At 52.0% G+C, this 253783-nt stretch overlaps 9 protein-coding genes and 1 long non-coding RNA gene across 24 annotated transcripts in view; 6 read left to right on the top strand and 4 right to left on the bottom strand.

Moving 5' to 3' along the window:
- Positions 1-10725: 10725 nt before the first annotated feature.
- On the top strand, positions 10726-67916 carry PLA2G6 (phospholipase A2 group VI). 6 transcript variants are annotated; one of them, XM_074326392.1, is made up of 17 exons: positions 10726-10878; positions 21077-21330; positions 41190-41405; positions 42389-42572; positions 44149-44336; positions 46261-46357; positions 47466-47648; positions 50794-50902; positions 51904-52023; positions 53864-53942; positions 56243-56406; positions 57725-57875; positions 64315-64451; positions 64825-64979; positions 66177-66344; positions 66864-66937; positions 67108-67916. In XM_074326392.1, exons 2-17 carry the CDS (start codon positions 21122-21124, stop codon positions 67250-67252), a joined length of 2379 nt encoding a protein of 792 aa, XP_074182493.1. In that variant the 5' UTR covers positions 10726-10878; positions 21077-21121; the 3' UTR covers positions 67253-67916. The 6 variants fall into 6 exon arrangements, with proteins under 6 accessions (XP_074182493.1, XP_019608535.2, XP_019608537.2 ...); XM_019752976.2 differs by having other exon boundaries at positions 51862-52023; XM_074326394.1 differs by lacking the exon at positions 10726-10878 and adding an exon at positions 40686-40808 and having other exon boundaries at positions 21193-21330; positions 51862-52023.
- Positions 67917-68590: 674 nt separating this feature from the next.
- BAIAP2L2 (BAR/IMD domain containing adaptor protein 2 like 2) lies at positions 68591-97307 on the top strand. 2 transcript variants are annotated; one of them, XM_019752980.2, is made up of 14 exons: positions 68591-68935; positions 70115-70190; positions 70821-70907; positions 71343-71404; positions 82775-82846; positions 83060-83176; positions 84344-84490; positions 92032-92184; positions 92542-92680; positions 92847-93081; positions 95243-95524; positions 95821-96028; positions 96589-96632; positions 96831-97307. In XM_019752980.2, exons 1-14 carry the CDS (start codon positions 68885-68887, stop codon positions 96904-96906), a joined length of 1749 nt encoding a protein of 582 aa, XP_019608539.2. In that variant the 5' UTR covers positions 68591-68884; the 3' UTR covers positions 96907-97307. The 2 variants fall into 2 exon arrangements, with proteins under 2 accessions (XP_019608539.2, XP_074182497.1); XM_074326396.1 differs by lacking the exon at positions 68591-68935 and adding an exon at positions 69149-69166.
- A 2944-nt stretch (positions 97308-100251) lies between these two features.
- On the top strand, positions 100252-104778 carry SLC16A8 (solute carrier family 16 member 8). The gene is made up of 4 exons (XM_019752956.2): positions 100252-100465; positions 101158-101301; positions 101523-102350; positions 104276-104778. The coding sequence occupies exons 1-4, from the start codon at positions 100252-100254 to the stop codon at positions 104572-104574; spliced, it is 1485 nt and encodes a 494-aa protein (XP_019608515.2). The 3' UTR covers positions 104575-104778.
- Positions 104779-106832: 2054 nt separating this feature from the next.
- On the bottom strand, positions 106833-178277 carry PICK1 (protein interacting with PRKCA 1). Of its 4 annotated transcripts, none has more exons than XM_019752959.2 (15): positions 178133-178277; positions 128534-128634; positions 121356-121517; positions 121120-121217; positions 119891-120002; positions 117819-117947; positions 115500-115566; positions 114153-114242; positions 111713-111766; positions 111120-111182; positions 110206-110339; positions 109716-109808; positions 108840-108890; positions 108138-108282; positions 106833-107643 (listed from the first exon to the last, which is right to left on the bottom strand). In XM_019752959.2, exons 4-15 carry the CDS (start codon positions 121158-121160, stop codon positions 107366-107368), a joined length of 1257 nt encoding a protein of 418 aa, XP_019608518.1. In that variant the 5' UTR covers positions 121161-121217; positions 121356-121517; positions 128534-128634; positions 178133-178277; the 3' UTR covers positions 106833-107365. The 4 variants fall into 4 exon arrangements, with proteins under 4 accessions (XP_019608518.1, XP_074182487.1, XP_074182488.1 ...); XM_074326386.1 differs by lacking the exon at positions 178133-178277 and adding an exon at positions 135868-135883; XM_074326387.1 differs by lacking the exon at positions 128534-128634 and having other exon boundaries at positions 178133-178270.
- Positions 178278-179877: 1600 nt separating this feature from the next.
- Positions 179878-190128, top strand: SOX10 (SRY-box transcription factor 10). The gene is made up of 4 exons (XM_019752958.2): positions 179878-180091; positions 180585-181099; positions 185604-185872; positions 188220-190128. The coding sequence occupies exons 2-4, from the start codon at positions 180663-180665 to the stop codon at positions 188921-188923; spliced, it is 1410 nt and encodes a 469-aa protein (XP_019608517.1). The 5' UTR covers positions 179878-180091; positions 180585-180662; the 3' UTR covers positions 188924-190128.
- A 3576-nt stretch (positions 190129-193704) lies between these two features.
- On the bottom strand, positions 193705-203427 carry POLR2F (RNA polymerase II, I and III subunit F). Its single transcript, XM_019752961.2, has 5 exons — positions 203284-203427; positions 201831-201900; positions 198533-198663; positions 194355-194426; positions 193705-193883 (listed from the first exon to the last, which is right to left on the bottom strand). The coding sequence occupies exons 1-5, from the start codon at positions 203301-203303 to the stop codon at positions 193793-193795; spliced, it is 384 nt and encodes a 127-aa protein (XP_019608520.1). The 5' UTR covers positions 203304-203427; the 3' UTR covers positions 193705-193792.
- Positions 203428-203450: 23 nt separating this feature from the next.
- On the top strand, positions 203451-210146 carry LG02H22orf23 (linkage group 02 C22orf23 homolog). 4 transcript variants are annotated; one of them, XM_074326389.1, is made up of 7 exons: positions 203456-203650; positions 204022-204133; positions 204929-204991; positions 208052-208234; positions 208945-209028; positions 209247-209347; positions 209530-210146. In XM_074326389.1, exons 2-7 carry the CDS (start codon positions 204031-204033, stop codon positions 209599-209601), a joined length of 606 nt encoding a protein of 201 aa, XP_074182490.1. In that variant the 5' UTR covers positions 203456-203650; positions 204022-204030; the 3' UTR covers positions 209602-210146. The 4 variants fall into 4 exon arrangements, with proteins under 4 accessions (XP_074182492.1, XP_074182491.1, XP_074182490.1 ...); XM_074326388.1 differs by having other exon boundaries at positions 203458-203650; positions 208897-209028; XM_074326391.1 differs by lacking the exon at positions 209530-210146 and having other exon boundaries at positions 203451-203650; positions 209161-209286.
- On the bottom strand, positions 207608-235995 carry MICALL1 (MICAL like 1). Of its 2 annotated transcripts, none has more exons than XM_074326383.1 (16): positions 235476-235995; positions 231122-231170; positions 230622-230763; positions 227300-227388; positions 226047-226189; positions 224415-224875; positions 223096-223153; positions 221841-222217; positions 220043-220458; positions 217679-217813; positions 216932-217082; positions 216729-216819; positions 216515-216588; positions 214142-214256; positions 213899-213945; positions 207608-212822 (listed from the first exon to the last, which is right to left on the bottom strand). In XM_074326383.1, exons 1-16 carry the CDS (start codon positions 235619-235621, stop codon positions 212701-212703), a joined length of 2616 nt encoding a protein of 871 aa, XP_074182484.1. In that variant the 5' UTR covers positions 235622-235995; the 3' UTR covers positions 207608-212700. The 2 variants fall into 2 exon arrangements, with proteins under 2 accessions (XP_074182484.1, XP_074182485.1); XM_074326384.1 differs by having other exon boundaries at positions 216956-217082; positions 235476-235993.
- A 3234-nt stretch (positions 235996-239229) lies between these two features.
- On the top strand, positions 239230-243361 carry LOC141570174 (uncharacterized). Its single transcript, XR_012494125.1, has 3 exons — positions 239230-239884; positions 240922-240977; positions 242164-243361. It is a non-coding gene; the product is annotated as an uncharacterized LOC141570174 (long non-coding RNA).
- A 5289-nt stretch (positions 243362-248650) lies between these two features.
- Positions 248651-253783, bottom strand: part of EIF3L (eukaryotic translation initiation factor 3 subunit L) — a 22400-nt gene continuing 17267 nt past the window's right edge. For both annotated transcript variants that reach the window (XM_019752992.2, XM_074326381.1), the window contains 3 exons: positions 253410-253783; positions 249733-249813; positions 248651-248862 (listed from right to left, as the gene is read on the bottom strand). The exon at positions 253410-253783 is cut by the window's right edge and continues 124 nt beyond it. In XM_019752992.2, the coding sequence (XP_019608551.1) occupies positions 248824-248862; positions 249733-249813; positions 253410-253783 (494 nt within the window). In that variant the 3' untranslated portion in view covers positions 248651-248823. The remainder of the gene's footprint in view (positions 248863-249732; positions 249814-253409) is intronic.

The raw sequence follows: 253783 nt of genomic DNA, 5'->3' as shown, positions 1-253783 counted from the left end.
AAACACTACACAGCCAAAATCCACCTCCTGGTCATACCCCCCAGCTTTTCCCATCTCAGCAGTTCAAGCCCGATCCTAGGCGCCTGGCCCCATCTGTCTTTCTCCCTTCCTCCCCACATCATGTATCTACCTCCAACACTACCCTGCATCTGATCACCTCTCCCAACCCCTAACCCTACCATCGGATCCAGGCACTATGGCAGGAACCTGGACGATGGCAGCAGCCGTCTGATAGTTTCCCCACTTTGCCCCTCAGAGTTTTCTTTCCACACCAGACAGTGTTCTGTCAAAGCTAAGGTCAGATTGTTTCACACACTCCCACCCTCTCTCTGGCTTAACACCCTCACTGGCTTCCCTGTGCATTTAGAATATAAACTATATTCCTGCCTTTGGCCTCCAGGGCCCTAAGCCATCTGGCCCCTAGCTAACTTTCCAGCCTCGTCTGTCATTCTGCCCTCACCCACTACCCTGCAGCCACACTGCCCTTCTTACACACACAGCAAGCTCATACCTGCCACAGGTCCTTTGCACCTGCTATTTCCTTTTCTGTTTACTGCTGGGCTCTTTCCCATTTTTCAGGTCCGCTCAGCTGTCTCTGCCTCAGAGAGTCTTTGCCTGACCTCCCTGGCTAAAGGAACCCCCAACTCTAAAGTTTGTTTTTCTATAACCTTAATATCTCCATAGGGTATCTTGTTTATATATTTGCTTACTATTTACTGTCTGTCTTTCCCAACCAGATGTAAGATTCATGAGGGTAGAACCTTGTCTGTCTTGCTCACCACGGATGTCCTGTGCCTACAACCATGCTCGGCACAGAGTAATCCCTCTGTGCGAACATGTTGAGGAAATAAATGAGTGGAGGTTCAGAGAGGTAAAATGACTTTCCAAAGTCACACAGCTAGGAAGTACAAGAGCTGGAATTTAAATTTAGGTCTGACTGATTCCTGGTCCAGATGTTTGGGGCTATGCCCCACTGGGTAGGGCCCAGCATAAATTGAGGGATGTGTTCAATGTCTGGAGCCCTACCCAGAAGAGGCAGCTTTGAGGGCCAAATGGGGAGTACTGCTGTTTATTCTCCCTTTCCTTTGCTCATGTTGGTCCCAGTGCCTGAAATGTCTGTCGTCACTCCAGGAGCCATCTATTCTGTGAAGCTGACATCAGAGCATCTACTTTATTTTATTGACGAAGGCATAGGAACTCCCCAGCTAGGAGGTCTTTGTGTGGAACACTGGGTACCAGCAAGGCTCCCCATTCCCTTGATATAATATAATTTGATTTCAGAGTCCTTGTTATGCTTTCCTGCCTCTGAGCCTTGGTCCAACTGGGATTGTGACATCTATCTCTTATCTCGCAAAGGCCTTGGGTTTCATATGCAAATTGGCCCACTAGCTTCTCAAGTGACCAAATGATGAGGCAGCTTTGTCTGGCACTCAAACAACCCCTCCCCACTCCCATCCCCCAAATTGTCCACTTGCACTACATTTACATATCTACGAGAACAACTCATGTTACCTATTTGGGTACAAAAGTTCTGGATTTTAGAAATTGTACAATTGTGATTGTTGGTCTCCATTTTCTATGAGCTTCTCAAGGGCTGAGGCCATAGCAGGTGCTCAACTAGTGAACTAATCCCCACTAGTTGGACTGTACAACACCCCTGGACACCATGCTGCCTAGATCTTTTATTCCCACCCCCAGCCTGCCTGCATTAGGGGGTCAGTGCTTCAGTACCCACCCAATGGGGACTGTTTATCCCACAGATGTGGCTCCATTTTTGGTCAAGGTTAAGGAATATGGTGCAATGTCATATTTAAAAGTGGGAGCTCTCTCTTGAAGGGGGTTTACTGGCCAAATCTGGGACAATTTGAGCATCAAAAGAAATAACAATAATTCTGGATTATAACTTATTGAATAAGAGAAGAAACCATGAGTCCATACAAGTATAAATGAATGAATGATTGAATGAATGAATGAGGAGAAGGGAAAGCTCCTCCTTCCAGTAGAAGGAATGATAGAGTTAGAAAATGACCGTTAGGTAATCACCATAGTAATAATGGATTCCAATGAGAATTATCAAGGGATAAGAAAATTTTATGAGAAACATGTTTCCATATGGTAGTTTCGAAGTATTGCCCGGCAGACAATTATTAATTCAAATGGAAAGATAACTCTGCAATGGAGAAACCTGTTAAGATACCACTGTCACTAAGTGATCAAAGTTAATATCAGGGACAAATTGACCTGAGTTTCTCCTGAATGATGCCCTGAGGACACAGCATCACTCCTGTTGGTATTCCTGCCAAAAATTCGTACAATGAATCTAAGTGTGAGGAAACATCAGACAAATTTAAATTGAAAGAAGTTTTACAAAATTATTGGACTGGATGCTGAAAAAAAAAAGGCAAGATCATGAAAGACAAAGAAAGACCGGAGAACTATTCCAGATTAAAGCAGTCTAAGGAGACATGATGACTAATTGCAATGTGTAACTCAGGATTTCCTTTGGCTATAAGGACATTATTAAGATAATTGGTGAAATTCAAATAAATGTTGTAGATTATAGTATTGTATCAATGTTAATTTCCTGACTTTGGTCATTGTCCTGAGGTCATGTAAGACAATGTCCTTGATTTTAGGAAATACACACCGGAGAGTTTAGAGGTAAAGGGTCATCGTGTCTTCAATTTACTCTCAAATGGTTCAGAGCAAGATAGATAGATGAGTGGATGGACAGATGAACAGACAGACAGATAGAGGATTATAAGGAAAATGCGATGAAATATTAACAATTGGGGAATCTGGAAGAATACAATACAGAAATTCTCTATTATTCCTAAAAATTTGTTTTAAATAAAAAAGTTGTGTTTTTTTTTCCTCCAAAGTAGGGGCTCTCCAGTTCGCCTGTGGGCTCAAATCCTGGCCTCACCCCTTACCAGCTGACTGTCTTCACCTCTCCCTGCCTCAGTCTTCTCCTTTGTAGAAGGGGCTATTCTTCATGTACTAACAGTGCCTGCTTAGTGAATTGTGAAACAATTTAACATGTTCCCACTTATAAGCATTTGGCACAGTGCCTAGTATGAAATAAAAGAGCAATAAATATTGGGTTAGAGAGAGAGAGTGTCCGCTGGAGTCCCCTGGGACACTCCCTCTGAGAAATCTGCTTCTTCCCTGATGAGTGACACAAAGCCAGTGATGACCTCATCCTGGAGAGACCCCACCTCCTGCCACAGAGAGGGGCCTTGTTGCCAGTTTCTGGGATGGAGCTGCTCTTTGCCAGCAGAACTCTAACTGGCCCAGCTAGTCCCTGTTCACCTGCCCGGGAGTCCAAATCACCAGACAGCACCCAAGCACGTCCCTGTGGGACCCTGGTCCACAGTAGGTGCCTTGCCCCATAGTAGGTGCTCAGTAACAGTGACAAGCTTAACCCGAGCCCCGGATCTGCAGCTCAGATCATACCCTGGCTGACCCCATTATCGGGCTTTCCTCACTTTGGCTTCAGTTACCTGCCAGTGAGAGTGTAGGATTAGGTCAGTGGTTTTTAAACAACCTCAAACCACAGTAAACTTTCTTTAAATGAAGGTTGACTCTGCAGTGTGTTCCCCACTGTAAGACAGCTAGAAGCTGGGCTGTGGTAGAGGAGACCAGGGTTGGCTTTAAGATTTTCCCATTGGGTGTTCCATGGAGGTCCTTCCTGCCCTGAGATTTGATTTCTGGGCCCTCATGAGGTCCTGTCCCCTGTCCCCAGGCTTGGGCCTTCCCTGCCCACCTCAGCAGGACAGCCCTCCATCAGCTGGGCCAGGTCCTACATTTCCCATGGATCCCTCTGCTGGCTGGGAGTGATGTCAGAAGGATCTCTTTCAGCACCTTCTGGCACCTTACCTTGTTCTGGGCGCTTCCAACCATCGCATACCTCCTACCAGTTTCTTATTACTGCTTATTGCTATTACTACACAGTTATTAATATTACTGTGTTTATGGGGCACTTCCTGTGTGCCAGGCACTGTGCTAAGGGCCTAAGACCTGTTTGCATCCTATATATTTTCCTGGTTCTTTTCTCCACTGCTAAATAAACCAACTATCAAAAAAAAAAAATTGTCCTTTGATCACATTTCAGTGTCTTTATAACTCAACCTTTCCTTCTCACAAAGCCCTTTCTGCTGAGTGGTGGTGCACATATGATCAGCCAGATTGTGAAGCTGAAGGAGCAGACCAATTTGGGGGTTCACCAGCTACCCAAGGAGCACCCCTCATTGCTGGGTGTGGTGTGTCAGATGGCTCTTAATCCTCTCCCACTATTTTAGGAGTAGGCATTATCATCGCCATGTTGCAGGGGAGGAAATCGAGACTCTGAGAGGTAAGGAACTTGCCCAATATCACACAGCTAGTCTCTGGCAGAGGCGGACTTGAACACAGGCTAGTCTGATTCAAGGGTTGTGCTCTCTCCCTTCTGATAACTCTGCCTATTCCCAGCTATGGTGGGGGCTACAGGAGCTGATGGTGCCATAGCTCCCGACTCCTAGCCAGAGCTGACTGTGTAATTGAGTGGGTACACAACCCAAGATGGCCCAATTAGAGTCCTTTCCAGGAACTAGGGGAAGAAGGCCAGTCCATTTCGGACAGTGAAAGCTGTGGGTAGTGTGGGGGGCTGCATTTCTCATTCCTGGGCAGAAGAAGCCAGAGAAGAGAATGAGATGGATATACTGAAAGGCAGAGGCCACGGAGGGCCTGCGGGCCCTCTAGCATTTAGCTGGCATTTAGCTGGTCATCTTTTCATTGGATTCTGGGAGATTCTCTGATGACTTACCAGTCATTTATGCTAATTTGGGTTGGATTTCTGTCACTTCACAATCAAGAGAGTCCTTACTCACTCTAATCTCTTTTTTCTTCCTTTTTAACGTATTTATTTGTTTGTTTGTTTATTTTAAGTGTGTTTATCCAGGACCCATCAGCTCCAAGTCAAGCTGTTGTTTCAATCCAGTTGTGGAGGGCGCAGCTCACAGTGGCCCATGTGGGGATCAAACTGGCGACCTTGTTGTTACGAGCACCGGGCTCTAACCAACTGAGCTAACAGCCCTCCTAATCTCTGTCTTCTTGATCCGATAGAACCCTGCCCCTCCTATTCAGTTCCCCCTTCCGGGAATCTCTAAAAATATGGTTGCATTGCCATATTGAATTAATTTATATACGAAGTCTGACAATTAAGTTTGCGAACTTATTGCAACAATGTTGTAACCTTTTTTGATGTCAGAGGGATTATTTATTATGAATTTGTACCAACTGGACAAACAGTTAACCAAGTTTAGTATTTGGAAGTGCTGAATATGCTGCGTGAAAAAGTTAGATGACCTGAACTTTTCTCCAACAACTCACGGCTCTTGCATCACGACAATGCACCAGCTCACACGGCACTGCCTGTGAGGGAGTTTTTAGCCAGTAAACAAATAACTGTATCAGAACACCCTCCCTACTCACCTGATCTGGCCCCCAATGACTTCTTTCTTTACCCAAAGGTAAAGGAAATATTGAAAGGAAGACATTTTAATGACATTCAGGACATCGACAGTAATACAATGACAGCTCTGATGGCCATTTCAGTAAAAGAGTTCTAAAATTGCTTTGAAGGGTGGACTCGGCGCTGGCATCAGTGCATAGCTTCCCAAGGGGAGTATTTCAAAGTTGACCGTAGTGATATTCAGGAATGAGGCATGTAGCACTTTTTCTAGGATGAGTTCGTGAACTTAATTGGCATGCCTTGTACGTTTTAGAAACTTTTATGCTGAAGACTGACTGGGAATATGATTTGTAGTTGATGAAGCGTGGAGGTTTCTGTCATCACAAACAAAACAGCCTTGTTGCCTTGTTAATCAACGTAGAAGTCATTTATATTCACAACTATTCTGGTTCCTGTCCTCCAGGCCACACGGTAGGACTGCATTTTCCATTTCCCTGTGTCTGTACCTTTAAGAGCTGGAGTCTGACTCATCCGTGCTGACCCCCTGCCACAAGCTCCTGAGTGGAGGAGGAGCCCCCTCAGCCTGGGTTCCTGAGTGACGCCAAGAAACAGAACCCTCCCCCCTCCCCACTTTGGACAGATAGTGTGAACAAAGACATTAACTTGTGTTAAGCCAACGAGATCGCGGGGTTGGTTGTTACTACAAGATTCCTTAGCCTAGCCTGCCTCATAGGGTCTGGAACGTGATCACTGTCATTTCATGGTTTCTTCAGGAAAACCATATCTGCCTTGTATCTCCAGGCTTTTTCACAACAAGCAATTACCTGTGTGTTTGAGGCAAGTTTGTATTGAACTGGAAACTCCAAGGACAGGAATAGAGATATCTTTCGTGTCCCCATACCGTCAAGACCAAGGCCATGCCCATAGTGGGCATTTAGAAACTGAAGTGAGGATGAAAAGTCCAGGAGAAAGAAGAAAGGGACAAGGCATTGCACACTCTGACCCTCAAGAGCCCCACACTGGACTCCCCTCCTGAGAGGCCAGACTCGTCGTGATCACTGGTGCGTGTCCTTGAAATGCCCTCCACTTGGCCTCTCCAAACCCTCACCATCCTTCGGGACTGAGGTTCAGGTCAGCTTCTAGCAAAGCCACCTGGTCTCCTGCCCTGAGAACCAGCCTCTCCTCAGGCCACAGTTTGTCCTGTGAGCCCTGGAGCTGGGGAAATCCTGCCTTTGCTGGTCAGTACTGGCTTTCCCCCTTAGGATAGGAACATGTGGCTGCTGCCTCCCCGCTCAAGGTCACCTGCACTCATTTCCTTTCTGAGGAGGGCACAAGACCCAGTGGTCCCCTCGTCGGGTCAGAAGCCACAGAATTAGTGGAATCATTATATAGCTGCCTCGTGACCTCTGTGCCCTTCAGTGACCCCTGCCACAGCAGCAGAGGGGTTTTTTACACGTCATTTTCCTGCTTGTAACCCTTCCGGGGCTCCCCCTGCCATGCTGGGCCTCTGCGTCTCACCTGCCTGCTCACCTGCTCACACAGCAGGTTCCCGCAATGTTCAGCCTCTTGCAGTTCTCCAGACAACCCACACCATCTCATGATGTTGACCTTTTTCCATATAGTTCTTTCCACCTGGAATGTTCTTACTTTCCTACTCCAGCTGGCAACCTTCTATTCAATCTTTGAAGCCTAACTTAAGAACAGGGGTAGGGGTTGGTAATTTATTTATTTTTTTTCTGTAAAGGGCCAGATAGAAATATTTCAGGCCTTTGTGGACCATATGGTTTCTATCACGATTACTAAACTCTGCCATTGTAGCAAGTATAGACATATGTAAATAAATGGTGTGGCTGTGTGCCAATAAAACTTTGTTTACAAGAACAGGTGGCAGGCAGGATAGTTTGCCCACCCCTGCTCAAGAGTCATGTCAGAAAGCTTCCTACAGGACAGAGTTCAGCAATGCCTTCTCACAATGCGCTCTATACCTTACACAGTTTAGCACAACACAAACCCTATCTGGACTGCTCCTACCGTCGTGTTGATTAAATGACACGGTGGTCATACCATTCATTGTCTCTGCAATCGCCTTCTCACTGATCTCCCAGCCTCTGTCTTGCCCTTACAGTCTATTCTGTAATAGATCTGGTAAAATGTAAGTCTGATCAGGTCCCTTCTCTGCTCAAAAACCTCTGTGGCTCCCCATTTCCCTCAGAGTGAAAGCCAAAGTTTTAAATTGGTCCACAATGTCCTACAGGCCCTGATAGTCCTTCAGCCTCATTGCCTACTACGCGTCCACTGTCTCACTCTACTCCAGCAACACTAGCCTCTGTGTTTTGCTCTAAACAAGCAAGACAGACTTCTGCCCCAGGGCCTTTGCTCAGGCTGTTCCCTCTATCTGGAACCCTCTTTCCTGGGTTATCACACAGTTTGCTCCCTCACCAATCTCAGGTCTTAATTAAATGTCTCCCTTCTCAGTGAGACCTTCCCTGGCCACTCTGTTTAAAACAGCAACCCTCCCCTACCTCTCCTCGCTGCTCTTTCTCCATAGCATGTATCTAGCACGCTCTATTTTTCTTAACTTTTTAATTATAATAATGGGCAAACACGCAGAAAATGGAAGGACTAGTGTCATGGTGATCATATACACAAGCCCAGACTCGACACTCAAGGTTTTTTTGAAAGAAAGATGCGAAAATCATGACATTTCACCCCCACACTTTAGCAAAACACACTGTGTTGGACTTCTCTGTCTTGTTTATTGCCTGCCTTTCCCATTAGACTATGAGCACTACGAGGGTGGGGACTTTTATTTATTTTGTTTGCTGTGGTTTCATCAGTGCCAAGAACATTGCCAAACATCTATAGTTTATGGAAAGAAAAGATAAGACAGGTCCTGATTCTGGTTCTGCCTCTTACTGACATGTGATTCCGGGGATCATTTCCCCCTTGCAGAATCTTGGTTTCTTCCTCTATCTATAAAGTGGGGATAATAGTACTACTTCTTAGGGTTCTCGTGAGGATCAAACAAGAGTGTAAAATTGCACTGGTACCATGTCAGCTAAATTTCCATCTAACCCCTTGAAGGAGGGGACTTGATCTAGCCTGACCCTCTGGACCGTGAGCTTTTAGAAGCAGACAGCTTGCTCCAGGATATCTGTAGCTGCAGCGCCTACCATAACCCCTCAAGAGAAGCTTGGACTTGAACTGCTCCAATGCAAAATCCAGTAGAAACCCAACAGAATGTATTCCCTTGTGCTTACTCGCCCCTCCCTGTCCATTGCTTGCCCACTCAATGACCTAACAATCCTATATACTTCATCTCTTGCTTTATCTACTCGTTTAACAGTTTTCACCAGAAATACCTAGGGGAGGGGCACTCAACTTCATTAGGTCCTGAGATTCTATTTAGTTAATTTCTTCCATGGATCTTTGAGTGTGTCTAAAGATTGATCAGCATCCCTTGGCCTTTTCTGCATTTCAGATTCAGTTGTGTGTCTGTTGACAAACTTGCCTTGCAGACCGACCTTGAAACCAAAGGTGGGTGTTTGGTGAAGAATGGGACGCATCCTGTTGAACCTACACGTTTTCTTGGGTCTGATTGCTTGGGAGTGGGTGGAATGACTGGCCTTTTTCAAGCTCCCTGATAACCATCACCCTAACTTCACTTGTTTTGGGTGTGGAGGGTAAGATATTTTCATTGAGAATTCTGAGTCTTCATCCCATTCTTTCAACTTCAAGCTGAAACTCTTGAGCAAAATTTTAATCAGTTTAAGGAAACCATTTCCCCACTTGTGTGGATGAAAAAAAGGGGTTCTATTGAAAGGAGCTTCACAGGGCGGTCAGATCACAAATTTCTAACTGGACAGGTCATGGTGGGTAGTCACACCTATAACTTCATTAAAGAATGGTTTTAAGCCAGCCCTGTCCATTGTTCTTGAGCATCTAGGTTAACACACCTTTGAAATATAAGAAGTAACCCCTCATAAGGGATATTGACCTCAAGAGAGCACATAATCTTTTTAACCTGTAATCCAATCCCCACCTTGCTTTCTCTAATCTTTATGGCCCCTCCTTCATTTCAAATGCATTAAAAAAAACTGCAAAACTGTTATTCTCAGGAGCATTTGAGATCTTGCTCCCCAGCATATGTTATCCATTTGGCTCAAATAAACTCATAAAATTTATCTAAAGGTTTGGACTTTTCTTATGTCAACATCTGTTAAATGCTGACAAGAGTAACTCAACCCAACAATGATGTTAAGTCCAGTTACTTTGTTAAACTGGTAAAGCTGTGTACAAATATTAGTTACTATGGTGAGTCTATTAACCTGTCTAGATTCTGAACTAAGCCTTGTTCCAGTTGCATTGGCTGCCCCCAGTCTGGGCACTAGTATCTTTGGACAGGCTGAGGACACAACTCCCTTTTCACAGGAACAACAGCAACTACACTTCACACACACACACACAGAGCTGTTTGGAGAATTCACCTAGACCAAGGGTTGGGGAATAAAAGTTGTCCAACCAAGCCCGGTGGGCTGGAGAGGAGACATGATCTGCTCAGTCAGAATCAGATCGGTGACTAAAACCCAGTCTCCTTGCTTGTTCTCAGCCTACCTCATTCCCCACAGTATTAACCGTAACCACCACCATTTATTGAAATCCCACTATGTGTAGGCACTGGGACTAATTTATCTCTAGTTGGCACTATAAACCTGCCAGGTATTACTGCCCTCACCTCTCAGACAAGTTCAGAGACCAAGTCATTTGCCCAAGTTTCTACTAAAAGTGCTAAGAGAGCTCCTTAGATTGGCTTGGGGTTGGGATGCCTGATAACTAGTAATTTTTTAGCATAACTATGCTTAGTATTTTTCACTTATACGAAAAAATTATTGGTTGCTTAGCTGAAATTCAAATTTAACTGGGAATCCCGAGTTTTTATTTGCTAAATCTGTCAACCCTAGCTCGAGGGTACCCGACAAATTAAAGCAGATTCCTCCGTTCTGTCCTACGTCTTGTTGGTTTTAGCTTTATGTTTACGAGCAGTCATTAACAGTAGGTTCAGACGTCAGGCCTCCCACTTTTTAAGGAGGCAGAGGGTGGAGAAGGTGGGGAGAGTCCTGCCCCTCATCAACATGTCTGCCAACGAGCCATCACGTGGACCTGCCGCCCCGCACAGACATGGCCGCGCTCCGCCGGCGAAGATTGGCTACAGCCCATAGCCCCATTGGGCAGTTATAAAACAAGGAGGAGCCCGTCCCCACCTTGTTCGCGCACAGCGCTCGCGGCACCGACTGGGGGGCGGGACCGCAGCGGCGGCTGGGGAGGCACGGCCTTCCGTGATTGGCGGAGAGCGGTGGGCCGTCACGTGGCCCGGGGCGCTTTTGTTTGCGGAAGTGGAAGGAAGTAGAAGTGCTGAGTAAGCCGAGGTGAGTGACGGCGCAGGGGAGGCGGGGCCTGGGGGGCCCTTCCCAAACTTCCTCTGCGCCCCAGACTTCGTGGTCTCTACCCGGTCCCTGCATGGAACTCCCTCATGTTCCCACATTCATGTCCTCCATTGACTCTTGTGTGACCCCTGAGTACACCCAGATTCCGCCCTTTGATCCCCCAGCGTTCCTAACTCCCATCCCGTGACCCCGTTTGTGTCATCTCGAACTTGTGTCCCCCACCCCAGGGACCCCAGCTTCAGTCTTGGGTTTCCCGTCAGTCCCTGTGTCTCCCCTGTGTGTCTCCCCTCTATCCTTAACTTCATGCGTGATCCTCCATCTCAGTGCCGCGCAGTGGCCCGTGTTCACTCTGGCCCCACTGATGGTACCCAGCTTCCTTCCTGTGCCTTTCTAAGTGCCCCAGATTTTTCTGCCTCTCTATTCCCATTTGATCCCCACTTCATACCCATTCACTTCACATCCATTTGCCTCCCTTGTTCCCCATTTCTAACTCCCTACCTCTTCTCCCTGCTTTTTGTCTCATGTACCTCCATATTTCATCTGTGCCATGCCTGCTCCCCACCATGCTCCCTCCTTCCCCATGGCGTCCTCACCCTAGAGTCTGCCAACCGCCTAATAATCCTCTACACCTCCTGCTCCCACAGATGACCTGGAAGCTGGTCGTGACAGGGTGTGTGTGACCCATGTGACCATGTGACTGGGACAGGCAGGCCGTGGGTGTGGGAGAGGCAGGGCACAGGGCTCAGGGATCTGTGCCCATTTTTTAAATGGACTACCAAACAAATACCTTCCCTTCCCCTAAGCTTCTTTCCTTCACCTGCCTCTTACCCGCCCAACAGGATGTTAGGCTGGTTTGGTTTGGCAACAGATGCTCCACCCTTGGGCTGAATGCAGTGTTTTTGTTACTGTCTCTGCCTCAAAATGTTCCTGGAGTTTGGAGGAGGCTATTTTCTATCCAAGTCTCAGTTTCCTCATCTGTGACGGGGATTGTATTTCCTGCCCTCAGAAGGCTGCTGGGAGGTTCAAGTTTTGAGATAATGTAGAAGGCAGAGTTTGTAACCAGTTTGGTCCCGTACAAATGCATTGCTATTGTGTCATAGACAGGAAAGGGAAAGGGACAATGAAAAAAACGAGGAGGGAAATACAAGAAGAACGTACATTGTTTTTCACTTAGCCATTTGGCAGTGTGTATTGATCATTCACTATAAGTCAGGCTCTTTTATAGATTATCTTTACCATTCATTCCTCATTTATTTAACATATTGATGGACTGTTTTTACTATGTTCTAAGCTATCCTCGATGTAGCCATGTGATTCTCATTGAACGTAAAGAAGAGAGGGCATGTGAGTTGACTGAGGTTACACCAGTTGGTGAAGGTTGGAGCTAGAATCTGAAAACAGCAGTGACCCTTACACAGCCAGGCAATCTTACAGGCTCTGTATGATTGCCCTGCTGTGTAAGGGTCACTACTGTTGTCTCTGTGCCCAGGATACTTTTTCTCCCTTCCATGGGTTACTTTCTTGTTAGGTGACAATATCCCTAAAAGGGAATTTTCCTTCTCACTCAGCAGAATGACATCAGTGATAGAGAGGAAGGAGGAACGTAAGTGTGTGTGTGTGTGTGTGTGTGTGTGTGTGTGTGTGTACATGTGCTGTAGTGAAGGACAGAGATACCTTGAGTTACAAGATTCACTTTGTAGAGGTTGGCTCCCTGGGAGAACATTTTAATAGTTCCATGCCTTAAATGACTCTTCTCTTTTTTCGTCCGTCCTTGTGTCGTTGGTAATCTCATCCAGTCTCATAGCTTTAAGTACCATCTCTACTCTGACAACTCCCAAGTGTGTATCTCCAGTCCAGTCTAGACCAGTTCAGTCCAGTTCAGTCCAGACCTTTCCTCTGAATCATAGACTCACATATCTAGTTGCCCACGTAACACCTGAAACGTAGGCATTTCAGACTTAAAGATTTAAGAATTCAGCTCCGCCATCCCTTCCCCACCCCCAACCCAAACCTGTCCCTCCCCCTCACTTTCCCATTTGTAGGACAGGCAATATTCTTCCATTGGCTCAGGCCAAAGCTGTGACATTATCCCTGATGCCTGTACATTCCACATCCAGCCAGAGCGATCTGTTGAAATGTCACTCCCTTTGCTCCAAGCCCTGCAATGGCTTCTCCTCTCGCCGTACGTGCCCCTCCCCCTCATCGCTCTCTGCGACCTCACAGGCTTCTTTGCTGTTCTTGGAATTCACCAGGCATGCTCCAGCCCCTGGATCTTTACTCTCCCGTCTGCCTAGAAAACTCTTCACCTAGATATCTATATGAGTTTTGCCCTCAGTTCCTTTATGTCTTTATTCAAGATCAAGTTCTTGGTGAGGACGATCCTGTTCACCCTATTTAAAATTGTAGTCTCCACCTGGATATGAGGTCTGACAACTCAGTTCGCGAACTCATTAAGTGCTACAAACCTCATTGCTGAATATCACTACGGTCACCTTCAAAGTACTCCCCTTGGGAAACTGTGCCAGCGCCTAGTCCACCCTTCAGAGCAATTTTGGAACTTTCTGGAATGGCCATCAGAGCTGTCGTCGTATTACTGTCGATGTCCTGAATGTCATCAAAATGTCTTCTTTTCAGTATTTCCTTTATCTTCGGGGAAAGAAAGAAGTCACTGGGGGCCAGATCAGGTGAGTAGGGAGGGTGTTCCAAGAGTTATTTGTTTACTGACTAAAAACTCCCTCACAGACAGTGCCATGTGAGCTGGTGCATTGTCGTGATGCAAGAGCCATGGATTGTTGGCAGAAAGTTCAGGTCGTTTTCGTGTAACTTTTTCACAGACTTTTCAGCGCTTCCAAATAGCTTGGTTAACTGTTTCTCCAGTTGTTACACATTCATAATGAATAATCCCTCCGATATCAAAAAGGTCAGCAACAGCATTGCAACAAGTTCGCGAACTTAATTGTCACACTTCTTATTTCCTATCTTCTCTGTTTTTTCTCCTTAGCAACTAATCAGCATCGAAAACCTATGTATATATTTTGCCTATTTATCTTTATTATTTGTAGCCCTTTCTAAAATACAAGTTTTAGGAGGGCAGGGATTTTTTCTGTCTTGTTCACCAGGGACAGAGACCACCAGGTCCTTAGTAAATATTTGTAGAGTGAAGCATAAAATGGCCATGCCACCAGCCCAAAGAGCTCTTAAAGTTATCGGTGTGCCTGGCCTTGGAAGCTCCTACAACACTTCTGGGGAAGTTTGCTTTCAGCTGTGGTCCAGCCAAGCAGAGTGAATGAGAGACACCTTTTCCTTTTGTTGATCTGGTGCATATGAAGGGCTGCAGTTTTAGATGAGGGCCTTAGCTTTTGGAGGACTTTTTTGGAGGACAGGGAAAACCGAGCCTTGCTCAGCCACTTTCCGTGCAGACTTTCTCCTAAAGGCAGTCTGAGGGTTATGAGCTGGCTCTCTGGATTCCACTAACTACTTGGGTTTAGATCTGGCAAATTACATAACCTCCCGTGCCTCAGTTTCCTGGGTGTAACATAGGAGAAGTGTACCTTCTTATGAGTGTCTTGAGGATTAAATATGGTAATTATCTCAAAGACTTGGTGAGGCACTCAGTGGGTGTTGAATGAATGCAGCAGTGTTGTGGGGTGTAAGGTGATGGGAGCGAGCTGTACACCCCCATTCCTCACTTGCTTAGCAAAGAGTTGGGACGAGCTGGGGTCAGAGTGAACATTCGGAGGGATGTGTTGGTTTGGATGCAGCCTTGGAGGTCCAGAGGCTCAGACGGGAGGTGGAAATGACATTTGACTTGACCTGTACTTTCATTCGGTCTTTCCTCCTGCACTAATTGAGCACCTACTGCCCAGTGCAGTTCGGGAGTGTGAGGAAGGAGGCAGGAGTCCAGCTGCCAAGCAACACCGCCCATTTCCTCTCTCTGGGCCTCTGTTTCCCCATATTCCTCCCAAATGCACCCTCCCTCGTGGACCGGCATTTTGTGAGCTTCAAGGCAGCTAGCAGATGTGAAAACTCCCTGCCAACTGTAAAGCATGGTGGCCTTGTGACAGGATGTAGGGCTGTGTGTGGAGATGCGCTCACGTGCTGAGAGGTGCAGGAAGGAGGTTCATGGTGGGCAGCACGGACCCCGTGTCCTTGCCTGTCCTGCCAGAGCAGTGGACTGGGGACACATTGGCTGCACAGGCGTGTGGTGCTGTCCTGTGCCTCTTGTTCCAATCACGGGACATCCTGTCGTAAGCAGCCAGGTTGAGCAGCTCTGCCTGTGCTCCCAGAATCCCCACGTGGCCAGGCCTGTGAGATCAGCTTCCTGCCTGGCGGCCTGGAGCCTGTCACGCACCTGCCTCGCAGGCAGCCGTTCCGTCTCTCTGGCCAGGCTTCTTCAAGAAGGAAGCAGAAGGCTTGAAGACTTTTCCTGCTTGGAGTATGAATGAGCTCAGCTTCACGCACCCTGGTGCCATATAAAGCTGAGCTTGCCAGACCAAAGCTCAGTGCCACTCTGGGAGCCCAGCAGGTGCCCGATAGAGGTTTCCCTGGCGTAGGGGTGAGTGCCCCCTGAGCCTTCCTGTTGTGGTGATGAGCTCGGCGGGCAGCTCAGAGTGGGTAAAGAATAGGGTGTGTGGTCTGTTACCTCCTGCGTGGCAATTTGAGAGGCAGGAGGGGGTCCCTCAGAGGTGGGCGGTGGTAGCTTCCAGTTGGCTCATACACTTGTTCTTATGCACCCAAACATTGATTAAATACCTACTGCAAGTCAGGATCAGCACGCGAGGTGCTTGGATGAACACATAAAAGGGAGCTGGGCAGGTAGCCCAAGCCCTCAGTCACCTTCTCATCGTCACAAGTGCTGCAGTGGGGTGTGCAGTGGGCGGTGCGGGGTACAGAGAAAGGAGCTTGGACACTCAGGGCTGAGAGGAGGGGAGACACAGTATGGTCCTTAGAGGAAGTGGTGTGTGAACCGAGTCTTGAAGGACCAGAAGGATCGTTTATTTGTCTGCCAGTCCTTTGTTGAGAGCATCCTCCGAGACAGAAAGGATGGGCGAGGGGTGGGGAGCATGCGTGCAGGGACACAGGCCCGAGTGTGGCCTGCTCCAGGAGGTTTCGGTGGCTGGAGGGGTAGGCGGGGCCAGCTCACGTGGAAGCTTGTATCCTTTCCCTGGACGGTGATGTGGAGCCACTGGACACGTGCAAGCAGAGGGGACATGAAATGAATGGGGTGGACCTGGCTGTGATGGGGTGTTTGTATGGAAAAGGCTGTAGTGGGAGCTGGAAGGGAGAGCGTGGCAGGAGAGCAGATCTAGTGCTCTGTGTGCAGAGGTCCTGGCAGGGATGCGGGAGGGCATTCCAGGTCCGACAGGTTAGGAAGTGTCCCCTTTCATTCGGGAAGCAGTTTTCACATATAACTGTCCAGAGTAGGAGGAGAGCGTGCGGGCCCAGGGCCCGGTGGCTTTGTACTTCCTCTCTTGCCTGAGACCTGTCACGATCCTTCAGGGAATTCATGGCTGAGGAGGAACCAGATATTTGGGACTAATCGCCCAAGTGCCCCCCTCCTCTGTGCTTCTCGAGCTTGTGTCCTCGTCTATAAACTAGGGATAAAGAACCTACTTCATAGGGTGGTTATGAGCAAGGCTGGCATAACAGATGCTGGACAAATGACTCCATGGTGACCAGGATTCATGCTGACCGCAGCAGTAACCATTGCCCCACCCCCCACCCCCACCACATGCTGCCCAGTCCCAATGAAAATGCTTGTTGTTCCCAGATGGGTCACACAGGCTCCTGTTTCCATACCTATCCATACGTTCTTGTCGGCTCCATCTGCTGGGAAGGCCTCTACCCTGTCCCCACTTCAGAATTCAGCTCAAGAGTCACCTCCTCCAGCCATCCTTCCCCGACTCTTCTCCCCAAGGGATTCTGCACTTTTTGAGACAGTGACTGGGCTTGGGTCCCCCTGTGGCCACTCATTGTATGAACCCAACTACCGTATTTCCCTGAAAATAAGACCTAACTGGACAATCAGCTCTAATGTGTCTTTTGGAGCAAAAGTTAATATAAGGCCCGGTATTATTATATTATATTATATTATATTATATTATATTATATTATATTATATTATATTATATTATATTATATTATATTATATTATTATATTATTATATTATTATATTATTATATTATAAAGACCGGGTCTTATGTTATGTTTTGCTCCAAAAGGCACATTAGAGCTGATTGACCGGTTAGGTCTTATTTTCAGGGAAACACGGTAGCTACTTCCAGGAAATTCCCCCAGAATTCTACTTGTTCGTTCCAATCACCCTCTGATCCCAGTAAGGTTTTTCTATTTGTGTGTTTTCTTTTTGGATGGATATCCACATGTCCCTCTTAAATTGACCTTTGAACACCCACAATGTAAGGCCTCTTTTGGTCTCAGTTTCTTTATCTCTGAAATGGGCGTAATATTGCTTGTCTTTCCTGCCTTATAGCTCTTCCAGGGTTGCATCACACCCAGAATCCCCTGGAAGTCTTCCCTGAAGGAACCAAGCCAGTAAACTGGGCCTTTGACAGGGGGCAGGGGAGGAAAACTAAGGAGAACAGTCCCCAGATACCCAGCCTCCCTGTAGGAGAGACAGAATTGATGCCTGGAAATTGCCTGGAGTGAAGAGGCAGAACTGTCCCCATTGCCATCACCACAGAAGCGCTTAGGTTTCTCTCTTACTGCTTGTGGCATTTGAGAGAGCTGCTTGGAGCAGCCTCAGGTGCCCAGGAGCATGTGGTCCCTGCAGGGAGCGAGCCCAGGTGAGGAGTGAGCAAAAACAGTTGTCAGTAGGTGAAAGCAAATGTTGACACTGGGGAGGTCAAAGGGCAAGCAGCTGTGAGAAGGGAGAGGAAGTGAGGCGATGGAGTCGCTGCTGTGAGAGACCTTACAGCTTTGGAACGGCAGCCCGCCCCACCGCCCAGCGCCCAGCATCCTCCCCCTGCAGCTGTGCTGGAAAAAAACCTGGGCTTTGAGGTCATAGGTGGTGGGGACAGGAGGAAGGTGACAGAAAGGAGAAGGAAGCACAAGCATGCGCTCTTTACTCCACGCTTGTCACTTTCCCCGTTGGCCTGTTATGATTGTTCCAGGATGTGGCCTGGTGGTTTTAATTTCCTTTCTTCTACCTCGTGACAACAATGGCCACTGTTTGTGTGCCCACAGTTGGCCAGCATCCTGGACACTTTCCCTACATTGTGTCATTTCATCCTCACACCAGCCTGGAAGGCGGGAAGACAGCCAGCACTCCTGTCAGTGGCCGGGCTTCTGTCAGTGTAGGAAGGGACCCCTGCCACCAGCTCCAGGACCCTGAGGATGGTGTCTTTCCTCTGGGGCGGGGTATTTTCCTTGCATCCAGCTGCACCACCCCACCCCACCCCCACTGATTCTCCTCCCCTTAATCCGAGTGGGTGCCCTGGTGCTGGACACTCCTGACTCCCCCACTTCCTGTGAGAACCCTTCCCGGTGCAGCCGGCCTGCCCTCTGGGAAGCATCTGGGCTGCTTTTCTAAGCCAGGCCTCACCCCCACGGGGCCCCCATATTCCCGCCATAGTCCTTGGAGACTCAGCCTGTACTCCTACCTTCTTTAAAAAATATAATCATTTTCCATACTATTTGGAAAATAAGGAAAAGAAAAAATTACCCATAAACCCAATATGCTTATGTACGCTTAGTATTTTGGTATGTTTTCTGTCAGCCTTTCTTTCTTTCTTCCTTCCTTCCTTCCTTCCTTCCTTCCTTCCTTCCTTCCTTCCTTCCTTCCTTCCTTTCTTCTCTGTATAATTTTTACTCAGTTAAATCTGTAAATTGGGTTTTAACAGACTTTCTGGGGGCCAAGCTTTGTGCTAGGGGTGAGTGTACAGAGGTGTAGGACCTGCCTTTAAGAAGCTCAGACTCCAGAGCCCGCCCATCTGGGCTCCAGTCCTCACTCCTGTACCTACTAGCTGTGTGACCTTGGGCATGTTACTGTACCTCTCTGTGCCGCGATTTGCTCACATGTAGAATAACAATGGTAACAGTTCTATAGCGTTAGAGTGGTGGTACGGATAAAATGATTAATATCTGTAAACTGGAACAGGGCCAGAGCACAGAAAGGCACGTGAGTGTGTGGTGGTGTGACCTGTATTAGGAAGCGTATAGTCTGGCAGGAGGATCAGGGCTTTTCCAGACAGAAAACGCGAGAAAGGACATTCCAGATAGACAAATCATCGTGGCCAGGCCAGCAGGTACGAAACAGCATTGCTTTCTGGACTCGAGCGTGGTTTGGAGCTGACAAGGGGGACGAGCCGCGAGAGGCTGCGCGGGTCGCAGGGGCTCCCCAGGTGTGTTTGCAGCCCACAGACGGCACAGGCAGCGTCGGGACTCCCTGCCACGGAGCCCGTAACAGAATGCCAGTGCTTTCCCTGAGTTGTTAACATCGCAGTCACAGCTTTTCATGACCACGGTGTCTCTGGGGTAATCGTATCATCTTACAATTCCCCTCGTGTTGGGGATTGAAGTTGCTTCTATTTCTGTGTCTAAACAGAAGTCATTATAGTGCACACTGACATTCCTGCTTGTTTTCCATTTCGGGGGGTTCTTTTCCTGGGACCGATTTCCACACCTTCCCCTCTCTCCTGGCTATGGGGAGGGGTGCAGACACCCCAGCTCTTCTGTCCTTACAGTTTCTGAGGACAGAAGAAAGAAGGAACTTGGCACAGGTCTAAGCCTTCACACAAATGTTCTCATTTTATCCTCACAGCGCACAAGAAGGGAGCATTGTCCTCATTCTCAAGGTGGAGAACAGGCTCACAGTCTGTTCACACCACATCTTACTACTAATCATAAAGGAAGGATGTTACAAAGCTTTGGCATGGTTATCTAGCCTCTGTAAAAAGGGGGTGATTGAAGTAAAGACAGCTAATGTTTATTGAATATTTACTGTCTGCCGGGTTCTATTAGGTACTGTTATGGTCCCCATTTAACACATGAGGAAACTGAGGATCAGAGAGGTTAAGTAACTTGCCCAAGGCCACACAGCTGGTAAGTGGTGAGGCCAGGATTTGGACACAGTTTTGCTCCAGAGCTGTACTGTGTGCTCAGTGCCTCTGCCTGGTGGTTTTGGGAAAATTAAATGAGACAGTGATGTGCCTGCTTAGCTCAGGGCCTACTACCTCATTAGCACTCAGTACCCGTCTCCTGATGTAATTATCATTATCAACCTTGACTCCCTGTTGATTAAATGAGGCCTCTTGTTCCTTTTATCCCCAAGTTTGATCCACTCTCCCCCAGGGCGCCCACTCTTCCACTCTTTGTCCTCAGTGTCTGACCTGCTCTCTTGCAGGTGAAGTTCTGGCACAGAGGCAGAGGGTGGCCTCCAGCTGTCACCTGACTTTGATGGCACTGCCTTAGGAAGGCAGCGTGCTTTCTGGGAACCCAGGAAATAACAAGACTCTAATTCTGTCATCCAAACTGGGGACAGTTGCCATAGCAGAAACTGTGACCCTGTGAATATGAAACGTAAAATTTCCACCCAAACACGTGTTTACTGTTCCTAGTCTTTTCACTCATATTCATTTCCGCGGGACTGGGTTTTGTGTTCCCTCCGAGCTCCTTGGGAAACCAGTGTAGCAGGTATCAAAGGCTTTAGACAAATGCCTTCAGTTCTCCTGCCCCCGATGCAGTGTGAGATGATCCTGGTCTCCTCGTGGTTTCGACTGGAGAGGGACACTGGCTTTGTTTTTGGAGCTGAAATGACCCCTACCAAGCTCTTTGAGTACCAAAAAGTTGACTCCACACCTTACGCAGGGAGAAGCCCTCCATTTGCCCAGGGCAGGATCCGCTGTAACACCCGTTCCTTTGATCACTACAGCTCCACACTACAGATGAGGAAACTGAGTCTCTGTTGGGGAAACTGGGTCAGGGAGCAGGACAGTCTGGTCACCTGTGCACAGTGGCAGCTCTGCAATTCCCAGCAGACCGTACCTCCCACTCAGTGCCGTTTCTCTCTCTTTCCCCTCCTTTTCAGGTCCCTCCAGGCCCAGAATCAGGGGGACCGGGCGGGTGGGGAGTGATCTGGGTGCCTGGGCGGAAGCCACTGTCCTTGGTGAGGTGGGCATGGCAGACCCCGCCCCGCTGACCAGAGACCCTGTTTTCTTCCAGACTGAGGGGGAAGGCAGTGGGGCGTCCCCCCCAGCCCCACGGAAAATGCAGTTCTTCGGCCGCCTGGTCAACACCCTCAGTAGCGTCAGCAACCTGTTCTCGAACCCGTTCCGGGTGAAGGAAGTGGTGATGGCCGACTACACCTCGAGTGTCCGGGTTCGGGAGGAAGGTCCGCTGATTCTGTTCCAGAATGCTTCCAGTCGCACCTGGGACTGCGTCCTGGTCAACCCCACGAACTCGCAGAGTGGATTCCGGTGGGTGATGATCAGCTGCGACACACAAGTCTTTCTTTTGACTCTTCCCAGGTCTCCGACTGGAGATTCCTTGGCTGAGAAGCAGCTTCTTTGGGTCGACATATGAGGGGTCAGGAGGGGGATGGGAGAGGGCACTGCTCTTGAGTGGAGGGAGGGGTTTGCTAGACTCTACCCCTGGCCCCCCAGCGTCCCGGCAGTGGGGGGCACGGGGATAGCACACCGGGCTGTTTCCTGCCCCAAGGGTTAACCCATGCAGATAGAGGGAAGGACGAAGGCGGGGAAGCTGAGAAGGTAAGGCCCAGGAACCCCCTGGAGCCCTGGACCTGTGAGGGCATTACATCCTTTTAGGGACTGGCAAGGTGTGTCCAGGAGCCTTTAAGGTCTGACAGCTGTCACTGCTCAGGGTCTCCTGTGCGCTAGAAGTGAAGGGTAGGAAGCCAAGTGTAGGGCTTTGGGAAAAGGGAAGAGGAGTGGCGAGGGCCCCAAAATACAGGGTCCAGAGGAGCTTGGGCTCCTGCAGGTTGGCTTTGAGTTGGGGCAGTACTGAGAGCCCCCTTTTCTGTTTGTTCATACATCTGACTCGCCCATCATCCATCCATCCAGTCAGCATGCACTGAGCACCTCCAGTGTCTCTGGAGTCTTGGGCCCCGGGCCAGGCCCAGTTGGTGCTGTGAGATGACGAAACATGCTCTGTGCCTTTAAGGAACCTGCAGTCCTTGGGGGAGGCCACCTGCAAACCAGGTAGTACCCAGTGAGGAGAGCTGACAGAGGTGGGGACACAAGGCGGCGATCACTTCCTGCGGGCTCCTGTGTCTGGAAGAATGGGTAGGACGAAGTGGAAAAGGTTGTCCCACATCTGCAGAGGCATGGAGGAGGGAACCTGCAGGCAGATGGCTCTGCCTGGGTCCTGGGTGCGGTAGGGCTTTGGTGACAAGCCAGGCTGGAGGGCACCTCACAATCATTCTGACTGAGGAGATATGGCAGCAGGAATCTGAGAAGGTGGCAACTGGGGCCTCAGGGTCCAGCCACCGGGAGAAGAGCAAGGCAGGGTATCAGGACCCCAGCCCATGAGGTGAGAATTCAGGACCTGGCTCCCCAGGGAAATGGAGGCAGAGGCCTTGGGCAAAGAATGCAGTCCAATGGCCAGGTTTAACACAGCAGGACTAGTCCAAACCGGGCGCAGATGGGCCTGAGCTGACAGCCCTCTTGCTCGCCTTGTTCAGAAGAGGACAGGCTTCCGCCTGCAGCTCCAGAACCCTTCCACAGGCCTGCAGCTGAGGGCTGCTGTTCTGGAATGCACAGCTGACCAGGGAAATGGGTCCCTCCTGGGACGGCCACTCATCCTTACCTTTGAGGTGCCCTGCCCTGGGGGCTCCATATTCTCCACATGCAAATCACCACCAAGTCCTATTATAAATATCCCTTGACAGGATTCCAGATTTGTCTCAGGAAGCTTGAGCCCCACTATGGGCAGACTTCCATCCGAGGGGGTTAAACCATTTGTCAACAGTTTATTAACCACACCTGTACTACTACTGCCTTTGATTGGGTGGCACCTCATAGATGACAGTCCTTTCACGTGTGGTATATTGTTAGTACGTCCTCCAGCGACCCGTTGAGGTAAGCAAGGAAGGCAGTATCCCATTTTATGGATGAGAAAACTGAGGCTCAGGGATGAGAAATGATTCATGCAGGGTTACACAGGAAGCAGTGAAGAAGCAGAATCTGTGTCTTCTGGTTTCTAATCCATTTCTCTTTCTGTGCTACTCTGTTATGTCCACGTTTTTAGATAAGATAAGGAGCATTATTGGGTGGGGTTTCAAGCTAAGCTCATATCTCCTCTTGGAATCCCTGACATTCCTCACCTGGCTCTGGAGTCTGCTCTTCCCTCTAATCTGCTCCCACACAAGCACTTCCACGTCAGCAAATGGCATCACCATCCATACGGGGTTGTGCAATCCAGACACCCAGGGGTGATCCTTAATTCCTTGGCCTCCCGCACCCCCAGATCTGGGTTCTTACTGAGTTCTGTCAGGTCCTCCTCCCTCGTACCAGAGGTGCCAAAAAAATGTATACACATTTTAAGACATGTTATCTATGTTCAAGCAGTAGTTCACCGTAATCAGAAGTATTTGGACACTGATGGGAACCACTCTGAGCACCTCTTGTAATTGCAGAAGTCAAACATGACTTGTATTCATCTTTTGTTATCGGTGTATATTGAGTATTACAATTTTAATACAGTTTTCCTTGCTTAAAATGTGTATACATTTTTTTGGCCCCCTCTGTATAGCTTGAGTCTGCTGCTTCTTTATCAGTGACAATTAGGTTCAGCTTGAGCTATAGAAGGCCCAACATGATAGTGGCTAAAGAGGACCAAATTTAAGTTTTCTCCTAAGTGACAGCCACGGCAGGTCGGGCTGGTGTGACAGCTCTGCCCCTCAGAGTCATCAGGGGCCCCGGCTCCTGTGTTGTTGCTCCCCAACGTGTGGCCTCCATTCTCTAGGTCACCACATGATCCCAGGTCCAGCCATCACAGCCACCTTTCCAGGCAGCAGAAAAGTGGAAGGGCAGGGTGAAGGCCATGCTCCTTCTCTTCTGGGACACTTCTTAGAAATGGCGCACATGCCTTCCACTGAAATCCCATTGGCCACGTGGTCAAAACGAACCACAAGGGAGTCTGGGAAGGGTAGCCTGTATTACAGCCACATGCCAATCCCGAATCAGGGGTGCTCTTACTCTGCATGTTGCTGCTGGCTCTCTTTCCGGGCCATGGTCATGTCGTAGGTGGACCCTTGCTCCCTGCCTCCTAGCCTGTTGCTCTACCTGCAGTCTTGCTCTCCTCCCATCCTCTTGCAAGCTGCTGTCAGAATCATCTTTCTAGAGGGCCGATCTCACTCCCCTGCTTAACTCTTCGAGGGCTTTCTGTTTCCTTAACATATCAGCTGATTAGCATGGCTTGAAAGGACCCCTGCTGGGGCCTCGCCTCTCCCTCTGGTCTCAACTCTGGCCACCTTGTGTTCCTGGCCTTGGCCCAGACTCTTGCCTCGTCCTGACTCTTGCCTCGGCCTGGAACACTTTCCCCTTCTCCAGCCTCCTGTCTGCTTGCCCTTCCCCAGCCTTCAGGCCAGAGTTGGTGCTTCTGCTGTGTATCCCCATAGCACCCCATCTGTGTGCTCAGTAGACCGCCTTCCTGGTGACCACAGACCTATGAGGGTAGGGGCTGGGTCTGTCCTGTTCATCCCCGTATGACAATCCCGCACCCAGCAGGGTGCCCGGCACATGTCAGGTTTGTGAGCTGAATGTGATATGTTTACTGAGGGCCGCTGTGTGCCAGGCCCTCTGTCAGAGCTGGGAGACTGTGGGATTCAGGGGCGTTGAGGGGGAGAGCTGGCCTGTGGTGTGCCCGGGAGTGAGGGTGGGCTCAGGGCGCTGTGCCAGAGCCCTGGGGTTCTCACTGGGGGTGGGCATTGCAGGGGTCTCCCCACTGCTCTGGCACCCTGTAGTTTGTAGAGAGTATACCAGACGTCCTCTTCAGGGGCTGAGGCTCTGTCCTTTCAATGTCTCCTCCTTTACCTGCTGGAGAGCTTGTAACTGTCCCTGCGTGCTTAAGTAAGGCGTTAGAGGTAGATGTCACGGTCGGTCCTGCTTCCAGCCTAAGTCCAGGCAGAGGTGTTCCTGTCGCCCTGTAGCTGCTGTTAGCTGGCAGGCATAGCTTCAGGATGGGGGGCGCGAATTGGGATCTTCTGAGTCCCCAGGTTTTATTCCAGGTGAGTCCCACAGCACCTCTCCTGGGTGAACAGATTGGACCCTGGCTGCTGCAGAGGGCAACAACTATAATGGTGGTATCTGTGGATAATTAGCGCGTCCCACATGGGAGGACCCTCGCAGTGGTAATTTCCTTTATCCCCATAACGACCTCAGGAGGGGTCATTCCTGACCCCGTCTTATAGAGGAGACATGGCTCAAAGAGTTGAAGGAATCTGCCCAGCATCACACAGCTGGTCAGTAAGAGCCAGCATTCAGTCCCAGGCGCTCTGGCTCCAGAACCCACCTCCTCCTTTTTAATCTGCCAGGGCCGCTTGGCTGTGTGGCCAGCTGGCTGGGGCTCAGCTCACCTGGGCGCTCCCTGATATATGGTCCAGGGCCCTGGCTCGTCTGCTGTGAGCCCCAGGGCGGTCACCTGTAGCATTGCTGTGTACATTATAATAACGTCCATACTTGTGTTCCTGGTACAAATTAATCATTGACTGCTGACATTTACTGTGACAGATGATATTTGATGGAACCCGCCAGCCCTCACTGGTATCTCAGCAGAAGCAGGGCCGCATTTCCCAGGAATCCTGGGAGGAACCATCCAAGCATGTGGGACGTGTGGTCTTCACTTCTCAAAAGGGGGCTGACTTTTAAAGCCCCCTGCAGTTCTGCCCCGGGACTTTGTTATGAGACTGCCTGTCAGGAAACCTCCGACGAGCTGAGTGGCCCGTGTCCTGGCCACATACCCTGTGATTTGCTCACTCACCCATTTATCTCGCCCACTGCCCATCGTCACCGAGCAGAATAGAATACGACAGACAGGTGTCTACCACCAGGAGGTCAGGCACTAGCCAGCAAAGGTGGATGTGTACCCGGCATTCAGTGGGATAAATTTCTAATGGCCTCATGTAAGGAAGACTCTTAGGTTCCTGGAACAGACTCACCCCTGTCCACTTCTTTCTCTGCCCTTGCTTTCCCCTCTGAATGCTCTGCCTCTACTCCTTTGCCTGACTCACGGTCCCTGCTCTGTGAGCCTGTATTCACCCCTCTGTGCTACCTGAGCACTGTTCTGTGTGCACACCTGTCTCCCGCAACAGACTGCAGAGCTCCTAAGAGACAGGGCCTGGCTCTGAGTCCTTTCCCATAACGCCCAGTGTAGAGCTGGCACCCTGTAGGTGCACGGCAAGTACTTGTTGACTGGATGAATGAATCCATGACCATTGGATGTGGGCTTGACGAGGGAGATTGGGAAAGGCCTCTCGGGTAGGTGGGTTAGAGGTGGACCTTAAAGAGGGTGGAAGATTTCAGCAGAAGACTGCGAGATAGGACACTGCGGGGCGAGGGCTGTCAGAGGCAAAGGCACGGAGGAGAAGCAGTGGGGAAGGGCCTGTGCTCTGCTCCGAAACTGGAGAGTTAGAAACCCCTCTAGCCCAATGCTGCTTGGCCGTTTTTTGGTCCAGGATTCCCTTGAGAATTCCAGGGGACCTTCTCTTCCCCCAAATGCACATTCACACGTCGGCATGCCCTTTCACGAGGTTTGCTGACCCCCAGAGGCTCATCCTCAGGCTGCTCCCCCCCAGGCAGAGGCTTTGCAGAGCTGACGCCAGGCAGCTTCAATCTGGGGGATCAGTTTGACAAGAGCCAAGACACAGCTCCCACCCCAGTCTTCTCGATCCTCAGCCTTTTCTCTGGATCTTTCCCTCTTTGCTCTGACCCACACCTGGCCCTCCCTGAGGACACTACCTCCTCTATAGGCCTCGCGAGAGTTTTCTCCCCCAGTCTTTTCCCCACTGGGCCTGGAGGTGGGCCAGGGTCCTCCTCACCTCTCAGACTTGAATCCTGTCTCATCCTATGAAACCCCCGCCCCCGGTCTCTCCTGGTGGCAGACATCTGCAACCCTAGGGCACCCCCACGTCCTCAAGATGTGAGCCCCTGGCTCAGCTCCCTCTCCGCATCACTAACTCCTGTCAGACTCTTGGTGACTAATATGCACAGGGTGCCCCTCCTCACACCCAGGGCTATTGGTGCCTGGCCCCTCCGGGTCCACAGGGCCATTCCCTGACTGTGTCATCACCAGTAACAGCAGCTCTGCCATAAATACAAGTTTCAAGCATCTGACTTTCCAATCTCTGCCTCCTGTCTTCCAGCTCCTTCTCTCTAGTCCTCTGAATGCCAAGTTCTTCTGTCCCCGCAGACCACAGACTCATCCTACCACCTTTTAACGTCCCCATCCCTTTCATGGACGTCACTTCCTACCCAGCTTCAACACCGTGGTCCGTCATTATAATCACACCCTTGCGTACACTCTCTGCTTTCTTGTTGCTCTCTCTCCATCATGTTTGCTTGGCAAAACCCCGACACTAGTTAATTGCAATTCTCCACCATGGCTAAAGGAACGCTCCTTCACGCCGACTGGCCTCACTTTCAAATCAGCATGAGCTTCATGTGAGCCTGTGTGGCCGTCCTGCATTTCTCCGTTCATCTGTCCCTAGCTGTCCTGCAAGGCATGCCTTGTCGTCAGTCCTCCACCTCCAGCCCCTCCTGTCCAGGCTTACCCTCAGCTGATGATCTGGCTTCTATCTCACAGAACTCAACAAAAACCAGAAGAGAAGAGGACCACGACAATCTCTCTACCCCTTGCCCCGCGCCTGCACCCATGTGCTGGCCCTTCCCTGTCATCTGTAGAGATGTACCATCCATAAGTCTCATTGAGGCCACTCCCCCGTCACGGTCACCATGCCCTCTCCTCCAGTCCAGGACATCATTTCAGCAGTTCTTTCCTCTCTCACCTACACAATTCCCCCTCTTCACTGCATATTTTCCATCACTATACAAATGTGCTTTAAAAAACATCTTTCTTGACTCCACTTTCCCCTCAGGCACTGCCTGTATTCAGCTGTCTTCAATTCCTCTCCTGTTCTCTTCTAAACTTTTTAAAAATAGTGAAGTAGAACACACCTATGGAAAAGTACATACAGCTCAATGATTTATTACAAATAACTCTGTAACTATCACCCATGTCAAGAAGTAGAAAGCTGTAGCACCCTGGAAGCCCCCTTGAGTCCCCTTTCACCAAAGAAAGGTAGCCATCAACCTGATTTTTCTGGTAATTGCTTTTGTGTCTGACTTTGCGCATTGTGTCTGTGATATTTATATGATTTTGTACGTAGCTGTGCCAGTCATTTTCAGTGCAGTAGAATTCCATTGTGTAACTATATCACAATTTTACTTTTTCACTCTAGTGTTGATGGGAATTTGGGTTTCTAGTTTTCTTGGTGCATATATGCATGCATTTCTATTCCGCATCTATCTAGGAATGGAATTGCTGGGTTAAGGCCAGACATAGTCTCAGCTTTAGTGGGTAATTCCTCCTAGCAGCCAGTGAGACTTAGTACTTCACATCCTCTGATACTTAGTATTGCCAGTTTAACACAATTTAGTCTTTCTGTTGGGCGTGTAGTAGTGTGGCTTTAATTTGCAGTTGCCTGATTGCATATGAACTTGAGCACTTTTTGATAAGTTGGTTAACCAGTTGGCAATGCTCTTCGGAGGGGTACCTGCTCAATTCTCTTGAATATTTAAAAAATAAAATGGTTTTTTTTTGTGTAGAATTTCAGCAGGGGTGTTTTGTGCATCTGCAGTCCACATACACACCTTTTGTTAGTTATGTGTGTTGTGGTCACCCACTCAGTGGCTTCCCTTTGTATTTTCTTAATGGTATCTATTGATAAACTAGAGTTCTTTAGTCTTAAGGTAGTTGAATTTACTCATCTTTTTTATGGTTTGCTTTTGTGTACTGTTTAAGAAAGTCTTTATCATGAGGTCAAGAGGAAATTTTTGTATATTATCTTCTAGAAGCTTTATTTATTTTGTCTTTTATAACTGGAATAATATCTACCTGGAATTGATTTTTTTAAAATGTATGGTGTGAAATAGGGCTCAGGTTTCTTTTTTCTTGTTTTTCATCTGGGGATCCAATTTTCCCAGGCCCTTTTATTGCAAACTATTCTTTTCCACTGCTCTAGATTGCCATTTTGGTCATAAATCCGGTATCCCTCTATGAATGGATCCGTTTCTAGTCACTTCTGTTTTTCTTTTCTTGCACCAGTGTCATGCTGTCTTAATTAGTGTTACTTCACAATAAATCTTGATACCATGTTCCCGAAAATAAGACCTACCTGGACATTCAGCTCTAATGCATCTTTTGGAGCAAAAATTAATATAAGACGTGGTGTTATATTATATTGTATTATACTATACTATACTATACTATACTATACTATACTATACTATACTATACTATATTGTATTATATTGTAAAATAAGACCCGGTCTTATATTACTTTTTGCTACAAAAGACGCGTTAGAGTTGATTGTCCAGCTAGGTCTTGTTTTCGGGGAAACATGGTACCTGGTAGAACAAGCTCTCACTTCGATCTTCTCCAAGATTATTTTGGCTATTCTTAGCTCCTTGCATTTTTACAAGAAAAAAAATTCCACACACAAAACAAGCAAACAAACAAAACCTTTTGGTTTAAAGATTTTTATTGGGATTGCACTGATTCTATAGATCATTTGGTGACAATTGACAACTTTATATTATTTAGTCTTCTGATCTAGAAACCTGGAATCCACTCCTGTTTATTTAGGTTTTCTTTAATTACTCCCAATGCTTTGTAGTTTTCTGCATAGAACTTTTAGACATATTTTGTTAGATTGATTCATAATGTTTGAAATTTTTCAATGTAAATGATTGTAAATTATTAAAATTTAATTTTCTCTTTGTTGCTGAATATAGCCATGCAGTTGATTTTTGTATATTCGTCTTATGTTCAGCAACCTTGCTAAACTCATTTATTAGTTCTAATAATTTATCTGTAGGACTTTTTGGATTTTCTAAGAACACAATCATATCATCTATGAATAATGAAAGTTTTGTTTCTTCCTTTTCAATCCTTATACCTTTTATTTATTTTTCTTGGCATATTGAGCTGGTAAGAATAGTCAGTAAACTGGTGAAGCAAACATTCTTATCTCATTTGTGATCTCCAAGGGGGAAAGCTTCAGCATTTTACCATTAAGTATGATGTTTGTTCTAGTTTTTATTTTTTTTTTAATTTTTTCACAGTTCCAGGTTCAGCTTTATTACCTAATAGAAGTCCAATTTCTGGAACATTAAAAGTAATTGTTCCGGGGGTGGCCGGTTAGCTCAGGTGGTTACAGCGTGGTGCTAATAACACCAAGGTTGTCGGTTCGATCCGCATATGGACCACTATGAACTGTGCCCTCTTTAGAGAAAAAAAAATTTTTTTAAGTAAAAATATAAAAATGTAAATATTACAGTGAAAAAGAGTAATTGTTCTAAAGTTTAATTAAAAACACAATTTATAAATGTCTTCTGAAAAGTATTTCCAAGTTAAGAATGAAAAAAATATATACATAATATATAATCAAATACCAGTTAGCTTCAAATCCAATCAGGTCCACACTGAGCAACATCAGTCTTTTAAGGTCCTTCAAAATCTTCTGTTAAATCTACCAAGTTGTTTTTTTGTGATGGGTGAGGGATGGAAATCCCCATTGCCAGCTTTTTGGAGTTACCCTCTGTTTCATTAAAGAAATTCCTTCTTATTCCTAGTTTTCTAAGAGCTTTCTTTTTAAAAAAAATTCATGAATGAGTATTGTATATTTTCAAATCCAAATACTATAACAGATGAGCTTTGCACCTGTTTGCTTTTTATTTTCATCTTTATTTTTTCAGTGTGGTGAATTACATTGATTGATTGGTTAATTAACAAATGTTAAAGCAGCCATATATATTCCTGGAATAAATCTCTCCTTGTCATGATGTAGTATCCTTTTCTTATATTGTTAGATTAAATCGAATACTTTTTTAGGATTTTCAGCATCTATATTTATGAGAGGTCTCATCCTGTAATTTTCTTTTAAAAAAATATTCTAATCAGTTTTTGGTGTCAGCTTTATGCTGGACTTATAAAAAGAGTTGAGAAGTAATCCTTCTCCAATTTTCTGAAAATTGTTTAAGACTGGTATTACTTTCTTAAATGTCTGGAAGAATTCATGGGTGAAGCCATCTGAGCCTAGAGTTTTCTTTGTGGGATGCTTTAAAAATATGTATTCAATTTCTTTAACAGAAATGGGACTACCAATTTTTTTCTTTTTTCTTGTGTCAGTTTTGGTATGTTGTGTTTTTAAGGAATTTGTTCACTTCAAGTTGTTAAATTCATTGGTATAAAGTTGTTCATAATATCCTGTTCTTTTCTTTTTAATATTTGAAGGATTTGAAGAGATGGTACTTTGTGTTTGCTCTATTTCTTGTTCAGATTTGTTAAGGGTTTATTGGTTTTTCAAAGTCTTTTCAAAGAACCAACTTTTGGCTTTGTTTAAGCCAAATGCTGCTGTACATATACTAATGCCATTTTTCTGTCCATTAGCTGTTTTATTGTTTTAGTAGTTGTAAAGATTGCAATATGACTTATTACAGTCTACCTTAAATTGATACTTTGGCATTTCCCTGACAATGCAAAAACTTTTGAACAGTTTCAGTTCCATTTATCCATCTCATTTATCCGCCTTTTGTGATATTATTGTGATGTATTTTAATTTTAATTAAATATATATGTAAATATCTATACCTGTGTATATATATCTAACCCCCAAACATTACTGTTGTTTTTATAAACAGTCAGTTTAGTTTTGCCCACATATTTACCCTTTCCATTGTTCTTTACTCCTTCCTGCATTATCATGCTTCCATCATGGATAGCTTCCTTTCTTCCTAAAGAACCCCTTTTAGTAATTCTCTTGTGTAAGTCTGCTGACAGTGAATCCTCTCAGTTTTTGGGTGTCTGAAAATGACTGCATTTTGCCTTTATTTTTGAAATATAACTTCAATGAATAGAATTTTAGGCTGACAGTTTTCTTTTATCTCTTTAAAGATGTAATTTAATTGTCTTCTCACTTCCATTGTTGCTATCAGCAGTCAACTGTCAGTCTTATTATTGCTTATTTAAAGATAATACCCTATATCCGATGGACACTTGTCTCATTAGGGAGACCACCTCAGGGATGATGTAGATGCCTGATCACTGCACTGTACACCTGAAACTGAAGTTGAACAATAATGAATGTCAACTACAATTATATATATATATATATATATATATATATATATATATATATATATATATATATATGTATATTTACAAGAAACGGAGTACCGCATTAGGAATAGAGACAGTGGAAATGTAATGACTGTGTGCGATGTCAGAGGGGTAGTGGATGGGGGAGGGGGGTTGTCACTGTGTGAGGGATATAAATGATAAATGTCTAACTATTACATTGTTTTGTGCACCTGAAACTAATAAAAAAAAATGAAAAAAGAAAGTAAATAAATAAATAAAGATAATATGCTGTTTCCCCAAAAATAAGACCTAGCTGGACAGTCAGCTCTAATGCGCCTTTTGAAGCAAAAATTAATATAAGACGCAGTACTATATTATATTATACCTGGTATTATATTGTATTATGTTATATTACATTACATTATATTATACTGTACTATATTATATTATATTATATTATATTATATTATATTATATTATATTATATTATATTACATTACATTACATTACATTACATTACATTACATTACATTATATTATATTATATTATATAGACCTAGTCTTACATTGTAGTAAAATAAGACCGAGTCTTATATTAGTTTTTGCTCCAAAAGACACTTTAGATCTGAATGTCCGGCTAGGTCTTATTTTCAGGGAAACACGATATGTCTTTTTTCCCTCTAGCTGCTTTCAAGATGTTTTCTTTGTCTTTTATTTTCTGCACTTTTACTATTATATGCCTAGGTGGTTGTTTCTTTTATTTGTCTTTCTTAAGTTTGTAGAGATTCGTGAATCTGTTTCTTGATTCTTTCATCAGTTTTGGAATATTATTCATCAGTATTTTTATTGTTTCTGTTCTGTTCTGTTTCTACCCTCCTTCTGGAATACCATTTATACCTTTGTCAAACATTTATACCATTTCCCATATGTCTCTTAATCTTTTAAAATGTGTTATCCTTCCTTTTTCTCTTTCTGCTTTAGTTGGGATATATTTTGCCAAACTATTTTATTAATCTTTTCTGCTGTGTCTAGTCAGCTGTTAGACCAATCTGTTGAATTTCAGTTATTGTATTTTCCAATTCTAAAATGTCCAATTTATTCTTTTGTTACATACAGAGGGTGCCAAAAATGTGTACATATTTTAAGAAAGGAAAAAAAACTGTATTAAAATTGTAATACTTAATGCTAAGTGAAATAAGTCAGACAGAAAAAGCAGAGAACCATATGATTTCACTGATATGTGGTATATAAGCCAAAAACAACAAAAGAACAAGACAAACAAATGAGAAACAAAAACTCATAGACACAGACAATAATTTAGAGTGGTTACCAGAGGGTAAGGGGGTTGGGGGGTGGGAGATGAGGGTAAGGGGGATCAAATATATGGTGATGGAAGGAAAACTGACTCTGGGTGGTGAACACACAATGGGATTTATAGATGATGTATTACAGAATTGTACACCTGAAATCTATGTAATTTTACTAACAATTGTCACCCCAATAAATTTTAAAAAATTGTAATACTCCATATATACCAATAACAAAAGATGAATACAAGTCATGTGTATTTTGGCGACCCCAGTATTTCATCTTTTATTTTCAATCAAATTTTTACAAGTTCCTATTTGATACCTGTGCTATCTGGATCACCTGTGGTTTCTGTTTCATTGTCTTTTTCTTCTTGAACCTTTTTGTTACTTGGTCCTGTTTTGGGGCATGCCCGATAATTTTTGTTTGCATGTTGGGTATTGTACATGAAAAACGATAGAGGCATTGTCTTCCTTCAAAAGATTTAGTTAAGGCTGCATTTCAGGCTTGGTTAGTGTTGGTCTGTCTTGAACTTGCCTTCACGCCTAGATCATAACCTTTACTCTCAGAGGGTTGAAGTTCTTAAATCTCAACTAAGGCCTTGCTTTTACTAGGTCCTTCCACCTGGGTAGACCTTGAACTCTGATCTCTATTTCCCAAGTACTGAAAAAGTGCCAGAATTTCTGCTGAGCTCTGTATCCTCCCTGCTGCTATTTTCTATTTGGTTTCTTGACATCTTGCTCTGCATGGCTGATGAGGTAAAATTACATGCAAAATTTTGGGTTCACTTCTCCTTCAAGTGAACTTGATTCCTTCAAGTTCTAGCCATCTTGGAAACTCTAAGTGCTGGCCTCTCTCTACCCGGCATAGTAAGAGTGCTAGAAGCACTAGGGTGCAGTTTTTATTTTTGGCTTCTATATCCTGCACCAGAGACCAATGTGCCCTGAGTAAAAATGTGGAGCTTACATCAGTGTGGTTCCCTTTTCACTAAAATCTTGGCCCTGTGTGCCTTGCCTGTCTTGGGTTCTCTCCAGCGCCTTCTAATACTTATCTGAATTTAATCCTGCCTCTATATTTGTTTTCATCAGGAAGGCTAGTCTGGTACAAGCTCTCTGTCATATCCAGAAGTGGAAGTTCATCCCACAAGTTTACATGTGTAATATTTACATGATCATTAAGTCAAAATATTTCCTAAATTTCACCATGATTTCTTGGTTGAACCACAGATAGTTTATATGTATCTTGCTTAATTTTCAAACATAGGGAAATTTTTAGTTATTTTTTTATTATTGATTTCTTGCTTAATTGCATTGTGGTAGGAGAACATAGTTGAAATATTTTCAGGTCTTTGAAATTTGTTCAGATTTGCTTGATAGCCCAGCATAGGTCCACTATTTATAATTTTTGTATGAGGATGCTTGCAAAGAACGTGTGTTCTGTACTTGGTGGGTGTTAGGTCTCTGAATGTTAGAGACCTTGACTTAATGGCAGGTCTCTAAATGTTAGGTCTCAGAGACCTTGACTTACAGACAGAGCCAAGTCTGCAAGAAAACAACAAAATGTCTGCTGGCCTGCACCTGCAGACAGAGCCAAACTTGCGATAACAGAAAACACCACAAAACAGCTACTGGTTTGCAGGCAGTCAACATTTTCTGTTTAAACAATGCTACCCTGTCAGCACCGCCCCTGTAAAACCCTCCTCACCCCCTCCTTTGGGGCTGCAAATCTCCTTTAGACATGCAGCCCGGGCTGTAGCCATCTTTTGCTCAGCCTTATAAACTTTTGTCTTACAATAAAAACTATTAACTTGCCTGACCAAAACTTTTCAGTCAGCTGGTAAAGCAATAGTGTTTTTTATATATGTCTGTTAGGTCATGTTTACTAATTATTCTATGTCCAATAGCGTGTTTTATGTCTGCTATTTAAGTAACTAGTAGAAGATATTAAAATATCTCAGTGTAATCATGGATTTCTCTAGTTCTCTTAATTCTGTCAAGTTTAACTTTATTTTGAACTTTAGTCCTAAGTACATATTAATTTATAACTGTCGTATTTTCCTAGTGAATTGAAACAGTTATCATTATGAACTGTCCCTATATTTTCCAGTAATGCTTTTTACCTTAAACTCTATTTTGTCTAATATTAATATAGTGTCATCAGCTTTTTTGGGGTTAGTATTTATTTAACATATTTCCTTATATTTTTAAACTTGTAAAGAATAGGTAGTTGTCTTTTTTTCCTATTATCCTGTCTGTTATCCCTTATATTTATTTGGACCGTTTAGTCTATTAAACTTAATGGAATTCTGATATCTTTGGGTTTAAATCTACCATCTTACTGTTTGTTTTGTTGTTCTCATTGTTCCACCTATTTTGTGTTCTTTATTCCTTTTTTCTTGTCTTTTCATTTACTTTTTGTTTTGTTTTAGTTAGCTTTATTGAGATGCAATTTACAAAAAATAGAATTTACCAATTTTAAGTGTACCTGTCAATGAATTTGATAGAGGTGCATACTCATGTAACCATCGCCACAATCAAGATGAAGAACATGTCTGGTATCCCCAAAATTTCTTTCATGCTCCTTTACAGTAAATCCCCTCCACCGAGTCCCAAGTCCCTGGCAAACACTGATCTACTTTCTATGACTACAGTTTTACCTTTTAATCATATATCATGTAGTCTTATGAATCTGACTCTCTTTCACTTAGTATAATGCTTTGCAATTCATGACTGAGTGTTTTCTTATTATTCCGTTTTCCCTCTCTATTAGATTGGAAGGTATATACTCTATTATTATCTTTTATTGATAACTGCTGGGAGACAGTCCTCCATGGGTCTCTCGTGTTTCTGTACATCTTACAAGCAGACACTGACTATCTTTGCTCCAGGCTATCTTTACAGGGGTGTTTGTAAGGTGAACAGACTTGGAAGATAGAGATAGGGTCTCTCTCTAGAGCAGGGCATAGGTTTGCTTACTCTCCTATATAATGAAGATAATATCTTTGCTCTTCCAGAACAAAGCTTAGACAGATTTGCTTATTGACAATTATAAAAGATTCAAATTCCCTGCACTCAGGGTTTCTCTCTTCTAATGTAACATGAGCAGGTATCACCTGATCCTTTTCATGTCACCCTGTGGGAACTGGATCCCAGGGAATTGGCACAAATGCTGATACTCTGGCTACTGTTATTGCTGTGAGTAATAAATTGCCCTTTGTCTTTGATCCAGGAATCTTGTGCTTCCTGCCAGCATCCATGAAACTGTGTCAGGCTAACTCGTTAGTTTGCAACTAGGATAAAATCTGAAACCCTTCACAGTTCTTGATAGAACCTTAGAGATTGTAACACACATCCTTGGCCTTACTGAAGTATAATTGGTACTTTAGAATCTTCCAGAATAATAAATGAGTCTTAGAACCCTTTAACTGCATTTATCCCCCTCTGGGCTTCTATGCCATGTGCTGTTTTTTTAATTAATATTTTTATTTTAAACCCAACAAGACATTATACTGTGAATATTTATTTAGATTTGCTCACATATTTACTCTTTTCCTGGTGCTTCATTCTCCCCCCGCCCCCCATCATTATTTTTGACCATCCATCTGGGATCAAGTTCCTTCCACTTGACAAAAATACTTTTATATTTTGTATATTTCCTTCTGTTAATGTCAGTCTTCCTCCTCCTCCTCCCCCCACCCTTTGGTGAAATGTTGTAATTTCAACTTCATATGTGAAGGTTTTTTTCTCCCCAGGTACAGAATTTTCAGTAGCGTTTCTTTCAGCTTTTTAAGGATGTGATTCCATTATCTGTGGCTTCCATTGTTGAGAAGCCAGCTGTCAGTCTCATGGTTGCCCTTTGAAGATTACCTTTTTTTCCTCTGCTATTTTTAACTTTTTCTCTTTGTATTTTGTTTTCAGCAGTTGTAATATGGCACGTGTCAATTATTGCTGTGTTACAATACGTTTACCAATATGTGTTCTTCTCCAGTATTGCTATGTAACAAACTACCCCAAAACTTAGTGATTGAAAATGATAACAATTATTTAGGACACAAATCTGCAGTTTGAGTGGAGCCCAGTGGGAAAGGCTTAATTCTATTCTATATGGCATTACCTGGGCTTGACTGCAGGATCTGCTTTTAAGATGACCCACTCACAACTGGCAAGCGCTACTGGCTGTTGGCTGGGAGTTCATACCAGGCCAGTAGTCATCTCCATGGATGCTTCACTTCCCCTGTGGCATGATGGCTGGGTCCCAAGAGAAAAGAGGTGGAAGCTTCCAGTCCCTACAGTCTTGGTCCAGAACCTAGGACAGCATCAATTCTACCATATTCTGTTGGTAAAGCAGTTACAGAGCCAGATTACAGGGTGAAAAGGCTCCTCCCAATGGGAGGAGTGTCAAAGAATTTTGAGCCACATTTAAAACCTGCACAAGGTCCCTAAGTGTGGATTTCTTTCTTTCTTTTTCTTTCTTTTTTTAAATTAAATTAAAGTTTATTGGGGTGACAATTGTTAGTAAAGTTACATTGATTTCAGGTGTACAATTCTGTAATATATCATCTATATATCACATTGTGTGTTTCCTTCCTTCCTTCCTTCTTTTCCTTTTTGGTGGAGGAGGGCTCATAGGGTATTTTAAATCAATGTTTTTCATCAGTTTTTCATCAGTTTTGCAAATCAATGTTTTTCACAGTTATTAACTCTTCACATATGGCTTCTGTCCACTTCTTTTTCTATTTTTTGGGGGGTAGGGGCTCCACTTATATGTATGTTAGGTCTTTACATTACATATCTATATCTTTTATCTACTGTGTGTGTTTTCCAAGATTTGTCTCTCCATGCACTATTCTATTTACTCTTTTCTGACCTATTTCCTATTCACTAGTTTTCTCTTCAGCATTGTCTGATCTGCTGTTTATACCTAGGCATTGAGGTCTTAATTTTGACAATTGTATTTTTAATTCTGTAATTTCCACTTGGTTCTTTTTTTAATAGTTTAAAGTGTTTTTTTGCCAAAATTGTAAATCTTCTGTTTTATCCTCTTGGTTAGTATCACAGTTATTTTAAAGTCGGTGTCAGATGACTTAAATATTTGCAGCTCCCCTCCCCCAACTTATCAATCTGTTTCTGTTGGTTTTCTTTCATATTGTCGTATCTCCTCACGTGCCTGGTGAGTTTTGATTATGTGTCGGACCTTGGATTTGCAATAATGCTATAGAAATCATTTGAAGCCCAGTTTGATATTTCCTTTATGTGTACTTCTCCCAGTACTGGGAACATGCTCACTCAGGATAAACTCAGTCCAGTTTCTAGAACTGAAATGATTTGAGGCTGAGCTGCAGTCCCTGTGAGGGTCTGTTTACTTGTAGCCCACCCTTATTTCTAGGGTGTAGACTTTTAGGATCCCAACCCAGAGTAACAGGTGGTTATCATGGCTCTCCCCTTGCAGACCCCTGGCCTCCAGCCTCTGTCCCCTGAGCCTGTGGGTTGTTAATGTTACTGTGTGTCCCTCCAGCCTTTCAAGTAACAATTGTATGGACAGTTGTATTTTTTAATTCTCAAGCAGCTTAAACACTGGGCTCACTTCCTGGGTTTCCATAATCCCTTCCAGCCTGGAAATTCATCACTGTCTGATAGTATCCAGCACCTCAAGCAGATGGTTTTTGTATTTTGTCCAACATTTCTAGTTATCCCCAGCAGGTGGCTGGTTCACATTACCTAGTCTGCCATTAATGGAAGTGGCAGTCCTCAGAGAGACCCCATTTTCTTTTGGATTATTCCCACCAGCCTGATTACACTTTCCCCATTAGCTACCTTTGTTTTCCCCCTCTACAGAAAACTCCGCATTGTTTGTACTTGCCGTCTCCAATTTCTCCAATCAGGTTCTTTCTTAAACCCATTCCAGTCAAGCTTTGGTTTCCCCACTCCAACAAAAATACACTTGTCAGAGTCACTCCTGCCTCAATTGGTGCCAAGTCCAGTGACCAATTTGCAGCTGTCGTTATATCTGACATAGCAGCAACATTTGATGTGGAGTACTCCAGCGCTCTAATGGGAAGAGGTTAGTGAGATGAAACAAAACCAGCCGAGGAGAACTGAGGAAGGGTCCTTCTCTACCCCCCTTTCCTACTTTGTTTTTCCTGTAGCACCTTTTACCTGATAGTCCATTTCACATAATTCCATATTTTGATTTTTGCCTTACTCATTTTGTTGATCTCCTCCCCCATAAGAACATGGACTCCAGGAGGGCAGGGCATGTTGTCTGTTTTGTTGATTAGTTTACCCCTTTATTTAGAACAGAGTCAGGCACAGAGCGGGTGCTCAGTAGATCTTTACTAAGCAATTGCTGTCTCTGGGAAAGAACAGGCTGGCCGTGTCAAGCCGGCACTTTCTAGGCACTACCTCCCTGAGCTGGCTGCTGGGCTTGTGGAGGTGTGTAGGAAAGACCTGGTATGTTGAAAGCCCTGCTCAGAAGTTCAAGGAACCATCACTGACATGTAATCATTATAGTTTTTAAAATGCCTTTACAATACTTTCTCATCTGATCCTCATAGCACTTCTCTGAGGTAGGTAGGACAGGGGCAATTAGTCTCATATTTCAAATAGGGCTCAGAGAGGGAAGAGGTTTTCCCCAGGACACACAGCAACTTAACAGCAGCCCTTGGACTCAAGCATAACTCTTTAAAAGGGACCAAAACTGTTTTTTCTGATCATAAAAATTATGTAGATTCATTGTAGAAAATTTGGAAATAATGGATAAAGAACATTTAAATTATTATGCAACCATGCACATTTGACGGATTTCCTTTCAGTCTTTTTTTTTAATACAGTTTCATCACATATCATCAAAATTTGTATCCTGCTTTTTAACATAACATTACAAAATAACATTTCCCTTTTCTTTTAATGTCTCACTTTCATGGCTGCGTAATATTCCACCACATAAATGTACCATAGTTTATGTGACAATTTATATTCTGTTGCTGGACATTTAGGTTAAACAATACTTATATATATATATTTTTAACTTTATTGGGGACTATTGGGGAACAGTGTGTTTCTCCAGGGCCCATCAGCTCCAAGTCGTTGTCCTTCAATCTAGTTGTGGAGGGCGCAGCTCAGCTCCAAGTCCAGTTGCCGTTTTCAGTCTGTAGTTGCAGGGGGCACAGCCCACCATCCCTTGCGGGAGTCGAACCGGCAACCTTGTGGTTGAGAGGATGCACTCCAACCAACTGAGCCATCCAGGAGCTCAGCGGCAGCTCAGTTCAAGGTACCGTGTTCAATTTTAGTTGCAGGGGTTGGAGCCCACCATCCCTTGCGGGACTCAAGGAATTGAACAGGCAACCTTGTGGTTGAGAGCCCACTGGCCCATGTGGGAATCGAACCGGCAGCCTTCGGAGTTAGGAGCATGGAGCTCCAACTGCCTGAGCCACTGGGCCAGTCCTACATGACAATATTTTTTAAAAAGAAAGAAAAGGAAATCTTTCCAAATAAAAAGAAAGTCCCAACTCCATTTAAATGTGTGTGTGGGGGTTGGGTGTGGGGAGTCCAGCTGGAGCAGATCAGGGCACAGCCTGAGGTAGGCAGCGGCCTGTTTGGAGGGACCCAAGGCTTCATTTCCATGTTTTCCTCCTCGGTCCTGGCTCCTCAGACTCTTCCAGCTGGAGACAGAGGCTGACGCCCTGCTGCACTTCCAGCGCTATTCCTCCCAGTTGCCGCCCTTCTATGAGAGCTCCAGCCGCATCCTACACGCCGAGGTCCTGCAGCAGCTGACCGATCTCATCCGCAGCCACCTCAGCTGGTCGGTGGCCCACTTGGCAGTAGAGTTGGGGATCCGAGAGTGCTTCCATCACAGCCGCATCATCAGGTGGGGCAGGAGGGCAGGACCCTGGGGACAGTGTATGTGGATGGGCGGGGCCGTGGGGACGGTCTCCTCCGTCTTGCCTCAGTCCCCTTCCATAAACTCAAAGCTTGCCCGGAATATTTGACTTCAAAAGGGGCAGCAGTGCCTTTGGGTTACAGTGTAGGGATGCTGACTAAAGTCAGAAGGAGAAACGTGACATTTCTGGAATGCCCACCATGAACTTGAATCCTCCCAACACCCCCAGGAGCTCGTCATCCCAGTGAGAGGTTATGTGACCTGTGCAAGGTCACTTAGCGGGAGGGGGCCGAGCAGGCTTCAGATCCTTGATGTCTTCTTCCAAAGGTCTGGTTGCCCGTCGGGGAGCTGGAACACTTGCTTTCATACATCCATTCATCCCACATGTGTCTCAGTGGGCGCCCCGTGTGAAGGTACCATGCTGGTCATAGGGTTGCAGCCGCTGTCTTGCCCGAGGTCGCCACACCTCCTGTGGTTCTCCTCCCAGATAGCTTGCTTCAGTGCCCAGGCCCAAAACTCAAAAATCCTGGCTGCCCTTTACAGTTGACAGGCCTGTTCTTGGACATCATGTGTCTAATCTCACGACAGTCTGTCTGTTTCCTAGGGCAGGCACGGCAGGTATTGTTTTCATTTTTTTGTAGATAAGAATACCGCAGTCCAGAGAGGTTAAGTAAATTGCCCACGATTAGTGCGATTTCTGCCTTCTGCGACCCTTTCTCTGCCACCCGCTGCCCATTTCAGGCTGGGTGTGGCCCTGGGGCACATCTCCCCTACAGGTGTGCACCATGAATTAAACACGGATACAAACCACATTAGGTACAAATAAATTGTGATGCATCCCTAGGTTTGAACCAGCTTGAGCAGGGCACGCGTGTTCTTGCGCTCCTAGCCCACTTCCCTCTGCACGTCGGTGTCTCAGCACGCCGCTCACCTTGTGCCTTGCCCACTCACCTCCCCGGCCCTCCCTGCAGCTGCGCCAACAGCACAGAAAATGAGGAGGGCTGCACACCCCTGCACCTGGCCTGCCGCAAGGGTGATGGAGAGCTCGTGGTGGAGCTGGTGCAGTACTGCCATGCCCAGATGGACGTCACCGACAACAATGGAGAGACGGCTTTCCACTACGCTGTCCAGGGTGACAATTCCCAGGTGCTGCAGGTAAGCAGGGGTGGGGACAGGGTAACCAGCACCAGTGACACCCCACTGTGCCCACAGCTCTCTTTGGGCCCCTGGGCTCAGATGGAACTCGGGGCCTCTCCCTGTTCCTTCTTGGTCCTTGAAGCCCGAACTCCTTTGTGGAGGGTACAACCCTCCAACCTGCTTTTCCCTCCCCACACTTGTCAAGGAGACACATCCTCGGCCACTCTGCTCTGACAACCCTGGGAAAGTCCTCCACCCAGCAAACTAAACTCAAGGCCCAGTCCAGCCAGTGAGTTTAGTTCGGTTTTTCCCGAGCACCTCTTATGAACTGGACCCTGGGCTGAGTCAGTGCATTTCAGCCCCTGCCTGGAGGTGCTCATGGTCCAGTGTGACCTGAGCTTCACTTTTTACAGGAACTCAAAACAAACAAAACAAAACTCTATCGGGCTCATTTGGGCATTTGCACCAGAGGCACTCCTGTTCAATTTTGGATTAGCTGGGCAGAAAAATAAAAATAAAAGTTGTGGGTGAGTAGATCCAGTGATGTTATTAAAAGGCGACTTTATATACTAGGTAGGAAAGACAGAATGCTGGACAATATTTTATTGCCTAGAATTAGATGATTCTTCTGAAGGTTATATCTTTGTCTCTGACTTGGCATCAGAATGGAGCTACATGATTCCAGAAAATAGGGATTCTTAGCTAATGCTTTAGTGCTCTCAGGGAAGAGAATGCCACACCCCCTGTGGAACTCCACCCTTACTGAGAATCCACTGAGTGCCCAGCTCAGGGCCACACACATCCTGCCTCAGGGCAGAGGGCATGCACACTCTTATCAACAGCCCTGCACACAACTGTACGTGTCCTGTATCACGTGCTGGTCTCATGCCTGGCCCTGTACTGAGTGTTGTATGTGTTCTGGTTAATTCTCAGAATCCCCTCTGTGGGTGGGGGTCATTATCCTTTCCTCCTTGCTAAAGAAACAGGTTCAGTGACGTTAAGAAGTGTGCCCAGGGAGGGGTGGTGGGGCTGTGAGTGGTGGGGCTGGCCCTTGAGTCGAGCCTCCCTGCTGTGTCCCCAGGCTGCTGACAGGCCCAGCTGGTCATACAGGTAACAGGGATGGCAGTTAACCTCAGGGAGACAGCCTTCAGCCACAAGTGAGGAAATAAAAAACCTCCGACTCGCTTTTTAATACTGGTATTTTTTTAATTGAAAAAATAACACCTGCACGTAGCAAAAAAAATTCAAGCAGCACAGAAGGGTATACAAGGACAAGCAAGAATCACCACCCCCCAGCCCCCCAGGGCTCATCCCTGGATACAACCAACTTTTAAATTTCTTGATTCAGAAATTCTCATACGTACTGCAGTTATGCCCGACCAGCGCCCCAGCCAATACTGGCTCAGTCGGCTTCCTTTTCCCCTCCAAGTCCTCCTTTCTCTGTTGCTTCTCTTTAAGGTCTTACCAGTGTTCAGTGGAGTCCAGCTTCCCTGCCCCTTAGTCCCCAGAGAGGTTGCCGCGGTGGGTGTTAGGGGAGGGACGTGCAGGGCCTTCTCCGTGTTGGGCTGCGGCCCACGCCGCTGTTTGCTGTCAGCTCCTAGGGAAGAATGCATCGGCCGGCTTGAACCAGGTGAATAACCAAGGGCAGACCCCGCTGCACCTGGCCTGCCAGTTGGGGAAGCAGGAGATGGTCCGTGTGCTGCTCCTGTGCAATGCTCGGTGTAACATCATGGGGCCTGGTGGCTACCCCATCCACACAGCCATGAAGTTCTCCCAGAAGGGGTAAGACGCACCGCCACCCCACCCCACCCCCACCCCACGTGGTCGGCTGGGCCTCAGCTCTCACGGCCTGTCCTGAGTAGCGACCACAGGCTCCTTAGATGCCTGTCAGCTACTGGCACCAAGGGCTGGCCTGGCATAAAGTGCTTGATAAATGTGCAGGGGTGGGACTCTCAGTCCGTAAACTCTGCTGTATAAAGAATAAAACTTGAAAAATTGCTCTGTAATTCACCTTCATTTCTGACCATGAACCTCCCTCTACCAAACTGGAGAAAAGCAATCTTAATCTTCCCTGGGGTCCCCCCCTATCCAGCTCCCCCAGGTGGTGCTTCAGTGTTAGAATCTCATGCAACCCCAAGGCTTGGAGGGCCCCCCAAACTGGGTCATCTTCCCTCAAGCCCAGCAGCCTGATCTGAACCCCTTCACAGCTGCAGTGCTCCCGGCTTCTGTGGCCGACTCAAAGCCCAGGGATGCTTGGCAGGGTGGCCCAGGGCCCTGTCTGCCTAGATGCATCTGTCCTTCCTGGCTGGTGGCACTGCTGGGACACAGGTGCCAGGCCCATGTTTCAGGGAGCTCTAGAACACTCTCATTTCTTTCCTTCTCTCCAGACCTAAGAAACCCTGGTTTCAGGAAAATTCTTCTCCATGTGGGGTGTGTGTGGGGGGGCGGGGAGCAGGGGGAGGAGCGTGGGTGGAGTGGGATAAAAGAGATGACTATCTCACAATGTCACCCAGCAGGTACAGTATCTAGAATGAATGAATGAATGAATGAATGAATGAATGAATGAATGAATGAATGAATCAGTTGGTCCCTCAGTCCTGGGCAGTGTGCTAAGCGCCAGTTACCTGCTTGGTCCAGGTTACTTCCAGGACCCTCGTATGATCCAGGTTGCTCCCTCCTCAGACACCCTCAGTCAGGTTCCTTCTCAGGCCTCCCCCGTGGGGCCCACTCAGGTCAAAGAGGCTCATTGCACGTGTGATGGTGCAAGTCGTCTCATACCTTGGGAATGCCCTACTGCTGCACGCAGCCGCGTTCCTCGCTGGCCCCCATGGGACCAGCCATTCTCTAAGAACTGCAGGTGTTAGGGTTACCGAGAGTGGTTCCATCCCAGCTCCAGTCTGGGAGCCCCTCTGCTGTTTGCGTGCACTCAGCTGGGTGTCACAGCCCAGTTGGGCCTGGGCGTCACGTTCCACTTAGTCTTCAAGGTTCATTAGTGTCGTAGCATGGATCAGAATTGCCTTTTTAAGGCAGAATGATACTCCATTGCGTATCCCACATTTTGCTTTCCCATTCCTCTGTCAGTGGGCACTTGGGTAGCTTCCACCTTCTGGCTGTTGTGAATAATGCTGCAGTAAACAGTGGTCAAACATCTGTTGGAGCCCCTGCTCAGTTCCTTTGGTTCCACCCTAGGGGTGGAGAGCAGCTGTACTCTTAACCACCCTGCTTACTGCTGCCTTCGGGGGACAGTCACTGAATGAAACACCAACAGTGGGCAGTCGGGGGATGGAGGGTGCTATGTGCCAGGCCCAGAACCAGGTGCTGAAACATCTTGTTTCCTTTAATCCCCACGCAGTCCTGTTAGGACTGTTTCCATGTTGCAGATGGACTCAGCCACTTTCCAGCAGTCATCAGTGAGGAAGCTGGGGCTTGACCTCAAGCCTGTCAGACTCCAAAGCCACTGCCAGTCAGAGTGATCATTCCTGATTGGAGTTATCAGGGAAGGCTTCCTGGAGGAAGGGGCTTGCACCAGGCCTTGACGGGCTCAAGATACCCTAGGCATAACATGGTATTCGCACTGGTTGGTTTTGTTGCAACTTTCTTCGCAGAAACTCTCCCTGACCAGTAGATGAAGCCCCTAGTCATGACCTCTTCCAGCACCAGGCTGCCCGTGGCCTTCCTCACAACGCCAGGGCTCTTCTCCCCCCAGGTGTGCCGAACTGATCATTAATATGGACAGCAACCAGATCCACAGCAAAGACCCTCGCTATGGAGCCAGCCCCCTGCACTGGGCCAAGAACGCAGAGGTAGGCCAAGTGTGGGGGAGTGGTAGGCAGGGGGCAGGTCCCACAGCCCTTTGTTCTCCTCGTGCCCGAGGAAGGAGGTTCCTGCGAGACTCTGAGGAGGCACTTGGAGGGTTGATCTCATAGGGGGTTGCCAGGCAGACAAACCCAAGGAGGGGACATCCTGGCGTGGCTCTGTTGCTCACTGGCATGGTGATGGTGTCCCCTGTGTGGTGTCTTCCTGTATGAATTGGGGTTCCGATGGCCTGGCCCTGGAGGTGTGAGATCAGTGCGGTAGTGCGTGAGAAAATTCTTCCTAAATTGTCAACTGCCTCATAAACAGAAGGTGGTGATGCTGGCTGGGCATCTCCTCTGAGGTCTCTTCCAAAGCCACACTCTGTTCCCTTGGGAGGATGGAGGCCGCTGGTCTCTCGTCTCCAGGAAGCACAGCTCAGCAGTACGCTGGAGGGCCCCAAAGGTCATGGGTCAGGAGGGAAGAGATGCCATCCTCTGCAGGGCACCTTCTTCATGCCAGGAGCTAGCCACCAAGTCGGGCCCTTTCGTGCATATTTTGTCATTCATTGTCGCCACACTCTGTGAGGTAGGGGCTTGCATTCCCATTTTCGCAGCAGAGAGAACTGAGGTACAGGGGGTGCAGTGACCCTTTCAAGCGCAGACAACTGGGATGAAGCAGGGCTGAGCTTATGGCTCGAGCCTGTCGGGCTCCAAAACCCAGGCTCCTCTCTATAGCCTCAGGCTCCCCAGGGCTGCTGGGTGAGCAGGGGTGTGTGTTGCCAAGTCCTGAGGAAGGGTCTTACCTTTGCAGGTCCCAGGAAAGGCCACGGGGAATGGGGCAGTTCTGGGACAGGGCCCGGAGGAACCTTTGCAGGGCGGGACTGGGTCCTGTGAGCTCCAGGGAAGGATGTGGGTGCCAGTGGTATGGGAGCCAAGGTCGAGGGCCACCCCCAGAGCTGGGGCCTGCCCTGTGGGCGCTTCCCATTGTTAGAGCTTTCCAGAGGCCCCTGCAGGCCTGAGGGATAAAGTGGCTGTGCCCAGGTGCCTCCAGGTGCTTCCGGCCACAGCTGCTCTGAGGGCCCCACTGAGTCGGGCCTGGACCTCCTGCCTCCCACAGATGGCCCGCATGCTGCTGAAACGAGGCTGCGACGTGAACAGCACCAGCTCGGCGGGGAACACGGCCCTGCACGTGGTGGTGATGCGCAGCCGCTTGGATTGTATCATAGTGTTGCTGACCCATGGGGCCAGTGCCAATGCCCGCGGGGAGCACGGCAACACGCCGCTGCACGTGGCCATGTCGGTGAGTCCTGGACCCGCTCTGCCCCCCAGCACCAGCCAGAGCTGACGCCCGAGCTGACGGCCCATGTGGTGGGGATGCCAGAGGCCTGCAGGCCCAGAGCACATCTCCTTTTCTGTCCTCTGTACCCTCACTCCCATGGTGTGACGCGCCAGTACAGCTCTGGCTACTGACTGTGGCCTTGGGCCACCCTGTTGCCTCTCTCAGCCTTGGTTTCCTCATCTCGAAAATGGAGGTGCTGGTGCCCACCTGGCAGAGCTGTAGAGAGGATTAACTGGTAGACACTTAGTAACAAGGAGGAATGTCTACAAGGACACATGCAGCTCCTGGCACGTCCCACAGATGTTAATTCTCCTCCCCTGTGTTTTTAGGGAACAATATTCATCTGCATGTTGTTATGTCCCTGGAAGGCAGGACCTGCTTACACGTCGGAGTGGCCCGTGCTCTGTGTTGGTCACGTGTGCTGGTCTATTATAGAGCATAGGTCCTGCTCTCAGACGCCCTAATGTCTGGTCACACAACTCCAGTCTGAACATACTGAATGCAGGGGAGGGAATGCTCCTCTGTGACAGACACGTGTGTGCGTGTGTGTGATGTGCACAACGACAGCAATACCACATATACGTACGTCTAATAAGCCTGGGAGTGATAGAATGAGAGAGATCCCCGGGACTCTAAAAGTCATTTTAGGACAAATTCAAAGACATCCTCTTTTATACCAAAGGTCATGATGGTAGAGCAAGAGGCTGAAATTATAAATAAAACCATGGACATTTTTAGTACTGACTGGGCCCTTAGAATTATGTGCAGCAGTTCGCAAATGTTTTGGTCTATTTGATCCCTTTGTACTCTTAAAAATTATTGAGGATCCCAAAGGCTTTTTATTTATATGAATTGTATCTATTTTTATCATATTAGAAATTAAAAGGGAGAAATTTTCAAAATACTTATGAACTCATTTACAAATAACCAAAATTTACCAATCACGTGCTAACATAAATAACATTTTTTATGAAAAACAACTTTTTTTGCCCAAACAAAACCTAATTGACTGAGAAGAGTTGGCATCATTTTACATTTTTGCGACTCTTTTTAATGCCTGGCTTCAGAGAAGTCATATGAATTCTCCTATCTTGTGCTGCCTTTATTCTGTCGCAGTATATTGTTGGATATATTGAAGACTATGAAGAAAATCTGGCCTCACATAGTAGATATGTCATTGGAAAAGATATGTAGTTGTACCTTTTCAAATAAGTGTGGGTATTCTTTGATACTGCACCAAAACTCGACAAGGAGTATTTTCTGACAAGTTGGTTACAGTGGACAATTTGAAACCATCTCTGCAAACTTTTCCCACATTGTTATGTGAAAATCCACTGGCATCTCTTGCACTTTGCATGGCTCTTTTACCTGTGCATGATTTCATGACATCCTTGGAAAATATTGGTTCACTCAGTATGCAAAGCTTCCAAAAATGTTGACCCATTTCATGATACAGTATCAAAAACCCACCTTTGCAAATATCACCATCAATCTCATCAGAAAAGTCTTTAAATTGTAGGAAGTTGTCAAGCCCGTCATGGCATACACGAGTTTTCTGGACTTATGAAAGCTTGATTTTTATCATTGGCACAAAATACTGCCGGTTGTTTTTCTTGAAGTGACGGGCTCACTGCTTTCATTTTTGAGAAAATGTCTCCTCAGTACCCAAGGCTGAACAATTGCAGTTTGCCTGCCAGTCATTCTTTCAAGTAAAAACAGTGTTCTGTTTAAAAAAAGTTCTGCTCTCAACTCCAACAATTGCAAAAATGCTTTTCCTCAAGACACTATCATACTTTGTTATGCCACAGAAATGCCTTGTCTGTACTCCATTGTATGACAGAATACACAAGTGTTGAGATTTAGTAAAATGGAACAATTCTTACTATTTCATCAAGGGCATTCTTAAGTGAATGGCTTTTTAATTTATTTATTTACTTTTACTGCGAGTGCATGGCAGAGAAGAAAAACCATAATGACTATTAGTTTAATGTGTCTGCCTTGCTCAGGGCTCAGGCACCAGCAGTTTCATTCACCGTTGTTTTTACACCATCGGTGCAAAAGTCAGTACAGTGCAAAGGCAAACATCTTGGTATTTTTTATGAAAACTGCTTTAACCTCGCGAACCTTCCGAAAGCGGGGTCCACAGATCTTACTTTGAGAACTGCTGACGTACGCACTTCATGATTTTCCATGTAATCCCATCTTCACAGTTTTGGGCACATTCATGAACCGCTTTTACAATGATGAACTTCATCATTTCTTTTGGCATGCTTTTAAACTTACTTAAATTTATTTTGAGGGAAGTGTTATAACACTACTGTAAATGGTTAAACCAGCGCCAAAAAAGGAAACACATAACTAATGAAAACACACGTGTTTGCCTGTGCCCTTATAAATCCCAATGGTATATATGAACATCTGTTTGGATGACTGCATTCTAGACATACCTCTTCATTCTCTAGGCAAGGAAATCAGGCCCTGAGAAGAGGGGGGGCAGTCGTAAGGCCAGAGCTCAGGCCTCCTGGCAGCCTGATTGTGGCTTTGTCCTGAGAAACCATGCCATGCCCTGCCCCCACCCAGCCTGCAGATGCAAACTGCCGTGTCATGTGCAGGGAGGCTGCCATGGGGGGGGGGGCGGGGGGCGAGTATGTGTGCTCAGTTACCCCCTCAGAACTGGCACCCTGGACTGGAAGGGCAAGGCGGCCTTCCCTTTCCTTGCTCGTTCTCTCCTGCTGCTCCTGAAAGCAGTCAGCAGCCCCTGACCCTTCAGTGTCCTCTTGGCTTCTGGGTCGGGGGTCATAGGTACATTGCTTCCTTTTTGAAGGAGCTAGTGGGGCTGGGGTTGGGCAAGTCACTTCCAGTTTCTGCCTGGGTTGTAAAACCCTCACCTGGAGATACTTGTAAGCCTGTTTAGCAGGGCACCAGCCTTCACATTGTAGACTTGAGAATGTCAGATCGATGAAGGTAGAAGATCAAAGGTTCCAGTGTCTCTCCCCGAGCTGAGGAGAGGCCCATGGAGTTGGCGGGTAGGGTGGCAGAGACAGGGTCCTTTTTATCTTCATTTCGCTGAGCTTGTGTATTTCCCCCTCACCCCATTTCCCAACAGAAAGACAACGTGGAGATAATCAAGGCCCTCATTGTGTTTGGGGCAGAGGTGGACACCCCAAATGACTTTGGGGAGACTCCTGCCATCATAGCCTCCAAGATCAGCAAACGTATGTGCTCGGGACCAGCATGGGGCAGGGGTGGGTGGGGCTCGGGACTGGGGAGGAGGGAAGCCCTGCTGTCAGGTCCCAGCAGCCTGTGTATCCCCACTCCCAGTGGCTCCCTGCACAGCGTTTCTAGGAGGACCTGGGAGGCTGAGAGGGGAAGCTTCCTTTACCCAAGAACAGGGGCCCTGACAAGTAGATGGAGCCCACCAGGGGGCTTACCGCCCCATCCCACCTCAAGGTGCCAGATTCAGGGGGCGGGGAGGGGACTAGGCAGCAGCAGCAGCCCTGTCCCTCGCCCTCGGGGATTTCACTGACGGAACCACGACCTAAGTGTGCGTGCATGCCCTCATGCTCACGGGCAGCTGCATGCACTGCATGCTTGCGTGGTGAGCCTTGCCTTCAGGGCTGGAAAAGGCAGCTCCTCCTCACTGGGAGCCTGGAGCCCCCTCTGCAGGCTGCAGAGGCTGCTGGGTACCTGCTAGCGTGTGCATGGGAGGATGAGCCTACGTGTCCACGAGCGTGCACGTGCGCTGCTACTTCTTATGGCATCCTTTTCAGTTCTCCCACCCGTTAGGTAGGAGTCAGTGCCCACTGGCTGGCTGGTTAGTCACTTTCTAGCTCTGAAAGGGACTCTCCATTCGGCAGTTTTGAGAATTGCTGAATATGGAGGTGGGAGTCCTGCTTTCTTGAGTGGAGTTGAAAGAGGGAGTCCCCAAACTACACTGCCATGCTCTTTCCATATTCCATGGGCCACCCCCAGTGCTTTCCCTGGCCCCAGGAAGCTGCTTTGGGTGTCACAGATCAGAGTCTGCACACCCATCAGGCTGGGGTCAGGCGTTCCCCCACGTTCCCAGGCAGCCTGGTAGATGGGAGGGGTGACCTGTGTGGGAAGGAGGGGCCTCTCACGCATAATGACATCACTTCTGATCCTGTGCGGTCTCCCGCTCCCAAACCATGACAAGTTGTCACCAGGAGGTCACTCTTAACTCTGCTGAGAACCGTAGGGGCCGACCACCGCCTGCCACTCCTCCCAGCAGTCCCCGCAGAGCCGGGCTGCACAGCAGCGCATCATTCCTTCTCCCTGGAAAGATCTCAGCCCCCAGCAGTCAGCTTAAACAACCTAGGTAGGCCTCGCCCCTCCCAGGTCCCCTCCTCTCCAGCGGGTTCCCAGGCCCTCAGATCAGAGCTCCTGATTGGAAAGAAAACAGGGATCCAGCGTGGAAGTCATTGAAATGAGCAGGGAGGATGGGCAGGATTTCTTAGCCTTTGAGGGCAGCCAGCAGCCCATAGCGCCCAGAGGCCGGTGGGGTCCCTGGCTAATGGCCCATAGTCCATTTCCCCTGAGAGGACGCCCTGGACATGGGTCTTAGGTCTGGGCATCTGCCATGGTCCATGAGGTGGGTGCTTTTGTGGCCTCTCCATCCCCCTGGAAGCTCAGGGTGGGCAGTAAGTAGTACTGTTGGGGGCCCCAGAACCCCTGGTCCTCGGGCTTCAGTGAGGAGCTTCTGCTACGCTGCTGACCCTCTGTCAGATCCGAGGCCTGTGTGCTCCCCCGCTGGCCCTCTCCGTTATCGGCAGGCTTTTGAACATGGCAAGGCAACAGTTATGTACCCCCTTCATCCTTGGTACTGTGGAGACAGCCCTCGAGGAGACCCTGCATCTCATGTGGGCTGGCCCACCCAGGGCCCTAGATTGTTTGGGAGTGGGGTCCCCTGAACAGGGCAGTCAGGATTGGCCGATCCTTAGCAAACCAGCCTTTTCTTTTTCTTTTTTCTTTTTTTTTGCTATTGGGGTATTAGACACCAGCACTTTCAGCCAGGAGAGCCCAGCCCAGCCTGGAGCTCAGGAGAGGCAGGGCCAGCAGCCAGTTAGTCCTTCTGGTTCCCCCCGCTCCCCCTGCCTATCCCCGTCCAGGACCTGCCCCTCTCCATCTTTATCTCTCAGTTTTACAGGCAGTCAGTCACCCAAGCCAGGCTGGATGGTGGCCTGGGGCACGGCGTTAGATGGGTAATGCCCTGGGCCTAGAGGAGCCACAGAGCCTGGCCATACCCCGAGTTAGCTGTCACCCTAGTTCCCTCTTCTCCTTTTTCTCAGCTGCATGCCGGCACATATACCCTTCCTCACCACTCTCTCCCTGGCACTCTGTCTACTACCTCTCCTGGCCAGTCTCCTGCTTCTGTTGCCCACTCTCTGGGTACTTGCCTGGTGAGGGAGAGACCCACCACCTCGCAGCCCGCCTTCCTGCTTCGCTGCTTCTAGACTGTGCACACTGGTGGGGAGGGCCCGTCAGAATGGGATGACGTGGCACTGCTGGGCCAGGAACCTGGTGCTGGGCTGCTTGTCAGGAGGGCAGCTAACCCACTGGGTGGGCACAGGCGAAAACATGGACATAGTGGTCGTGAAGGAAGTTTCCAGAGCTGGGAGCGGGGCGAGGGGCATCTGAAGAGTGGTTGGGATAGCTTCCTTCATTCACGGAGTTAAATCCTGAGGAAGGAGCATCCTGACTCAGCCCTTTGGGCTCAGTGACCTTGGAGGACTCATGGAACCTCTTTGAGCCTCCTCTGTAAATTTCAATAACGATTCTGGTGCTTGGTCGTCAGCAGCACCAGCCTGATACAGGAAAAAACGCATTGTAAACTGCAAAGCACAGGACACGACTGGGGTGCTTGTGCTTCGCAGCTTTGGGGTAAAGACATTGAGGAGAATCCAGGCACTGGCCAGACAGGTGGGGTGGGCCCTCCCAAAGCAGTGGACTCCCCTCTGTTCCAGCCCATTTCTCCCTGAGGGGCCTGTGGCCTCTGGCTCAGCTGTGTCTTGGGACAAAGAGCCCTTCCTGGGGGTGGCAGGCACATGCTCCTGCTGGGGACAATGGGGTGTGGGCACAGCTCCAGATTTGCTGCGAGACCCGTGGGACGGGGGCCCAGCACCTACCTGGCCCCTGCCCAGATGCCCTGTGCCCCGCAGAGCTGCAGGACATCACGCACATCTCCCGAGCCCGGAAGCCATCCTTCATCCTGAGCTCCATGCGGGACGAGAAGCGGACGTAAGTGAGGAGGGAAGGGGGGCCACACGGGTGAGGCTCTGCAGGGTGTCCGCAGCGGGCTCTGGGCTGCTGTCCAGTCGGCCCAGGGGCTGTGAGGTGGCTCACGTCCTCTGTAGCTCACAAGGAGGAGATTGAGTCTCTAGAGAGCCTGGGTCTGCTCCTTTGTCAGTGGCTGTGCAGGCCTTGGGTCACACGATGCTGCTGGACGTGATGCTGGCTGCAGTCCTGTCCCTTTCCCTGCAGCCCTGTCACGGTTGTCGGGAGACGGCCCAGTTCCCCTCTGGAGGGCCTGCTTCCCTCTGACGCACCGTGCTCCTTACCCGCCCCCCTTCATAGAGCTGCTTGCCCCCCCACCTGTGTGCACCCAGGCCCATCGCACGAGGCAGGCCTGGGTGATGGGCACAAAGCAAAGCCCACAGCCTGTCCCGGAGGACAGCCTCTGGGGCCCAGGACCAGTGCCCCAGCACAGAAGGTTAGCAAGACAGACGTGGTTCCCATCAACTGCTTTCTGCATTCCCGTTGGTAATAGAGGTGGTTTAGTCTGTTTATTACTTTCCCACAAGCCTAAAAGCCGTCCCAGGGAGGTATTAATAACTGCAGAACCTGAGTCCCCAAGAGGTTAAGTGACTTGCTCAAGGTCACACTGAGTGTCAGAGCGGAGACTCAGGCCCAGGTCTCCCTGAGTCTGTGCCTTTGCTGCTGCTGCAGGCTCTCTCCTGGCCATGTCCCAGGGCCAGCCCCACAGGGAACACACCCATAAGCAGATCAGCCCTGCTCCCAGGGCCAGACACCTGCATGGGGGCGGGGGGGGGGGAGCAGGGCTCTGCAGCTCCTCGAAGGGCGCTTCCCCTTGTTCCCCTTGGCCTATCCCACTTGTTTTCTCGGCCACCTTGTAATGTGTGCCCTGGGGTGCACCTGCCCATCAGCGTTCTAACCTCCCCTCCCACTGTGCCCCCTGTGCCCTTCCTGCGATAGGGCTGAGGTGAGAGTCCAGACACCCCCACATGTGTCTGAGAGCCACAGCTCAGCCCTGCTCCCTCTGGGTTGATCCCTCCGTCGCCAGCCCTGCATCCACAGAAGGGTCTCTGGCATGTTTGCCTCCGTGGTCAGGCCCCATAGGCCTCCAGAATGGCACGGCCTCCCCTGCCACCCTCTGGGCTTGCTGCAGGGCTGGGCAGCTTGTCCAGGAAAAGATGAGGGACCCTGGAGTCAGGACATGCAGGCCTCCTTCACTTATCAGCTGTCTACTGAATGCCTTCTGTGTGCACGGGGTACTCAGTGCTGCAGAGCAGAGGCGGCCCCTGCCCTCAGGGAGTTTCCAGTCCAGTGGAGGAGAAAGATCGTAAACAAGTGAATAAAAAAACGATTGCTTATGGAAGCGAGAAGTGCTCAGCGCGAAGGAAGTGGGTGGAGGAGGAAGGAGCAGGTTGCGCTGGAGGGTCCTGATGGCATCAGGACAGGCTTCTCTCAGCAGTGACATTTAAGCTGAGATGGAAAGATGAGAAGGAGACCAGAGGGAAGGTTCCAGGTCTGTGCACAGACCATGGAGGCCTTCCCCCCGGGGCAGGGGGCTGGGCACGGCAGGACGGAGGGAGACATGTCACGGCGTGTGGGAGATGCGTGACTCAGAAGTCAGCAGACCTGGGTCCAGATCCAGCCGGCATCACTTACCACCCATGTGACGGTGGCAGTCACCTGACCTCTGAGCTTCATTCTGTCACAGCCATGCACAGGGGTAACAGGGAGTGTCCGCCTCCAGGGGGGTTGGGAACACTGAAGTGAGTTCATGCTGGCAAAAGCCCCCACAGCTCCTGGCACATAGAGTCCTTCCCCCCGCCCCCTCCTCCCTTGCTGCTCCCACCTGGGTGGAGAGTCCTGACCCTCCTCTGCCACCCCTTTCTTACCCAGCTGCAGGATACCCGCACCCCTCCCTGCCCAGTCCCGTTTAATTCACACAGACTTACCAGACACCTGCTTCAGGTCAGGCCTGGGAGTGGGAATGTAGACCTGACCAAAACCTCAGAGCTGGCTGCCCTGAGAGCTCCCCACCCAGCGTGGGGGACAGCCCCAGGTGTCTGCTGGCCAATTACCTGCCCCCTGCTGCCCCTTACCTGGCTTTTCACCTCCAGAAATACACGTCTGTTCCTTTATGACTTCACCCCCCCACCAAGCCCCAGTAGCGCAGAGCTTGGTCTCACGTGCTCACGTGCCTGGCACGGCCAGGGACACAGGCTCAAGTGCGGATGTAAAGTGCCGGGCTGTATGGACTCTGTTCTCTCTCACTGTTGTCCCCACTACAGCCACGACCACCTGCTCTGCCTGGACGGAGGGGGCGTGAAAGGCCTGGTCATCATCCAGCTGCTCATCGCCATTGAGAAGGCCTCGGGCGTCGCCATCAAGGACCTCTTTGACTGGGTGGCAGGGACCAGCACAGGGGGCATCCTGGCTCTGGCCGTTCTACACAGTGAGGGCAGCCACCTGGGCAGCAGGGCAGGGCTGGGTAGGGTCGAGACCTGCAAACTTTTGGGTAGACCTTGTCTCGACTCAAGTGGTATCTCCTTCCTGGAGCGGTCGGGCTGCGTGACACTGCCTGTGGGGACCTCCCAGAACAGGGTCCAGCCTCACCCAGGTGGGAATTGGCCTCAGCCTCAGCATCCCTGATGGTGATTGCTGGCCGATGCAGTCGGCTCCCATACTCTCTAAGTGCCCTCTAGGTCTGAAGGCACCGGAAGAGGACTCTCCTGCACCCGAGGCAGCAGGGCCGGGCCTGTGCTGGGTGCTAGGGACACATGCCCCACCCAGGGAGCCCCAGTCCGATGGGGGAGGCACAGACATCTGGGTGCTCACTGAGGGAGGACGCTATGGCCTGGCAATCCAGGGTGTGTGGGGACATGGGCACAGTCAGTGAGCGTCCTCTGGGGCTCTGGGGCGAGGAGCATCATCAGTAAGTTGCCAGGGTTTTGTCCCCACAGTTGACTGCCTGGGATTTCACATCGTTTTGATGATTCTCATCATAGCCTTGCGAGGTTACAGCTGGGGAAACTGAGGACCAGGGAGGGTCACCCAGTGAGTCAGGCAGAGCCGGGCCTGGGTCTCCATCTGTATGCCCAGCTCTCTCCCCTGGCTCCGGGCCCCACGTCCCCTCTCTGGTCTTCAGTTTCTGTCTTCTACGAGAGAAGGGCCATCTCGGGACTAACGCCCCCCATGGGGGCATCAGGTGGGTGGCGGGGCAGAGTGGGCAGAGATCCTAGCCTGTCCTCCAGAAAGGGTCACTTCCTCCTTCAGGGGACATTTGTCCCCCATCCAGCGTCTTCAGATTCCCAGGGCTGTGGAAGGGATCTGAGAAATCACCCAGTTCAGTCTCTCACATGGGCAGAGCCCCTCTCCTCACCCGCCTGCTTGTACACCCCAGGCGGGTGAGGCGTCCTGAGCACTTTCAGTATCGTGTGAGGTGCAACCTGCCCTTTGATGCTGTCTGTTGTCGGAGGCTCAGAGGACAGAGCTAGTCCTCTTCCATGACAAACGGTGGATTTAGATTTCCAGGCTTATACACATTTAAGGAAAATACTGCAGAATTATGACTACAGAATCAAGCAGAGCCTTGGGCTGCCGAAGGGGTCACCTGCTGGTGTGGGAGGGTGCAGAGGAGGGGCCCAGGGGCCCGAGCTTGCTCAGTGCCTTGGGAAAGCCACCCCCCTCCTGCCTCCGGTCACGGCCTGTGCTCAGGCCCTGTTGGGCATGGCCCTCGCGTCTCTCCCCACCTCTGACTCCCTTGTTCTCAGGCAAGCCCATGGCCTACATGCGTGGTGTGTACTTCCGCATGAAGGATGAGGTATTCCGGGGCTCGCGGCCCTACGAGTCGGGGCCCCTGGAGGAGTTCCTGAAGCGGGAGTTTGGCGAGCACACCAAGATGACGGACATCAAGAAGCCCAAGTAAGCCTCCTCCGTGGGCCTGGGGTTTGGCCCCTACTGTGTGTCCCTTCCGCTGTTCTGGGGGCAGAAGGCTCCCTGTCCTGTCTGACTACAGCTGGGGGGCTGGGCGGGGAGCCGCTTCTTCCTGTATAAGTGAGAGAGTCCTGCTGGAGTCACAGGTGCAACATACCCTTGACCCATGTGTGCCGTTTTTCTACCAACACCACGTCCTGGGGTCAGAGGGAGGAGATTCTCATCCAGCACACACTCAAAACTTCTTTGCTGAGCATGGCTCTGCCCTTGGCACTGTGTGTGTGTGTGGGGGGGGGGGTGTTCCGGATGCGGCCATCCAAAAAGGCTTACAATCTGGTTGGGAGATAAGTGACCTAAAAATAATGGCAGCCAGGCAAGGCAGCAGCACTTACTTAGGAGGTTCCAGAAGTGCCTAGAATACCGCTGCTTCTTTGTAGTACTCCGCACCCCAGAATTACTCTATTGTCAGTCTGATGCCCGTGTCACCTGCTAGACAGTGAGCTCCCTGAAGTAGGAATGTGACCACCTTGTTTTTTCAGCAGCCCCAGCACCTAGCACAGTACCTCTCCCAGAGCAAGCCACTGACAAGTGTTTGTCAATTGACTGTCTGTGGGAACAAGAGGGACAGAAGACTGAGGGTGAGGTAGTCAGGGAGGGCTTCCTGGAGGAAGTGAAGTGTGAGTGAGGCCTAGAGGGTTTGGGGGAGGATTTTTTTTCATAATAAAGCCTTTTTTTTTCATTGAAGAATAATACATAGTCTTTTAAGAAAATTGGAAAATACACAAAGTAGAAAGAGGAGGAAATATTGCCCATGATTCATTAACCGAAAGATGTTTTTAAAATGTCTTCGTATATTTTATCATAGACATTTTTTTCTCTTTTTTATAGTGAAATAGAACTTACATTTAGAAAAGTACATAAACCAGTTCAATGAATAATTGTAAAGCAAACACTCACATGACTAAAGCGCTTGCGTGTGTGTGCCCTCCCCCTGGGGTAGCTGCTCTCCTGACTGGTGTAAAATGGGATTTCCTGGCTTTCCTATATAGTTTCACCACCTGTGAATGCAGCCTCGAGCAGCATGGTTACTGTCTTGCCTGTCTCTGGGCTTCGATGGAATCATTTTGTGCGTTATCTCTTCTTTCCCTCACTTCTTTTGTTGGCGTGGTCCCTGCTGTTGGGCGTAGCTGTACGTTATTCATTCTCGATCCTCAGGTGACCAACCCCCAAAATTTATTTCTCCACATACCTTCAACGGACACTTGGGTTGTTTCCAGAGTAGAGCTCTTGCGCAGAGTGCTGCAGTGAACGTTTTGGGACTTGTTTTCTGACCCACATGTGTACAGGTGTCCTTGGGGCACATGCCTAGGAATAAAGCTGGCGAGCCCTGGCGGATGCATGGCCTCAACTCTCAGGTTCTGCCCACCGTTTTCCAAAGTGCTGGTTTCTATTTTTACTCCATTCAGGGCGTCAGTTTGAGAGTTCCTGTGGCCTTGCATTCTGGCTAATGTTTCCGTATTGTCAAATGTTTCTGTCCTTACAAATCTGAGGGGGGTAAGGTAATGTCTGTGGTTTGAATTTTCATTTCCCTGATGACGAAGGAGGTTGAGCAGCTTTTCAGTTTTAAAGGCCATTTGGATTTCCTCTTTTGTAAAGTTCCTGTTCAAGTGTGCTGCCTATTTTTGGCAAAATTGGGCTGCGTGATTGTTGGGTTATGAGGCTTCTTAATGACCTTTATATTTTGAAAACTTGTCCTTTGATGGAGACATGGATTTGAAATCTTTTCTCTCACTCCATGGCTTGTCTTTTCACTCCTTTATGGTATTTTGTTGGTGAACAGGTGGGTGCTCTTAATGTGGTAGAATTTATAAATGTTTTCCTTTTTCTAGTTTGTGCTTTTCTGTCTCATTTAAGAATCCTTCCTTAACACGAAGCAGGAAGCAGTCTCCTGCTTCCTGTGTCAGGTTGGAAAGCTCTCTAGATCTGCCTTTCTTGTTGAGGTCTTTCATCAACCTGGAATTGATTTGTGTACCGGGGAGACCCACCTTCATGTTTCCCACGTGAATAACCCATTTCCCCAGCCTCATCTGTGCAGAAGCCTGTCTGCAGGCCTTACTTCCTTGGCGGTGGGTCAGGAGTCCTTTCTCAGGTCTGTTCCTAGCTGTGTTCTCCTCCACTGGCTGGATGTCTGTGCCTGTACCCAGAACACAGAGCCCTCCCTAATTCTACAGTGTTTTACTAAGTCCTGGTTTCCAGGGCAGCCAGGCCTCCCACCTTGACCTTCATCTTCAAGAGTCGTAGCTCCTCTTGGCGGCACTGTAGCAAAGTGCTTAAGAGTATGGGCCCTGAAGTTTTTTCTTGAAAATAAGAATGTGCTACCTGCCTCCTGGGGTTTTTCTTGAGGAGTGAAAACATTGATATTTATAAAGTACTGAAAAAGCACTTGGCACCTGGAAGTGCTATAGAAAGGTCAGATATCACTACTTGTCCATCCACATAAATGGTAGCGTCAGTGGCAAATTCTATAACAAATCTTGTTCGGATTTCTATTGAGATTTGTGTCAGAGAGGTCCAACACTGAATCTGTGGGCTTATCTGGGGGAGAATTGACATCTGAAAATACTGACTCTTCCAATTAGAGAACGTAGTGAAACAGACCATTTGTGTAAAGTTTCTCAGTAGTGTTTTACAATTTCTGAAGAGATCTTACATATCTTTTCTTTTTATTCTTAGGTATTGCATATGTTTTGTGCCGTTGCAGATTATACATTTTAAAACACTCATTTTTCTAACTATAGCTGGTATTTAGAAATACTATTTATTCATTTATTTAAAAATATTTAATTGGGGTAAAATACACATAACATACAATTTGCCATCTTCACACCATTTTTAAGGGTACAGGTCAGTAATGTTAAGTATATTCACATCATTGTCTCACTAATCTCCTGCACTTTTGCATCTTGCAAAACTGAAACTGTACCCATTAAACAACTCTCCATTTCTCTCTCCCCCTACCTCTGGCAGCCAACCACCATTCTACTTTGCATTTCTATGAGTCTGACTACTCTAAGGAAGTCATGTGAATGGAATCATATAGTATTTGTCTCTCTGTGACTGGCTTAGTTCTCTTAGCATAATGTCCTCAAGGTTCATTCATGTTGTAGCATGTGTCAGAATTTCCTTCCTTTTTCACACGGAATAATATTCCATCGCACGCATATATACCACATTTTGTTTATCCATTCATCTGTTGACGAACATTTGGATCGTTTCCACCTGTTAACTCTTGTGAAAAATGCTGCTGTGCCCCTGGGTGAGCAAGTACCTGTTCAAGTCTATGCTTTCGATTCCTGGTCCCTTTTACAGAGAGAATTCTATGGGTTTAGTATGCTAATATTTTGCATCCATGTTCACGTGTGAACTTGATTTAATTAATTCCATATACCTTTCCTTATCTAGAATTGACTTTCTGTATTTTAAATCTATCTTTTTTTAAAGTCTCACAAGACATTATTATTGTTTTCTGAAGTTGATGTTCATTTAGGTTTATCTAGTATTTCTGGCTAACGTACCGGTAAACCAGATCTCTGGGGGGAGAAGCCCTGATGGATACTCTTTGCCAGTTCCCATGGCATAAATGCTCCCACCATGGTCAGTTTCACGCTACCAACAGTTTAACAACCAGCTTGTGAGATTTAGCAATAGTTTCTTACAAGCAAGTACACGCTGGCTCTGGCACACCATTGGGTATATATGTTTGTGTGTATATATGTGTATGTGTGTGCATTAGTGTATGTATATGTGTCTATCACTTCTTTGCTCCACATTCTCTCCTGCATCTCAGACTTCCATCTGTGAGCACTTTCCTTCTGCCTGAAGTGCGTTCTTTTGACTTGTCTGTAGAGTGTCTGCTGGTGGTGAATTCTGCACTTGCAGAATTATTTGAAAATAAGTTTATTTCACTCATCAGTTGAAACTACTTTTATTTCACTCTCATCAATTGAAAATAGTTTTATTTCACTCTCATTCTTGTTGGGTATAGAGTTCTAGGTTGGTGAACATGCAAGATATCATTCTGTCATCTTTTAGCTTCCGTTGTTGCGCTTGCAAAGTCAGTTTCAATCTGTTACTCCTTTGAATGTAATTGGTCTTTTTTCTCTAGATGCTTTTATTTATTTGTTTGTTTATTTTTGGTGCACAACAGTTGCAGTATGATATATCTAGATATGAATTCCTTCTAATTTATCCTGCATGGGGTTTGTTGGTCTTCTTCAATCTTTGGGTTGGTGCCTTTCTTTAGTACTGGAAGCCTGACTCATTATCTCTTCACCTCTTACCTCTACATAATTTTCCCTCTCCTCTCCTTCTGGAACTCCAATTAAACATATTTAGACCTCTTCTATCTTTCATGTCTTTTAGCTTCTCCTGTATTTTCTATCATCTTATCTTTCTATGTGGCAGTCTAGATAATTTCTTCTTACCTATTTTCCAATTCACGAATTCTCTTTTTATCTAAATTTCCATTTAACCCACCCACTGAGTTTTTTGTTCTATTGGTTTATTGTTGTTGTTTTATTTCTAGAAGTACTCTTTTGTTCTTCAAATCTTCTAGGTTATTACTTATTGTTTCCTATTGCCTGAAGATATTATCAAGCTTGTCTTTGATGTCTTTAAACATTTTAAGCATAGCTGTTTTATCTTTGTTTAAGGATTTAAATATCTGCTGTCTATGTAGATATGTTTTATTGTTTATGTTGGTTTATGCTGGCTCTCATTCATGGTATTTTATTTCATTGTGTACCCCTCCCCATCTTTTAACTGTGTGTTTTAGTGTTGAAAAATAGTATGTGTAGATTCTGTGAGGCCTATAATGAGAATATCTTCCTTCAAAGTGTCTTGTGTTGTCTCTTTCAGGTACTTAGGTACAATATCATCTAGGCCACTGTAATTAAATTCTTGGCATGAAGGTTTGGAGATTTTCCCCAAGTGATGGGAATTTAGACTACGAATGTGATGCCATTTTAGTTTGTAGTTATTCATTTTCAGAAATTTTTTCTCCCTCCTTTGTCCAGTGTCAAGGCAACTTTCCTCATAGCCTGCAGGGGTGGGAAAGGGGCAGGTTCACCTTATCCAAGAGTATAGCCCTTTGGGGTCCCTACCTAATGTAGGGAGGGTCTCTCATTAGACCCCTAACCTTTAGTGGGCCCTGGGCTTCAACTTTGTCCCTCTGGCCCCATGAGGCCATCAACGCTGTAATTCAGATTTACTGAGTTTGGTACCTGCCTTAGGTCAAAGCTGGGTCTGTGCTCCACTTCCTCTCTGGGTTCTTGCTTATCCTCAGAAATTACCCTGGTATTCCCTTCCTATCGTGTCAGGTCTCCTATGCTTCTAGGTAGATTTTTTAAAATATATTTTTCCAACATTTAATTTTTTGTTCAGTGGGAAGATTGTTCAAATAACCTTTCCACAGTATTACCAAAGATGGAAAACTAATTTTTTTCCCATGCAGAGGTTTGTTTTTTTTTTTTTGGTCCCCTTTCCTTTGTATCTATCTTTGCGATATAATAACTATATTTCAGTATTACTCTGAACTCCTTGCAAGCATAGTTTTGAATGGCTGAAAAACACTTCATTGTATACTTACTCCCTTCCCTTGTTGCCATTTAGAGCGGTTCCTTTTTCAGTATAATAAATTACACTGTGACGAATAGCCTTATACAAGAAGCTGTCATTGGGACTAAGATTATTCCTTTAGGCTAGATTTTCCAAAATGGAATTCCCAGATCAAAGAGCCAGGACATTAGTAAAGATCTTACTTATTAATACATGTGAGTTTCCCAGGGGGCTGTGCTGGTCTATTCTCCCCAGAGCTTTCAAAGATGTCTGCGTCTCTCAAGACAAGTCTTCTTTAATAGGTTATAGACTCACATGGTAGATAGAACATTGAAGAGGTATCAAAGGTGACACAGCGAAGTCTCCCGTCACTCCTGTTCTGGGGCTGTAGCCACTGCTGCTAGGTACTGCTCAGGGGCCCTTTCAGAGTTACCCTTGGACTAAGCAAATAAGTACATAAGTGTTCTTGGGTTTTGTTGTTTAAACAAGGATGGCATGCTGCACGCACTGTCCTAAATCTTGTTTTCCCACTTGGCCATCAATCTTGGTGCTCAGTGCCTGTCAGGATGTAAAGTGCTTCTTAGTCCTTCTGTAGTGACACTGGGTCGGGGAACTATGGGGCAATGACGACCCACTGACGGACAGTTCAGTTGTTGCCAGTCTTTTGCTTTCACAGCCAATGCTATTCATAGCCTCGTGTGTGCCCATCTCCACACATGCGAGAGCACCTTAGGATGGATTCCTAGAAGTGGATTACCAAAGATTGGATGGGTCGGTGACATCAGGTGTTCTGCTCCTTCTTTCTCTTCAGGGTGATGCTGACAGGGACGCTGTCTGACCGACAGCCAGCTGAGCTCCACCTCTTCCGGAATTACGACGCTCCGGAGTGTGTACGGGAGCCTCGTTTCAGCCAGAATATTAACCTAAAGCCTCTAACTCAGCCCTCAGGTTAAAACCATGTTTGATGCATCTATGGGAAGTGATTGGCTCATGAGGCTGTGCAGTGGTGGGTGGGAGTCGTAGGTTTGCCGCTGGGCATACCCAGCCCACCACCCTCCCACCTGCTGCCCTGTCTTTGTCAGCTGATGGCAGGCAGAGCTGGGGCGCTGTCAGGCCTGGACAGGCAATAGGAGGCCCCTGGAGGCCCTCAGCTAGACCCTGCCTTCCATCAGGATGGCAGGAAGAGACAGCCTGGCCTTGTCGGGCCTGCTCCTGAACAGCTCCCTGCCTCTCCCTCTTACACATGCGCACCAAGATCTGAAGCCTGTGGGTTTTCTACCAGTCCCTTGTCCCACTGGGCCACCTTCCTTCCCAACCCCAGAGCAGCTGGTGTGGCGGGCAGCCCGGAGCAGTGGGGCAGCCCCCACCTACTTCCGGCCTAATGGGCGCTTCCTGGACGGTGGGCTGCTGGCCAACAACCCCACGCTGGACGCCATGACTGAGATCCATGAGTACAACCAGGATATGATCCGCAAGGTGAGGGCCACCTCCAGGTTGGAAGGGCCAGACATGACCACCTGCTGCAGCCACCCCGGGTCAGCAAACCTCACTAAGGATTGACTCCTAAGAAAGCAAATGGCTTTTGTTCACGCGTTCATGGATTTGTTATCTCACACTTGAACCTGTTTGGGGGTATCTGCCCAAGGCACTGTGCTAAGAGGGGTTCTGAGGCCCAGCCTGGACCTGTGGTGCAGAGTTATGGTCAGTTAACAGCATCTGCTGTTTTAGGAGAGGGCGGCATGCATATCAGTAGTAACTGCCAGTCCCAGCCCTAGCCACTCCGCCCCGCCTGGGGACACACACTTGCCCTTGAGCTTCTTAATCTCGGGAGACAGTCCATGAACAAGTATTCGCCCTTCCTGGTGTTTCGGGTGCTGTGACCGAGGACTGTGCGGGGGGCCCAGAAGGAGCATCACCTCTGCTGGGAGACCTGGGAACTGGGAAAGGGCTTACGGAGGAAGGGACCCCATCCTGAGATTGTTGGGGTCGGGCAGTGCAGAGTCAGTTATCTGGAGGAAGAGAAGTGGCCCTCAGCCCGAGGAGCTTCGCGCAGAGGTGGGCAAGGCCCACGCATGCAAGCAGAGGCAGTGTGGTGCAGTGGTCTGAGCGTGGGTCCTGGAGCCACACGGCCTCTGGGTTTGGGTCCTGAATCTGCCCATGCTTCCCTTCAGCCACTGAATGGGGTTGGGGGTTGTCAGGAGGCATCTGTGCGCTCCTATCTGGGAAGCGTATAAGACAGTGCCTGTCCCATGTACTGGCTGTGATTCCCTCTGCAGTCATCACTAAGTCCTAGACGCAGCCCATGGGTGGCGAGGCTGGGGCTCTGCCGTCGGAGAGACGAGCGCCCTCTAGGGGCCAGACTGGGCAGGAACGGCTTCCTGGAGGAGGAAGGATTCAGACTGTGGGATGGGGAAGGGTCCTCAGATGTCATCCATCTAAGCTGTCTCCTATTGGATGACCGGCCTGGGTAACAGTGTCTCATCAAGGTCACCCAGCTAATTGGCAGCAGAGCTCATTCTGGACCAAAGGAGGAGGCAGCACAGCTGTGCTCCCGCCACAGGAGGCCCGTCTCCCTCCCATGCTCCCCCTCTCTCACCCCTGGGTGCCTTTCACCCGTAGAAAGGTCCACCAGGGGGAGGCATCCTCTGACTACCCCTGTCCTGTCCCCAACAGGGTCAGGGCAACAAGGTGAAGAAACTCTCCATTGTCGTCTCTCTGGGGACAGGGAAGTCCCCGCAGGTGCCCGTGACTTGTGTGGATGTCTTCCGTCCCAGCAACCCCTGGGAACTGGCTAAGACTGTTTTTGGGGCCAAGGAACTGGGCAAGATGGTGGTGGACTGTGTGAGTATGGGCCTCCCCAAGCCCCCTTCCCTCGGGGTCTCAGCCCCATGACGCCTTCACCCTCTTCCATAGTACCCTACGTGCCAGGGACGCTTTGCTCACCCTCTTTAACCAGCTCAAGGGGGAGGAGGGTCCCTGATTCAGAGTCCCAGTTCTGGCAGGGACCCTCAATCACCATCTACGGGGGGGTTTCAAGCGCCTTTTAGCTGTGGATCCTTTCTTTCAAACAGCCCCATGTGGAACCCTAGAATATCAGAATATCAGGGGCCTGTCCACTCAGCCCCTGTCCACTCCCAGCACACTCACTTACCCTGAATGGGCACTGCTTAGCCACCATGTAAACCACAGCCAGGCCCCTCTGGTCACACAACTGGGACAGTCACATCAGCCCAGGGAGCGGGACTTGTCCAGAGTCACTCTGCTGATGGGTGGCGAAGCCAGACTGGAACCTGGGGCTCCCCAGGCAGGGACTGTGGGTGTGGTGTATGCTGTGTGCTCACAGAGACTGCTTCTCACCAGTGCACGGATGCAGATGGGCGGGCTGTGGACCGTGCCCGGGCTTGGTGTGAGATGGTCGGCATCCAGTACTTCAGGTGAGGGCTCGGCCCCAGCCCCCAACCCCCAGCCCCACTCCCTGGCCAGCCAGACCTGGAGACCTTCCCCACCCCAATCCTTGGCATGGACTTTCTTTTCCAAGTCCTAGCTCTTGTCCTGCACCCAGGCCGAGAGTTCTGGGGTGACCCCTCCTCCTTGACTTGGACAGATTGAACCCCCAGCTGGGGACGGACATCATGCTGGATGAGGTCAGTGACATGGTACTGGTCAACGCCCTCTGGGAGACCGAGGTCTATATCTACGAGCACCGGGAGCAGTTCCACAAGCTCATCCAACTGCTGATGTCACCGTAGGGCCACCAGGCCCCCCAGACCCCCATCCACCCACCCCACCCCCCGCCACCACCCAACTGCTGCTGGGAGGAGGGTGAGCTGGGCCCAGGTGGCTCTGTCCACAGACCAGGCCTCAGACAGTGCTGGGCTTCCTGCCTGAGGCTGGTCCTGAAGGCCTCGCTCCCACTCTGTCCCTGCCTTCGGGCACTTTCTGTCATTCCAGGCTTTGAAAGCCTAGAGTCTCCCTGGGGCCTTCTCCCTGACGTCAAGGACAATTAACTCAGGGGCTCCTTGCCCTGTCGGCTGAAACACTACGGGCACCCAGCTGTGCCTCCAGCCCCTGCCTCCCAGAGGACCCTAAGCTCTTCCTGGTCCCCTGGGGGTGCAGCCACCCCTTCCACCCTGAGCCCTCCTTCCCTGGGGGTGCAGCTAGAGAAACTGGCCTTTGCCCACCCCATCAGCAGGAGAAGCCCACGCTCTGGGAGTGGGTTGCCCCATTCGACTTTGCCCCTCAATAGGTGTTCAGCACCTGCACCCCTCAGAGCTGCCGCACCCTGCCAGCTCGCCTCAGTTCTCAAAGGTCGCTCCTGGGACTTGAATTATTCTTCCCGACAGGCAATGGTTTATGAGTGGGGCGGGGCTGCCCCAAGCTGTGAAATAAACGGTTTGGTTCCAGTTCCCCTGAGTTGTGTGTACTGTGGTGTGAGTGTCCCCTGTTCCCCTACCCACCAGTGCCCCTCAGCCTTGACCTTCAGCCTGACCGTGGTCTTCCTGTGCCCACTCAGATAGCCGCACTGTTTCCTGGGCTCCCAGGGGAGGGACACCTCTTCTTTCCTCTAGGCCTCCCCAAACCAGGCTGGCAAGAGTGTTCGCAGAGCAGCCAGGCCACCTGCCCCATGGTGGAAAGTGAGGGAGAGCGTCACTGGCAGGGGGAGGAGATGAGACCCAGAGAGGGCAGGGGGCTCCAGCCGGTCATGGTCACACAGCAAGTGAGCATGGCCGAAGTTTGCCCGGGTCTGTGTAACATTAGGGTTTGTGCTGTCCCCTGTCTGTCATACAGAGGGGCGGGGTGGGCAGCAGCCGACGTGGGAGGCTTGGCCCTTGAGGTGCAGGTCTGAGGGGCTCAGGGTAGAGAAGAGACCTGACAACAGTGACGACCCACGGGTGCATTCAGCCTCGGGCTGGGTCCATTAGGGACGGTCCTGGAGGAAGGCACCAAGCAGTTCTCACCCAATCGGGTGGGCAATACCCAGTATAGACGGGCAGAGGGCCGGGGTCCACTCAGAGCCAGGGGTCCCCAGCTGGCCTGGGGAAGCCTTGTCCTCGAGGAGGTGACCTAGGAGAGTGACTCATCCACGCGTGCCCACCGGTCTGCGGCTCAGGGGTAAATAATTGAAGGGCAGGTCACACGAACCCGCCCGCGTCACAGGATGCCTTCCCCGCCGGGTCTGGTTACGCCCCAGATCGCATTCTGACATCCCTGGCTGGTGAATAATTAAGCTGCCACCTCCTCCTCGGCCGGCCCTCCATTTCCAGGTCCCACTCTGCAGCCTCCTTCACCACCCGCGGAACAGTGGGCACCAGTGGGCACTGACCCCAGCACCCTGCCAGCGCCACCAGCCTCCTGCTCAACACCCAGGTGCAGCCCGCTCCATGGCCCCCGAGATGGACCAGTTCTACAGGTCCACCATGGCCATCTACAAGGTGAGCACGTGTACAGCCCAGGCCCAGGGCCGGAACACCCCCCTCCCAGGGCGTGAAGGTCCGGCCAGCTCTGTAGGACAGAGCATGAGCAGGGCTGCAGCGCATTCTGGCAAGGAAGGCCCAGTGGACACAGGCTGGGCTGAGCTGGGGGCAGTCAGTCACCACAGCCCCAACCTGAGGCTCCCAGGGAGTGCTTTGTCCACAGTCACCCAGTGAGTGACAGGACTGCTGGTAAGGTACTTAGCAGGAGCCTCAACTCCCAAACACTGAGCAAGGCAGGACAGGGCCCAGCATGGCTGCAGCTGGGAGTAGGGGCCCCAAAGAGCCTCCTGGCCTGAGAAGGGGGAGTTTCTCTCTCTTTGTCTCTATCTTCCTGTTCTGCCTCTCTGTCTCTGTTTCTCGTCTCTATCTCACTCACATTTCTGAGCCCCTCACTCAAACAAATTACTTCACTCCAGAGGGGTTGCTGCAGTCTCCAAAGACATTTATTGAGCACCTACTGTACACAGTACCTTTTCACACGTAAGCCTCACAGCACCCTACCTGTGGGGGTAGAAAATAATCACCCCATTTGATAGATGAGAAAACTGAGACCAGAGAGGTTAAACAGCTTGTTCAAGGTCACCAAGGGAGGCAGAGGGGCTGCAGGGATTTGAACCAAGACCCAATTCCAAGTCCAAGCCCAGGGTTGTCTCCACCACCCAGAGCGCTCTCCTGCTGGCATGGCCTAGGGTGGCCTTGCTCCCAGCGGACTCTGATTTGAGGAGGGCAAGATCTGCTCTTGCCCCTGAGGTGACTGTGGGCAGTCTGTGCGTCCAGCCTAGCGAGTCCTGGACTCAGGCCCAGGTTGAGCCGTGCCCAGCTCAGGGCTGCGACAGGCTGGCAGGCTTCAACCCAGTGGGAGGAGGAGAGCCCTCCCGTGCATGGTCTTGGGAGCAAGGGCCCACCTGGGTAGGTGTATGAGCAGGAGCCTGGCATAGAACAGGACCCTACGAGGTGGCCTCTGAGGCGCCTGCAGGGTTCTGAGTGCCTCCAGGTTTCTCAGTGGGCTCCCCCAGGTCCTGGAAGCTTCTCACTGGGGTGCGGGTGCCCTGCTTCTGAGGCCCCGAGACGTGCCTGCGCTCATCCTTCTTCTTCCTCTCCCAATGTCCACGCTCTCTCTTTGCGCTCGGGGTCCAGAGCATCATGGAGCAGTTTAACCCTGCCCTGGAGAACCTGGTGTACCTGGGAAACAACTACCTCCGGGCCTTCCACGGTAAGTGCCCGGCCACAGACCTACCCACTCACCCGGCCCCTCCACGCAGACACCCACACACCCCACCCATATTCTCTGCATCCCACACCAGACAGCCATTCACCATTTCCCAGAAATGCCCCCTCCACCAGTGCCATCCACAGAGGGTTGTGAGCCATCTGTAAGAGGGACAGGCCAGGGACATACCTGAAGCCAAGTACCACCCAGTCCCTCCCGGCCTTTTAGGACTTCGGAGTCAAAGCCTGCTTCCTCCACACCAGGACCTGAGCCCACCCTTCACCTGCCCCCACCCTGTGCCCCTACCCCTGTGCCTCACAACACAGCTGCCCACCCCTCCTTATGGGCACACAGATGCCTGCACCCACACCCACAACAGAGCCACACCAAGGTCCTGCTCAGCTCCAAGCCCTGACCCTGCAGGAAGAACCCATCGCATGCCACACCTCTCTTCTCTGGCCATCGCCACATCTCTACACACGCCACCTAGGGAACCCCCGCCCTCTCACGTACACCTACGCCAGATCCCACACTGTTCCCTCCACACACTCCTGCTGGAAGGAGGGTCTCCAGAAGGATGGGGGCAGATGGAGGAGGCGCCTGGCACTGGACCTGTTCCTTCTCCCCATGCAGCTCTGTCCGAGGCGGCCGAGGTGTACTTCAGTGCCATCCAGAAGATTGGGGAGCAAGCCCTGCAGAGTTCCACCTCACAGATTCTGGGTGAGGGGCTCCCCTCTCCCGCGCTGTCCCCCACAGCTTCTTGGGCCCGGGGGGTTACTCCTCCTCGCCCTGCCTGCACCCCCGGCCTCTTCCTGCTGAGTGTGCTCCAGGCCTCTCTGCCCGCATCCCTGGTGCCTCCGCTCCCCCTTGCCTGCCTTGCTCCCGTTCTTGGGTCCCAGAGGGTTTCCTTTTATAGTCTTGCCCTTACAGGAAGTCCCCCCCAAAGACACAGGCCTTGCAGCTTGGGCCCAGAGTCCAGACTCCCTGCAGGGCCGTTGCAGGGCTGGGCCAGGTACTGCCAGCCCCAGAGCAATAGGGGAAATCCCTGGACTTTGGCCCCCAAATCCAGCCGCAGGCAGGCCCTTCTGGCAGCTTCTGGCGGGAGGAGGGAGGAAGGGGCAGGCTCCCCCCTGAAGCTGTTCTCTATGCCTCCAGGTGAGATCTTGGTGCAGATGTCAGATACCCAGCGGCACTTGACCTCTGACCTGCAGGTGGTGGTGAGTCCGGCCTGGGGGAGGGTCACTTAGGACAGTGGGCTGTGTTCTGTGGAGGCAGAGGGCGAAGGCTCACCCTCCCACAGCCATTCTGAGGAAGGACGGGCTGCCGTCTCGGGGACCTGCCGGCCCAGCTCTGCTGGCCACATTTACCTACAGTGTCTTATTCCCGCCTCCAACCACCTGGGAGGCAGGTGCCATCTTTGTTCCCATTTTACAGAGGAGGAAACTGAGTGTCAGAGATCTAGCCACTCACCCAAGATTCCAGAGGAGGCGCAGGAGAGAAAGGGCTGTTGTCCAGGTGCCCCTCCTTCCCTCCAGCCTGCCCTCCACTCTTCCAGGGAGCAGCCAGTGGCCTACCTTTTCCACCCGTGAGAAAAACACTTCCGTGCCCCTGCCACCCGAAGAACTAAACCCAGGCTCTTCAGGGAGAAATTGCAGGTCCTACTGACCTAGTAGCCCCTGCCTGGCACCCTCCGGCCCCCTGAAGAACTATGCTCCTCAGACACAGCCTCACGTTCCCTCTGCTGGGCTGCTGTTATGCTGTCCTCAGCCTAGAAGCTCCCACCCCTGCCATCCAGCACAGTCACCCCCTCCTCCATGAAGCCTCCCCACGCCTTGGGCAGGTTCAGTCCTTTCTCCCTCTAGACTCCATCAGATGCTTCCATCTGTTCTTAGCACGTGGCAGTTAAGAAAGCGAGTTCTACAGCCAGAGCACCTGGGTCCAAAGCCCAGCTCCCCCAGTTACTGGCTTTGTGATATTGGATGAGCTACTTAACTTTTCTGTGCCTCAGTTTACCTGTCGGTGAAATGGACACAATCATAATAACTGCCCTGTAGGATTCTTGTGAGGATTAGTGAATGAATAAGTATGCATTCGCCTCAGCACCTGGGCTCTCCATGTAGCTTAGCTGCAATAATCAGAAGTACAGTGTCCTCTCCTGTGTCTATCCCCGCCCAGCCTGGGAGCTCCGCTGCAACGTGGAGCTCTTCTCTGTATTGGTCCAGGGCCTGGGATGGGGACTGGCACCAAGCAGGGCTTCACTGGCTGTGGGAGGAAAGAATGAGCTTTGAGAAGGGAGTGGGGCTTGGCCAGAGGGAGAGGAGGAGAGAGGGCATTCCGAGAGGGCGCAGTGGGCCGAGCACGTGCGTGAGCCTGGCCCCCAACAGGTAGACGTGAGCCAGAGAGCCGGGGCTGGGCAAGGGGGAGGCGTAGGGTCCACCCGATGGCGAGTGCCCTTGGAAAGTTCGGGAGGAAATTTTAATTGTGACACTCTGTGGTTCTCAAACATGTATATGGGGAACCCCAAAAGTCAGGGTGCTCTTTGGGGGACTCCGTTAAATACTCATCAGCTTGGTGACCATGTCAAAGTGCGGGATAATTTTACTAGCGTAAACTGTGCATCCACCAACACAAGATAAAAGCCTCCCCCTGGGTCCACCTCCTGGACCTTCTGAGGTGTATGTAGCACTAAGCCTGCTCCATCTCCTGGGGTTTGGGTGGGGAGTGATGGAGCCCAGCTCCCCTGGCAGCCTGGGACTTCCTGTCCTTGTGTTTGATGTCTCTCCATGTCACTTGTGGCACCCTTGGGCTGGACAGGGACAAGTATCACCCAGGCCCGCTCTGTAAGGAGAGCTGCCGTTTCTGGGCACCGGTGTCTTGGCTGTGACAGCTGGGCAGGGCCCTCAGCCAGCACCATACGGCCGAACACAGCAGAGGTCTCCACTCCCTCGGGCTCATTCCTGCAGCAACTATTTACTGCCGTGTGCCAGGCACTGTTGTAGACACTGCGGGTCCAGCAGACAAAAACCCCTGCCCTCCCCAGAAGAGGAACCAGACCAAAACCAAGACAAGTGAATATATATGTGACAGGTTAGATGCAAAACAGGCCATGGAGAAAAACAAGAGCAGGGAAGGGGATGGGAAATGCTGAAGGGGTGCCATTTTTAACAGATGTTCAAGGAAAACATCACTAGAAAGGTGACCTTGAGAAAAGGCCTGAAGGAGGTGAGGAGTGAGCCAGGGAGACACAGGGAAGAGTGTTCTGGGCAGAGGGAACAACACGTGGAAGGACTTGAAGAGGCCATGTGGCTGGAGTACGAGTGCAGGGCAGATGACCAGCCATTAACAGGAGCCTCTCAGGGCTCTGAGGAAAGGACTGACAGGACCTGACTTAAGTTTGGTGTTTTTATGGTAAACGAATACACAGACACCGAAAATCTCACTGAATAAATTAGACTTGACTGACACACGATAAGGCACACCCACCCTTGCACCTACCACCCAGGTAAAGAACTTTGCAGCTTCCCCAGAAGCCCCCCCATGTGCCCCCATCAAAATCACTGCCCCTCCCGCTCTCCCTCCAAAAGCGACCACTGGGCTGACCCTTCTGTGTGTGCCTTCGTCGTTGATCACCCAAGCGTACCTCTCTAGACTCTAGAGTTTGGTCTTGCTCTGTTTTGTTTGTTAGTTCTAAATATGTGTTTGGTTGTCTTAATCTACTGATTCCCCCTCCATCTCTCTCCTCTCCTTACAACTTGTCAGTCAAAGGCCCTGGGGTCTTCTGACTGGTTGGTTTTCCCAGTCTGGAAGTTGCTAGTTGCACACTCCCGGTGCAGTTCAGCTTCTTCCTCTGTCCTCTGGATCCAGGGCTGATCAGACTCAGGTTCCATCCCTCTGGCAAGACTAGAGGTGGTGCTGGGTCTTCCACTGGGAGGTCCGTCACGTCTGCTGTCCTGTGATATTAACAGCCATAGAGGCTCAGTGTGTCCAGATGCATTTGCACACGGGTAGTTGCAAAATGCTGCAATTCTGATGCCCTTTCACTTATTAACTGGGATAGTTCTAGAGGAGTCACCTGTCCTTATCTGCTATTTGTTACCCAGTGGCACGTTTCATCCGGGAACAGCAGGATAAAGGCTTATGCTCACCCTTTACTTATGCTGTCATCCTCTGAATGTGACCAAACGGCTTTATTTGCTTTTTTAACTAGCATCATTATTGGAATATGTTTTAGTATCATCAGTATCATCGGTTTAAACAGACTTCATGGGTTTCAATCCTTTGCAATTATCACCTTTATTTGCAGTTGAAAATGTCCCGTCTTTGGCCAGTAGGACCCTCTTCATCTGACTCCTGAGTCCCTGTCAAATGACCCTAGTAGTTCTGACAGCTCCTTCCTATCTAGTCCGCCAAGATGGTCCATCTTCCTCTGGTACTTTTGCTGCTCTAGACATGGACTCAGCCATCTCTCCATGAAGGCCTGTTTTTATTTTTTGTTTTTAGTGGGAAGTGGTGTTTTAAAACCATAATCTGGGCACTGAGCGTGTTCATTGCTACTGGGGTGTTCATTGTTTTTAGGCCTTCCCAGTGGCCAGTACTGTACGTACATGCGTACAAACATGTGTCTATGTATGTGTCATATACAGAGGGTGCCACAAAATGTAGACACATTTTAAGAAAGGAAAAAACTATGAGAATTGTAATACTCAATATATACCAATAACAAGCGATGAATACAAGTCACGTTTGACTTCTGCAATTACAAGAGGTGCTCAGAGTAGTTCCCATCAGTGTCCAGACACTTCTGATGATGGCGAACTACTGCTTGAGCAACGCTGACCAAAGTGTCCACTTGGATACTTTTTTTTTTGGCACCCTCAGTATATGCATTATATAAACATAGATACATACACTCTAGATACATGACTATATATATATATATATATATATATATATATATATATATATATATATATAGAGAGAGAGAGAGAGAGAGAGAGAGAGAGAGAGAGAGAGAAAATACTTCATAAGTTTGTATTGACACGGCCATTTCAAATTCAGCACCACAGGATTTTTACTTCACCTCTTCCATATGACCAATATCTTCTTTGTTCCACAACAAGAATTCTGATACTCAAAGATACAGAAGTGAAATAATGAGAATATCCCGTAATTACCATTTGCTTTATCTCCCATTGCACACACAACAGCTTCCAAATGACAGATAACTTAGTAACTCTACCACCACCAATATGGTTTCTAAAAACAGTTCAGATTTGGTTTGCATCTGCTTTCCCCATTCTTGTTTCACTTTTAAAGTCGTTGTCCTGTTTCTACTTGGTCAGAACATAGAGCCCTGTTACACTCCCTGCTGCTTCCCTTTGACCCTCATTGACTTTTGTTTAAAGTAGCTGCATATTTAATGTTCACCCGCAATCCTATGTCAGTGTCAGTGTCGCTTGTCATTTTGGTTGTCTGAAGCTTGTTCTCTAATAGTCCCCACAAGAAGGGCTCATGTGAACAATGTTCTCTGAGTTCTGACATGGAGATAATAATTTGTTCTTATAAAGTCAGTTTTGTTGGATACAAAATCCTTGGGGGACTTTCTTTTCCTCCCTGCCTCCCTCCCTTCCTTCCTTCTTTCTTTCCTGTCTCTCTCCCTCCTTTCTTTCTCTTTCTTTCATTTCTGATTATCTTAAATATGTTTTTCTTCTAACATAGAACATAATACATTGCTAATGAAAAGTCTGATTATCTACTTTTTCCATTATAAATTACTTGCTTATTTTGGCTAGATGCCCAAAAAACTTTTTTCTTTCTTTTTCTTAAGTCTAATAATTTTTCTAGACTATGTCTTGGTATTGGTCAGTCTGTGTCAATATTCTCAGTTATGGGGTGTACTCTTTCCATCTGTAGTTTCAAATCTTTTTTTTTTTTTTTTACTTTCAGGAAAAGTTATGTTAAATTATAAGTTTTAGAATTTTTTGGGTTCCCTTTTTTTGCATTTCTTCTTCGGAAACTCCTATTCCCGGTACATTAGATTTCCATAGCGTATTTTTAATATCTGTCTCTTCCTCTTGGATATTTTTACTTTTTTCTTCATTTTTTTCTCCTAAAAAAAAATATGATGATTTACTACCTGGAATGAGAATGGAACCCATAATAGGATTGCCATCAAATACATAGATACAGATAGACATATAGACATATAAGTACATAGATATAGATATAGATATATAGATACATCAGCTTTACTAAGATACAATTCACATACCATAAAATTCATCCTTTCAAAGTGTATGATTCAGAGGTTTTTAGTATACTCACAGAGTTTTAAAACCATCCCCGCTATCTAATTTTAGAACATTTTTATCACCCTCACCCCAAAAATAATTCTCCCTATTTCTTTGTTTCTTTTTTATTTAATTTTTTTCTTTTTACTTTCTATTTCTCTTCAGATATTCTTTATTGTGTTTATTACTTTTGTGTTCCATATAGTTTTGCCTTCATTACTAAATTTATGTTGTTTTCTTCTTACATTTCTGATTCCTTCCCAAATTCTGTCACCTCATTTCTAAATTTTTCTAATTCATATCCATGTTCTTTTCCTGTCTTGTATTATTTTCTTAATGTCTTTTAGTTCACTTCTAAACCGCAGGTTACAGTTTTCTTCTGTTTTGTGGGCCTATCCTTCTGATGTGATTTCCTTGTATGAATGTCATTCTGTTCTTTAGTCTCTTTTTCTCCTAAAAACTTTCTATTGGATTTAACTTCAAAGGTTTTCTGTTACTCATTTTTATGTGAAATTAGTTTTTATCAAGGTAAACTTTACATACAATAAAATGCACAGTCAGGATTGTCGAGTTTGATGAGTTTTGACAACTGTATACACCAGGTAACCACCATTGTAAACAAGATTTAGAACACTTCCATCAGCCCAGAAAGTTCCATTGTGTCCCTTTCCTGTCAATCCCACCCCAGAAGCAACCACTTTCTGACCTCCGTCTCTAGAGACAGATTTTGCCTGTTCTAGAACTTCATACCAATGGAATTGTACAATATGTATTTCTTTGTGTCCTGCTTCATCCACTCAGCATGATGTCTGTAAGATTAACTCACGTTGTTGCATGTATAATGCTTTGTTGTTGTTTTTTGTTTCTTTGTTGGTTTTCTTTTTCTTTTTTTAATTAAAGTTTATTGGGGTGACAATTGTTAGTAAAGTTACATAGGTTTCAGGTGTACAATTCTGTAATACATCATCTATATCTCACATTGTGTGTTCACCACCCAGAGTCAGTTCTCCTTCCATCACCATATATTAGATCAATGCTTTGTTTTGTTTGATTTCTGTGTATTCCATTGTATGAATCTACCACAATTTGTTTATCCATTTTTCTGTTGATGGTCATTTGGGTTGCTTCCAGTTTGGGGCTATTATGAATAAGGTTGCTGTGAACATTCTCGCAGAGGTTTCCTTGTGGATGTTTTCATTTCTCTTAGGTAAATACCTAGGAGTGGAAATTATAGGTCATAGGGTTGACATATAATTAGCTTTATAAGAAACTGCAAAAGTTTTCCAAAGTTCTTGTACTATCCTGCACTCCCACTAGCAATGCATGAAAGCTACTGTTAGGTTACAGCTGTGCCAAGGTTCAATGCTGCCTGTCTTTTTTATTCTAGCCATTTTAATGGGTATGGAATGGTACCTCACTGTGGTTATATTTTGCATATCCCGATGACTAATGACTTTTAATGGGCTTGTGGACATTTGTAATACTTCCTTCATGAGGTGTTTGTTTAGTCTTTTGGCCATTTTTTATTAGGTTACAGTTATTATTGACTTTTAGAAGATTTGTCTATAGTTAAGACATGAGTTCTTTGTCAGATGTATATATGGTGAATGCTTTTCCCAATTTGTAGTCTGTCTATTCATTTTCTTAATAGTTTCTTTGATGAGCAGACATTTTGAAATTTTTGAAGCGCAATATGGCCCTTTAAAAAAATGGTTTGTACTTGAGCCCTACCCAAGAAATCTTTGCCTACCGCCATGGCAAAGATATTCTCCTAAGTTTTTTTTGTAGAAGCTCTACATTCTGGGCTTTATTTGTGTCTATGATCCATCTCAGATTTATTTTTGTGTATGAAGTGAGAGGGAGTTAGGGTTCATTTTCCCCTGTACAGATAATTCAGTTGTTCCAGCACCATTTAAAAAAGACTTTCCTTTCCCTATTTAATTGACTTGGTGTCTTGGTCAAAACTGATTTGTCATGTACGTGTGGGTCTATTTCTGAACTTTCTACTCGGATCCTTTGATATATTTGTCTGTCCTCATACCAATACCACACTGTATTCATTACTGTAACTTTATAGTGAGTCTTGAAATTAAGTAGTCTTAAGAATTTTGTTCTTCTTTTTCAAAATTGTTTAGTCCATTCAAGATCCTTTGCATTTCCATATAAATTGTAGAATCAGCTTGTCAATTTTCCTAAGAAAGCCTGTTGGGGTTTTGATAGGGTTTGCATTAATCTGTAAATCAATGGTCATCTTAAAAACATTGAGTCTCCTGATCCATGAACATAATATACCTCTCCGTTTATTTCTCATAGCAATGTTTTGTCATTTTCAGTGTAGCAGTCTTGCACGTCTTTTGACAGATTTATTTCTAGGTATTTGATGTTTTTTGAAGCCATTTGTAAATGGCATTTTAAAATTTCCTTTCCCATTTGTTCATTGTTTGACTTATATTTTAGTAGGATCACTCTGGCTCCTGTACTAAGAATAAAATATCAGCAGTTGAGGGAAAAAGCAGAAGCAGGAATAGCAGTTAGGAGGCTCTTGCAGTAATCTAGGATATGGATGATGTGGCTTGGGAAAGGATGGCAGCAGTGGTGGTGTTGAGAAGGGATTGACTGTAGAACCAATAAGATTTTCTGATGGACTGGATGTCAGTTGCAAAAGAAAGAGAAAAGTCAAGATAACGCCAAGGTTTTAGCCTGACGAGCTGGGAGGGTGGAGTAGACATTAGCTGAGGCAGGAAAAATTGAGTGTAGAGCAGTTTGGTTTGAGGGGAGAGATCAGGGGCTTCCTTTTACCCATGGTACATCTGAGATGATTATCAGAAAACCAATCAGAGAAGTGGAATCACCAGTTATGTGTATGAGACCAGAGTTTGGGGGCGGGGTCTGGGCTGGGATGTGCAGGTGGGGTTGTCAGCATGAGGACTGCGTGAGCTCCCCGAGGGCGTCCGTGTACATAAGGAAGGGAAGAGGCCTGAGACCTGAGACCTGGGTCAACCTAACCACTAAGAACCAGGGGCATGAGAGAGAATCAGCAAAGGGCAGAGAAGCAGCAGCTAGGGGTGGTGTGAGGAAAACCAGGAGAGGATGCTGGGCTAAAGCTAAGGGGGAAGGTGTTTCAGGAGGAGGGAGTGGTCAACCATGTTGAATGATGACTACAGGATAAGAGGGATGAGTCCTGAGAATTGATTTAGCAACAGGGAGTCTCAGGGACTTGACAAAAACATTTCAGATGGGGGCCAGCCGGTGGCTCAGGCGGTTAGAGCTCCATGCTCCTAACGCCGAAGGCTGCCGGTTCGATTCCCACATGGGCCAGTGGGCTCTCAACCACAAGGTTGCCGGTTCAACAACTCAAGTCCCGCAAGGGATGGTGGGCAGCGCCCCCTGCAACTAAGATTGAACACGGCACCTTGAGCTGAGCTGCCGCTGAGCTCCTGGATGCCTCAGTTGGTTGGAGCGCGTCCTCTCAACCACAAGGTTGCCAGTTGGATTCCTCGACTCCCACAAGGGATGGTGGGCTGTGCCCCCTGCAACTAGAAACGGCAACTGGACCTGGAGCTGAGCTGCGCCCTCCACAACTAAGACTGAAAGGACAACAACTTGACTTGGAAAAAGTCCTGGAAGTACACACTGTTCCCCAATACAGTCCTGTTAAAAAACAACAACAACAACATTTTAGTTAGTGTGATGGAGCATAGCCTGACTGGAGGGGATTCAAGAGCACATGAGAGGACAGGAGCTGGAGTCAGCTCACAGAAACAGTTATTTCAAGGGGCTAGTTCTGGCAGAGGGGTTTCTTCAGTTGCTGGAGGAACTCAATACATGGAGCTTACGGTGCATGTTTTCAACAGTGGGGCTGCCCTCAGCTTCTGTCTGAGGGGCTTACGGGCCTCACTAATGAAGTGTGTGCCTGGGAGGGGGGAGCAGGGGAGGGCAGTCTCTGTCCTGACCTGCTAGGAGTTCCTCAGCCTGCCTGGGGTTGGTGACTTCCTTATTCCAGAAGCCACCTGCTAATTATAGACAGTCCTCTGGTTCCCTCACAGCAAGAGCTCAAAACCCACTTCAGGCATCAGCCTTGTAATAGAACTATTTCTGTAGCAGCTTGAGGAGGACTTTCCACGAACCCAGTGGTGGCTGGGTCCCATCTGATTGGGACATCCTGGGTCTGTGTCCTCTGTCCACTGGCAAGCGCGGCTGTGGGAAGAATTACAGTCCTGCTGTCCTGCTCTTATGCCTCAGTTCACATGTGACTGGAAACAGAAGAAGTGATATCGTATGCATGGAAGATGCCTTCTTCAGAAGCTGTTTCTGGGGGCAAGAGAAGTGGGATAGGGGAAACAGAATTAAGAAGAAGAGAGAAATCTCCCAGCTTGTCTGCTGTCAGTATTTTAAGGACATTTTTAAAGAGCTCCTGCACCCTGGCCTCCCTGGGGAGAGAGCTCCCAGACTCCCAGGGCTCTCTGCTGGGGACAGGTCGTCACCACCGCCTCCCATGCCCACCCTCGTGACACCCCCTCGTCCTCCTGCGTCATCTCAGCATTGCAGTAATTAAGGCATCATCCGCATGTCCATTCTGTTGGTTTTGTGCATTTAAAATGTTTTCTGGGGTCTTCTGTGGGTCCCCATTCGTCTCTCCAGGCACCATTCTCCACCTTTATTTGTTACAAAGTCACCTGGGTTTTGAGGGTCTGCCCCAGCCCGCATCTCCCATGAGCCCTGTTGTTTCTATTGGGCAATTTTGTAGGCCTTGGGGATTTTCGGAAGCACACAGTCTGTGTTTGAGCAGAAATCCTGGACTGTCTCTTCAGTGGGAGGCAGAGCCTGGGGGTGGGGGTGGCGCGCCTAGGAGGCCCTTGCTGGGAGGCCCCACAGGTGGGAAGCCTCATTTCCTACTGGATCCAGCAGAAAAGGGCCGCCGTGGGACAGAAATGTGGGCTCAGCACAGCTCATAACACTACACACACCCCTGACCCCCCTACATACTCACATACACCGTGGCAGCCACAGCTCGGGTTCAGGGCATGGCCAGTTCTGGGGAGACCAACTCGAGCTCCCTCACAGACCAGCAGTTACCAAGGCTTCAGAAACAATTGTGGGAGAAAAACTTACAGTTCAGAACTTTTATAATTTACTGTTTTTTTCCTGCACACGGAGAGGAAATTGCCAGCATTCCTTTTCTGGGCAAAGCCCTACCCCGAGGGGCAAAGCTCCCGCAGCACAGCATGGGGACCTCCAGGGCAGGAGGCAGGATCCAAGGAGGGTTCTTGAGCGGGGGCTGCCAGGGGCAAAGGCTGTGCAGACAGAGAAGGTGGAAGGGTCCCCAGAGGGGAGGGACAGTGGGATGACAGATGCTCCTCTGTGCTCCCCGTGCAGCTGGAAGGATTTAGGTCCGACACTCCAACCATGCAGAGTGACCCAGGAACGTGGAACACTGATGGGGGACGCAAAGGGAATGTGCCAGGTGACCAGTGAAGCCCACAGAATCAAAGCTAATTGAGATCATAGGGCTGGAGCTAAGAGAGCAGCTGGCCAAGTCTTTCCTGTGGGGAAACTGAGGCCCAGCGAGGGGCAGCAACTTGTCCAAAGTCACAGAGAAAATTGCAGACAGAACCAGAACTAGGGCATAGTTCTGAGCGTGAACCCGGTAGCCTTCCTGGTCACCCAGGTGGTCAGCGCCTCCTTCTCACCTGTCACTGAAAATCTGACCCCCACCGCTAAGGCCTGAACAGTCCTGAGCGCTTTCATGGGCCCAGCCCTGCCCACATGCAGAGGACACAGAGATGGGTCAGATTTGGTTCATGCCCACAGCGCTCGCTGCTCATACCAAGGGGCTGAACACGCCCAGTGCGAAATTCCGTCCTTTGGCTGGAAATATGAACCATGAACAAATGTGTACGCATTCCAGAAACAAAATGATTGAGCGATGGATTCTGCCTGGGGAAGTCAGGAAGGCCGCCCTGCAGAGGGGGCAGGGAAGCTGGGTTTTGAAGATGGGTGGGAAGTTCCAGGCACAGGGAGCAGCATCACCAAAGCCCAGACTAAGACTAAGAGTGAGAACCAGGAGCTGTTGGCACATTTATCAAGGCTGTTTCGAGCAACATACTTCACTAAATGTTTTGCATATTTAACGACTCAATCCTTCCTCCAACCAGGTGCTCTTATTATGCCTATTTCTCTGACGATTGGTGTGTTAGGAGCACGGTGGGCAATGTATCTGAATGGCCAGTGCAAGGGATGCTGGGACATGGGAATGGCAGGGCTGCTCAGATCACCCCCGCCCTGCATGCCACACAGGTGCAGACATTCCACGGAGACCTGCTGCAGCACATGGAGAAGAACACAAAGCTGGACATGCAGTTCATCAAAGTGAGTCTGGCTGCCCCACCTCGGCCCCCTGCCCATCACAGGCAAACCACCTCTTCCCATTTGATAGATGGGCACATTGAGGTCGGCGCTGGCCCCAGGTTATACGCGTTCCCAGCTGAGCCCCCTGGCTCCTGTCCAGTGTTCTGACCCGTGGGCCAGGTGCCTTGAGCTCTTTGACATGGGGGTCTCCCTCCTCTCTCCACCCCACCCAAGGACAGCCGTCAGCACTATGAGATCGAGTACCGCCACCGAGCCGCCAACCTGGAGAAGTGCATGTCTGATCTGTGGCGCATGGAGCGAAAGCGGGACAAGAATGTGCGGGAGATGAAGGTACAAGGGCTGGGGGCAACACTGGGCTCGGGGGGACCCTCTACCATCCTCCTGAACTCCCCCACCAAGCACCAACCCAGCTCCAGGGCTGTGGCTTGCCCCACCCTCTGAGGTGAGCACAGCTGGAGAGGTCAGCCAGCCCCGTTAGTGGTTGTAGGGACACCCTCAGCTCTGCATCCTGTCCTGTCACTTCCTGCCCTCCCCAGGTGCCTCAGGCCTCCTCCAAAACCCTGGCACCCCTCTCACTTCTCCTACTTCACCCGAGGCCATCAGTCATGCTGCTCCTGAACGTGCAGCAAAGGCGTCAGCCAGCAGCAGCCCCACCATCCTCCCCCTCCCTCCCGCCCAGGCAGAGGTCTGTGCCCCCTGGCTAAGGCCAGCCCTCCTCCTGAGCCCCTCCTCCCCACCCCTGGCCTCTATCCACAAGGCCCCATCCCCCTCCCTGCCTCCTCCTCTGGCTCCTTTAATAAGCTCATCTCTCTTCAAAATCTTCCCTTCCAAGTAGGGATTGTTATTGTTTTTTTTTTAAAGATTTTATTGCGGAAGGGGAATGGGATTTTATTGGGGAAGGGGAACAGTGTGTATTTCCAGGACTTTTTGTTGGGGAACAGTGTGCTTTTCCCAGGACTCTCATCAGTTCCATCCAAATCAAGTTGTTGTCTTTTCGGTCTTAGTTGTGGAGGGCGCAGCTCAGCTCCAAGTGCAGTCGCAGTTGTTAGTTGCAGGGGGTGCAGCCCACCATCCCTTGCAGGAATTGAACCAGCAACCTTGTGGTTGAGAGGATACACTCCAACCAACTGAGCCACCTGTCAGCCCCCAAGTAGGGGGTTGTTAATCAACTCATTGGAACTTTCATCAAACCAACCTCGCTGGGCCCCACCTCTGTGCTGGGCCCTGAGCTGGTTGCTGGGGCAGATGGATGGCTCAGAAGCCAGCCCTGCCTGTGAGAAACACCTGGGCCAGGGGGTCGCAATGCCCAGGCTCATGAGGATAAGGATGCCCAGGAGATGGCAGGCCTGGGAGCTGGGATGGGCCTGGTGCTCAGGGGAGGCTTCTAGGAGGAGGCTGCTGGGTCAGGACGGGCTGGAGCCTTCGGACAGCTGGCACCTGCGGTGGGTGGGATGAGGCACTTACCGCTGCCTCCAGCTAGAAGCCCCTTTTCTCCAGGAGAGCGTGAACCGGCTGCATGCGCAGATGCAGGCCTTCGTGTCGGAGAGTCAGCGGGCCGCTGAACTGGAAGAGAAGCGGCGCTATCGTTTCCTGGCGGAGAAGCACCTGCTACTTTCCAATACCTTCCTACAGTTTTTTGGCCGGGTGAGCTGGGGCCAGGGGATAGCGAATGGAGCTCTTTTAGGGACTGTGCTCTGCCAGCTGGCTGCTCCCAGGATGTTCCTTCCCTTCCACCCCTTTCCCTCTATTGTTTTTATTTACTCTCTCCATCTATTTTTTTGTGTATTCGTTTTTGTGTTTATTCATATCATCAGATATTCATTTATTCGTTCATGATTTGTTTATTCACGTACTCATTCACTAATCCATGCATTTATTCATTCACGTGGGAACTATCTATTTTTCATTCCTGCTTGCATATACTCACCATTCACAAATTCATTAACTTGTAGGTTCAGTTATTGTCTATTAGTTTTATCATATTATTTATATTTTCTATGCTCTTGCTTTGTTCTATCTGCTAGACCAATAGGAAATTTTCATTTCTCGTTGGATTTCTAATGGACTTTGCTTTCTGTATTTAGCTGCCATGTTGTTTAGTGCTGTTGGTTTTTGAGTATTTTACGTTCTCTGTAAATATTGCCATTTATGAACTTAATGTCTCTCATAATCCAGTCTGATGCTTTTAATTCCACTTTGAGATTAATATTGACCTTTCTACTTACTCTTCTCTTGTCTCTTTGTTTTATTTTATTTATTTATTTGTTTATTTATTCACTTATTTATTATTTTTTTTATCTTTTTTAAAATCTCTCGGTTTTAAATGTGTTTTCTGTTACTAAGATATAGCTCAGTTTTTTTATGTTTGACCAGTCTGACAGTCTATGCCTTCTAAAAGAGGAATTCAGTCCATTCCATTTAACCTAACAACTGATATGCCTGTTTTATTCTTTTTGGATAACTTGATTTAACTGTCTTTACTTCGTCATTTCCTTTTTTTTCTCCTATTCTTATTCTTGTCAATTTGGTTGAGTTACGATACATTCCCTTTCCCCCTTTATTAATTTGGAAATTCAACTGTTCTTTCCACCGCTACCTGTGATAATCTAATTTTATGACCCCCCCATAGTCACATGTATTCATCTTTTTTTTTTTTAAATACTAACCACCACCACCCCACTACTCGGTCCATTGCTCCTCCCAGCCCCGTAAGATGAGACCTTGAGAAGGATTGTCCTGCCCTCCCTGGTACTCTGACATGAGGCCTTTGGAAAGGTTTTACTCCTCCCTTCATGCTCCCTGACCCCCACCTCTTGGTTTTGCCAAGAAAATTCAGGACTTTTAGTTCCAAACTCTCACTAGTTATTTCATTGCACCACGGCCCTTCTATTCCACGAACCTTTACTTATATTACATACTTGCCACTGCCCAGTGCACTATCATCCACTAATATTCCACATACATATAATCAGATACACTGCTCACCGCTACTTCCACTCCTTTTTATATCCCACTGTCTTGAGGTTTCTGTCTTAATTGATTACTGTGGCTAGAGAACTTTCAAGAGTATTTTCTACAGATACACCGCCTGAATCCTTGCATATCTGCAAATGTCTTGCTTTTACCCTGACCCGTGAGTGGCATACAAGCTGACTGCAGGACTCCAGAGTCACAGGCCTTTTTTCTTACGGTCCAAGATGATGTTCTCCTGTTTCTATGCTCCGTGTTATAGGTGCTAAGTTGGGTCCTGATCTGTCTCCTTTCCTTGTAAGTAACTGGCTCTTTCTCTGTGGATGCTTGGAGATTTTCTTTGGGTCCTTGGGACTCGGGAACTGGTCCATGTACCACCTAAGCGAGTGCGTCGGTGCCATTTCAGTCTGCAGGCTCACGTCTTCCTTCATAGCAGGAGAGCTGTTTCCTCTTCTGTTTCTTCAATTATTATTATGCCTCTGCCATCCTTTTTCTCATTCTGGAACTCCAGTCATTTGGGCCTCCACATCTATGACCAGGTCTATTTCACTTATTTTTGCTCCGTATTTTGAGATATTTCTCCCTTGACTTGTCAGGCCACCAACTCTGTTCTCAATGGAACTGTTTTCTCTTTTAGCTCATCTGTTCAATTTTAAATCTTAAAATTGTGCTCTGTCTGCTGTAAGAAGGTCTTTGTTATGCAGCAAGTGCTCAAGTGAAGTTCTTGTTACCCCCTTCTCCCAGCTGCCTGGGTGGTCTGCTGGGCTCTCCTCCCTGACCACTGGGTCCTCTTAGATGCCCTGTTTTATTCCTACGCCTCCTCGTGGTCCTGTCGTTTCTCTGGGCTGAGTTGAACTGCAAGGACCCAGGCGGTGGTGCTGGCAAATGTGGCGGTGGGGGAGTGGAGCAATCTCGACCCCAGTGGGACCTCATTCTGCCTCAGGTCTTCCTGTTGCAAGCATGAGCTCTTGCTAGCCTCAGAGATAGAGATTAATGTAGTCTACTCAAGTGGGGAACCACTGCCGACAGTGCTGCTAGGGAAGGTTGTGCAGGTTGTGCACTGCACAATCATGCCTGGTTCAGAGGAAGGGCTGGGCTCTGCTTTCCAAGCTGAACATGCTGGTGCAGACTGTGTTTGCCTGGAGAAAGGAGCACCTTTTTCTTTGCATAAAGAGGTCATCCTCTCACCAGGCTCTGTCCATCCAGAGGGGACATCTGTCTCTAAATTACAAAGAGGTACCTTGTTCGTTAGCAGCAGCCCAGTGGACCCCTGGAACTCAGGAAAGCCAGCAGCCCCTCCCAGGATACACTCAGGAAGGACACTCGGCATTGCCTCCGTGGGCTGTGCCACTCTGGCCCCCGAGTCCTAGTCCTTGCTTGGCCTTTCAGCTGCCAGTCCTCAGGTCCCTGCCAGCCCAGCAGCGGTCAAACTCGTGTCCTGCTCTCTTCTGTAAAGGTCTAACAGGGGCCAAAGCCTCATAATTGCCCTCCTGGCATGTGGAGTTGCCTGCCTGCCTGGCTGCCTGGCCTGGCCTAGCTGTTGACCCCTCCAGAAAGAGGGCTGATGGGATCTGCAGCACGAGGTGCCAGGGACATTGGGACACCATCTTCCCACCATTCCCTCATACGCATAAATTGACGACTTTGTCCCTGCATTTTTCCAATGGCAATCGTTCATTCATTCACTAATTTAACAAATACGTTTGGAGCCCATATGATGTGCCACACTCTGGCTCTCTTTTGCACCTGAGAGAGTGCACAGGTCCCTGACCCACCCAGCCAGCCAGCCTCTCCTCCCTGATGCCACAAACATGGGCTCCTCTGCCCCTCCCCCGCCACATTGCACTTTCCATTACTTCCAATTTCTTTGTTTTCTTATTTAGTGTTCGTTCTGATTTCTTTGTATTCCTGTTCAGTTTCCCAACCACTGAACTCTGGCTGCAAATTCTAGCAAGTGATTTCATTTCTCTGAGCCTCAAGGTTGATGCAGTGATGGCACCTGGAATCCTGTCCTCCTGGCCCTGTGTTCATCCCTTCAAAGATGAAAACCAAAGCCACCATTCAGGAGGTCCCTCTGCTTGCAGTCAGCTGCCCCTAACGGCCAGCAGCAGACTCCTGCCTCCCCACCTCAGGGTCCTTACACCTGCCAGGCCCCTCCCTGAGTCTCAGCATCTGAACCCAGGGGCCCCTGGTGCTGAGCAGAGGTGGGAGGCACAGCTGGATCCCATGGCTGACCTCTGGGTCCAGCTGACTTTCTCCCACTGTCACCACTACACCCAGCCCCAGGCCCGTTCTTTCCCAGAGTGATCCTCTAAGGATCTTATTCTTCTAAACAGTTTTATTGAGATATAATTCACACGCCATGCAAGTCACCCATTTAAAGTGTACAATTCCATGGTTTTTAGTATTAATATAGTCAGCGTTGTGCATCCATTGCTAGGATCAAGCTTAGCACATGTTCATTTCCCCTAAAAAAACACTACCTGTTAACAGTCATTCTCCAAACCTCCCATCCCTACCCCTGCCCTAGGCAACCATTAATCTACTTTCTGTCTCTGTAAGACTTGCCGCTTCTGGACAGTTCATATAAATGGCATCATACAATATGTGGCCCTGGGTCACTGGCTTCTTTCACTGAGCATCACAGTTCACCCATGTTGTAGCGTGTGTCAGTACATCACTCCTTTTTATTGCCGAATAGTATTCCATTGTCTGGATAGACCACATTTTCTTTATCCGTTCATTAATAGATGGTCACCTGGGTTGTTTCTACTTTTTGGCTATATGAATAATGTTGCTACGGCCATCTGTGTAGTAGAACTGAGTTTTTGTGTGGACGTGTTTTCATTCCTCATGGGTACATAGGAACGGGGTTGCTGGGTCATATGGTAACTCTGTTTAACTGTTTGAGGAACTTCCAGACTCTTCCACAGTGGCTGCCCCATGTTACATTCCCTCTAGCGGTGTGAGGGCTCTAATTTCTCTGCCTCCTTGTCAGCACTTGCTATTTTCATCTGGTTGATTACTGTCACCCTAGTGGGTGTGAAGTGGTATCTTGTTGTTTTGATTTGCATTTGCCTGACGGCTAATGATGCTGAAGTCTTTTCATGTGTTTATTGGCTGTTTCTGTATCTTCTTTGGAAGCAACTCCTTTCTGCCTATATCCTCAACTGTTAACCTCCAACATTAAGAGGAGAGCTGACCCTCCATTGGCTGCGTCTTGCTGGGTGAACTCCCCTCAAGAGAGCGCCGTGCATTGAATGCGCCAGACTTCCTCTAAGTATGGGGGAGAGGTAGCCTGTTGTCTGACCCAGCTGGACTTTAGGACATACAAGATCTAACTCCTAAGATAGTTAAGCACACATATTTACCTGTTACTATATCTATAAACAGAATGCACAAGATTTAGAAGAAGATTTAAAGAACTGTAACTGCCTGGCATCATAAGGTGTCCTCATCGTCTCCATGATCAGTGCCTGCTTCGTCCAAATCTAGTCAGTAACACGCCTTTCTGCCTCACCCTTAGCTTCTCAGGGTTTGTTGCATTTGTTCAAGTATCTCTCCAGGATACATTTCTAGAAATGGAACTGGTGAGTCCAAGAATATAGGATTGGTTGTACCAGTTTACACTTCCACCAGCAATGTCTGAGAGTCCCTGTTCTGTTTCCTTGACAACAGTGTGAGCAGAAATTTGGATCTTTGCTAATCAGAAAGGTAAAAATGGCATCTCACTGTCATTTTACTTGATACTTGTCTTATAAGTGATATTGACATCTTTTCATGTTTCAGAGACATTTCATTTCCTTTACTGTGACATGTCAGTATCTTTTCCTCCATGTTTCTTATTAATTTGTAGGAGCTCTTTATATGTTCCTGAAACCAGCCCTTTCTTGGCAAATATTTTCCCTCTTTGCCATTTATCATTTGACTTTGTTTATTGTAGGTTTTGCCATATTAAAAAATTATTTTTATTTAGTGAAATCTATCAGCCTTTTCTTTTATAGCTTCTGGGGTTTGTATCATAGTTAGAATGGCTTTTCCACTCCATAAATGTTTTGAAAATTCTCCCGTGGTCTCCTTTACGGTTTGAAAACCTTATGGTGTTTCTTCCCAACCACTGGCTCCTGCCTGGGGGCAGGGCTGAGGGAAAACAGAGAAGCTGAGTGTTGTGCAGGCCGCCTCGGTGCTGTGGCCTTTACTCCTAGAACCCCTTCGTACCTGGCAGTCGCTCTGCACTGAATGTTCCCAAACTGGACCAAAACCCTTTTAAAAATACTGTATGCAGAACGTAATGGTCTCGCTCTGCTTACTGCCTCCAAAACAAGCTCACAAAGATCTGTGGCGTTTTGTCATTGTGCTGTTTTGCTAATTATTTATGCAAGGCGAGGGAAGGATGTCCACCTAGTGACCAAGTGGACAAGAGGCTCTGAGCCATTCTGTTCTGCTGCCTGAGCTCACTATGTGGTTCTCGGCAGCTGGGCCAGGGAGAAGGGAGAAATCATTGAAAGGTGCAGTCACAGGAGGCTTCCACTCCACTGCTTACCGGATGCGAGACCTTGAGCCAGTCATTAATGGCTCTGACCCTCAGCACCTATAAAATGGAGATCATAATTGCACCTATTGCACCTACCTCCCAAGGCTGTTGTGAAACTCAAGTAAGATAATGCAAATAAAGCCTTTAACACTGGGCCTGGCACACAGTAAATACTCAACAAAGGGAAGCTTTTATTATTACTAAGGTGAGAGTCTTGAGTTTGGCCTTCGGGGAGATGTTTGAATAGTTAAGGGAGAGCCCTTTATAACTGGAGAGTACAGTGTTTTGATTGTACATGGGATTTAATTTATTGAGGTGACGAGTGACAACACGGAGAGGTTAATACCACTGAAACAAGTTTTATTACACATCACAGTTCCCAAGAGAAGGGTCACGTCGTGCCACACAGGGCCACCTGGGGAAGCACCAGATGCTAGTCAACAGGCAGAAGGGGTGAAGGGAAAGTGTGGCGCAGACCTTTATTCTGGTTTCCGCAGAAGGAATGAGCAAAGCAAGGTAGGCGAGTTTAAGCAAGTCTAGGACTGGCTGGTTTGCATCATTTCAATGAGCTCTGTCTGGGCTGTAGGGGTGGTGTTTATTGTCTGGTACCTGGCTCTGGTGTGATTTAGGGCAGGAGAAATATTGGCTTGATTGGCTTGTTTGGTGTGGGTTAAAGGAAGTGGTTGGGGATATGGGTTTGGATTGGTTGGTTTGCATACAAAAGGCGTGCTCAGGGGCAAACTGTTTACTATCACTGGGAATTATTTAGGCCTGGGAGGGGCAGTGTCTCCAGGAATAGCAAGACTCCAGGATGTCAAAGCACCATAAAAAACACAAAATTAAACACATGAATAATACACACTGCAGGTCCACCATTGAAAGCCCTCCCACCTCCGAGTTGTTATGGACCGTATGGCCAGCTGCTGAATTTCCTGTCCCTGAAAGTATTCAAGCAGAATTAGATGCCCATGTGTTGGGCATACTAGAAAAGGGATGTATATGTAGATTACAGGGATGCACTGCGAAAACTGTATTTGAAAGCCCTCTTTTAGAGCACTCTTCAAACTTATTTAAACAGAAAATGTATTTATTACATGAGTTACTGGGAAGTTCAAGGGTTTCAGGTGTGGCAGGATCCAGGAGCAGACAAGATGTCATTGGAAATTTGCCATTCTCTGTTGCTTAGTTGTAGTTTCCTGTGTTGGCTTCACTACACCTATTTAGCAAACCCCATGAGGTGAAAGAATATATTTTTCCAGATTGTTCCAGGGTGAGTACTGGGATTGGATTCTTTGGTCACAGTTTTTGGGTAAGTGCCATCCCTGAGTCCATCACTGTAGTCAGGAGGATGGAGCAATCTGAGTGGCCAGCCTGGGTTCTACTCCTACCCCTGTATGGGGCAGTGGGAGAACTCTGCCCAAAGCACAGAGAGGGGGCAGGGGAAGCTCCTCAGAGAGAAAGGAGGGAACTTTGACAAAAGAGGGGGATGGTTGGACGTTGGATGGTGGGGGAACCCAAAGTGACAACACCATGTTCTTTAGCTCCTAACAGCTAGAAAATCCTTCCTTTCATCCTCAGCTTGCAGGGCCCAAGTCCCCAGGCCTAGGGTTCCCACTTTTGAGTTCCCAGGATTCTGAGGGCTGCTCAGATCTGGCTGACTCCTGTGTCCCCACCCCGCCAGGCTCGGGGGGTGCTCCAGAACCGTGTGCTGCTGTGGAAGGAGCAGTCGGAGGCCAGCCGCAGCCCGTCGCGCGCCCATTCCCCTGGCCTGCTGGGCCCTGTGCTGGGGCCGCCCTACCCCTCGGGCCGCCTGACGCCCACCCGCTTGGACATGGTGAGGCCTTGGGCGCCCCCGCCGCTATTCGCGCCGCCACTCGCGCCCCCGCCGCTATTCGCGCCGCCACTCGCGCCCCCACCGCTTTCCGCGCCCCTGTTGCCCCCGGCAGCCCCCGCGGGGCCCTGGGGCCTGAGGCCCTCCGCCTGGAGCCTCCTCCCACCCAGGGCTCCGATCTACGCAGCAGCCCCCAGCTGGCCCTTCCGCCCCGGCGCGGCCTCGGCGCCCCCTTGGTGGCTGGGCCGCAGGCCCTTGAACCCTTACGCCGACGGCTGGGACTGGGGGTGGGGGCTGGACTAGGGCGCCTCGGCCCCGCCCCTCCCCGCCCCACCCTCCCCTGCCCATCTCCCCTCGCAGCCCCAGAGGCCTCTGGGAGAGTTCAGCTCCCCACGCAGCCGGCATGGCTCCGGCTCCTACGGCCCGGAGCCCACCGAGGCGAGGTCCGCGTCCCAGCTGGAGCCAGACCGCCGGTCCCTGCCCCGGACGCCGTCTGCCTGTGAGTGTCGCCGGCGCTCGGAGCGCAGAGGGAGGGCCGGGGACACAGGGTGGGGACCAGGGGTTCGGGAAAAGGAACGGAGGTTGCGCTGCAGCGGGAGGGATCAAGGGTAGACGCGAGGGAGAACTTCCCACCAACATGCCGCTGCGCTCTCCCGCCCCTGCAGCCTCACTCTACACCAGCACCCAGCGCTCGCGCTCCAACTCCTTCGGCGAGCGCCCGGGCGGCTCGGGCAGCGGGGGCAGCGGCAGCGGGGGCATCAGGAGGGTCCGCGCCCTCGTCTCCCACTCGGAGGGCGCCAACCACACGCTGCTGCGCTTCTCGGCCGGAGACGTCGTGGAGGTGCTGGTGCCGGAGGCCCAGAACGGCTGGCTCTATGGCAAGCTGGAGGGCTCCTCCACGTGAGTGGGAGCCCCGGGGCGCGGGGTGGGTTGGAAAGAGGACCCCGGGAGTCCAGAACTCCACCTCCGACTGAGACTTCCCTGAGGGAGGCTTCTTCTGCCTCCCTCATCCATTCAGTGGGAGTAGGAAGAGCCTCCTTACCGAGGTCAGGGTTTCGGCCTTTGAGAGGGTGGTAGAGGATGGGGAATGGGAAAGCTCTCTCACACGGTTACAGAAACCTTACTGCTCGGGTACCTGCTGGGCACCTGACACTGTGAGGGAGGGGCAGCTTCCCCTCTGTACCCTGAGAGTCAACCAGAGCTCTGATGGAGGGATGGATGGGGTGGGCCTCCGCAGGCCGGCACCGAGGCGGTGCTGGGAGCTTGCAGGCCAAGTGTGCTCTCCCCCTCACACTCATGCACAATGGGAATCCTTAAAGAACCTAAACCGGGGCTGTTTCTGACACCACAAGTGGAAGGGGGGATGGGGAAGTACATTGTGGTCACCAGCAAGCCTGGAGGAGAGCAAGGGCTGGCAGACAAAAGGGAAGTGTGCAGGGATCACTCTTTCTGCTGGGGAAAAGGGGAAGGTGGGAGGTTGCTGGAGCCAGGCAGTGCCCCCCACAGGGCTTTATAGGCAGACTTGTGTGACCCCTCCCACTCCTGCTGAGGGAGGAGGAATGAAGGAAGACAGGAATGAATCGAGGCATGAATGAATGAATGCATGGATGGAGGAATCAGTACATGCGAGGGTGGCATACGGGTTAGGGGATGGTGGACAGAAGGGATTGTCCTGTGGGCAGGTAGATGCAGCCGTGTGAGCAGATAGGGATCGAATGGGTGGTTGGGGGCACGGGAGGAGGCATATGGGGTACATGCATTGGCTGATGGTGATTGGAGAGGTATGTGAATGGGTTGACAGGTGGCAGGGCAGGCAGGTGGGCAAGTGGTGATGGATGGATTAGTGGATACACAGTAAATTCGTGATCCATGGCTGGTTGCCCACATGGGTCAGGGATGAGTGAGTGGACGAACACATGGGTGATGCTGGACAGGATGTTGCAGTTAGGCACAGAGGTATATGGGTAGATGGGTGGATGGCAGGTGACTACACGGAGCAGGAATGGAAGGATGGGCCAGTGGGAGACAGATGACTAAGCACACGAATGGCAGAAACACCTGCTTTGCAGACCCATGTCAGAGGGCAGCAGGGTGTCACCCCGAAAGTCCCTGCAACAGGTGTACCAAACTTCCTGGGTACCTGATGATAAAACCTTCTAACTGGTGCTCTCAAACCACATTCCTCGGACGTGATTATTCTTTCTATGACTCACAGGTTAGGGAAAATGATGGCAAGTTTTACCATCAGTAGGCACTTTATGGTGAAAGCAGAAGTAAAATGTACTGCAATGGTTTGATTCTGTCAGTTTGAGTTGAAATGACCTCCAGTTAGTTCTACCTTTATGTGAGAATGTTGTTGATTGGGTTTTGGTGACTTTTTGGAGGACATTTTCCTAGATGTTCTGAAAGAATCTGATGGATTCTGTGGAGTCTGAAAAGGTTAAGAAACGTCGGTCATAGTGCCTCTCCCTCAACTCTGGCTGCTCTGAAGGTGCAGTAATGAGCCTCTGGCCAGGCAGACTCCATGAGCAGGTGCCTGGGGTCCCCAGAACCAGAGGGCAGCAGCTGGGCTGAGAAGGAAAGAGCACAGGATTGGGAGTCAGGCACCCAGGGCTCAGGTGCCCCTTCCTCTGGACTCCTGCAGTTGCCTGTGATGTCCCCTCCCCCGTCCCCTTCACTGTCACCCTTCTAAACATCTCTTCAGGTGTCTGTCTCTCTGCCAGGCTAGGCCTTGCTCTCAGGGCCCTCGTGCGGTGGGTGCTCAGTGAGCAGGAAATGAAGCGGTCACCGGTCACCGTAGGTCCCTGGACACATTGCTTTCCTGCTCGGACTTCCAGTTCCTCCTCTTAGGTGCCCCCGCCCCTGGTGGGACATGAGGCTGGACCGGTGGCCTTGAATGCCACGACCTCCTCAAGGGATTAAATGAGTTACTCTCTGCAAAGCCCCTGGAGCGAGGCCCGCAGCAGCAGGGCCAGTGCTGTGTGCTTCTCTTAGACGTGGTGTTTGGGCCTCACTGTTGTTGAGCCTTTTGCTTATGGGACTGTCTGCTTCCGCCCCGCAGGAGTGGCTGGTTCCCCGAGGCCTATGTGAAGCCATTGGAGGTGCCCATGAACCCCATGAACGCCTTGAACCCCATGACCTCCATGAACCCCATGAACGCCTTGAACCCCATGAACTCCATGAACGCCTTGAACCCTGTGACCTCCATGAACCCCATGAATGCCTTGAGCCCTGTGACCTCCATGAACTCCATGAATGCCTTGAACCCCGTGACCTCCATGAACCCCTTGACCCCGGTGACCTCCATGAACCCCATGAGCCCTATGAATGAGCTACCTTCCAGGTACCTGAGTGGTCAGACGTGGAGTAGGGGTGGGGACTCCAGTGGGGGTGGCCCCGCCCGCTAGGGGGTGTATCTGTGAGTTGCAGTCCTGAGTGGACCCAGCCCCCTCAGCCTCTGGACAAGGGCGCCCCATCTCTCTACCATGAAGGTCATGGTGTCCAGCCCTCTGCCTCCTCTCAGGACTGCCTTCAGGCCAGCAGGCTCCTCTCACACGGTGCAGGGGCCCAGCAGATGGGGCTGATGCAGCAGGACCTGACTCCTGGACCCCTTCCCTCCTCTCCTTCCTCTGGATTCAGGTCCTACCCGCTCCGGGGCAGCCATAGCCTGGATGACCTCCTGGACCGGCCAGGCAACTCCACAGCGTCCTCAGAGTACTGGGACGGCCAGTCCCGCTCCCGCACCCAGAGCCGGGTCCCAAGCCGCGCCCCCAGCCCCACACCTGCCCCCTTGCCTGGCAGCCGCCGAGGCAGCATGGGCAGCGTGGGCGTGGCCAGTGAGGCCAAGGTGAGCCCCTCCCCCAGTCTGTCCTCAACCCTGGGCTTGTCCAGGGACAGGGACCAGAGGCCAGGTAACCCTCTCTGCTTTGCCACTGAGTCTAGCAGTGGGCCCTCCCACCCCAGCCTCACTCTGCCCATCTGTGCAGGGAGGGGAGGGATGGGCCTCTGAGTCTGGGGCAGCAGGTGAGGGAAGCATTTGTCTCAGGGACGGGAGCCTAGGTGTCCTGCTGGGAGCACTGGAAAAGGCCTGTTCTCCCTGCCTCCCTAGGGGAGGCCAGACCAAGGTCCTGGGTCAGAGCCTGGGGGGAACCTTCCCACGTGGTCCCCGCCATCTTATCTTGGGGGGCGATGTTTAGCCCTGGAGATGGTCTCTGGCCCAGAGGCTTCTCAGGTCTGAAACCTGCAGAATTCTGGGCTTCAGAATACCGGGGCTGCGTTTCCCAGAAGCCTAGCCCGGCAGTGGCTTCTGGGCCAGTTCTCTACCCTTCTAGAAGCGGGAGAGGGAAGGACAGGGGCTTTCTTGCTCTTTTGCCCCGAAACTTAACCCTTCCTCCACCCCCACTGCAGAAACTTATGTCCTGGGAGCAGCACCCCCCAGAACTCTTCCCTCGGTGAGTCCTTGAGCAGGGGTCAGAGGGGACCGGGCTCAGTGGAGGGCTGTGGGGCGAGACAAGATAGGGGTGAGTGGAGGGGACCGGATAGGGGCAGGAGGTAGGGGTGGATACCTGGCTCAGGTGTCCAGTGCCTTCCCTGGACCCACAGACAGCTGACGACCTGGGTCCCTCTCACCCCAACCTCTCTCCCCACAGGGGCACAAACCCCTTTGCCACCGTAAAGCTGCGTCCCACTGTCACCAATGACCGCTCAGCGCCCCTTATCCGCTGAGGCGCCTTCCTCCATCGGGGGTCTGAGGTCGCCACCCCACCTGTCCAGGGTCTGCCCAGAGATGGCGGCAGCAGAAGCAGCAGCAGTGGATCCAAGAAGCCAGGGCCCTGATGCTGGGGGTGGCTGCCCTTCCCCAAACTGCACCCCCAGACTGAGAAGCTCCAAGGGCACTGGTCTGGGGTCTGGGACCTTCAAACTAAAGCAGGCGGAATTGGGGGACGGAACCATTTCTTCCCCTCCAGGGGCCCCAGGACTCTCCCTGGGGGGCCTACCTCATGCCCCCAACCTCTTTCCCCCTTCTCCAACCCAGTGGGGAGGAGCCCCTTACCCCCTCCTCTGCCCCGCACATGTCCCCATTTAACTTTTGTACACAGTGAGAAATAAAGCAAGTGGACATGGCAGCAGGACTGGGGGTGTCTGATTTGGGGGTCCGGGCAGGAGTTGGGGTAGAGACCTCCCACTAGAGAACGGAGTCCAGGAGGTCCTGAAGACCAATGGTAGTTGCTTGGGAGGCCTCCCTCACTCCCAGCCCCTCACATCCATCTTTTTAAGCAAGTCTTTTTTTTTTTTTAAGTTTGCTGTAACACAGTACGCTGTTATACCACCATAGCCTCATATGTTTCGCGCTTACTGTGTCTTTTGGGTTTTTTTTTTTAAAGATTTTATTGGGGAAGGGGAACAGGACTTTATTGGGGAACAGTGTGTACTTCCAGGACTTTTCCAAGTCAAGTTGTTGTCCTTTCAATCTTAGTTGTGGAGGGCGCAACTCAGCTCCAGGTCCAGTTGCTGTTGCTAGTTGCAGGGGGCGCAGCCCACCATCCCTTGCGGGAGTCGAACTGGCAACCTGTGGTTGAGAGCCCGCGCTCCAACCAACTGAGCCATCCAGGAGCTCAGCGGCAGCTCATTTACTTCATTCTAGTTTAGGAGGGCGCAGCTCGCTGGCCCATGTGGGAATTGAACCAGCAGCCCCGTTGCCCAGAGCTCGCGCTCTAACCAACTGAGCCACCTGTCTGCCCTAAGCAAGTCTTTAGGTCTGTCCTAAAGCCCTCGAGCTCTATCTCCAGCCCTAATTTCTGCTGTGGGTTACCCAGGAAATAGTTGCCTCTCCAGAGCAGGAGGGGTGGCAGTGGCCAAGATCCAGGACCACCAGCAAGTCACCCTCTGGAGGCCTGAGACACAGCACCCTTTGTTCTGCCCTTTCCCACCCCCTCAGTCCCAGGCTCTCCTCCTGGATTAGCTTTATCCAGGGAAAAGCCACAGAGGCCCCTCCTGGAATGTGGCCTGGGGGTGGGGAGCAGGCAAGGAATTCAGGTGATTAGGAGTGGTGGGGGTCTCTCCCAGGCAGGGCTCTGCCCCCAGGACCACTAGGACCCCCAAGGCAGAGCTCTCTGTGTCCTCTGCCTACCTGGGGCTCTAGGAGGTAGCGGGACCTCCTTATCTGTGTAGCTCAACCTGGGCAGGCCTGGGACAGGGGGCCCCAAGATTGGACTCTGCCCTGTCCCTTCTCCTCTCCCAGGCTAAAGCCTCTTAGAGGAGGTAGGGGTGGGGGAGTACTCTAAGCCCGGGCTTGGGGTAGCTAGCTGTGGAGCTGTAGGGGTGAAGGCCGGGCCAGCTGCTGATCTGCCATCAATAAACGCCTTCAGCTGTGCCCCCCTCCATCTGGCTAGGCTTCACGGAGGGGCCAGTGGGGTGGCCCCTCCCTGCAGGCCTCAGATGTGAGGCTAGACACCCAAACCCGCTGGACAGCTCTGGTGAGTATGGGGCGAGGGCTACCAGGGACCACCCTCTTGTCCCATAACGAGAGGACGAAAGGCAGGAAAAGCCAGAACCTGGTCCTGGTGGGGGAGGGGCAGAGTCCCAGAGACCCACAGGTCCTTGGCATTGTCTGACGCTGAGGGAGACCCCAGGTGTGGAGGGGCTCCCTGTGGGGCAGGGGTTCGGTCCTGTCTCTGAGGCCCACCCTCTTCATCTGTTCTGGGGGCACATGGGGATGCTGTGTGAACCCCAGGTCCAAGCTCCAGGAGTGTGAGAGGCTTCAGAGCCAGTGTCTGCATATTAGGGGTTGGGAGGCTGCTAGGGGTTTGCAGGGCAGAATGTCTCTTTCCTGTTGCCCCCTCAAAGATCCCCATCTGTACAGTGGGAGCCAGAGCTCCAACCGCCACCCCAAGATTCTCTGCTGGCCTGGGGTGATCACTCATCTTACAGGTGCAGAAACTGAGGCTCAGCGAGGTTGGGGACCTGTCCAACTCACAGGGGAAATCCACGGCCAAGCTGGGATGAACTGGAATTCAGCTTCCATGGCTTCTGAGACAAGGCTAATGTTCTGCTATGTCTTTTTGTTTTTTCCCCATAATGTTCTAATGACAGTAGTCTCTCTGGATCATAGAGGAAAATTAGGAACACACCACAAGGCCAAGGAGGAACATAAACTACCCGTTTGCTGCTAGTGCCTGTCCCTCACTTTGTTCCTTTGTCCTGATGTAACTGGAGGGCATACCGAGCTGGGGCTGGGGCTGGTGCTGCCTGCACCGCTCAGCCAATAGACCCACACAGGAGTGGGTCATAGAATAAGCGTTTATTATCAGAGCACCGGTGGTCTGAGAAGGCAGCGGGTTAACACCTCCAAAACCTGCCTCGCATTATCAGACCGCTGGGGGTATTTAAGGGAAAATCAGGGAACTCTCCCAGAGGCTGCAGGACAGTCCCAGAGATGTATTCTTTCATGATGCCCCCTTCTGTCATCGTATCTCTTGTGGTGCCAGGGATCCAAGAACCGTGGGGGGAGTAACCTGGGGAAAATGCTGAGCAATGGAGTTTGTGACTAGCAAGCATCTACAAGGTGCTGGCCGGGAACCAGGGCAGGGCATCCCGGAGGCATTCTGAGCTCACGCTGCACGGGTGTGATTCACGGCTTAACTAAAAAGTGAAGCCAGCCGGATGGGGGCAGGGTTCCTACTACAGGGGGCCCACTTGGGCCCTACTCCACTGAAACCCTCAAACATGCACACTGGGAACACTAGAGGTCCCCACCCACACACTGGCCGCCCCTCTCCTGCCACCATTAGGTCCTGAGGAGCAAGGAGTGCCCACCCTCCAGAGTGAGCCATCCTGAAGTCAAGACTCAGGTGGGTAGGGATCTACTATACTCCTGTCCTTCTTCACACAGCCCTTGGAGGAGGGGAGGTCCCAGCACGGTTTACCCGCCTGGCCTCATTCCCTGAGCAAGGCTCACGTGAGCAGGCCCGTGCCTTGGTTTTGCCGCTTCATCTTCATCCCCCTTCCTTGTCTGGGCTACAGACACTCGAGCTCACTCTTGTCTCCCCTCCTCCAGCAGAGGCAGTGGTGATGGGCGCTGGTGGTCCCGGGCGGGGCGTGGGCCCCCCAGATGGCGGCTGGGGCTGGGCCGTGCTAGGCGCTTGCTTCGTGGTCACCGGTTTCGCCTATGGCTTCCCCAAGGCCGTGAGCGTCTTCTTCCGCGCACTGATGCGTGACTTCGGTGCCGGCTACAGTGACATGGCCTGGGTGTCCTCCATCATGCTTGCCATGCTCTACGGCACCGGTCAGTGCGCCCTCCCCAGGCCCAGGACTGGGGGTGCGGATTAGGGACCAGGAGACACTCAACCTCCTGAGAATCTCCCGGGGCCCCTTCGGGAGGACACAGAAACCTTTCCTTCCTGTGGGAAGGCTGGCACCAGAGAGAGGGGAGGAGAGGGGAGGAAGGGGGCAGCAGCCGGAAGTGGAGCCCGCACCCAGGTGGCTGCCCCAGAAAGCTTGACCAGTGGCAGGGCCCCCACCATTCCTGCCAAAAGCCCAACACCTGCCTAAGTTACAGGTGGGGAAACTGAGATCTAAATGAGATTATTGGTTCCCCCAGGCTCCAACCACCTGTGGAGATAGGGTTATTACTGGAGTTATCCCGGCTAAACAGCATGAGGGGTGGGGGAGGCTGGGGAGCAAGGCAGCCAAGCCAGGGTTCCAAGCTATGAAGATAAGGCAGTGGGGTCTGACCCTTATGCTCTGGGTTCCCTGTTCTCACGAGGGGTGGGGATGGGGAACTCTGCGCTGGGACAGGTCCTTCCTGAGTCCCCCATAGGGTACTGTCTCCTTGGTTTGTCCCAGCCAAGCTGTGTGACCTTGGCTAGACACTGCCCTCTGGGTTCCTTACACTTGGAACTGGGAGGTGCAAAGCCTGGAGTGTGTCCAACGGAGAGGACTGGGCCAGCCCGAGGGGTGACCCTTCCCTGCCTACAGGCCCGGTGTCCAGCATCCTCGTGAATCGCTTTGGCTGCCGCCCGGTGATGCTAATGGGTGGGCTGTTGGCCTCGGCAGGCATGGTCCTAGCATCCTTTGCCACAAGTCTCCTGGAACTGTACCTGACGGCTGGGGTGCTGACAGGTGAGGGTGCCCACTGCTCTCCGCCCCTGCGGGGCTGTGGGTGGGGATTGGGAGCCCTTGCTGCAAGAACTCCTGTCCTCAGTTTCCCCACAAGAGGCCGTCCTACAAGTCCATCTGCTCAGTTCCCCGGGGTCGCCGGTTCAGGTGGGGCCTCGCCCCTCCCTCCTGTTATGGGGTGGTGGCAGCCTGGGGAGCCCCGCACAGCGCCGCCTCGCCCGCAGGCCTGGGCCTGGCCCTCAACTTCCAGCCGTCGCTCATCATGCTGGGGCTGTACTTTGATCGGCGGCGGCCTCTGGCCAACGGGCTGGCGGCGGCCGGCAGCCCCGTGTTCCTGTCGGCGCTGTCGCCGCTGGGCCAGCAGCTGCTCGAGCACTTCGGCTGGCGCGGCGGCTTCCTGCTGCTCGGCGGCCTCCTGCTGCATTGCTGCGCGTGCGGCGCGGTCATGCGGCCTCCGCCGGGGCCCGGGCCTCGGCTTCGCCGGGACAGCGCGAGCGACGCCCCGGGAGAGGCGGAGGCGGACCGCGCCGGGCTGAGCCTGCGCGAGGCGCCCCCTGGCGGGCGGCCCCGCCGACGCCTGCTGGACGTGGCCGTGTGCGCCGACCGCGCCTTCGCGGTGTACGCGGTCACCAAGTTCCTGATGGCGTTAGGGCTCTTCGTGCCCGCCATCCTGTTGGTGAACTACGCCAAGGACGCGGGCGTGCCTGACGCCGACGCCGCCTTCCTGCTCTCCATCGTGGGCTTTGTGGACATCGTGGCGCGGCCAGCGTGCGGCGCCCTGGCCGGCCTGGCTCGGCTGCGGCCGCACGTCGCCTACCTCTTCAGCCTGGCTCTGCTGGCCAATGGGCTCACGGACTTGAGCAGCGCGCGCGCGCGCTCCTATGGCGCCCTCGTCGCCTTCTGCGTCGCCTTCGGCCTCTCCTATGGCATGGTGGGCGCGCTGCAGTTCGAGGTGCTCATGGCGGCCGTGGGTGCGCACCGCTTTCCGAGTGCGCTGGGCCTGGTGCTGCTCGTTGAAGCCCTGGCTGTGCTCATCGGACCGCCCTCTGCCGGTGCGCCTGGCAGGAGGGCGGGGGGTGGCGGTGGAGCGGCCTGGTGCCCCTAAATCCAAGGGAAACTGCCTTCCTGTCCCAGATGGAACAGGAATTAGGAGAAGGGACCCCTCCTCTGACATAGCCTGATGGGGTGGACTCCCCTTCCCATGGCCAATTAGCCCCTCCTCCAAGCTGGTACCACCTGGGTGGGGATGGAAACACCAGGAAAGGTGCCAGGAACAGCCCAACACCGATAGCTGCTGAACGACGGGGTCATTTCCAGCTGTTGGCACAAAGGCCTGTGAAGTGCAAATACTTATTCTCCTTTTGCAGATGGGGAAACTGAGGCACAGAGACACAGTACAAGTTGCAGTCCCAGAATGAGAGCAGGGCCCTGCCCAGTGCTAAATGCCCACACCTTTGAAACACTGTATTGAGTGCTTTAATCTCCCCAGCCTCTAAGGTTGATTGGAATAGGGACAGTGTCTTCAGGGAACCAGCCCTGCGGCCAGGAGTAGAGTTGGAGTTCTCAGTGTGCTCACATGGAGAAAGAGGGGTGCTGGGGTCTTCCCCTGTGCACACTGCCTGCAGGGCACTCTACACTCATCACCTCTTAGGAAATATCCCGATGAGGGTGGTCAGGGAGGGCTTCCTGCAGGCAAGGGCAAGCCTCACAGAAGAGGGCGCAGGGTAAATGTCTGGGGGAAATAAGGCAGGAGTTGGGACCAGAAAGATGGAGTGGGGGACATTAGGGTCTTCCTGGGTTGTTGGGTGATTGTTGAAGCAGCAGGAAGTCTGCCTGTGAGCAGGAGGGAGCTGAGGTCGGTTGTGGGGTGGAGCAATGGCAGAGGGAGGCCACTTTTGCTGGGGCTCCATCTGCACCTGAGATGGGGTGAGCGGCCCATCCTTCCAAGGCTGGGCTAGCTGAGTGCCCTCATCATCTCACCCGACCCCATAGGAACCCCAAAGGCCCTGAACTTGTGTGTGGAAGACCCCCGAGCTCAGCACAGAAAGCCACAAAGCCAGCCCCCCCGCCCCCAGAGGCTCAGAGACCGTCTTACATTTTCATGTTTGACCCTGGGGTGGATCTAATAGGCAGAAGAGGCACATGAGTGATGAGGTGAAGGCCACTACAGGGCTGTGTTGGTGGGATAGGGACCAGGAAGGCAAGTTTGGGGGAGTGCTGCTCAGAGGGCTCAGAGGGCCACTTCCCCCAGGCCACAGAAGTGCTGACCGAGGGTCACAGCATTGTGCGGACAGCCACAAGAATGCCCCGTGAGAATGGGGAGCTCATGAAGAAACCACACTTTAGGGGAAAATATTTGCAGTTTAGAGATTTTCCTGACAGTAAAATGTGCCTGGGATAGAAAAATTGGAAAGTAAAGAGAAGGAAAAAGGAGGGACTGACTCACAAACCCTGCCCCAGCTGTACTGAGCTCAGTGTGGGGTCCGGGGCTTTCTGAGAGGTGCAGGCCTGGGGGTGTGTGGGGAGGGGGCAGTGGGAAAGCTGAGACAGGCCCCTGAGTATTAGGTGGAAAGAGCAAGAGTTAGGGGCCCCCAGAAGAGTGAGGCTGAGCCCAGTACCCCTTCCCCACTCCTACCCCAAATATCCCCAGGTGGGCAGCTCACAGGGCACACGTGTGCTTGGATCTGAGGGTAGAGGGGCTGCCTTGTAAACTGTAAAAAGTGCTGCCTCACCAAAGGCTCCATGTCACTTAAGAAATTGAGATCCAGGGAAGTGAAGTGACATTTTTAAGGTATCAAATAGCAGTGCCTGCATGGGGTTTTGCATCTGTAAAATGGGAATAAAAATTGGGCAAGTGTGTGTGTCACCCATGAGCCCCACCAAATTGAGGGCACCACCCTTTATCTGGGGATGTGGGGTGGGAGGTAAAGGGTGAGGTCCCCCACAGACCCTTACCTCACCCTCCCTCCCACCCCAGGCCGCCTGGTGGACGCACTGAAGACCTACGAGATCATCTTCTACCTGGCTGGCTCTGAGGTGGCCCTGGCCGGGGTCTTCATGGCTGTCGCCACCAACTGTTGCCTGCGTAGCTCTCAGGATGCCCCGCCCAGCCCAGGCACCGAGGGTGGAGCCAGTGACACCGAGGACGCTGAGGCCACAGGGGACTCAGAGCCCCTGTCCACGGAGGAGCCTGGTGGTCTGGAGGCCCTGGAGGTGCCGCGCCCTGGGACTGGGCCAGCGGAACCCGACATGGAGGCAGAGCCAGGCCAGGGCTAGACTGAGTCTGTGTAGCTCGGGTACACCAGGCTGGGTGGCCATTGACTCTAGGAACAGGGCTTCCCCTCTCAGAGCCCCGGCTGCCCCAAGAGAGCCTGGCATGGGAGGCTGCTCTGGGGTGGTCACCCCCCGGGGTTCGGGTGGGGACTCTGTGCCTCATCTGCCCAGTGGGCCACGGCTAGGTCCTGTCCCCCCTCAGTCAAGCAGTTGGGCCATGTGAAACAAGTTCATAAAGCTCAGCTGAAAGACAGAAGGTTCTGTTCCTGCACCTCCATTGCGGCTCTCGCTGTAACTGGGTATGGGGGGGACAGTGTCTGAGAAGCTCTCCCATGGCCCTCAGACCTGGCAGCTACTGGGGAGGAAGTGGCAGAGATGGAGGAAGGGTGGGGAAAGGTGTTCCCAGACTGAGAGGCACTAGGGCTGGGGGTGCACCTGGCACTTAGCTCCTGCCAGCCCAAGCTCTGCCCGCTGGCAGCACCTCCCACTTGAGGGTGGCGCTGCTTGCAGGGAGGGGCTCAGGACCATCTGTGAGAGAGTTTAGGTGCGCAGTGGAGCACTGGGGCAGAATTCCTGTCCTGACGCTTGGGCTCCTCTCGCACACGAAGGTTGACAGTAAATGACTCCATCCTGTGGCATCCAGGAGCGTGGGGCCAGCACCTACCCTGTGTCCCTCCCCCATCTTCCTGAGAGGGCCCCTCTCCCAGCTGAGCCCCAAGTCTCTCTAGGAGATAAACTTGGGTATCCTGGGGACTTTGCTCTAGACTCGTGTCCCTGTGGACACCACTGGGACTCTCCGGGCCGCCTGGTCACCTGCTGAACCTGGCACCTGCTTCCCTCGTGGGGAGTCCCAAGGATGTCTCCTCTCTTGCACTTCAACGTTTGACCTCACACTTTGATCCAAGTGCAGGTCTCATCCTGCCTGGGAGGACTCAGGGTCCATTCCCTCTGCACGTATCCTCTTCCCACTGACACCCCTTTCTTTGCCTCCTTCCCTCCAAATCTTGTGTGGTGACCAGGCCCCAGTGAAGGAAGAAGCCTTCCACTGCAGACCCCTGGCAGAGCCTATCCCACGGGAACGCTTCCCTGCTGGCCTCATTTTCCAGCCGGGCCCCAGGGAAGTGTGGGAGCCCCTGCAGATGCCTGGCCCTCACCCTAGAGTAGTGAATACGTCTTCTTTTGCAAACACTCCAAGAGCTCCGACTGTGCCCGGCACTGTGCCAAGCCCTTTACAGACGGTAACTCATCCAATCTTCCTAACCGAATGAGGTAGGTACCATTATTAGTCACACTCAGATAGGGGAACTGAGGCACAGGGAAGCTGGGGAGTAGTCCTGGGTCACAGAGGCTGCGACGGGAATCCAGGCTGTCAGTTCCAGTCTGTGCCTTTGACCTCCATGCTGGCTGCCCCTTCACAGGGGGTGCAATCTGACAGCTCTAAGGGACCTATGTAGATCCTGGTGACAGTCCCTCCCTCCCTCCATGCTCCCACTCCTACCTGACAATCCCATTCAAGTTTCTGGCTGGGACCCACATACTCAAAGCTAATAAGACAAAACCCTCTGCCCCACGTTGGACTCTTGCATTCTCTCCCATTCTCAGGATGACCATGTAATTCATTGTCCCAACGGGCACTCTGAAAGTGAACAGGGCCACTACTACTAATTACACGGGGACCACAGCTGTGGGCTGGGACTGTCCAGGTGGGCAGGACAGTCACCCTATTTCTACCCCTTTGCAAAGGCACGGAGTACTGGGTAGCATTCTGCACTAGGCTTCTCCCCCTGGCCCTGGCAGAAGCGGTACACCAGAGTGGCTGGGGCACCCTTTACATTCTCTCTCCTATTTGGGGCCTCAGGTCCTCCTGACCTAGTGTCTGTCCTGTCCTTTCCCAAATAAAGGTTTAGTTTGTGGCCAGAAGCACTGAAGGATCAAGATGAGGGCGGATGTAAAGGGTTCCAAAAAACAAAGCCTGGGAGGCAGGTGAGGGAGGGAGTTGAGACTTTCGGACCTGACAGATCTGCATTCAAACCCCACTCTGTCCCAATACAGGGAGGCTTGGAGCAAGATACTTCTCTGAGCCTCAGTTTCCCATCTGTGAATGGGGCCACCAGTGCTAATTCACAGAGCTGCTGTGAGCAACAGTGGTGTGTATGAAGGGAATGTCAGTAAACCTTGTTGCTCACCCACTCATGATCAGGGAGGCAGAAGATGGGCGTCAAAGGGAGAGGGGGGTCTGAGGCCACTGTAAAGAGCCCGGCTCCATCTGGGTTTGTGTTTATTTAATACAGGCCCAGCCCTTCCCCAGGAAAGGGGCTGAGCTAAGAGAATAAAATAAATAAAGGCCGCCGAGGTGTGAGCGTGGACTAGGGTGGGGCCGACCTGGGGTGAAATGAGGGTGTACATGAGACACTGGCCCAGCCTCGGCTGTCTACCCCCAGCCCCCCAATCCCAGCGGGTTCCAGGTGGGGCCAGCAGAGGTGCCCACAAGGAACAGATCCTGGACTTCCTGCCCCCTCCAATCCCTCTTCCTTTCTGCCCTCTCTCCTTCCCAGGGCAGTGGAGACCGAGCTACCTTCTGACTGGGGAGGTGGGGAAGGAAGGTGGGGGGCCAGTGTCCAGGTGCAGGTCACAGCCGGTGCCTTATCTGGGCAGGAGCCCGGTTCACTGTGCTAGGACAGAGGAGAAGGGAGGCAGGCGGCCCAAGCCAGCAGGCCTTTATGCGCCCCGCTCCCATGCTGTCATCCTCCCACTCACCCTATCCCCCGCCCCCAATCTGCACCCCGGGGCACACTCAGGAGTCACACCAGCTGCCGCCCTTGTCCAGGGGGGGCCCAGCAGCCCCTCGCGCATCCCGGGACGTCTCCCTGGCTGCCGTGTCCTCATCGTCTTCCTCTTCCTCCTCCTCCCCGTCAGTGAACTCGTCCTGGCTGAGGCCATAGGCCAGCGTGGTGTGGGCCAGGTCCACCTCGATGGGGAAGACGTCAGCGTCACGCAGCACCGCGTAGCAATCGTTGTAGTACTTGGACATGGTGGACACGAAGCGCTGCAGCTGGAACACGATGTCCTGGACTGGGGGGCAGGGGGCGGACAGACACCAGTGGGCCGTGGCTGCCTGCCTCGTGGGCCCTCCCAGCCTCCCTGGGCCTGCCTCCCTGCCCTGGGCTTCCCACCGTGCATCTCCCTCAGCCCTCAGGCCCTGGGACGGGGCAAAGCAAGGGCTGCCCAGCCCGACACAGACCCAGGTGTCCAGCCCCCAGCTCAGGGAACGGAGGAGGGTGGGTGGGTTGTGGACTGCACCGTGTGGAGCCCACAGGACGTGGACCAGACCAGGTTCTGGGGAGGTGGGTGTGCTCCTACCAGGGCTCTCCATCCTGGGTCTGACTCAGAGCCCTGCGTGGCCTGGCCCTGGGACCTGCGGTTAAGTACTTGTCCTCTCTGGGCCTCCGTTTTCCCAGCTCTGAAGTGAGGAGGAGAGGGCACCCACCCCACCAGGCTGAGGACGGTGTGTGGGCAGATGAGGGAGGGCGTGGCCCAGACCCCCGGCGCCCGCCCACGTCCCTCACCGTGCTTCTGATCCAGCAGCTCCATCTTCTCTAGCACGTCCTTGCGCATCTGGGAGAAGCGGGCACGGGCCTCCTGACGGCAGCGCAGGATCAGGCGGTACTCGTAGTTGCCTGTGCTCACGCGGTACAGGGGCTCCCCGAGGGCCTGGGGCAGGGAAGAGCACGTCAGGGAGCGTGGCTGGGACGGGGATCTGCTTTGGGACAGATGGGGCAGGGACAGGGGCAGGAAGGCTCACAGCCCTGCACCCCATGGCACTTTTTAAAGCTACCAGCGTTCCTCATTTCTGAGACGCCAGGGATTGCTAGAAGCACTTAGTAGTTTTGGGAAAAAACAAACAAACCAAACCCTTGCTACATTAAATAAATGAACATTTAGTCATAAGAGGGATCTTGGTATCAAAAATATTACAAATTGAAAAACTAAGAAGGCCTCTTAGGAGTGAGGAGAGTCCGTTTCTCGCTGACAGTGGGAGTGGGCGTGGGGAGCGGGCCCACAGCAAGCGGCCAGAGGGGCCGGGGTGGGGTGGGTGGCCCCAATCTCCAGGAACAAGAGCCCAGCCAAGCCCCCCAGGCCTCTCCTGGGATGGCCTGATCCTCCTGCTGTCCCTGGCAGACCCAAGAACTGTGAGGCAGGTGGGGAGGTTCTGCACGCCAAGCCTTTCTGACCCCGGGGCTGTGTCCCCCTCAGCCCGTGACACTCACGATGCAGCTGTACTCCTCGTCGTCCATCTCCTTCACCTTCAGGCAGTACGACTGTGGGGCAGGGGAGGCCAGGCTGTCAGAGTGGCTGAACCTCCTGGATAATCACCCTGATGTCCCCAGCCCCCCCCATGCCACACTGCCCCCGAGCCACCCAGGGGAGCAGCCCTGTACACTCCCGGCTGGGATAAGCTGAGACACCTCAGGGAGAGGCTGGCAGCAGTGCTCAGAGCACAGAGGGTGGAGCACGTTATTCAGACTGGCCCTTGCTTAGGGCGGCCCAGGGCCAGGTGGCAGCAGACGGGAGAGGGCACTTATCTGGGAGGGTGGGGAGGGCCTGAGGGGCAGCCCATCATTGACCAAACTCAAGTCCCAAGAGATGCTCTGGGAAAAAGGGTTCCATGGTCAAAGGAGTTGGGGAAGATCCTTGTAGACTCGGGCTGCACATGGGCCTATCAAAGGCTCTGAGAAGTCCTGCAGCAGGGGAGCCTTGGCTTGTTTCATAAACATTTCTCCTCAATGCTTTTGACCATAAAATTATTATTTTAAACAAAAAACTCATTAACATCCCTTGGTACCCACTTTATAACCACTGACCTAGTCTAACCCATTGTTAAAAGTGACCAAAAAAATCCCAGGGAGTTAGAGCGGTCCAGAGTAAGGGCTCTGGCGCCCCCAGGCTCCCGCCTCCCTGAGGCTCTGAACAGTGGGGGCAAGGCCTAGGCTGCCGCCCACTCCCCCACGCCTTCCCAGGGCCTGGTCCCACGTCCTCTATCAGACGTGACAGCTTGCCATCGTACGGAAGCAGAGCCAATCTCCGGGTGGGCGCTCACTCCCACAGGCCCGACCGTCCCTCCCCAGAGGCTGCAGCCCACTCACCAGGTACTCAAACTTCACGTCCAGGTACTTCTTGATGGTGAGGCGAGTGTCTGGGATGGCTTTGTTGAGGTACGTGTTCAGGTCCGTCAGCATCTGGAGGGGGAGAGTGAAGCGATGCTTAGCCCCCCACGGGCAGGGGGTCAGGCTGGCCAGGGTGACGAAGAATGGCACTGATGCGTCAGTCCTTATAGCGGACTCAGACTGTCAGAGCCAAAGGGCGCCCTCAGACAGCCTTGTCCAGTCCGAGGACGAGAAGAGAGGCCAGGTCCAGGGCAAGCTGCAACTCAGCGGTGGAGCCAGGGCCACAGACCAGCCTGGAGGTCAACTCCAAGGGCCAAGGAGGCGAGATGACTTTTCCACGGCCAGCTGTGCAGGTGACCGAGCAGAACCCGCACGCAGGCGTTCCGGTTCCAGGACAGGCCCCTCTCTGCATGACACACTGTCCCCTCTCCCCTCACGTGCTGACACACGCCTGCTCGACATGACCTACCGGCTTGATGGTTTTCAGCAGCCGGATGCCGAACTTCTCGATGCTGCGGTGTGCGTCGGCAAACTTCACAAAAGCCTCGCTCGCAGCCGGCTGGGGCTCCCGCACCCCAATCACGGAGAACACGTCCCCAAAGGCTGCGTGACAAGTTTGCCCTGAAGGCTGCCCCTACTTGGCCCTTAATGCAGAAACCAGGAGGGCAGGGGCATGGCGCGCTGGAGGCCGAGGTCTGCACAGGGTGTAGACCCCAAGACAGAATTGTCTACACCCCCAAGGAAGCTGGGACTATATTCCAAAGGAACTGGGTCAACACCCAAGGGAGATGGTCTATATCCCTGAAGGATCTGGGTTGACACCCCTGAGGGAGCTGGATCACACCTTGAAGGAGCTGGTCTCCACCGCCCTCATTCCCCCGGGTGAGCAGACCATGGGAGAGGCTAGGCCAGGGCTGGAGGAGGTGGCACCGACTGAGGGCAGAGCACCAGTCCGGGAACTGCATGCCTGGGTCCCAAGGCCAGCTCTTCCCCTCAGGGGCTCTGCAACCATTTCCCGTCTGGGCTTCATATTCCCAACTGTCAAACGGGGTGAACTGTTGCTGCCCTGCCCAGTTGAAGGACTCTGAGGAAATGAGACCACGAAGCAGGAAGGGCCTCGTACGATGTACGCGGCAGTACAGATAAACGGAATGGCGCCGGGATGAGCGACTGTGCCCCACGGCCCCCAGCACTGCTACCTCCCAGCACCAAAACGCCCAGCCCAAAGCTGGCCCACGGTCAGCCGCAGCGGTGTCTGCCTGAGCACGGGCATGAGCATGACCCCCGTGAGCTCTCAGCCACACCCTCCCTGTATGGGGGGGCTGGGCCCAGAAAGGGAGGGATTTGCCTGGCGTCATGCAGCAAGTTTGGGGGAGCCCTTACCCCGGTGTGTCTGTGACAGCTCATAAAAGGCCCGTAGGAGGCTCTTGGTGTGTTCTGTCATCCCTGTGGGAGAGACCACACTGAGGGAAACGGGCATGTGGCGGGGACCACACCGGCGTAGGACACGGCCTCTAACCCTCTTCACCACCTGAGGCTGCACTGTTTCTGGGTTTGCTGACTCTTCCCACAGCCCCACTCGGCCCAGGGTTGCAGGCTCAGGCCCAGCCACAACCCCAGCAGACAGGGGAGCCAGGACCCTGCAGGGCAGGAGGTGATCAGGCCTCTTACGGGCTTTACCTCCAGGACAGCGTGCCGTTCTGGGGACTCTCACTATGTGTACACGTGCTCTTCTCTGTGTTTTTATGGGGATGTATTACTTTCATAATCAGAAAAAGTACGTCTTAGACTTTTTTTTTAAGAATTCTTAAGGGCCACGGTCCTAGAATTTTGTAGGCTGGCATTCCTGCCCCCACTACCACCATCTTTAGTGCAGGTCACTAGAGCTGCACCCCAGGGCAGAGCCAGTGCCAGCCCTTCCTGGGCGGGGACACCCCCACCCACCACAGGGCGGCCGCCAGAGGTGCGCTGCCTACCTTTGTATAGCTCGGCGGTCCGCTCCAGCTCCTCGAGCCTCTTGACAAGCCCGTCTGTGGGGAGCAGAGAGAAGGGGACGTCAGCCGGTCTCAGCGAGCCGCAGGGAGAGCCGAGAGAGCCGGGTATCCTAAGCCAGGCTCGAGAGGGCAGAGGCAGCTCCCCAAGGAAAAGCGCCTCGAGGTCAGCTGGGTTTACAGATGTCGTGTAAACAGCTCAGCACAGCCAGGCGAGGCAGGGCAGCCCCCAAACAGTCCTGAGACGGTCCCCATCCCCGCAGCCTGGGGCATGTCAAAGGTGCAGAGGTGATGATGACACGGGTACTTCCAGAAGTCATGAGTGAAAATGGTTGGGCCTCCCGATGGCCAGCCTAGCAGTCAAGGCCCCCCATACTTCTAACACAAAGCCTGTCGACGGCCAAGGAGGAAGGCAGTCAGGGACAAGCAGGAGAGACGACACGCGTGGACAGTAAGTGTAACGTAGGCTCAATGCAGCTCCTACCTCAGGAGAAGCAAACATGCTGACACAGAGGGGAGAATGATTTGGAAGGAGAGACAAATTCAGGAAGGGCTTCAAGGAAGAATGCGCATTGGGTGGGGCCATTTTCATTTGCTTAACAGGTGCTTATTGAGCACCTACTATGTGCATACACCATGTTAGGCTCCAGGAATGACCCGGTGAATGAGATCCACGTCATACCCTCAAGGCTGTCTAGTAGAGGAGCCAGACAGCAGCCAGGCAATGACTGGCAGTGACAGTGAGGGCTGCAAGGTGAGGGGTGGCGGCAGCTGCCTCACCTCAAGGGCTGGAAATGGGGCAAGTGGATTGCCAGGGCTGAAGCAGGTCCCCCAGACTAAGGAGGGACAGGGCAAGGGGCGATCAGACAAGCTAAGGGCCAGGGTAGTGAGGAGCTGGAATGGGTAGGGCTTCCTCCACTCTGATGGGGTGCGCACCCATCTCCCCACTGGGAGCTCCAGCAGCAACTGCAGGCCAGGAGCCTCGTGTAGGTGGCTTCCTCGCCAGGCTGCCCCCCACGCAGGGTCTGGCCTTGAGTTACTGTGCTGTGAGCCATAACCACTCTAGGCTCCCTCTACACATCTCAGTCCTAACTCCATGAGCCTTTGGGGCAGGGATTACTTCCCGCATTTTACAGAGAAAACTGAGGAACAGAGAGATAAAGCCACTTGCTCAAAGGCACACAGCTGGGGGCTCTCTCAGCCTGCGTGCTCTCTGCCCCCAGAGTGCTGTGTTGACTTGGGTCAGGGTCTTCTGAGCAGGATGGGAGAAGGGGAGTAGCAGAGGCCACATCTGGGCTTTTTTCTGGGCAAGGAAGGCAGCTGTGTGATTGGCTGTCGGGGGGGAAGGTTCAGGCTGAGGCGTAGGGGAAAGGAGGGAGCACAGGGGAGGTCTTTAGGAGGCTTCGGCCACCCGGCTGGCCTCCAGGCCCTGACTCCCCAGAGCCTTGGCATCTGGCCAGCCTGGCAGGGAGGGAGCCACGTAAGCGCCGTGCTGTTGTTTTTAGCTGGGTCATGGGACATGATGACAGCTTCAGTTTTAGAAACCCTATTTAAGGCTGGGGAAATTGCAAGGTTTAGGGGGAAAAACACAACAACCGGTTCTAATTCCATCTCAACGCGTGGTGACTACAGTAACAGGGATTTATAGACACCGAGAGGCCGAAAATAGCAGCCACCACTTTTGAACACCATTTGGAACAAGCTCAGACCCCACCCCTACGTCCCAGCCAATGAAGCCGTGTGCCCAGCTGAGCCTACAATTTAGGTAGGTATTTATATCTACCCCCCACATCCACGCAGAGCTGCTGCTGTTTATAAACTCAGGCTGGTGACGGTAGGAGCAGAACCGAGAGTTTCACTGGCCACCCTGGAGGGAGAGCGTGTGCACACGTGCGGGTGTGAATGTGTGTGTACATGGCGTTCCCTCTGGGCGAGGCGGGGCAGCCACCTCCAGCCCTGGGCTGGATGGGCTGAGACACGGGCAGCAGCGCCACCTCCTGGAGGAAGGCAGGGGCAGACGGGCAGTGCTAGAGCAAAGGGGTGAGAGGAGGGCACTGGGTGGAACTGGGGTAGGGGCTGTGGCCTGCTTATGTGAGAGCAGCTGGGGGCCAGTGGGGAAGGCACCAGCTCAGGGAGCTGGAAGGAGGCACCTCCCCCGTGGTCTGTCTCATCTGTAACCTGGGCCTGTGACTCCTTGCTTGGCAGTGGGGGGACACTGGCTGTAAGAGGCTCGCTGACTTCTGTGGACGCTCTCTGGAAGCCAGACAGGCCTTCAGGGACACAAAGAGATGGTGACTATCGCCCCACAGGTGGAGGCCAGGGCCAGTGGGACCCACAATGGCTTGGTGGATAGAAACAGTGCCCTCCCCCAGAAGCCCCAGCTAAGACCCCTGAAGCCAGAAGTGGGTGACAGGAGGGGACTCACCATTGCACAGGATGGCCCGGCTCAGGCCCAGCGCATCTGCGGTCCCCGAACTCATGTTCTCCACCAACCGATGCTTCACCTTCTTTAAGACTGGGACCAGGCGAGAAAGGGGCTCAGTGAGGTGCAGTCTGCACTGGATCCCCAAACTATCCCTGCCCCACCTCATCACAACTCACTGGGGGAGACATCAAGGGCAGAAGGGGCCGATGTGGGGCTTGGTGTGGGGTGACTGTGAAGTGTGGCGTGTCCCAATGGGGGTGCTGGGCCCTGCCCTATGCACTGTCTACTTCAGGGAGGTGTGGGAGCCTGGAAGGAGGTCACGATGTAAAGCGCTTAGCCAAAAGCCAGGTGCTCCAGGTGGCTGCTGGCCATCAGAGCCCAGATGCCACAGGCTCGACACCGGAGCAGGTAAACCAGGGAGCAGCTCTTCCCCGCCTCTCTTTCACATCAGACCTAGGGCGCCCGGTACAAGGCGGGCAGAGTAACCATCAATGGCAGCTACCCTTGGACCCCAGGCTCAGTTATTGTACATGTGGTTGCATATTTAGTCTTAGGAGGGAGACTGGGGTGGGACCAAGGGGTTTTAGATGAAGAACCCCAGGAAAGACTCAGTCTGCCCTTGGCCTCTTTCCTTGAAAACCAGGAGGTAGCTCTGGCCTTGGGTATCAGAAAAGGATGCTGGCCTGGGCCTAGAGATCTCCCTGTGCGTCCCCTGGGGACAGAGCCCTCTCGGGGTCCCAGGCCTTGTCTGTAATGAGGGGGCTGGTCCAGGGCACCTCTACTGCTGCCCAGCTCGTCTTCAAGTTTCCATAGAACCAAGGCCCAGCCCCCACAGCAGCAGGCACCTCGTCCCAGGGCATGCTGGGGAGAGGGGCTGGCCTGTGACCCTCTGCCGAAGGCCCGAGGTCCAGTTCAGACCTCGAGATTTCCTGGGAGGTGCCAGGTGAAAGAAGGGGCCCAGGTGGAGTGGGGGTGTGCAGGTGAGCCCGAGGTGCCAGGCCAGGGTACTTCCGGTCAGAATGTGAGTACCTGGGCTCTGGTTAGCTGAAGGGCTGGCTTACAAAGGACAACCCTGGGACAGTAAGGTCCCAGAGGAAAGGGCGGGGAGTAGGTGAGGGGTGAAACAGGGGCAATGAGAAACCAGAGACAGGTCCCTAGGAACAGCTGCAGGGACGGCACCCCCGGGTCGTCCCCCCATTCTCCCCCGCTCCTCCGCCCTGTAGATTGGCTTGGTCACAAAAGCCCGAGAGCACAGCCACGAAACTACTGATGCACGGTCATCAAGAGGCATACCATGGGCTGTGGCCTCATGGGGCCACTGCACGCCACCGCTCTGGCCCAGCTTACCAATGTCCAGGGACATGCCCTGCTTGGGGTCCGCCTGCAGCTTGTTGTAGTGGATAGTCACCTCCCCCTGGAAAAGCAGGACAGACAGAGGTGAGATGGAGCCTCCTGGACACCCCTTTCCCAGGGAGGCCTGTGAGCCCTGGAATCTGTGGCCATGGGAGAATCCTGAGCTCCAGGAAGGGGCCAGAGCATGATGAATTCAGCCCTGTCGGGCTGAGGGCTGTGACAGGGTCCTGCTCTGTGGCTGGTCTGTTCCCAGGTCCCCAGGCCTTGGGGAACCAACAAGGACAAGGGCAGACATGGACCCTGCTGTCCCAGAGCTCACAGCCTGGCCGTCTCTGAGGTCCTGTGCTCAGCCACATCAGGTCCCCTGCCCTCCCCGACGCCACACCGCACTCCAAACCTTTGCTACGTCATTTGCCCCCACATAGAGCATCTTCTCCTGCACCTAAATCATCCCCTTCCTCAGGGTCCCTCCGCTCACTCAGCGAACAGGTCTGCGCACTTTCGCGGTGCCGGGCGCTGGGATTCCAAGGAGCAGGAGGGCCCATGCGGACCAGCAAGTCCCACCGTCGAGCCCTGGTAGTGACTGGAAGACAGGTGCTGGCTTCTCCCAAGAAGCCTTCCCTGACCACAGGAGGCCACTACGGTAACTCTATCCCTGCAATCCTAAGACCCTTCAATTTGGGACTGAATCCATTTGAATACAAGACAGGACTTCAAAATGGGAGTCCTGAAGGGAAATCAAAACAACCCGATGTGGTCAGAGTCTGGGGTGGATGCAGGAGGCTCCCCCGGGAGGCAGCACATGAGCTGGGGGCCACCACAGATAGCAGTTAAGGGGAAGGGAAGAGGCACCACAGCAGGGGTCAGCCCTGGGTGCCAGTTCAGCTGTGCGACCACAAGCAAACCCCTTCAGCTCCCTCAGGGCACCAGCGAAACAGGGACAATGTCCCTGCCTGGCACCCAACAGGAGTGCGGGCAGATCCCTGTGTCAACGTCAAGGCTGTGCATGCCCACGAGGAGCTCCTGTCCGCGAGGGAAACGCCAGGGGCTGGCGCCAGGCAGGAGAGGGAGGGTCCTGAGGAGCAGCGATGTGAGGGGGCGAGGGGAGGACCCAGAAGGGCGCGCACACCCCAGTTCTGAACCAGAATAAAAAACACTGCCCACCCCTTTCCATGATGGGCTCCTCCACCCAACAGGCCCAGTAAAACCCAGACCAGGTGGAGTGGCATCTGGGCCCTAAACGAACGCTGTCACTTCCTTTTATACAACAGAGCCCTGAGCCCCCATCTGTCCTACAGCTAACGGGGCTGGAGTAGGAGAAACTATGGGATTGGACTCTGCGTCCTAAAGGCAGGAGGGAGAGTGACGGGATGACGCAGGGGTAGAACAGGATAATAAAGGGGAGAAGGCGGGGAAGGCGCTGGCCCTGGGCTAAGGCCAGAAAGAGGGGCTGTTGGCGTCAGGTCTTTAAGACACAGAAGATGGAGGGGCAGTAAGGCGAGGTTTGGATGGAGGGACTGAGGGCGCTAAAACGCTGGGCCAGGCTCCATTTCCAGTTGGGACCCTTGACTCTCAGACTTTTAAATTATCCTACTGCTTTGCAACTCCTTCACCATATTGGTTTCCCAAGAGTTACTAGCAGCAAATCTCTGGGAAATGACAAAAGGGCTGCACGCTTGTGCCTATGAGGGGCCGGGATGCCACCTGTGATTCGGGAGCGGCCTTGGCCTGGAGCCGCTGGGTGAGGGGGCAGCGAACAGGTAGCGCATGACTGTGATCTACAGAACAGAAGACCAGCAGCTGTACTGGGAGCTGCCCCAGACGCAAGAGGCATTCCTGGGGGTCTGTGAGTCCAGGGGGACCCACTGGACTAGAAGTTCCTACAGGGACGGGCAAGACGGGCTCCTCTTTCCCTCTTGCCCCCTCCCAGGCCCAGCATGGCTCAGCTGACATCTATTAGGTATCTATGACCCAGGTAAGTTCACCTTGCACTTCTAGCTTCAGTTCCAGCCCTAACTGGGATACACTGGCTCTCCCTGAGGTGTGGTTCCGAGTCTGACAGTTTCCCTGAGAGCCTGAGGACAGGGACCTTTCAGTCTTGGTGCCTACTCTCTGGCCAAGGCTCAGCTCGAGGCCTGGAGCATAATTAATATCTACTGAACAAAAGCAGGAGAAACTGAGGGAGGCTGGGGTGTGAGCCAGACCCTGCTGCTCTGTGGCGGGGAGCCTCAGGCCTGCTGGGGCCTCGGGCAGGTTGGAGGTCTCAGAAATGGCTTTCCTCACTCAAGGTCCTCACCTCCCAGCAGCCCTTACCTTCACTTCCTGAATCATCTTTGCTACCTCCACCTTAGTTTTTCCTTTGATTGACCTGCCATTGACACCAGTGATCTCATCGCCAGCTGCCACAGTGCCGTCCAGGGCTGCCGGGGTGTTGTCAAATACCTGGGATGCATAAGGAGGGCAGGGTGGGGGAGGAAAGGGAGAACTGAGACACACCTGGCAGGAGACAGTCATTCCCTCCACCCCGACCGACATCCGGCTCTGTCCTGGCCGCTACCCAGAGCAGGGTAGAGATGGCTGAGCAGACAGAAATGCATCGCCCCACATTCTTGGGGAGGGGGAGAGAAGGAAAACAGAAGGTAAATGCGACCCGACGAGGCTTTCCTTCTCTAATGTCAAATACACCAAACCTCACACATCCATCTGAGCCTTTGCTCCTCCAAAGTCATTTCTTGAATAGATTTGACCAACAATGCTGCTCTGAGCTGAGTGATTCTGATTTAGCCAAAAATGGCAAAATAACTACATTGGGAAGATGTGGGATGAAGAAGCAGAGTGGTTTTGGAAGAGCAAGGCTAAGCAGGAACATGGCAAGGAGGCCAGGCCTGGGGGAGGCCTCCCTGACACCTCCTGGGCTGGAAGAGGCCAAATCACTCGTGAAGGCAGCACCCTGAGCAGCCAAGACTAGGTTCCAGGAATCTCCGTCTTCCAGGCCCAGAAGCAACTCCTTTGCAAGATCCTCAGAGACCAAAATTTCCCATCTGCCACCAACAGCTACTTAGCTGTTAGAACAGGTCAGAACAGGGTAGAATCCAGGTCAAGTTTGAGCATACTACGTCAGACAATTAAGTTCACGAACTCATCCTATAAAAGGTGCTACATACCTCACTGCTGAATATCACTATGGTCACGTTCCAAGTCCTCCCCTTTGGGAAGCTATGCACCAACACCAGCACCTCATCCACCCTCCAAAGCAATTCTGGAACTCTATTTCTGGAATGGACCTCAGAGCTGTCGACGTATTACCCTTGAGGTCCTGAATGTCATCAAAATGCCTTCCTTTCAGTATTTCCTTTATCTTTGGGTAAAGAAAGAAGTCACTGGGGGGCAGATCATGTGAGTAGGGAGGGTGTTCCAATACAGTTATTTGTTTACTGGCTAAAAACTCCCTCACTGACAGTGCTGTGTGAGCTGGTGCATTGTCGTGATGCAAGAGCCATGAATTGTTGGTGAAAAGTTCAGGTCGCCTAACTTTTTCACACAGGCTTTCCACCACTTCCAAATAGTAAACTTGGTTACTGCCCAGTTGGTGCAAATTCATAATGAATAATCCCTCTGATATCAAAAGTTTAGCAACACCATTGCAACAAGTTCGCGAACTTAATTGTCATACCTAGGATGTCCAAGGCAGCAAGCTTCCTTCCAAGGCTACAGAAAGGTCACTGCCTGTCTCCACTCCTGAGTCACAGGAGTGGTACTTTATTAAGTACCGGTCATTGTGTCATGTCGTTTTGTTAATCTTCATAACAACCCAAAGATGCTCATATCTACATATTTTATATCCCCAGTTTCCAGGTGAGGAAACTGAGGCCCAGGGAGGTTAAGTCACTTGTTAATAAGCAGGGAAGCTTACATTTGAACTCAGGCCAATATTATTTCAGTCTTTTAGTTTTTCCACTACACTTCACTTGAGCTAGTACAAAAAGCTGGTGGCTTTGTTGATTCATTAAAGACATTTTTCTTGAAGTCCTAGTCTGTGTCAGGCATTATACTAGGTGCTGATAAAAAAGCAACCTGGGATCCTGCCTCAGGCACAAAGAACCTGAAAAAAGCAGCTAGATATAAAACAACGAAAGAGCAAACCCATGATTACAGGGGGTGATAAGGACTGAGAAGAAAAAGAATATACTGGAATAACAAAGAAAAACCAGGGCAGCCCTACTGAGAAGGGGTGGTCAGGAAGGCCTCTCTTAGGAGGTCAGACCTCAAGAATGAAAAGGAGCCAGCTCTACAGAGTAGAGAAAGGAGCTGCCCGTGTCATGTCCAAGTAGGGAGGTGGCTTGCTCTCTGCAGGACCTTACCCCCACCTCCAAAGCACCCCATACCTGGACAATATAGAGGCAGGGACAGTACTGGGCCCCTCCTCCAATGCTGATTCCAATCAGATTCTGAGCATCCTTCTGCAGGGTCACCTTCCCAGGCACGGTAGGGATTCCGCTGCAAAGAGAAGCACAAGAGGCAAGTCCCCCGGAGGAAGGATGGCTGGCCAGGATTGGGAAGGGGACAGGGCCTCTAAAACCCCAAGAGGCTCCAAATGCTGCACAGCCTTTTCTCTTTCTCATGTGGCCAGAGAGACAGCATTTTGTGCTGCAATGTGCACAGCTCTTGGAGTCACACAGATGTGGGACCACATCCCAGCTCTGCCATTAATCAACTATGGGACTTGGGTAAGTCACCTTCTTTGCAGCTCAGTTTCCTCATCCATAAAATGGTATGGAAAAAATGGCTCCTTCATCAAAGTTATTGTAATGAGTGCATAGAAGGCACTTACCAACAACTCAGCCCATATCAGGCACCCCATAAAAATAGGTCCCCCTTCCTTTTCTTCATTCTACCGCTGAGGTTTGAGTCAGACTCTGTCCTTGTCACCTTCTCAGGCACAAATGGAATATTATGTCCACCTCCTGTGGGAAGTCTTCTCCTGCTAAACTATCCAACACCTATCTCTCAATTGCCCTACTCAATCACCTCTCAATTTTCACTATAAATTAGCACTTACTTATGTTTTGTGGTAGATATTCTAATTCACTCACTTTTTCACGTAACAAACATTTGCTAACAACCTACTTGCTGCCAAGCACCTTATAAAGTGCTGAGAACACAAAAAGGCATTGGACCCAGGCCTTGCTCTGAAGGAGAATATATTCTAATGAGATTAACTTAATTTTTGAAAACGTATCCCACTAATCGTCTGCAGTGGGGAGGACAGTCTGTTTACGGCATTTCTATTCATTCTTTGAAACCTGGCTCAATTGCCACTTCCTCGGTGAAGCCTTCCCTGAACATCCCTACATAAGCACTGCTCCATCTGCTCTGCTCTCCTTGTAGCCAGCTGATTCTCCATTAAGGCCCTATGGTCCTGAATTGTAGTCATCTGTTGATGTGTCCACAGTCCCATACAGGTGGTGAGCTCCTGGAAGGGAAGGGTCGGTTCTGCTACACTACAAGACCTAATCCACCGCTGAAAAGCAAGGGTTGGTGGAACTGGCAAGTCTGGGATCTGGGGAACCTGGGGCGCCTGCAATTTTGGGACTTGGGGGAACAAAATACTCACAGTTTATCCTCTTCGATATCATAATCCAAATCTGCAAACATGGTTCGGAGAGTTGAGGTGGGCTGGCTAACTGCCCAGCTCCGCAGGGGAATAGGGAACTGGATCCGGGAGAGAAAGGAGCATAGGATTTAGGGAACCCAAGTGCCAAGATGTCAACCCCAACCCTGGCGATCCAGGCCCTCCCACTCCCCTCTGGACCGTGGGTAATCCCTGTCGAGTGGGTAGGTGATTCTTACTAGGTATAGGGGGGGACTCCAGGCCAGGACGCTGGGTTCAGATCCCAGATCTCTCCGCCGGGTCTTCAGGCACTTGGGGGCTGCCTCTGTCGCTCACCGGAAGCGTCGGTCCCACAGCCGGGTCCCGGCCAGGCTGGCACCTGAACCCACCTGCCGTTCCACCTGTCGGCGGCCGTGACTGTCGCGTCACTTCCGGCAGGACACGGAAGTCCCGCCTCCCCTGCCTGGATATTTACTCCAGTCCCTGCAAACAACTGTTCCCTCCCTGGCTCCCGGGACTCCCAGAACCAGGAAAGAGAACAAGTATTGACGGAAGCTCGCCGTTAGCATGAGAAAGCGGAAACAGAGGAAAGGTCTGGACAGTCTGACAGCGCTCAACCACACCCCTTGTCCTGTGGCTGCCGCCATCTTCGTAAGGGCAAGGTTCTTCCCAGATTCCTCAGCGGGAGGCTGAGGACCACTAGCCCGGTGGTTGCCGTGGCAACAGAAGCATCCTGGGTCGGGAAACTTCCGGCGAAGTCCAATGGCCTACAAACCCTTCCACATTTTCAGCACCCCGTCCTAGGGTATTACTATTAATAGAATGACATGTCGGAGCCAGCCTAATCCCATTTTTGCAGACCAGGAAACTAAGTGCCAGAGAGGGAAAGGGATTCTGTCCGGAGCCACCTGCAGTTGGTATAAGATCCAGATCTTGACTTTGAGACTCTGACACCTAATCCAGTGCCCTTTTAACACCTGCATACCTATGTTCACGGATCTGCTATTAACGACACATTGGACAAGTTACCTCCTCTTTACACGCCTCCTTTCCCCATATGCAATCTAAGAGTATTGAGGTAGGGATGCTTTCTCTGGTATTCGGTGAAAGATTCCTCACACCCCATGTCCTTTGTTAGCCCTCAGGAGCAGCTCCTCTGGGGTCTCACTGAGGGCCAGGAAATGCCATCAGTGCTTCACAGCCCAGGAGTTCAAATCTCATCTCCCTGCCAACCTCTGCAGCCACAGCTATTGTGTAAAGTGGGTTCCCTAAAGGGGGTTGGTGCTCGCAGAGCCACAGCTTTGGCATCCATCTCATCCAGGGAGCCTGGGCCCAGGCCTGTCCAGCTTCCTTCCCTAGCTGCCCCAGGGGCTTTGGAGGAAGGAGAGAATCACAAAGATGATTATCTGCATATCCCATAGCCTAATGGGATCCCCACCCACCTCCTCTTTAGGGAGTCAATCTGAGTCACAGCAGATGTTCAGAATGCCACAATAGCAAAACCTGTCCCACGTACCCACTGCTCTGCAGTTCAGATCACTTCCATGGGATTTTAAAGTTCACCACAGCCCTGTGAGAGGAGAGCAAGTATTGTCAGCTCCACTCTGCAGGTAAGGACACTGAGGCTCAGGGAAACAGCTTCCCCTCGTGTCACAGGTGGTCCTAGGCAGAGCTAGGGCTGGAACCTCCAAACCCTGTTTGCAGGCCAGAATTTCAGTTTTAAAAAGCAGCAGCCTCCAGACCCAGATACTTTCACATGGGCTGTGGCTCTCCCACCACACAATAGCCCTAATTCAAGCCCAGACTTTGCCATTTTGTAGCTGGGGATCTTGGACAAGTCACTGCATGACTCTGAGCTTTGGGTATCTGTAAACCGGGGACAGTGATCCTCTCAACAGGTACTTGTGAAGGTCAAGATAAAAAGGAGAAACAGGTGTGAGTGCTTTGTAAACAATTCACATGGCACACATGTCACTCAGGCCTCTTGACCCCAACCTACTCAGGACCCTCTTCTCAGGTGAGAGCAAGATGCCCAGACCCCTCTTGTTTGCTTTATCCTCTCTTATCTTCCGACCCAGCTCTATCTAATCCACCTCTTCTGGGAAGTTTTACCAGACAATCCCAGCTCACAAAGCTGCCCCTTTTTCTGAGCTCCTAAAACAGTTGTTATTTAGATTGTTCACTTGAAAATTAATTTTGTATTGCCTTGGGAAATCCTGCAGGGCTTCCCTGAGCCATTAACTATTATTACATGCTTGTATTTTGTCTGGGGAAGCTTTCATCCTTTAAAATTAGGACCTAGGGCTCGTATCTTGACAAATTGTAAACTGCTTCTCCCTGTCTCTCTTCTTCGTGTGTTCCCTGTCTATACTGACTTTATACTTCCTGGCATTCACACCTTCCATAGGACGCTAAGAATCCATCAGTAAGTGTCACTGTGACAAGAAAAAGAAAATCAGATTGCTTTGTAATGCCTGGTAGAGTGAAAGTATTATGACCCACTTTATATTTGTCAGTGGAGGGGGGGTCTCCTGGGTCAGCTCACACAGCATGGAACCTGCTCCAGCCAATTAAGGGCGTGAGGTTGGGACCATGAATTTATTTGAGGGGAAAGAAAATTGGAGTACCATGTTCCATCACCAAAGTAATCAATTCTGCATCCCCAGCCGGATAGGAAGCGCCTGGGGGCAGATCTTGCCCTACTCTGCATCTTGCACAGACCTGACACATGATACCTGGCTGTGGATGAAGTGCATAGAAATAGCTGCGGCTTTATATGAGATGGGACGGTCCCTCGGCCCTGGAGGAGAGGACATGAATGGGCAGAGAGGGAACGAGATGATGAGGGCCTGAACCTGTCCACCAGGACAATGGCAGTGGCCTGAGCGTCCCCCATGGGGCTGGAATCACCAAGTATAGGTCCTGAGTTTTGGAATTTCAGTTTTCAGCAAACAGCAACCTCCAACCTAGGAGTTTTAACATAGCCTGCAGCTCTGCCACCCCAGGACGACCCCAGACCAAATCCGAGCTCTGCTAGTTTGTAGCTGGGGGATGTTGGGCCAATTGCCCTTTTCCTCTGAGCAGAATGGGAATGATGCCTCCAAGATAGGAATTATAAAGACGAAACTAAAAGGGAAAAGCGAGTCTGAAAGTGCTTTGTGAGTGATTCACTTGGCACAGACGTCAGAGGTTTTTGTTGTCATTCCTCATTGTAATCATTTTGCCTGACTGCTTCAGAGGGCTGGGTGTAGGACACACCTAAAGGGCCATTGGATGCTCAGGCCCCTGCATCAGACTCATCTGGGAAGCGTCTTACGTGCAGATTCCTGGGCTCTGTCGCAAACCTATTGGATCCATCTCTGGGGAAGGAGGATTTTCACAAAGCTGCATGGGCTTGAAGGCTGCATTTTCACAAAGCTCCATGGGCACCTTCATTGCTGACTGCAACGGACGGCTGTCTCAGAGGCTCAGGATGTAGAGTGTCTGTGCAGCCGGTGTGCCTGTTCCTCCTGAGTGTGAGGCCTCTGGTGCCAAGAATCCCTGCCCCAGAGTCCTCACGTTAGGAGGAACTAAAGGCCTGGGAAGGCTTCCTGGAGGATGTGACCTCTCAGCTGAGTCCTGAGGAAGGTGTTGTACCCAGGCAGGGTGACACCGGCAGAGGGCACAGGTGGAGCGGGCAGTGGGGGTTACCAGGTACAGTCCCTGTGCTCAGGAAGTCACTGTGGTGGGGCGAGGGGGACTGAGACAGACAGTAGGGGCAGTGACCGGGGTGATGAGGTCACCAAGTCCAAGTGGAAACATGGGAGAACCGTTATTTCTGCCAGAGTCACCGGTGAGAGGGGTCAACAAGGGCCTCAGAGGGGAGATTTGAGCATCTTCTTCAAGATGGGTAGGATTGCAGGGGTTGCAATGGGGGCGAGGACATCCACCCACTTCCAGGAGGCTGAGCCAGGACTGGTCCTCAGACCCTCTCTGTCCAAGATTGCGCCTTCTCCTTCTCCCCTGCTCCGCTCTTGAGGCTATCCAGGCAGGCGGATGACCTCTCGCCTGGCCTGGCCCTGCCACTGAATACTGTGTGACCCCAATCTCTCTTGGGCCTGGGTCCCCTGCAAGATTCCACCCCTCAGTTCCCAAACCTCAGGTTCAGTCTGGAAAAGCTTGCCCCCACCCCAATCCAATATTCCTGGGGATGTGCTGCCACCCAGTGGCCATCGGGAGAAACACCCCCGGGGCACCAGAGTGGCAGGAGAGTTCCCCCTACTTGTCCACTCCTGTCCTTGTCACCGCCCAGCCCTGCTCAGGCTTTGTAGCCTGTAGGCGATGGATAAGGCTGGCCATACGCGTGCCATGCTGTGTTGGACATGCCTACCGCTCAGCACTGCTGTGGCCCCAGCACAGGGCCTGACTCACACTGGCTTTGCAGGCTCCTGTAAAGGGCAAGAAACGAGGGGTCGGTGGGTGCTATTCAGCTCAGATACTTAGAGCATGGGTTTTTAAATCGAACAGATAGTGACACTAATACTAGCAGCCAACACTTACTGGGCATTTACTGTGCATCGGGCCCCTTGCCAAGGCGCTTCCTTTCATTGTCTCATGTGAACCTCACCACAGCCCTTTTAAGTGAGGTTAGTCATTTACCTATACATTCATTCATTCATTCATTCGATAAACTGTATTAATACCTACTACATCCAGGCTGCGAGGACATTTCAGGGAACAAGAAAAGCAAGGTCCCACCCTGACATGAGTAGACACAACAGACCCTGAAACTAGGTAAGACCTCCCACTTCAGTGCATTGGGCGAGGCCCCAAATCTAAAGGGGAGCCCAGTGGGAAAGGGTGCCAATGTGGACTTGTGGGGAGTTGGTGGTGGGCTGGACAGAGCATTGGCTGAGACCAGCTGTGTGACCACAGAAATGTCACTTGACCTCTCTGAGCTTTGGTCTCCAAGGCAAAATGGCTCTCATAAGAGACCAAGTGTTGGTTTTAAAGTTAAGTCAGACCATGACACTCCCCTGCTCAACCCCCTCCAAAGTCTTCCCATTACACGTGGAGTAAACCCTGGGTCCTCACCTAGAGATGGAGGCCTGGCTGCTCCTCCAGCATGTCGCCCACTCTTCCTTCCTGTTCACTTTCTGTTCAAGGGCCTCTGGCTGCTTCCTGTTCCTGGAACAGGCTGAAATATTTCCACTTCTGGGCCTTTACTCTTACAGGTCCCTCTGCCTGGAATGTTCTTCCCCCAGGCATGCTGACTCCCTCACTTTATCCTCACCTCTCCTCACGTTACCTTGTCAGGGAAGCCCTCCCTGAGCACCCAGCTCAAGTACAGACCTGGCTGGTCGCTGTCAGAACACCCATTCATCCCCGCTGGGCTCATAGCACAGTTTGGGATGACGCATTTGTTTGCTTCTTAATCAGCTGCTTGGCTGTCTCCCCACCAGACTGCAAGTTCCCTGGGGGCAGGATCCTGGCCTGCTCAGGTCACACCGCTATTGCTAACACCTAGCATAGTGCCCGGCCTATAAGAATATTCAGTGCATTCCTACTGAGTGAACGAATAACCATGTCACCGAGAGCAGGAGCCCAGAGACTAGGCAGTGATCAGCGAGGCCCTGTGTCAGAATCTGGACTTGGGCTGGCACTGGGGAGCCACGGGAGACTGGCAGACGAGAGCCACAGCAGCTGGATCTGTGCGCGGACTGAAGCCTACTGGCTACCATAGCAGGTTGACACGGGGGGGCATTGTCCCTCCCTCCCTGAGTCTGCAGCAAGGGGAGTTAGCAGGGACAGGGGCTGCTTGACTGGGAAGCCAGGGTGGGGAGTCAAAAGGGAGCCCTGGCTGGGTGGGTCAGCCCTGGGGTCGTTGTGTCCGTGGCGCCAGATCCCATAGGGACAGGAAAGCTTCTCCCACCTGGGCGGCAATGGCTGACCAGGGGAATTGGCATTGCTCAGAGGCATTTGCATCCTTCCAGAAGCCCACTTTCAGCTTTGATGGAGCCATGGACCTCATTGTCCTTGGGGTGCTGGGCAGCTCTCCCCTCTACTCTCAACTGCCTCCTGGGCTGCCTCTGACCAGAGGTTGGATGTGGGCTTCCATGGGGCCCGAAGTCCCCCCAACGACCCCCAAAACAGCTCTATTCCTGGCTTTACTTGGCATATAATGGGCTGACCCCTGACCTCCCCTCCCCCTCGCCTAGTGCTCTGCCCCCTGGGTTAGGTCAGTGATGAAAGCTGGTGGGAGCCCAGGGGGTTGGAGGGAGAGGGACAGTGCCTGATTGTTCCCTGCCCCTGGCGGCCCGGCTATGCTGTCTGTGGAGTGACCGGCCCTTTGCTCTCTCATTCCCTCTCTCCCCTTTCCGCCCTGACTCTCACTCTGTCATTCTCCCTCTTCTCTTTCTGTAGGTCAGGGGTTCTCCAACTCAAGTGGGACCTTAGTAACCACACAGATGCTGGGGCACCCCCAGAGATTAGGAATCGGCAGGTCAGCACGGGGGCCCGTGGTTCAGACATGGGGCTGGGAAGCCTGGCAGGACCCTACATTGGCAGGAGCCTGGGACCAGAGACGTAAGACCCCGGGCATCGTTGGCCCTGAGCTTCCACTAAGTATGGAATGGACTCCTGGGATGCTGAGAGCCAAGCCAGCCTCACAGGAAAGTACGTGTGACACAGATGTGACTGTTTCTTCTTCCTCTTTCCCCTCTGACCTGCCACACCCTCACCTTCAATATCCATACGTGTCAGGCTCCGTTTTCTCCCATCGGTCTGGCTGTCCACCAATGAATACCACGCTGGCTCACTGCCTACAGCTTTAGGATCAGCCCTGACATTTGGTAGGGCACTGCCCCTCCCTCGTTCTTCTTCAGGAGCCTCGGCTATGCTTAGTGCTTTGCCCTTTCTTGCTACTTTCAGAATCATCCTGACGAGCTCCACCAAAACCCTGTGCGTGTGTGTGTGTGTGTGTGGGGGGGGGGGGATCAGGACTGAATTGAATCTAGAAATTAGTTCGGGAATTTTTGTGACATTGAATCTCCCTATGCGAGTTAATGACTCTCTCTCTGCAATTATTTAGGTCTCTCTTCTATGTTTTATTAAGGAAAATTTCGTGTGTACAAAACTAGAAGAGGAGAATGCAGCTCCTTTTACCCAACACCTAGCCTTACCACTTGTTCCTCACGGCCACTCTATTTTCAGCCGTAACCCTGTCCGTTCCTGCCCATTCTCCCATCCCAGCCTTCATTATTTTGAAGCAAATCTTTGCGATCTTCTTTAATGTCTTCTAATAACATTTTTTGTCTTACCTTTCGTTTCCAAATAATTATAGATTGACAGGAAGTTGTAACAATAGTACTGAGAGGGTCCGTGTTCCCTTCACCCCATTCCCCCAGTGGTGACATGTTACATCACCACAGTACTTTACCAAAACCAGGAAATGGACATCAGCCCCATCCGCAGGTTAAAGATGGCGTTTTACATGCATTCATTCGTGCGCACGCGTTATGTTCCATGCAGTTTCATCACCTGTGTGGATTGATAGAATCACCACCACAGTCAGATGCAGAAGTGTCCTGCCACCACAAAGACCCCTCGCGCTGCTCATTGATAGTGACACCCACCTCCCTTCCCTCTCTGCTCCCCAATCCTCCAACCACCAATCGGTTCTCCATCGCTAGACTTCTGTCATTTTGAGAAGGTGACATGAACAAACCACACAGCATGTAACTTTTGGAGACAGGTTTTTTCCCTTCACACAGTTCCCTCGAGCTCCATCCAGGTGGTTGCATGTATCAACAGTTAGTTCCTTTTCATTGCAGAGTGGCACTCTGCATGTCCTAACCGACGGGCATCTAGGTTTTCAGTTTTTGACTCTTACAGATAAAGCTGCAATGCACAATCGTGTACATATTTTTGTGTGGAAATGAATTTTTTATTTCTAACAAATGCCCAGAAATGCTGTTGCTGGGTCACATGGTAAGTATATGTTTCATTTTTTAAGAAACTGCCAAACTATTTTCCGGAGTGGCTATATCTCAGTCACATTTTATGCTTTCCTCTATAAATATTTTGTCAGATTCAATTTGTGTTAAATTTGTAAATGGAGGATTTTTAAAAATTACACTTTGTTGCTCTGATGTTTATAAATGCAATTTTTATTGAAATATAATTTACACACCATAAAATTCATTTTTTAAAAGATTTTGTCTTTTTTTTTTTTTTACTGTCTTATTAGGAGACTCACTGCACCTCTTCCAAAGTTGGCACCCTAAAATTCATCATTTTAAAGTGTGCAATTCAGTGGTTTTTAGTGTATTCACAAGGTTGTGTGTGCAGCCATCACCACAGTCTAATTCCAGAACATTTCCATCACACCGAAGGGACACCTCCCATTAGCAGTCACCTCCCATCCCTCCTTCTCCCCAGCCCCTGGCAACCATGAGTCTGCTTTCTGTCTCTGTGGATTCGCCTATCCTAGACATTTCCTATAAATGGAATCTCCTAAATGTGGCATTTTGTGACTGACTTCTTTCACTTAGCATAACATTTTCAAGGTTTAGTCACATGCTGTAGCTGCAATTCATTTTTGATATTGATTTGATATGGGAATATCCTACCTCTGCTAAATTTTTCATAGTTCCAATAATGTCTCTGTAGATCTTCTGAGTTTTCTATGTAGACAGTGTTATCATCTGCAAATAATAACAGTGTGCTTCTTCCTCTCCAATCCTTATACCTTGTTGCTGTTGTTTTATGTCTTACTGCCCCAGCTAGGACCCCAGGTATAATGTTGGACAGATGCATGGACGAGGGCCAACTCGTCTTCGCCGCTTTTAAGGAATGTGTGTCCGTTGCCCTTTTGGGAACTGTGTTTCTGCTGGTTTTTGTAGATAATCTTGATTAGTTTAAGGAAGTTTCTTTCAATCCCAAGTTTGCTAGAACAGTTTGATCGTAATGTATTGCCAGTGCCGAGATGACCTTATGACTTTCCTCCCGTAATTTAGTACCGTGATGAATGGCATTAATAGATTTTTTTAATATAAAAACACATTTCTAGGATAAACCCAATTCTGCCATGATGTCTATATCCTTTTTATTCATTGCTGGTTTTGTTTTGTTAGTATGTTATTTGGGGTTCTTGCATCGAATTTCACAAATGGGACTGGTCTATGATGTCCCTTTGAATACACTGTGTAAATGGAAAAGCCATCTCTGACCTTAAGTGACACTCACAAAGCCTCTGTCTGTGTCTCTGTCCCCTCCCCCATACACACCAATCTGACTTGAGGGGTGCCTCTGTGGGAGGCAGAGGGAGGGAGGTACCCCCAGACCCCTGAGGCAGCCACAGAGGATGGGAGCTCAAGAACCGGGACCTTGAGCCTCGGAAGGGCCCACAGAGCTGTGACATGGCTTCTGGGCCCCTCACTGAAGAGGGAGGCTTCACAGAAATCTTCCCCTCCCTTGTCCTTGTGGGGGAGGGGGAGCCCTCCAAAGGAAGTGGCTAAAAAGGGGCCAGGGTCAGGGGTTAATGACCCCATTGTGCTCAGGGCTGACGGATGGCCCCACTTGTCAGTGGCAGTGGCAGAACGTTTGCAGCCCCAGGGAGATCCCCTTCCCGCCTTCCAGTCATCAGCTTGGGGAGGAGCCGGCTGGCCTTTGATAACTGCTGGGGGCCACTGTCCCCACTGTGGGGACACCAGGCCAGCCTCTTCGGTGGGGTCTGGTCTGCTGAGGCCCAGAATGCAGCCCCCCACCTCCTCTACTCCCCACCCACCCCATTCCCTACCATAAGTGGCCGCAGAGAAGGTTCTGACCAATCTGAGGCCCTCAGGCCGGGCTGTCCCACGCCAGCCTTGCTCCTCTTATGGATGGCTAGGTCCTCAGAAGTGATCTGATGAAGCCCAACTCTCCCACATTTTGGACGGGGAAGCAGCGAGGTCTGACTCGGTCAAGGCTGTCTTCAGAGCAGGAGTGGGGTACAGCCGGGTCCTATGACTTCCTGCTCAAATGTGCTACCACCAGGGCCAGTGCAGATGCTGAGGTGAATCAGACATAGTCCTCCCTCGAGGGGCTCACAGGCTGGGGGGAGGGGAGAGCATATGAACAAAAAAAGTATAACTAAGAGTGGTAAATTCAGTACCCTGGGTGTCAGAAGAGGAACCCCTAGACCAGCCAGGAGGTCAGGGAGGCTTCCAGAGGGAGGTAGTGTGGGGGCTGATTCTAAATGGGTGAGTCAAAGTTACACCAAAGGGCTGAGGGCAGCAAGGAAAGGCATTCCAGGAAGAAGGAACAGCATAAGCAAAGGCACAGAGTAAAACTGGCATGGTGTGTGTGAGCCACAGCAATTCAGTGGTGAGAAATGAGGTCAAGTAGTCAGCAGGGCCAGGTTTTCCAGGGCCTCGTATACCACGTTAGATGTTTAGACTCGACAGTTTGTCACTCGGGTGGGGACAAGAGCTTAAAACCAGGTTCTCATCCTGCCTCTATCCATCCATCTATTCGTTCTTTCTTTTTTGTTTTCTCACAGCTTCATTATTTTTATTTTTAGTCATTCCGTCTTTAGTGATCCTCAGGCAGGTCACTTCCTCATGAAGAGCCTCCCACAAGCAGGCCAGGCACCAGGCGGCCTGGTCCCAGCCCCCAAGTGGAACCTGGAAGACCGGGGCTGGGTGAACACAGACACACGTCACCTGAGATTCTCTGCCACCTTGGTGTCCCCAGGCTGGGGCAGAGCAGGGTGTACATGGGCTGTTCTCAGTCCCAGAAGGCTGAAAAATGGCATGGGGACCAGAAGCTTGAAAGAGATGGTTCCAGAGTGAATAATAGGACGTCTACTTTTGACAATCGGAGTGTCCAAAACAGTGTCATTGAGCCACATCAGCCCTGGATGGCCTCGCGGCGACTTCCTGTGACAGGGGAAAAGCAGCTCCCTCTGAGCTAGTTGGGTTTTCTGTGATTGTAGTCAAACGCATTTCTAACTGATTCAAGCTCCTTACCTCAAGCTGAAGATATATAAATACACACGCCCAGATCTTAAATGTCCACGTCAGATGATTTGCCAGAGAAATGGGACTTTCCTAAATATAGGCTACACTCCATGCCTTCATGTCAAATAACTTTAAAAGTTGAAAGTCTTTATTGTAGAAATTTGGAAATACACTAAAAAGACGAAGCACTAAAAATTTTAAGTCACTCAAAAATTTAAAAGTCCCACCACCCAGAAATAACTTGTTAGCATTTTTGTGTTTTCTTTCAGTTTTTTTCCTATCATTTTTAAATGAAGATGAATTCACAGCATGTAGTTTTTTTTCTTTTTGCTTTTTATTACAGATATATATATATATATACACACACACATATATATATAATTTTATATATTTTTAAAGATTACTAAAATCCTTCATAAGCATGATTTTTAGTGGCTGTGTCATTCTGAGTGATTTGCTCAACTCCCTACAGCTGAACAATGAGGTGGTGGCCAGTTGACTGTTCTCCGCGCTGCCAGACATCTGTGCACAGTTTTTGATTTATACCTAGTTTGCTTTAACAAAGTGTGGTACAAATGCGGCCTCCCCTTGCACCAAATCATGAGCAGCGACTGAGCCAGGAGGGTATCCAGTGGGTCATTCAATAAGCAGCCACCTCGCTGTGCCCAGAGGTGTCCTGGGGTGATGTAGTGGCTTTGTCCTCCCTTGAAAGTAGACTGCAAATGTTATCAACAAGGAGCAACTCTGGTTTTCGTTTGGTTTGTTTGTGATAAGAATAGTGACCATAAGATTGACCCTCTTAGCAAAGTTTTAAGTTTTAGCAACTGTTTTCCTGAACCTGGACTGACAAACCCCAAGGGACGTCCAGGTCTCACCTCCTGGACCAGTCAGGAACAGCGGATAGTTGGGTGGCCGGTTAGCTTAGTTGGTTAGAGCGTGGTGCTAATAACACCAAGGTTGCCAGTTTGATCCCCAAGCATGGGCCACTGGGGGCTATGCCCTCCAAAAAAGAAAAGGAACAGCTGATTTGCAGACAGCACCCTCTTCCAGCCCACGGTGCCTCTGCCCACGCCCGGACTTCCTGCACCCTGTCCTCCTCCCCTCCCTGCCCCCCACCTACCCTACCTACCCCACCTACTTAATGGGTGACTCCTCTCTCTCTCTCTCCCCCCCAACCCCAGGTTTATTGAGAGGTAATTCACATATCATACAAGTCACACATTTAAAATATACAATTCAATTATTTTGAATATATTCACAGAGCTGTACAACCATCACCACAATCATTTTAGGACATTTTCATCACCCCAAAAAAGGAACCCTGTACCCTTTAGTCATCACCGCCCCCACTGTGCCCTAGGCAACCACTAATCTACTGTCTGTCGCTATGGATGGACCTATTCTGGGCACTGCAGACTTAACTTCTCTTGCTTGAGTTTCCCCATCTATAAAACGGGGGTGGTAATGGTGCCCCCTCATGGGGTTTGTTGTGAGGATTCAAATACAAGTGAATGCAAGGGCTAGCACAGAGTAAATGTTTTGTGACGTCTACTGTCATTATTATTTGACACCATCTCCAGAGACTGGGGTTCCTCCACCCGCCCACATGCCTTCTACTTGCTCTATAAGCTCATTTCGCCCTCGTCCGGATCCCCAGCCCAGACATCTTTTCTAGTCTCCAGACCTCCCAGCATCTCTACCCAGACATCCCGACAGCCCCCAGACTCAGCGTGCCCTTCCTCCCCAAGCCTGACGGTCCTGCTGTGTCCCTCACTCAGGAAATAGAATGACCTTCCACTTGGACACCCAGGCCAGAAATCTTGGGGCATCCTTGACGCTTCCTTCCCCGTGCCTGCCCCCCACACCTGGCCCATCAATGTAGACTGTGTTCCCCACCTGTTCCTCCCCTGTGGCTGCCCTGACCAGTCTCCCTCACCAGTTCAGTGGTCACAGCTGGGCTTTGGTGTCCAGTGTATTTCCGTCCACCACTCACTGGCCTCAGGGCTAAGGGCAAGGCACCTCACCTCTCTGAGCCTCAGTTTCTTGGACAATCATATAAGATGAAAACAGTGTCTTCACTGGCTTGTTTTGAGGATCATATGAGTAAAATATAGGCAGAGCTTAAGCCCTTGATCAATGTTACTGTTGTCAATATCACTCTCTCACTTGGATGACCCTGTGCTCCTAACCCATGTCCCTGCATCCATCCTGCTCACAGCACAGCCTGCACACGCTTCACACAGGTACCTGTGATGGAGCGTGACCACGTGCAGGACACCGAGAGAAGCCCCCATGGGTACTTCCCTTCATCATCACGATACTCCCACGAGGCAGGTGCTGTGACCCTTGCTTTACAAATGAGGAAACTGAGGCCCAAAGTCCCACAGCTGGAGCTCACCATTGCCTCAGGGTCCACTGTTGGCATTAATGTATTGATTGAAAACATTTATCAAGCCCCTACTGTGTGCCAGGCACTGAGCTGGGTACTGGGAAAATAGTAATAGACCGGACCGGCATAGACCCGGTCCACATGATTTTTCTAGAACACAAATATGACTCCTTTAAAATCCTTCAGTGACCACGCCACGGCCTGCAGGATCCAGTATATATACCTTACAAGGGCAGCCTAGGTCTTCAGGGGGCCCCTCTCACTGCCCTTTGCAGCCCATACTGCTCCCCTCTGCCCACCTCTCCCACCTTCGCTGCCTCCACTCTGCTCCAGCACACAGGCCTGGTGGGGCCTCTCCACCATTACTCACCTTCTCGTCCCCAGCCTCACCTCCAATGCCAGCTCCTTTCCTATCCTCTCAATTTCCTTGCCTGGTGAACTTTTACTCATCTTTTGAGGCCCATCCATAGTCACCTCCTCCAGGAAGCCTTCGTTCCCTAACCTCCCAGCTGGGTGATGAGCTCCCAGACCCCCTGTCTTGTAGTAAGTACACTGGCTCTTTACTGACTTGTCTCTCCTCCTGCACTGTGGCTCCTTGAGGGCAGGCCCAGGGGCGTATTTAACTCAATAAATCTCCCTCTTCCTCTGTTCCCCCAGTATTCCATCCCATCCATCACCAAGTCCACCGATTTTACCTCTTCTCACCCAGGCCTAAAGCTCCAGCCCCAGCACAGTGGTTACAGGTGAGTACACACTGCTAGCGCCACGCAGGTGCTCCAGGAGCAGTCACCATGCTCTGTTTCATGTTTCTATAAATGCAGGGACACTGTGAGATGGGAGAATCAGTGACTGTTTGGAGCACAACCTCCTCAGGGCTCCCTGGCTTCTGTGATTCCAGACAAGGGGGCCGGGATTGCTGTGAGCTGCCTAAGTCCCCTCCCCAGGACCTGGGTCTCTCAATGGGGGTGGGCACCCACCCCGGAGATGACCAGAGCTAGAGTCAACTGGGTGAGTCACACGTCCTGGCTGTATATCCTCTCTGTGCCTCAGTTTCTTCATCAGAAAAATGGCATTGTCACTCTGTCCCTGTCTGCTTTTGTAGGACTGTTGGGAAGGGACAGTGAAGGTGAAAGTGGACAGAGAAGACATTTCAATGTCTGACTTCTCGACACTCCCATCTCAGACACATTCTGTTTCATGTTCAAAACATTCCAGTAAATTTGGTTTGGGGCTTTGGCTGGAGCCCCAAACCCATCTCGGCGTTTCCCATGGCTCTGGGCATATTCTGAGGGCTCTTTCTTGGAGAGCTTTGGGGGAGAAGCACATAGCTCCATCCAGCTGCGGCACCCGCTCCCAGAGCCTCGGGGACACACGGACACTTACCCCGCTGAGCCTCAGTCTCCGCCTCCGGAAGACGGGGCGTCACTCCCGCCTCCGAGGCCGCTGTGAGGATCAAGCGAGATGGTGGGTGGGGAGGTGTCTCGTCTCAGTGCACGGAGGCGGCCTGGGATGGGGGCTGAGGGCAGGGAGGGTCCCCCCATCCCAGAAGACAGGAGATGTGCCACAGGACATCACGTCGAGCTTCAGCCGTCCCACTGTGGCCTCGCAGAAGCCAGGGGCGCCAGGAACGGTGGCTTTCAAAATGGCCGCCGCGGCCACCAGGCCCCTTCTCCTTCCAGGGCGCCTCGGGAGAGGGAGGGCACCATGGCCAGGCCACGGTCACTCTTCACAGCCCAGGGGTGCAGCGTGGGGCGGGAGGTGCAGGGAGGAGGGAGTTGGGGTGGGTGGGGGGCCGGGGAAGAGCCAGAGAGAGGGGCAGGGAGAGGAACAAAAGGTCCCTTTGTGGAGCAGGGCCGGGAGAAGAGCGAGCACATTACCCAATGCCCAGAAGCCATGTTGGTAACAAGAGAAGCATTCTCTACCTCGCTTGGAAAACAACTTGGAGCAGAGAGAGACAGGGAGAGATTTAACCCCATGGGCCCCAGGCCACGGTGGGAGGTGGAGAGAGAGTAAGGGCGCACTTGGGGGCCTTTTGGACTGGAGCTGGGTGACTTCCTGTCTCCTAGGCTGGTCTGCATCAATGGGACCAGAATCCCAACATGGCCGCTTTGCCAAGTCCTGGCAGCCTTGGGACCCAGAGACTGGAACCATGGCTTCTACTGCCCGGGCCTGGTCAGATGTGTGACCCCTGCTCACTCCAAGCTCTGGGACCTGGCCCACCCAACCTTGAGGGGACCTCTCTGAATCCTTACATCTCTGGCTTCAGGTCCTAGGGTCCCGGTCCAAGGCCACCCAGCTTCCCCTTGCCTCCTTTTGCACACAGGGAGTGTATTTCCTCGTAAGGAAGTCCTTACCATTTTTGCACAGTTTTGTCTGTTAGAACATTTTTCCTAAAATTTAATTAAATCTCTTTCATCCTCACCCAGCTCTCTCCCCTTCCCCCACCTTCTACCCACCAGCCCTGGTTCTCAGGCTCCCAGAGACCACATCTGATAATAGGGCAAATGATAGTAAAAGAAGCCACTGTGCTCTGGGCACTTCACATGTATTCACTTAATGACCACTGTTACCTCGGGCCAGCTGCTGTCACCTCTGCTGACTCTGCTTGTTCAAAAAGGACCTAACACAAGACGGCCCGTGGGAGGCACTCCATGAATAAAAGGCAGTAGGTTGCTCTCATTGGCTGAAGGAAAAGGTCCTTGTAGCCTCCTTTCCTTTCTTCCTCCTTTACTTCTACAAATATAGGTTGAACACTGGCCGTGCGCCCAGCACGTCCCAGCTCTGGGGCCACAGCAGTGGACAAAACAGAGCACTCCTGCCCTCAGGGAGCAGATGTTCTTGTCAGAGAGATGGACAAGTGAATATACCAACGACGGGCAGGTGGCCACAAGCTCTATGATGACAAACAAAGCAGGGTAAAGGCAGACAGTGACAGGAGGGGTATGACATTAGACATGGTGGTCAGGAGAGACCCCTGCCAGGATGTGACATTTGACAAAGATCTGAATGAAGAGAGGAAGGCTATCTAGGGGAAGAATGTTCCGATGAGGCCCTATTCTTTTAAGAATATACCAAGGTTGCCCCACACAACAGTGGGGTCCCTGGCACCTGAGATGGCACCACGGGAGGGCGAACCCTGCCTGTGGATGCCCCGGTTGAAGAATGAAGCCTCCTCTTCGGACAGTGTTTAAAGCTTCACAAAGAGCTCTCAGGACGTTCCCTTCCCCCCAACCCCCAGCCCCATTGTGCTGTGACATTACAAATGGCCCAGAAAAGCTGGGCTCAGTGGCTGCCTCCACCTCCGGCAGCTTCCTGGCCCCCAGAGCCTCAGTTTCCTCATCTGTGAAACAGCACATACCTCACAGGTTTGGTGGGTGCCTGAAAGAAGGCAGCTCATTCTTCAGGGGAGAAAACAGCTTCTGAGAGGTGAGTGGTGGCTCATGGTCACCAGAGGGGAAGGGCAGCACCTCCTGTGCCCTAGTGCCAGGGCTTTCCTGTGCCCACTATGTGTTCCCAATGCTCCTGTGGGGCTTCAGCTCAGCCCAGTCAAGGGCTGGAACAGTGGGTGGAGGAGGGCAGGTGCTACAGAAGGTAGTGACAGTATCAGAGAAGCTTCCGATGGCAGGCTGGCCAGTGGGTAAGAGAGGGAGGCTGCACGGCCCACAGGGACGCAGACATGACAGACTTAGGGGTTCCAATGGAATGGAAAGGAAACATGCCCCTACTAGGCCCCAGACCTGGGCCCGGCGCCTTGGGGCTGGAGAGAGAGCGAGACCCCTGTGTTTCTGTCTGCCCCCACTGACTTGCTGTGGCCTCTTAGGCAGCCCCTGGCCTCTCAGGCATCTGCATCCTCATCTGTCAAATGGGCCCCCATCCCTTCTAGCCCCATAGGTGAGGTGAAAGGTGTGCAGGCACTGCAGTGGAAGAAAAGCTCGCATGGAGGCTGCTATAGTGATGGATAATACATACTTATTGGGCTCCAAGTTCCAGGCCTGTGTGCCATTTACCACATGCTCCAACTCAGTGGATTTGTGCAACAGGCAGTGCTGCAAAGGAGAAAGCGAAAGAGGTGGGGGGAGGAGGGAGAGATGGCCATGGCATGGGCAGGGAAGGCTTCCTGCAGGAAGCAGTTGTTGTGTGTGGCTTATGGGGGATAAGTAGGCCAACAGCTATGGATGGGCTTGTAGGCAGAAGGACCAGTACAAGGAAAGTCACAGAGGAGGGAACCAGCTTAGAGAGGAGAAAAGATGACACCAGCCCACTGGCTGGGAAGGTGTCGGGGGAGACTGGGGGGGATCCCAGAAAGCCCCACCTCCTCCTAGGCCAGAGCCCCAAGTCTCACCTCCACCTCCCCAGCCTCCGGCTTAAAGCTCCTGGTTTCCCCCTCCTGCCTCTGCTCAGGCCCAGCCCTCCCCCCGTGTCCTTGCTGGCTGATTCTGCCTCACGGCCCCCCCCCAGGAAGCCCTCTCTGAACCCCAAACGGGGTTGAGAATCCTTCCCCTAGGAGTAGTTCATTCCGTCCCAAGGGGAAAGCACTATTATTGTGCCCATTTGACAGAAGAGAAAGTGAAGCTCAGAGCAATGTCATCATTGTCCAGTTGTACAGCTGAGATTCTAACTCAGAGAGAGGACTGGCTCCTTTGAGTTCTTCCATTACCGCCCCCACCCTCCCCCACCTTGTGCCAGATGACCTCTGTCTCCTTAGATCCAACGCTGGGAGGGATTCCCTTCCTGTCACCCCCGCTTCACAGAGGAGGAAGCTGTAGCCCAGAGAAGGCTAGGGCTCTCCTGCCACCACAGAGCCAGGAGGGGTCCAAGGAGCTGTAAGGCCAGGAGTGGCTGACCCCACTCTTCCAGGTCTGAGAGCACAAACAGGACTGGAACACATGCGTGGGTGAAAGGACAGGCCTGAGGCCCAGCGACCAGCACTAAGGCAGTTCTAGAAGGCAGGAAAGATAACAAGTGAGGACGGGAGCCCAGCATGGCCAGGCCTGGGGAAGTCAGGGGACAGATGGCCGCTGGCAAGGCAGCAGGCCCAACATGGTGGGAGGAGTAGGAGGAAGGGGAACTGGCACGGAGCTGAGAGGAGGCAACTGGACAGGTCTGTGGGGAACTGGGAGAACTGGGGTCGCAGGGTTTCAGGGCACCCAGGTACTTCCCCTGGGATTGCACTGAAGTGGGGGGTCAGGCAGCAGTCACAGGCTTCTTTTGCTTCACGGTCAGAGGGGTTAGGCCCCAATGGAAATTGCACTGGAGACAGTGCGGGTCACGCGGGAAGTCACCCCGTGTGGGCCCTGTGCCCTGGTCCACATCACAAACCGCCAGGCAAGTGCAGGACGGAAGCCTTGAGGCCCTTCCACAAGGCTCTGTCGTCAGGCAAGGGAGTCACATGAAGAGCGGGCAGCCAGGCCACAGTGCCTGCCTTCCGGTGGCCTCCCGCCTCCGTCCTGCCCCAGCTCTTGGAAAACAACTGAGGAAATCAAGTGGAAACACAAATCCGCCATCCAGTCCCTCCTGCTCCCTCAGGCCAGACCCCCCCACACACTCCAGAGCACCCACAAGGGGGCTCAGCCACAGAAGCGTGCCAGCCCAGCACGGTTGGTCTTGGCAAGGCCCAGTGGGTATGATCGTCCGTCCAAGACTCCCCGCTGGGCCTGTCACCCCATCTGGTCCCACAGACCCAGCCCCTCCCCAGGAGGACCTGGGCACCAGAGCTTGAGCCCCACCCTCCTTCCCTTCCCCTGCAACCTCTAGACTCTGGGGTCCAGAGTCAGGGAAATTCCAGGCCTTGCTCCGCCAAAGATGAGCTGCTCACTTTCCCCTTCTAGAAGCGTCACCTTCCTCATCTGTCAAGTGGGAGCCATAGTTCCTGGCCAGTCCCACTTCGCAGTGCTGGTAAAGAAAGACAGAACTGGGGAGGACAGCACTTGGTCAGCTGGAAAGTGCTGGGCCCACAAATGGCCACTTTGGTTTTTACAGAGAGGAGTTGCCTCCCAGGTGTGTGGGGGGAGGGGGGGTGGGGCGGGGTCAGCTCCATTCAGGAGACATGAATTACAGATGGCAATAGGAAGTCCCTAAGAGTACATACCTCTGTCCGGCGGTATGTCCGCAGCCCTCCCAGCACCGTCCACCCCAAATGCCTTCCGGCCCCTCTGCCAACCCCATGGGCAGGCCGCACTCCTGCCTGAAACATGACTCTTTCCCAGAACTCTTCCTCAAATTCCAAGACCTCATTCAGCGGTCTCTCCTCCGTGAAGCTTCCTCATTCGGGCTAAATAAGCAGTGTTCTCCACGCTGTACATCCCATTTCCACCATCGTGGGCCAGCAAGAGTGAGTGTGAGAGCGTGTGAGCAGGGCCCGTGTCTTAATCTGGTCTTGGAGTCCCTGCCTCATGCTCGGCCTAACAAAGCAGAGTTCCACAGGTGTGCCTGAGTGGAGGTGCACGTGGACGTGTGCGAACGTGAGCGTGAGCGTGAGCGTGAGCATGAGCGTGAGCGCTGGAAGAGCTGGCTCGGGACGTGGCCTGCGGCAATGTGGGCAGGGTCAAAGGTTACTGTGGCGTCCCCCATACTCCACTCAGGGCCCCTTCTACCCCCAAGCCCGAGACGCCAGTCTCTCTGGGTCCTGCTCAGCCTGAGGGAGCAGTTTGGTTCCTTGCTGACAGATTCAAGGGCAGCCCAGCCCCTGCCAGGTAGCAGCTGTGCATTTCTAGGAGGAACATGATGGTGGAATTTCAGGCGCGCTGCTGGGGATATGCCATGATGGAAGGGGAGGGGACACGGCCAGTTAGAAAGTAGACAATGTCAACCAGATTTCAGACAGAGGGGACTAGAATCCCAGGGAGGGGACAACGGATGTGAGCAACGATTTGAAGGAAAAACTGTCGCGGGCGATGATTAGCCATGGGGGGATGAAGGGGCGGATGAGTCAAAAATGATTTCGACGTTTCACGCCTGGGTCTCGGGAGAACAGTGGAGCCATTGATAGGGCAGGGAAGTGGGTGGGGGCTGCTCTGGGGACAGGATGGTGACGCGGGTTTGGGACAGAGACTCATAGCATTTTTGGCTGGAAGTGACCTGAGATCATCCAGGTCACACACGAGGAAAGTGAGGCTCCACGCGGAGCAGCCACTTGGCCCGTGTGCCAAGTGTCGGGGCTGCGGATGGGTCCTGGCCAGGGTCAGTGCCTCACCTAAAACATGGTGTGAAGCCTGCTCGGGGCCGGCCCTGGGCTGGGCTCTGGGGCCCCGCAGGCAAATCAGACCCAGTCCCCACCCGTTCACTGTCCTGTGGGAGAGACAGATGTGGGCCATAATTACAACCTGATCAAAGGGGTGCCCACAAGGCATGGGGAGGACTCCGAGGGCCAAGACTACCTTGGGGAGACGTGGGAGTGGGAGGAGTAACCAAGAGAAAATAATAATCCCAGTTATCAGAAGTGGGGCCATTTGTGCCAAGTGTATTTCGTGTAACCCTTGTAACCATCCTACAAGCTGCGTGTCATCATTGTCCCCATCTTACACGTGACGCTGAGAAAGACTGAGCCGGTTGTCTAGGACCTCACAGATCCGACGATGCCCAAACTCGTGCTCTTAACCCCTGCTACTTGGAAGAGGCAGCTGGAACTGAGGCCTGATGGATGACTGGGAGTTTTCCAAGTGACGGGGAAGGAGAGGGTGGCAACAGGCAATGGGACTAACACGTATCAAGGCCCAGAAATCCAGCTTGCCATTGGTAGGGTTTGAGGCCCTGGTGAGCTATAGCCCTGGGCTTCCCATGTGACTTTCCCTGCCCCCTTCCCTGTCCCCAGTCCCCTCACGTCACAGGACCCTACCTGCCCCACCACCTACTGGTGATCTGATGGATTTTCAGGCAAATGAGCTGGGGGTGGGGAAGGAATGAGGGCCTGTCCCCTATCCCCAGGGAACCGTTGCCCATGCTCCCTGAAGCCTTCCCAGCTCAATGCTGCCCCCACCCTGTCTTCCCCATGTGTCATCTTCTCAACCCAGCAGTGATCCTACAAAGGGAGTTAGCCGAGGAGTGAGGGATTGGCCTGAGACACCCAGCACGTGCACAAGCCCACAGGACCTGGGGTCTCAGACCATGGCAGAGCCCCTGAGCTTGGACAAACCACAGAGTGGGTCCTCCGGGGTACTTCTCCATCCCTGGGCTCCCGTCTGCAGGTGGCCCTGGGAGTGAACCAGGAGAGAAGGAGGGTTGGACACAGAACTACAGCCTATGGCCCAGGGTGCTGGAGTCAGCTCAGACCAGCTCATCTAAGCCAATTGTTAAATTCTCTGGAATTTTCCAAGCCTGTTGATGTCATCTTGGAAGCTTGAAATTGGCCCTGGTTGGAGGTTTTACATTGTGAAAATTGTCAGTGCATCTCTCTCTGGCCTCCCCCTCCCCTGACAGAGCTGGTGGTTAAGCATTTACCAACCCACCATCATCCAGGGATCCCATCTCCTGGCTCCCCTGCAGGCTTCTGGGTACAAGTTCCCAGCCAAGGCTTGGGCTTTTGGGGAGTTACTTTTGCTCAAAGTCCATTAGCATCTCCTGCTTGCCACAAATTAAAACCCAAACTCTTTCCCTGGATTGTCCAGCCCTGGCCTCAGCCAATCTTTCCAGCTGCATCTTGAACTGCTCCCTCCATGGCCCCCACCCCTCTCTCTAGCACAAAAATAGACGATACTTCTTGAATAGGCCCTTGCTTTCCAGCATCCACACCTTTGACCACGCTGTTCCCTTCTCCTGGAATGCGCTTCCCTCATATTTTGAAATCCTCCCGTCCTGTAAGGTTTATTCATAATTGATGCCCAATAAATGTTCTTTGAATGGAAGGGGGTTGAATCGAGGCCCTGCAACCAGGACCGAACTGGGGTCTTGGCCGAGGCTGGGGTCCTGGGAAGCCCTGAATCCATCCCCTGACTCAGAACAGAAACATACCCAAAGCCTCCTGCCATCCCACCTTGCTTATAATCTCTGAGGGAATGGAGTGGGAATGGTGGACAGATTGGTATCTGCCCTAAGGGGTGGCAAAAACAAGAACCAACTCAAATCACCCAGGTTACTTGGAAACGAATCCCTTCATTCCCTGTTCAGACTTTTGAATTCCTCTTCATCCTTCAAAGCCCAACCCAGATGCTACCTCTGACAAGAGGTCTTTCCCGGATATTAGTTCTAATACCCGCCTCACCTCTGCCTTGTACATGCTTTGATGGCCACACTCACGGTATTGGTTATGCTTATGTCTGTGTGTCCACTGACCCACAACACCACAGCCAGCAAGGCAGGGCAGGCCCTGATTTAAGTGCCCCACAGGCTGAGGAACTGCTTGTTGAATTGAATTGATCCCATCAGTGTCTTGGGCAAGTCATCCCCTCTGCCTGGGCCTCAGTTTCCCCCTCTGCATAAACTAGACTTGAACTAAGTAATCTCCGAGGACCTTCCACCTCTCACATTCTAGGATTCTGTGAACATATACCCCTCCCTCTCCCCCCATCAGTCTCTAACCTTCAAGTCTCCTTCCCTAATCTCCCAGCCTTCCAGTGGGTGACACCCCTTCCTCAGCTGCCTTCACCACCATCACCCCACGCACGCGCGCGCACACACACACACACACACACACACACACACAACAGACCACACTGCTCATGAGTCAGATCCCTGAACTCCATTTTTCTGGGTGCTCTTTTCTCTCAGGTTATGGATTCCCCTGAAAGGGCAGAGGCCTTGCCCATCCACCCCTGGCCCTGCTCACAAGCCAGGGCACAGGCACCACCCATAAGTACCCATCAGTGGGCTGTGATGGAGCTGCCGGGGCTTGCAGGGCCCTTGGCGAGTCTCAGAGGCCCTGTTCAGACAGGCCCAGAGCTGCCTGCCCATCACAGCAAGGGCTCCCCCTCGAGCCCCCGGGGCAAACAGCCACATCCAGGTCTCTGCCTGTTTTATTCCAACCCTCCAAGGGTGTGTCTGTGCAGGAGTGTGCAGGGGGTAAACGGCTGCCCCTTCCTCTGTCACACACAGAGGATGCAGGTGGCTGTGGGGCCACTGTCCTCCCTCCATCTCCCAAGCACAGCCGGAGACACACATGCACAGGATGCCATATGTGGGCACACTCAGAGGCTGATGCATGAGCGTGCACACACTCACGCACACGGAGGGCCCCAAAGCCCCACATCAGTCACCCTGCGCCAACATTTGGAGCATGGGAGGTGTCAGTCATGCCATTGGGTATGCTTATGGCAGGGGTCCACGTGTGATTGTTAGAAGGGGCTCTAAATCCGTTGTCGGTCCTAACATCTGAGCACCAAGGGCTGTCCGCCACCCGAGGCAGCATCGTGCAGCAGGAAAAGAGGGACTCCAGCCTCCCACGCTGGCCCTGCCTCTCTAAGACCCCAAGGCCCCTCACCACTCTCATGGGGTGACCTCCCGCAACTCAACCTCAATGTCTCACCGTCTCTCACGTACACATGGGGCAGAGTCAGGGCCCAGGGATGGAAGGAACAGAGCAAGATGTCAGAAGGAGAATCCATCCCAGAAGGCTCTGGGGTGATGGAGACATAAAAGTTTACAGCCCGGACTCTGATGCCTCCTGCCTGGAAGCTGGATGATCTTTAGCAAAATCCTAACGTCTCCATATCTCAGTTGCCCCATCTGTAGGACCGTGGTAGGTAATAGCGCCTACCTCATAAAGTTGCGACTATTGAGTGATAAGCTATGTTGCCCGCAGTGTCTGGCAGGTATTAAGTGCTCATAAACGTTCTCCATGGCTGTTACGAGTATAGAGGAGGGAAGTCCAGCCCTCCACGCTCCTTTCCTGAGCACCGAGGGCCATGCACTCACCCTGTGCTGGGCGCTGAGAAGATACCTAAGGTCCCTGCCCCAGTGAGCTCTTGAAGATGGGGGAGGGTCGCTGCCCTCCATGAGATATGTGTGCGCACACATGCACCTGTCTCTGGGTGTGCCAGGGGAAACAGGTAAGGACAGTGAGGGACTGAGTCCTGATGGAGAAGGTGGGGAGCTAGAAGAAGCCCCCAAAAGAGAAGAGGTGTGGCCTCAGAACAGCGAAGAGTAAGAGGAGAGCATTCCAGGAGTGAGGAACAGCCTGAGCAAAGGTACGGATGGTAAACTGTGGCCAGGGAAGGCTTGCTGCAGAAAGCACCAGCTTCAGGACCATCACGACCAGCGAGGGAAGCTGCTGTCGGCTCCCTGTCCGCCTCATTATGCACCAGGCCCCCATCTCCACGCAGCAGGACGCACCTGCTTTACATGCCTCTGCACCTTTGTTCATGAAGCCCCCTGCCATAGGTGTCACCTCCTCTAAGAAGCTGATGAACTTCGCGTGCTTTACGGTAATGATGGGTGCCTCTCTATGCTGCCAGGACAGGCACACCCTGAGACCTGCTCGTGGGGGGAACTCAGTAGAGATTAGTTGAATGAATGAATGAATGAATGAATGAATGAAGTGAATGCCTCATTGGACACTGGTGATTCACCTGATGACTGACCATCCCGCACCCCATGACCACACTGCAAAACCCACAGGAACACTGACACACACACCCAGCCTGGCCATCACCACGTGGAAAGCTGCTCTGTCTCCCTGCCTGCCCCCTCCCCATCCACCCTCCCACCCACACACTTTCCCTCTTGCCTGGGGCAGCTGGTGGGAGGGTGGGGGCTGGGGCGGGGCAGGGCCAGAGGGGCCCCAGAGGCAGCCGGGGCAGGGGGCTGAGGGAGGCTGGGAAAGTCCAGGCTGTCTCTCCTGGGAGGCGGTGAGCGGTGTGGTGGGGCGCTCACAGGGATGGGGGGAGGAGGGTCGTGGGCCCAGTACAGCTGCGGTCCCCTCCCCAGCAGCCTGCCTGGGTGCAGAAAGGCCTCTTTGTTCTCCGCCTTTAAAGGGTAAGAGAAACACTTATGCATGGCAAATTAGCCCAAAAATGTATTTCTCTAAAACACCCAATTGTCTCACCAGGCCTGCAGCTGCAGGGAAGTTCCAGGGAGACGGGGAGGGGGCGGCTTTGGGGTGACCCTGGGGGACAGGGAGAGGAGGTGGGGAAAGAGAGGCCATCTCGCCTTCCCGCCTCTGCTCTCAGAATCTCACAGTGACAAAAGGGCACAGCTGGGGGGAGGGCCCTGGGCTCAGGGAGGCCAACTTCCTGGTGTTACAGAGGGAAACTGAGGTCCAGGGCGGTGGTGTGACTACGGCAGAGAGGGTGCTGGCCGGCAGCACAGGAAGTCTGATGCCAGTCTCTGGACTCTTTCGTCTGTATCCACTGCCTTGTCCATGCTGGGTCCCCAAGGCCAAGCAAACCAGCTGTCCTGGGCATGAAGGACACGCAAGGAAGCTCTGCTCAAAAGCTGCCCACTCAGGGTGTCAGTGCCCAGGAAGACGCATAAGGGCACCAACCAAGCCCCGCTTCCTCCTGAACCTGTGCGTCTGAAGGCCAACACGCGTGGGGCATGCAGGAATCAGGCAAGAGGCACTCAAAGGGAGTTTTCCACTAGAGCCTTCTCCCAGGAGCAGGCAGCATGGCCCCCCTGGACCAGGAAGTGAACCAAACGCGCATGTGCAGTCAGGATTGTACCTGATACTTCCTTTCACGTTCTCCAGTAGCCTACTCTGTGTGGGCCCAGGGAGCGTCTCTGGGCTCCCAAAGGTGAATCAGAAACAGCTCTGTCCCCAAGGAGTGTCTAGCCCCACAGGGAAGACGGATGAGTAAAAAAAAAAAAATGACCATGAAAGGATCCCATGGAGAGGTGAGGTCCAAACTACATGTTGCAAACATGGAGGACAGGGTATTCTGGAGTTGGGGGGGAGGGGCTCCTGAGGATGGCTCCAGGGCTGGACCCTGAAGGGTGAGTCTGAAAGTGGGATGAGGGGACTTTCCAGGCAGAGGGACACGGCCTTGGCTCTTGAGACGACCCTTTGACATCAGAATTCAAAGCTGTTAATTTAAGAGAATTTATTGAGCATCTTCAGATGTAGGAGACACAACAGAAGAAGAAAACACAGTCCTGACTTGAAGGTCATCTCAACTGGACAAAGTGAGTTTATGACATAGAGAAAACACTGAGCTGAACATGAAAAGTGCCAAAAGGAGGGTGCAGAGTCAGGGCCCTGGGACCCTGCATTCAGCTCCTGGCCCCATCTGCTCCCCAGTCTCAGTTTATGCATCTGTATGATGGGGTGATAATATCTACCCAGGAAAACTGTCATGAGAAGTGTGGAAAGAACCAGACCCCTTGGCTGTCCCCCATAGGTTGTCAGTAAATGTTAGTTCTGGCCCCTCAGAGAAGTCTAGAAATGAGAGACGTGGGAGAAAGTGGGGGAGGGGAGACTGTGTGTATGAGACAGAGGGTATGTGAGTGCTGTGGCTGAGTGAGTGTGCGAGTATTAGTGTATGTGATTGTGTGTATGTGTATGTGTATGAGTGAGTAGGTGTTGTGTGTCCGTGCATTAGTGGGTGAGTTGTGCATGCGTGTACTGTGATTGTGTGCGTGTGTGAATGCATGAATGTGTACATGTGTGTGCATGTGTGTGAATGCATATGAGCCAGTGAGAGTGTATGCATGTGTGTGTGGTGATGGGATCGCATGGAATGCTTCTTGGGAAAGGCAATTAAGCTAGGCCTTGAAATGTCAAATGTATGACGAGCCAAGGGTCCTGCAGAATGTCCTTTCTAGGTGGCTGGAGGGACCAGGAAGGAGACAAAGCCCCTTGGGCCTTCAAGAGCCTGGGAGACACCAAAGAGGAGAGAGAAACCTGCTGTGGAGTGGAGGCCTCGTCTCCACCCAGCCTCCCCTGCTTCAAGGGGGTACCAGCACTTAAGCCAGACCGTGGGGAGGAACAAACCCTACCGAGGCCCCCTCCCACGCTCATCCAAGCATCTTCATGGCTCAATAGAGAAACCCAGATTGCTCAGTCGGGTCAACCACACACTCCACGCTCTGGTCCCTGCCTGTTCTCCCTGCTTCTCTCCGCTGCCAGTCGCATCCACACCCCACTCTTCAGCCAGCTTAAATCACCTGCTGAGACACACCGCCTCCCCTCCAACCTCTACACCGAGAATGCAGGAATCCTGGGGCAGCCTCCAGGTGCGGGTCTTCCCCCACTTGTGCCTTCCCCTGCCTTCCCGCACCCCCATAACTTTGTCTTGTGCTCCCATATACACCTATGACAGTTCTTATGCGGTGCTGTAATTTACAAAACTGTGATCACTAGACCCCAAACCATGGGAAAACTTGTCAAAGAATTCCCTCCACAAAAGGCACCAGGAACTGAAAGCAGGGACTCAGACAGGTATTTATTTGCACACCGGTATTCATAGCAGCATTATTCACAACAGCCAAAAGGTGGAAACAACCCAAGTGTCTGTTGATGGATGAATGGATAAGCACAATGTGGAACATACGTACAAAGGAATATTATTCGGTCTTAAAAAGGAATGGAATTCTGACACAGGCTACAACATGGATGCTTGAAGACATTATGCTCAGTGAAAGAAGCCAGAGTCAAAAGGAAAAATCGTGTATGATTCCACTCATATAAGGTACCTACAGGAATCAAATTCACAGAGACAGGAAATAGAATAGTGGTTGCCAGAGACAGGAGGGGAGGGAGGCTGGGGAGTTAGTGTTTAATGGGGATAGAGTTTCAGTTTGGGAATATGAAAAATTTTGGAGATGGATGGTAGTGATGGTTAAATAAAATGTGACTGTACTTAATGCCATTGAACTGTACAGCTAAAAATCGTTAAAGTGGTCAATTTTATGTTGTGTACAGTTTACCACTGGGGGGCAGGGGGGGAGAGGAGGCACCAGGCACAGACAGTTTTTCAAGGAAGTTCTTTTTAGATTTTAAGAAACACTTTTCTTTCTGTGCAACCTGTAGTGAATAATAGAAAAAGACAGCCATCCCGGCTCCCTCCAGGCATATGTCAGGTCTCCTTCTCCTGGGCACCCCAGGCCGGGCACAGGTGGGGGTGGGGCAGATACACAGGGAAGGACGCTGATGGCAATGGCTTCTATCACTACGTTCCCTCAGACCCTACTGCCTCTGGGATGACCACTCCGGATGCCCCCTTCCCCCTCCACACCCTTCAATCTCAGCCCAGGTATCTTCTCAGGTGGGTGGGGCACTCCAGGAAAACACAGAACGACCCAGTGCGATGCAGAAAAAGAATATTAGCGTTCTTTCCATTTTCAGTTTTACTTTCATTCTTTTGAAACTTCAACTTTGTATGTATTTAAGATAATAGCACATGTATATAATTTGTAAATAAATAAACCTATGCCTTGAGATCTGACTTAGGAACTGAAGAGATCGGGAGATTCTTTTTTATATCCCTCATCATGCAAACCTCAGGAACCAAAAACATTTTAATAATGGCCTCAATAATCAAACCTGGCATCTGATTGTTGCCATCCTAATTCAGGAGCCAAACAGATTCTGAAAGGAAGGAACATTTGTACATATTTTGGAACTTTGTGCCCTCACATTTCTACTGAGAAGGATACACAGTGAAAAAAGAGACAGCTGCTCAGACCATTGGAGGAGTGAAGTCTTATGGTCCCATTTAAGAGATGGGAGAAGTGAGACTACCATTTTCACATCGCCCCCCCAGAGACAGAATCCACTGCCCTCTTTTATAGACGATGAAACTGAGGCCCAGAGTGGTTTGTTAGCTTCTCCAAGGTTCCAGGGCTAGAAAGCATCAGAGCAAAGATTCAATCCACCTGGGTCTAACCCCAAAACTGCGCTGTTTCTACTGGAGTTCCTCTCGCCAAACCACAAGGAAGAGCTCGGCAAAGGCAGCTCCAGAGCCAAGTTCCCTCTTTATCAGCAAACTCTGGGCCTCTCCCCCACAACACACATGCATACACACCCCGCCTGGCCAGTTCCTCCTCATCTACACACCATAGTTCAAGGTCGCCTTTCCCCAGCTGGGCGCTGCCCTAGCCCATCCCTCCCTGCTGGCTGTTGTCCCCAGCTGCAGCAGGGGACGCCCTCAGGACTCTCCTCTGTGCCCTGGATGCTCAGCCAGCAGCCTGGTACCCAGTAAGGCTCAGGAGATGGGTGGAAGTGAAGGGGAGGGAATGACACGCACAGAGGAGCCTTCACACTTACCACACGGACAGGTGTGGGGCGCGGGTCCCTTCTGGAGCTGACACCCTATAATGACCCTGACCAAGGTCAGTGAATGTGCAGCCAACCCTCAGACTAGAAAGAAACCCCAGAGGTCTGGTGGGGGGGGGGGGATGAGAAAGAGGAGAAAAAGGAGAACATAGAGAGGACAGGGCGTGGAGACTTCGAAGGGACATCTTCCACCCACGGAGCCTCTGGATGGTGACAGCAGAAAAGGACCAAGAAAACAGTGGCGATGGGAGTTGGGGGACCATGCACCCTGCAGATCCCACCAAACCTACCTGAAAGGCCACTGAAGACCTGGACTGCAGTGCCCCCTCCACTGTGTGACAGTGTTGGCACCTTCGTCTCTGACCACGCTCTGACCTCAGCTGTGCCCCCATCTGGGCCCACTGTTGCCCTCGCATGGGACCTGACTCTTGGCCTTGGGCAGGTGTCTAGGAACAGGGCCATTTTTAGACTGCACTTAGACAACCTGGGCGGAAAGGTGGGTGGCGCACGGGGGTTATAACCAAGACCCATAACCTGCGAGTCTCACCCCCCACTGCCTCCTGAAGACCTTTGGCAAGGCCATGGACTGTTCCAGAGAGGGTGCTCCTGGAGTGTCTCCTGCTGCCAGGCAGTGGGTCATGGGCTCTCAGCTGATGGGTCGTCCGGGGCTCAATGCCAGTCATGTGAGGATGGCCGGGACTCTCAGGGGCTGAAGAAGGGGCCCCAGCAGCTTGTGGACAGAAGGATGGGGAGGGTGGAGGGTGGTGTCGCCTTACCCCCATTCTGACCTTGCCCTGTACCCCAAACACAGATGTAGTCACCATCACACCCCCAGACCCAGTAACATACACACACACATGCCCGCAGGCACAAGTGCGTCCCCACTGACATCTTTGCAGCACGAGCGTGTGCACCTGTGCGTGCACACATGCACACACACGTACACATACACATGCATGTCTACACACACATCCGTGCATCACCAGACAAGGCTTTTCTACACAGGAAGCGGTCCGATGGCCCTGAGATGGCTTCCTCCCCATCCCACTCTGGTCATTCTTCTCATATCAGCCATGTTTCCCAAACCCAAACCATCCCCAAGACTCTGCTGGAAATCCTGAGTCCAGTGGTCTGATTCTCACGCCCCTAGAGAGTCAGGATTTCACCTGCCCAGGTCACCCTGGCCCTCCAGAGGCCAACCCTTCCCTGCTACCTGACCCCCAGCTCCCATCTCACACACAACACACCCTGGCCTCCTCCCTCAGGCTGCCCTCCTGCTGTGCTCTCCCCACACACCCTGGAGCTTCTGGCTGTGGTGCCGACTTCTGGAAACAGGAGTCTGCCATGGAAAACCCTGGTGAGCTGAGCCATGAGGGACCTTAAGGAGTGCAGCCCCAACCTAGGTCACAGCCTCAAACTCAGTCCTGACTCGTGTCACCGCTGAGCCCTGACTGCAGCCCAGCCACAGATGGAGCCTTGACTCTAGTTAGAGATTGTCCATCAAAGCTGGGTGATAGCCTGAGCCTTGACCCCAGCTTGGACCTAAGACCTGACCCTGACCCTGGCCCCAGCCTGGGGTCTGACACTAAACCCAAAATGAATGTTTATGAGCCTTGATCTTGGCCACAGCCTGGACATTGATCCATACTCTAAAAATGAACACTTGCCCTGGCCACAGCCTGAGCCCTGACCCCAGACCGAGCCTTTACCCTCACTCCAGAAAAAACCATCTCTGACGCTATCTATACATGGAGCCGTTTGAAACCCTAGACAGCCCCTATCTTGACCCCAGACTGAACCCTGATCTTGGCCTCAGCCTGAGCCCTGACCCTAAGCTAACTCTCTCAGAAAACTCCAGCTTTATTCACATGAGGAATGGTCCTAACCCTTTCCCAAGGACAAAGATCCTAGCTGAAGCCTGGGAAGATCTGGAGAACTTTCCACAGGATCCACCGCACAGCCTTTGTCATGTGGCAGAAGAGTAGGGACTATCATTCCCATTTTACAGATGAGGAAACCGATTCTCAGGGAGGCTTAACTTGTTCCCTGTGGTTCCAATGAATGTAACTGGAACTAAAAGACCAAAGCTATAGATAGACAGACTACAGAACGTCCCCTGGCTGGGCAAGGACAGAACAAGCTACATGCAGAGCGGGCGCTCCGTGTCACTGGAGGTGTGGCAGCACAGGCGAATGACTTGTTGGCTGGTGCTACAGAGAGGCCTACAGGAAGTGACAGGGAGGACCCATGGCCTCAGAAAGCCCTCCAGCCCCCAGATGTTGAGGGGCTTCACGCCTCATTCAGGTGCCCTGAGCTCTTCCCCTCGGCCTGGCAGCCAGAACTGCAGGGGCCCTGGAGTCCTGCCATCTGAAGAGGGAAAGTTCCAGCCCGGCCAGGTAGAGCCAGAGCTCCACCCAGTTCCACTCAGGCTCCTCTCACCGCCCCCACCCACATTGTCTGGACCAGGCCTAGATAGGAGATGAGGCCACCTTGCCAAGCTGGCATTCAGCCTGTCTCTCTGGGGCACTGCTGGGATCTCCGCCCCAGGCTCAGAAGTACAGTCCCAGAACTGGGGAGGACACGACACCGTTTCCAAAATGCCAGAACGCCCTTTCTCCCCCAGCACGCCCATTCTGCAGACCTTGGACACAAGACCCAGAGAGGCTCCGCAGCCTGCCTTGGGTGGCATAGCCGGCATCAGGATGCAGACCCCAGACCCTGGCATCTGCCCCACTGTGGCACAGCCCCACAGCTGCTCCAGGAGGGCTGGAGGATGGTGGGGGGACCTGGTGCCAGGCGGCTAGGGTGGGGGGCTGGATGGCCCCTTGCACCGCCGCCCCCCCCCAGGCACCCCAGCCTGGCTCCATCCACCCGGCCGCCCAGCTGCCGGCACATCCGCCCAGGCCCAGACATCAATCCACACCAGGGCCCTTGCTCCCTCTTTCTTTTTTGCCCTCCTCTTCCCTCCCCAACTCAAGTCTTTTTTTTTTTTTCCCCTCCTCTCTCTCTTCCAACATGTCATTACAGTAGAAACAAAAAGCTCAGGGACAATGCGGGCATTGATGGCAGCCCCCTCCCGCCTCCCTCCCCCCGTGGTGCGTGCCAGCACTCTTTCCACCCGCCCAGGGCTGGAACTGCTGCCAAAGGAGCCCTACTAATAAACAAGAGGAACCAGATAAACCAGGAACACAAAAGAGGGATTTGTTGCACTTAGAATGGTGGGAACAATGTCAACGTCGCGCGCAGCTGCTTCTAAGCCCCCACCCCACCAAGTCCTGCCAAGCAGCCCCCTCTCCCACCAGCCTCTCTGATTTATGAAAGGTCAGAGGGCATCATGGCTAAAGGGCCCCTTCCTTGCATCTCTCGTTAACCCTTCGGACACAATAGTCCCTTCTCTAGGAGGTGGTGGGTGGGGGCGGGTGTCATGCACAGCACTTCCTGGAGCATCCTGGGGCCGCTAGTGGTGGCACAGAGGGAGGAGTGGGCTCCAAGATGCCTTCAGGCCAGGGGCTTCATCCAGAGTGATGGCTTCGTTGCAGGTGGCCTTCTTAGTGACCCCCAAGGGTGTGGCCAGAGCCCACAGTTAGGTCTACAAGATGGCGACTCAGGCTGCTGCCCAACTGTGCATTCAGGGCAAAAGAGATTCACTGATGCCCTTGTGGGTGTTGAGTCCCTTGATAGATGCTAGAGTGTGAGGATGAGCAAGACACAGTCCCGAATTTGGGGGAGCACAGGTGATGGGTGTGTGGGAAGTGGGCATGATGCTGCTGGTGCTGGGCAGGTAGTAGGGAGGAAGGTCAAGGGAGAGTTCTGGGAGGAAGTAATACTTGAGCTGAGGAGGCAGCACAAGTAAAGCATGACAGACAGTTCCCAACAGAGGTTGGGAATCAGATGCCCTCTTGACCACTTGACCACAGCTTCTCCGTTAGTAAAATGAGGACAATAATAGTACGTATCTCACAGGGCACTTGGGGAGATTAAATGATACAAATAAGGTACTTAGAGCCTGGCACATGGTAAGGTTCAATAGGTGTGGCCATCATTATTTTTGTTGTTGTGATTGTTGTGGATGCTCATAATTACCTGAGCTTCACTCCATGGCCCCCACAGATGGGGTGATGGGGCTGGGTCATCCCTTGGGTCACATGGCTGGCATTAACAGAGCCAGGATTCCATATGCCAAATCTAGACTCTTTCCTGCCTACTCAACTGCTTTGGGATAGACACCCAAAACTAGGAATCTGAGATTGAGAGTCAGAGAAATGCTAAATGACCTGTTTGGGGGCTGAGACTGAGAGTCAGAGAAGTGTTAAATGACCTGTTTGGGGGGCTGATCCCCAAATCGGCTTTAGCATGTCTTCCGTCAAAATAAAACAAACAACAAAAAAAAAACAACGATCACAGGGCATCCTCTTAGTCCCTTCACATTTAAGCCCAAACTAGCAGAAGGAAGGTGCATAGGAAAGTCTCTTGTTCACCCATCTCTCATCTCTGCTGAGCAAGGGCCTACTGACCATCCTCTGCTCCCCACAAACCATCCCACCACCCCACCATGCCCCAGGCCCTTTCTGTGGGCACTGAGTCTTTCTCCAACAGAGGAAATTCAGCATTCATAATCACTAAACTCCAATCCTTTAGGAAATCCTGTTAGCTTTATCTTCAAAACACATCCAGAATGTCCAATCTCACTTATATTCAACATTGTAGAAATCCTAGCTAGTGTAATAAGACAAGAAAATGAAATAAAATGTATATAGATGGGACAGGAAGAAATAACACTATTTTTATTCACAGCCGATGTAATCATCTACATAGAAAATCCTAAATAATCTACAGAAAATACTGCTATAAAATAAATGAGTTTAGCAAGGTTGAAAGGCTGATATACCCCCCAAAAAACAGTTATATTTCTAGATACTAGCAAAAACAATCAGAAATTAATTTTTTTATGTATCATTTAAAATAAAACCATAAAATACAAAATACTTAGGGATAAATGTGCATTACAAATGTATGACATAATGACACTGAAGAGGGTAGAGAAGAAAGGACTTGACCTAAATAACTTTGTACAATGGTGTTTTTACTAGGTACTACAATGCTAACAACAAAAATAACTGCACAAATACTGTATGCTAGTTGGTAAATTTGTTTCTCACAAGGTATGTGTTAGCAATTCTGAGACCATTTTACACGTACACTAAGTTTGAACAAATAGACGAGTATGCTATAGATAACGAGAGCCAGGTTTCTGACTGTCAGAGAAAGAAATTACAAATAAGCACTAGGGAAGGCTAGAATAAACTCTGTGGTGTTGGAGCTGGAGCTTAATTTCCCTCTCCTTAATTGTGAGCTGGATTTAGTGACTCACTTCTAACAGATAGAGTATGAAGAAGAAAAACAGTATCTTTACAGTGGAGGAATGTGGCAAACACCACCTTAACCAAGTGGTCAAGGTTGACATCACCATTGATAAGGCATATCAATATCATGTACCCTGTAATATGATGCAAAGAGAAGAGCGTATCCCTTATGTGGTATTTCCCAAAACCCATACCTTTAGTCTAATAAAGAGAAAACATCAGAAAAACCCACACTGAGGGACATTCTACAAAATGCCTGACAAGTGCTCTTCAAAAATGTCAAGGTCATGAAACACAAGGAAAGACTACTGAGGAACTGTCACAAATGGGAGGAGACTAAGGAGACATGACAACTAAATGCAATGTGGGATCTGGCGTGGATCCTGGAACAAGAAAAAAAGGACATTAGAGGAAGCTGGGTGAAGGATATACAGGGACTCTTTGTGCTGTCTTTACAATTATTCTGTACATCTAAAATTATATCAAATTAAAAAGTAAAAAAAATTTTTTAAAGCCTATCACTTAAATAGCGTAAAAATATGAAATACTTAGGGATAAATTCGACAAAAGAGGAAACCTATAAAACATTGCTGAGAGAAACTGATGATATAAATTAATGGAGAGATATACCAGATTCATGGATTGAAAGACTCAATATTGCTAGGATATCAATTTTCCCCAAATTGTTCTATAGATTTGGGATTTTATTGGGATTGTTCCCAATAAAAAGCTATTTTGGAGAAATTGACAAGCTGATTCTAAAATGTATGTGGAAATGCAAATGATCTCAAATAGTCAAAACAATTTTGAAAAAGAACAAAGTTGGAGGAATTAAATTACCTAATCTCAAGACTTATTATAAGGCAATCAAGACAGTGTGGTATTAGCATAAGTAAAGACATATAGATTTATGGAGAAATAGAGAACGCTAGATCCACACATAGAGTCACTTGATTTTCAACAAAAGTGCAAAAGGCAAGTCAACATGGAAAGGAGAATCTTTTCAACAAATGGTTTTCAAACAATTGAATAACCATATGCAAAAAAAGAACCTTGACCTTTATCTCACACAACATACCAATTATAATAATAATAATTATTATTATTATTATTATTAGGGCCAGCCCGGTGGCTCAGGCGGTTGGAGCTCCATGCTCCTAGTGCCGAAGGCTGCCAGTTCGATTCCCACATGGGCCAGTGGGCTCTCAACCACAAGGTTGCCAGTTCGATTCTTCGAGTCCTGCAAGGGACGGTAGGCACTGCCCCCTGCAACTAAGATTGAACACGGCACCTTGAGATGAGCTGCCACTGAGCTCCTGGATGGCTCAGTTGGTTGGAGGGAGTCCTCTCAATCACAAGGTTGCCAGTTCAACTCCCACAAGGGATGGCAGGCAGCGCCCCCTGCAACTAGCAACGGCAACTGGACCTGGAGCTGAGCTGCGCCCTCCACAACTAAGACTGAAATGACAACTTGAAGCTGAACGGCACCCTCCACAACTAAGATTGAAAAGGACAACAACTTGACTTGGAAAAAAGTCCTGGAAGTACACACTGTTCCCCAATAAAGTCCTGTTCCCCTTCCCCAATAAAATCTTTAAAAAAATAATAATAATAATTAGCTCAAAACAGATCAAAGACTTAAATGTAAAATCTAAAACTATACAACTTCTAGAAATACAGGATAAAATCTTCAGGATCTTGGGCAAAGATTTCCTAGATAAAACATTAAACCCACAACCTCTAAAATTAAAAATTGATAAATTGAACTTCATCAAAATTTTTAAATTTTGCATTTTGAAAAGCATCATTAAGACAATGAACAGACAAGCCAAAGACTGAGAGAAAATGTTTTAAAATTGTATATCTAGTAAAGGACTATAGTCAAAATATATGAAGAACTCTCAAAACACAATAATAAGAAAACAAACAACCCAACTGTCTACATGGGCAAAACATTTGAAGAGACATTTCACCAAAGAAGATATACAGATGGCAAATAAGCACATGAAAAGATGCTCAGGATGATTCGTCATTAGGGAAACACAAATTAAAACCACTACAGATGAGACACTACATATTATCTAGATGGATAAAATTTAAAAGGCTGACCATCCCTGGGGCGGTCCGTCTGTGGAGGTAGTGGAACTCTCATGCACTGTTGGTAGGAATGTAAATGGTACAACCACTTTGGAAAACAGTTTAATAGTTTCTTAAAAAGTTAAATATCTGCACACTTAACATAACCCAGCCATTCCACTCCTAGGTATTTGCCTATTGGAAATATATGTCTATACCACAATTTCTACAGGAATATTCACAGCAGCTTTATTTGTAATTGACAAAATTTGGAAACAACCCAAATGTCCATCAACAGGTAGATGGATAAACAAATTGTGGTCCATCCACAAAATAGAATATTCTTCAGTAATAAAAAGGATAAATTATTGATATACACAATGGCAGGGCTATATCTCAAAACAGTTATGCTGAGTGAAAGAAGCCAAACCAAAAAAAGAGTATATACTATATGATTTCATGTAGATGCAACTCTAGAAAATGCAAATTAATTTACAGTGACTGAATGCAGCTCACTGGCTGCCTAGGGATGGGTGGGGTGAAAGGAGAAATGACCAAGGGGCAGGAGGAAAGTCTTGGGGTGATGGATACGTTTTCTAGATTATGGTGATGGTTCCACGTGTGTATACAGACATGTGTCAAAACTCATCAAAGTGAATATTTTAAATATGTGCAGTTTAGTGTATGTCAACTATACCTCAATAAAGCTATTAAAAATAATAGTTTTTAAACAGAAGAAACAAACACAACTAGGTATCTGCCAACTTCTCACCACCACACTGTGGCTACCCTGGCCATCACTGCCGTCTCGTCCTCTGAATTATTTCAGCAGCTTCTGTTCCCTGGTCGCCCAGGGCCTGCCTGGGCCCCCAGGCCATTCTCAGGCCCTTCTCTGACCTGTTCCCCCACTACACACCCCTCACTCACTGCTCCTGTCCCTCAACAGCCCCAGGCACACTCCCACCTTAGGGCCTGTGCCCTGCCTGCTGCCTCTGTCTGGAATGTTCTTTCCCAGAAACCCATCTGCCCAACTGCCAGAGCAACTTCAGGTCTTCTGTCTGTCACCTTCTCAGTGGGGCCCGTCTCAGTCACCCACCTAAAACTATGACATCCCTTTCCCAGCTCAACTTCCCCCATATCACACCACATACAATTTATTTATTTTGGGTTTTGTTTGTTGCCCCTCAACGGGTTGTATTTTTGCTACAGTTCATGGATATGGTCCGAGGGCCCATAGCAGGTGTTCAATAAATGTTTGTTAAAGGACTGTCTCATGTGTACCAGGTGTTGTTCCAAGCATTTTCTGTAGATGGCAATAAGCCCCAGAAGTGTTGCGATAATGCTCTCCATGTTACAGATAGAGAAACGGAGGCACACAGAGGTTAAGTGAGCCTGAGTTTGCTCATAACCAGCCCAGGGTGCTCTGCCATCTCCTCCCCAGCGCGTCAGCGTCAGTCGTCGCTCACAGCTTCTGATCACATCTGGCATCTACAACGCCATTCCTCCCAGCAACGGGAGTCCAGCCCCACCCCCCATCCCCACCCCATTCCAGGAACTGAACCAAATCTTTTAACAACAGGAACGATAAGCCTTCCTGGTTCCCCTAGGTGCTTTCTCGGCCTTGGTCTAAAACGGATGTGAGGGAGAGTAGAAGGGTTCATCAAATACAAATGGCTTCATTAAAAAGGCGGTGCAGGGGGGAAACATGGGCGACCCGCATGCAGACCACACTCGCTGTGTGGGGCTCCAAGCCGGCTGACAGGTCCCGGCAGCCCAGCTTCTGTGGCATAATTACCATGTCCACAGAAATCACCACGGCTGCCACTTGGCTTCGTTCTCTCTCTGTCGCTCAGACATTCATTTATTCACCATTCATTATTCAGCAAGCATTTACAGGGCGCCTACTGTATGCACGCCCGTGCCAGGAGACAGAGTGCCTGGGCCGCCTCCTGGGGAACCAGAGGTCCCATGGCACTGGCTCTCATTTGTCCTCCAATAGAACCGCTGGGAGGGGATTTCCTGCCCCTCCGTCATCTTGCAGACATAGAAAAGTGTCTTGGTGGTACAGTCCTGAACACGTACCGTCAGGAGACCCAAGGAGGAGAGGGGGGGAGGGGAGGTCCCCGCCAGAGATATGGTCCCTACTGTCCAGGCGCTCACACTGCTCCCTGCAGATCCCCAGGGCACCCGGTGCCAAGGTGCCAAGTGCCAGATCTCAAGTCGGGTTCAGGTCCCCACTCTGCTGCTCACCGTCGTGACCTCAGGTACATGCCCTGCCTCTTCCGTCCTCTTGGTTTTATTCGCTGAAAATATGGAGCACTTGGAACTAGTAAAATCCAAGCTCCTTTCAAATTTTGCGAGCCTGCTGCTTCCCAGAACACCTGGAAGACAGGAGCAGGGAGCACCCTGGGAGCTCGAGCAGGGAGCTCAAGTCACCCACTGCCCTCTCCAAAGCTCCTTCTAATCAGTGTGCCTGTTTTCATTTCAGTTCTGCGCGGTGAGGACAGAGGACCCCTGGATTCCCATCGGGCTGAAGAGGAAGCTGGAGGTGCAACAGGTAACAGACCTCCTCAGGGTCACAGCATCAGCAGAAGTGGTAGAGCTGGGACCACAGCTGCCCACGCAAGCCCTGTGCTCTGTCCCCTGCCCTCCACTGCCCCTGCCCTGAGCCAGGCCTTTCCTGGGGCCTGTGTGAGTCGGCCAATGGATCAAGTGGGATGGAAAAGCTGCTCCTTGCTCCCCTCGCCTGCCCCTTCCCAGGGCCCAGTTGACCCCTTCAAGTTAGGACTGGAGTGAGAGGGTGTCGGCTCCAGGTGGACAAGGTCAGACCTGGCTCACTCTCCTCTGAAGTCTCCACACGGGCTGTGCCACCTGTCCTGGCACAGAGTGTGTGCTCCATAAATAGTCGCTGAGTGAATGGCGAGAGGAGGATAGCTGAAAGAGGATGGCCTTGGCCATGGGCTGGGCGGCTGTGGTCAGCGTCCCGTGTTCACTCTGACCGTATGACCCCACAAATAATCCCAGGGTCCCTTGGGTAGGTGCACAGCCACGCACACGCCCACTCACTGCCCTTCCTGGACACCAGCTGTCCATCTAGACCAGCACTTCCCTGGCTTGCTGGAGGGAAAGAGAAACTTTTAAAAAACCAATCCTTTGGGGACCAATACTTTTACAAAATACAATAAAAGTTAATTACTAAAAACTGATCATGCTCTTGGAAATTACAGCGATGTCAGATTGTTACATGAGTTTCTAAGGTCTGTACTTACTCCTTCAAGGAAGGTACCAGTCTGGAGACTTCACTTGGAGAGGGGCTACCCTAGATTTCTTCATATCAGGGGCTAGGATCACCCCTCCCCTCCCGCTTTGTCTGGCAACCCTCCCCCTGCCACCTACACAGAAATCGGTCACCCACTCCATCCTGACATCTCATTGGTGGGACCCCTCCGCCCCCCCCACGCCACTCTTGTGGAAGCAGGTGTCCCACCTGGTGCTGTGGTCAGTTCTGCCTGTGAATGTGCTCTCGCCCCACAGACTCTGTAAGCAGCTGCTCGGAAATCCTGGAGTTCTGCCCTGCGGACAGGGGTGCTCACTCATAACGATCTTTTATTTCTAATGCAAGACTTTTCTCCCATCATCACGACAACCCTATGAAGTTGTTATTAGCTTCTTTTGTCAAAACATGGAGCTTTAAAATATGAAGGGACTCGCCCAAGGTCACACACCCTGTGAGTGTCAGAATCCAGATTCCGACACAGAGCACAGAGCTCCAATCAGTTCTGTCAGACTCTGGCGGTCAGGTGTTTAACTATCTGAGGCAGACCAAGCCAACGCAGACGGTCAGAAATTGCAAGCTTATGACCTGACACGGTTAAATTTGGACCAAATTCATTAAGAAGGACGAAAAAGTGGACTTTAGAAAGCTAAACACAATAAAGATATAAAATGTAAGTGTTTATGTACCAAATAACATAGCACCAACATCCATAAAGCAGGAACAACAGGAGATTCAAGGAGCAATTGAAGGACCTTTGAAATAGCAGATTTTAACCTGCTTCTCTCAGCCCCTGACAGATCAAGTGAGCAAAAGTAAGAATCTAGAACAGTCTGCTGACTGTGGAGTTGATGTAAACCCAAGTACTTGGGCATACACGTGCTCAGATGCACCCCAAACATTTATCCCGTTCTCCATCTAGAGACAAACTCACTTACCATCCACTGAACTGCTCAGACAGACACACACACACAGTGAGGTGTACACATAGCTGCACACACTTAAGGATGAAAGTGTGAAAACATCTACACAAACTGTTACTGCTCTCTGGACAATGGGATTGGGAGTGAGTTTCACTTTCTTCTTTTTGTTTCTATTTTCTAATTTGTTTACAATGAATGCATCTCACTTCTGTCTTTTGACATCGTTTGGTAAGTGCAGGGCACGTAGGATTCTGGTTAGTTGAAGGTTTACATGGCACAGATTTCAGTTAAGTGAAGCCTGCCTCCCATCTCTCTCTCCACAGGGGAGTTATGGGGAGACAGCGAGGAGATACCTCATCAAAAGCACCAGGCCAGCAGTGAGCATTCAGGGAACTGCAGGGATCGGCATTACCACCTGTTTCCAGCATCTTTCACTCCAGCCACTGCCCGCTTTGTTCTCAAATCTTTCCTCCTCTTCTCTCCCCACCTTGGCCCTGTCCCAGCACAGGTCCTCACCATCTTTCGCCAGGATTAACACCTCAGCCTTCTATTAACACCTCAGCGTCCCAATTGGCCTCCTGGCTTCCAATCTCTTTGTGCACCTTCCTTCCCTCCCTACCAACCATGCAGCTTCCCTGAAGCTTTGAGAGTGAGTTAAAAAAAAAAAAAAAGTCTGACCTTGTTGCCACCCCTGTCTCCTTCTTAAAACTTCTTCATGGCTCTCCTTTGTCCTTAGGATAAAATCCCCTGCCAGGGCGTCCGGATGGCTCAGTTGGTTAGGGCAAGAGCTCTGAACAACAGGGTTGCCAGTTCGATTCCCACATGGGCCAGTGAGCTGCGCCCTCCACAACTAGATTGAAGACAATGAGTTACTGGAAGGGCAGCTGGATGGTTCCGTTGGTTAGAGCACGAGCTCTCAACAACAAGGTTGCCGGTTCAATTCCCGCATGGGATGGTGGGCTGTGCCCCCTGCAACTAAGATTGGAAACAGCGACTGGACTTGGAGCTGAGCTGCGTCCTCCACAACTAGATTGAAGGACACAACTTGACTTGGAGCTGATGGACCCTGGAGAAACACACTGTTCCCCAACATTCCCCAGTTTAAAAAAAAGAATTCCCTGCCAACCTTTCTAGTGTCACTCTGGTCCCTACCCTGTTCTCCATACCCTAAATCCAAAATATCTTGCATTCCAAATATTGTGCACGTCATGCAGGGTCTCAGCTCCCACTCCCCGCACAAGAACGCAGGATATGGTGAGGCCAAAAAGGAGGACAAACGGAGCCACGGATAGGGAAGTCACACCACTATATTCTCGATGGCGGTTGGTCAAGACACAAAAGCAAACATCCGCCAGTACCCCAACAAGGGGTCTTCCTGCACCCCCATCTCGCTGGCGGCCGGGTGAGACACAGGAAGTAGAATCAACATGATCCGCAATCCATCATCCACAGAGGTCAACCATCCAACCAACCAGCATAGCCACGGCAGTAATATCAGTGGCTAATGGCTAACCGGTAACAGCTGATGGCCAACTAGTCACAGCTGATGGCCATCTACTACCTGGGTCAGCACCTTTCCATGTGAAGCTAAGAGCCTGGAAACTGCTCTCTGGGACTCTATCCCCACACAAATTCTACATGTGGTTTCTTTTCTCTATACCTTCACTCACGCATTTCCTTTTACCTCACTTACCATTAGGCTGCTTTTCTCTCTGTTCAAATCCTTCTTTCTCTCTAAGGTTTGACCCAAATATCACCTCCACTGGGAAGCCTTCCTTGATTGCCCCAGTCACAGCTCCCTTTGCTGAGCAACCTTGAGCCCCTGATTCACAGAATTATTTCCTAAGACCCTTGTGGGTCTCACATTGACCCTACATCATATCAAGCACATTAAAATGCACCCTCATCATTGTACTGAGTGAATTATGTCAGACAAGGAAAGACAGATACAATATGATTTTGTTTATATGTGGAATCTAAAGAACAAAATAAACAAACAAAACAGAAACAAACTTATAGATACAAAGAACATTGGATGATTACCAGATGGGAGGGGGGTTGGGGATGGGTGAAAAGGGGGGAAGGATTAAGAGGTACAAACTGGTTGTTACACAGTAGTCACGGGGATGTAGGGGTCAGCATAAGGAATAGAGTCAATAATATTGTAATAACTGTGTATGGTGTCAGGATGGGCACTAGATTTATTGGGGTGATAGATGGGAGGGTGGTTGGGGGGCAGGGTGAAAAAGGTGAAGGCATTAAGAAGTACAAATAGGTAGTTACAAAATAGTCATGGGGATGTAAAGTAAAGCACAGGGAATATAGTCAATAATATGGTAATAACTACGTGTAGTGCCAGGTGGCTACTAGACTAGTCAGGGGGATCACTTCTTAAATTGTAATAAATGGCTAGCCATTATTCTGGATACCTGAAATTAATAGAAAATAATACTGACTGTCAACTGTAATTGAAAAAAGGGGAGGGGAAAGGTGAAGGGGAATAAGTTCAAATTTCCAGGTATGAAACAAATGAGTCACGGGGATGTAATATACAGCATAGGGAGTATAGTTAATGTTGTGATAACACAGTACGGTGTCGGATGGGTGCTGGACTTATATGGTGACCACTTCTTTAGGTATATAACTGTTGAATAACTATGATGTACGCCTGAAGTTAATATAATATTGAATGGTAGCCATATGTTAATAAAAATCTTTTGGAAAAAAGAAATTTAAAAAATAATAAAATGCACCCTCATCATGTATGAAACATAATCATTTGGCTGTAAACAAATTTAAAGGATTTTTGTGATTTTTATTTTTATTTTATTTTTTGGAAATTTTGATTAATTTCTATTTTGCTGTTTTCCTCACATACTTTGGTGCTTTCTTCTTTAGTTCTCAAATGACATTGCCAGCCAGTGAAAAGCCTCTAGGCCCTGAGCCTCAGTAGGAAGAGCCCCCACGTGCTGTCTCCACGCCACGCTGACCACTGCTGGGTGCAGTGAATTAGGTGTTTATCTGCCTATCTCCTCCTCCTACCATGAATGTCAAGGTCGAAGGGCAGTTCCTGATCCCTCTGCGTGTCCCTGGTGGCCAGCAGCCAGCCAGCGTGGAGCAGGCACTCCGGCACTGGCCCCGGGATGAATAAATTCATCAACTCCTCTAAAACTCTGTCTTTCTCCTCTATGAATCTAATACAAGACAACTCGTATTTATTTCTGTAGCTGTCACTGCCTCCCTATAAACTACTTCTATCATTTATACTGTTCTCGCCAAAGATCCCTGTTCATGTCACACTGAGTGTCCAGAGTGTACACAGTCGAGAGCTTACTATGCACCCGTGTGTTACCCGTCCTGAGCCGCATGACGACTCCATGAAATAGATCCTATTATCCCTACTTGACTGTTAAGGAAACTGAGGCCCAGAGCAGGGAACTAACTTGCAAAGAAGAGGTCGCAGAGCGAGGAGGTAAACTCAGGACTCCCAGTCCCCCAGCATCCTCAATGGCCCTCCCTGGCGGCCACAGGCCCTGCTGTCAGCCGTCACTCGTCACCTGCTCCTATCCATTCCTCTGCTCTCAGGCAAGACACAGACTTCACCTCCACCCACACGCTTCATCCTGCCAGCAATGGGGTTGTCTCAACACCATCACCTCATTCAATCCTAGAAATGTTTCCTGAGTACCTACTATGTGCTGAGCATTATGCTGAGAACAAGAACTAAAATAATGAATGGCCAAAGTCACCGGGCTACGAGCTCCTCAAGGTCAGAGATCCAGCCCAGAGAGACACAGGACCTTGTCAGCCCACCCTTCACTTTGAGGATGTTGGAGAATGTCACATTCAAGGACCTACCACATCCCCCACAGGGGGCAGGGACCCCCTGGGCTGCCCTACCTCTACCCACATTGAATGTCCCTCTGGGCTGGGGGGCACCAGCCACCCTAGAGCCCTACACAGGGTTTGGAGAAGAGCACAGAAGCAGGCCTACCCCACCTGCCATCTTCCTCCCAGGGTCTCAAGACCAGAGGCTCAACACATTCACAGGATGTGCCAAAGTGACCCCACATTTGTAGAGCACTTTATAGTTTGGAAAAGGCCCCACCTCCTTTCTTTCAGTACATCCTCTCCCCATCCCGGCTAAGCGAATTATCCAGTCCACTTGGCTCCTAGAGGCAAAGCTCAGGCCAGGACCCAGGAGTCCAGACTCTAGCCCTGTGGAGGGGGGCAGGGGGCCTGCAAGCTCTGTCCATCTCTCGCCACCTCGGAAAGGCCCCTGTTCTGTAACTCAGCTCCCCGTCTGTGCCATAGGGGGGCACGGCTGCACCACCTCTGCGATCCCTTCAGGCTTCAACATGTGCACAGCCTGCCATGCTGAGGAAGGCTGGTCGTGTTACCGAGGAGGACACTGAGGCCGGAGCTTTCCAGAACTCCCACAGAGGCGCACACTCTGTCCCCGCACCACACTGTCAGGGGAAAGGCACCCCGTTCCAGCAGGACCGGCAGGATGAGTCACCAGGTGTGGAAATGATGCTGGAACAAGGGAGGTTGGGAGCCAGGAAACACCCCCACGAAACCACAGCCGAGGAGGAGAAATGCCGGGATTCCTAGGACTGGCCCAAGAGGGCACAGGCTGCCAGGCACAGGTTCAGACAGTCAGATGGTGCACATGGTGTGCCTTTCAGCCCAAGGCACTGGAAGTCACCCAGACCTCCAATAATAATAATAATAATCACAATAAAAATAACAACAGCACTCAGTGGTTTGCTATTGTGTCAAGTACTTTACACCTGTTACCTTTGTCTCACCTCACAACAAGGCTGCCAGGTAAGTGTTAGATGACCCCATTTGCAGATGAGATCCCCGGGGCTGAAGAGACAAAGCTCCGCCCCAGGTCACACGGGCAGGAAGTGGGTACCCTGCACTGAGCCCCCATCTTAGCAGGCGGTGGCTCTCTCTGCCCCACACAGTCCAGTCGAGGGACATTTCATTTCATTTCAGCTCAGAGGCCTGGCTGATGCCTGGTAGGGGGCAGAGGCATGGCACGGGCTAAGAGGTGGATGACCCAGCGGCAGGTGGGTGTCCTTTGCGGCCTCAGCCTGCACATCGCAAAACCAGCAGCTTGACCTGGAGCTTCTCCAAGGCCCTTCCTTAGACTGTGACATTCAAGACGTCTCCAGAGGCTTGCAGGACCTCACCCACAGGCCGTGGCCTAGCTGACACAGATGAGGGAGGCTGAGCTCCTCTGGTGGCTCAAGGGCCCCAGAGCCCACCACATGCAGGCAACTGAAGGTACGGTGCTTGTGGTCATCTGGCAGGGACGTATCTGAGCGCATCTGGGGCCAGGCCACTGGACCGTAGGACAGAGGGTGCAACTGGGAGCCCGTGCTGCCTCTCCACAAGCCAGCCTCGGGAATGTTCCCACAGGGAACACCAAAGACCCCCCAGACAAAGATGGGGACAGACAGGGCAGCCAGGAGAGCAGACCCATCGGTCGCCCTGACAGGCCCACAGCACAGGCTGGGCTCTGGGCCTCAAGGGTGACAGTCCCATTGGGGTGGAGAATGTGGACATTCTGGGAAAGAAGGAAGACAGAGGGGAGACCCTTGGTAAGGGAATCATAGGAGGGGGCCTCCATCCTGAGGTGGGACAAGGTACATCTGTGATGCAAAGCAGGACTCCCGTCTCAGGGCCGTGGGCCCACCCGCGGGGCGGACTCCTGTGACCAGCCGGACCCTGACGCCCTTCCTCTGACATCTCTGCCTCAGGCCTCTCCCTGCCTCCCCAACTCTTTTGCTCTCTTCCCCCCTCTTGCATTCCTCTGGGAGCCGATCAGGGCTTGAATGACACCCCAGATGACTCCTTGCTATTAATTCCCACACACAGAATGGGCCTCTTGTTCTCCTCTCCCGGAGGAATAGCCGTGGCCAAAGCCATCCCAAGAGTTCCTGACTTAACCCTTCTCCTGGCTGCTCCTGTGCATGTCCCCACACCAAGGGCCATAGGGCTGGCTGGGGGTGGGGCACAGAGAGGGTGTCTGGAAGAAATGGGGGTTCTTCCAGCCCAGAGCTCCTGGAAAGAAGTCCCCAGGATGGGAGCAGGACCTTCCCAGCCTCCCCAGGGAGTCTGACCAGGCTCCTTGCCTGAGGCTCTGGGCCAGGCCTTGGGGGCCAGAAGGCCTCTCCACGGGAATGTGGGAGGCCCAGGGCCTACAGCCTCCCTGGGACCAGCCTAACGTCTCTGGTCCCCAGGGAGGCTCCTTTAAGGGGCAGCTGAGAGGCTCAAGCCCTTGGCCCAACCCTGGCCCTGAGGGGGTTAAGAGGACTGGAGGTCCAGTACCACCTGTCCTGGCAGGTCACTGAGGAAAGACAAGAGGTGATTCTTCTGAGCCTGGAGAACAGAGGAGGAGCAGGTCTGTTGAGTCAAAGGCCACCATCCCCTTCATACTCTGTCCTCACCTCTGCTCCCACCCCCACCGGACACAGTGCCTTGGGGAACACAGGGAAAGGGGCCTCAGAGGCAGTGGCAGCTAAGCTGGGAATAGGAAGAGGGAGATGGGGTGTTGGGCACAGGCCCGAGGGAGCAGCAGGGTGACCAGAGCATGGCTGTGGACCAGGCAAAGTGGCCTGAGGAGAAGCAAGCTGGAAACGTGGGCGGGAGCCAGGCGGGGAGGACCCTGAAGGTCAGACAGGAGGCATGACGCCCTCAGTCCTGAGAGCTTTGCGGTCGTCCGCACAAACCTTGGGGAAATTATTGCCTCTCCTCGTTTCTCATTTGCCCAGGACCCTCCACCCCCTGGCAGCAACCCCCAATATTTCCAGGTAGACAGGGACAGGGTAGGTGAGGGATGGTGGGGCATGGAGACAGAAATGCAGGGGTGGAGATAGAGAACAGAGTCAGGGGCTGAAGAAAAGGGAGAGCAAGGACAGAGATGTGGAGGGCCAGAGGGAAGGACACCGAGAGACAGAACCAACCACCTGTGGGCTGAAAATCATAAGGCTGGGGGTGAGGGGCTGTGGGCAGAAAGAGGAAGAGGAAGAGGAGGCAATGGCGAGAGGGAAGGAAATCAAGGCAGAGAGAGTGAGACAAGGCTGTGGACGAGAGGCAGAGACAGAAGTGGAAAGGGGACAAAGCCAAAACCAAACAGAAGAACAGGAGGAAGGAGGCAGGGGGCAGCCCTGGCTGGGCTGCGCAGGGCCCCTCCCAGGCCCCCCTCGCTGGCAGGTCGGCGCAGCCCCCACATGGCTCCCTGCTCCCTGCACAGGCTCAGTGCTCCAGTGCCACACAGAAGGACGTGGTCCTGGCCTTTGTAAGACCAGACATGTATGCCTGCTGGGGACCCAGCAGTGAGGAGCGCACTGCAGAGGGCTGCCTGCCCAAGAGGTGGGACTTTTGAGGCTGGGGAAGGGGCCTTAGAGACCATCTATTCCAACAGTTCCCACACCAGCTGCATCGCAATCTCAGTGGATCTTTTAAAAATAGATTTCCACCCAAATCTAAGACGCAGATGGTACTGGGATCAGTATTCACAGCAAACTCTCCAATGAGTTTGCAGCAACACCAGGTTTGGGCCACACTGGCAGATGAGGAGGACACTGGTGGCCACCCAAGGTCACACAGCAATCCCCTGCAGAGCCGGGACTACAGTGAGGCTTCCCAGGTTCCAGCCCAGGGTGCTGGGTGGGTCCGCCCAGTGCCAAGGAAACAGGAAGGGCTTAAGTGGCAGTGCCCTCTCCCCTTCCCTCCATCCCTCTAGCCTCAAGGCCCAGGCCCAGTTCTTCAGGGGTTGCCAGGCCCACAAATGAAATGGGAGAGAGCAAGGCATTGAGCCAGAATGGGATTGCTCTCCCCATTCCCTCCACACACACCCCGCCTCCGTCCCCCGAGTGCCAAGGCCCGGGGCTGCGAGCTCTAGCCAGGGATGGGGGCGGAGGGTGGGGCAGGAGGGAGAAGGGGGAAGACCTGGGTGCTTCCTGTCCCCCCTCTTCCCCTCCCCAGCCTCCTTGGGCTCAGGGCTGGGTCCCCCGGGGCAGTGGTGTCTGAAACTGACAGATCTGCCTGGTCCATCCTGCCTGCTGGAGGAAGGGGTGGAGCTGGCTGGGGTGCTGGCTCAGAGCCCCATCCCGTCCTCCCCTGTCCTAGGTCCTCAGAGGCTTGGTGTCCCAGTACACCCAGCCTGTCCCTCCAGTGGCCCCCAGTTCCAAAAGAAGGAAAAGCACTGGGAATCAAGACGCCTGCCTCCATCACATAAGACCTTGGACAAGTCTCCAGTCTCCAACCCTCAGCCTCCTCCCCATGAAGCTACATTCATTCATTCATTCATTCATTCCCTCACTCACTGGCCCCCTCCAGTGTGCCAGGCACTCAGCTCATCACCAAGGATCCATGAATGTGATATCCTTGTGGGAAGACAATGAATTTCACAGGAAAGTACGTAATATATATAGTACATAAAACAATAATACGTAACATGTTCTATATTACATAATAACATAATTATATGTAAAATATATAAATATTCTATATATTATGTAATAATAATAATCTCACAATAAATATATAATCATAAATTGCGGTGAGTGCTATAGAGGAAAAGGCCAGGGTGCTGTCGAGAAAATAACTGATAATGAAGGACCGGGAAGTGTCTCTGCAGAGGTGACCTTTGGACTGAGCCCAAAAGAGGAGCCAACGAGGAGACAGAGCATTCGGCAGAGAGCGCGTCGTCAGCCTCGGAGGTGGGAAAGCGCTGCCTGAGTTAGAGGAGGTGGGAGCTGGACACTGGCTGGAGTCCGGGGATGAGCGTGGGGCGGGTCGTGCTGGGCCCGGCTGAAGACAGGACTTTGATCCTAAGAGCCATGAGAAGGAAGTGCGGATGTGATCCGTCTGATTGGAAGGTTTCTTTGTCTCTGTGCATGTGTGTCTGTCGCATCTGTGTGCCTGAGAACAGATGAGTAAAGGGCTGACTGTGGGGCAGGAATGTGAGTCCCACCCCTAGAGAGCTAATAGGAGTGATATGGCCCAGGAAAGGGACAGGCTCTCTCGGGACAGCAGAAGTGGGGGCAGGGTTTTTAGACGGTTCTCTGTCTGGTCAACGAGGTCCAACAAGCAACTACCGAGCAAACGCTGTGTGCTCACATGTCCAGCCCTGAGCAGCTGCCTCGGAGAGACAAAACCAGATGTGGGCCTTTTCCTATAATCCCTAAAACCCAGAGAGTAAAAGAACCCCTGGGGCGGCTGGATGGCTTAGAGCGAGAGATCTCAACAACAAGGTTGGCGGTTCAATTCCCGCATGGGATGGTGGGCTGCGCCCCCTGCAACTAAGATTGAAAACGGCGACTGGACTTGGAGCTGAGCTGCGCCCTCCACGACTAGATTGAAGGACAACTGCTTGGAGCTGATGGGCCCTGGAGAAACACACTGTCCCCAGTACTCCCCAATAAAGTTAAAAAAAAGAAGAAGAAGAACCCCTGGAGATCTCAGGACAATTCCCTCATTGTACAGATGAAGGCTCCAGTGAGCCCAGGGAGGGTGGCTGACTTCCCCAAGGTCACACAGCAAGACTTGGGACCTTGGCAGGGTCAGGATCAGCTCTTCACACTGCACCTGCCAAAGCCAAGACTCACACTCAGTGGTACCCTCCTCACTGCAGTGTCCTGAGCCCCGAACGGGAGACATTCAAACTCTGACTTCTCAACATGCCTCCTGGTAGGGCGGCGAGACAAATAGAAAATGCCCGTGCCTGGTGGCCTCGCGGGTATATGACACTCTCTACTTGCACCAAAGCACCTGCACGTGTGAGCCTCCCTGGGCTGTGCCCGACTCCTTTGCTCCAATTGCAATCGGGGCAACTCTCCCCCCCTAAAAAGGGAAGAGATTTTCCTGGGCGCTGTCAGACCCAGAATATTATTATACCCAATGTGTTGACCATCCTACCCGCGAAATGTTGGACATTGACTGGCAGCAGAAATGACCGACAGGAGGCAATTCTGATTCCTACCTTCTGTCCCTGGCTCTGTGCTCAGCATGAGCTCGATTTTGTTTGTTTTTCATCTTTGTGACATTCCCACGAGGCAGTACTGCCACCCTCATTTTAAAGATGAGGAAATTGAGGCACAGGAAAATCACGTGCTGGTCCAACCCCATCATGGGTTACTGGGGCACGGACCGGATCTGAACTCTGCCTCTCTGGCTGTAGGTCTCAGACGTATCGTCACTTGTCTCCCTTTTCCATTACAGAGCGACATCATCAAAGGCTAAGGTCATCTTATTGTGGGGAGGCCCTTTTGAGCTCTGCAAACACTAAAATCCCACTGGATCACTGCATTTTCACTTCCAGGGGACAGAAATAACCCTGTGAGAGCAGAGGTGCACTCACACGGACCTCAGGGGGTGTCTGTTCACACGCAGCCCAATCCCCTGACCTTTGCTCTCTATAGCCCTAGTCCTGGGTTACATGCTGGATGACACAGTGAAATGCCAGGGAATCGAGGGGGGAGACCTGGGTTTTTCCAGTCACCTTGTAAACTGGGCAACCTGGACAAGCCCCTCCCCTCAGGCCTCCCAGCTGCCTGGCGGTGACAAAGCACAAAGGCATCTCATTAGCCACGCACAGCCCACTCTGCTCTGACAGTAGCAGCCCCCTCCAGTGGAAACACCAAGGGTCGCATCTGATACAGGCCACCCTCAGCCCTCCCCCACCTTTCCTTTCTTTCCTCCACCTGCCCGGCTCCCTGTATCCTCAGGCACGTCTGCACCCCATTGCCTATTTAGTGTGTGGGAATGTGTGACTGAATGAATGAACCCACTCCCAGCTCATCAACAAGCTCCCTGAAGACAGCAGAGTGCTCAGTCCTCTTCATTACCCCACAGAGAGCAGACCCTTGCCTACGGCGGGTCCTCAGAAAAGCCGGCTGCATAAAGTTACAGCGGAGAAGTCAAATTCCACGACCAAACAGTCATATGACCTCAGTCCATCAAAGTCATCCCTTCCCCTTCTGCTTTTGTTCAACGGGATGTCAAGCCTGCCCTGGCTGGGCCAGTCCCCAGGGTTACTGGGTGCCGCTGGGAGAACATCCCCTAACAGCACTTCAGCACGATTAAGAAGCAATGACTACTATCAATCCCAAGGTCACCCGACAGTCACCCTTTGCAGGCAGATTCCCGAGATGCTAATAACAATAGCTGCCATTTACGGAGCCCTGGTATGTGCCAGGCACAGTCCTAAGTGTTTACATATATTATCTGATTTAATCCTCACCACAACCTGGAAGGAAACTGAGACGTTAAGTCATTTGCCAAGGACACACAGCTAAGAAGTAGGGGTGCCAGGATCCAAACTCCAGAGCACCACACCTTGCTGTCTGTGTATGTTCATCTATCTGCAAGTCACTCATTGTGTACTTTCTATGTGCCTGGCATCGTGGAGGAAGGTGGCACAGATGCAGTTCACAGGTACAAACTCCAGCAGACCCAATGTCCTGCTGGAAAGGTGAGCCAGGCAGGAGGCAGGGGAGGCTCCAGGCCTCGGCCAATAGGCAAAATGTCCTGTGGGCAGGGCTTGGGCCACGCCTCCGGAGTGGGCAGAGTGGATGTGGCTACAGCTTAGGTCAAGGGCAGGGGGTGGGGGCAAGGTGGGGCGTGGGGTGTGTGGAGCTCTGTGCTGCATTGCAGGGGAAAACCCTTAGGGACACCCAGGTCCTCCCTGGGTCAGAGCTCCTTACGGGAGTACTCCACCTTCTTCTTGACTCTTGGGAGAGAGGAAGGGGGAGAGAAAAGGACCAGAGTGGGAGGAAAGGAGTTAGGACGAGGAGGAGTTGGAGAGAAAAATTTTAAACAAAGATCCATTTCTTAAGTGCAAAACTTAGGGCTTTTAACACCCTAACAGGCCCTGCATCTCAAAAAAGAGGAAGTGGAGAGCAGTGCTTCCTAAACTTTTTGTCCACAAAATTGTCTTTTCAAGAGATGCGATCAATGTCTTAGGAATTCCAAGGGGCTGAGGGACCGACCACCTTGGAAATACTGGGTTAGGCACTGGCCTCTTGTTTTGAAATATAATTCACGGGCTATTAAATCTGGAAACGCCTTCGCAGGTAACCTAGCCTGTCCCTCGTTTTACAGATGGGAAACTGAGGCCTAGCGAGGGAAGAAGGTGGCCGAGGCAACACATGGCCTCCACAGTCCAGCTGGGACTTAAACCCCAGCCCCTGGGGTCCTAGTCACCTGTTTGGCCACGGAGGACCTCGGGTGGCCAGGGGTCTGAGTTTTCATGTAGCTGTCTCCTATCAAACCCTGACCTCCTCAAAGCCAGGCTCTGGCCTCCATCACCTACCCCCCCCCCCCCCCCGGCTCCTGGCTCAGTGCCCTGCACAGAGGGTACATTCAAGAAAGTTCACCAGTGTGAGAGATTCAGGGGAGACACCAGGAAAGGCTTTTCGGCAGCTGGGTTTGGGTGATGGGAACAAGCAGTCTCCTTCTCTGAGGGCTTCTAAGAAGAGGGCAGACGCTGGCTGCCCCAAGGCAGCACTGGGCACCAGCCCCAGCTTCCTTGTTCCCAGAGAGAGCAAGGTTGGGAGGGGAAGGAAGGCTTAGGCCCCAGGAGCTGTCTTCCTGGCCCACGTCCGGGACCCTCAGCTTGGACCAGAAACAAGGACGGGCGAGAGCCCCTGTTGGGACAGGCCCTGGAATGCTGGCCTCCTCCCCGAGTGCTCAGGTCCTCCGCCTCCAGGAAGCCACTCCTGCATGCTCAAGCCTCCCTGATCTTTTCCTCCTTGGAACTATACCAGCAACTCAACTCAGGGGAGACTCTCAGAGGTCTTGCTAGAGCCTGGAGAGGCTGAGACTGAGAGGAAGGCATGACCCTGCCCTCAGGGGGCTCCCAGAAGGAAGTGGAGACTGGCCTGGATGCCAGGCTGTGTGTGAGGAGGTGAGGCAGGCACGAAGCTTCTGCCTCAACTCCACAGGAAAGTAATACAGGGAAAGAATTCCAACCAATGCGTCCAGGAGTGCACTCCTGAAGAGAAGGCCTCTGAGCTGGGCAGCAAGCAGTGACAGGGGTGGCAGAGCAAGTGGAAAGGCTTAGGGGGCAGGGAGCAGGAGGGGACTGGCCCGCAGGACTGTGCCTGGGGTCTGGGGGCAGTAGAGTTCAGTGATCAGAGGCTGGGCTTGGGAGGTAAACTGCAGGTACCAGTCCACGTCCCCCCATCATCGGCTGAGTGAGCTCGGGCTCGTCACTGAACATCTCTGTGCCTCAATTTCCTTTCTAGAAGGAGAATAATTACAGCACCTACTGACAGTGTTGTTGAGAAGACCGAATGAGTCCAGTGGCAGGTGCTTAGAGCTGGGGGGGCCCACAGGGAGGCTCTAGAAGGAAGGAGCACAGGCAGGGGAGGCCCACCCACGAAGAACTTATCACACCTCCTGGTCTGAGGCTGGGAGTCAATGGGCAGATTAAAAACTCCTGAAGGCAAGTCCACAGCGATGGCTCCATAAATACCTGCGCACTGGGACTGAAGTGATTACTCTTCCCCATCTCCCAATACATAAAGTACTTTTTCTAATTACCACGTATTACTAAGTACCAAACATGGAGCTAGGTACATAGGTGTGTGTTCTTACTTAATTCTGCCATCCGCTTGGAAACATCGTGCTATAGAAAATTCTCAACACTTTACACCTGCAAAAGCCAGGTCCTGGGAGGTCACCAGCGTAATCTGCCCAAGGCCATGTGGATACCAGCAGGACGACTTCCTCACTCCAAGTCCAGTGCTCTGTCTACTGCACCCCAACCGACAAGAACACGGCCTGTCCAGAGGTGGGGGTGGCCTAGGGAACATTCGAAGGAGCCCCCATACTCACCCAGCTAAGCTTCTGTTCTGGTCGCTACCATACCCTTGACCCCTGACCTGTGCCCCCTCAGCCTTGTCCCTCTCCAATGCACAGCCTCTCCCCGGGATGATGGCACTTCTGGCCTCCAGCTCTGGGGTCCAGAGCCCTAGCCCTCCCCCCCTCCCTGCAGATTTTTGGGTTCTACAAGGGGTCATCACAGCCTCAGGATTCCAGAGAGCCAAATGAGGGTGGGCAAGGCCCCAAATAAGCTTCACAATGTAAATGTCTGGACCCCATCCCCAGAAATTCAGAGTTAGCCAGTGTGTGGTGGGATCTGGGCTTCTGTGTTTTTTAATAACTCCATCCGATTCTAAAGTACAGCCAGAGTTAGAATCAGTGCTCTAGACAGTTGCCAGGGAGCTGGTCATAAATGCAGACTCTTAGGCCCCACCTGGGCCCCGAAGAATGGGAGCCAGGCCACTGTGCACCTTTATGCCCAGGCACTGCCCTAGGCCAACCTTGTCTCCACAGACAAGCCAGAAAGGATGAAAGGGCCCTCAGGGAACTGGAGGTGGCGGTGTGAGGCCCTGCAAGGGGGCACAGGCCTGAAGGAAGAGGGAGACAGCCAGGACCAGCAGGTCACATCCACACAGCGCCTAGAGGTGTTGGAATGCTTACTCCCAGTCCCCTCATCTGGTCCTCAGCCCTGTCCTCTGAGGGAGTTGGGAAACTGAGGCTGGAGCAGAGGCTCTACCCCTCACCCCTGCATGGCCCCTGGCTCTGGGAACAGCAGATTTCCCCATCTCATCTCAGCATATCCTAGGAGGCAGGCAGGGCAGGAGGGTGGTCATTGCCCCAGGTGACAAATGAGGGAGTGGGGCCCGGGACAGGGAACCGAGGGCAGAGTCTTCCACAAAATAGGACCAATAGCCTGGGAAGAGGGCTCAGGGAGCTAAAGGGTTAAGGGTCACCGCTGACCAAAGCAGCTCTGCCAGGCAGGGTCATCAGTGGGCTTTGCATTCGACTGACAGAATTTCCTTCTTTCTCCTCCTCTCTGAGGCCAGCTGAGGAGTAAATCTGCGACCAGTGACCGCAGCACCCAGGTTGGATCCCAGGAAACCCCTGTTGCTCTTGAAAGGCCTCTCCGCCCAGGAAAAGAAGCCTGAATCTCCACCAGTACACTCACACTTTGCGCCCCTCTCTGTTGGGAAGAGAGGACAGGCTAGAATCCACCTGCCCCCACACCTCACTGAGGATGCGCAGACTGGATGGGGGTGAGGGGAGGGGAGGGTCCTGATGAGCATCCTCGGAGAAGGGTCAGGAGTGAGGGGGAAAGGAACCCCACCCACTCCGAGCAAGGAAGGGAGCAGAAGGCGGTGCTGGTCCCACAGGCTGTTCTGCCAAGGACAGAGGCCTGGTGTCGCCATCCAGGACCCCTCCCACCTCTCCAAACCCCCTGTTCTCGCAGGATGAATATGGGGGCCTTCACCCACCCCTGCTGGAGAAAGCTGGGGGCCCCCAGGGCTTAGGATAGGATGGAGGGGATCACAGTTGCCAGCATGGTGGTTGGGTGGGGGAAAAGTGTTCACAGCAGGGGGTCCCCACCCCCACAGCCCTGGGCTTCTAACAGCCCTTCCCCCCACCCCTGTAGGCCCACCTGCCTCATCTAGCACCTCTCAGCAGAAAAGCCCAAGCATAGCACTGAGGAAATAGGGGGAGCGAGGGAGAGAGAGAAAAACAAGAGGGAGGGGAAGAGAGAGGCCCCCTCTGTCCACTGTGGCTTCTCTGCAGACCCAGAGCGCCCACTGCCACCCCCACCCCCATCCTGGCACAGCTGGGCCAAGGAGGATAAGGGAGGAGGCGGGAAGTCAGCGAGGGGAGCTGTGGACCCCACACTCAGCTTCCTACCCTGGGCTTCACCCTCCACAGCTACCCCTCCCTGCCCTAGGGGGTCTCAGAACCAAATCACAGACACCACAGGGGGCAGGGAGGCCCTTCCCTCGAAGAGGAGGAACCAAGGGTGGAAGGATGAATGGGGACCCACCGGGATCGAGAGATGCCAGGCAGGCAGGCAGCAGCAGCGGGTGTCGGAGACTGCTGCGGGCAGCCGGACACGACCGGCTGGATGCTCGTCCCTCCGTCCCTCTGTCCATCCAGGGCGGCTCCTCTCTGGGCGGTTCTGAAGCCGGGCGGGCGCTGTTAAAAAGCTTTTTATGTGTGTGTGTGTTAATCACATGATTGCCGTTCACCTGTATTTCGAACAAAGACAGCTCACTGTTTCAAGGCCCCGAACAAGAGTCTGGGCACAGGGAAGAGAAGGGAGGCGGGGGGAGGAGGGTTGGCAGCGCCGGGGGTGGCGTCGAGGAAAACTGGGGGGAGATTGTCCAAGGCCGGCAAGCGAGAGAAAGAGAAAACCCTTATCAAACTCCTAATTCACTGGGCTCCGAGGCCCCAGACACACTGGCCCGATTGTCTGGCTGGTTGTGTGTGCGAGCATGTGTGTGTGTGTGTTCCAATGTCCGCTCCCCCCACCCCCAACATGCCTTCGCCTCGTGTGACTACCTCATTGTGTCCCATTACCCACCCCCCTCCACCCCCTTGGCCTTTCCCAAGCATGAGGCCTTGCCTAGACCCCCTTTCCAGCCCCACTCCAGACAGGACTCCCTTGGGGTAGGCCTGGGGCCTTGCCCAGCTGCTGAGGAGCTCAGAACCATACCTGGTCACCAGTGCGGTCCAGGCTCCATCTGTCCCTCCATGTACACCCCATCTCTGCCTCGACACCCACCCATTAAGAAGAGAGAGGGGCTGTGACTTTTGGAGGAGAGACCTAAGAGAGTGGAGAGAAAAAGGAGCCTTGGATGATGAGCAGGACAGAAAAATGGAGGGGGTCATCCAGCTGGGGAGGGGGCTGAGGAGAGAAATGAACAAAGAGGAGGAAGAGGGGGGCAGGGCAATTCCCCACCCTTTCTTGGACGGGGGAGTGGGGACTTCATGGCAACCAGGACTGGGATCACCGACACCAAGAGAATGTGAACCCAGTGTGAAGGCAGTTGGGTCCCAGGAAGGCAGGCCCCAGAAGCCTTTCAGCGCTACTTGAGGAGGCCCTTCAGTCCCAAGTCCAGCCTCCTGGGAACTTGAGCCGTCTCTCCACCTTAAGCCAGCCCACCCTTACTTGTGCAGGTGTCCAATGAGAAGGGACCGGGGGTCAGGCTGGGGCATCTGCACTGGGCAGGGGGTGTCCAACTGCACCCCGCCATAGCAGGTATAGACCTGGGTCTGTCAGTTGAGGCAGAGAGGGCAGCCTGATTGGGGGTTGAGGCACAGTGAGATACTGGGAAGCAGGGCCTGGCCACCGGCACTCCATAACACGTCTCACACTGAAGCCACACAAGCCAGCCACCCTCACATGTCAACAGAACCTTCACCTGCCTTCCTTTCATCCTTCCCCAATCTTTTGCCAACTGCCCATCCTGCTATCTGAGGCAGAGATTGGGAGTCCCAGTTGGGCCCAATTTTCCTCCAAGCAACAGGTCTTGACCCCACCCACCTGCATCCCTTGGCTTTCCCGACCTGACTACCCCGCTCCTACACCTCCCCAACTAATCTCAGGCCCCAAGATGGGCCTGGGGCAGCAGCGCAAGGAGCTGGGGTGGGGGGGCCTGACGGAGGAGTCCTGAGTGTTGGGGACGAAGGAAAGCGCTGGAGGCTCCACCTTCTGCCCTTCCCTCCCTCCCCTCCCCCTCCCCCTCTCCCCCTCCTTCCTTCCCCAGCCCTCGGCAGCAGCTCAGTGCTCAGTCAGTCTCAGGCTGTCCGGCCAGGGTGGTTGGCGGTGAGGATTCAGGCTCCGTCCTGACGAGGCCGTGGCCTGAAGCTCAGGGCCCCCCAGCCCCTCCCTCCCAGCCCACCAGCGTCACCCTCCAGCCCCGAGCTGGACCGCACACCTTGGGACACGGTTTTCCACTTCCTAAGGACGAGCCCCAGGCTGGAGGAGAGGTCTGAGGAGGTGAGTGAGTGCGCAGTCCGCTCCTCCGCTCCTGGGCCTAGGTCTAGGACCCTGCTGTGGGGCGTGGGGTGGAGAGAGGCTGACATCCGCACCCGCCCCCCACCCAGCTCCTCTAAGACCCCGTGGGGGCAGACGGAAGGGAAGAAGGAAAGGTGAGAAAAAGGTGGGAAATTCCAGGAGCCAGGATTAGAGCAGAATAAAGAGTCCGTTTTTCTTCCCTTCCATCAACAAACCTCCACCCAAAAGGAGGTTAAAAAAAAAACCCAAACCCACCCACACCAAGAGACGGTTGGGACCAGGTGGTGGGAAGACGTGGAGGCGGGAGGTAGGAGGCCGAGCGGGGTCTAGCATGTGCGCGGGCCCCGGGGGCTGCAGTGGGTATGGGGGGAGCAAGGCGGGTGCCACCTCAGGGCTATGCCCGCGTCGTATCCCGGGCCGCCGGCCGTCGGGGCTGCGCGAGCGACCGCTCCATCCCGCCTTCCTTCCCGTCCAGGTGAGCGTGGGACTCTTCGCAAGGACCCCGGCGGCGGGCCCCGGGGAGGCGGCCGAGGCGGCGGTGGCCGGGGGCGACATGGCGGAGGAGCAGGACCTCTCCGAGGTGGAGCTGAGCCCCGTAGGCTCTGAGGAGCCCCGCTGCCTGTCCCCGGGGAGCGCGCCCTCGCTGGGGCCCGACGGCGGCGGCGGTGGCGGCGGGGGATCGGGCCTGCGAGCCAGCCCGGGGCCCGGCGAGCTGGGCAAGGTGAAGAAGGAGCAGCAGGATGGCGAGGCGGACGATGACAAGTTCCCCGTGTGCATCCGCGAGGCCGTCAGCCAGGTGCTGAGCGGCTACGACTGGACGCTGGTGCCCATGCCCGTGCGCGTCAACGGCGCCAGCAAGAGCAAACCGCACGTCAAGCGGCCCATGAACGCCTTCATGGTGTGGGCACAGGCGGCGCGCAGGAAGCTGGCCGACCAGTACCCGCACCTGCACAACGCCGAGCTTAGCAAGACGCTGGGCAAGCTCTGGAGGTGAGCACCCACCCGCCTCCGGGACCTTCTGCGAGCCCTCCAGCTGCGGGTGGGTTCAGGCAGGACGGGCATTCCTTGGGCCCTTCTCCAGGGGACAGCCACCTTCTGATGGGGCTGTAAGACCAGGTGTGGGCATCAGAGCCGCCCTGCCCCTACAAGTACCCCCTTGGGGTGGTGCTGGCTCCCCACCCAGGGCAGCGGCCAGGAAGGCGCCCCCTCGTGGTTGGAATTCTGTCGGTGGCAGGCGGTAGGGCCTGGGCTTCTGGGGGAGCAAAAGCGGGAAGGATGGCAGAGGGCTCGCACCGCAGACCTTCACTAACCGCTTTCCTACAGCACGCACTCTCACGGGTGCCACTGCCACCGATCCCAGTGGTGTGGGATGCAGGGGAAACGCTTGGGAAAGAACTGAAGGCCTGGCTGGAGAGGCAGGGAAACTGAGGCAGTCAGCTGGAGAAGTAGGGAAAGCTCAAGAAAAGCAAAGAATTTAGACAGGAGTCTTTGAAAGAGTGAGGGATGGAGAACTACTGTGGGACAAATCTGCAGGATCCTGACGTATCCCAGCTGCCCTCACTGTGCCTTCCTGACCCCACCCTCCCTCAGGCCAGGGCTTCTTCCTCCCAGAGGGAAGTGGACACACAGAAAAAAGCCTCCCCCTCTCAAAGCTGCCAGGCTTGTCTCTTTCTCCCTCCCTCTGCCAGTTCGGCGCCATCTTCCTTTCCAGGGCCCCACCCAGCATTGAGTAACCTCCTACCCCTCCAGCCCTGAAGTGGGAGCCAAGCCCTGGCCAGGAGGAAAGCTTGGCCCCCTTTCTACCCAGGGTCCCTCAGAATCCCAGGCTGGGGAAAAACATCTCCCCAAGGAAGAAGTTGGTCAAGCCTCCCCTCAGGTCTGGGTCTCAGCCCTGCCTCCTTGGGAACATGTCGAGCAGGGCAACCCCCATCCCGGGAGTTCTGGGCAGCTCACAAAGAGAACAGGGGCTCCAGGAGATGCGACCCTGCAGAGGTCACCCGATTCCCCACTAGACTGCCCAAGAGATAGCCCTAAAAGGCAAAGGGACCGCAAAGGCCACGTAACAGCTGGTGGCAGAGCCAGGGCGGGAGCCAAGGTCTCCTGACTCTGTCCAGTGGTCTTTCCCTATACCGCCCTTGGTGACAAGGGTGGGTCCCCCCTTCACTCTCAGGCATGGCCAGAAGGTTGTGAGGGTGGGGGCAAAGGAGAGGAGAGCAGTGAGGCGCACTCAGGTTTCAGAAAGTTAGGGCTTTGTCAGAGGAGCTTGCTGCCCTCAGCACAGTGGGGATTGGGTCTAGAAGGCCAAAGGCTTAGGGGGATGGAAGGCGCAGGAGGGCCCCCAAGAGACCAAGAGAGAATCACATCCAGCCCCCTGGCCCTGTCCTTGGCCATGAGTTTGCTGAAGGCCTGGTGCCCCTTCCCCGCCTCAGCCCTCAGCGTTCCGCTCATTCTGGGCAGGTCCCAGGCTCAGCAGCCGACCTACTGTGGGGACCCAGAGAGCAGAAGTCAAAGCTAGCTCCTCTGCCCAAGGTCCATCTTCACCCGCTTAGGCCAGCACCCTTGGTGCCATGGGACAGAGAAGAGCAAGTGAGAGACAGACCAGGAGGGAGACAGACAGACAGACAGAGCAGGCCCTGGGGACTGTGAGCAGATCACAGCACGAGTCCAATGAGAGCTTCAGAGCAAGGATGAACCCCCACTTCTCCCACCACCCCATCGCCAAGGATTTAAGATTGGACCCTCCACTCTCCCTTTCTCTGTTCACCCAGCCAAGAACCCGGGGCTTGGGCTCCTTCAAGAGGACTCGTTCCTGGCCAGGCCACCACTCAAGGTGTGCGCACAGGGACCCATGGTGCCCCCCAGGGGCCAACCTGGGGTGGGGCAATGAGGAAAGCAGGCACTGCTTGCTCGGGAGCCAATCCCAGGGGTAGGAGAGTGGCAGGACAATGGCAAGGATCAAAAACTATGCCAACATGTGGGCGGGTTACCTGGTTCCTGGGCGGGATCATGAGAGGCATCTGGATCCCTCCCTGCTGGGCTGCCCGCTCTCTCTGGGCTCCTGCTGAGGGCCTGGCCGGGCTCATGACTCCCAGACCTTCAGGAAGGGGCATGATTAGGCCTGCAAAACTGGAGAACAGGGGCCCTCAACCTGAAAACAGAGACAGACGGACAGACTATGTGGGGTGCTGGAAGTGGGTTGGGGACAGACACATCAGCGTCCAGGTCCTGGCTCTTAAGTGGCTACGTGAACTCCGACAGTCACGCTAACCTTTGGCGCCTGCCTGGGAGAGGACTGTTAGGCTCGGATCACATGGTGCTGGCTGTGTGTTGGTCGACCTGCCTGGAGAGAATAATTAGAGCCAAGAGATTAAAAGGGAGTCGCAGGCTGGAGCCTCCCCTGACACCCCCACCCTCAGCCCAGGCCCACAGTCCCCTTCCCTACCAGGAGGAGTAGATGGGGGTTCCCATCTTGGAACCCCCTCAGGTTGGGGGTTCAAGTTTGGGTGGGGAACCAGCCGTCTCCTCACCCCTATTCCTAACCTGGGAGACCCAGAGGGCAGAGCTGAAGTGAAGGTGCACATGAGGATTGGGTTTGCTGTTAGAGCTGTGGGTGGCGGCTGTGGGTGTCGTGCTGAGTGGGGGCCGGCCTGGAGTCAAGGCTAGATTTGGGATTGGGTTTCCGTGGTGGGGCAGGATGGTTTTTGGGTTAGGAAAAAGCCTGAACAGAGCTGAAGTCTGGCTGAGGCTGGGGTTGCGGTTCGAGGTGGGGTGAGCCTCGCAGCCAGTGAGGGACCGGGCTGGGGTGAGGGCCATGGCTGGGGATGGCAGGGGGGCCTGAGGTTAGGTTTCTATCCAGGCTAACCTGGTACTGTGGCGGACCAGCTGGGGAAGTGACAGTGGGATGCATTTGGACTCTTCCCTCTTGCCTGGCCTGTGCCCTCCCTCTGAGTCCCCTGCCGTTTTCTTGCTGATTCACACTCAGCTGCCAGCTGGGCAGAGTGCACAGGGAAGGTCTGGGGTGGGAGACTGAGCTCAGTGGCTCCAGCCATCCCAGGAGCCTCTGTGCTGGCCTAGCCTGCTCTGCTCCCTCAAGTGCAATTCTACCCCCCACACACCCACACACCTTCAGGGCCTGCCCCACCCACTCCCCTGGGCCCAGCCTCCCAGAAACCTGGCTGGGGTGCATGGCTGGTGGGAGGAAGACTGTGTCCCACACCCTGACCACTGAGGCTCTGCTCTGGGGTCCCCATCCCATCACTGGGCTAGAGGGATCCTTGGAGAAAGCTGGGCTGGGGCTGGGCTCCATAGCCTGGGGGAGGGGGCAGAGGGGGGAGGCTAAGCTGCAGAGGAATGCTGCTCCCGGGAAGGAGGTGCCTGGTATGACCACCCGCTCACACCCTGGGTGGGGAGGGCTCTACCTCCTGCTGACTGGGGGAAGAGGGCACCTACTGGGAGTGGTGGCAGCTGGAGAGCGCCGCCCTTTGGGCAGAGGGACAGAGCTGCTCCTCCAGGGTCCCTTATGTCTAGGTGTGTGTTCCTTTCCACTTAGCACCCTCTGCAAGGTACCCCATCCTGCCCTCCTCACCCTGGGGCAGCCAAGCCCTGAAAACACCCCCTTGCCCACCCTCTAGCACTGGCCCGAGACTGGAGTCCAGTGGGCAGGGGCAGTGCCTTCAGGGCTGCCCTCCATTGGCTGGTCTCGGACTGGGAAGAGGGTTTGTCTACCCCTGTCCAGGTCTGGGAAGAGCATCTGGCTTCCTCTATTCTCTGTCACCCATGGACAAGGAGATATGATTCCCCAGGGAGCAGTGAAGGGCCCCTCAGCCCAGCACGCTGGAGTTTACAGAATCAGTTTTCCAGACTCGAGATGGGCCCACCCAGGTCATCCTGTCCAAGCAGCATTAGAATAGCATCTGTTTCTCAAGTGCCCGCCTCCCCACCCCAGGCCTGGTGCAAATGCTTCACGTCCATTCCCTTGGCCAGTCCCACACCCGGTGAAGTAGGTTATGGTCATCCTTGTTTTGTAGGCGAAGAAACTAAGACTCAGAGAAATGACTTGCCCATGGTCACACAGCTAGTAAGTAGCAGAGACTGGGCTTCTCCTCCTCACCATGCTGCTTTTCTGTTTGCACACCTTGAGTGCCAGGGAGCTCACCCCCTGACCAGGCAGCCAGCTCCACTTGCAGACAGCTTTGATGCTGAGAGTTTTTCCTCTCCATGAACTGACGTCTGCCCCTCCTAAGCTCTATTCCTACTTTGAACTCCATCCTCAGGCTACCAGGAGCAGCTGCCTGACCCTTCTCACACCCCAGCGCCTAAGAGATTTGGGGGTGAGATCACAGCCCTCTGAGCCTGGGGTTCCTTCGGCCTCACATCTTCCAGTCCATAAATCAAAGAGCAAGCTCTGATGCTGGGCCCTGCTCGCTGGGCTCCCCATCCCCAGGCCTCTCATGCTGGCCCCTCTGCTGTCTCCCCCAACCGCCCCCCCCCACAGGCTGCTAAATGAAAGTGACAAGCGCCCCTTCATTGAGGAGGCTGAGCGTCTCCGGATGCAGCACAAGAAGGACCACCCGGACTACAAGTACCAGCCTCGGAGGCGGAAGAACGGGAAAGCGGCCCAGGGGGAGTCGGAGTGCCCCGGCGGCGAGGCCGAGCAGGGCGGGGCTGCCGCCATCCAGGCCCACTACAAGAGCGCCCACCTGGACCACCGGCACCCTGGAGAGGGCTCCCCGATGTCGGACGGGAACCCTGAGCACCCATCAGGTGAATGCTGGGCTGGGAGCTGGGGTGGGGAAGCCTGGGCAAGGCAGAGAGGCAAAGACTGGATGGCATGAGAGACCCTGCTACTCCATAATAACCCTGAGCCCTGGGAAGGCCTTGCCAGGCTGTGCAGTCACCCCAGCGGGGGAGCAGGGGCCCAAAGGGAGCTCAGTGGGGACTCAGGGGCCAGGGGAGGCAGTTGGGCGAGATGGCTCTGGCTGATGGAAGGGGACCCGGCTGCTGAGTGAACAGGCCAGTTAAGGAGGCCATGAGAGAACTACAACAAGGAAAGGCGGGACAGGATGATTCTGAGAAATGGAAGGCCAGATGGGGAAGAGATCATTGCCACTTCCCCACCTCCCAGTCGGACGGGGGAGACACGGCATGTGGTGTTGAGCACACGCCATGCAAGGGCCAGACGTAGGGCTTCTTGTTTCATGAATGATAATAGCAGCTAACACTAATTGAACACCTACTGTGTGCCAGGCACTGTGCTAACTGCTGTATGTATATTAACTCACTCGATCATTCTAAACTGGGATAAGGCAGCCACTCTGCCTGGGCTCAGACCTCAGCCAGGAGGCTCATTACTCTCATATGAAGAGTGACTTGCTGCACAGCTGAGGTCTGAGCCCAGGCGTTTGGCTCCGGGACCTCTGATGGCAACACAGCTGCCTCGCCTGTGTTCGTAACATAGAGAACGCCATGCATGGCTCAAGCCTCGCGTATGGGAAGCCTCAGGGAGTAGAGCTCTGCCTTCAAAAGATATGTCCCAAGTCTTCTGTGCCTAGCCCGGGAGCAAACACTCAGGAGCCCACGGTCTAGAGGGAGGAGCAGGGATAAACACACCTGAATTAAGTACAGGAAGAAGCAAGTACACACAAAGCCCACCCAGGACCCAGAGGGGCATGACCCCAGGGAGGAGTCACCCACCATCCATCCATCCATATCTCCAAAAATAGCCAGCCACCTGCCAGATTCTGGTCAAGGAAGGCTTCTGGAAGGAGGCTGTGTCTGAGCTGCTTGATGTTGTCTCTGTTTTACTGATAAGGAAACTGGTTAAGAGAAGATAGGGGTCTGCCCAGGGTCACACAGTAAGTGACAGAGCCAGGATTGAAACCCAAGGTCCAGAGCAGTTGGCCAGTGCAGGACTTGGCATTGCCTCTGGTCTTGGAGAAGGCACAGGCCTGCCCTCCAGGAGCGCCTGGTCTGTCTCTGAGGGAATCCCAGTCCAGCCAGCCCTCCCCCACACATGTACACACCACCCTCTAGATTCAGGGACACACACACACACACACACCAGATTACCTGGGCCATGTACAGAACCACCACCTCAGAACATAACTGTGAGCATGGGTTTTTTCTCAGCCTTCAAAGCCCAGCTCAGCTACCTCTCCTCAGTGACACCTTGGCCAATTCCCCAGGGCAGGATGTGTGGCTTCCTCTGCTGGTCTCCTGAAACCTGTGCACGCCCCGTCATCACAGCGCTTCTGAAGCTCCACTCTAGCCATGTGTGGGGCTCAGGGTCTCCCTAAACCTGTGAGCTTGTGAAGACCCGTTTTAGTTACACTTGTATCCCATGCCTGGCACAGCGTCCCCTAAGTGTTTGCTGAATGACTATGTGCGTGAGAAAATGGACAAAGAACAGGGGTGGAGCAGGTCAGTTACTTCAGCGCTGTCCTGAACAAGCAGGGAAAAGCAGCTGGAGGAACAATGGACAGCGTGGTGTGTGATGGGTACCGCCAGGATGGCCAGTGGGGCTGCCTCAGAGGGAAGGTTTCCTGGAGTAAGGGGCCCTGGGAGGAGGGCAGGGGTTAGAAGGGACACATCTGTGTTCAGGAGCCAGGGCAGGAGGAGGCACAGGCAAGCCAGCAAAAGAGAAAGGCAGAGTCAAGAATGAGGAGGCAGGCGAGGTCAGCAGGGAGAGCAGCCAGCAGAGGCTGAGCGTGCACGGAGGGCAGCAGGCGAGCAGGATGGACAGCCAGACCCCACTGGGTTCAGCAGCTAAGGAGCAATGGGAGCAGGGAGAGAAACCTTTCCAACGGGAAAGGTTTTTTCAAAAGGAAGCAGGCCTCTCCAGAAGGGGTGGGGACAAAGGAAGTCCTGCTCTGGGTGGGAGGCAGAACCCATCGCTAAGGTTGGGGACTTTCATGAACAACTGCAGGCCAACCCAAGACTGTTACATAAGTAAATCCCAACTCAGGCTGCCCAAACATGGAAAGTGTACAAGGTCACGCAAGGATCAGGCCTCAGCATCCTGGAGGTGAACCTCTTGTCTGAAGGTGAACCATCCGGATCCATGAGCCTCTGACCTCATTTCCTGCTTCTCTCTCTGTCTCCTTCCGCCCAGGCCAGAGCCATGGCCCACCCACCCCTCCGACCACCCCAAAGACAGAGCTGCAGTCGGGCAAGGCAGACCCCAAGCGGGATGGGCGCTCCCTGGGGGAGGGCGGGAAGCCTCACATCGATTTTGGCAACGTGGACATCGGCGAGATCAGCCACGAGGTAATGTCCAACATGGAGACCTTTGATGTGGCTGAGTTGGACCAGTACCTGCCGCCCAATGGGCACCCGGGCCACGTGGGCAGCTACTCGGCAGCTGGCTATGGGCTGGGCAGCGCCCTGGCTGTGGCCAGTGGACACTCCGCCTGGATCTCCAAGCCACCAGGCGTGGCTCTGCCCACGGTCTCGCCACCTGGTGTGGATACCAAAGCCCAGGTGAAGACGGAGACCGCGGGGCCTCAGGGGCCCCCGCACTACAGCGACCAGCCGTCCACCTCGCAGATCGCCTACACCTCCCTCAGTCTGCCCCACTACGGCTCTGCTTTCCCCTCCATCTCCCGCCCCCAGTTTGACTACTCTGACCATCAGCCCTCAGGACCCTACTACGGCCACTCGGGCCAGGCCTCGGGCCTCTACTCGGCCTTCTCCTACATGGGGCCCTCCCAGCGGCCCCTCTACACGGCCATCTCTGACCCCAGCCCCTCAGGGCCCCCATCCCACAGCCCCACACACTGGGAGCAGCCAGTATACACGACGCTGTCCCGGCCTTAAAGGGGGTCCTGGCAACCACCAGCCCTGCCCAGCCCCTCTGGGTAGCACGCCCCTCCCCCAGCCCTCATGTCCTGTTCCTTGCCCATCTCAGGCTGGTGGTGGCTGGGGAGGAGGCTGCAGAGGCTGACAGCTGAGGGAAGGCTTTCTGTCTGGCTCACTGCCTTTGATGACCCCACCCCGTCCTATCCAGGCTCCAGCCCAGGCACAGCCCTGGCCTACGAGGCTGGGCAGAGGAGAAGGAGGTTGATTGTTGCCCCTAGACTGAACGATGGGGGGCTGCACCTTCCCCCGAGGATGACCCTCGATCCCAGGACCTGAGAAGGACTCGCTCACCCTCCTGTGGGAGGGGAAGCACCCAGGGTCGGATGGGAATCCGAGGCCTTGCCACTCCTGTGCCTGTGTTTTCTCTCATGGAAAATGAGGGGTCTGACATAACCCTTGCCACCTGTGCCACGTGCCCAAGATCAAGGCCAACCAGAGACCTGCATCAGTGCCTGAAGTGGGCTATGTCTGCCCCTTGGGGGCTGAGGACAGCCTTGAACAGCCTTAGAGGGGGTGGGGGGTGGGTTAGGGGCTCAGGGGGAGGTCTCCTCACTCCCCCATCCCCTCCCCCGCTAAACACAGGAAGGAATTGGCACAGAGGCCCCAGATCCAATTCTGTGCCAGTAACCTCATTCTTTGTCTAGTGGAGAAAGAGGGCCCCCGGTCCTCCACTGAGACCTCCCAGACCTTGAGGCACATCCCCAGAGGTGAGGAAACGATTCGGAGACAATTCAGAGCCTTCCTCCCGACTCCCCACGAACTCCCTCTTCCCTTACCAGGCTCTGTGGTCCCTGCTCTGTCAGCCCCACCTCCTCGGGCTTCCCAGAGAGCTAGGTTCTCAAGCCCAAACCCTCTGCTCCAGGAGGAGACGCAGGGCCCAGCACCCAGGTCGCTGGCAACAGGCTGAAGACACTAAACTCCTTGTGTGTACATTCTGCCCTGGCCTTCTGCCCTATGCCTCCCAGTGGTATCTGAATAAAGTATGTAGCTCTGTCTGCCCCTATTTTCCTGTTCTGCAGCCCCCACAATCCACATGTAACTCATGACTGCCCCCCTCTTATTTATCTCAGTAGCTCCCCCTCCCTGCTCCCCTTCCTAGGTTCTGCAGCCCCTATTAACTCTGCATTAAGCATTCCACATAATAAAATTAAAGGTTCCAGTTACCTGCTTGGTGGGACTGACCTGGCCTGTCTCTTGGTCTCTTATCCCTGTACTGGTGCTTCCTCAAACACTTTCTGGAAGTAGCTAGGGGTGGAATGCAAAGGATAGATAACCCAGAGGTCTCCCGTCTCCCCTAGGGAAGGTGGTGGCAATGCAGTGGGTTAGGACAACTGGCATCGGAGTGGGGTCAGTCTGTGCCCAGGCTGAGGGTTCAGATGGGAGCTGTGCCCCCAGCCCCGCTGTGTTGGCTCAAGCTGGAATGCAGTCAGTGGGCCTCCAAGCAGTCCCTTTGCTTGCCCAGCAGAGGGGAGGGGACTTGCAAAGAATTCAAGGGACAGATATTTGAAAGAGGCAGGTCAGGCCTGACTTCTTGCTGTCTGCAGCCAGCAGGCCTGGACCTTTTGGATGTGTGGCTGGGCCTTCTTTCTCTGCACCTTTCCATTTGCCACACACACACACACCCCTACTCCAGGATCTAGCCCATCTTCAAAGCCGTTGCCTGTGTCTAAGTGTAAACCCAGGAGGGTAGACATGCTATCTACCCCTTCAGTGCTTACTCCCTAAGAACTCTCCTCAGCAGAATTCCAAGCTGTGCTGGGGGCCAGGAGCCATTCCACCTCCGGGACAGAGGAAATCTCTTCACCACCGTCCGTGTCCCACTGATGGATGGCTCCAATGGTTGGAAGTCTTCTTTATCCCCAGCTAATAAGTGACAGCTACCATGTACTGAGTGCTCCCTGGCTAAGTACCTTGCCAAGGGCTTTATGTCATGCAGGACGGAAGGAGTGGGTCCGATCAGTACCCCCATTTTCCAGATGGGGAAACTGAAGCTTTGAGAGGTTCGCGCTAAGGAGGCTGGTGCCGGAATTTGAAGGCAGTGCTGACTCCTTCAGTGCACCATGAACCATCTTCCACCTGCCCAACGTCTGTGGGCCCTACTTTCACTTTTAATCTGAAGTGACGCTGCTTTCACTGTTCCAGACCGCGCCTCTCAGTCAGGACCTGGGGTGGGCTGGGGAGTGCCTAGATCTAGCCCAGTCCTCCAGGGTGGCCAAACTCCCATCTGGAAGCTGTGCCATGGAAGCCCTTCAGATAACCTCCCCCAAACTGCTGGCTCCCATGAAGCTTAGTGGTAGCTGCAAACCCTGCCCTTACAGACGGTATCTGCTGCCAAATCAGATCACCCCAACTGTACATAGGCTGTTCCCTGCTGGTTGGTTTTGTTGTAGATAAATGCACGATTTTATACCGATCTTTAACAGGTCTCATCTTGTTGGATTTGACCATTTCCCACCTAGATTAAACTTTCTGGAATCCTGAATACGACTTACTAGCTCTCCTCCGAGCTTTATGTAGCTGCAACCTTGTCACCATTCAAATCGCCAATAAAAAGGTTGAAATGAAGGAGCAGGCCCTGTGTACACCACTAACTCCCTCTCCATCATCAGGTCTGTTGTCTCCACTCAGGGAAAGACTGTCCCATCAATTCTGGTTCTATCGAATTACAGCACCACAGGTACACACTTCTCCGTCACAGCCACACGGACCTTGCCAAAATCAATACTTGCTGTATCTGTGGCATTCCTCCGACCTCCCAGACCAGTCACCGCTGAAGAAACGGCAATTTGGTTCACGCGGCGATATGCTTAGCAACAAACCCTACGCCAGTTCCTGGATCTCTTTATTATGTTTTCAAATACGCAGTCACCTATTCTCTAATTGTTAGGTGTCGATCAGTACTAACCTTATGTGCTCATAATTTTTAGTCCACCCTTTTGCCTCTGTTGAAAAATAGGATGTTAGTCCATTTCCAGTCTGTTCACTGCTCCTGCTCTCGGTGGGGTTAGACATGAAGCCACAGGACAGGGGGCAGGGCTCCATCAAGATGAAACCCCCACCACCAGGCCCCTGCATCTCGAGATCGACTGGGAAGTCACTGGAGGTAGGGGACGAGGGGAAATGGCCCCAGAGAGGACAAATAACCCTGGAGAAGCTGGGAGACCTGCCTTGTGATCACCCTTAGACCCAAAGTTCCGGATGTGCTGGGGCCTCAGTCAGGCAGTGGCTCCATGTGTAGCGAGAAGGGGCCAGGTGTTTCTGGAGAGGACTGAAGAGACGATGCCTGGCCTGGCCAGGTGAGTAGCAAGGGACTGACTCCCTGATAAAGGACCAAAACACCCCTTTCTCCATCTCCCCTACACCCTATCCCCTAAGGGTTAACCCCCTACTCCCTCTCCCAGCCCCTTCTCTCTTCCCCACCCAAACCCCATCTCCCTTTAATCACATCTGATACTGAGCGGCCCAGCAGGAACAAAGAGGCCATTTAGAGAAACGGGGCCGAGAAAGTGACCCCCGCACTCTGGGGCGGCCGCCTGGATGCCAGCACAAAGGCGGCATTTCAGAGCTGAAATTTCAGCACCCAACTTGATTAAAGGATTCCACAGGCTTGGAGGAGGGTGGAAGGGGGTGCAAAGTCCACTGTTCCCTGAATTAACCCTTCTCCAGAGCAGCAAACACCCCTCCTGCCCCTGGGACGGCTCACCACTCCCACCTTGTCCAGGGTGCACCCATCCTTGGGGACCATGCCTCTTGCAGAGGTCAGGCTAGCCTGGCTCCTCCTCTTCCTGGAAGGGGAGCTGGCAGCGGAATGGAGGTCAAGTCTGGAATACTCAGGGAGCCAATTTTCCCTTCTCTCTCTGTTGGTGTCAATATATAACCTATCCCTGCCCCCCCCACACCTCCCCCCCAAGGGAGGGAGGAACCAACGTGATTGGTCTTGCCACAGGCTGGGTAAGCAGGGTGAAGAGAACAGGGCCCACTAGAACTTGAGCAGAGCAAGGTGAGCTCCAGTCCTGATTGAATGGTATGCCTTGAACCCAGGAGCCCTGCTTCCCCACCCACCATCATCCCAGCACCCATCCCAGTCAAGGCCTTGGAGGCTGGAGGGAAAAGATCTTCCAGAGGCAGAAAGGAGAGGGTATGGGTGGGGCAGACCAGAGAGGTGGGCCACGAGGACAGTGTGTGGGCAGTGGCCTGAGGAATGGGGACCAAGGGGGCGGGGGTGGGCAGGTGCTTGGTCCTTGCTCCAGCTGCTGACTTGCCCGGTGGTAGTACGCTGCTTGGGGAGGGCGGGAGATCATCCCGTGTCCCCAAGCTTCCTGCTGGGGCACTGCTCCTGAAAGGGGATCCGAGCCCATGATAAGAGGCTCGAGGCAGGTCCTCAGGAAACAATGGGTGGCTTGATGAGACCTGCTCTGTGATACTCCTGAGAAGGGAGAAGCCCCTGCAGTCAGTCCCCACTGGAAAGGAAATTGGGGGTTTCCGTGGCAACCAGCTCCCTGGGCACAAAGGCTCGTCTGTCTGCTGGGAAGGCAGCTGAGGTGTCTCCCTGCAGCAGCCTTTGCTCTGGTGAAGGGGAGATGGAGGGAGGGATACGGGGTACCCACAGGGAGTGAGGGCCCCTGGTGCTTCTTAAAGAGCTGACAGTCACAAGGCCAGTAGATGGGTGCAGCCTCAGGCAGCAGGGCAGTAACAGGGAAGAAGTGGGTGGGCAGAGCAGGTAGCTGGAGACCGCGGGGTGGAAAGGCTGAACAGTTTATTATTTACAGGTATAAAGCACGTGAGACTAGAAGTGGGGATGAGGCACCGTCGGGAAGAGAGTCCGGCTCAGTCGGTGATGATGAGCTCGTCTACCCCCCAGTCTTCATAGCTCCCGTCGGGCAGGTAGCGCCGAATGATGATGGGGATCTTCCGGGCCCTGTGGCGGGGAGAAGGCACAAGTACATGAGGGCTGGGGGCCAGGCGGTGTGCAGGACACAAGGGAAGCGAAGTCTTAGGCGCATCCGCTTGGGACCATGAGTGTCCTCTGGAGGAAAGGAATTACAGGAATCCCTGAGTGACGGGCAGTGGGTCTGCAAGGGCTCTGCCATCCAGGGCTGAAAGGAGGAGGGGCAGGAAGAGTGGGCGGATACTGGTAAGGCCAAGCACGGCAGGAACAAGGAATTCTGCCGGCCATGAGAGGGGCACGTCTCATCAGTGCCTTCCCCTTTGCCTGCCCCGCCACTCCCGCCCTCCTCCTTCCTGGTGGGCTGCCGCTTGAACGAGCGAAGGATCCACAGGAACGAGCACCACACTTCCCCAGCAAGGAAGTGGGGATCGGGGTGGGCAGAGAACCCACAGGAGGCCTCCCAGGGCTCTGGAGCCGCGAACCGCGATCTGGGCGACTTACTTGAGCTCTTTCATGGCGATGAGCAAGGGATCTGTCTCCCCTTCCAGCTCGACCATCACAGGTGCGCACATCCTGTGGGTACAGGGACACGTGTTGGGGAGACTGCAAACACAGGGAGAAGGGTCCAGCAGGAAGTCGGGGAGCTCACGTCACAAACAGGACTGGATGGGTACCCTAGTCCTCACCTTCGAGGCGGACAGGCGGTGGTTCAAGGGCACTGACCGTGAGGGTACACGGGTGGGAGCCAGGAGGCCGGATTTCAGCTTTGCTTCCAAAGCACTGAATTTCTCTCCAACTCTCAGCATGATTTGAACATGAAGACAAAAAGCCCTGCCTTGCCTACACAACAACGTTTAAACACTACTGGCTAACAAGCCAAGACTCACTAAGTGCCATATGCTGCTCTCAGCTCTTTCCATAGATTATTTCATTTGAGGTAATGTTACTTCTGTTTTACTGATGAGGAAACTGAGTCACAGAGAGGTCAGTTACCTGCCCAAGGTCACACAGCCAGTAAGTGGCAGAGCCAAGATTTGAACCCCGCGTGCTCCTGCCCACTGTGCTAGAACACCACTCATTTATACGCTCAAGATCCATAAACTTTAGAAAGCTACTGAGAATGGGACAAGTGTAACCTTTCATCACAAGGCCGTATGACATTCACCATGTCAGCTGCCCTACCAGGGACCTTTCCCAGGGCCTACGGCAGATTCCTGAACCCGGTGGCCATGCCAGAGTATTCCAAGCACACAGAAAGGGCATGTGCAAGGGCTCGCCTTCTGACTGCTCTAACCCAACACCCCCAGGCCCAGCCTCAGGGCCCAGCTCCTGTTTTCCTTCTTGGTAACACCCCCTCAGAAGTCCTGCTCTTCCAGCCTCGTTACGAGGCCTGCATCAGGCACTCACCTGCTTACTATCCTTCCACGATGCCCCATGGCCAACAGGCAGAACTCAGTCTGGCCCCTGCTCACCTTTCTAGCACCTTCTCATGTTACTTGCCCATATTTATCCTGCGTTCCCGCCACACCAAACTCCTACGGCTCCCTGGAAAGACACTGTTGTTTCCTTTTTCATTCTGTTACAAGCTCTTCCTCTCCCTACAGGCCTGGGAGAGGCTCAAGTGTCTCCACCTTGGAGATTGTGTGCTGGCTCCTCAGTGCCCTGACTCATTTACATATGCTTCTCTTGGCACCAACCTCACGGTACTGCAACTACTTGTTTGATGTTTCCCACATGAGACCAGGACCACATGCTCCATCACAAGGCCTGACCCACAGCACAGGCTCTGAACACAAATGGGCGGGGTGCCAGTTCCGGGCCCACCTCCTCCAGGAAGCCACCTCTGATGATTCCAGCTCAAGTTAACACTAACGGATCCCAAACCTGATAATCATCAGAATTACTAGGAGAGCTTGTTAAAAATCCAGGTTCCCAGGTCCTCTGAATAGAATCTCTAGGGAAGGAGCCTGAGAACCTGCATTTACAAAGCCCCCTGGGTGATTGTGGCCATCAGCCAGCCTGAGAGCCACAGGTGACACCAAATAATTTACTAACTTCATGGCTAAATATTTTGATGTGTTACTCCCAAAAGCCTGAACATTTCCCAACAGCAGAGACCAAGTGTTTAACTTTCCCTATATCCTCTCTCAATAAATAATTCAATTTCCCCCCAATTTAAAGCTTTAAAGAATATGGCAAAATGCTTTTCCTGATCTGCAGGTGCCTTCCTTCCTTCAAGATGTGAGTAATTCAAGAGCATTCATTCATCCAACCCTACTATGTGCAGGCGATATGCGAAGTGTGTGAGTGTGCCCTTAGGTCATTGGTCTATACCAAAGCCTCCGCACAGGAACCCAGCAACGCTCCTAAGGAAGTGGCTATGCTCCACACCAGCCACCAGGTGGTGCTAAGGCACGGGAGCGAGATGTCATCCACAAACTACCCAAGAAATGGTTGTTCATCTGAGTAAAGGCTGCATGCCTAGCGCTAAGGATAAGCTACGGCCCTGCCTCTCCACCGCCCCCCAACAGGCAGGGAACCCCTGGACAGTGTCCTAGCCCTTATTCAGCAGGAGCACCACAGGCCCCACCACATGGAATGCACCTTGCTCCCAAAAAAAAGCAGGACAGTGGGACTTGGTAGTGGTCTGAATGTCTGCCTCTAAACTGTTCAGCGCTCCACACTGTCCACCGAATGCATGACCGTCTTCTGAACTTGTCACTCAAAGCACTAGGGACATATTTGCCAGTCTTGTGCCCCAAGCGCCTTGCCATTCCGCCGCAACAAGCCACGCTTACCTGCCACCCCCTGGACCTTTCCTTGTTCTGTTTCTGGCCCCTGGGATGCCCTCAAAACCACCTTCCTTTCCCGGTCCCCGCCTGAATTCTAACTTCCTCATGAGGCTTCCCCAGTCACCCCAGCAATTACTCCCTTCTCCCCGTTTTCACATCTCTTGTCAAGCACCACTCCCATGTGCCTTGGGTTCGGGGTATTTGTGAAGGGGTCCATCTCCCCCCCCAGGCTGTAAACACCAGGAGGACAATTGTATCTTTGTCTTCACTCACCTTCACATCCCCCACAGGTGCAAGCACAGGATCTTATTCGATGTTGAAAGACTTGAACTTACAATCTGTCTACTTGTCTGAAAACTCCTTGATGAGCTGTTCTTTCTGCCGGGTCACTTTTAAGCAGAGACAGCGCTAGAGCACCCATAGAGTGCTCTGCAAACAGCAGAATGCTTTGCAACAAGACGGGAGTGTCTTCTTTCTGCACTACCCACTACAGGCCTCGGGTGGCTACTGAGTACACGAAACGTGGCTAATCAGCCCAAACAACTGAACTTTTCCTTCTGTTTAATGTTACTTAATTTAGATTGAAATGGCCACATGGAGCTACTGGCCGCCATCCTTGATGGCGCAGGCCTAGAGGATCCTGACCCCAGGGGTACCAAAATTATCACTGCGTGCGGCTCTCCCTTCCGCCAGGCCAGCAAGGGGGGCAGGCTGGCAAGAGGTCTGCTGCTGCGGAACAGATGAGGAACCATGTTGCCCGCCTGCAAAACCCTTTGTCACGTGGACACGGTGGTTCTCCTCACCCACAGGACTGCAGAGCACGTCCAAAGCTGACTGAAAACCGGGGGGCATGCACAGACTCAGCCTCCCTGCCCCTCCCGCACACAAAACTCCACACCTCTGGCCCCAGCTTTCTTCTCGCCTGTATTCCACTAGTCCCTGCTTGAAGCCCCTCCACTTCCAGATCCCCAGCATTTCCCACACCGCCTTTTAAGAAGTCTGGGTAGGGCTCCTTTCCTCGGCCTTGTGTTTCCCTGGGGAGACAGTCTACAAGAGCGACAGTACCACGCCTGCCCTCTCTCTGTCCCCCCACTTACTCCTCCTCAGGAAGGGGGAGTAACTTCTCTGACAGGGAGAAAAGGCAAGCATCTGTGGCCCAGCCTCTTGGAGGGGCCCCGCTTTCACAAAGCCACCTGCCTGCAGAGAGGGCCCTTTCGAGGCCCACAAACCCAGCGCGCAGCCTTGCTCCTGCAGACACAGCCTCTGGAGGCCTGAGCACGCCCTCGGCACACATTCGGATCTCCGCCTGTCTACTGGCTATCTCCTCAACCTCGTTCTCCTTCACCTGGTTCTAAACTCGGGAGGGAAAGGAAAGGTTGCTCATTTCAAGTGCCCAGAACCCCATCACTGCTCTGTGTTTTCACACCTCTGGCGTGGCTTCTACGTGGAGGCAGGGCTCTCCCACTCCTCTGGGCTGGCCGTCGTCTACCTTGACTCAAGGACCACATTAAGCTGGGCATTACTGCCGCAGCGCCTGCAACTGACTGGCCCACAATGGTCTAGGGCTCCCTGAATCCACACGTTTTTGCTTTGCTAACCTGACAGGCAATCATCGAGTTCTGTATTTTTATTGTTATTCTTCTACGGTGCTGTTATTTGACTTCTCAGATGCTCAATGCCTATTTCTCCTGTTGGATCAGACTCCTTGAGGGCAGGGGTCTAGCACAGTGCCTGGCACACAGGGACTGCATTCCCCCCCCCCCCCCCCGCCTTGTTTAGCACGTGAAAGCAGGGAGTCTGTTTTCAGGGGCCAGGCTGGGCCACGTCGACAGCCTGGAGGCTCACTGTAGCCTGACTGATGGGAGGGACAGTGAAGGGGACACTCACGCGATCTGGAGGGCTCGCGTGCCCAGCACGCGCGCTCGCTCATACTTGGTCATATACGGTGTAGTGATTCGTTTCTGGTTGGCCTGCGGTCGCTCTCCAGAGGGGAGGATCTCCACATTCTCCTGGCCCTCCTGGACACCAAAGCGGAAAGAGGGAAACTCTCAGGGGCGTTACTGAGGGGGAGGGGGGACGGGAGGGGGAGGAGACCATGACTATAACCACTACTACTGCTAATCACATGCCAGCGACCTTGCAGCTGCCTTACTGACACCTCATTTAATTCTCACAATAACCTTATGAGTAGGGATTACCGTGCCCATTTCAGAGGCCTGGAGAGTTATTTAACTTGGCCAAAGTCTCAGACCTAGTAAAAGAGAGGAATCTTGATCAGGACGACAAAGCCAGCTGCCTCACCCAGAAGAAGGAAGCAGAGGGCCCGGAGATGGGCCGGGCCCAGAACGTTGACTGACTCCATACAAAGAAGTCCTGAGCACAGACAACAATCACCCTAAGCAGGAAACGAGGAATAAGCACCCCATCTTCAGCTAGGGTAACTGAGTCAATGGGTCAAGAGGCTAAAAAGTCAGAGTGAAGGCAGGAACATACTATATGTTTCTTTCATATATACACCGGGGGTGCCAAAAATATATACACATGGACACTTTGGTCAGCGTTGCTCAAGCAATAGTTCGCCGTAATCAGAAGTGTCTGGACACTGATTGTAACCACTTTGAGCACCTCTTGTAATTGCAGAAGTTAAACATGACTTGTATTCATCTTTTGTTATCGGTATATGTTGAGTATTACAATTTTAATCCAGTTTTCCTCTCTTAAAATGTGTATACATTTTTTTTGGCAACGTGTGTGTGTGTGTGTGTGTGTGTTCATATATTTAACAATTACTTATTAGGCATCTGTCATGTGCCAAACATCATAATAGATGCTGAGACAGAAAGCTAAGAGCTGTTGCTCTCAAAGCAAGAATCCCTGGTCTGGGAAGGAGACAAGAACAAACACAACAGCAGGTGCTTTGAAGGAAGGCAAGTGTGCAACCAAGTTAACAAGCAGGTGGGGGGCACCGCACTCCCACGGTGGCTTAGGAAGACAGTCCAAAGATGAGACTGGAGCTTGTCTAGGTTTAGTAGGAGTTCCCAAGCCAATGAGGAAGGGAAGGGCATTCTAGGCAGGCTGAAATGAATGTGCAAAGGCACAGAGAAGGTGATGTACTAGGTTTGGACAACTAATTATAGAGTATGATTAGAGCAAAGGTGCATATAGGGTCACAGGCAGGAGAATAAACATTATAATAAAGACTTAAGTCAACAGGACGGTGGGGTGGCTCAGTTGGTTGGACCACGAGCTCTCAACAACAAGGTTGCCGGTTCAATTCCCGCATGGGATGGTGGGCTGCACCCCCTGCAACTAAAGATTGAAAATGGCAACTGGACTTGAAGCTGAGCTGCGCCCTCCACAACTAGACTGAAGAACAACTTGGAGCTGATGGGCCCTGGAAAAACACACTGTTCCCCAATATAGTCCCCAATTTAAAAAAAAAAAAATTAAGTCAACAAATGTTTAATGAGTGTTTACTATATGTCAAGTGCTTGGCATAGAGCAGTAAGATAAAATTCTTCCCCTATAGAGCTTATACGATAGTGAGAAGGGATAAACAATAAATAAATAAGTAAAATGCGTAGTAGTATAACAACAGAGAAAAAAGACAGGGAGTGCCAAGGAGGTAGTGTGGGGGGAGGGGGAGAATGCTGCAATTTTAAACATGAATAAGATGGTCACAGAAGGCCTCCTTGAGATGACACCTGGACAAAGCCCAGAGGGAAGTGAGGAGCAGGTCATGTGCGCTTCTTGGGGAAAAGTGTTCCTGGAAGAGGAAACAGCATGGTCAGAAGTCTTGAGCAGGGTGTGCCTGGCATGACAAGGACAGCGAGAAGAGATAAGAGCACAGAGGGAGCAGGTGGCCAGATCATGGAGAACTTTGTACGTCTTTTTGGCAATTACTTTGAATGAGATGGGAAGCCACTGGATGAGGGTTCTAAATAGGAGACATCAGTTAACTTAAGATTTGAAAGGATCACTCTGGATACTCTGTTGATAACATTCTGTAGAGGGCAACGGCAAAAGCAGAGAGACGATTTAGGAAGACCGAGGGTATCGTGTAGGCAGGTAAGAGAGATGACTCTGGCAGCAGAAAGACAATCAGAGCAGACGGAAGGCAGGAAAGCCAGGAACACAATTTCTGCAGTAATGTGGTTGTAAAGGAATAAAGATCTAAACCAGGCTGGTGCACTAGGAATGAAGAAACGGAATAGGGCTGAACTAAATGAAGGAGCCAGAACTGACGGGACAGGAACGGAAGGAGACCAGAAGGATGGAGAAAGAGGTTTCTGACACAGTGAATATGGGTACCTGAGAGTGTCCTGAAGAGAGAAAATTCAAAAAGAGGGGCTTTGGCTTCTAAGCCAAAGAGGACTAAAAAAGTTGAGGGATCACTCTCCAGGAGACATAAAGCACTTCTTCCGTCAGTCACCCAAGGCAGAAAGCCCTATTTTATTCACGAAGCTAGTAACCCACCCACCTAGTTGCTCAAGCCAGAAACCTAGGGGTCATCTTTGTCATCTCCCACTTTCTCAGCCCCAAATCCAATCCACCAAAATATCTCTTCCATCTGTTTTCTTATCAATGACCCTAGCAGTACACAAGTTCAAGCTGCAGGTCTCTCACCTGGAGGTCTGTGAGAGTCCCCGAATTGATGTCTCTCTCTTTCATGCTTGCTCCTCCCTGCTTCGCTCCTCACTCTGAGGTCAGCATGCTCTTTCTAAAGTGTAAACTTTAGATCATGCCACTCCCTGGTTCAAAATTTGTCAGTGGCTTCCTTCTACCTACAGGCTACAAAATCTTGCCTGATCTGGGCACTTACCTCGCCAGCTTTATTCAAGGTCACTCTCCCCCTTGCTCCTATGGAGCCTCACACTGCAGAGCACCTGGCACATAATAAACATTCAACACACATTTGCTGAATGAATGAATGTGACATCTCACCCATCAGTGAACTAACTGCCTCAGAAACCATGGACTGTGGTCCAAGTGGCCAAAAGCCTGCAGGCCCACCCTCTGGGGCTATTGCGCTACCCAGTACTGGAACTCTGCTCACTCTAAGTGGGGGTGGCTGGGGCAGGGCCTTTGGTCACAAACGGGAGGCAGATGCATTCAGGCAATTATCACTGGGCAGCCTGTTTGACAGCCTGGGCTGCAGCGGGGGAGCCTAAGACTAAACACTGACCTCCTCAGCGTTCTCCAAGTCATCTAGCCCTTCATCCTCTTCCACGTCATCAAAGTCATCGCCATCAAAACTGCACAAGAAGAAAGAGGCCAATTAGTCAGAGCACCACTTACTAGAATCAAAAAGGGCAAAGAGTGTCTCAGCCAATAGTTAGGAGGTGCTCCATAAACATCTACTTAATGAGTGAGTCAAACTTCTGTCCCATTTTACTCCTTCGAATTTACCCCATCAACCCCCAAAATTGGCTAGGACACATTCTTCACCACTGTCTCTTTTCTCTCTCTATGCTGCATCATTCTCATCAGCACAAACATTTTCCCCATCTTAAAAAAACAAACAAAACCTCTCTCCCCCCAGAGCCTTATTTCCACGCTCTGCTTGGGAACAAAATTCATGGAAGAGTTGTCTGTCCATCATCACTGTTTCCAATTCTTCCCTTTCCGTTCTGTCACAGTTTCACTCCAAGAAGACCTCCATCTCCACGGCTCCATCAAAACCATTGCTTCTTTCAAGTTTGTGGATGATTTCCGTGTTGCTAACCAATGGACTTCTCTTGCTCTCATTTAGCTTGACCTTTCAGTGGCACGTCAGACCGCGCTCTCTCTCTCGCTCAGTACACCCTCCTCACTCCACTACAAGGACACCTCACTCTCTTGGTATTTCCGCCACCTCACTGGCTGCTCCTTCTCAGTCTCCTTTGCTGGTGTCTCTTCTTCCCCAACCCCAAGTACTCCCTGTTGGAACGCTCTAACACTCAGTCACGTCCCCTTCTCTACTGACACCCCCTGATGATGTCACCTGTTTCTCAGTTTTGACTAATATACTTATGCTGACTACTCCCCTGTTTTAATCTTCAGAACAGACCTCTGCTCCCACCCCACACATCAGGAAATCTTTTTGGCCCCAGCTTCAAAATGAACTCAGAATTCAAAACCACGTCTCACTTCGTCTACTACTAACACACTACCTTCTCTCACCAGACGACCGCAACCTGCCCAGACCTTTGCCACCTGTCTCACCACTCCTCTGGAGTACTTCTACACAGTAAGGCCTCATTTAATGCCCACGATAGGTTCTGCGACTTTAAGGGTTGGTTCCTCCCGCATCTCATCAACGTTAGAAAACGTTATTCGAGGACCCGCTGTACTGCGCACTTTTACTGCCTAATCTCACACGATCCTACGTTACCTGTCCCCTCTTCTAGAAGGGAGCACATGGGCTTTTCCACTGATCCTCTCTGCACCCTCGCGCCTGTGCCTTGCTGTGTCCAGTCTCGGGCTATGCTCTTGGTTCCGCGCCCTTCCCTTCTCCAGCTCCGCGGGCCCCTTCAGCAGCCCCAGTCCCCTCGGACACTGTCCCTCCACGCCTGGCTCGTCAGCCTCCTTGGAATCAAACTCCCGCTTCACCCGCCCCTTCCGAGGCTCCGCAAAGGCCACTTGGCTCCCGCACTCACTTGTCCTCATTGTCTGACATGACGCCCGCGCAGCAGCGACCCGGCTCTGCGCCCCAGACCCGCACCGAGATCCGCGAACTGCGTGCCTCCCACCAGCACCGCGACACGCGTACTCTGCGCCTGCGCCGTGAACCAGAGGCAATCGCTTCCGGGAGGCAGGCGGGAGTGGTAAGTGTGCGCATGCGACGAGATGCAGGCTCGTTACCATGGTAGCCAGAGCGTCCAGCTGCCGGCTCTCGACACAGCGATCGCAGTGTTTCTGCCGGGTCCCCGCGCGATGTCGCGGTAGAGCCGTGCTTTTGGTCTCCGGAGCCCAGCCACCGCTCTCTGTGAGGAGGGGTGCACCCAGCCGGCGTCTTACTTTAGGGTGAGGTTTCAATTTTGGCGTAACATCCTAGAGGCTTCATAGCAGGGCTTTATCTTGCAGTGATGATGAAAGAATCCAACCTGACTAAATTCCAACAGCTATCTGAAGGCCCTCTTCCTTCCCAAAGGGCTTCCCTGCCACGAGCACCAGGTTAAGATGAGGTCTCCGTTCGTGTGTGTGTGTGTGTGTGTGTGTGTGTGTGTGTGTCGGTCTGTCTGTTTCGGGTGGGAGAGGAGGGCACTCGCAATAGTGACACGCGTTGACACGATTCTCTTGCAGCCGGACCTCGCTCCCAGACTTCGGTAGTGTTGAAAGGGCGGGGTGCAGGAGTAGAGACAGGGGGTATGTCATTGTGTGTTTTCCCTCCTTAGGGCCCTGCCATGGCTTCCCAGGAGAAGATGGAGGCAGTGACCAAAGGAACGGGGTTCTGGAGCTGCCCCAAGCAGGCCACTTATACCCCTGGGACTTGTGAGCTCCTGAGAGGTCAGTGCGCTTAAAGGCCAAGAGTGGTGGTAGCAGTTACCCTCCGTGACTCGGGCCTCCCCTTTTGACCTGTGGCTCAGCAATTGCTATTTTCATTTTACAGAAAGATTCAGGTCCTACAACTTGCAAGTGGCCAAAAGTCAAAAAACTAAGAATTTTAGAGTAGTTAACAATTGTGCATCCCTTAGATCACACTTTCAATGTCCCCTGGGAAGCTTTGTCTCCCGCCACCACCACCCACCACCACAGTGGAACCATCTGCTGTGTGACCAAATACCTTTTTCTTCATTGGATTTAGCGCAACCTGTAGTCAGATATTCAGTATGTCCCATTGGATCAGTATCCATCTACCCCTCTAGCCGGTGAAATCCAATAGGGCTGGGATTGTTCCTCTTTTGGCTCACCGTTACAGCTTCAGCCCCTGGCACATGGTTAATGCTTGGTCATTCATTCATTCATTTATTCATTCACACAACGAAAAAAAATTTTAAAGCCCACTATGTGCTTTAGACATTGTTCTAGGTGCTATGGATACAGCATTAAAAACAAAAACAAAAATGAACCAGCAAAAATTCTGGCTCTCATAGAGCTGATATCCTAGTAGGAGGGCAACAAGTAATAATAAGTAAAATGTGTGGAACTTAGATGGTAATGAGTGCTACAGAAAAAAATAAGACAGAGGAGGAAGAGAGGGAGTATTCAGGTACAGAAGGGGGGTAGGGGGTGATACAATTTTAAATTTCAGTGGGTGAGATGAAGACTCAGGAGGTTTTACAAAAGTGCTTTATCTTGCAGTAATGATGGAGGAATCCAGGCTGACTAAATTCCAACAGCGCCACATCATGGACACCATGAAAAGTAAGAGGCAGTCCACAGAGGCTTCCTGGGCAGAGGGATTCTGGGCCACGTTTTTCATGCTCCTCCATATTAAGAGGTAGGGGACATCATTTTAAAAGACCAAATAGTATAGTGTAGTATTTCCGATCCTTGCATCTGGGGGATTGATCTTGAGGCGGCCTTTGTTTCTTCCCCCAGACACGGGTCCTGGCACAACAACCAGTCTCCTGCAGTTCAGCTCTAGCTGACTTTCCCAAGAGATCACAGCCCAGGAGAGACTTCCTGTCCAGCCAAAATAGTCTCAAAACTGTCCTGTCTGCAATCTGTCCCTCCCTGTTACACACATACCATAGGAGCTCTCCAGAGGAAAGGACTGTGTATGTGTCTCATTTGTCATTTTATTCATTCATAGCCTACCTAGCAGAAACAAGAAAACTGGCAGAATTCCAACTTAGGAAGATTATGCAAAGCCTTTCCATAGCTCACCTCTGACCACACATTACATTTTTTTTCTTCTTTTCTTTTTTTTGTTGAGGGCGCAGCTCACAGTGGCCCGTGCTGGGATCGAACCGGCAACCTTGGTGCTATTAGCACCACGCTCTAACCAACTGAGCTAATCGGCCACCCCTGTATTATTTATTTTTGAGGAAAACAAAAAAGTGGAAGTACATGGGCACAAAAGCCAGGGGCCCTCTAAGATCTTGAAAGCAACATTGCTTTCTGAGATGTAACTGAATCAATCAATATTTAATGGATCAGAACACAGACCTGTAAAGTTGCCTTTAAGAGAGAGAATACCAGAAGGTCCAACCCTGCCGAGTTTTACTTGAATCTACTAAAAGCTGTTGCCGTCTTTCAAGAAAGAATGTGCTTATCAGGAGGGCATTTGATCAACGACAGAAGCATAGGGAAGGGAGAGTCAGACATTGGCACCTGTTCAGCACTGGCTGAGGGAGGGAGGCTCCATCAGCCAGGTCAGAGGTCAGATGTCCTTCCTTATCATGGAAAAGTACAACTCAGGCTGCCTAGTGCCGTAACATATCTGAATCACCACTCAGTCTCCACGCTCAGCAATCTACTAATAAACTGGTGTCCCCTGTAGCATGACCACAAAGAGATTATGCTAGAAATTTCACTAAAAGTAAAGACTAGCAGACCAAGGACTATATCTGTCTTGTTCACCACGGTAGCCCCAGCACTTAGCTGCTCAATGTTTTGTTTTTTGTTTTTGAAGCTGCTCAATGTTTATTGAAGGACTGACTGCATTAGTGGTTAGGCCAACATGAGTAGTTGGTTCACCTGGCAGTGTTATTCCCCTTAGAAGTTTTATTTTTTTAATTGCCTCCAAGCATTGGTGTTGAGTCTGCTTTCTTCTAGAATCTTCTCTTCTCTTAACCAAATCCTACTGTTGTTTTGAGCCTTCGTTCAAATTCTGTGGCAAGCCATAAATTCCTCTCCTTCACCGGAACTCCTAGAATTACTCGGGCCATAAATATTTGCTGAAAACGGGCCAGAGGAAGAGGTAGCATTTGGCACTGGACAGACAGAAGTAGGGAGTGGACGGAGCAGGAGGGACAGTCTAGGAAGCACAGCATGTCTTCAGAAAAGGGAGATACGTAAAGCCGCGTGACCCCCAGGTACAGGATGGGAGAAGGGAAGGGTCAGTGGGAAGTAACGGCAGCACCATCCTTCCCATTCCTCAGGGCAGACACCTCAGTCATCCTTGACGCCTCTTCCTCCCAGACCCCCATCTGACCCATCAGCAATCTTGTCCGCTTGACGTTCAAACCACGTCCTGACCCTGACGGCCTCTGCCCTTGGCCCCCAACACAGCATTTTAAACAGCAACCAAAGGGATCATGTCACTCCTCTGCACAAAACCCTCCGATGGCTCCTGACCTCACACAAAGTAAAAGCCAGTCTTTCCAGAGGCCTACAAGGCCCTGTACTTCTCTTGCCCCCATGACCTCTGACCTCTACTCCCACTATGTGCCCCTTTGCTCACTCCATTCCTGGCACCCGAGCCTCCTGGCTGTTCCTCAAGACACTCCAGGCACATTCCCACCTCAGGGCCTTTGCTTTAGCTACTCGTTCCCTCTGCCTAGAATGCTGGCCCCTCATCACTTTTGGGTCGTTTCTCAAATGTTACCTTCTTCATGAGGCCTTCCCTGGCTCCCCTATTTAAATGGTAAATCCTGCTGTGACACACTCTATGCTCCACCTCTGTATGGTCACCACCTAACATACTAATATATTTTCCTTATTTTATCACCATCCATACCCTAGCTGCAGACGCCATGAGGGCAAGACTTTGTCTTACCACTTTACCCACAGTGTCCTGGGCCTGGCAGAGAGTAGATGCTCATTACGTATTTGCTGGGTGGGTGACAGAAGGCTGGGAAGGTAGAAAAGGTAGGGGCCAGATCGAAACAGTGGGTAGGGACTGCTCGGAGCTGGGCTTTATGGTGATCAACAGAGAGGAGGTGACACACTTGGCTGGCCTGGAGGAGAAGCCCAGGTCTGGCATGGACAGCAGGAGAGACTGGTGGCTATCACCATCCAAACCATCCCTCCCTGCCATGGACCAAGCCGGTTTTAAGAATCCTTTTATCGAAATAAAAGCACCAGTATGAAGGCTTGATGTACAAGAATGTTTATTGCAGCATTGTTTGAAGGAGCAAAAAGAAACAGAAACAGCCTGAATCTCTGAAACTAGGAGACTAGTTGGATAAATAAGGTAGCCATTCTAAGGACCAGTATACAGCTATAAAAAATAAGTTATATATAAAAGGAGTGATCCAGAATGATGTCCATGATAAACTGTTAAGTGACGAGTCTGCTGATCCAGTGTTTGAAAAACGAATCTTAGATATGCACATGTATCTTTGAACGCTTATATACGCATCAAAAAGAATGGACAGAGACCACCAAACTGCTCATTGTGTGTGCGGGGCGGTTGGAGGAGAGAAGGAAAGACCCTTCTGTACTGCTTGCCTTGTTAGAACAGGCAGGTATCACTTTTATAAATTAAAAAAAAAAAAAACCAAGTGGATTCCCCGATGCCAACCCTTCCTTCCCCAGGAGGAGACACTCTGCCCCTACAGTGCAGCCCAACATCCAGCCAGAGGGTCTTGCCTTCCAGGCAGCCAGCCTCGGCCATCTACCTGCCTCCCATCCTGGCGGCCCGATCCCACCTCCGGCCTGCCAGCATGTGCCAGGCCAACGGGGCTTACAGCCGGGAGCAGTTCAAGCCTCAAGCCACCCGTAAGTGGGAGGGCCTCAACCGCAGCCCCTCTCCCACCTCCCTCCCTCCATGAGGGGGGTAAGGGGTCCAGGGAGACGAGCTGCCCACCGGGCAGGTGAACATGTATCTAATCAAATTCTCACGATGTTTATCCCAATGCTCTTGAGCCTTATCACGTTAGCTTGAGGGTGTTTGGGGTACAGGGGAAACCAGTTAGGTGGTCCTTCTAAAAAATTTTTTTCAGAACCCTCTTTAGCAGTTAACTGGATTCTTCCAATCTCTGATAAATGGCTGGCTGGCAGGTCTCATGGCTACTGCTCCCTAAGCTCACTCGGTGCCTCAAATCCAGAGCCCTTCTGCATGCCGGCCTGGATGGAGCGGTTCATCCCCTTCCTCCTTGGCACTTGACATAACTCGTGGCCCAGACCCTCCTACACTCCACGTAGTCTCTACACGCAGGCCACAGTGGTGGTCACTGAGTCTTCTTAGCCTTGCTCTGCAACAGAGCGCTGTACGGGTTCTGACAAAGCTCTCTTCTTGGTTCTCTCAACCCCTTTCCCTTTCTACCTGTCTTCACGACAGGCTCCGGTGCACCCTGGAGCAAGCATGTCCAATTAGGAACATAGACCATGAATCGGGGTGCCCTTCATGCCATAATTAAGCCATTTCTGGGCCTTAACAGGAGATCTGGAGAAGGAGAAGCAAAGACTCCAAAATATCTTTGCCACAGGGAAGGACAAAAAGGAACGGAAAAGAAAGCCCCGTCCTGTACGACAGGAGGACGCAGTCCCTGAACTGGACCGGTTTGAAGAACGTAAGCCACTGATGGGCCAGTTATGCAGGGGAGGGGTGTGTGTGTGGAGGGGGCCCAGAGTCAGAGGAAGGGGTGATCCCTGAGGGCCAACCAGTGAGAAACACTGACCACAGAACCGTTTCCTCTCCCCAGGAGAGGCAAGCCCTGCCCCCGCCACACCTCCCCGGAGCCTGAAAGCCCCTAAACCCTGTCCACTGATGACCCTTCTCCCTGTCCAGTGGTGAAGGAAATCCAGGAGAGGAAAGAATTCCTGGCTGACATGGAGGCCCTGGGACAGGGCAGGCAGTACCGAGGAATGATCCTCGCTGAAATCTCCCAGGTAGGAGAAGCCAACAGGGACGTGGGAGGGGACGCGTCCACCAGGAGTATGGAGTACGAGACGTGAGGAGAAATAAAGCGTCAGCTGTGGCCGAGGTGTTGGAAGTCCAGCTCTAGCCTCACACCCATGTTGGCTCCCCAACTTCCTAACCTGATACCCAGCTTTCCCTGATACCCTTGCAGAAACTACGGGAAATGGAGGACATTGACCAGAAGAGGACTGAGCAACTTAGGCAGGCACTTGCCACCACTTAGTCTGTCTCCAGAGATGGGGGCAGAGCAGCCGAACCTGGACCACTGGAACCCACCCCATTGATTGCCAGGCAGGATCATCCCCAGGTCAGCCCAGCCCTCCTGGCCTTCCTCCATGTCAAATGGTCATACAACACTGCCCTGGCCTCAGGTACTCCGGGCATATACAGCACCCTAGAAAATCGACCACATCAGAGAATGAGCCCGTTCTCAAGACTGTCCAGGGATCCTGGGTCAGCTGCGCCTCGGAGACCCACGGTCACAGATTCACATACGCGTGACTTCGAGTCTTTTCTCAGGGGAAGAGCCCCACAGGCAATGAAAGCAAGGTCCAAGTCCCACCATCTTGGGCGACTACCTAAGAGTATCCAATGGGCCCTCCTTCCACCATCTCCACCCACTGTGTCCCCACTGAGCTTTCTGAACTTAGCAATGAGTATGATTCCTTTCTTCCTACTTGTCTTAGGACCTACTTATTTGAGTTCTTACAGCCTTAGGTAAATGTTTAACTGCTATGATTAATTGGCTAATAAAACATATTTAATGTAGGTCATTACACCGTTTTGTTTTCAGAGGGATAAGGCTGATTTGTTCAAGGAGTTAGAGTTTTTCAAGCACAGATGGTTTCTAGCTGTTTGCATATTTCAAGTGGAAATGGGAACCAACGCTTCCTGAGCACCCCATGGCCGGGCACTGTGGTAGGTGCTGAATTTCACTCTCAGTTAATTCTCTTAGTAAACCCGTGCAGTGGTTCATTATCCCTGCGTGAAAACTAAGGCTCACTGAGATACTGTAACCAAGGTCATTTCACTAGCAAGTAGCCTACTCAGGATTAAGTTAGCTTTATGTCTTTCCACTAAACCCAGAGCCCAGGAGAAGAAACCCAAAGGGGCGGGAGGAATCCGAGAGCCCCGGCTTTAGCGTTCCGGTGCCAGCCTGTGCTCCATGACCTTGGGCAACCCCCCAGCCTCAGCGCTGATTGCTCTCCTGGGAGGCCTGGCCTCAAAGAGCTGCTGTGGAGACATGTGCCCACAAGAGCAGCCCCTGGGCCTGGCACACAGCGCATGGCAGTCCCCAGACCTCCTGATAACCACGAGCCCGGTGTTCCCCAGTACGCTTGTCATTTTTCCCATCCCCATACATCAAAATATTTTGGAAATGTCAGCCAACGCTCCCTCCTGGAGGGATTCATATTATCCTACAGGCCACGTGACCTAAGTTCTGGTTTGCAGGATAAACACTGCCTGCAGCCTCAAACAGGTAAGCGGAGAGGGCCAGATCGAGGGCTAGCCCCAAAACATTCCATGGGAAGCCTGTGTCCTCACATGTTCCAGACCTGAGGGCGGAGGATACGTGGTAAGGACAGCTGTCCTCCACCTGGAAGACCCCACTACATAGCTCAAAGGCAGCAGACTGGAGCATCCAGTAGGTAGATAAATTCAGCCTACCGTTGACTTCTATTCAGGTCAGTTGCCAACATTTACAATTTACACACACACACACAATCTGGATTTCTAGCTTGTTTTGAAAAATGGAAAGATCTGACAATACTTGGTCACATTCCCACAGGCTACAGTTGACTTGAGGAAGAACTTCCCTCTTTGGTTATGGCATAGACACACCCCAGTTCACCCTAGTCCCCGCCGCCTGAGTCTCTTGACACCGAGACAGACTGATGGAACCATCCGTCAGGTGACACCCAGCCTGGTTCATGTGTCCTGGCCCCTGAAAGGCCCTGGAGGTGGTGACCCCCGCTGCAGGTCAACAGGCACGTTTGGAAGGAGACCGCCAGGGGTTACAGCGGTGCAGGAGTCACCTCTCCCTGCAGAGGTGGGGAGTCCTGCCCGATGGATAGCAGTGAGGGCCAGGGACCCTATCGGTGGACAGCCCCTACTGGCCCCTCCTCAGCCACGAGAGATACCTGGCCACGAGGCACAGAAGAGGCAGGAGTGAAGGCAGACCTGGCCAAGAGAAAAGCACCCCAAGTCTGCAGGGCACTGGCAATGAGGTGGTCTCCATTTATTGTTGGTGAGGAAAATCCTCATGAGTTAATACAGTACGCTCTTTCCCCAGAAGTGTGCTGAGGGAAGGGGGCCCTACAGGTGCCCCAGCAATAGCTTATAGTAACAGTGCTTCGACCAAGGGCTGCTGGGCCCAGTCCCTAGAGAAAAGGCGTTGTCCCCAGTGGCTCCCCCTCTCCCACAGCCATCCCAGTGGGGCGAGTGGCCATCAGTCCTTCGATGGGAACAAGTCAGGAAAGAATGAACAGATGAGTGTGAGGAAACAGACTGGTGATGACCACACATAGGAATGGGCCCATCATCCCCTCACCCTGGGGCGGGCAACGCAGGGGTCAGACTACAGTGCATTGAAGAACCAGGATTTGCACCTATGTAAAGCATACCCCCCTCAGCTGATGATCAGGGACCAGACATGTAACGGGGGCCTGCCTCCCGGAGACCCTCGCTGGGAGACTCAGCACCAGGGCACCCACCCACCCAGTGTGGCCATCACAGCCCCGTCCTGCTGAGGTTTCCTACAAAGCAAGGGAAGAGGAGGAAAGCAGCTCCGAGAACTTCAAGGGAGAGAGGGAGGCTTTTGTCCATCAGGCCCATTGACGTCCGAGGACACAGTAACTAACCCACACTGAATCAGGGACTTCATAAATACAGCTCCTGACGGAGGAGAAACAGACTCAGTGCCATGTGCCCTGCAGAGGAGGACAGGGACGCAAGGCCAGGGCCGGGACAGGAAGAAGCCAGAGCTGCCCATCACAGCAAGGGCCAGGCAGGAGTGAGTGTGCTTGGCCGCTGCCACTCCCTGGACCCAGGACCCTGCTTGCTCCGTTACAGCATCTAGAGTCATCAGAACCAGACTGGGCAGGGCCGAGCCGCAACTGCCTGTGGCTCAGAGAAGAGAAGAAAACTCTTTGGCCCAAAGCAGCCAGAGGGCCCTGAGGAGGGAGAGGCCATCACCCAGAGGTTCCCTCCCCGTAAGTCATCTTTCCTCTCGACTGGTCCTGAAGGGAAGCAGGGTGCCCCCCTCCAGCGGAGCCCAGCCCGGGGCTGAGCCAGGAAGGTGTGGGTGGAAGTCCCTTCATTGTTAGCTCTTGTCCCCGGGGGACTTGCTCTTAGTGTCACGCTTATTTCCTAGCAGCTTCAGCACCTTCATAGTCTTGAACTTGGCCTTCTTCCTGCCCTGGGGTTCAGCCTCCTTCTGGAACTCTGCAGGAGAGACAGGGGAGTCTTAATGACGTGGGGAAGAGGGACAGGCCCGGGGCAGTGCCGGCCCACAGGGGCTGGGCCCAGCTCCAGCACCTCCTCCTGGGAACCCTGGCACGTCATGTCACCTGTCACCGTTCTGAGCCTCCAGTTCCTCACCTATCAGATGGGAACCATATCCTCACCCAGGGTTTCATCTCAGCAGGGCTCTGACATAGGAACGTGAGAGCAATCTGGGGACTCTGAAGCATGACATTTATCTTTAAAATTCTGATTCCCCAGGCTGGTTCCCACAGCTCTGCGGGTTACAACACAAACGCTGACTGTTGGTGCTAGAAGAAACCTCAGAAATCATCTCTCCTAGCCCCTAATTTTACAGACAAGGAACATGTGGGTTTGCAATGATGGACTAACACCAACTGAGCTCTTTGTAGGTGCCAGGCCCTGGGCAAAGTGCTTTACACACATTATCCCAGCATTCCCCAGCATACACCTGGGAGCTGGGGGCCTCTATCACCCCCATTCTGCAGACAAGGAGACTCGGGCCTACAGGGGTGAGGTGGGTGGCTCAAGTCACCCACTAGTAAGCATCAAAGCTACGACTGGAACCCAAGCAGTCTGACTGGAGTCCAGACTTAACCACAGGCCACAACATGAGTCATGAGTGGAACAAAGATGAAACCCAGGGCCCCTGACTCCCAGTCCAGTGCTCTTTTAACCATTCCAGCACTGTCTTATTCCAGGTAAGCACTGCCTTTTGAGCCTACAGACTCCTCTAAGACCAGCTGCAGATCTCAAGGGGGACGCACAGCTTAAGGCAAACCACCCAGGGGAAATGCTCACTCTACCCCAGTCCTCCCCGTGGATGGATGCCAGGGCATTCCACACCCACCTCCAAGCACAGGCCACAGCCTTCCTGGCTACGGGCTGGCCTGCCTTACCACACAGGGCCTTCCTAGTGAAAAACAGGCTGGGAGCTGGCACACCCCATCCCTGGAGCACCAGCTCCAACCCTCTGTTCAGCCTGCCCCTCACCCTCCAGGAGTTCAAATGGGCCAGAGCCCCAGGAGGGGCCTCACCTTTCTTCTTGATCATGGCTTCCAACATCTTATCTTCCTCTTCCTCCCTGAAACGAGAAAGGGAAACTGAGTATCCCACAGGAGGAGGCACCAGAAAAGCTCAGTCCCTTCCAGCCTCCGACTCCATACAGGTTGAGCAAGGGTGCCCTGAGATCGCTGATGATGAGGGCAGGGCTGGCCTGGCCTGCTCTGGGCCCTTCCCCCCAGAAGCCCCCAGGGGAGCCCCTGACCCAGCCACGTCACCTCTGCCGGTCCTCGTCCAGGCAGTTGATGATGGCATTGCGCTGCTCAATGAGAGTCACAATCTCCTGCATCAGCACCTTCTCCCGGCCCCGGTCCTCCTCTGTCCAGTCCTTTTCTGCCCAAGGATAAAAGTAAGGGTGTGAGCGATGGGAAAACTTTCCTGCCTTCCCCTGAAGCCAGGAAGCAACACCTAAGTGCTAAGGGCCAGTCAGCCACACACTAGATCCCGTGAGGGCAGGAAGGAGGCGCCCAGATGGGTGAGGGTTACACATTTTTGGAGAAATGCAGGTTATTATAGAAGAGACCAAGGATACTAGGCTGTCTACCAAAAACACCCTTCAAGGGGGCTCCAGCAGGGCCAGCAGAACCCCTGCTCTGAGAACAGACCAGCGCATACCAGCAGGTTCCCTGCTTCTGTTTATTCATTCATTCAATAAATGTTCATGGTGGTTTCTTAGAGGAAGCAGGATTCGGGCTGGGCTTGCTGAGAGCCTCCTAAGGTGGGCTGCCCAGAGAGGGGCAGGGGTGGGAAAAACAAAACAAAACAGGGAACCCCAGGGGTCCTCATGCAGGAGAAGCAATGGGACCCAAGAACATTAATGCCATGAAAGAAGGCAGACTAGAGGGGACGCTGGGGGCAAGGAGACCAGCCAGGAGGTGTCCCTGATGTCTCAGACACCTGCTGCCCCTCCAGCCTCCTCTCAAGAACCCTCAAGGACCACCTTCAGGGGCCCACCTGCCCCCTGGTATTCCTCTCATCCAGCCCACAGGCTCCCAGGGGGTGGATGCCCACACTTGGCCTTCCCTCCACAATATCTGCCACCAAAGGCCTCCCTGTCTTGAAACAGCACCCTGAGGCCCCCTCAGCCCAACCCCTCCCACCTCACCTTGTCAAAACTCAGGAGCAGGTGGCCCAGCATAGTTCTGGGGACAGCATGGCCTTCAGAGTCACCACCCCAGCTCCTACTCTGCCACTTCCCAAATCTGGGGCCTGGGCAAGTTATGTCCCCAATCTACATAAAGGGAAACTGAGGCTCGGAGAAGTTAAGTCCTTGACCAGGGTCACACAGCAAGGGTAGAGCCAATGTTTGAACCCAGCAGCCTGACACCCCCAAGCTACAGCCCTTATAGATCTCCAACCCACTTGGGGCCTTGTAACCAGTGTCACCCTGCAAAAACAATATCTGACAAGCCCAGGATGCCCTGCCACCACACAGAGGGCCAGGCCAGGGCCAGGCTGGCCTGGGATACATAGGTGCTGTGCCCACTCCAGCCACAGGATGGCTCCCTCTGAGTGGTAGCCACGCCCCAGCCTCCCAGAGATTTGGCAGTGACCAACGGATGGCAGTGGAAAGCTGGGACTTTCCGTGGCTTCTCCAGGGACGGACACTCCACCCTCCCAACTTCCCCAGTCACTGGAGAAGCAGGGCCACCATCCCCGCAGGCAGGAGAGGCTGTGTGTGTAGGGACTGGCCCAGGTCAGAGGCATAGACGCCCAGCTCTACCAATAATAGGCAAGACTTCTCCTCTCTGGCTCTCCACTTGTTAAATGGGAATGAGGGTGCCTGCCGCCTGGGCCATAGGAAATAGTCAGGAGCCCTGGCTCCAGCTCTGGACGCTCCAGTCCTGCGGTCTCTCTCGGCCTGCAGCAGCGGCTCACTCCAGGTCATGGCCACAGACCCCAACTCAGCCACATAATAACCACTGTCAGCCCCTCAGAGGCCACAGTGTTTCCATGTCCACAGTCCCTTGGTCCCAAGAGTACCCTACGAGGTGAGTACCTTCATCCCGTCTTACACTTGGAGCCACTGGGGCTCAGAAATCTGCCCACCCTCGCTCTCCCCTGCACCCAGCATGTTAGGGCCTGAACATGGAATGTCTCACTCCACACCCAACCCCTCCCGCTGCCCTTCCACCATGCTGAGCCCATCCTATCCGTCCCGCCCAGAGTCATGCCGTGCAGGGGGCCCTCTACCTTCCCTTCTTCCACCAGTAAAGTCCTGCCATGCTCTGGGCCTGAGAGCCGGGAGCCCAGAGCTGCCTCTGGGCACGCATCTGCTGTCACCTACTCAAGGAGCAGCCATGGGCCCTGGAGCTTGAAGCCCCTCCCCCTGGGGCCCTGCCCACCCACACATCCAGGAGCCGGGGCGGCCACAGGTGGTGTGTTCCTGAGCCTGGTGCTCTCTGACACCATGTGTCCACACTCCCACCGGGGCTCAGCCCATTTATCACCTGTTATCACGGCCCCTCCAGCTCTCTCCTCTGACCCGACTCCCAGGGTCTGCCTGTGTGCCTGTGTCAGGGCTCTGTCCACTCCCCCATATCACTAGGCCCTGGCGCAGGAGGCCGGAGGACGGACGTGGCTGCACTCACCTGGCTTGTTGAGAAGGCATCGGAGCTCATACTCCACATCTGCCTGCCGCTGCTCCAGGTTTTGCTGCTTGAAGCTAGAAGGTGGGAAGGAGCCGACTATTAATTCAGCCCCACGCAGCTGCCTTGGCCTGTGCTGTCAGTGATGAGAGAAGGAAGACGGGGACTCTCTGTTCTAAGCTCTATGGATTCCAGGAAGGGGCACGGGAGAACTCACACATAGATGAGCTCGGACTCCCGCCGAACAAGCAGGTGCTTCTCATGGATGAGCTTGAACCAGTCCACCAGCATGTCGTCCTCACGGCCCTCTGGAAACCAGATACCCAGGGAGGCCAGGGTTGGCAGCAGTTCCGGCCCTCAAAGCAGCCATCGAGGCTCCCCCCAGAGAGCGAGGCTCCTGCCACCCGAAGTCCCACCCACCAGGCCTCCCAGCAGCGCGCGAACCATTCACTCCACCACGTAGCTTCTTCTCCAGCAGGACCCCACGGTGTTCCAGGGCATCTAGCTGGCGCTCAATGGTGTCCACTTCTCTGTGGATGTCCTCCTCGGGAATGTACTGGTCAGCCTGGACCTGCGCGACAGCACCCGTCACCTGAAGGACAGCCTTCCCCTCCCACCTGCCCGCTGCCAGGAGCTTGGTCATTTCTCTGGCCAGCACTGGCCACCATGGGCCCAGGACTCTGGCTGTCCCACCCCCCAGTGGAGCCAGAGGCAGGATCCCTGTGTGAGGAAGTCAGGGTGCGGAGATACCCACCACCCCTGCGTGCCCCTGGCCAGGCACACCCAGAGGGAGGCACAACTTCCTACCTCTCATGGCAACCCTCCCCCTTCTCTGCCACTCCAGAAATGATATCACAGTGAGAGGGTGACCCTATTAGAAAGATTAACTAGAGAACACTCTAATCTATTTAACTAGAAATGTATCATATGAGTGCTGTAATCCTTGAACTATTATTAGTAACAAGTTAAATGCACCACCCTTTGCTCCTGCTTGAGAACAACTGATCTGCTAGAAATTCAACCTTCCAGTGGGGCCACCCAAGTGCCCCCTCTCCGACATCTGAGGGCAGCTGCCCCGACAGCCCATCCTATCGAAGTGTCCCATGGGGAGCCTGAGGCTGCCAGGAGGGGCCGAGCCCAGGAAGTCTGGGAGCTCCCAGCTGGTACCTTGCGCTTGATGAGCGGGAAGCCATGTCCTGGGGCAGGTGGCCTCGCTGGCTTGGATCCCTTGATGGCCTTCTTTGTGGCTGGGGACGCTGTGGGTGATGCCTTCCGGTTAAAAGGATTCTCCTTGCAGGAAGACTAAAGGCAGGGCCATATGACAGAGGGTAAGTCTGGGGAGCGGCCATAATACCGCTCGCAGCCTGATCACGTGGGACTATGGAAAGCAGGCTAGACCCCGAGGGCACGGAGAGGAGGGCTCACACAGAGGAAGAACTGCCCAGCATTGAGTTCAACAAACATCCCCATTTCCCAGCACTTCCCCTGTGCAGTTGCTGTGCTGGAGACTTCCCTACGTTCTTACTGAATTCTCACAGCGCTCGCAAAGTGAGTATTGTAATGCCCACTTGACAACTAAAACTCAAGTTCAGAGAGGTTAAGGTCCGCACTTCCCAAGGGCCCAAGCTAAGGCGAGAATCTGTTTCCGGGCGGAGCAGCCATCCTGCACTGGGGACAGTGATCAGGACAAGGAGTTGCGGGCTAGACAGCTACAGTCGCTCATTCAGGCCTCACAACCACCCTTTCCCCAGCAGGGACTCTCAGGCTCAGAGAGGTACAGCTCCTTGCCCAGTGTCGCCCAGCAAAGAGTACAAAAGCACAGAACCCCCCTTGCATCTGGCTAGCGGATGGAGGAGGGTAGCTCCCTCCCTGCCCAGGAAAGACCCCTCTCCGCTGCTGCCCCCTTCCACGCACCCAGAGCCTTGCATCTTTCTGCCCCTTTGGGGTGAGCCCTGCCCTCGAGGCCAGCACAGCTGAGCAGCCCCAGCATTGGGACAGGGCTCTGCCTGCCACCTGAGCAATGCCTACATCTTCCAACCACTTTCATCACAGCCCCAGGGCATCCAGCTGGCACTAGATGGCACTCCACAGCCTCGGTGGGTGGCCTCACTTGAGGTTGTGGAGCGCTCCCTGGAGTGTTTCCCAGCTTGCTCCCAGCAGCTGGGGAAGGCAGGAGGGAGCCCTGCTCACCTCCCCTGCACCAGCCGCACAGAGGTGGTCTCAGGCCAGCAGATGCTCTGAGCCAGGCCTGGCAGGGAGACGGGGTTTGGTTCCCACAGGGCAGCACCCGCCCAAGACCCCTGTCTCCTGCCCCCACTGCATCTGAGATTTCTCTCCTAATCTTGGGGTTAGGATGAGGTGTGGGGATGCCCCAGAAGGCAGTCCACTTGGGGCTCTGCCCCTCCCTTCCACAATCGTACCCAGAGGGGCCCAGCAGGGCCAAACAGCCTGAAGCCCCAGCCCCTCAAGGGGTCTCAGCCTTTTCTCAGCCACACAACTCCTTCAAGCTGACCTTCCACCGCAACCCCAGGACAGGAAGCAGGTGTTTAAAGGGCGTTGCCTGAAGGGAGGAGGGGGGTGTCCCACCACCCACCACCAAGGAACCCTTGGGCTTCTCAGAGCCAGCTGACACCCAGAGAAGGGGGGAGCCCTTTTCAAGGTCTCACAGTAAGGGGGTGGCAGAGCGGGACAGGAGGCTGTTGCCCGAGCAAAGAAAGGTTAAATGTCTGAAAGGCACACAGGTAGGGGCTGGACCAATAGCTTGGGCCCCTCCCCAGCCTCATCCTCTGTCAGGTAGGTCAGGTAGGTTGGTCACCCCAGGTTCGTCACCCCATGGGAGCTGTCCTAACTCCATCCACTAGGACTGGATGAGTCTTTGGCTTTCAAAGAGCTGCAGACTGTGGGGCGAAAGTGGACCATCAGAACCTGGTGGCCCAAAGGGACTGTGGCTGCAATAGAGGCCCCTTCGGGAACTAGATGCCCTGAGGAATGTTCTGACCCCTCGTGAGCCCCGTCTTGGCGTGGGACTCAAGCAAAGTGTGCAAACAGCCCACAAAGGTCATCTGAAAAACAAGCTCCCTGGGAGGGTTGCCTCATGACCACTCCACCCCCAAGAGAAGATGGAGTGCAGGGCGGACCTGGGAAGGGGCCTCTAGCATAAATAGGGCCTCAGTAAATGGAAGGGTGGACAGAGGATAGGCAGATGCAGGGTGGCTGGGTGAATGGGTCCCAAATGGACAAGTGCATGGGATAGGCAGGTAAATAGGTGCCTGAATGCATCAATGCATGGAGGGCCAGGCAAGTGGACAGGAGAACAGGTAGATGATGGGAGGTCTGGCCAATGGATGGAAGGATGGATAGATGGATCTGTGCCTCAGTGAATGGTGTAGTGAATGAGTAGATGGACACTGCCAAGGTCAGTCAGGAAATCAAAGGCCAGCAAAGATAGAAGGCCCTGGACATCCCTGCCCTGAGACCAGACCCCCATCCACTAGACAGGACAGCAGCTTTTAGCTAGGGTGAGGTACTCACCTTTACCTGGAGCTGTGGGGATGAGGTTCCAGGGGAAGGCACGGGGCTCTTGTCTCCAACCAACAAGAGAGGGGTGGGGGCAGCTCCACTGCAGGGCTTAGCAGGCTGGGGACCAGAGCTGCCCCTCGTATTGGGGGCAAGGCCAGGATTGGCTTGAGGTGTCCGGTCCGTGCTGGGCTGCACCAGCTCCCCAGAGGAGGACAGGGAGGAGTTGGCAGAGAGGCTGGCAGAGGTGCCAGGAGTGCCAGGGGCATGGACAGCAGGCTCTGAGGAGCTCTTAGGCACAACTGGGGGCTCCAGCAGCTCTGCACTGGGGGTCTGGTTGGAGCTCTCGGATGACAGGCTCTCCACGCTGAGGGCTGGTGATGGGGTAGCCGTGGGTGGCTCCGAGTGTGAGAGACGCGAGGCATGGAGAGCTGCACAAACAGATGAGAAAGTGGGCGCCACATGATGGGGTATAGTCAGGGCTTCTGGTTTCACCTGACACGCTCCACTCTCAACAGAGCTGCAGGTGGCCTTGGAAACCCATGTCCTTCTGCGTCCAGATGAAGCCACGGCCCAGAGAACCCACCCCTCACTTCCTCACTCAGCATGGCTGCCACTTCTACCTCCCCTCCCATGTCTGATCTGAGCCAAAGCCAAAACGAACTTAAAAGGCAAATCTGCCAGGGGAGGGGAGGGCGCAGACAAAACTGAGGCTGGCCTCTCCTGTGCCTGTGATCCAAAGCAGAGGTGGGAGGGAGGGCAGCAGGTGAGGGGAAGGGCGGGCAGACCTCGCAGTGGCCAGCTCTGGGCCAGGCACTGCCCTGCACCACTCCTGCAGGTGACAGATACCATGTGTGAAAGTATTGTCATGTGCATTTTCCAGATGAGAGAAGGCACTGGCCCCCAAAGGCTGGGGTGGAACCCAGCTGTATCTGACTCAGAGCTCACCCCAGTGGCTGCACCCCGCACCCACCCACCACCTCCACTTGGCTGACTACTCTCAGCTAGAGGATCCCAGGGCTCCAGCAGGGGCCGGGGGGGTGGGGGGACCCCAGACCACCTGAGCACCTGCCTCTGATCATCTTGAACATACTCTCAGCCCCACTGCCTAAGCGGCTCCTACTGAGATCTCGGAGGCAGCTGGACCCCAGGCATGGTGGAAAATGACCAAGCCCAGGGCCTCAGAAGACTGCAAGATGGTGAGAGTGAAAAAAACGCAACATGTCTGGATGAGAAAGGGAGTGCTGGGTGGAGGGGTGCAAATGCCCTGGAGCTGGCCCACCACCACCATATTCCATGTGGGGAAACTGAGGACAGATACAAGGAAGGAACTGCTCAAAGTCACAAGGCCCGTGTCACACACACAGAGCCAGGTCAGAGCCAGCAGTTGCCAGCAACTGGAGGAGAGTGACTAGAAAGGCAGGATTCCATCTAACCCCTGCCGTGTGCTTTCCGTGGGTCCTAAGTACTTCACCAGCTAATGTATTTAATTCTCACAACAGACCTGTGAGGTGGGTTACAAAGGGTTAAGCATATGAAGTCTAGGGCCTAGGTTCAAATCCTGCCTCCATGCTGTGAGTCGTTGGGGCAAATCACTTACCCTCTCTGTGCCTCAGTTTCCTCACCTGCAATGAGGGTATGACACCTACCTCACAGGTTAGCTCCAGGATCAAATGAGAAGATGCATGTGAAACACGTGGCACCTGGCCTAAAGGGGATCCCACTGCATCACACCCCCTTCCTGGCTGGGCTGACCCAGGAGCCCGACCCCAGAGTTCCGACTATCAGCAGAACTCCCAGGGATGGCACTCACCGAGTGGGGACGCACTGGGTGCTCGGGGGGCAGGGCGCTTCTTTGTCTTGGGGCTGCTGGTAGGGGTGATGCCGTACCAGGGGTGCAAGGTCTTGGGTGTGGACTCCAAGGGGGCCTGAGCAGCGCCAGTGGCCAGGCTGGGTGCAGCGGGCGGCTCCTCCTCCTCCTCCTCCTCAAACGGGTTGTAGGGCTGGGGCTCTAGGCCAGCCCCCGCCAGGCTCCTCGGGGCCACCTCCTCCATGCCTCCATTCTCTACCTGCCTGCTGTCCTGGCATGGAGGCCCAGGGCTGCTGCTTGGGGGAAGGGGCGCTGGCTTCTTCTTTGGCTCTGCCTGTACCAGAGTGATCCATGGGGGGTCCTTCCTGGGGGCTGGCGTCCTGGAGGGCAGCAGGAAGAGGCAGAAACCATTAGGAGGTGGGGGGCAGCGTCCTTCTTACTCTGGACAGTTCTGGGTCCATTTCAAAGGGAATGGATGAGTAACTGCACCTTTCTCCTCTCCCACCCCCAACCCAGCGGGGCCAGCCTGGGCCCAAGGCTGAAATGGACTATTAGAGTCACATCCCAACTGGGCCCCTTGAGACCCAGAAAAGGTAAACTTTCATGTCACACAGCCTCCGTGAGCCCCAACGAGGAAAGGACCCACAAGGGGCTCCCTGGGTGATACTGAGAAAGTCACCTGACCTCCCTGCCTCAGTCTCCCACCCATGAAATGCGGACAATCACCCTCACCTCACGGGATCAATGTAAGAGTCCAGTGGGCACAGCACCTGGCACAGCAAGTGCTCACTAGTGTTAACTATGGTTATGGCTGTGGCCCACCTCGCTCCCTCACGGACCACACAGGGGAGGCAGAGCTCCAAAGAATAGCTGGAAATAGATATCCTCGCCTGGGACACACGGTCCCAGGGTGGAATACCTGAGCCAGGTATATGGCTAAGCTTTTCTGAGCCTTTCATACCTGGCTGCTAATTCTCACAACTCTATGAGCCAGGCCTCGGACTCCCATGTCACAGAGGCAGCAGGGGCTTGGGGAACTGAAGGGACTCCAGAGGCGGCTGTCTCCACCAGGCACTGCTGCCCACAGGGGAGGGGCTCCCAGGGGATGTGGGCACAGCACTCCTGCCCCAGCCAGAGGTGAGCCCTGCCCATTCTCAGGAGAGCGTGGGGTGGGTCACATGCCCGCAGGAAGCCTTGCCCCCCAGGGCACCCCCATGCCCACCGCCAGGGCCCTGAAAACCTCTCAGGGCCAGCATACCTCTCTGACAGCTTGGGCGTCCCTCTCGGCTTGGGGACGGGGGTTTCGTGCAACCTTCCTAAATGGGAAAGGAGAGTAAGATAGGCCTTCATAGACAGACAGCTGTGGGCTGGACAGCAGAGTGGGGCACCCGGAGAGCCAGCCAGAGTGCCTGCCACACCAAGGAGTGCCCTTCCTTCCCACCTGGCAGGCCACAGACTCCAGGTGGCCATGGCCACGTCACCCGCACACTTGCACCTCCCCGGCCCAGCACTCAGGGAGATTAGATAAGCACCAAAGGTGACAGGTAGAGAAGGGTAAAGGGGCAAGGCCGGACACCTGAGACCCCATTTGCAGTTCAGTTGAGAAGGGGGAACCCAAGTACCCCTCAGACACTTCTCCAAACAGAAACATTGTCTCAATTCAGCCCCAGCGTTATCTCCTCCTGGAAGCCTCCCAACATCTAAATGTTCCTGAATTTCATAACAGCCTCTGCTTCCCCCATCTTAACAGACTTCCACGTTCTACTGAAATCCCTGTCTCTGCCTGTCTCCCCCTGGATACTGGCAGCACCTCAAAGCACAGATAGGTCTAAACAATGTCAGGGCGGGGCTCAGAGCACACCTCCATGAGTGTGGAACAGAACTGAACAGGCGGAGGGAGTCTCTCTCCCTCAGGCCCCCACGGTCTTTCCTAACCTACCTGTCCTCCCCGACCAAACGATAAGGGCTACCCAGTACATCTTGGGTTACAAGGAACTTGGTTTCCATGAGCTCATGGAAGCTCAGGAAGCTCATTTGGGAAGGTTCTGTGATGAGGGGGTGGAACGGGGTATCCACTGCAGTTCAGACTGGCCGGAAGACAGCTCCCAGGGCCCCACCTGACCAGGGACACACCCTCTCCTGTCCTGACCCCAGCCTGAGCTCTCCCCTGCCAGACATCCAGACACAGACCAGCACATGGGCTGGGCATGGGAGGGGAGGTCACCTGGGATATTCAATCAGACTGCCAGGACACACAGTCCCAGAGACAGTCAGGACACAGGCACACACCGTGTGCAGTCGGAACATACCCTGAAACTGAAGCATACAAGGCACACAGCCTGGGGCACGATCTTGTCTGTTTTGTTTGAGCTGCACCCCCCGCATGGAGAACATAGCCCAGCATAGAGGCCTCAGCACTATCTGTTGCATGAACTAACCATCTCAGAAACAGCGCCAGCTCCCATACGAGGCTCACACAGACAGAGCGTGGCCCCATGAATACTCTCAGTGCACATGTGCATGCAAACACCGGACACTCCACAGCGGGTTCCTGGCCCCAGCTAGAGCCTTGCTCACCATTCACCAGGCCGCTGCTGCCACCTTGCTCCACCAAGTTCTCAGGCTGCAGACTGGACCGGGGCCGGGGCGTGGGGGGTGTCAGGGCTGTGCTCTCGGAGGCCTTCCTGGGCGCAGGCGTGGGGCGACCGGTTGGGGGGCTGGCCAGCTCCTGTGGTTTGCCCGGAACCCGGGGCTTGGTGGGAATCTGGGTCCGGGCCTCTGGGCTGGCCTGGGGCGCGTCCACCTCCGCGCCTGCAGCCGCACTAGGGCTGCGGCCGCCTCCCTCCACATCCTTGGCTTCTTCTGCTGCTTCTTTTGCTTCTTCTTGCTGTGGCTTTGGCTGCGGGGCAGACCAGGGCTTGGCCCCCGACCGCCCCCCTGGGCCCAGCCTGGCGCACTGTTCTGCACAGACGAAGGTGCCCTCCTCAGGCCCCCTCCTGTAAGCCCCAGGGATCAGGGTGCTGGAGCACTGTCGACACCTGGCAGGGAGAACAGGGGCAGGGTGTTCAACTTGGCCAGGCTGGCTACCGAGCCTCCAGCAGCCAAAGCTGTTCCCTCCCTTCTCTCCTGCCAAACGCCAGCCTGGATCCTGTCGCAATACTCGGGACTTCCCAGAGGAAAACGAAAATGATAAATGTCAGGATCATTGTAGAACAATAAAACCATGTGAAATCAGCAACACAATTGTGAAACATGCCTTCAGTTTGTGCTGCAAGAGGAAGCAAAGGTTTCCCCCTCCAAGAGGTACCATCTAGTGTGCAGGCTGCCACTCACTAGCGGCTCAGGAAATCAGTTCAGTAGTTTGCAACCAAACAGGGTTTTTTTGTTTTGTTTTTTTTCATGGAAGAGAATAAAATGAAATTGAATAAAAGAAAATGTCAGTGTGTATCACACTTGTCTTATGAAACTCTACTTCCAGTTGTGCATGTATTTCTACAAGTTCTATTTCCGGTATGTGCTTACAGCTGGCCAGATGTGACTGCGTTGGTGTAACGGTTCCCCTCCTGGAGATTTTTCCCCGATGACACCTCAGTTCTGCAGTCAAGTCCCCTGGTTCCAGGTCCAGCCACCGCGCACGTGCACGTACGTGAGGGTGCACGCACACGCACACACACTAAACCACAGTCGAGCACATGTGGCAACTCTCAGTCACCAGCTCCCCTTGACTCTTCAATTTTCTTTTCTGATTTCTTTTTGTAACATATAAAATGTTTTCACACATTTTATAAGTTATTTGTATTTTCCTTATCTCTTACTCCATTTTCTTTGAACCTGGCTTCTCCTGAGAGCCACACACGGAAAGCAAGCTGTTATTGTGGGGCTTTTTTTTAAATCATTTTTTCCCCTGTGGCTTTTAAAGCATATTCCGCTCCTTAAGCATCACTGGGTAGTTTGCCTCAAAGAGCGCTGGTACTGGAGGCAGACCCCTGAGCTCCAGCCCCATTTCTGACTAGTTATGTGACTGAGCAAGTCTCTTGCCCTCACTAGGCCTTCGTTTGCCCCTCAGTAAAATGGGGATAAGCAGGATGCTCTGACCTGAAGAGCCTGCCAAGGGGCCTAGCACACTGGTGCTGAATCCATGGACGCTCCTTCCCTGGTATTGGGCTGCTGGGGGTGAGGCTCCTGCCCCCAGGCTCCCCAGCCACTCACCGGAAGCAGTGTCGGTGGTACAGCTTGCCCTCGGCCAGGTAACGTTGCACCAGGTGCACATGCTGCTGGCAGGCCGCACACGTGCTGCTGGGGGTCCGGTGGGCGCCCTGCTCCAACAGGTGGCCGGAAGAGAGCTCCTCACCCTGCAAGCGCGAGAAGATTGGGGGTGGAGGCGTGGTCACCAGCCATCCTGTTCCCACCTCTAATGGCTGCGGGGCCCCAAGTGCAGAGCTTCACAGTGCTAACGTACTTCATCAGAGCCCTGGAGGGGCAGAGGGCGGGGGAGTGCCCCAGTCTCAGAGGAGGAAGCTAAAGCCCAGAGAGGCTGAAGGACTTGCTCAAGGTCACTGCATCAGGATGGACACAGGGAAAGTCCTGCCTTTCAGTTTCTGAGGCCTTGCCCACGAGAAAGGCAGCCCCTGGCTGAATAAACCCTTCCCCTCGGCGACTCTTGCACCTCTCCCGTTCCTGCAAGTTGGGCCCCAACGGGTGACTGTCCTCTCAGGCCCATCTCATCTGCCTTCTCTGCCTCCCCTCCTAGAGCCCCAGCAGGTTTAAATTCCAGGTTCTCTATTTCTAAGCACTGTGACCTTGAGCAAGCTGCTGGCATCTCCGGGCCTTGGGTTCCCACCTGCAAATTGGCATCCGATACCCCTGCCTGTATCAGCCCCGCGCACGCTCACTTGGGTACCCACCCGAGGCTGAGCGCCCTGCCCCTCAAGGAACAGATGGAAGCAGGTGGGAGAGTCTTTTGCACACTGTGAAGTGCTGTCCAGATGTGAAGGGCTGGGGTCATCCCTTTGAGCACCTGGAGCAGGGGACTGGCAGTGTGGCCCCCCACTTCCTAGCTGAGAGACCCTCGACAAATGACCAAGCCTGTCTGAGCCTCAGTTTTCTCATCCGTATATCAGGACACATCATACCGACCTCCTAGAGTTGCTGAGAGAATTAAACAATCTCCTGGGAAGTGAAAATCTCTGTCTCAACAGGAATCAAGGGGAGTATTTGCCATATTACCCGTGTGAATCCTGTCAGTCCCAGGATGGCAAAGTCAGCACTGTAGACTGCTGTATGCCCCCGTCCCAGGCCTGGCATCTCCTGAACCTGCCCCCTGCCCTGGCCTGTAAGACTCTACTCCCAAAACCAATGGGAAAAGGACCGAACGCCTTCTGAACACAGCATTGGCAGCTGGCCACCCCAACAGGCACCCTCTCTACCCCCACCCCACCCGCCCACACCAGGGGTCTGCCTACCTGAGCCCTATCTCCTGGTTCCACTGGAGTAGATGCTTCGGATGGTGGGGAGGAAGGTACCAGGCCCTTTCTGGCTGATGAGACACCGGCTGCCAAGAGACAGGAACAAGACCCTGAGGCGAGGACCCAGAGTCCCAAGAGACCCCCACCTAGCCTAAGATTTGAGCTCTGCAGCCATCCCCTTTGGTGGCTGCAGAACGCAGTGGGACCAGAGCAGTTTCCTGCTTCACACAGGCCAGGGGACGCCTCCACTTCCACACTAAGTGCTGAGCCCAAGCTACTTACCCTCGCTGAGCCTCTGCAAAGTGACTCTTACTGCATAGAGCAGCGTGAACAACATGGCGACAGTACAGTCACAGAATTAACAGTGCCCAGTATGTGGCAGGACAGGTAGCTTCCTTCCCACCAGGGTAAGGGGTTGAAGAGAAGGAAAAGAAAGGAGCCACACGGTGCTGGCCTGAAGGTCCAGGACAACGGGCTGGCTCCCGGGGACCAACAAGGAACCTGCGCCCTGCCTATGCCCAGGTGGGCAGCTGTGGCCCGGAACCCGGCCTGCATCCCTCTCACCAGAAGGAACCACCCGTCCCACCTCACCGGCCTCCTCCCACACTCCACTCCCTCATTATTTCAGCAAATATTCACTGAGCACCTATTCTGTACCCAGTGAGTACAGGAGACCCCCTAATTCAGAGTACTGTATACCAATGTCTATTTTTACTGTATGACCTATTTTTACTGTATAATCATTTCAAAAATAAAACCCAAGTTCCTTACAGTGGTCTAAAACAGCGTTGACCAAACTTCAGGTCACAACCCATGAATGGACCCTGAAATAAATTTGGTGGGTTGCAAACAGCACATTTTAAAAATGGAACACAATAGAAAGTATCTGCGTGCATCCCATGTTGTAAGGGGAAGAATCGTTTCCTGAAACTTCTTTCAGTTTACAGACATGTGCATGAACTTAGGTTATGATGGGAAATGTATTTCTCACCATGAGTCACAGTCAAAAATTTTGGAAACCCAGCAGCTTAATCAACTCCCAGTCCCTTCAGCGCCCCCCCACCCCCGTCCTGATCTCCTCCTTCCCCCTCACGCCCTGAAGCACACAGGCCCCTGCTGCCCCGTTGCCTGGAAAATTCCTTCCCAGACCTTCAGGTGGCCTCCTTCTTCTTGTTCAAGGCTTAGCTCAAATGTCACCGCCTCAGAGAGGTCCTCCCTAAAGTAGAGGCCATCTAAAGTAGTCACTTCCTCCTCCCGTTCCGTTTCATCCCATTGCCTTATTTTGTTTCCTTATTGGAATTTCCTGAAATTATATTACTTATTACTTTGTTCTCTCTCCCCCACCCATTAGACTGCAATGGGTGCACAGGACTCAGGCCACCTGGATTCTCCAACCCTGCCTTTCTGCTCTCTTGCTGCGTAACCTTGAGCTCCTTGCTTCACCTCTGTCTGATTCTCAGCTCTCTCCCTAGCACAGTGCCTGGCACATAGTAGGGGCTCAATAAATATTTGTTAAATGAATAAGTACCAGGTGCTGGAGCTACATAGCTGTGAACTAGACAGAGACAGTTTGCAGGGGAAGAGAAAGGAGGAATCAAGATATTACAACCAGAGTCCTTATGTGTTCACCACGGGGCAGGGTGCTACAAGAGCACCTGGAGTATATCAGGGTAGGCTGCTTGGAGGAGGCAAAATGTGAAGATTAGAGGATGAGTAAGAAAGAAAGTTGGGGGGGCGGCCAGGTGGCTCAGTTGGTTAGAGCTCTATGCTCATAAAACCAATGTCACCAGTTTGATTCCCACATGGGCCAGTGGGCTCTCAAGCACAAGGTTGCCAGTTCAACTCCTCGACTCCTGCAAGGGATGGTGGGCTCCACCCCCTGCAACTAAGATTGAACACGGCACCTTGAACTGAGCTGCCTCCCGGATGGCTCAGTTGGTTGGAGTGCGGGCTCTCAACCACAAGGTTGCCAGTTGGATTCCTCGAGTCCCACAAGGGATGGTGGGCTGCGCCCCCTGCAACTAGCAACGGCGACTGGACCTGGAGCTGAGCTGCGCCCTCCACAACTAAGATTGAAAGGACAACAACTTGACTTAGAAAAAAGTCCTGGAAGTACACACTGTTGCCCAATAAAGTCCTGTTCCCCTTCCCCAATTAAAAAAAAAAAGTGACGCCGATATTAACTGGTGTGACATAGACTTTATAAAATACATGTTATTTGTTCAAGTATAATATTAATCCCTAGTGTTATCTCAGGGTGGTGGGGGAGATTATTTTAATATTTACGCCCTTTTCTGTGTTTTAAATTGTGCACAGTAAACATGTTTTACTTTTATTTTTTAACTTTTTTAAGGAGGGCGCAGCTCATAGTGGCCCACGTGGGGATTGAACCACCAACCTCGGCGTTATTAGCACCACGCTCTAACCAACTGAGCTAACTGGCCACCCCATACATATTTTACTTTTAAAAAGGAGAAAAAAATCTGATTTCATAGAACACTGTTTTTAAGAGATGGGCTGGGATTGTCACAGGGAGGTCAGAGGCAGTAGGCAGGACTGAAATGAGGTGGGGGGGGCCAGGCACCACCCTCTCAGGACCCGTGGACAGCAGTAAGCAGCAGCACAGGACTCAGGCCACCTGGATTCTCCAACCCTGCCTTTCTGCTCTCTTGCTGAGTAACCTTGAGCTCCTTGCTTCCCCTCTCTGGGCCCACTTTTTCTCTGCAGGAGAGGCCCATTGCTGCCAGGAGATTCCTCATGGGGCTTCTCCAGGCAGGGGCTCTGTAACCTGGCCCAGTGACCTGACTCAGAGCAGAGAAGTGTCCTGGTGCTCCTCCACCCTCCTACCCACCGCCCCCACCACCTCAGCCTCTCAGTTCTTAGGTCTTAAAGGTCACTTCTGGGCCAGACACAGCCCAACATCCCCACAGGGCCGCTTCCCCACTGGAGGAAAAGCCTCAGGGAAGTGTCTGCAAACAGGAAGTGAGGGTGGGTACAGAAAGATGAACTCACAGACAGCAGTCTGCTTTGTCTCCTTGCATGCACATTATTTTGCTCAGTTGTGGGTTTCCGTGTTTGTTGTCTGTCTCCCCCACCAAGAGTGTGAGCTCCGGGGAGGGCTGCGATCTCATTCACAGCTATACCCCCAGCACGGTGGCGTTTGACTCAATAAACAGCATTTCAAGGAGTGAATGAATGATCCAGTGAATGAATGATGAGCTGCCTCCCCAGCTGCCTATTTGCAGGTCAGAAAACTATGACACACGTCCCCAGCCCTGCCCCCAGGGCCAGTCTCCCTGAAGGACTGTCCCCATCTCACCTTGGCCAGGGCTGGCGAAGTGGTTGTAATACTGGGACACATAGGTCATGATGCTGAGGCAGTCGGGGACACTCATAGAGACCATGTCACTGGGGTCCAGGAGAGCAGGGATCCCCAGCTCCTTCTCAGCCACTTCAAAGGCCTGGGATGGGGACAGAAGCAGCCACAGCAGGAAGAGGATGAGGAGGCACGGTTAGTGGGCACCTCTTAGCTGAGGTCCAGCTTCCCTCAGGGGGATCCGGGGACCAGGACAGGGGTGACTATGGGCTCACCTCAGCTCTGGCCCCACAGGATGACCTGGAGGTCTGGTGCTCCAGGCACAAGTGGGCCAGAGGGAAGCAGGGGGCGGGGGAGAGGAGCAGCCAGGGCCCGAGTGCAAGGCAGCTCCTCTGGGAGCTGGTCCAGGAGCCCCTCCACACAGCCCCTGCCCTGCAAGACCCCTGCCCACCCCCAACCCCCCTCACACAGCCTCTTGGGCTGCCATCTGTCTGGGGACTTACCAAATGGTTATTCTCGAAGACATTGTCCTTGGAAAGTGACTCAAAATCTCTGAAGAGGCAAAAGGGAGGAGAAACATTGAGAAGGTGACTGGGCAAGGGTGTGAGTCTAGAAGGAGCTGGGTGGAGGTGACCTCATCCCAGGGGGAGGGGTCTGTGGACTGTCTGGGAGGAAACTGAGGCAACAAGCACATGCTCATAGAGCCAGGGCAGCCCTGTGGGGGCACAGGATGAGCTCACGGCACCCAGAAGCATCTAAGCAAACTGCAAATCGCTCACAACCAGTAGGGCTCAACTTCAAGCTTTCGAGTTGAAGATCCCTTCCCTCATTTCGAGTTCTGGACATCCTTCCCCAGGATGCAATGTTCTGAGTCAGCGACAAAGACAAAACTAAGACCAGGACGAATACTTGTAATAAAAGGGACATCCATGGATTGCAGACCTCACATGGCACTGTGCTGAGCTCCTGTCTTGAAATAATTTTCAGCTCTATCTGGCAGGTATTTATTTACCCCACGTTACAGATAAGGACACTGAGGCCCAGAGAAGGGAAACCAGCCAGCCCTGAGAATCCACATTCCTGGTCCTCTTGCTGTGTGTCACAAACCTGGAGAAGTCACAGCAACATGCTGAATTCCAACCTGGCCTGAATCAGGTTTTTTAATGGGGCCAGAAATAGAACAAGTTTGAACAAGACTGGAAATCATACATACTCCAGAGCTGCTGAATGGCTGGCGAACCCTGCTGGGCCACTCCTGGGGGCGCCTTCTCTTGGGGAAACAGAGGTTTCCCAGTTTCTAAGCTAGGACAAGAGAGAGGCAGCAGGGCCTGCCTGGGAGACCCTGGGAGAGAACAGCTGGCCATCCTGCTGGCTTTATTTATCCCTGTCACCCCTCCCTGCTCCAGGCTGCTGGAGTGGCAGAAACTGGTACACCAGGCAGCCATGCCTTCCTGCTGGCAGCCTCCTGGGTGCACCCGCCCAAAGCTTTGCCCTTGTATGGCTGAAAACTGCAGCCTGACAGCCCAAGGAAGTGGGCCCCGACGCTGGGGCAGGCAGCACATCCCCTGAGGTCTGGGTCCCAGGTCCTGCTCTTCCAGGCTGGGCTGTATGACCTTGGCCATGTAGCAAGCAGTCCGCGAGGCCTTCATTTTCCCATCTGCAAATTGGTGAAGGCTCGAGTACCGACAGCCGGACTGGTGGAGTCCAGGATTGGTAAAGTGCAGGCCTCACAGATGTGAGAGAGCAGGCAGGCATGCCCTCCTCCCCGTGCCCTCCTGCCCCCTAGCTTCTCCAGACAGAATCCAGGTATAGTGAGTGGAGGCGAAGGCAGGAAAGGGTGGCATGAGAACCCTGGAAGGAAGTGCCCCAGGCTTGGGAGAGGGGAGGTGACTGTGTATGAGCTTCAGCACCCTCTTGCCACCTCTGGCCAGGCTGCTTCCTTCTCCCCTCAGCGGGGTCACTAACTCCCCTTCTTTGTCACTGCTTGAGAGCGTGACCCTCAGCAAGCTATTTAACCTCTCTAACCATCAGCCTCCTGGTCTGTGAACGCTGTGAACAGGGTGAGGGGACCCCAGCCTAAGCCTCCGACAAAGGCTTGCTCCCAGACCAAATGAGACAAAGCAACCTAGCTGTTTATTTCAGTCTCCCCAACAGTGTTTCCTCAAGGCTGGGGTCACATTTTGTTCACCCTGTGCCCCAAACACCCTGCATAGTTCTTGGTACTTAGTAGGTGTTCAATACATGTTTTTTGAATGAAGAAATGCTGGAAGCAGTGTGAAAACTATACAGGCTCTGGAGATACTACAATTCTTCCTCCATCCTTTCCCCCACCCCCATCTCTGTCTCTAATCCACATCTGGGCTTTAGTAACACAGATTTTCTGAGAGTTTTCAAAGGCCCGGGAAGTTCTATTTGACTCTGCGGGAGATGAAGGGCACAAAAATGAAACCCACATGGTGTCTGCCCTCCACGGAGCTTAAAGACGCCTGGATTGGGGGAAGCGGGCAGTGAACCAGCCCCTTTACCACGCAGCATAGCCACACCCCCAGCAGAGCCAGGGCCCACAGCGCCAGGAGCTTGAACCACTTCAGAAAATGATTCTTGCCCCACCCCTACTCTCGTGGAAAGCCACTCCATCCATCTCTGAGGTCCACTCTATGCCGTATGTGGCACACGGGCCTCAGTTTTTGTCCTGGGTGGCAGGACAAAAGGACTGTCTTGGGGAACAACGGGCTGGCAGCCCTGGTGCTGGTGATTCTGGATCTTCTCAGGAGGGGAGCCGCCCTCCATTCCAAACCAACTCCAGCCACATCCCTCCCCTTGCGGGAAGCACTCTGGCCCAGCTACTGCTCCGGGCCCTCCCTGCCTTGTGCCATGGGCTCCAGCAGTGCTACCTGTGGCTCTGCTCAGGTGTTTCCTCTGCCCCAAAGCCCTGACTTGGCTCTTGATATCTCCTTGAAGACTACGTGACATCTGGGAGGCCTTTCCAGCCCAGCCCTCTAATACAGCACTTCCCACGGGGAATTATCATCCCCTGCTTTTATATCTGTGACCCCATAGGCTGTGGGAGATCGTGTGGGTTTGTCTCTTTGCTGGCACAGTGCCCAGCACAGAGCAGTAACTCTGTAAATACTTGTTGAATAAATGAAAGAATAAGACACTCACCACCATCCCCCTACTGTCTAATTATACTACTTATAATAACTCATGTTAATTGAATGCTCATTACCTCATTGAATCCTCACGGCACTCCTGTGAGGTCAGTCTTATTATCAACCCCACTTTACAGATGAGGAAACTGATGCCTGGAGGGATTTACCCAAGGCCGCCAACCTGGGACATGGAGGGGCTGAATGCAAACCAAAGCAGCCTGAGCTTTGATGCTGGCAGGCTCAGGCCCACCACACAGCTTCGCTTGACACCCAAGTCTCTTCACACACTGGCCATGTCCTCTGCCTCCTGCCTCACCACCTGCCCCTCCAGCAAAAACAAGCCTCCATTCCAATCCAGGTGCCCTTCTCCGTCCAAGTCCCTAGTGCAGCTGTCCCATGCCACCCAGCGGGCACAGCCCACCTACATCTTCACCTCATCTTGTTTACTTCTGTATCCACACCCCCAAAACACTCTCCTCTAGGGCCCAACACAGGGCCCGACCCATCACCCACAGACATTGTGCCACACAATACACAGTAAACCAGTGCACGTGCCACCGAATCCCTGAAGCAATCCTTTCCTTTCTTCCCTCCTTCCTCAAAGCCCTCCCAGGTGCCAACCTCGGGGAGAGTAGGTCTGGAAGTGGAACAGACAGAGACTCCAGGACCTGCCAGGCTCGGGGCACCCTTGGTGCGGGGACTGTAGGCAAGAGAGGCAAGAACCATGACTCTTGTTCCCAAATTGAACATTCGATAGGAAGCAAAAAGAATGACTGGCACCAGATAAACTTTCACTTAGTGTTTCATGAATGAATGAATGAATGGATGGATGGAAGAGGTGCCAGGGCCCAAGGCATAGGGAGCTGATAGAAGCCCTAAGTCAACTTCAACTGCTCTGGAGAGCTGAATAAATTTTCCCATGAGAACGTCACTGGACAGCTGGGGGCAAGAAGGGGGCATTTCATACCCTGGAGCGCCCATTGACGGCTATCAATAGAACACATTGTGAGTCTTCACTTGGCCTTCCTGCCCCACTGAAGATGGCAGGGCCACTGGGCACACACCTGACCTGTGTCCTAATTGTGTGTGTGTGTATATGTGTGTGTGGGGGGGTACATCCATTCATCCAACCACTGTTAACCTAGGGGCCCCTCCGTGCCAGGCACTGTACTAGTGCCCTAGAGACAAAGATCGCATGGGAGAATCAGAGAAGTGAGGTTCACTGCACTCAGAGCAAGGGGGGCTCCCACAGAGGGAACAGGCCTCAACGCCTCACCAAGAGTGGGGTGCTCAGTGTGACTGTTTGAGAGGAGTTTAGTGTAGGCCCAGGGTTCCCCCAAGGAAGGTTCGGTGCCCCTTCAAAGAGTCAAGGCCTTGGGGGGCTGTGTCCCTTTGGCGAAAACCAATGCCCTGTGGGCGGGGCCACCCCCCTCCCACCCCTGCCGCGGAGGGACCAGCATGCGGTGGTGGCTTCTGAGTTCCAGTAGGCGGGGTCAGAGGCCTGGTGGAGGAGGGGGTGCTGCGGTTCGGGGGTCTCAGTGACCCTCAAGGCGTTCAGGGCCGGTCGGTAGGGTCGGCGTCTCGGTCTCCGGGGGGCGGCGCCTGCCACCGCCCGGGCACCGCGTCACTAAGGGGGGCGGGGGTCCCCGGCCCAGGCCCCGCCGCCCTGCGCCCCGACTCTCCCGCCCGCCCTCCCGGCACTCACAGCAGGTCCGGCCGGTGCCGGTGCAGGATGGCGCAGAAGGCCAGGCCGTCCCGGAAGGAGCTGCTCAGGTCGCGGATGTCCACGTCGCGGTAGCCCTCGCACTGGCGGCGGCACCAGGCCAGCAACGCACCCCGCGGCCCCGCCATGAGCTTCGCGGGGCTCGGCCCGGCTCCGGGCGCCGCCGGGATCAGGCTTCACCCTCTGGCCCGCCACGGGCGGCTCCGGCGCGGCCCTGCTCTGCGCTGCTCCGAGCTCCGGGCGCCGACCGGTTGGCAAAGGGCGGGGAGGAGGCGGGGCCGCGGTCTCGGTGTCCTAGGCTCGGGCTCCGGCGCGGGGTCCCGGCTCGGCTGACTGCTCCCCGCCCGGACCTGCCCGGACCTGCCCGGCCGACCGCCGCCTACTCACTGCCGCCGGCTCCGCTTGCAAAGAGCCGGCCGCGGGCGCCGGCGTCCCGCTGGCCTCGGTCCCCGCCCGCCGCCGCCGGGGAGCGGGGAGGGGGCGGCGGCCTGCTGCCCCACCCAGCGATGGCTCCGCCCCCAGACGCAGACCCCCCCTCCACACACACACCACACACACACACACACACACACACACACACACACACACAGAGGCCCCGACACCCAGCGATGGCTCCGCCCCCAGACGCAGACACCCCCCCATACACACACACACACACACACACACACACACACACAGAGGCCCCGACACCCCACCGCCCCTCTCCTGGGCGATCCCCAGTCTCCCGTTCCCCACGGTGACCTCTCAAAGAACTCTGGGACAGCCCTGAACCCCTACCCACCGCAACTAGCCGGTTCCCATGATGACTTCCTCCACTCCCCACCTGCACCAGCCTGCCCACCGGGAACTCCTCTTCCTCCCATCCAGAATCCTTCCCAGTCTTTGGCGTGAGAACCTGCAAATCCCCCACCCAACTCCCCTGGCCTGAAACTTTGTGGAGGCATTCCCCCCACCTCAGGAGGTGCCCCTGCAGACCCCGAAGCACCCACAGATGGTCACCAGCTTCCCTCACCCCATCTCATCACTCCAAAACATCCCTGACCTCCAGGTAATTTTGCCTTCCTCCATAGCCTGCCAGGGAGACGCCATGTTCCCCACACCACCATCAGTCCAGGTGTCCACCCAGGGGTGTATTGAGCCTGACCACCTGTCCTACAGAGTTCTCCTGCCCTGCCCTGTAGGCCCACTCCCCACTGGGGCCCCTCTCCTGCCATGATTAGGGTGGTGGTGGGTTGGACTCCTATGGGGAGGGACCATGGGAAGCAGGCCCTTGGCTGGCAGGGCATCGGGTGTCTGGCCTGGAAACTTCACAGCATCATTCTCCACTTGCTTCCCCTTAAAGTTTTGGGTAAGCGACCCCTCCCCAGAGGCCTTTCCTCCTCCAGGAGATGCATCAGCCTTCCACAGGGCTGGCTGTCAGCTGCCTTGGCGGTGATGTCACTGACCAGTGCAATAGTTAGCTGGGATCGGTCTCTGACTCCACCCCCCAAGGGAAGGAGCAGGATCTTAGTCACTGTCACCCCTAGCCCTGGGGGGGTATGGGAGTCACAATGACATAGGCTCCCATCCTGGCTTTCCCCACTCTCCCAGACGTGTAATCTTGAGCTGCCCTGAACCTGAACCTCAGTTTCTACATCTTAAAAATGGGGATAATTTCTTCTTTACAAGGTGGCTGAGAGAATTAAGATATAATGTGCCTGATCCTTTAGTCGTCACTCATAAATGCTAACTATTGATACCTGATGCCCAGTGCACTTGTGGTAAAATGGACTGAGAACATTTCGTCCCCAGCTTGTCACTTGGGCTCTTTTGAGGACATGATCAAGGAGAAAGGCCAACTTGGAGAATCCCACGTCCTCAAAGGCCCACTGAGTCCCATCCCAGGATACAATGACCTGGGGAAGGGGATCCCGGCCTTGGGAACCCAACCCTGGCTCTGAGGCTGGAAGCCCACCGCCTAGGCCCAGAAGGTAGACTGTCAGGCTACCTAGAAAGGGGCTGCCATGGGCCAGGATGCCTGGCCAGCCTGCTTGGCCCCTCACCAGCCTGCGCTGCCACCTCCCACCTTCCCTGTCCTCTAAAGGAAAACACCTCCAGGAAAGGAACTTTCCAGGCACGCTTATTAAATCAGGGGCCTGGTCTCAGGACCCTGATACCAGCACCCACCTTGGCCTTCAAAGTCCACCAGGATTCTCATTAAAACCCAGGAGGTATTATATCCCTGTCCCTGTCCTCTCCAGCCTAAGGGGCTCCCTTCAGGTCCCTGAAGACGGCTCAGATCTGACTTGATCCCCGTTGCTGTAATAATAGCTTACATGGCACCGCCCTCTGGGCCCCTATTAGCCATTTCTGTGTTTTATAAACTCATTCCTGAGTCAGCTCACCATGATAGGAAATAAGGGCCTGTGTGACCACAGGCCAGACGACTCAGCCCTGTGAGCCCCAATTTCCTACCCTGTAAAATCTAGATGATAATCTTTGTTTTGCCTGTGTTCCAGGGTTGTGGGTAATCAGGTAAGATAATGGATGGAAAAATGCTGTGCAGACTGTAAATCCAGGTTCAGGTAGGAGGTGGGACTGTGTTTACAGGTGAGGTCAGAAGCCACAGACGGCCAGGTGAGTCACTGGTCCAAAAGCATGTCATAATTTCAGGATTAGGATAGAGGGCTTTGGGCCCTTCATTTCAGTGCTTTTCTTTATTTTGTTTAACTGTCGATTAAGAAGTGAATGCATTGTCCTTATCAAATATTTAAAAATAAAGTAAACCTAAAGTTCCTACTTGACTGTCTTCTCTCAAGCTCAGTCTCCTCCTAAGTGGCAGCCCCCATTGTCAGCTTGAAACTTAGCCTTCCAGACCTTGTGCAAGCATTTACATTCACAGATCCAACAAATACTGAGTACCTGCTCCCCATCTGGGGAGCTCCAAGGGAGATAGGGTTCCTGCCCTCAGGAAACTAACATTCTAGCTGGGAAGATGGGCAGGGAACAAACAAATCAACAAAGATGGTGAGAGGTGCTCAGAAGAAAATAAAGCAAAGTGCTGTGATAGAAACCATGGAACCGACAGGGCGGCCAGGGAAGGCCTCTTCGAGGTGGGGACACTTGAGTTGAATGATACCCATCTCCCAAGAGAGCAAGCTGAATGCAAGCCAGTGAGAGATGTCACTGCAGACAGAGCTTGAATCCTTTCTAATGAATTCCAGGTAATAGCCACACGTATACCAGTAGTGGGCAGGATCCTGGTGAGAGAGACAGACTCCTTGCTACTCTGTCCAGCAAGGAAAAAGGAAGCCCAGGGAACAGCAAGCATCCAGAGGAAGCCCCTGATTGGTTGGGGTCAGGGTGCCATGCTTTCCATTTACCATTCTTTCTGCCAACCTGCTTTGTTAGGAGGGCTGCAAAGACAAGCTGACCGACCACTGGGAGGGAGAGAAGTTAACACAGAATGAGCACTGGGATGAATGAGTAAATGAATAACCAGGGCCTATGGTTTACATTTATTTTCACACAGAGATCTCAAGATAAGTTTCAGAAAGGTAAAAGGCATAGGAACCGCCATGGAGGAGCCCTGGAGAGGTTGTGGGGAAAACGAATTTCATCAGTGCTCTGGGAACCTCTGGCTGTTGATTCCACCAGATTCTGCACCTTTTCAGAGGCCGGTGGGCTGCTTCTCTCTCAGAGCCAGAGGTCCATGGGTGCGTGTGTGTTTCCGCAGGTGGAAGGTGATACCTGGCTGGCCCCATTTCACCCACCACCTACTCTCTATGCCACTGACTTGCTGCAAGACCCTGAACAAGAATGTCACCTGTCTAAGGTTTAATGTCAACATCTGTAAAAGGTGGGGGTTTGCCCACCCTAGGATGCAGCAGGCCTGTTTCTAGATTTTGTTCTCCAGAAATACTATCCCAGCGGCCCCCGATGTACATACAAAGACGTTCATTGTTCGTTCACAGCAAAACACTGGGGACTGGGTGATGCAGTTTCAGCACAGCTGGACAACAGAAAAACACACAGCTGTTAACGTCGGGAAGAGAGGTTACCTGCCCAAATGCTGTCAGTGGTAAACCTTGGGAGTGAGATTGGGGGGTGTGGCAGACTCATTTTTTACAAGTACTTATTTTTTACAAGTACTACATATAAGTGGAATCATAAAGTATGTGTTGCTGATTAATTTTTAAACTCTTGCTCTGGTCACAGTATTAACCAGTCACTTAGGGAGAAAAAAAGTCATTTTCATTTTCTCATAGCCACACACATTGTTTACAGTTTCACATTGCTAGAAGCAAATCAGGCTCTAGTTTGAAAACAAAACCAGCCTCAAATGAGCAAGAGAGAATTTGCCCACACAGCACCGGGGCCACGGGCAGATCACTGCAAGATGAGAAATCTGGGTAAGTCAGGTGGAGCAAGTAGAATTTTATATGAAAAGAATAACAGATGAGGGAGGGGGACTTTGGAACTGAGCCATCCGTCCAGTCCAGACAGCCTGGAGCCTCGACACCTGTGGTCTTCTAATTCCAGAATTTCATTTTTCTAAGCTTCCCTGACCACCAGATTCTAGGATTCTCAGTCCCATATGGGTCTGACCATTGTGTTTTTCTACCCAGCTGTGCCTCAGGATTCAGGGTCCTGCCCAAGCCCTGGGCTCTGAACTGCTCCCTGGGGGGCAGCCTGGCAGAGTTGTGGACAATAGGAGCATTGTGAGACCTCTGGAAATGGGGGGGGGAGGGGACTGGGGGCAGCAGGAGGCGTGTGGGAGGCTCGGGTGGCAGGAGTGGCAGCTGCTTTGCAGCTTTCCTCTGTCCTCGCTGGGAGGGCCAGTGGCATGCCGTGAGCGTGCCAGGATGTCCTGAGCCCCAGCCTGCCTAGATGTGGCCTGGGTCCCCTGGAATCCCAGCTATGTGAGGACAGTTTGGCTATCTCAAGCCTTTCTCCATAAACCATGCTTCTGCCCACATATACATATAGACACGTTGTGGAAAATCTATCCAGGACTGGGCAAGTGGGCTTGCGTCCTTACCCTTAAAATCAAACAACCCTCCCATTAACCCCTCCAGAACAGAGAAGACCATGTGCTGCCTGAGAGGGGAGACTAGAGCCCAGGGCAAGAGGTGTGTTTGCCCAGGGTGGCAGAGGCACAGAGGGGGAGCTGAGATGGAACCCACCCCTGACCCTCACTCTCTGTGCCACAGGCTGCTTGGTGAGGCCTCAGCCTGCCACAATGTCCCTTGCCCCTTTGGCTGCCCCTGAAACGCCTATCGCTGCTATTCCAAATCCTACACAGGCTTTAAGGCCCAGCTTAGCCATCACCTCCTCCCTAAAGCCTTCCCAAATAGGCCCAGACAGAAACCATGAGTCCAGGTCTTCTCACAGAATCCCACCCTTAGAATTAGACGGGACCCAGAGGGGATATCCTTGCTGATTTCAGAGAGGAATTTCCACACGCCTACCCTGGGAGGACTGGTAGACCAGCGTGGAAGACAGGTATGTAAACAACTGCAAAAACAGTCACAGAAAGAGAAGATAGGGGATGTGACGGAGCGATAAGCAAAGTGCAACAGGGCTTCCAAAAGTAGCCTCTCATTTCCTGCCTGGGGACTAAGGGCTGCATGGAGGAGGTGGCATTCATTTGTGCATAAGTACCTCTCCCCTCTGGACTGTGAGATCCTTAATGATACTGATAGCTCACCTTTATGAGCACTAACCACATAGCAGACATTGTGTGTTTTGTTCACCTTCACCACCTCTTTGATTCCTCACAAGTCTATGAGCTGGGGACTATCGCATTATCCCCATCTACTGTTGAGGATAAGGCTCTGAGAGATTGAAGCCTGCTTGAAGCCACACAGTCGGCAAAAAGTGCAGTCAGAACTCTGCCTAGCTCTTTCTGACTTCACAAAGAACTTTCACCACAATCGTGTCACTGGGGTATTGAGGCAGGCAGTGTGTCCAGTTCCTCACTGCACACCTAGTTTGCACTGTAAATTCGTTCATGGTTATGTACCTGTGAGTTTGGTGAGCAAGAATTTCCCAGGAGCCCCAGCTCTACAGCCCCCGGAGGCCCTGCCCATAATGCTCCCCTCTCACTCCCAACTGTAATAAGCACGCTGGGTGCTGGGATTCTCCCAGCAGGCTGCAGGGTTGGTGCTTGGGTGCTGATATAGTATATTCAAAGCCCTAGTAATTGGGCTCCTGCTGTTCCACAGGAGGGGCTCGGGAGAAATTCGGCAGGAAGGAGCCAGAGAGAGACTGGAGGGCCTGATTTAGGGTTGGGTCTGCAAAGCCAGCCCCTACTTACGCTTTGATTCTTTAGGGGTGACTGGGGGTTATGGTGGAGATCATGGGGGCTAGAGCTCTCCCAACTACCCCTCAGTATCAACCTGGCCAGCTCTGAAAGTCCAAAGCAGGCAGAGTGGGAAATGGTTACTGAGCCTTCCTGACATAGGAAGGGCACCTCCCCTCTGAGGAGTAAGCCACAAGGCAGGAGCTGTCAGTCAGCCAGAAGATCAGACCACCTGACAAGTCTCAGAGGCTAGAAAAGGACTGTTTGTGTCCCACTTACCTGACTGTCCACATGGAACAGTGAGCAAAGCAGCTCTTCCTGTCTAAAACAGGAAGTGAGACTTATCTGTTAAAGCTCTGAGGCGGAGTTGCTTTTTCCTCTCAATAGGACAGAGGTTCGAGAAGGCACACCTCATCTCCAGGTGACACAATACAACACAACTGGGACGGATATGAGTAACACCAAACACTTGTATCACGCTACATAGATGCTGAGACTTGGAAGAGCCAGGCACGTGGGGGAGAATTATTCTCTCCATTTGAGAGGCTCACAGAAGTTAAACGTGTCTGAAATCGCCCAGCTTCTAAGGCGGCAACGTCAAGTTGAACCTAAGTTCCCTGCCACTTCCCAACCATGACCAGAGAGTGAAATCCACTCTCCCATATCCACTGGCCCAGGGAAAGATATGGGAGGTGGGGTGAGGGCAGAAGGTAGGTACCTTGACCTTGATCAAGTGGCTAAATAAGGACAGGGTGGAGCCAGAAATAAGGAAACGCTGGGATTTTCAGCTGCAGGCTTGACAGAAACGTAGAGCCACAGGAACCAAGATGATTTGCTGCTTCCCATACCCCCTCATTCTGGAAAACATCAGGAAATGATGGTCAGGCTTTGAACTTCAAATTGCCGTGCTCTCAGCCTCTTTCTGATGCCCTTCCCCCACACCGGAGGCCAGCTCCTGACCCCCAGCCACAGCACACGCCAGCACAGCCAGCACATCGCACCGCCAGTCCACAGGGCAGGCTGGGGGTGGGGATGAAAGGCACTGATAGGATGAGCCAGTGACAGCAAAGCCACGGTTTTCATTTGCTAAAAGACTATACCAGACAGTGCATCCATTCATCATTGATTCATTCTACGCCTCTATGTTCTAGAAGGGATTTAAGGCACACTTCATCACTTATTCATACAGTAAGTCCCCACTTAACGTGGTTGATAGGTTCCTGGAAACAGACTTCAAGCGAAACGATGTACAACGATACCAATTTACTGTATGTTAATTGACAAGACACAAGAGCTAAGTTCCTATGGCCTATTTCTGGTCACAAACACATCACCAAACTGCTACATGAGGACCCAAAACACTTCTAATATTGAACACTGAAGTAAATGTGAGCTATACATACATTTAAGAAAGATTAATAAGAAAATTATTTTCCAACATTCTCATTTCAGTTGAAGGTCACGGGTGGCCTCCCCCAGAAGCTCAGGGTGGAAGGCGGGACCAACCCTGGACAGGACACCCTTCCATCACAGGGCCACTCACACTTACTCAGATTGGGACAATGCAGACATGCCAATCACCTCACGTCTTTGGGATGTGGGAGGAAACCGGAGCACCCGAAGACATGGGAGAACATGCAAACTCCACACAGACAGTGGCCCGGCTGGGAATTGGTTGGTTGGTTGTTTTTTTGTCATCAACATTATAATGAAACAACGTTGAACGAAAAATATTATTCAAGGACCTGCTATACACTTACACCGAGGGTGCCAAAAAAAGTATACACATGACTTGTATTCATCTTTTGTTACCGGTATGTATTATTACAATTTTAACAGTTTTTTCCTTTCTTAAAATGTGTATGTATTTTTTTGGCACCTTCTGTTTTGTTTCATTCAATTCTCACTCATTCCCTCATGCCTTTATCATTTACTCATTCAACAAATTCTCTTTACGGCAAAGGCCATGGATCCCAAGTGCTACCTCTTTGCACAAGTGTTCATGAGGCTCCTGGCCCAATTCTGGGTGTTACCCAGAATTCTAGAACTGCAGGGCTGCAGCCCTCAGGCAACAGCTGGTCTCACTGCCTCATTTTGCAGATGAGATGGTCAGTAACCACCGAAGGTCAAGGCCGTACTGCAAACAGAAATCCTATCTTGGGCTCACAGTTCCGTGTATCAGGAAGCCAGAGACACTGTGAGAGGAAGCCACGGCCACCAGAGGCCAGTCTGTGGCGAGAAACCAGCTCTCAGCACAGGGTCTGAAGATCAGTGTTCCAGCCCCAGCTGTTCACTGCCTCTGCTCAAATTTGTATGCCCAGGGCATCTCCACTGGGATCTCCCACGGAGTCCTCAAACTCGTGTGAACCCAGTTGTCTACCCACCTGCACATGCCTCCTCTTCCACACCTGCTCCACCCACCCTATCTCCCAGAAGCAACTGCCAGACGCCTGGGCATCTCTCCCACCCCCACCCCCACATCCAGCCAATGGCCAAGCCCTGTCCTCTGTAACCTCCCAAATTGCTCTTGAATGCCCCTGCCTCTCCCCATGCCTGCTGCTGCCACTGTGTGAGACCCAGCTCGAGACAAGTGCCTCAGCCTCTCTGTGAACCGACCTCTACACTGTCTCTACAGGCCTGCCTTTGGTCCATGGAAGAATAGATGGAGAAAGGCTGAGCCCAGCTCTATCACAAAGCAGCCATGCTGATCCACACATGACCTTTCTGCCTCTGTAATCTAGGACTCTGACTTTCAATGTCACAGACAGCGAATAATAATGAATTCAGTCCCTAATCACACTCTAGGCCAGATGCTATGCTAAGTACTTTATATAATTTAACCAACAGAAGAATCCTGAGGCAGGTGCTATCCCCATTTTATAGATGAGGAAAGTGAGGCATTGAGAAGCTAAGTAACTTGGCCCCCGGTCACACAGCTAGTATGTGGAGCCAGGATTCAAACCAGATCCGAGCAAGCCCAAGCCCACACACTTTGCTGTACTATCTTCTCTTGTGGGTGCATGAACGTTAGGTAACTGGGGGGGCACCCAGAGGCCCCCATCCCCTGATGACAAAACCTTCACTCCCTTTGCGCATGGGAGAATTATGAACTGACTTCCTCCACTCTGGGCAGCTGCAATAAAGATCCTGGGAGTTGTCTGCAGCTGCTGAATGCCCTGCCTTCCTCGAGTGGTACCAGGCAGAGTTCAGCTGTGCCTGCCCCCTCACGAGGACTGCTGGCTGCCCAGCACTGCCGCTGGACCCGGACCAAGCCACTGGGAAATGGCCCCAAGTCGGGCGCCCCACACTGGGTCTGTGACTTGGGGCTCCTGAAATGGCCCGTCTCCCAGCAAGGTGAGAAGAGTGCCGAGAGGCTGTGTCAGACACAGCACACCTTGACCTGGCCTGACTTTCATGATGGAGACAGGAGACTCTGCCATGAGCCATGAGACTCTGGTGTTGAATGCAAAGCAACCGTGGGGGCTGCTCAGGTGGGTCTGAATTGCTAAGAGCCACCAGTGCCACATGTCAGGACGGGTAATGGGTACAGAGAAGGGATGGTGCTGGACAGGCTGTTTGTTAGGCCAGGGAACCTGAGAGCAGACATCACTGTCGGGGGTCAGGAGGCCTGGCTGGCACCGGCCTGGAGATCAAAACGCTTGGCAGGATCCTGACTCTGCCGCTCGTTAGGGTCCAGCAAGGTAAAAAACGAAGAATTTGGAAAGCTACCAAGAGCCCTGTGAACGTCTGCATTTATTATTCAGAGAGGCTGCTTGTGTTTTTCCTTTCTTTGGAAGGTGGGTGAGTTGTAGGATGGTGTTCCAGAGACAGCTCAGGCTTTAGAACTGGGCTGACCCCGGTTCAATTCTGGCTCCTTTTTTGCTCTGGGAAACTTGCACAAGTTCTGTAACCTCCCTGGTGAAGAACGGCTTCCCACCTCACTTTGTCCCAGTCCTTAGTCATCTACAGGGCCCTATCTATATACTGTGTTTCCCTGAAAATAAGACCTAGCCGGACCATCAGCTCGAATGCGTCTTTTGGAGCAAAAATTAATTAAGACGGTCTTATATTAATTTTTGCTCCAAAAGACGCATTTGAGCTGATGGTCCGGCTAGGGCTTATTTTCGGGGAAACGGTATGACAGGGAGCTTCACTCCTCTTTGGTCTCCCCTCCACCTTCCCCCTTGCTCACTCTGCTTCAACTGACCTTTTCACTACATTTTCTCAACACACAACACATGCTCTAGCATCAAGCACTGGGTTTCCTCTTCCTGGAATACTTTCTTCAGATATCTGCGATGTTGTCTTCTTGCCTCATTCAGGTCTCTGCCCAAATGACACCGTGTACTATTTTCTATCCTATTTGAAATGGTAATTCCTACCCTTGATTTTTCTCCTTTACACGTATTTCCATCCAACATACTAAATATGGTTTATCACCTGTCTCCACTCATTAAAATGTAAGCCCATGGAGGCCAGGGTTTTTAATCTAAAATTTTTTAAATTATTTTTTAGGAATTTTGTCTTTTATCCACTTCCGTCATTTCCTCTTTGCCTAGCAGTTTCACTTGCAGGTAAAGGATCCAACCCCTGTGCCTAAAATCCTAGTGTGCCTGATACACAGTAGGCCCTGTGTTAGATTCCTAGGGCTGCGGTAACAAATCACCACAGACGTGGTGGCTTAAAACAGAAACTTATTCTCACAGTTCTGGAAGCCAAAAGCCTAAAATCAAGGTGTCAGCTCTAGGGGAGAACCCATTCTTGCCTTTCTGCTTCTGGTGGTTCCAGGTGGACCCCAGCTTGTGGCTGCATAACTCTAACCTCTGCTTCTGTCTTCATGGGGCCTTTTCCTCCTTTTCTGTGGGTGTCTCTTATAATGACACTTGTTACTGGATTTAGGGGCCACCTGGATAATCCAGGATGATCTTATCTTGAGATCTTTAACTTACATCTACGAAGCCCTTTTTCCAAATGTCACATGACAGGATCCAGGAGTTAAGATACCGATATTATCTTCTCGGGAACCAGCATTCAAGCCACTACAGCATTCAACAGTAACATTCACATAAGTGAGAAAAAAAGAAGATACAGAAAAGCTTGTAAGTTTGAAATGTGAGAGAGGAGCATGCGTTATAGGCCAGGCAGCACGCTGGACGTCTAAATAGCACCTCATTTATTCCTCACGACTCCCCAGGAAGGCAGATTCTATCATCCTTGTTTTATATGCAAGGAACACGGGCTCGGAGGTGAAGTGACATGCAAGCAGGGACTTCCACCCCAAGAGCCACACTGGTGCTCAGCTCAGGATGACAGGTCCAGCACTAACACCCAGGATAAGAGGAAGCCATTCCACCCAGCTCTAGCCACTGCCTGCCACTGAGCTCCCCGTGACAGTCACCTGGTGTAGGTCCGGCTCTGGTCAGCAGCAGGCACGAAGAATGAGAACCCTCAGGTGTACTGCACGTCGGTGGGCGAAATGGCCCGTGCACACCCATTTCATCTCACAACCTGGGGAGGCGGTCTTTCATTGTCAGACACGGCTACCAGCCCAGAGGTCACAGAGCAAATTAGTGACACAGTTCAGACTTGAATCCAGATGTCAGCCCTTCAAGTCAATGGCTCTTTCCATGTTCTCAAGCCCCCTTATGACCGGAACTCAAGAGCCCAATCACACAGGTGAGCACAAAGCCTAGCTTGAGAACTCACAGCACCGTCACCAGGAAGTGGGAACAGCCCCGGTAACCATGTCATTCCAAGTTACAGAAAACAGCGGTTTGCTAATGTACACACAACATAGATTTTTAGGAGTGATCTACTGCGATTTCACCTCTTCTGCCAGTCTTCAGGTAGGACTTCCTCAAGTAAAAACACAAGTTTGGGAAACAAAAGACCTGTCTTCATTACCTCCTACCTTGACCTTGGACAAGCTATTTAATTACTCCACGCCTCACTTTCCTCAATAAAATCAGGATACCAAGTTTATCTATATCTAGAGTAAGTGAGATAACGCATAAACTATGCAGGCTCACTCTTGAACATAAAGTTCCTACAGCTCAAAGAACATTTCATCTTTGCTGGGCGGTCAGGTGAGATGCCTCAACCAGCTTCAGTCAAGCTTTCAATTGTCATAGATCTGCATTATCTGTGCTTTGTTAGAAAAGCTTAAAAATCGGCTGATTTTTAAGTAAGGGGTGCTAGGTTTTGAGGTACAGAAGATGCCATCTCAGAGAAGTCCCCAAGATGGCAGATCCTATATGGATGTCTAAGGGAGGGGTGGCAGTGAGAGCGAAACACAGACACAGTTCAGTTGTGACTGGCCATGAAGGTGCTGGCAGGCACACAGCAGTATCAAACTCACTGAGGGGGCAAGAGGCTGCACACACATAAATCAAGGCTTTCTTTCCATGGGAGGAATCGAAGGCCTGGGCAGCAGACAACAGTAGAAAAAATAGTAGTTTGGAGCCAATTCTTGGCTTTTCTATAACTATGTAATATTGATCAAGTCACTTAACTCCCCGAGTCTAATTCCTCATCCACAAAACGGGGGTGCTACTGCTAAATCCAAGCTGTAAGGTGTAAGCGGTGGACATGGATTCCTCTGGCAGTAAGAGGTGTCCAGTAGCCCTCCCGCTAACATGCATGCAAATCAGAGCAGGTCACTTAACGCTCACCGGATTCTTGTGAGGTGCAAATAAGATACTGAATATGAAAATGTCCTATAAACTGAATAGTGCTTTATGACACAGGGATTAATTCAATGTAAACACCAATAACGGATGCACTGGGGGGAAGTACCATGGCACATGGGAAATTACCTATTGTTGCCCTCATGCAACATGCTCCCCAACAACAATAACGACATGACAAATCGGGCTCCAAAGAAGACCCTTTACTGAGACCTATTGAAAACATTTGAGTCCTTGATTCAAATAAACTTCATCAGTTGGCTGGCTGGTGCCTGAGCTCGGTAAAGGCTTCAGTGGCGAAAATACTCCCCACTAACAATGACATCAGACTACATTCTAACTAATGCAAGTCTGAATGTACTCAGGGTCTCTGTCCCATCTTCTTCAGAGTTCGATTGAGCTAGAAGAGAAAGAAAAGCAAAGTTAGATAGGGGATTTTCACCCAACCTTTTCCTACGGTGAATGTGATCGCCAGGCCAGACTTCCGGGCCGGCCCTCTGATGTCAGGGAGGGGAGTCTCTGATGTGGGCCTGGGTGGCTCCTGTGTGTAAAGCCCAGTTAGGTTCTCCACCCAACATTCACAGGCCCCTCACAATTCATGCAGATTGTCCTCCCTGCCCTTCACACTCAACACACATACCCTATATTGCTCTGACCATTTTATACACAAGAAAAGGATTCAGAGTGGCTAGACCTGCCAGGGCTGCATGACTACCCTGCTGGAGGAGCCCGGTGGTGTGGAACACAGGCTAGCAGTGACCTCTGCTGGAGAACTCAAGGCTCCAGGACGCAGGGGCTCGAGCTATGGCCACAAAAAGAGACCCACACCCTTGTAGTGTTAGACCTGACCCGAAAGACCTCTCCTAGGGCAAGACATAGAATGCACCAAGTCTGTCAAAACAGAGCTCCATGTCCTCTGCCTGCAGGAACTGGCCAGACCTGTCTAAGTTGCAGAATAACTGCCAAATGGGGAGGGATGGCTGAGAGGAGGCAGTGAATCCACCCATATTAGGAAATACCAGGGAGGGAGAGAAGCATCACTGGCTGGCCACCCGCTGAGGGAGATCTTGGAAAGAGATGCTGACATAGCAACTTCTATAGGCCCAACCCCACTCCCCAAACCCCAAGCAGCCAGCCAGTCTAGCTCAGAAACTTACAGGGTCAATTTCGGGCGTTCTTGAAAATAAAAAATAAAAAAAATGTAAAATTCCCCACCCAGTTCCTAACTTCTGTCCCCACCCTGCCCACACACCTCACTCAGACCTCTCACCTCCTCAAATTTGTGAATCTGCCGGATGAAGAAATCCCCATAGCGCCTGGCAACCTTGGTGTCTGCGATGTGGATCATGTCCTGTGGGAAAAACAGTCAGAGAAACGCAGTGAGGTGGAGCCACTCACTGATGGACTTGCAAATAATCATGATGCTAAGTGCAAGGTAAACCCCTAAAGTGCTTTTCCAGTCATAGCAGCTTTCTTCCTAGATGACTGATTTTTATTTTCTTCTTGTTAATCATTTATTTTTATTTTCTAGTCTTTTTCAATGAACATGAATCTTTTGGTAATAAAAACATTTAAAACAACATTTTATGCTCATACACTATTGACCAGATTGCAAACTAGCTCAGATTTTAAATTTTGTTTTTTAGCTGAAAATATTTTGCTGAATGTCATTTTACTTGTAAATTCCTACATAGTTTAGGTTAAGACCCCAGAACTTTCTGAATCTTTAATAGGATATTTTCAAATCAAGCATGAAAAGAGACAAAAAGAGCGTGAGAGAAAGAGAGAGAAAGAGAGAGAGAGAGAGACAGCAGTATTTTGCCAAAGACAAACCTGAACCAGGAAGAGCAACAATAACAAAAACATGCAATTACAAACATTTTCAGGTCGGGTCTTTGAGTCATATTTTTATTAATTTAACCTGAATATAATTCCATAGCAAAATTGTATTAGTTATAACCAAGTTTCTAATTCTTGGGGCAAGTGTTTTATTAAAGACCATCCAGATAGTTGGGACTAGTTAAGCTGGGTCATTAAGACATAACAGAGGTATGTAGCAGGTTACTGATATTACCAAAGAATATGTATGTGTCAGCCATTGGGAATAAACTCAAAAAGGACTTTAGGTAGTTGCCATCACCCTGCAGGGGACAAACAATTTTGTTTGATTTTTAAAAGTATGATTTAAAACACACTGAAAAACTTCCATTACTGACATGTTTCTACTTTCGGTGAGTCTGTTCATGTCAGGGATAGCTACATTCTGACAAACCTCAAGTCTTTCAAGAGCCATAAACTCTAAATAAGAGGGTTCGGTTTAACAAGATGAGCTTTCAAAAACAAACTACTCAAACTGACCTGGCAACCAGGTATACACCCAAGAGAATATCTTCACACACAAACCTGTATGCAACTATTCACAGCAGTGTTACCCACAACAGCCAAAAAGTAAAAACAACTCTATTCATCAAAACTAGATAAACAAAATGTGATGTAGCCACACAGTGGAATATTATTCTGCTGTAAAAAGTAATAAAGCACTGATATGTGCTACCACCTGGGATGAAACTTGAAAACATGTTCAATGAAAGAACTCAAACCCAAAAGGCCATGTTTTATGATTCTATTTATAAGAAATGTCAGGAATAGACAAATCCTCAGAGACAGAAAGCAGATTGCTGGTTTGCCAGGGATTGGAGGAAAGGGGGAATTGGAAATGAGTGCTAATGGGCAGCGAGTTTCTTTTTGGGGTGACGGAAATATTGTGGAATTAGATACTGGAGATGTTTGCACAACACTGTGAATATACTAATAGTCATGGAATTGTACCCTTTAAAATGGGGAAGTTTATGTCCTGCAAATTATATCTTTAAAAACTCAAAAAAACACGTAGTATGTTTAAACACTTTCTGAAAACAACCAAAAAAAGCAGGACAATTTATTTTTTTAAATGTCTTTATAGCATCAAAGAGCTGAAAAGAGAATAAAGAACTATTTAAGAGAAAACAGAAACCATCCTAAGCAAAACACAGAAGCCGCATCTGTGCTGAGGTCATTTGATAATCTTAGAAAACTTGGGCAGAGGGGACAAAACAAGGCCAGGACCAGCCTAACAGAAGACTCTCCTTGCAATGCTGGGATCCTAAAGGGAAAGCGTAAGAAAACTACGATCCCACTCCTGACTCCAAGCAACACTTGCCAAGAGGGGCGAGGGGAATAAAAGAAAAAAGACCCATCTCTGAGACATGATAAACACAAAGTGATTCTGTAGCCTAGGCTTGTCGCCTGCCTGGTCCAGAGGACCACAGGCTGTAAGTTCAGTCGATGGCGGTCCCAGAACAGTAACACCCCAAGCACCTTGAAGAGGCAAAGGAAATCCCCTCCAGAGAAGTGAACATTCAACCTTGTCTTCAAAGAATGTGACAAACGGTTTTTCAACAGCAATGAATCATATGTAGTAAAAAAAAATAACCAAGCACATAAGGAAACACTGCATAGTGAGTTAAAAAAAAGAGAGAGAGAGAAAGAAACAGAGCTGAAGAGATTAATTAGGGATAGAATGATCAAACAAAAATGATCCAGAATGAAGGAGAAAAACATGGAAGACAAGTTTAAGAGGCATGGAGGACAGAGTGGGGTCTACACACTGTAATAACTCAAGAAGGAGACTAGAAGAGAAATAACAGCTAAGAAATATTGCCTAAGAAACATTCTAGAAAAAATGAAAGATAACCAGTCCACTGATTTTAACGGACTGTTATAAGCCCTTATCAGCATTCCTAGTAGGTCAGAATGGAACGTTTTCTTTACTTGTGAGTGTATGTTCGTGAGGAAACCAAAGGGGGAGTTGCTATTTCATGGAAAGAACAATTCTAGGAATCTAGCATATTTTAAGTCTAAAAAAACTCATTAAAAAAACCAAATTACTCCTTTGAAAAACCTCATTAGGACATTAAAATGTCCCACTTGAACTTAAAATCCCAACAGTGAAATCTAACACTGTTCCTCAACCCACCTCGCCTCCTGAGGAAACCACTGCTGTGTTGATTATGCATCTTTCCAGAAATAACTGCATACACAAGTGTATATAAATGTATCACTTAAAAACAAAAACTTAAATGGACCTCTGACAGTCACTCCATAAAGCCATGTGTACTTTTTGTAATCACCAAAAACCACCCAAATGTCCATTAGCAGCAAGAAAGAAAAACGGCCGTCAATTGCAGTACATGCTGGACTATGACAGAGCAACGCGCATGAATGAACTACTGCTACACAGACGGTGAATCGCTCAAATACAATGTGAGCAAATGCCAGGCACAAAAAGGATACATACTGTACAATCCCATTATAATAAGTTCAAAACCAGACAGCACACTCAGGGCGGTACAGTCAGGACAGTGGCTTTCCACTTGCTAAAGTACTTCCAACAGTCTAGAAAGCACCTGCCCACTTTCTTCTCTCACCTCATCTCCCGCCACAGCCTGCTCCCTCAGGCCACACTGCAGCAGCCCCTGGGCTCACTCCTGCCCCAGGGCCTTTGTTCCTACTGCTCCCTTGGCCTGGATGCTCCTCCCCCAAATACGTGCCTGGCTCATTTCCTCACCTCCTTCAAGTCTTAGCTTCTACTTCACTCTGCAAACAAAGCCCATCCTGAGCAGCTGATTTAGTGCCGCAACTTGTACCTCCCACCACCACCACTGCCTGGACTCTAACACCTGGCAATTTCTAACCTACTACATGGTTTGCTTAATTATAACGCGTACTGTCTAGTTGTTTACACCAGACTATCAGCACAGGGGCAGAAATCGTCGTTAATTTTGCTCACCGGTGTCTCCCAAATGCTCAGCACACTGACGGGAAGACAGTGGGAGCTCACTAAGTCCTTACTGCTGACGGGACAAGCAGGAAGTGCCCCCGAGAACCCGGCCCAAGGGGCCGCCGTACCTTATCGATGTAGAAGTCCACCTCAGAGGCCGACTGGAACTCGCCGTCCAGGGCGGAGATGCCGCTGGTCCACACCAGGTTCTTCATCTTGTGTTTGAAGACCAGGAGCTGGATCCGGAACTCCTGCTCCGTGAGGTCCAGGAAGCCGGCCAGCTTGGCCACGGGCATGGTGGTGTAGAGCTTGAGGAAGCTGCGGATGGTCGACAGCTGGGCCTGCTGCTGCACCTCGTCAGCAAACACCTTGAGCTGCTGCAGGAAGGGCTCCTTGTGGTAGTTGGGGTGCACATTGTCGTAGTTGGGCACGACGGGCGACAGGAACTTGGGGCAGGAGTAGCTGAACAGCTCCTCGTAGACCTGCGGGTCGCCCTTCTGCA

The sequence above is a fragment of the Rhinolophus sinicus genome, linkage group LG02 (assembly GCF_036562045.2).
Source record: "Rhinolophus sinicus isolate RSC01 linkage group LG02, ASM3656204v1, whole genome shotgun sequence".
Classification (NCBI taxonomy): domain Eukaryota; kingdom Metazoa; phylum Chordata; class Mammalia; order Chiroptera; family Rhinolophidae; genus Rhinolophus; species Rhinolophus sinicus.
Note: the sequence above shows the minus strand (reverse complement) of the source record. Positions and strands in the feature narration are given on the sequence as shown.

What these genes read in the sequence shown, in the direction of transcription:
- PLA2G6 (XM_019752976.2), top strand. Translation starts at nt 21,122, where the DNA reads ATGCAGTTCTTCGGCCGCCTGGTCAACACCCTCAGTAGCGTCAGCAAC. An exon ending in ATGAAGTTCTCCCAGAAGGG is followed by an intron (nt 44,337 to 46,260) that starts GTAAGACGCACC and finishes TTCTCCCCCCAG; the next exon opens with GTGTGCCGAACTGATCATTA. An exon ending in AGCCTCCAAGATCAGCAAAC is followed by an intron (nt 50,903 to 51,861) that starts GTATGTGCTCGG and finishes AACCATGACAAG; the next exon opens with TTGTCACCAGGAGGTCACTC.
- LG02H22orf23 (XM_074326388.1), top strand. Translation starts at nt 204,031, where the DNA reads ATGGCTTCCCAGGAGAAGATGGAGGCAGTGACCAAAGGAACGGGGTTC. An exon ending in GACTTGTGAGCTCCTGAGAG is followed by an intron (nt 204,134 to 204,928) that starts GTCAGTGCGCTT and finishes TTTATCTTGCAG; the next exon opens with TAATGATGGAGGAATCCAGG. An exon ending in ACTGGACCGGTTTGAAGAAC is followed by an intron (nt 209,029 to 209,246) that starts GTAAGCCACTGA and finishes CTCCCTGTCCAG; the next exon opens with TGGTGAAGGAAATCCAGGAG.
- MICALL1 (XM_074326383.1), bottom strand. Translation starts at nt 235,621, where the DNA reads ATGGCGGGGCCGCGGGGTGCGTTGCTGGCCTGGTGCCGCCGCCAGTGC. An exon ending in ACGCCCAAGCTGTCAGAGAG is followed by an intron (nt 222,218 to 223,095) that starts GTATGCTGGCCC and finishes GCTGCCCTCCAG; the next exon opens with GACGCCAGCCCCCAGGAAGG. An exon ending in GCGCGCTGCTGGGAGGCCTG is followed by an intron (nt 216,820 to 216,931) that starts GTGGGTGGGACT and finishes TCTGGTTTCCAG; the next exon opens with AGGGCCGTGAGGACGACATG.
- SOX10 (XM_019752958.2), top strand. Translation starts at nt 180,663, where the DNA reads ATGGCGGAGGAGCAGGACCTCTCCGAGGTGGAGCTGAGCCCCGTAGGC. An exon ending in ACGCTGGGCAAGCTCTGGAG is followed by an intron (nt 181,100 to 185,603) that starts GTGAGCACCCAC and finishes CCCCCCCCACAG; the next exon opens with GCTGCTAAATGAAAGTGACA. An exon ending in GAACCCTGAGCACCCATCAG is followed by an intron (nt 185,873 to 188,219) that starts GTGAATGCTGGG and finishes CCTTCCGCCCAG; the next exon opens with GCCAGAGCCATGGCCCACCC.
- BAIAP2L2 (XM_019752980.2), top strand. Translation starts at nt 68,885, where the DNA reads ATGGCCCCCGAGATGGACCAGTTCTACAGGTCCACCATGGCCATCTAC. An exon ending in CCACCATGGCCATCTACAAG is followed by an intron (nt 68,936 to 70,114) that starts GTGAGCACGTGT and finishes CTCGGGGTCCAG; the next exon opens with AGCATCATGGAGCAGTTTAA. An exon ending in ATGAATGAGCTACCTTCCAG is followed by an intron (nt 95,525 to 95,820) that starts GTACCTGAGTGG and finishes CTCTGGATTCAG; the next exon opens with GTCCTACCCGCTCCGGGGCA.
- POLR2F (XM_019752961.2), bottom strand. Translation starts at nt 203,303, where the DNA reads ATGTCAGACAATGAGGACAA. An exon ending in ACTTGGAGAACGCTGAGGAG is followed by an intron (nt 198,664 to 201,830) that starts GTCAGTGTTTAG and finishes TTTGGTGTCCAG; the next exon opens with GAGGGCCAGGAGAATGTGGA. An exon ending in ACGCGAGCCCTCCAGATCGC is followed by an intron (nt 194,427 to 198,532) that starts GTGAGTGTCCCC and finishes CTGTACCCACAG; the next exon opens with GATGTGCGCACCTGTGATGG.
- SLC16A8 (XM_019752956.2), top strand. Translation starts at nt 100,252, where the DNA reads ATGGGCGCTGGTGGTCCCGGGCGGGGCGTGGGCCCCCCAGATGGCGGC. An exon ending in GACGGCTGGGGTGCTGACAG is followed by an intron (nt 101,302 to 101,522) that starts GTGAGGGTGCCC and finishes CCTCGCCCGCAG; the next exon opens with GCCTGGGCCTGGCCCTCAAC. An exon ending in CATCGGACCGCCCTCTGCCG is followed by an intron (nt 102,351 to 104,275) that starts GTGCGCCTGGCA and finishes CTCCCACCCCAG; the next exon opens with GCCGCCTGGTGGACGCACTG.
- PICK1 (XM_019752959.2), bottom strand. Translation starts at nt 121,160, where the DNA reads ATGTTTGCAGATTTGGATTATGATATCGAAGAGGATAAACT. An exon ending in GCTGTCACAGACACACCGGG is followed by an intron (nt 110,340 to 111,119) that starts GTAAGGGCTCCC and finishes CTTGTCACGCAG; the next exon opens with CCTTTGGGGACGTGTTCTCC. An exon ending in TGCTGAAAACCATCAAGCCG is followed by an intron (nt 109,809 to 110,205) that starts GTAGGTCATGTC and finishes CTCCCCCTCCAG; the next exon opens with ATGCTGACGGACCTGAACAC.